The 288,358-nt window shown below is 31.3% G+C and overlaps 2 protein-coding genes across 5 annotated transcripts; both read left to right on the plus strand.

Annotated features, from left to right (window-relative positions):
• The first annotated feature begins 4,673 nt into the window (after positions 1–4,673).
• On the plus strand, positions 4,674–52,268 carry NaPi-T (Na[+]-dependent inorganic phosphate cotransporter). Of its 3 annotated transcripts, none has more exons than XM_075376104.1 (10): positions 4,677–4,865; positions 13,609–13,796; positions 15,016–15,249; positions 24,435–24,519; positions 32,106–32,326; positions 37,498–37,644; positions 44,964–45,096; positions 47,049–47,204; positions 50,004–50,089; positions 51,627–52,268. In XM_075376104.1, exons 1-10 carry the CDS (start codon positions 4,859–4,861, stop codon positions 51,846–51,848), a joined length of 1,479 nt encoding a protein of 492 aa, XP_075232219.1. In that variant the 5' UTR covers positions 4,677–4,858; the 3' UTR covers positions 51,849–52,268. The 3 variants fall into 3 exon arrangements, with proteins under 3 accessions (XP_075232224.1, XP_075232219.1, XP_075232212.1); XM_075376097.1 differs by having other exon boundaries at positions 4,678–4,968; XM_075376109.1 differs by lacking the exon at positions 50,004–50,089 and having other exon boundaries at positions 4,674–4,968.
• A 7,792-nt stretch (positions 52,269–60,060) lies between these two features.
• LOC142330671 (sialin) lies at positions 60,061–222,743 on the plus strand. Of its 2 annotated transcripts, none has more exons than XM_075376118.1 (11): positions 60,061–60,149; positions 136,988–137,037; positions 168,765–168,985; positions 194,714–194,962; positions 198,513–198,597; positions 199,701–199,924; positions 206,407–206,556; positions 214,807–214,939; positions 215,565–215,720; positions 217,073–217,158; positions 218,515–222,743. In XM_075376118.1, the coding sequence occupies exons 2-11, from the start codon at positions 136,995–136,997 to the stop codon at positions 218,707–218,709; spliced, it is 1,542 nt and encodes a 513-aa protein (XP_075232233.1). In that variant the 5' UTR covers positions 60,061–60,149; positions 136,988–136,994; the 3' UTR covers positions 218,710–222,743. The 2 variants fall into 2 exon arrangements, with proteins under 2 accessions (XP_075232233.1, XP_075232240.1); XM_075376125.1 differs by lacking the exon at positions 60,061–60,149 and adding an exon at positions 128,191–128,321.
• The last annotated feature ends 65,615 nt before the right edge of the window (positions 222,744–288,358 follow it).

A 288,358-nucleotide genomic window follows, 5' to 3' on the forward strand; every position in this document is an offset into this window, starting at 1 on the left:
GTTCATTTGGCGGATTTTATTAATTAACTGAATAGATTCAGTTAACGCCAAAACTTGAGTTTCAAGCTTTTTAATACTCGCAGGCATGTGGGAAAAATGAGTGCTAATCACAGTTACGTTTTTTTATACTAGAATCGTTAAATCTTCCTTGGACTGACAAACTACCATAGCCTCTGCACTATCGAAGTCGTTTACTACACCTTTGATGGCCTCGAAATGTTGATTGTAAAACAGCACAGCTTCAACCTACGTTCCCCATGTTCTGTTACCATCTACGTTACCACTGGTTCGGGAGGTAAAGGCAAATTTGTCAGTTTTTCTTTATAGGCCCTATTGCGAGCAGGTGCCTTAAGAAACACTTTCTTTTTTTATGCAACCAGTCTATTTACATTCTCTCAAACGCAGATCGTACTTCTTCAGCGTGTCGATGTACTCCGTGAGCAAAGCACGTCACATGAACAAAGCACGTTTACCACTAGACCAACCCGTGGGTAATGAAAGCAGCCCGAATGAAGGTTTCCTAACTTTATCTCACCAACCATCCATCCTCCTTCCGTCTTACAATTAAGTATGTCACGTCATTTTCTTCATGGTTTTTAAATAAATTAATTCTTTTCACAGACTCTATTAGTGTATTTTATTACTCTAATATTTTATCTGTATTTAGTTTTTCAGTTAAGAAAAAATACTATCTTATAGATTAGTAATTCTATGCTATTCAAATACCTTTTAAATCTTGAAGCGCTTAAAAAATTGTAAAATAAAATACAGATAATGATTTTACCTAAAAATTAGTTTCTTCAACTTTTTTTATTCTGGAAAATTTGCAGGAAAATCTATGATTTCGTGAAATAATTTAATAACATAATTACTATATAAATTATTTTTCATTTAAAAATCTGATTTTATTTGAATAAATCTGATGACATTCTGTTTATAATAAAATTCTAAACATTTTAGCTAATACAAAAAGAAAAAAAACAACCAGGTAACGGTTTAAAAATTATCTCGTTCACTATTTTGAAATTTGGAAATGAAAATTTATTAAATTTAATATAATTATGTCAATTTAAACATGTAAACAAAATTTTATCAAATTAATTTAATTCAGAATCCTGATAATTACAAAACATCTTTCCTGCTTTGGTAGCATTGAAGTCATTGGTGTTTGATGCATAGTGTTTGTAAGCAATTCACAATCAACTGACAAAATAGGAAAATCTGACAGCCTTCCTTTGGACATTTTAGATTTCAGATAGGCTACTATAAGTTTCAGTTTTGACAATTATCTCACACAGTGCAACTGTCATTGGTATTGTCAATAAAATATGAAGGGAAATTAACTTTTTTGGGTAATTACCTGTAAGTTCTTTTGAATGTGTACATTCTACGACTCTTACAACCCCTCCATCATCTTCTTGCAAAGCCTCAAGTAAATTTTTTTTCTTGAAATAATTACTCATTGTTAATGTCACTGTAGGATTCTGCTTCTTATTCTATTTTGATAAGAGTAAAAAGTGTTTGCAGCTGTTCAAAATCTCATGGATTAGTTTAAAGATGGGATGTAGCACTGAGAAATTCAAAATTTTAATTGGTGCCTTTAAGCTCTCTAAATCATGTATTGAAGCTTCTTTGTGTGAGACTAATATAAAAATACAATGTTCTAAATATATTTCCTGGAGCAGTACTGACCTCATCTTCATGTAAACAATCAAAAAAGTGCTTTTTGTTATGGGGATGAACTTTTTTAAATTCTCTGAAGATACCAATTTCTCAGCTATGGATTAACCATCTACTGAGCAGAAGTCCATTTGCAGTCTCTATATCCACAAATATGTATCAAAAACCTTTTAAAGCAATAGCTGCACTCAAATTTATGTTTCCTTTTTTTCATGCTTGCTGATGACATGAACATAAATATAACTTATTTGACACAAGATGTCATACCACCCTACCAAGGAAATTATGAACTCAAATGAAAAAATTAAATTTTATAAAAATTTATATTTACATAATTGTGTAAGCTCCTAATGTCTGAAAGTGTGTCCTAGGAACGTCCAATGTGTTTCAGATGCTATCTTATAGCTTTTAACTTTCAAACCTACACTCCCATCTTATCTTTGATATAAATTTAGCTGTTAGATTTATCTTTTGTTCTGCATTTTCATCTGGTTGAGAATGCAGAAAATAAGGCGGAAAGACTGTAAAATAACAAAGAGTAGTTTTGCTTTTGTAGTGTAGAATGTTCCATCACTGAAAGTTGATTCAAATTATGGAATCCACAGGTTGTGAAACAATTCAAAGAGTTTTTCTGAAATAATTGTTTGTGCTCACCACTATTTTGACCTGTCATGTTTACTCTGTGGTACTCTTTGTCACCAAGTTTTTAAATTTCTGGAAGAACTCCGAGTCTACCACATCAGAAATTGTAATTTTTTCTACAACTAGAAAACTTAAAAAGAGTTCCTCTGTGTCTAGATTTCTCATCAGGTGGTGTAGAACTTAAAATATCTGAATATTTTAGGACATCAACTGTATTTAATAATCATTGTTCATGTCTATCACAGAGTCAAGAATGATTAAATAGTACATTACTTGCTATCTTCTTTTTATTCTTCTTGTTTTATTTAACAAGAAAAAAAATTAAGGTTGAAAAATCTAGTGTGTGAAGAATAAAAAAAAAGATTCCTTTTGGCATGCTGGAAGAGATGAACACTTCACCGGTGCTAAGTAGAGGATAAAAAAGATTTCCACCTTAAAGTTAAGAAAAACTTCAAATTTACTATGACAATGGTTATATGTGAAAAAAGTTTCACATGTTTAGCATATGACAATCTTCTTACAATTCCAGCAACATTTTGGTTATCCCTTGCCATGCGGGTTGGTCATATCAAAAATTGTTTCAGACAAAAGTTTTAGGTAATGTTTAGAGAACTAACAACCACTTTAAACCAAATAGATACTGTGCCTGTTAAGGGAGTATGACTTTTTGTCTTTGAATCCCATTTTTCCACCCCCTGGACCAATTGTTCGTGATATCAAAAAATTTACTTTGATAAGAGTTTTAAACCCTTATCTAAAGAATAGTATGAACTTTAAATGAATTGGATATTTTACTTAATAAGAAAGTTATAGCGATTTTTTTTTTTGATAAAGCCCTCATGGTCTGATTTTGCCCATTAATGAACTCGTTCGAGATTTTGGGTCGTTATATTTTATGTATCAGTTTGAAAGTGATTGTTGCAAAATTATGACAGTTACTGTGTCCAAATATATATATATATATATATACATAAACCTTTGAACTAATTGTGGTTTTGGGGTCTGGGGAATGTGAAATGCGAAGATAAGTCAAAATTTTCCAGAAGTCAAATCATGGTACCCATTACAATAGGTAGTTTTCCTATGAAATCTACCTGACATATGAAGCTAAGGAATCGTAAGAATATTTAAATTGTAAAATATTAAGCTTTCAGTAAAAGTTTTACTTCTACATGATAATGAGTTTGCTGTGCCACTTTAATTTTTTGAAGATCATAATTTCACACCTATATGATAAGTATTAAAAGTAGATTGGAATTTTTTTTCACCGTTTTCGTTATGTAGCCTGAACAAAGAAGAATTTTAGATATAAAATTAAAAAAAAAATAAAAATAAAAATTCCATGCATAAAATTTAATGCATATACTTTATTTCATAAAAACTATTGAGAAATTGTACTGTAAGAAAATGAAAAGAGTGTTTAAGATAAAATAATATGCATTTACTTGAAATAAATAAGAACATGGTATGAGTGGTAGCGTCTCCGCCTTTCACCTGGAGGTGCTGGGTTCGAATCCCGATTAGGCATCTCAATTTTTCATATACTACAAATTTCCATTTAGGCTAAATGATCATAGCAGTCGATGCCTGCACATCTCATTAAAAAAAAATTATATAATAGTATTGATGACTGATGTGATCAACTAATTTAATTGTAAAAATGAATTGCTAAAAAAAAATTCTGACCAAATTAATCCTCTTGTACAAAATAAAAGTTAACAAAAATTGTATTTTGTAACTATTTTCTGGTATAGATTTTTATTTTTGTATAATAATATTTACTGTTTCTAAGCAAGTAGGTGTATGCACTATTTACATGAAGACTGGTACTACCAGTAGTTCTTTTATAAAAATAAGTAAATAATTTAATTTTATGATTATTATCAATTGATATTTCATTGTTTATGATATTTTTAACATAATATTGAAATGAAACAACCTAATTATTTCAAAAGTATTCTATTATGAAATGATAAAAAATAGTATAGTTGAGTATATGGGCATTTATTGTATAATGTTTGCAAAAAAAAAAAAAAAAAAAAAAAAAATGGAGTACTGGTAAAAAACAATGCAGCAGTGTTTTGTGTTGTGAGTGAGTGTGGGTGTGTGTGTGTGTCTGGCTTTGTGATTTATGATGCAAAGATTGATGTATTAATTTTAAAAAATAATCAGTTCGAAGAATAACTAATTATAAGAATAATCGATTGATTATAACTATGAAGTGAAAGAAAATAAGTTATTTTTCATGTTTCAGTTTGATAAAAATGACCTACATAATAATATTAATACTATGCAGTTATGTAACATTAACTTTACAATATTTAAATTGTTGTAATGATAGTGCATGATTGAACGTGTTTTTTTCATATTATACTTTATCTAAAATATATTTTATATAAAATTTATGCTTTTATCTGGGAAGACCTCTTGGATTATTTCATAATGGTTTTTATCGTACTTTTCTGCTTCTCTTTTACAGTTAGTGACAATAATGATAACACTCATTTTTTGATACTTTGATCCTCTGTTAAAAATAATGCTGGGTGAGTAATATTATTTCTTGAAAATAAATGTACAACATCTCTCCTTGGATAAATAATAAGGATACTATTGTTAACTAACCGCTCTAGCTAACAGAAATGTTGGGTGAGTAATATAACTTATAAAAAAATGAGTATTTAATACTACCTCTTTTTTATATAAGCAAAAAATATTTATATAATTCAGTGTGCTTATGAGAATGAGTTGTATGTTAATCGGGAATTCTTCAAAATATCTGCTGCATTTTTGTTTATTCAGGACCTATACCAAAGTATATGAGTCTTTTATTATATAAGTGTCAATGCAAATGTGTAAACGTAGCTGTGTTGCATCTTAATATCTATTCTAGAATATGTTGTGAGCTATAATCAAAACGAGTAGTTTCATTAGAACTCAACAGAGACAAAAGTGAAAAACTGATAAAATTAAAATGTAACTGATATGGCTTAACATCAATCCATAAACCTTCTACCCTGACTCATTCTAATTCACTAAAAAGTATGGTTAGGTATATAATTTGCTATAAATGCTGATATTTATTTAATGAGGATATTGCAGAAACTTTGTGGAAAACTTTATTAGTGATTTCATTTAAATTAAAAAATAATCAAAGTTTGTGCCCCATAGTAAAACCAAATTTTTTTTTGATGTGTAGAATGATTAATGTTATTTTAGAACAAAGATTATGATCTTTACTTCTGGTTGTATCCAGTTGAATTTACGAATAAAAAATAGATATTTCTTTTGTTTTGTTGAAGTATTTGATGTTTATAAAATAATTCTTAATTTTTAAAAATGACAAATGAAAATTTATGAACAGTCACCAATGAAAGAAACCGTTATGCATTAAATGTTTTTGAGTTTTGAAGTTTCTGTAACAGTCTTCATTCATTGCCATTTCTATTGACGGAGGTAATGCACAGGACACAAAGCATATACAAAAGACAGATTTCTCAATAAATATTTCCACAAACTAGTATTTTTCCATGAAAGTACATTATGTACAGTATATTTTAAAAAGTACATTAGTATATTATATTTATTGAGTCTAAATGGTATGCATAGAAAATTAATGCGTGTTAACTCTAAAAAAATATATATATATATATATATATATATTAAATTAAACCATACTAAAGAAGAACATAAAATCTGTAATGACAGGCTCCTCTAAACCAGAAGTAACTAAGAGGCCATAATCATTTTCGTATGAAAATAATAAATTAGCTTTAAAAAAATAAAATATGTATATATACTCTAATTGGCTGATAATCAAAGTTTCTTTAAGAACATAAATGGAAATTTGGTAGGTTATGTATTAAATATTTTAAAATCTGTATTCAAATCCTATTTATTAATATAATATATAATATTAAGATATTTTTCTTTTGTATTTTTTGTTAACAATTGTAAACTATTTTTCTAAGAAGTGCCCAGTAATTAAATTTGAATTTATTTTTTATTACCTATTCAATTAATTTTTGTTTATATAATTTTCTTATTAAATGATATTTAAAAATGTTAAACAATGTTTTATGATTATTTCTAATTAATAACTTGTATACATTTTTTTAACTTCTACAACTATTTATCATGCATAATTTTATTATCTCAGGAGTAGCTTCAGCTATCAGGTGGTTTACAGGTAAGTGGTAGAGTAAACGCCTGAAAAAATAGGAGCTAACTGTGAATAAATTTTGATAAATTAGTAGTCCTGGACCAATAGAACAGCATCTCAAAGTTTGGTAAAAATAACTTTGGAGCAGAGTTTTTTTGTACAAATCTCACATGTATCTCTAGTGCTGGGGCTTTGTTATTGTGAGTAAGCACCATCATAAAAAAAACAGACCTTTTAATGGTTAATGGCTTAAAGATAGATGAGGAGTATAACTCCACATGCAGCAGAGCCTAGCAATAGATTTTCCTTGAAAAATCTGGAGCAGGAACTCCTTAGATGAAGCAGCTGTTTGCTTAATGGTTGTATAAGTTGCTAGCTATGGCACAACTTTCTAATTGGTGGTTGACACAATCTCAATTACATAAGCTTACAGCATATGAAGCATTGATTATGGCACGCCTGAAAGAACTGTAAAATTATAATTATATTTTCAGAGGAAATGTATTCTTCATTCCATTTCCTTTTTTGTTTAATATAATGAATCACTAGTTGGCAAAATATAGTGGAGGCAAAACAGTTCCTTGATCAGATATTCATGATAGGACTATTCAATAGGAGACCATGAAAAAAATTACATCTAATATAAACTGATAGGGTTTCAAATCGTAAAATGAGAAGTGAATGGGGTGGGCTATTAAAAAAGTAATTTGGGCTATTAAAAAAGTATTAAACAAATTACTTTTGTAATTTGTTCAAATTACAAAATTACCCGGGTTCGAATCCCGGTCAGGCACGGCATTTTTCACACACGCTACAAATCATTCATCTCATCCTCTGTACAGTAATGCTTAACTGCGGCCTCGGAGGTTAAAAAAAAAAAATTGAAACAATAATTTTTAAATTTATTTATTTAAAAATAAAATTTTACTACAAATTAACAATTTCTTTAATACTTGTATTATACCATTTATTCATATATTCAAGTAAACTTGGTATGTTTTTATTTAATAATTGACAAAATCTAGGAAAGCAACGTAGAAAAAAAATCTGCTGGTATTAAATATAGATTTAGGAATTAGAAAAAAGAAATTTTATGTATATATGCAAGAACATAATTTTGTCTATAAAAAGTGTTTTTCAATCTAGCTCATACACAAACTCACATACAAATGAACAAAATTATTTTTTAAATAACTATCTTATCAATTTATGTAAGTAAAAGCTACTCAATAAATTAGGATGAAGCAGTGTTTTTATGTTAACATTAAAAATCATAGATAAGGTCAGTAAGTAAATCTTCACTGATTTAAATAATTACTTTATTTTTAGTCACAACAGAATTTACTGTAGCTGAAAATATGCTGATATTAAACACTTTGCATTCATAAACTACTGTACATTATATTCACAGTGTATTCATTAACTATGATTTTTCTACATCTAATTTCCCCATTAGATTTAGTTTTTACAAATATATACATGTATATTAATATATTTTGCTGCATAAATCAAAATTTGGTTTTCATTGTCATCTTATTTTATGTATTTAATCAGATTATTTACTTTGTTTATATTCTACCTTGTCTGGTTAGGTTGACATATAGGTCTCCTCTTTTTTTGTTGAGTTGGGTTTTGAATGTGGCCTGACTAATTTAATTCTGCCACTATGATTCTGGTAATAGCATACCACCTACTATCCTATCTTCTTCCTCATTAGACTCATTAACAGAATTTGTTTCATGGTCAATATTTGCTGAATCTTATGCATATTTGGGTGCTGATTCCAAAAATGAAGTAATATGAAGGAATTCCCCTATCGGCCTCAGATCTTCTGCCTTTCCTACTTTCCAGCAAGTGCATGATCTATGCAAGTACAGTATATTATTTATTTATTTATTTTATTTATTGCAGCAGTTAAGGTGTTAAATAAATTATAATTTACTTGATTTAATAAGGAGCTGTGAAAAATAAGCATTATAATTACTTATACAGTAATTAAAAATGATACACATATGATTCATTCATATTTTTTTCTAAATATAATTATACCACCATTAATTACATATTGTTCGGTGTATATGAATTTTGTTTTAGTCACTGTAATACCGTAAATAATAAACAATGTATCATACTGGCTAAGAAAAATCTCAACTATGTCAGTTATGTTAAGTTAAATTAATTATAATTACATACACGCCAGCTCTCGTGTGAGTAAAATTTAATGATGCAGTCATTTCCTACTAATTTGTGATATTTTTGTGTAAGGTCAGTCCATATGTTACATTAATGCGAGTATAAAATGTTTACAGTGTTATAACATGTATTTGTGTGTATTACAGTGAATTTTTTAATAAAAATGCCATGCAGTTGCATTAACTATCCTAATAGTTTCTGCTACATTTATGGCGAGGTAACATTAAAGAGGAGAAACATAACACCACTGATGAAAAAAAATGTTTGAATTATATTTTCAATGTAAAGTAACTGATCAGGACTGGTCCTGGGTTCCTCATATTTGTTGCAATTCATGTTCAATGATGTTGACTAGTTGGATGAATGGATCTCGTTACATGAGATTTGTAATTCCTATGTTTTGGAGAGAACCGAAGGATCACTTCACCAACTGCTATTTTTGTACAATGAAAATATCTGGGGTAATAGCTAAGACTAGACATATTCTTGAATATCCTTATATTTCTTCAGTTATAAGACCACTGTCTCGCAGTCAGTTTCTAATTGCAGTACCACCAAAACATGGGAATTAGACGAAGATGAAGCTATTCATTTTGAAGATTGTTGAGATTTATCAGATGATGAACAAAGGAAAAATCCAGTCTTTTAAGAAAATACAGATACTGAACCACACTTAATTAATCAGTCAGAATTAAATGAGGTTGTTTGTGATCTAAATTTATCAAAAAATGAAGTAGAAATTCTCACATCATGACTGAAAAGATGGAATTTCTTACAATTCAATATTAAAATAAGTGCTTTCTGAGACAGGCAATATGAATTTGAATATCTCTACTTCCAGTATGACTTAGTTTATTGTAGTGATGTGAAATCTTTACTAAAAGCTTTGGGAATGTGCAACATGTTGATGAATGGTGTTATTTTATAGATTACTCAGTGTAGTTTGAAACAGTCCTTCTTCATGTTGGAAATAATATCCCCCTCAATCCCTTTCGCTCATGTGGCTCACATGAAGTAACATGAAAATATGTAACTTGTGGTAGATAAGATTCAGTATGAGAAATATTTATAGCATATTTATGAAGATCTGGAAGTGATAGTCCTGTTTCTTTGCTTACAACTTGGGCATACTAAACTTTCTTGCTTCTTGTATGACTGGTACAGCAGAGATAGGAATAATCATTATGTTAAAAAAATTGGTCGAAAGAGAAACACTGAGTGTTGGAGAGAAAAATGTTGTAAGTCCAGCTCTACTAAAACCTGGAAAAGTTTAACTGCTACCATTACACATTAAGCTAGGTTTAATAAAGCATTTTTTATATCAATGGATCATGACGGACTGAATTTTTTTCTAAAAAAAAAAATTCACTAATGTAAGTGATGCTAAGATAAGGGAAGGTGTATTTATTGGACCACAAATAAGAAAACTAATGAATAGTATTGAATTTTAAAACAGTTTGAATGACTGTGAGGTTGCTGTATAGAAATATTTTTAAAAAGATTATAAATAACCTCCTTGGAAATCATAAGTCAGGTAACTACAAAGATGTTACAACTGAGCTTCTCAAAAACTATAAAGCTCTTGGATGTAATATGTCACTACAGATTCACTTTTTAAATTTTCATCTGGATTTTTTCATGGAGAACTGAATTTTCTTCATCTGGATGAACATGGAGAAGATTTTCACTAGTATATGTCCACCATGGAAACATGCTACCAGGGAAAATTGAATCCAAGAATCCTGGCTGGTTTCTTAAGACTGATATACCTTCAGCAAACTACACCAGAAATTCCAAGAGTGGCAGATTTTTGGCATGAAGAAGTTGCATCTATAATATTGTTATACTATCATCACAATGTTTTTTTTTATGACAAAAACTGGTAATTACAAAAATCCCTGCCTGTTAGAAAAAAAAAAACCATTTACAGATTTGAAGTTTGTGTCAAAAATACTATAAGATTCAGCCATTCTTATAACAAAAAAAAAAACAAAATTTTGTTGTCCACTGATATTATTCCTGCTACGCCCTCTGATAAAAAACTCTGTTTTAATCATCCTGTATTTGACAAGAAAACTAATTTTCTCTTCTTAGAATATACAGATTCTGTGAAGCATGCATCAGATTTGATAATATTTTCAGATATTGTATATTTGAGAAATAACCAAGAGATTTAGTATATAAATCTTGTTGTGATCATAAAAATGATATTACTAGTGCCTTTTTCAATCCAAAAGTTCAGAAATCAAATGCAATAGTTTAATTACTGCAGAGAACTGTATCATACAAAAATTATCTTATGTTCAAGTTTTTAATGTAAGAGGAAAACTGATTTCCCATTGACATTAATAAGCCTAAACATTACATCTTTTTATTTTTATTATCTGAAGGTTAGAGTTTACACTGAGAAGTTTCATGAACTTGACCATGAGGAAACGGTAATTGTAGACATAGAAATTACACAAAACAACATCTTGGTGCGTGTGAAGAAATTGAATATTGTTTATTTTTAGGGTAATGAAGGAAGAATACATAAAAAACTACTGAACTCAAATAAACTATTTAATGTGCAACATGACCTTTACTGGTAACTGTTCGTATTAATATGGATTTGCATTTATCATAAATAAAAATGAATTTAAAGTTTAAGAGTTTTTTTGTAAATAGACCTCGTATTTCTATAAAAAAGAAATATTTCTTGTATCTATCGCTTTTTGAATAAATTTATCTGTTCTTATCTTACTGATAAATAAATATGATCCTACTAACCATCCAACTTACATAGGACACTGAGCAAGAATTTTTCACTTTATAGAATTTTACAGCAGTTTTAATGGGAAGAGAAGCAAAATTTGCATATACACAGACTGTTATAGTAGTTAAAATGGAGATCTGATACAATATAAGGAAGGTGGCAGAAACGACTTGCTCTAATAGTTTCTTATTCCTTTCTTTCTTATTTTAATCTTTAACAGGCATATTTAACATAGCTCAAATGTTTTTATTAAGGACTGGGCCTAGAGGTAAGTATACAAAACAGACCATTGATCAAAAAAAAAAAAAAAAAAAAAAAATAATTTAAAATAGCATTGTAGATTATAAACTTTTGAATCTATTCCCCCTAGTTTAACTGGACAAAACAGATTCATAAATTAAACACCCCATTGCAACCTTTAATCAATTTAAAATCTTCCCTCTGTTGCATATTATATCCAAAATAACAGAGATAAATGAATTTACTAATTCATTTAATATTGTTTGAACCACTTCGTTGTAATACCTTAGTTAGGTGTAATTACTCCATGTATTAAGTTTGCTGGTTCATATTTTGTAATAAATAAAAGACATTATCCAGTTGATGATTAAATATTATTTCTAATATGTTATAATAATCATTACATGTTTAACGTTTTAGTTTGAGTTATATTAAAAGAAGATTACATTATTAATGAAAGTGTACACGACAGAATGAGATCTAAATTTAGACTGAACAATGCATTGATAATAATGAATTACTTATAAAAATTTATTTACTTTTATAAATGAATAAGAAAAATGAGACAGACTATGTATTTTATTAATTAACAAGAAGAAAAAGAAGCCGAGTATTAACAAATATAAAAAATGGTTACGATTTAGTAAATAAATTAAATAGCTGTTTTCTTTTTTTTTTGAGTTCATCATTTACGAAGATAAATAAGAATCCATACGAAGATTCAAGAAAATCCTAGGGGAGTCCCCGTCCAATCATCGGTAGTGGGACACCTAAGCGGCTCACCCGTCCTGAACGGGGCTGTCCCAACGCAGGTCTTCCCCAAGGCAAAGGTAACGGGTCTTATTTGTCGGAGCTGGGCCTGCAGCCACGTCCCCCTAAAGAGAGACCCCGAACAATACATAGGGAACATTTTGCCTCTGTGCTACATTTTGTAGTCGGACAATCCGATCGAAGATGCCCCGCAACCCCACAGTTGAAACAATGACCTCATTTTTCAGGACCGTTGCAGGACCCAGTCCGGTGCCCGATCCCACAAAAATTAAATAGCTTGTAAATTAAATGTAAATAAAGACACTAGAATGGTTTGTTGAAATAATAAAAAAAAAATAATAAAAATAAATATTAAAACGTATCCAAGAAAAGCCAAAATTTATTAAAGATATCATCACTGTTATCAGAAGTTTATCATTACTATTTTAAAATTAATAACAAATATTACACAAAAAATACAAAATAATAACCTCATAAAAAAATATTTAAAAAACAAAAATAACAATAATAAAATAAAAATATGCATGGAATTTATTGAATTAAATGTAATGATTGAGGTGGTATTTATGTAGGAAAAACAAATAGGTTCTTTAAAACTAAATTTCTTGAACATTATAGAAATTAAAAAAACGGCGTCAAGAACGGCGTGAGGTCTTTTCCTTACACCCTGTGGGGTAGGATCCTCTCTGTATATATTACTGAGATACCGATTCTGGGACACGGCGGTCCAGACAGCCCGCACGCTTGTGCTACACCCACTTCCGACACGGTTTTTATACTGGCATCGTGGTGATGCCAGCAGTGTTGCTGATGAACCACGGTGCTCCAAAAATCGTCCGTATGCGATGTTTTGGACGACCTCCAGCTTTTTCTGGAGTGAGGAGCACAACAACGCCCCCCCATGTCGAGTAGTTGTGGATCAGTATAGTAGTAATGTGTAGTAATTCATTTTATATATATAATATTTCATTTTATATATATATATATATACACAGGTGTATGGTGTTTTAATTAAATAACATGTGTTATCAATTAACTCTTATTTAACAAAACTTGTAATCTGAACAGTTATATCTGAAAATTCCCATATTTATCCAAAAATCTAGCGTTTGAATGATTCATCCGCTGTTTAAAAATATACTTAACTAACAAAAAATGTTTGTTTCAGCCCGTAATGTACTGTGGTACGTCGTATTTGTGGGATTTGGCATAAATTATATGCATCGTATTCATATCAACATTATTCTAGTTGGCATGATTAAAAATATGAGATCAGGGAATGGATCATTACCTATCAGTGAATGTACCACACAACATTCAGTTTTTGAAAACCAAACAGCAGGTATTAAAATACAGGTAAAGTTAAAGTCATACCTCATATTTATTAAGGAGATAGATCGATACAGAAATTCATTTATTATTTTTTACTTAACTGTTATTGTTATGTTGCTAATTTTCATCATATGTAGAACAAAATTGTTTTTTAAACAACATTTATCAGTAAATTTTTGTTATTGACTTCATGAGCTGCTAATTGACAAAAAAATATATTATTTCTTTTAATCATGGTGATCGATGAAGTTTGTAAAAAATAATGATCTGTTTAATGCACCTGAAAGTTATTCTTCTAGAACTGCTTAATTAATAAATAAAATAATCTTCATACAGAAATAGTAGTAAATATTATTCAATGATCATAATATTTTCTAAAGCCTTGGTTCTAGGAATCTGAAATCTTTCAGGAGGAATTCCATACAGATACTAGGCACAAGGACAGTCTCTTCACTGTCACGATCAGGAGAAACAGGCATTGACTACTGGGAGAAATCTTTTTCTCATGGCCAACACTATGTAGTTTGTACTCTATATAATCTAAGGTGAGCTCTCCTTACAATCCGGCCATTCTGAAACTGAAAAGATGAATGACCATCTTAACGTATGAGATACTAGGCTCTCAGAAATTGAAACTCTGCTCAGATATTAATTTTCCTTAACTTTTATATCGAGTACAATTATCTACCGTATTTCTTATCTTCCTCAACTAAATCTAAGCTAAGAAAGGTAGATAAATGTGCTCAATATAAGAATTATGACGATCTTAGCAGAAAATATATATTTCAATAATAATTAATTTTTCTTTTTGTTTAAGATATAAATATGTTTATATTTAGTATTAAAGTAATCTTACATTTAATATTTAGTATAAAAAGCATACGGCACAACAAAGTTAACACGCTAGAATTGATATAATTTAATTACATTTTTAGTTTCTGAAGGCCAGTATAACTTTACAGCATCGAGTATGGATTTGAACTGATTAATGGTTATTTATGATTTTTTAATATATCTTTATAATTTAACATTGTGATGTAATCAAATGTATGTAAATTATTTTTTTAATCTTGTTAATACACATCTTTCTGAATGTATATTACTGTATAAATTGTAATATATTTCAATATAAATACATTTTTAGGTGGTGCCTGTAGAAAATAACATTGCAACACAGAATTTTGGTTAATACCATATGCATTGTTTTTAATTACAGCATGCAACTTATATCATTCTTTTTTAGACTGATGGATTCGACTGGGATGAAAGGCAACAAAATTATATACTGGGATCATTTTTTTGGCTTCATTGGTTAACACAGATTCCAGGAGGAATGCTTGCTCGTCACTTCGGTACCAAAAAGGTTTTCGGTTTATCAAACTTTTTATCATGCCTAATAACTTTTTGCATACCCACAGCTGCATTTACAGATTTCAGACTACTTGTCTTTCTGCGTGTACTGCAAGGTTTTATTACAGTTAAGTATGAATGTCTTCTATTTATTTAGAAATTATTTTAAATAAAATTTTTTAAAAATTGTAAGATTATTAACAGATCTAATTTTAATTATATCTTCAGAATGAAATAAACTGCAAAACTTTAACTTTTTTTGAATGTGTAATTTTTAAAGATATAAATGACTAAAAAAGTCTAGGCCTGTAAAATACTTTATGTCCACATATATATAACATTTGCATTTACTAATAAAAAATATTCATCCGTGATGATTGTCGTATTTTGCATATTAAGAATATTAAATGTAATATCTTCAATTTAATGAGCTGAGTAAGAAAATGTATATTACGAAAAATTACATCTAGAATGTCATGGCTGAAGTAATATTTTAGAATAAAAGTGCGATTAAGTATTTTGTCAGAGAGCAATATAGGCTTACCATAAATTTATCAAGACATTATTTTGTGAGCAATGTTAACTATTAGTCAGAAAAAAATATACCATTATTTAGATCTTCACTTTTTGATCCTTTAATTCAAAATAAACGTTTCTCAAAGTTTAAATCTACTTCAAACTAAGGCTTTAAAAGATAAAAAAGTAGTATTCTTTAGTAACTTTTAAGTCGATATCATATTAGAAACTCCTACCATGAAGTTCCTAACATTAACTTGTTGCCAACTTTTAAAAGTCGATGTTTAAAATAGATAGAAAAAGTAGTGTTTCTTTCTACTTTTACTGCGACCTTTTAAATTTTTTAATTTAAATAATAATAATAATAATAATTTTTATTTTATTATAATAATTTTTATTTTTTTTTACAAAAAAATAATAATTAGAACTTTAAAAACGGTAGCTATGGAGTGATAATAAAAACACATAGATGAAAACGTAAAAAAACAAAAACACAATATTACTAATACATTCCAAATAAAACAAGTTATAAGCAATAATCCTTAAAATTAACAACAGTAATTTTAAAATCATGAAAGTGAGCATTACACCAAGGAGAATAATCCATCGCCACGTAACCTCTCAAATTTTTAATGAAGGTTGTCTCATCTTCCCAAAAGCATAGCTTATCCTAGAACTCCACTGCAATACTGGTACACCGCTCAATCAGAGACACGGTGGAACCAACCAGCGTCACAAATTGCCTAAAAGACCTCACCGACCTGGCCTGGTTCCGCAAGACAACATGGTAACGCGTCGGAAGTTTATTGTGCAGAGCTCTATAAAAGAAAACCAAGTCAAAGTACGTCCTTCTATCAGATAACCTGGAAAGGTCTAATCGCCTCAACATGTCCTTTCTACTAGCGCCAACAAAACAATCTCCAAACTTAAAACGCATCCAGTTCAAGAACCTATTCTGAACACCCTCAACCAGATCAGAGACAAAAACTCGTGTACTATTCCACACCACGGTCGAGTACTCCAAGCGACTCCTCACCAAAGATTGGTACAGCAGGTTACAAGTGGAAATATAGTTAAACCGTCCACAAATCCAAAGGACAAGACCAAGGTCCCGGCGTGCTTTATTGACAATCCGAGCAACATATTCGTGAAAATACAACTTCGTGTCAAATAAAATCCCGAGGTCCTCAACCAATGTCTCAGTGACAATAGCGTGCGTACCAATCCTATAGCTGAAAATAGAGCTCGACGTCTTACCAGACAAAGTCAAATGTTTGGTCTTTCGAAAATTCAAGGGCATACAATTGCGGTCAGCCAACTCAACAACCTTGTTAATATTCAATTGTAGCAACAGGTGATCCATACTATTCCTGATCGGACAATATATTTTGACGTCATCCGCAAACATCTGAAAATTGCACGTCAAAAGATCCCCGATATCATTTATAAAAATAATAAAATGAGGGGGACCCAAAACAGAGCCTTGGGGCACTCCAGACTTAGCCAAGAAGGATTCCTCAGACATCTGTCCACCAGAACTCACCGAAAAACGCCTGTCACGAAGATAAGAGGACAGCAAATCATTAAAACGATCGCTGAAGCCGAAGCTCTTGGTCTTTGATAACAATAAATGATTGGGCATCTTGTCAAAAGCTTTGGTAAAATCAAAATATATCACATCCACTTGATCCCTATGCTCAATTGCATTAACTGAATCCTGCAAAAAGGCGGCCAAATTAGAAGCTGGTGAACGACCTTTAATAAATCCATGCTGAAATGACGATAATATCAGGAGAACATGGTCATAAATATGTCCAAATAGAATCCTCTCGAAGAGTTTGGAAAAGGTACCGATGATAGAAATAGGCCTGAAATTATACAGGGAAGGGACACCAGGCTTAGGTATAGGAGTAACAACTGCGTGTTTCCATAGGGAAGGAAAAGAAGAAGACGATAAGCTCCAATTAAACAGGGAAGCCAGGATAGGAGAAACAATCTCATTTAAACCTTTGACAACAAACGCAGGAATCCGATCTAAGCCGACCGCCGATCTAGCGTTAAGAATGTTTATAGCACTGGATACGTCAGAAGATGAAACCATCGGAATGTCAAGAATCTGATGGTTGTTGATACAGGCGCCACCAGACGTAGTCTGCGTAGGAAAGTCCTGGTATACTGATTGAAAATATTCACCAAAATACTGACAACTCAACCGAGGATCAGAAATAATATGTCCATCGACAATAGGGGCTGAAGTCCTCACACAGTTAGACTTCTGTCGAGAAATATATTTCCAAAAATTCCTCGGATTAGAACAAAGGTCAGATTCACACTTCCGAGCCCAAACCACTCTGGCATCCGTTATCGCATACTTAACATCTCTACGCAACCGAGAAAATAAGAAATAATCATCCGACAGACCAGAAGATTTAAACCTGCGATGAGCAGCCTTCTTCCTCTTGAGAAGATTAACAATGTTCCTATTGAACCAAGGTGGAAATTTGGTTGACTTAGGAGGAAATGCACGAACATGTTTATCAATCGCTTCAGTAATTATTTTCTGTAAACCCAGAACCGATTCCTCCAAATCGACGGTCAAGAGAACATTACACCAATCAGCAAACCTCACATCGTCATACAACGCACGATAGTCACCACTATCATAGCGAAAAACCAGGCCCGTTTCCCCCACATCAACGGTTGCGACTTCAAGGAACCCAATTTCAAACGGAGGATGGAACTTATCAGGGCAAACAAGAGCCTCAGCATCTCTAGTGAAAATCCTGCAGTTAGTCAAAATTAAATCCAAACCATTATTGCAGAAGGAAGGATCCGTTGTTTCGTGTGTAAAAACGTCCAAGTTCATCATGTCAACAAATTCATCATGCAAGAGCCACATTTAAAATTCTTGCTCTGAGAATACAATCTAACCTCCTCCGCCGAAAGTCCTAAACATTTTTGATAATACCGAATTTTGCATACCACACAACGAAAATACTTCACTTTCCCAAAGAAAATCTCATCACATAGAGGACAACGATCCGCGCTGCCCGGCATCGTGAACAACGTATGAACCAGAAAATTTAAGAAAATCACTTAAAAGAGGTAAAAGGCCCAAATCTTACACTTCCATACTTTTGCAAAATAATAAAGAGAAATAACAAAAAAAAAAAATAAAATAAAAAAAAAATAAATGAATGTAAACAAACAGATAAACAGTCCCTAGCAACCAACAAAACCATCAAAATATTGCAAAGAATGCTCTTAAATATATAAGATGATACAAATAATTAATCAAAGACTAGCTATAAACCAATAGTCAAATAAACACCAGTAGTTAGATGAAAGTAAAACAATCACTCCTTCGACCAGTCGTAAGGTAAAGGAGGCTGTGGCAAGAGTACAGAAAAAATCTGAGAGTAGTGCAATGGAGGTGCAAGTAATAATAGAAGCACCGTATATTTATTTACCGTCGTGAAAAGGTTGTTAAAAAAACACAGGATTTTTATGAATATATAATTACGGGGCATCCCACATTTTTTTTTAATAGGAAAAAGAGCCCCAATACTTTTCCAATAAAAGAAAAAGAGTCCTATACTTTTCCATGTTAACATAACATTTATTTTTCTGCAGTTATGGATAACTATTATTGTACTCTTGTTTCTTCTCACAATTTAAATTTTTTCCCGAATGCTAGTAAATTTCATCTTTAATTACATAAATTAGATAAACTGAGAATTCTTCACAATCACATCATGAAATCTTTAAATTACATTAGATAAGATTGCTGTAAAAATTTAACGTCAACTTTTTTAAACATTTTTGTAAGAACGTTCCGTTATTAACATAAAAACAAACTTCGGAGAACTGAATTTACATAATTTTACTGTAATTACTTTACTTTTGTTTAATAATCTGTCTTTTTTATTTTAAAGTTTCTATAAACGGATTTATCTATCCTTATTAACTTTCTTTTCGAAATTTGGACCTGATTTCTCAGAACTCCTGATTAGTCCAGCTCCTACATTTAAAAAAATAATATAACACTGCTTTTATTCCAGCTTTAAAGTACTTCACATTTCAGCACATATTTTTATTAAAACACACTGTACACTGTACACTGTAGCTTGTGATTCAGAACTTTTTAACTTAACAGAAACAATTCTTTTGATATCCGTCTGATAATGTTGTTTAACTAATTTATCACAGCATACTAATTTTTCCGAGCATATGTTTTTAAATTACATTTTTATCAGAAAGGACCTTTAATGCTGGTGTAGTTAGGTTTATACTTTTATGGCTATAAAAACAGGAACACCAGTTCTTTAATTTTTTTACATTTTCATCAGTTGTATGGATGAGATCGCAACTCGTGTTGCGATCTCATCCATACAACTGATGACAGTTGCTACAAAAATAGTTAGCCCCGTCTGTCTTTCTCACATAACTTTAAAATTTAATATCATTTCTTTTGACCGTCCCAAAGCAGCTATGCAGTTCATCAATGTTTCTTTTGTAAACCTGTTTTTAACTCCAGTCAGTAAATTATTTCCTATTTTTTGATCCTTCACTCGTAGTTTTAGTTACAACAAAGCTGGTAGATTTACAATCGGTTTTTGCTAAATACACAACATTTCTGAGTCTAACAACAGGTTTTGAAGTCTTACAAAATATAACGAACTTGCTTTAAAAAATTGCTTCAGCAACAGATAAGAAAACAAATCATTAGTGCACATAATTTCACTGCCTTGAAATGTTTGAACAATTTATTTTAAAAATTAATAATTTCAGACATACAATAACAAAGTACATAAACTATAAACAGATGCAAAGAAATATTTAATTAAACAGAAAATGACTACTAATATTTTCTGGTTCAACAAATTTCCTACGTTCTAAAATAATACCTATCCAGGTCTTCTTAATCTAGGTGAAGAATTGACTACCGGAACTGTCAGTAAAAAAACTGATGTGAACAACATGACTTCCTTATACGCCTATTAAATTACATTTACACATTATTTAAATTAAAAGTACATAAAATTTTATTTCATTAATAAATTCTGATAATTTTTCATACTATATTTTTATTGTTATTGTTGAATTATTATTTATTATAAAACATTTTTGACAATGTGAGGTTAATAATTATTAATATATCGATGTATTTAATTAAAAAAAAAAAACATTTAAAAAAAAGGATATGAAGTCTCATTCGAACCGATGTGACTTCCCCTAAGATCCAAATATTTCAATAATTAAAATTTTATACATATATACATACATACATACGTACGAAACTAGTCAAAATGGATTCAGAGATGGTCGAAATGGACATTTCCTTGAAATCTGGAAACCGAAATTTTTCGCGATCACAATACTTTCTTTACTTTGTGCAAGGAAGTAAAAAATAGTCTCAAAGACTTTTTACCGTTTATTTGAGTAAAATTACATAATTCTAAATTTACATATTTAAAATTTGTTATTTCATGAAAAAGAATTAGGGATATTCTACAGGTACTGCATAATTAAAAATGCTTGTAGTAATGAATCGGCTTGTGTAATGAATTTGCATATACGTCGCTTAGAAAATCGTTAAGTATCATTTTGCATTTAAGCTTAAGTTCATCCTAATTGCCTTGTAAACCGTACAAAGAAATTCATTGGACGATAATACAAAGACTACGTGGATAAAAAACCTAATGAGGCAAAAATGTATCAATCATTGTAAAGCACTAGTAGGAAATACTAGGATTATGTTAAAATAGAGGTATAAATTATCACCATATACAGTTTTAGTTTTTTCTTTTTCTTTAACAAAAAAACTGCCTAAAGTTGATGTGTGTTGTGAAATTGTTCCGCATGTGTTAACGTAGGAGTAGTTAGCTATAAAATATTATGTTGAAAGGACGTAATTTTTGAAGCCGGTTATATTGACATATTTTGCTTACAAGCAGTGGTATGATTTTATAACATTCACTTTTTGTGTTAAACGATCATGTTAGAAAGTACAGTACTATGAAAATTAAAATCATTATGCTCATAAAAATAAAAAAATAACACCGATCAAGTAGTTTTGGGAATTAAGACCAGTTTTACAATCCTTATGTGCTCTTGTATATAAGAAAAGTATTCAAAAAAAGCAGTGCACACAATGGACTACAAAAAACTAAGATTTCGGACTTAATCAAACGAGGTTTAAACTAAATTTGCACATGAATTAAAAAAAAAAATTCCTGAGAAAATATCTCTCCGGTTTGATATACACTTTTATAAAACGATTTTATTTAATACTCGTAGTATAAAATGATTCAGAATTCCCATACAGATAACGAAATTTACTAGATGATATGGTTCCATTGTTTTTTTTTAGATTTGTGTTTTGTATCGCCCAAATTCATAACAAAATGTTCTAATGAATAATTAAAAATGTTCAATATTAACAAAATAAATTTTATTTTAGCATCGTTTTTATACATTAAAAATAAATACAGCTTAGAATATTGATGTGATTTATTTGAATAATTTTTTTTCGTAACTGATAAAATAATTACGATGTAACTTACTCATTTTAAAAGGAAAGGTAAAATGATGACTCGAGACAACTATTTTAAGAAAACAAAATAGATGACGTTGGACGCTATTTTCTTCAAGCTTACAAAACAAAGTTGTCTGAAATTCATCAAGGGGGATATCAAACTAAAGTGACTGAAAAGGGGATCCCAAAATTATTCATAATGCAGAGCTTCGTAATAGTATATACATGACAAACAATTCTAAAAGTTAAAATATTACAAAAGTTGAATGTAATTTTGTATATATAAAATATGAAGATCAGACCATAAAACAATACCAAAACAACCATAAAACATTCTGAAAAACTTAAAAAAGCAAAGAATATATATGTTACAAATTTTTTATTATTTAGCTATTATAACAAAAAATATAATCTCATTTCATATTATTTTGTTCAATAATAGTAACATCAAATAGATTAATATTATTTATTAATCAGCTTTTATTCATAACTGCACAACCTAATACAATTATTATTTTCCAGTCAAATTCTGATGACAGCCAGCTATTGTAGGCCATTAAGTTAAAAATCCAGCTTGCCATTTTATATATTTATACAATGATTTATTTAAATTTTATCCATGAATTAGCTTTTTAATTATTTTTTAAAATTACCTTTTTTAATGTATTCTATATTATTATGAATATTATTTTTTAACTTTTAAGTTTTGAGAATAATTGGGATTATCTATTAAATTTTAGGTTTTGTTACAATCATGTTTATCAGTTCAAAACACTATGAAAGACTGGTTATTGAACTCAAAGACTGCAATTCTTGGATCCTAAATCATGAAATCGATTTCAAAATTATACGATTTCCTTGTGTTAAAAGTTAATAAATTCATCGCTCCGTTTGGGCGCCGGCTAGAGCTTTTGACGCAAAAATGTATATTTTCTTTTTCTCACCTTTCATTTTGTCTCTTGTTCGGAATTTGATTTAAACCATAAACGGAGCTAAAACCTCTGATAGATTGGTAAAAAAATCTTTATTTGTACAATTTTATATAGGACATTCCGAGTAAATTCAAAATCTTTCTGTGACATGTTCAAGGAAGTAAATAAATTTTTTCTACATTTAAGAGAAATTTTATTTAATTTCTACAACTTTAAAGAAACAAATTTTGAGTGTTTTTTGAAATTAATTTAATCAGTAAGTATGATGAAGAGTGAAGAATTTTAGCCTATTTCTTTTCAAGGAAAATAAAATTGTGCAAAACTATTTGTTCACTGTTCACAGCAAAAAAATTTACATCAATGTAGATAAATATAAATAATAAATTATGTTAATCATAAAACTTTGGAATGTTTTGCTACATTCTGAAAATAAAAAATCTGATACGGGCACCGCATGACTTCCTTGTACGCCTATTAAATTACAAATACACATTTTTTTAAATGAAAAATACATAAAATTTTATTTCATTAATAACTTCTGATATTTTTTTTTGTTATTGAATTATTATTAATTTTAAAAACTCTTTTACAATGAGAGGTTAATAATTACTAATAGATCAATATATTTAAATTAAAAAAAAGTTAAACAAAAGGAGATGAAGTCTGATTTGAATCGATGTGCCTTCCCCTTATAAGATCCAAATATTTCATTAAATAAAATTTTATTTGGCTATAACTCTGCAACCAATGTAAATAAATACCACTTATGATATATCGTTGAAAAGCTCTTAACGAGAGCTTATTACCACAGTTAAGAAACAGTCCAAAATCCAAATATTTTGGATTTTGGGGTTTTTTGGACACTTTTGGCCCTGTCGATTGCAATCAGAAGGGAAGGTGCACAATTAGATGTTGCAACAGTCCTAAATCCAAGATTTCAACATCCTACGGCTAATCGTTGTTTAGTTATGCGAGCTACATACGTACAGACGTCACGCCGAAACTAGTCAAAATGGATTCAAGGATGGTCAAAATGGATATTTCCTTTGAAATATGAAAACCGAAATTTTTCGCGATCACAATACTTTCTTTACTTCGTACAAGGATGTAAATATAAAAAAGATAAATCTGAAATTTATGGACCAAGTAACATAAATTGTAGATCAGTTACTGTGAGTACTTTAAGAAGAGAAAATTGCATCGAGTGTGTAGTTTACTATGAATGGCTAAATTAATTCTGGTAATGTTTAGACTGTAAAATCAATTCGCGTAAAAAAAAAAGATAAAACTTTTAAAATTGTGTCATTTTTCTGATTTTATTTTTGGGGTGTGGCATGGCCTTCAATGCACCATTTAACAGCCAACTGGATTCCACCAAATGAGAGAAGCAAATTCGTTTCTTCATATTTAGGTATAATGAAAAATAATATTTTTTGTAATTATTATTAATAAGTTCTAATAAAAGAAGATAATGGATGTTCTTGAAAAACGTAGTTAACAGAAGGATAAAGCGATTGAATAAGTGGTGATAACGGGTGCTATGTTATGAATAGGGGCAGCACTTTTTACAATGTGTACTTTTTTCGTTAAACTTTATGTATGAATATTTATCAAACCTTCTTCAGTGTTATTTAATTGTGCTAGTTTATGTTCATTATAGGCTTTGTTTTTAAGTTAATCCCATGGAAAGAAATCTGAAAAGTGAAATCTGGTCTGAAATGGGTCATAATTGATGACCCGATCACCAAAAACTACAATCACAAAAGTATTGATTGGACTGAGTTTTGTATAACCAGTAGTTAGTTTCATTTATCCCCTTTTAAGATAGAAATAAACTGTATCAGAAGATTCTGATGCCATTTTGTGGTATTACATTCTGTGATTATGGGGACAAAAAAGATAAACAATAATTCTTTTGTATCAACATTTTATGATGTACTTGGGGACTTTCAGCACTCAAAATATTCCAGTTTTGAATACGTACATAGCTGTCAGAATAAACCCGTCTCTCAAATAAGTTAAATGCCGTGATTGATTAATATTTCTGAAAAGCATCTGACTCGCTCACTACAGTCCAGTAAATCTTTGCTGTTTAAAGTAGTCTAAATTAATTTAAATTTTCGAACTACTGTTAATGTATAGTTTTGTGACTCATCTCTCACCATTATTTACATACAATTTATAAAACAAAATTAATTCTATTTTTCTTTTAACAAAAAATAGCAATATAATAAAAAAATGAATGATGGATAGGCTAAATCACAAATAAATGAATGTATCTTTATATACCTAGTATCAGTTACCAATCAGAAGTCAGCATCAGTTAATGTTTATCTCCTAATGTTTATGTACATCATATGAGTTAGTTCTACCACTTCTATCGAAGTTTTTTTTAACCATGCTAATTTACTGCATAATACTTACTGGAAGATTTTTATATTGACGCTAAGTGTTTATTTTACTGTTTAAATTTTCTTTCTGTCAGTAAAGTAAATTAATTTTTTACTACTTAAGATTGTCAGTTACAATTAATATGTTTGTTAAGTTAATTGATATTTACAATTTAGTTTAACTGACATTTTAAATTAATTTAACTGAGCAGAAACGATTTAATGTTCAAGCTCCTTCATTTTTCTTCCATTAATTTACATATTAACAACAGGTTTATGCCCTCTTACAGTTATGATTGATAAATGAATTTCTCAGTATGTGTAAAAGCCATGCCTAACCATATTCGAACCCAGGACCTCCAGATGAAAAGCCGAGATGTTGCCACTCTGCCACAGAGATTGGCTTTTAATGCATAATATTTACACATTTATACAGAAAGAAACAGAAAATAAAAAAAATTGTGAATAATAAATCTAATGATGCATATGAATTTTATCTTTAACTCAGTCATTCTGGTAAACCATATGGTTTTAAATTTGATAAAATTAATATTGATGAAGGTGAAAATAATGCGACTAATCATACCTTATTTAACATTCAAAACTGAATTTTTTGTTAAATTATGTAAAAAGAAATTGTCTTTAATGGGGTCTGAAGCATGGAATAGGAAATCTGATCATACTAAAAGAGCGAACATCTGTTACAAGAATCTATGAACATTGATTAGTTCATCATTTCTTTCGATAAAACTGGTATCAAAATTATTTAATTTCATGGATATTACTGATATCAGATCTATAGACGAATCTAGTACCAGTCAACTAATTACACAATTATTAATGATAATTATATCATTAAAATCTATATTAAAAATTATATATAATGTTTGTACAATAATAAAAATTCATTGCAAAAGTAGACAGATATTAATTTAGAACTCATACTGGTATTATACTACGCTTATTAAACGATTATAATCAATAGAAAACAATTTTCAAATCACCTTTACGATTAGTCTGCCTTAGTTATTAGATGGCGGATTTCTAAATAGGCTAGCTAGGCACTATCCTACGGCGGCAAATTTTCGAAGGCGGAGATTTTTTCCGCGGCCACTAAAAACGGAGTATCAACTTCGCCGAATTTCTTATCTCTGTACTCGGTTCCCGGTAATGGCCACACGGCGGCGGCTCGGCGGCAGAGCGCGGCGGCAGCGCCGGCCGGTCATCTCTCTCCCACATCTTACCGATATAATATTGTCTCCTTATTTCGAGATTCATTGCAGAGCGTGAGCACAAACGGCAGCAAAAGGCAGCGTCGGCCGCCTCGTACTTTCGTACACAGTTTTTAAATTTAAATTTACATCGTCGAATCTATATGTGCAATTCAAAAGTACAGTGTACAGTGATCCATAATATAAATAGTGCCTACTACAGACTATAAAGGCCAATTATTAATTGATTACTTGAGGTCGGACTTATAAGTACATCTAATTTGCTTATTTTTCATTTTAAATGATAACGAATTAAGTGTTGATTCGAAAGATATTTTGCACATTTGTACATTAATCCTTTTCTACCAAAATACATGAAATTATTGCCCTTCAAAATTATATTATTATAATTAAAAGTAATCTTTTGCCGCAGTTTTTTGTAATATTTTTTTTATTATCAACTTCCTTTATTCATCTCAAGTTACATTGATATTCACTGATGATCACGCAGAGATGATGCCTGCAAGGGTTTATTGAAGTCTCTCCGATATTCACGATACTCTGAAATCAATCTTAAATGACAGTTCAGAGAAGGCGATTACGAAGACAGAAGCAGCACGATTAATCAAGAGAATGACCAGATTTGAAACTGCGTTTATAACTGTTTTTTTTTTTTTTTTTTTTTTAGAGTAGTATTCCGAGTTACATCAATGTAGTCAGTAAAAAACTACAACAGCAAGAAGCAGGTATTGGGTTAGTCCTCGATTTGTACAAATCCTTAATTTCATTTATTTCATCTTCCCGTGAGAACTTCACAATCTATGAGGAGGAGGCGTATCAGAAAGAGAAACTAACATTTTGATGAAAGCGACGATGATGAAGAAGTTCTGTTTGGTGCTAAGGATGATTTTAAAATAAACGTATTCCTTACAATTGTGGATCGATTAATCTCGGAGTTGGACCGTCGAAAATGTGCATACGCTACAGTGTTCGAAATTTTCTACCTTCTCTTTAAATTTCGCGAACTCTTTGTTGGAGAAATAAGGAGTGAAGAGTTAAAATTATGTGAAGTTTATTCACAGGAGATTTCAAACGATCTAGTTGAACAGATGTTGCACCTCAAGGAGTATTTGGCACTACAAGACAAAAAAAAACATGTAAATATTGTCGCATGTTTGGGGCTCGATCAGGATATTGAAAGAAATGAAAATGTTTATAAAATTACAATTTATTACGGCGGCTCGGATTCTAAAATTGTAAAATTTACAATGGACTTCATGTAGAAACTGTTAACGACAACCAGTCACAGAAGATCCTTGAACTAAATAAGATAGGTGAGTTTGCTGTACGAGTCGATCTTCACAGCACCCGCGATACCTCAAAGGGTGATGTGGTTTGCCGGAATCTACTAAATTGCACTGAGCAGGAAATTGTAGAAGAGTTGACACCTCAAGGAATGATTGAATGCCGAAGACCGAACATGAGAAGGAACAACGAAGTTCTTCCGTTTTCCTCTCATCTTCTTACTTTCAAGAAACCAACACTGCCGGGGAAAGTGCGTGCAGGAATACACAGGTTGCATATGTGGGCTTTAGTGTCGCAGCCCGTGAGATGTTTCAGGTGTCAACGTTTTGGCCACACCGTTGCTCGGTGCGAAAGGCCATAAATATGCATGTGTGATGAGGAGATTCATGAACGAGAACCATGCAAGGATCCTCCTCCCTGCGTGGGAGGAGAACTGTAAAGGAAAACACTCATGTAAATCGAGGAATTGTACTGTTTACAAAGACGAGGTAGCTGTGCAGGAAGTTAAACCCCTGCAGAAGGTCAGCTAAATCGAGGCGAAGAAGATTGTAAACGCCAACAAGCCTAGAGCAGCAACAACTTATGCTCAGGATGCGGCTGCTGTTGCTGCTTCTATTTCCTCTGCCGTCGATACAAACCAGTTTCTTGGCAAACTTGCGCCCACTTTGGCTGATGTGATAGAGAAAATAATAGAGAACAAAATGAAGTCTCTCACTCAAAAAATTTACAAAACCTTTGATAAAAGTACAGCTTTCAGAGAATAAGAATGCGACTCCTGTTGCAGGGGTCTGCCAGGTTCCCGCCTCCCAATCGGCGTCTAAGCCAAGCGCTGATTCACGTCCGTCATCGTCTGCGGCTTCGATGGTATCCGATTAGGAGGCCGAGAGCTACACGGGCGATGACACACTTATCGAGCACGAAGCTGTTCGAAAAATGGAAAAGAAGAGGAAAAAAGAATGCAGGAAAAGCAACCAAGGGATTGAATAATTTAAAAAATTAGCGAGTCATAATTCAATGGAACATCAAAGGATGTTTGTCAAAAATTTATGAGCTCCAACGCTTAGCACATGATGTAGATCCGATTTGTATATGCCTGCAAGAAACACATTTCTGTCGAAATGAAAATTTCCACTTAAGAAGATACAATACTTTTCGGCAAGATTAATCGCCAAATATAAGATTTAGAGGTGGAGTTGCTACATTAACATCGACTAGAGCTACTACCGAAGTGGTTGAAATAAACAAAAAAATACAAGCGGTCGCAATCAAAATGAAGCAACCACTGCAGATCACTATCTGCAGCATAAACTGCAAATTTTGATTGGAAGGAGGATGAAAAAACACTATTAATTGCTCAGGTTCCCCCACCTATACTACTGGTGGAGGACTTTAATGCACACAATACACTTTGGGGGTTGGATTGAGTAGATCCCCGTGGAAGAGAACTGGAAAAGTTCCTATTGAATTCTGATTTCATTATCTTAAATGATAGTTCAGGAACTTTTTTCAGTGCAAGAGATGGATCGACGTCCTGTATAGATCTTGCACTTATAAGTGCATCGATAGCACGGAGGTACTCTTTCCAAGTTTTACACTTAAGAAGGGTTGAACAACTAATTTATGAAGAGTAAAATATCAATAACAAACAAATAATAATAATAAACAGAGATTATATACAAAACATAATTTAAAGTAATCGTCAGGATTTATTCACAGGTAGTTAAATATCGAAAAGCAGAATTCAGTCCCATTGAGAAAATACATTAGCATGATCGCTAGTCCTAACACTTTTACCCACTACTTTTGTATTAACAACAATAGTACAATAGATAAGACAAATATAACGTTCTTTCACTACAAATACATTTGCTGTTCACAGATAAAACTACCCTAACAGTTTATGAATGAAATCTAGTACGTTATATCTTTCACTTATAATCTTAGAGTAACTCACCAAACTATTTCTTGTTTTCGTGTACTGGAATTACTCGTGGTGTCACCTTAGTTGCATCGAACCTGCATTCAAAATTCTCTCCTTCACAGACCTCCTAGTAAAATACTCTTGCTGAGTGAAATCTCACAGACTCACATCTCACAGACTGACATCATGACATCTATGTCTTGACTGATTTCGCAGAACTCACATCATAGACTTCATCTCGCAGACTCATAACACAGACTCTCCTTGCTGTGATTTTTAACGGGTCTTCCCCGGAGTATTTATACTCCTATCTTCTCTATCTGCCAGACCATACCCTAGTTGAGCATGAGAATGATTGACTGAGCTCTTTCATTCCTATGCATTCCTAGCCTGGGTTTGGTAACTCTTCTTACGGAGCTAAATTTGTTTAGGTGTGTCTCAGTGGGTAGTGTTACAAAAGATGATTGTGTGACGGATCTGTTACGTTTACTAAAAGGGTTTCTTTTAGCCCCTTTTTGGATTCCTCCCATTATTATTTTCTACTACTTTTTTCTTAATTGGTAGGAATCCTTACTGAGGTCCATTATACTGACCTTGTTACAATATAAACTATATATGGAACTGGATTAGAGATCAGAATCTGCTTGATATTTTTTCTAATATCGATGTAATTTTAAGAATTTAAAAATAAATGGCAAAAAGCAATTGTTCTTCGGAATGTTTGTTCCCATGCCTGAAACGAATTAAAACATACTTATGCTCAAGTATGCTCAAAAGGAGGTTGAGTGATTTAGCACATTGAATCAATGATTTACCAATGGAATCTGACACTGCGAATTTGATTTCATTTGAGGATGTGAGTAAAATTTTCATTGAGATTAAATTCAGACGAAAAGTGTAATGCGATCAAAAGGAAAGGTGACTTTTATTTTGTTGAATATCTAGAATATGTAAATATGTTATAATATATGAGTTTTTACATTCTGTTGGAATGAAGTTTTTATTGCATTTTATGTGATTCTAATAAACGTTTGCTTAACTTTGGTGTTCCTTACTTTATTACCTATTTTTAGTTTTATAAGAAATATAGTATAAGCGGTGATTTGGTTCAGCCTATAAGTGGCACATTTGTAAATCTGCCTCTTTCATTTGCTGTTAGGATTATAAAAAGATTTTTTTTTTGTGAATAAATAACTAAGTAAAGAATGATAACTGAAGGCGAAATGTTTCGCATACTATAGAATAGTTGGTTGATAAGGTTTAAAAAATAGGTTTAATCATTCTTAATGATTAGGTTTAATCATTTAAGAATGATTAAAATTGAATGAAAATGGATTAAAATTCATTTAATCATTAAAAATTAATTTTTTAAATTTATATTTTAAATATTTAAGAATAGGTATAATCAAATTTTTGAGGAATGTAAATTGATAACATATTGCTTCTGCAATTCATTGCGTAAAATCAAAAGAATCAGGTGAAGTTCTTTTTTTGTCTTGAGGGTAAAACAATTATTTTATCTCCTGTTATTACTTTTCTCATACAGTTTTCAATTATCTGTGTTTTCTTTCAAATATGGTCTGGCAGCCATAAATTTTCACACCTACTGCTTGTAGGCAAACTTTTTAAATTCCAGATTTTAATTTTTATATTATGATCGAATTTTAATTTTGGAGATTTTTATTTTAGTTTTTCCTTTGTCAGTCACTAGTTGTAAATGCGTAACTACTGAAAGTGTTTTTTGTAATTATTATTTTTTTTATTAAAATTTTAACTAGCTTTGTCAAACAACAAAATACTGGCACTGATATGCAGATTATGTTTAAATCAAACAGAGTAAAGAATGATGATTTTCTAAATTATTCAGTGCAAAATATTTATTATTTCAGCTATGGAAACAAATAATTCACTTTCCTGTTATTGAATCATAATTAATGAAAAAAAAAAATTGAAAATCAACTGGAATTAAATTACATTATATAAAATTCATTAACCTTCCATAGTATTCATCAATGAAATCACCAACAATAAAATTTACCATGAAGTTAACATTTTCAACTGGCTCAGTTGCATGTTGTTCTAAACAGCTTGTGTTTAATATCACTCAAAACATACTATGTATTTAAAATTATTGATTTGTACTTAAAGATAATCTATCTGACCTATGCAGGAAGCTCTGTTGGTGTTGCTCTGACCTATCCTTTGTGTGGGTATGTAATAGACATGCTTGATTGGAAGGCTGCTTTTTATACAACTGGATTCATTGGTGTCATCTGGTATATATGTTGGTTGTGGTTTGTTTTTGACACTCCTGCACTTCATCCACGAATTTCAGCCAAAGAAAGAGAATATATACAGAATGAAATTGGCCAAGTTCTCACAAAGAGAGAGGTAAAGGATTTTTTAATTAAATTAACATATCATTATTGCACCTTTTCTACAAGTTTAAAAAAATCCTTACCTGTTCTGTAAGGATCATTTCCTCTTCTATGTTTTTCAAATATTTTAATCTTTATCAATAAAGATGTTGAGTGTTCTATTCTGGTGGAATGCTCCTATTATTTTTCAAGCCATGTTCTACTCTCCTTCTTGGCTATTCATATCCTGACGGTTTGGATTCATTGCTTCCTCATTTTCCTTCAAGGGAGGTTTATTGAGGAGGCATTATCTGTTAACCTTATTTTATAATGTAGGCACATATTCAGCTTTGTTAATTTTTTAATTAATTTTCAAAGTTTTGTATTTTTTCTGTCAAGAAAGGAATCACAAGGGGATAATAATATAAAAAAAAATCTTTAATATGTATGTAATTTGTCAGTAAATTTAAGAAACATTCAGAACGTTTTCAAGTAAAATGTTATGTAATTAATTTCAAATTTGTTAATATAAAAATTTAAACAAATTATCTAATAAAATCTTTGTAGCTTTAATAATAACTTCCAAACATTTAAATTTTACTTTTAACAGGCAAACTGATAAGAGTGATTTATAACCTGTTTTGTTTATGGTTTATTGTCAATCAGCTTTTATTTAATGATCTACAACAGTTCAAATGTGGTTTCAGAAATTTGGTTGAGCTCTTACAGTGTAGCCCTTATCTGACCCTCAATGATCTTACTTGTTTTTTAAACTAAACAATGTTGCTAAAGTCAATTGATGAGGTCAAAAGGTTATCATTTATTGGCTGACAAAGCAGCATCAATTTTTATAATAATGAAATAGATCATGTCATATACGTACTTGATGACAAAGATTTTTAAATTTAAATGGTAGGTACGAAAAAAAAGTAATAAACTATTGTTGTACATCCAAATATATTTTTCTAATATTAATTTTTAACAATTATATTACAGCTTTCCTTTCTCCTTGAATTTTATACATTCATAAAAATAAATATTACCTATCCCTTGTAGACTTCCAACTTGTAATATGAGTAGTACTAATTTTTCAGTAAGTCTTTAGGTTTGAAGAGTGATTCTAGGTGTTTTAATATTTAGTTAATGAAAAAAACAACTGCTCTAAAATACAAAGATTTGTTATAAATTTCCTCACTGTGTATCTGTCCATGAAATTTTTATTTTTCTTATTGAATGTTCACTTTCAACTAGGACTATGAAGTCTGGATAAGGAGAAGAAATTCTATGAATATTTTCAATAATGTGTCCATAAACATAAATCTCAGTTACCTCTTTTTTGGAGATGAAATACACACAATAGTGACTTTTCTTTCGAACAACTCACATACATGAAACTTATGAGAGAGAACCAGTGTAATGTACAAGTATTGCTCATTTATATAATTTAATTTGAATGTATTATGTACTCTGGTCATTAGAGCCATTAATTGCAAAATAGTAAAAATAAGACATGAATTTTCTTGATTCAAATTGTCAGTATGGTCATAGTTCAGTAAAGGTTCAGTAAAGGTTTGCTCACTAGACTATACTCTGATATAAATAAAGGTATTAATAACAATGAAAAAGAAGTAGGCCAATTCTTAGATATGCATAAGGCTTTTGATATGGTGTAGCACTCAATTTTGTTACATAGAATGGAAAAAATGTATTACAGGAATTGTTAATTAGTAGTTCTTAACTATTTGCAAAACAGAATTCGATGAGTTAGAGTTGGTAATGTACTAAGTAGGCCAGGTAAATTATCTCATGGAGTTCCACAGCTGTGCTTGGTCCTGTCCTATTTCTTAAATATGAGAACGATTTTTGTAATGGAAATTTTAAAGATGAAGTTGTTGCCTTTGTAGATGGTATGACAAACTGCTATCAATCAATTAAATTGCAACATTTAGATACCAATATTGTCAATGATTTCAGAACCATAAAGGTTTGACTAACACTGAGTGGAATTACTTTAAATGTTCAAAAAACAAATTTTGTAGAATTTAGTTGTCTTGCTGCTGGCATCAGATGATACTGGCTCAGATGTTGCAGTGAGAAATGCATCAGAGATGAGACTTTATGTACTCCCCACTCACTTAAAGTTGCTCCACTCTCTAACTTAAAGGACTGCAAGCTTTCAAGGACTCCATTGTTGATCATCCTAGATCTTCATTTTCTAATATTTTAATCTCTTTCTTCACAGATCCTTGATGGGGATATTTTCAATTTTGACTTTGGCTTCAGGCTTCTTTAGAATTTTATTTTCACTTTCCTTTACATTGAAACTGGTTGAAGGCTCATTCCTCAGTGGATAGGAACTCTTTCGTTTAATCATGTTTGTTTTTATCTTTGATGGCTTTGGACTGCTTTTTCTTGTAGGTCAACTCTTCATCTTCTTCATCTTCAATGATTGATTTGACTGAATTTCCTAAAGCTGGTGCCAGATCAAATATCATGTCGTTTGGTTTAAAGGCGGCTGCAAGAGTGGCAGCAACCTGTACGTAGGTCATGACTGTTGGCAATCAGCTAAGCATGATTTTTCTAGCTTCATAGTAGCTGATTTTTTAAATAGTCTTTATCTCCTATATCGCTACTTCCTATTTATATTTTGGACAGCTTTCCTTATCTTGCAGTGTGATGTCCATTACAATTAACAGAGATTGATGATCCCTGTGCGGGTCATCCAGGTGTAATGGGTTACCACAAGCATTATTATTATTATTATTATTTTTATTATTATTATTAACAAACAGAAATAATAAATAATAAAATGATCATAATATCACTGTGACACATGTTTTTTTTTAATGTTAGCACTGCTAATACTTCATTACAATAGTAAAGTAGTAATTATAAATTAGAATATATCATCACCATCACTGTCATTATTGTTATTATAACTAGAGACCAGATTATAAGTAACATATAATGCTTAAAATATGCATGTCAAATATGAAAAAGTGTCAAAATGTGCAACTTAATAACAAAAAAAAAAATTTTAGTTTTTTTATTTCAAAATCAGCATGCAATTTGTAAGTGGTTGAATAACATATCGATAAATTCGATAATTAACAATTATTTAACATTTTGTTACTTTTGTAAACGTAAACAATCAGGAACTGTTCCAAATGTTTGGTAGTAAGATTCTGTCTTCCATCACTCAAATTATTTTTATAAGTGAAAAAGGATCACTCCACATCCACTGAGGTAACTGGGCAGTATTTCAATTTGGGTGCTATGTTAGTACTTATTGTTTCTGGCAAAGGTTCACCCGTACCATTAATAAAACTATCAATTTGACACAAAGGTTCAAAGCCTGGATTATTGTTCAAAATGTTTTCAAATTTTTCTTTAAGATTACACGTGAATACCTCTGGCAATGCGGAGTTCATTTGGCGGATTTTATTAATTAACTGAATAGATTCAGTCAACGCCAAACCTTGAGTTTCAAGCTTTTACTCACTCACAAGTATGTGGGAAAAATGAGTGCTAATCATAGCTACGTTTATTTATACTAGAGTCGTTAAAAGCTTCCTTGGACTGACAAACTGACATAGCCTATGTACTATCGAAGTCGTTTACTACACCTTTGATGGCCTCAAAATGTTGATTGTAAAAGAGCACAGCTTTAATTTACGTTCCCCATCGAGTTACCACTGGTTCGGAAGGTAAAGGCACATTTGTCAGTTTTTCTTTATAGGCCTTACTGCGAGCAGCTGCCTTAAGAAACACTTTCTTTTTAATGAAACCAGTCTATTTACATTCCCAAACGTGGATCGCACTTCTTCAGCGGGTCATGTACTCCGTGAGCAAAGCACGTCACATGAATCAAATTCGGATAAAATACTTGGAGAGCTTTGGCTGCCTTGATCATATAGGGATCATATAGGCATCTGAGAGAAATATAAACACTCTTTCATCTGCAGAAGATTCAGGAAATATTTTTTTAATACCCTCATTCACGAATCTGGTGATCGTAGAATGACTTGTCTTTTCAAGGTGTTTGTAGGCCGCCAAATAGGAAGAAGAGGGCTCTAGTTTTAATTCACCGTCAATTAAATTCGCAATGTAGCGGCCACAAGTGTCGGTAGTTTCGTCAGCTGAAATCCAAATAATGCTATGCTTGAATTCATTGCGTATTTCTTCCAGAACATGCAGGTAAATTGTTGATATATAATTTTTACGCGATGTTGATTCTTCTGATATATTTTGATTCAAGCAATATTTTCGCAAAAAAATCTTTGAAGGTAGGATTTTTTAGTTTGTGAAGAGGAATATTACTTGTAAGCAATGCTTCACATAAATCATGCTAGTAGTTTTTTGTTTACCTTTGGAAGAGAAATCACTGCTATTTGCCGCTGTTACAATATGTTGTCTTGGGCCTTTGTTTTGCAAACCTGCGATATGAAGACTTGTTTTGGCATGCTGGTCTATTTGAAACTTTTTTGTGCACGAAATATTTTTCTCGCAACCTCGAGAATATAAAAAATTTCCGTCGCATGTAAATATTTCAGAGTAGTGTCAGCTATCCACGAAGAGACACTTTTTTCGGGAGGCATGGTACACATTAAACTTTACACAAACAAATAAAAAACTAAACTAATGCGATGAACGCGTCAACAATAAAATGCGTAATTTAATTGTCTAGTGGGAGGAGTGCTGCAGTAGGCATGCGCCACGCAGAACGGTATCGTCCGTCCTTTTTTTCGCGTGATTTGTGTTTTACTTGGCCTCTTAATAATATCATCCTACTAAAACAATAGACGCGCGGTTGCCAAATGCGCTGTAAGAACCGTACAGCTAATAGGTTTGACCAGCTACGACGTAAGACTTCATTTTTTCGGTAGGTACCCTACCGAAAAATATTGTAAATGTAGCGAAAATATGCATCATCACTAGATTTTAAGGAAAATATGCGATAACCGGTGAGAATGGGCTTAATATGTAAATACATATGCGAATATGCAAATGTATATAATCCGGTCTCTAATTATAATAATGTACATAAATTCAGAAATTTATACAAATGAAATTTATTCTTTTTTACATACATAATACATTTTTATGTATTTTTTCATAAATATAAGTAATTTTTTTTTATATAATGAAATGTGTAATTCTTATATAATAGAATTATTTATTTATTTAGACTAATTTTTTTTTCAGTTGCCAGTACCGTGGAAGGATGTGTTGTTGTCAAGACCATTGTGGATGGTGGCGATATCTCAATGGGGAGGAATATGGGGCTTTTATACTCTTATGATACAGACACCTACATATTTCAGAAATGTACTTGGCTGGGATATTAAAAAAGTAATGAATTTAATAGATAATTTATAATTAAATTTCATATTCTCATTTTGTTGTATTACTTAGACATAAAAAAGCTAAATTCTTGCATTCACAAGAATTTAACATTCACACAAATATTATTTGCCAATAAGGTTATAGGAAAAGCAGAAGGACCAGCTCTAGCTAATAGACAGCTTAGTACTAGCTGGATTCTCTGTCCAATTCTGGATTGTAAATGAGATTCCTGAATGTGACTACAGGATAAACCAACAAGGTTGATAAAACTCCACCAAGGAAAAAACTGGCTATGCTGGTTACTTTTTCCCCAAGTTTGATGAGGCAAAAGTTATTATTAAGAATAAAGAAATGATTGAGGGAATAATGATTAATCTACAAAGGGCGCAGACCCCTTGCGTTTACTTATAATCTATTTATCTGTAATAAATGAAGACATAAAAGTATATTAAACTAAGAAAAGAATGTAGTAGTTCAAACTGACTTTCACCCTTGATAGTATGAATTACTATCATAGAAATGCAATTCCGAACTCCATCCATCTTAAAATCAAACTAAAAATAAATATGAGGTCTGTAAATAAAGTAATGAAAAGTTTTTAGAAAAACTTTCAGAAAAACTTTTTATTTTCAATCCAATAATAAAACAATCCAATATAATCAATATTGAAAACAAATCCAATGAGAAGCCACGAAACGCTTCAAACAGTTTTCTCACTCTTCATAGCAGTGTTTTAACTCAGAAACCGGAATATCCTTTAGATGGTCGATTACGTTTTTTTAAAATGTTTTCTACTGTTCCAGAATGCTGTTCTTTGAGGTGTTTTTTAAAGTCTGGAACAGGAAAACATTGCAGGGACTAAAGTCTAGTCAGGGACTAGATAAGGTGTTGAGGAATTACAGGAATGTTTTTCTTTGCCAAAAACTCATTAATTGAGAGTACACTGTGACAAAGTGCATTGTCATGATACAGTATCTAGTTGTCTTTGATGGCTGGTCTCACGCGTGCTACTCTTTTCTGCAGTCTTTCAAGAATTTCTCGGTAAACATATTGATTTACAGTCTGTCCTGTAAGCAAAAACTCTTTATGGACAATGACATTACTACTGAAGAAAGAAATTAGCATGGTTTCGATCTTTGATTTGCTTTTTTGGGATGTGGTGAGTTTGAAGTGTGCCACTCCTTGCTCTGGCATTTTTTTTCTTGGTTGTACTCAAATGTCCAAGATTCATCACCAGTAGTAACATTTTTTAGAAAATGAGGATCAGTTTCAATTCATCCTAAAAGATTGCAGCACACTTCCACTCTGTCGTTTCTGTGTTCAACAGTGAGGTATTTTTAAGATCAATGTTGCACAAACTTTTTCATGTCCAATTCGTTTGTCATAATTTGATGGACTGTGGTACAGTTCACATTCAATTGTTCTGCAATCATTCTGACAGTTAATTGCTGGTTGCACCATATCAAGTCTCTCATTCGATCAAAATTATCATCACTTTTTGACTTTAATGGACTTCCAGAGTGTGGATCATCCGCAAATGATTCCTGGCCATTTGAAAATGCTTTCAGATAGCCAGGAAACTTGGACACCTAAAAACTTGGGCTCAAGACAGAGCAACATCTCCATTTGCCCTTTTCAATTTTAAAAAAGTTTCAGTAGCATTTTCACTGAGTTTAACAAAAAACTTGATTGCACAATGTTGCTCATAATTAGTATCATTCATTTTTGTAATACACAACAAAAACTCATTTCATGAAAAGATTATTTACGTCTCACATGGCAAAAATAGACTAAAAATATTACTACCTAATATAAATCAGCTGTTCATATAACCATATGTTTTTTACTAGTAACTTTATAGTGTTGTCACTTTGGCTGCCAAAAAATCTACCATTAAAAAAAATTAAGTACTCGCCAGATAAATAGAAAGATCCAGGAGCAAGGTTCTGATGTCCAGGTTCTGCAATAAATAGGGGGATAAAACATCCCCTGACACCCTTGCATTCCATATGGAAGAATATCTAATGTGACACCTACCATAGCCTCATTAGCTACGAATACCTTTAGTACAAAAATTTTAAGTAAATAGATATTTTATCTCAATGTAGATAGATTTTTATAAAACGAACATTTTTATAAAAAAAAAAAAATCAAGCATTCTTTGAATGTTTGTAGTATTATTAAGTTATAACATCTTGATTTTGATCTTGACAATTGATCTAAATGTCGAAATTAACAAGCAACAGTATTAACATTTTAAGAAGCATTACAGTAAATTGTAAATAACTTTATTTCAAATCAGAAGCTATTTCATTGTAAAATATTAGATTACATTAAATGAATATTATTTTTTCATAATGATAGAATCATTATTATAAATAAATACATGCCATAAAGCAAGAACTATGAATCCTTCATATTTAATTCTCTGGTGCTCATTGAATTATATTTTCATACATTCAGTCAGCTAAATTAATTTGATTTCTTTATTGTTGTGTACATTAATTGTTAATTTTTATTATTATTTATAAATTTTTTATGTTCTTCATTTCTTTTTATGTGTATTCAAATCCATTGATCTTTTTCACTGTAACTGGAAAGACTGAACTAGTAAAGATACCTTCAGTAAAGAATATTATTAAATAAATAAATACATAATGATTAAGCTGCAGGTAATATGATTTGCCAAACATTATATTCATTTCGTTTTGATCCAGAAGCATGTGTTTCAATTGATAAATTTAGTTTGAAGTTAGAGCCTGGTATGCAGTTAAGATTGTCGGTATCACACTACTTATTTAATCTATTGATAGCATCAAATATCCTGATAGTTTACTGAAAAAATTCCTGATGTATGGATCTTATTTTAAAAAATTCATAGTTTCAATATTCTGAAAGTATATCTGTATCATCTTACTTAATGTTTAAATTAATTATGAGAAACTGCATGATATAGCTTGCGCTTTTTTTCCGCTATCACTAAAAGAGGAAATTAATGTAACCCCTAATGCTGCAAATTTACATTTATTCTTTAGTGTAGCTGTTGACTGACAGAAACACCAAAAAACTCAACACAATAAAATTGCTGGTGAAAGTGAACAGTTAATGACCCATATTGAACAAAGAATACAGAACAAGAATATGGCTACAAAAATACAGATCAAAATCAAAAACACAACTTTCTGCAATACATATCAACATGTGGTGTTCTGCTTGGAGGTAGGTCCTTTCAGTCACTGTCTATATCCATTTCTGTCTCAAGCTTTCTCTTTCATTCCCTTGTATTTTCCAATCTTTACCTCACCTAGTAACTTCATCCTTTTTCTTCCTCGCTTCCGTTCTCTTTCTACTGATTCTTCACTCTTTTTTTTTTAATCCTATTCATTACTTTTTCATTCCATATTTTTTTCCACCCATCTTACTTTCTCCATCCTTCTCGATGCAAACATTTCAAAAATCTCAATCCAGTTTCTCTCTCTGTTTTTTAATAACCATGCATTTCCTTCTATATAACACACACTCTATATATAGCATTAAACTCTAAGTTCAGACTTTTACTGCAAAGTAATTTCCTCTTCTTAGGCTTCCTTTGCCATTACTATCTTTCCTTTTACTTCCATTGTGTTCTTCTAGTCCTCTGTTACCATAGCTCTCAAATATCTGTAATTTTTTACTCTTTCTTTTATTCCTTTACTTGTCCTTACAATTACGTTCTCTTGTTGTTTATTTACATTACTTTAGGTTTTTTTATATTTATTTTCATTCCACTACTCTTTCATTTCTTTCTTCAGGGCTCTTAACAATCTTTAAAGTGCGAGTGGGCCATCAGTTACAGTTGCCATCATCAGCAAAACTTACATAACTTATTTTTCATTCTTCTACACTAATTTCTTCTTCTCATTCTTCTAATATATTCCATAACAGATTTTCAAGGTAAATGTTGAGCAGTGTCAGTGAGAGGTACAACCTTGCCTAACGCCTCAGCCTAAACGAGACAGTTAGAGACAGTTAAACAAAACAGCCTCAGACAGATATATTCTTATTTACTTTCATTATTGCTATTTGTCTCGTATATAATTCTTTAATTAATCTTCTGTCTTTCCATTCTACTTTTTTCTCTTTAAGAATCTTGAACATTTTCTGCTATTTGACTCTATCAAATGCCTTCTTTAAATCTGTAAAACACAGACTCATTCCTCTTCTTCTCTCTAACTATCTCTCTCCAACCATCCTTAGAAGCCCAATGGCTCTGGTTTCTTTTCCTCTTCAGAAGGCAAACTGATCCTTCTCTACAATCTCTTCTGATATTCTTACCGATCTCCGGTTTAGGACTGTTAACAAAATTTAGGACTCTTTTTGTACTGTACATTTTCTGGTTCCAGTTTTCTTTGGAATTGGTGTCACTACTGTTTTTACACAATCTTCAGGCCATTCTCCCATATTGTGTATTGCATAGTTCAACTATTTTTTCCACTCTTTACACTGTAAGAAATTATAAAATTTTATGGGAAGTTCATTTACTTCAAACAATATTTTATTCTTAATTTCTTTAATTGCTTTCTGTACTTCACATTTTAATTTCTTCTGATACCTCTCATTCCATTTTTTATGTTTAATTCCTCAGGTTTCTCTCTTGTCATGTATAAGTCCTCCATAAATTCCTTCCGTCTTTCTCTTCATAGTTTACCATCCTTATCCTAAATTTCTCTCAGTTTACTACTACCTTTCCATTTAACCCATGAAATGCTCTTCACTTTCCTGCACATCATATTGCACTGCCCTTCTTTTTTAGATCTCATCCTTAAAATACTCTTCCTGTCTAATACCTTTTCCTTGTTTTTTGTCTTTCCCTCCTTAACTCATTGTTTAATTTGCAATAAATCGCTTTTTCATTTTCCCCTGTCTTATTCTTATACCTCCTTGTTTCTTCCATTTCCTTTAGCATTTCTGTTAATATCCATGGTTTCTTGGTTTTATTTCCCTCATTATAGTTTATTTTTTTCTCAGCTGTTTTTACTTTAATATTTTTTTATTATCATTCAAGTCTCCTCATTGTTCTCATTTTCCTCTTTGCTTTCTTTAGTTGCCTTAGCTAGTTTTATCCTCATCCAGTTTCTTCAATTTTTTAAATTTCATTTCTAATTATTTTCTCAGTTTTTTTTAAAGCTATCCTGATTTCCATCATAAGTGGTAGATGGTTGTTATTGATATTTACACCTGGTAATCCATTAGCTTTCTTAACAGCATTCCTATACCTTTCATCATCACATCATCATCACACCTTTCATCATCACATTACTAAGATATGGTCTGTCTGATAGTGTGATTTATCTCCACGGTATATCCATATATATCCTTGGTGGTTTTAAACCAAGTATTGCTTATAAATATTTTTTCTCTTATGGTAAAATTCTACTATCTGTTCTCCCTTCAATTCCTTATCCCTAAGCCAAATTTTCCTACCACATTTCCATCTTCACTTTCTCTGACCACAGCATTCCAGTATTACATCCCTTTTCTGATTTTATTACATCTTTAATATTCTTGTACATCTCTTCAAAATCTTCTTCATAATTTGAAGTTAGCATATGAGTACATACTTTTACTGTAACTAAATCTTTTGGTAATATCCCAATCATTGATGTCATTTATATATCCTACTTTCTACATTCCTCATAATTATTGCCCTTCCATTTTTCCTTTCTTTCTTTCAAAACATTTAACAGAAGAAGCCAGCATCATAATGTAATATTCTCTGCATTGTAATAGCACTCTGTATTCTAATACCATTGACTTTGTGAAGAAGTTCCTTCCCTTTTGTAGGTAGTTTTCCACCCCCAGGGCAATAGATTGACGTGTGTCTACCTCTGCTCATCTGCCCTCTGAGGAGGCTGTTGGCGTTTGTAATGAGGGGAATTCTTTATAGTGGGGTTAACTTGGTACCTTCATTCATTAGCTGTATATACTAGTGGTTGTTAATACATACAACTGTTGTTTCTACTACAGGAAGGTGATTATTAGTATTTTCCCTTCACTGACTCTTTGACCTTAAAAATTTTCCTACATTCTCTAGTGCATTTAGAGAGGGGAAATATATAATGATAGGTAATATTTATCAACCAACAAAATTAATAACATTTTCAGGAAAGAAGATTACTTTAGAATTCCAGGACTAAAAATTAAATAATTGAGATCATACAGAAAATTAACAAAATAAATACTGGAAAACACAGTTACTCAGGAGAATACAGATTAAGCTATACTGATTTCATTAAATATTATGGAAATTTACTCACAAAGTCAAAGAACACTTACAAGCAATATATACAGCAGGATCAACTTTTGAAAATTGTAATGCCAAAGAAAACATGCAAATTTTGCATAGCAGACAAAATCAAGACCTCAGTGAATTTGAAATATATAATATTTACAAATATATTATTAAATACATTATTTGGCCATTTGAAAGGGATTTCCTAACCAGTTGAGAGGAATTACAACAGCATTACCTGAAAAATATTGTTGATAAGCAGCTGCATAATTAGCTACAAAAACATTTTGTTGGAGAAACGATATCTATGAAATTTAAGTGAGTTATTTATTTTTTAAGTGTTATCACATTTCATCTTGCTGTTTAACTAATTATTAGCACTTCTCCATATGTGAACTTTACTCCAGCTTCTACTCATGTATTATTTTTAATATATGTCACTACTTCTGCATAGTCTGTCTATACATTTCTAACATATATGCATAAGTTACTTTGAAATGGCTATTATTAATACATTGACCTCTACATGTGCATAACACACACACACACACACACACACACACACACACACACACACACACACACACACACACACACACACACACACACACACACACACACACACACACACACATGCACACACAAAATTTAAAGTTTTTGTTTTTAATCTCCAGAGATTATAATTTTTGTTTTATTAAGAATTAAAATATTGTTAATTCTATCATTAATAGTATTAGATATTAGCATTAGTACAAAAAAATAATAATGACATGTTTAGTAATCTGAACTCTTAGAATCTTTCTTAATGAATATTATGCAACAGTGTATATATTCTTGTTAATGTTATTCTGTTATAAAAACAATTAAAACTTAAGCAGTAAAATGTAGAATGGTAATGCAAGGTGAAATATAAAGTTATGCATCATTCCTGAATGTGGAAAATCTTGGTTTATGTATGTGTATTACATTCTATGAACTTATGTTTACTTTTAATTTTTTAACTCTGTAAAGGTCACACTAAAATAAATAATTTAATAAAGTAAAATGTTTTCAGACTGGAATATTATCAGGTATACCTCACTTGTCAAGGTGGTTGTTTTCCTTTGGGTCAGCAATTGTTGCTGATTGTTTATTAAAAAAAAAAATTCTCAGTCGTACTAATGTACGAAAATTGGCTACATCATCATGTAAGTTACAATTTCATTCTATTATGAAATATAATTTCAAATTTGTCTTTATTCAAAAAGAACAATTTCCTAACAGTACACAAATATAAAATTGCTTTAAAGTGTTTTCTAAAGATTTTCATAATTTTATGTTTAATAAAATATATAAACTATAGTATTTATCTTAAATCTTAATAGTTTCATTAAAGTTGAAGACAATAAAATCAAAATTAAGAAAAGTTGTATTATAAAAACTTATGAAGATTTTCAAATTTAGTATAGTTTATCTTATCTCTTTTCCTATGTAATTTTATGTTAAAGAAATCTGCTGAAAGGTACATATTAAATCTACTGTAATCATTTATTTATGGTTAAGTTTCTAAAATAAACAAATCATGAAATAATCAGCAGAGTAAAAATTTTAATGCTAACACTTTTTTCTTACAGATAGTGATTCATACTAGTAATTTTTGAGTTTTAGTGCATTTTTCAGATAAAAATTCAATACTGTGATATCATTTATATCTCTGACTTGGTTCTATTCTATTTTCCAGAACAGAACGATTTAACATTTTCAACTAGATCTAAAAATAAAGAAAAATCATTAATTTGATAAATTAAAACTTTCTATTTGGAATAATTTTGATGATGATTTGATTTAAAATAAAATTTTAAACCAGCTAAATTTATGATTTTTTAAAAAGCTTGACTTTCTAAACCTTTTTCATTAGTTGCATCATTTGTAAGAACTTTTAAAATCTCCATTAGTGCACCATAAAGTTACTTAAGTTGAAATTGAAATTATTCTATTTTTTAAACCGAGTTAATCATTTTGGTTAAGAGTTTAAAAGATAAGTAATATATGATTTTTATGTAAGTGTATAATTTGAGAAGTATTTTTTTAGTACAGAATTACTAAAAATTATATTAAAATATTTTATTCTATTTAGCACCTTAGAGAAATTACAAAGAATGCATCTTAAGCAAGTACTTCAAATACATACCCTACAGCCTGATTTATACACTATCTAGACCATCCAAGGGAATAAAATTTTTCTTAAACAATTATCTTAAAGTGAGGATGAAATTCCCATGTGAGTCACATGTAATTTAATGGGTTACCATGTATTTAAATATGTACATAAAATCTCTAAATTTCAATTGTATGATTTATTACATCATATAACATTTATATTTTAATATTGATTAAAATATTATAAATTAATATTGGTAATGTATATAATATTTCAATTTATTTAGGGTTTAATTCATACAGATATAATTATATTCAAGGGTATAAAACATTTCCTTGTCAAATTAGATACAGCAAACCTTAAATTAAATAAACCATTACTTGCCAAATACAGTCACCAATCATAATGCTCATGGATTATATAAACTAGACTGCTCCAACAATGTAGTGTTCTACATTAGAAAAAAAAGGACATACATTCAAACAAAGATACAATGAATTGAATTTTTAATAGCACTACATAACACAATGAATTAAAAATTTCCTAAATACTTCACAGAAGCAGTTTATAAATTCCCAGTTAACAAATAATTGACAATGTATTATATATATATGTTCTATACTTATAAAAAAGGAATTAAATTTTCACAGAACTAAACATATGAAATGTTCAAACATACAAAACATACAACAATGTATTAAATGAACAGAAAAAATTGAAATGTAAAACGTTTTTTGACCATAATCTAAAACTTGTTTCCTCACCCAAAAAGACTGCCAACAATAACATTAGCTAAACCACAACAGAAAACAGCTGCTCCAGTCACTGAAGATGACTGTAAAGCAACTGATATTTCTATGATGCAAGTTAAAAAAAGTTGTATGAAAATAAATTCGTTTCAGTTTGTCTATAAACATTACTAATGTTGTGACTCTTTGTTTTAATTTATTTGTTTTTCACTGCTAATATTTTATTTAATTATTTTTGTTTTGGTTTTAGGTACACTAGTTCAAGGATTCATGATACTAGGCCTTGCATTATCTGGATGTAATGGTACTCTTGCCACTTTATTTATGATAGCAGCAGTTGGAGTAACTGGAGCTGTATCAAGTGGTCCGCTAGCATGTGTAGTTGATCTCAGTCCTAATTTTGCAAGTAAATATTTCTTCTTCTTTTCTTACTCTTCCATTCTCCTGAACAATAAATCTCAATCTGCCATTTAGTCTTATTCTGGTTTTTCTTAATCATTATAGATTTAAATGGAATAGTAATATAATTGAAATGCACCTAAAATTATTTAAAAATATTATTGTTAAAATTATATCTTAAAAGTAACCTTCTCCCCAATAACTAATTTATTCTGGTAATTATAAAGATCTATATATGAAAAATCAATTGAATTTTATAGTGTGTTGAGTTATTTATGTATTGAAATATGTAATGCCAAATTTGACTAGACATTGAACATAGAACATTCTAGATGAAAGACAAACACTAATACTTAGCCATAGTCAAATAAGAATTATTTTGTACATTTGCAAAATTGTTTTTTTAATTGGTAAAGTACTTAACTTTATAAAGATACTCTTCATTAAGAATTCAAGTATGATAAAGTGATTACATAAAATTAAATACAAAAAATAAAATATGAAATAAATAGCTACATTATTGTTCTGATCTCTTAAGGTAATGTTGAAATATTTCATTATAATAAAAAACATAAATCATAGTTAATACATGAGCAACCATTACTGTCCAATAGATAAAGAAGAAGGTGCCAGAATCATCCAAAACTTATTTGTTGATTTTTATTTTCAACATTTTGTAGTTTTATTTGACATTTTTTAGGCATTTGCCACAATTTAAAAAAAAATTCTATAAACCTATTGGATGGAAAAAGATATTTGTATGAAAGATAACAGACTTTATACAGATGCAACACCTAAACTGGTAAGTTGAAACCGTCTTTGTCTGAATACTCTCTTTTGCTTTCTATTTTTAATTTATTTAGAAAATATAAGTTGGGTAAAATGGTAGATGATTTCTTTTTCAGGAAGATCTGAAAAAAAAAACAGAGATGGAGATAATTTTTAGTTGAAATGGTGCAGAAATTGAGTTAAATGGAAGTCTATGATCTACAATCCAAACCATTAACAGTTGGATAAAGGGAAAGGACAATGAGAATGGGTGAAGGTGGAAGGGAAGTGACAGTTTATGTTCCCACCAAATTATCAGCTTTTGTAGTTACCACATATCTGAATAGTAGTAGTTCCATTCCTCTGAATATTTTTTCCTTGATTTGAGGTGGATCATTTAATTGGTGTTGATGATTTTTGTACACACACCTCCCCCTATAGACCCATTCTAATTTTTAAAATGAACTTGCTGTTATTTAACAGTAAATCCATTATAATTATGTGTGATTCAGGCAAATTTAAAGTGAAGAAATTGCTATTACTTGTTAATTATTTCAGTTTTAAAATTCTCTTATTTAGTCCTACTTGTCTTACAAACTTTTCCAGTACTTTGCTGGATCTTACCATTGTCAGTGAACACGTATTATTTCATGGACAAATCACTGAAACATGTATTTCTGGGTATAATCTTATTTACGTGGTTTGTGATGTCACCAGTGGGGTTAAGTATTAATCTCTGAACTTTAGAGATTTTAAAATTTTGATAAGATTATGGGTACTGAGAAAGTTCTTTGCTTTAACATGAGATTCAACATTTACAATGATATGGTGACTGGGATCATCACAAGGCGGGTGTCTTTCCCTATGGAGTCAGGATGTTCTAGTGCATAAACTTACCCTACAGACTGATCCAACAAGTAGTTGTATTTAATTCTTAATTTTAAATTAGGATTTTAATGATGCTATCTGATAAATTGGATTTTTCTCCATCTGTCAGCTTGTTTAAGAGTAGAACCTTGTATATTTCATGGATAATGCATTACATTATATTTGTGTTGTATGTGAAAATATTACAATGTTGATGGTTCTGCATGCTGAATGCTACTGATTGTTATAAACTTGTAAGAGTTTGTGAAAAAATTATGTACACTTACTATTACACAATTATATATGAAAATGATTATCTATTATTCTAACATTATAAACCAGTATCTATACTCTTTATTCAATTTTAATTTCTTATTTATTACTTTTTATTATATATTTTTATTACTTTTTCTTATTTGTATTTTATTATTATTGTTAGTTACCCTCTTCAATTATATACCCTTACAATAGTAAATTACCCTTACAATAGATTTGTAGAGTTCTGTCACATAATAAAAAGTAATCAATCCATCACTAACAGTGATGGATTGATTTAAGCCAATCCATCACTGTTAGTGAATGGATTGGCTTAATCTGATAGATATCTACCTATCAATATCTACCTATCAGATTAAGCAAAGAGGATTCGTATATTAAAATGCACTGTCTTTCTCTCTTTTTTTTTTTTTATTAACTAACACTCACAAAAAGTTATAAAAAAACATGTGCTGGTATAGTATGAGTTTGTGAAATGAAATATTTCAGATACAAGAATAAGTGAATGATTCTAGGTTGTTTAAGAAACTTACCTTCTGAAGTGGTATATGAAATTAATTAAGATCTTTACAGTTCAGTTTGTTGGTCTTAAAACTGTAGGCAGACACTGACAAAAATTCTCATAGCAACTAAAACTTTATTTTTAAGCAACATTTCATATAAGATTATTTTCTTTTATTCAACATAAATGAGTTAATAGTTAGATAATAACTATTTAATTTCCTATGTATATTTAAAATATTTTTGTTGTAGCATTTATTTTGCTCTCTTGATATTACTACTGTATATTAGGAAGTCACCACATAATAACACCTAGCACACTTTTTTTTCTAAATGTGGAGTTGATTATTTTAAATATATTTATTGTGGTTTAATATGACATACTTTTTTTTAGGTGTGTTATTGGGACTGGTTGGTTTAATGGCAAATCTTCCTGGATTTATGTCACCATTGGTTGTTGGATATTTAACATACCAAAATGTTAGTTTTATTATGTTTCATTTTTATTTTAAGATTTAGAAATAAATTGAACAGGTCACATGCACTCTAATAATTATATTTAATGGTTCTTAACTATAAGAAAGTTCTTGGCTTCAAAGTGCTTTGATCGTTCCATTTAAAGAGGACAGTCTTTTTTATCTAGTACACTAAGTATAGCATCTATGTATGTTAGATACCAAATAGTTGCAGCTAAGTGATTTAGATAAAACACCAAATGACCAGTACTTAATCTATAACTATTTCATTTATTAAATGATCATTCTGAAGAATGAAATTGTAAAAAGAAAATGTTTATAAAAAAGTTAAATAACCATCATTAACAGACAAAATGCAGATCTACTAGTAGGGTTTATTAAAATATCTCTGTTTTGCAATTCTATTTCAATAATTATTTAATGTAGCTTTTTCATTATATTTTTAAATACAACAAGCATATTATTATATTTTCAACATAACAAGCATTCCACAAGCAGACTTACATGGGAAAGTGAGGGAGGAGTGGAATGTTTTTTTTTACCTATTTCATCAAGCTGAATATATTGTTTCACATCAAGTGCCAAGCCAACCAAAATGGCCAATGATATTCAGTCCTATCCATTTTCAGAGAAAACAATTCTGGTTAGTACCATTATGTCTCAGTTTGCTTTACAAGATTTACAGCAAGAAGAAAGACAGGGCATATATGATTCCTAATTGTGTACACAAAACTAATGTAATCTGTGAGTATACATTTTCAAAGAATAGAGAGGGTCAATTAATAATTGATCCTCTCTGTTAAACTTTCATTTTGTATTTTGAAAGAAAATGTGAAATATTCTAAATCAATTAATATAGCATTCATAGTAAAATTGATCTAAAAACATTTTTAAGCCCCAACTTATTTAATCTGGACAATGAAAGCAGATACAGATGTATCTTTCAGGTTTTATTTTAATAATATTTTTTGCATTTTTCCCATTTTGTCTGATATTTCCATTCTTTTAATATGCATGGTGGTGTATGGATACTATTTGATTGCTTAGTGAATGACATGTCAGAAATTGGCAGCAGGCTGTAACAGATTTTGGTTTGTAATCCTGTAAATTAAGATTACTGCTAATAAATTTTTTAAACAAAACATGTTGATCAGCAGATAAGTAATTGAATTAAAATTAGTACTGTAAAAGATCTGAGTAATAATTATTTGAAAAACACTTTTGTAAGTACCATCCCAGTTAAATAATAATGAATCTTAAAAGTTGATTTACCCTAACATAATCTTGTCTTCTAATTCCCTTAAAAGAAAAAGTAAAGAATTTCCTTAAAAAAATGTTAAGAACAAGCTTATCTCTGGGCCTTTCAGATTATAACTGTCATTTCATTAAAGTAATGAAAACGCTGGGAAGATTTTAACCAGCATGCTGGTTAAAATTAAAAAAGTTTCTGTAAAGAAAACGTAGAATATTATAGATCTAAACTTCAAAAAAAATTTTCAAGAATATTTTTCAGTAATAATGTTCTTTTTGAAATTTTACAGCAAACATCAGTTCAGTGGCAGAAGGTCTTTTTTGTGACAACTGGAATTCTTTTTGTAACAGGAATTTTGTATGTAATTTTTGGAGAAGCAAATGTTCAGCCATGGAATGATGGTTCTAAATCTTTAAAAGGAAAGAAAAAGGTTTACAAATGTGAGAAAGAAATGACATTGATGTCTCTTGTCGTTGATTCAGCAGAAAAGAATGATAAAGTATCATCATAATTGAATGTATAAAGATTTTCTAATTGGAGGTTGCAATGAAGTTTACCATCAAAATCGTTAAGGAAGAAATTTTACTGTGTTAAATAATGATTAACACTAGAAATAGAGACAGTAATCCTCTATGGGAAGTGATATATAAAATTTGTTTTTAATAATAAATATAAGTTTTGACTTAAGATATTTGGTTAGTCATTTCTTTTTTTTGTTGTACATTGGAAGAACTAAAAATTAAATTTTAACAATCTGCTTGTCAAATTAAATTGAATTTTATTATAATTTATCAATGAATGTATTTTTAGAATTTTTTTTAATAAGTAAATCATATTTTCTGTTCAGGTAAACTGCATTTACTAAAAACACAGCACACTCCTATTTGTATTTGGTAAAAATAAAAGGGAACAATTCTGTATGAATATTTCATTTGGAGTTTGAAGATTACCTCTTAATTCATTTCTGTGATGTGAATTACAGAATGTATTAACATTTTTTGTTTAATTAAAAATATACACTTTATATTACCTGTGGAAATGTAATTTTGGAGGATTTCAGAATAATTTTATTGGTAGCAGTCTTTCATACATATTCATAACAACTGTAATGAGTAACTCATACAAACTCACATATAATTGAGATGTGTGAGTTATTCATAACATTCTGGTATTATTAATAGATTAATTTTGAATCACTTTCTAAACACTCGGGCAGATGGATACAGGTACTGTGTTTTTGTGTTTTATTTTGACAAAATAACACATCTTTTTAAAATGCCCTTCTTTTGTGAAAATTTTGTCAGTATATGTAAATTTTTATAAGTGCACTATGTGGACTTTTCATTGTTTTTTAAATTATTTAAAAATACAAAAATGTCTACAAATACTGGTCTGTGGACAAAAATTTGAGATGGGAATATTGTTGTTAGTTCTTCAACAAAGTTGTTGGCTGACAAAGATGACATGTAGGCTGCAATTTACAATTTAAAGCTTTTCCACAGTATCACCTCAGTAGTGAAAAAATGATTACTATAGTTTATGTAAGTTCTTTTTATAAACCATCGAACCAGTGTCAATTTCGCATACTTATGCTAGACCCAGCCAATGTACAAGCTTGGGATGTCATGAGCAGACTGCATATTATTACTCAGCCTGAAAAAATCAACTCCACATGTCAAATCAAATTATTAATTATTATCATATTGTACGCGGTAATAACTATCATATTTACGTATACTAATTATAAACAATACGTAATTAATTCTTTTATAACCTTTATTTGTATTAAAATATTAATTGTTAATAATAAACAAAAGCTTATTTGAATTTTCTTCATGCATCCAATTTAAAGTTCTAGCAAGTTCACCATCCTCACTAAACGAATCATTATCACTGACACTTTCATTTTCACTGTCACTATCAGAGTCTACACATATAACATTCTGTTATTTCACCTATCAATGGCTCCAGTTTTTCGTACTCTTTTTTAATATTTTTTACTTTTTACAATAGGGTTTCCATCATCTTCATTCTTTGAATTAATTTTCTCCAAAGTTAATTTTTCAACATTTGTGAAAGAAAATGTTGTATTATGACTCGCCATATGTCTTTTTACGGCTGATGATACCATCTTGATCAGATCCAAATCAGGATGATACAATGGAAGTCTAAGAACATGATGACCTGTTTTTCAAAAGTTCAGTCTAGTGATGTTTTTGTACTTTGGTTTTATGTAACTTTACTAATTCATATAACTGTAGTTTCAGCATTTTTGAACTGTACGGAATATGGGTTTTCTCCAGCCAATCGGTCATATATTTTCTTCTGGAGTTAGAATTTGATGTTTTATCAATACGTGTATTGTGATAAGGGGCATTATCAACAACTACTACTGACATTGGTGAAAGATTTGGAATCGATTTTTCATGCGACCATTTCATGAAATTGTCTGTATTCATGTTGTCATGGTAGTTGCCACTTTTAGAACTACATTTCCAAGTTAGTAATGCGTTTGGAATAAGACCAATTCTTGAATTACTATTAAACTATCACCTTTATTAATCGGCACATGAAGACCCTCAACAATACCATCAGACCACGACTTTGTCAAATAATGCGAACTTAAAATGTACGTTTCATCCAAATAAACAATTGTAGCATTGCTTTGTCTGTACTTAAACACTGCCTGCAAATATTCAATTCTCTTCCACCTGATTTCGAATTTCTCAGGTAAAAGTTTTCTGTTATGTTCAGTTTTATGCCATATGAAACCTAAATCTTTCGAAATAACGGCTAATGCTGCTTCACTGCCTTTAAAATCAATAGATGACTGAAGTTCTTGCTTTATTCTATTTAAAGTAGGTTATTCATTCTTCTTTGAATGAAATTCATTAACTGTTCCTTTAACTACACCTAAATCAAAACTGTCCAGTCCACTGAGAGGTTTTGAACATCATTTATACTTTTTCGGCATGCTGAAAAAAGACGATTGGGATGCTGATTGAAGAATCTTGACTTTTTTTCTCTTCTGAGTTTTTGAACCTGTGTTCTTGATATCCCACAAGCAGCAGCAGTTCTTTCTTTGCATTTTTGAGTGCCAATTATATGTTTATTGTCAGTTAATTTACCTACTTTTAGAGTTCTTTATTCATAAAATCATAAACATTATTGATAATTTCACATGCTTGACCCCTAAGTTTTTTTTTCTTAACTACATATTTAAATTCTGCTGTAACAAACTGCCCTAATAATACACAAACAAAAATAAAACAAAAAATAATATGTTACAAAAAATTTGTGAAAAATAATGAGTAATTATAAAATAATATGACTGCACAAAAATGCTATCTGAATACCTTCACTGAACACACAATATAAACCGGACTAATGTTTAATTATTTAATTTAATTGTTTAAATTGTTTAATTTATTTCTTTATATACACAATGTGTACTATGAATGACGGATCTAAATATAATTTTAACGAAAGACACAATTTCTACTTGCATGTATAAATTTTTATAGGCCTGTATATAATACCAATCAGAACATTAGTCATTAATAAAGGAATTCTTATTTTTTACAAGATTGAGTCGTTAAGTATTTTTATACATGTAATCAACTCAAGTGGAAAGAATTGAACACACAACAACATAAATGTATTGTTTAGGTGCCCGTATTGTTTGTAAGTCAAAAAATGAAATAAAAATAATAATTACATGCAAAATTAATGTTTTGGAAAACAATAATATAATGAGACGTCAGCATGTGACATCACAAGCTTGTAGATTCATTGGGACAACTATACTCGTATGATATGATTGAATACTCATATGGAGGAGGCTTGACTTTGCTCTACCATTCATAACTTCGTAAATGTAATAAAAAGTATAATAAAATTATATATATATATATATATATATATATATATATATATATATATATATATATATAAAAGTAGTATAAATTAAAAAAATGTCTACTAGAAGATTGATCCTGTAAATACTCAGTAATGCTGTGGAGGAATGCTGGCTAGCCCTACTAAACTATTAAGCTATGTAGAATCTTCATGTTACAGATGCTGTGGCAGACACTCTTGATTTAAGTTTTGAATTTATCTATATTTCTGATGAGCAACTGGAAAGGAAAGTTCCTGCTCAGTCTGTATGTTTAATACTGCCTTTATTTTATAGTGGACAACATTGAATTGAGTAGTCGATCAGAAGTATCACTTAAACAATCACTGTTTACCTACATGAAAGCTAAAAGAAAAAGTGGTGATCAGGGCTGTTATTACAAGGGAATTTACAGTTCTATGGACTAGGCCATTGATTTTATCAACCCACAGAAGTTTTGTTTCTCTAATTTGCAGATGGCTCAACTATCTATATTTGAACATAATTATCTAAAAAGATTTTTAAATTTTACCTTCACAGTTCAAAAAATTATTCACTGGAGATTGTAAACATTAAACTTTAAATATGGATAAAACTGTTGCCTTAAGATTCTCAGGTAGAGGTAACATTAATAAGTGTGTGTAAACGATTCCCATTAATGACAGTGACAGTACTTCTGTTACTCATAGCTTTAACACACCTAAATAAAATGCTAAGCTTGTCATCATTATTAAATATTTATTATCTTATCTATATCCCCATCTGAAGTCTAATATCATCCCTTGGGTCTCCTTCAAAGAATCAGAATGCGTTTTCAAGGTACAAAAATGGGCTATGAATCATTTTTTAGATAAAAAAATCGGTAGACCGATATTTAAAAAAATTAAAAGTGTTCACTTATGATGTATTTATACTTATTAACATGCATCGTTTGCTAAATTAAATAGTCACTTATTCTTAAAACATAACAGAATCCACCTCTGTTGAACCAGATAACAGAATTGTTTTCGTTCACTGAACACAATACTTTGGCTTTCAAGAAAGGACCTTATTCATGCTTCAATTGCCTATTAATAAGTTACCAAAACATTTAAAAAAATCTTTCCCTCAAATTTACTTAAAATACAATTAAAAGGTTTCCTTTTACTTAAGCAGCAATAGTTTGTCAATGCATTTCTAGATAATAATAATTTAAAAATAAAAAAGTTCCATCAAATATAAGGGATGCAAAAAATAAATATATGTGCTTAAATAATTTTCATTAATACCTTCTGAATTGTGATTTATTTTATGTATTTGGTATCTTATGGATGAAGTTACTACAGCTTCTCTGATCATGGGACATAGTTTAAATAGAAATGATGGTCATATTCTCAAATTTAAATGTACTATGAAGTTGTTACATGTTTTGTTCAGATATGTTCTAAAACAATCTATAAAAGGACTTGTTTTTTATCTGCTTTATTTTAGATGTAATATTATTGTAATTAACAGTATGCCTCTGTTAAACTATAAAAAAATATATTTTTTTGTATTATATCGTCCTTTCATTATGATGCATTAACAGGAAGGGAATATTTCCTCAAACTTTATTATGTAGGATTTAATGGTTTTTTCTTTATAAAAAGTTTTCTTTAAATATTGGTGCCACAAAATATTGTTTGAAGTGAAGTGTTTTAATGGTATCAATTTATGATATCTTATAACAGAGTACCTTTGTAATGGGTTGAATTTGTGCGAATTTGGTAAAATTTTACCGATAACAATTATTAGGTCGTAAATGTAAAATAGTTTTCAAATTTATAGCTAGTAGAGGTTAAATTTTAAGCAAATGAAAGTAGCTGGAAAGTTTATTAGCATTGTCGCCAGATGATTTATATTAAGACCGGTTTGTATTATTATTTTTCGTACTTCATTTCTTAAATAAGATAATATATAGTATAAAACTGTAATAATCAGAAACTTTTATACTCGTGTATTTGATTAGGAAATTACGATGTAATTTTATATGTTACGGTTCAATACGTAAGGTTATTATTTGATAAGTGGGTTTTGAATTTATTTTCTCAAAAGGCGATATAATTCGTTATAGAGGCTATAAAATATAAGTTAAGTAAAATATCGGGTTAACAAAAAAAAAATCGGGGTTTTAATTTTTTATAATATCTCTTAGGTGAGGTGTAAACTGTTGATTTAAGATTATAATCAAAGAGCCAAAAGGAAAAGTTTTAGTTGCACTCATGACCGTAGATTACTTCCCTGTCTTTCCGTTTGATTGTTCCACTAGCACAGATGTCGACTCCTGAATAGAAAGTCTTCTGTTTCGCAATTTGCTAAATGTGAATCTGTAATAACATGCAACGTGCGTTCCGTAGAAAGTTTAATTGCGATCCTTCAAGTGACAATAACATTTGTCGATGGCATAATCAGTTAGTAAAGACCGGATGTCTGTGTGATGGTTTTATTCTTCTGGGCGCAAATCGAAGCGTCGTCATTAGCGCTCAAACACGATATTTATATAATTAAGGATTACATTTAAAAGATTAACCTAAAAATTAAACAAAAGTAATATATAACACAGTTTAGACAGAAAATCTGTATGGCGTATGCCAAAAGCGAAATAAAACCACAACCTAATAGAATAATTACAATTTAACTTAAAAGAACAAAAATACTATACGTCAAATGACATAAATAGATGAAAAAGACTGTACGAATAACAAAATTTCTGAATCCGGATGTATGGCCTTAAAAGATCGTAAGACATTCGATAACATAGTCATATCGTTTCCTAAAACATTTCTTTTGCTAGCCCAAATTTAAATTTCCCATGTAATCTCGGCGTCTTAACAAACACAGTTCACAATTGTGTGGTGTACCGCAACTGACGGTGTACCACCTGTAACTGGTGTACCAGTTGCAATAGCAGCCAACACATATGGGTGCATCAGTCTGAGTCATCGGATATCCATGAGTGAACCTTTTAGGAACATATATATGTCCTTACCATTTACAGCTGTTGCAGGCTTTGAAGACTATCGACATCGTGGTGCGTACTGACTTTGCAATCGAAATGTTGTAGCATGAGGATGATTTTCTTGATCGTATTATATTTATTGTTGAGTCAACATTTCATCTTAATGGAAATTTAACTCGCATATTGTTTATATCTGGAGGTCAGAAAATCCACACGATCTCTAACAGTACAAAAGAGACTCCCCAAAAGTAAATTTCTTCTCTGCGATATTCCAAAGGCAAGTTTACAGACGTTCTTTTTTTTTGAAGCAAGCAAAAAAGGAGTGGCTTATTTGGATATGCTGTGTACTTGGCTCTTCCTCAACTGTAAGACCAGTGGTGAACTTCATCTGACAAAAAGGTGGTGCACTCCCTCACTGGTAAAACTCTTGCGGGATCGGTTGAATGACGTTTTTCCACAACCGCTGTATCGCAAGGACCAGATGAGAGCTTGTTTACGGGGGTTGACCCGATCTGACTCTATGTGATTTTTTCCTTTGGGGTTTTATAAAGGATCTTGTGTATGTGTCTCGTTACCTGTTCATTTACCCGTTTTGAGACAAAGATTGAAGAAGCTGTCGATTTCATTACTCCAGACATGCCGGTTAAAGTATTCTCCTACCGATTGTGGATGTGTATTGCGTGACGAAAGGCTGTCATATTGGACACTTGTAGAGAAAAACTAAGAGTTATTCTTTACTTTATTTGTGATTCATTCCTGTAAATTAAAGTTAAGAATATTTATTAAATAACTTTAAAATCCCGATATTCTTTTTTTATACGCTCTGTAGAGTAAAAATTTCGAGTTTTGTAGAACATGGTTCTTAAATACTGTACTCCTAAACAATGAGACCTTCGGTTTCATTGTGTTTGTTGACTACACAGTAATCTTTACAATTATAACACAGATTTCAGTCGGGTGAAAATAGTAAGTGATTAGTATTTTCTTTCAATACTGGCATTTTGGATTATTCTTGGTAAATCTTTGAACAGAAAGTTTTTCATGGTAATCAGTTTTCAAATTTTAAAACCAAGATATATTTAAAAGTTATTTTTATTAAAAGTCAAGTGTTTTATTAAATTTTCTCAGAATCACTTTCATTTTTTAAATTTACACAACCGTTTTTACTTATCTCCTTCGTACGTTGAATTTTTATATTATTTAATCAGTCCGATGGGCGGTAGGATTAGATTTAATTAAATATCTGTCACCAGTGTTGTTTCAGCTAAGTACAACAGTCTTTACGATAAAACAATAATACAATTATATATTTTTAGCATTATTACTTAATCTAACAATTAAAAAAAAAATTACCATTTTTTTTATATATTAAAGAAGCCTATTTAAAAAATACGTTAAACTGTAATTTTAACATCGGTTCAAAATAATTGTCATAATGATAACATATAAAATGCTATGCTAAAATGGTTATTGAAATAAATATGAAAATGCCCAAAATTCGTTTAGCGAATTTTTTATTTAAAATCTAAAAGTTTAAGTAGATCTAAAACTTAAACCAAAAAATTTGCTTAAAATCTAAATTTTATAGATTTTAAACAATGTTTTTGTGAACGGCTTTTCTTGTTGAGCGTTTTAAAGATAAATAAATAATTTGCGCGAAAATATAAAAAAAACATTTCAAATTTTAAGACGTTAAAAAAAAAAAATATTTTGGCTGTTCACAGTAATATACAGCGCGTATACTTTTAAACAAATGTATTAAAAGTACATCGCATATGAGGGAAAATGTGCCGGTTGGAGGGAATTTTGTAATGTAGGGGGAATCTATTGCATATTAGTTTCGCGGTCTTTGTACCTCAGTCATCAGCCGCCTGTTGTGCTGGTCGGGACTGTGTAGAGATTAGTATTACCTACGTGATAAGAAAACCACGTGTTTATTGGTAAGTACTATTTTAATTGCTATTACAATATCACTTCTATCAGTAAGATAAGTACAATAAATCATCAATTAACACCTAACAGCTGTGTAAATGCAAACATTACTTGAAGAAAGTCATAAAGTACTTGGAGTATATTTTTGTTTTACGTAACATGTAACAGTAAATTTTGCTTTTATTATTAGGATACTTTTTTTACGACTTTCAACTAAGTTTGGTAATACCTACCTCAATCGGTTCATGTGTAGTAATAATATCTGTAAGTCTAAGTACTAAATTTGTACAACTAACTAATTTATTCTCTTCCAAACTAAATTTTTTTGTAAATAGCTCAGAAAGCAATATTATGCAGCTCATTTTACTGTGAATATCAATCGCAGCGTGAATTTTGACTCGATTTTATTTATTGATTTTTTTTGTTGTTGTTAGAATATTATTTTTTTAATTTTGTAGACAAATTTTATCATTAATATCATCATTAATTTCTGAAAATCAATTTTCCAGAATTATTCGTATTATTTGCTTATCAAATACAACAATTTTATTTGCAAATCTTTGTTTATAATTAATGAATAAAATGCTGAATTTCATGTATTATGAAAAAATATTTTAATTGTAATATTATAAGAAACTTAAGTTCTATTATTTTTTCACGATACTGGTTTAGTGTAGTAGCTGCAGTTCAGTTAAAAGTTGTGTGTTGTATAAGCACCTGTTGGGATTAATACTGTTTATAGAGATGTGTTACAAATAAGTCAGAATAAATAGAAGTACTTGATGCTACATTATTAAATTTTAATTGAAGATGTTGGAAAGTGCTCGTAGAAAAACGAGATTTATTTTCATATGAAAAATTACTCTTGTTTTGATGGTTACGGGAACGAGATTTTTAAGCCTCAGTAACTGAATATGTACACGCCTAGCTCACTTTCTTAGGAACCGATTATTTTTTCGCTTTTCAAAAATTGTCTTTTTTATTTCGTATTCTCTTGAGATTTTAAATCACCGTCACAAAAAAATTCCGATGATAACAAAATGTTTTGGCTTCAAGTTAAACTGGATACATTGTATTCATCTCCTGATCATGTGCTTTTGCAGATTTTCTTTCCAATTTGATATCGCAACGGCATTTATCTGCTCACATAATAGTTCGATTATTTTTATTACTTCAAACAGAAATAGACCTTATTTTAGTTATGCTTGTTCATTTAACGGGTTTGATTCTAGCGGTGTTTTTTTGGAATATTTTTTATTTTTTGAGGGACAATTATTAATTCGTTCATTGTGATTCCCGTTTTATCATCAAATTAGATCAGAAATTTACAAAGATTTATTTCTTAGCCCTAATGTCTGCTTGGTGAACTAAATATTATTGTAAACTTGTAAATATTCAAATTTTTATTGGCTCGTTAATTCTCATTTTTATTGGCTTAAGTCTAAAACATAAAATGATTTATAACTATTTATTTACAGTTTATTTATCGACATTATCTTTTGTTCTGCCAATCGTTTAGTGTCATAAACGTAGCGGTTTGACAGAAGAACAATTGTCGATAAACGAAAATGGTTTAGCCGTATCTACAAAAAACTTCATATCTTGTCAAGAAGAGCCAAGAAAATGAGAAGTAAAATGATATCCCGTTGAATTTTTAACAAGCAAATTTAATATTAAATTTCAGGATTATGTACATTGCCTGAGTAGTAAGTAGAGTATCTTTTGTTACTAAAGAAAAGTGCTTCGTTCTATTGAATTTTTGCAGTTGTATATCTTAACATAAATCCAAATATTACGTAATAAATAAAAATAATAAGTGGATAACTGAAAACAATTTGAATTAACGTTTTTATTAATATATATATATTGCGGCCACACACACACACTCACACACGCGCGCGCGCACGCGCCAGATGAATTTTCCAGGAGACTTTCCGGTTTTATAGCGCTGTAGTCCTTGACATAGATTATATTATTGAGGTAGTCATTTAGACCAAAAACAGTGCATAGTATAAACAATTTAACTGCTAACAGTAGTTTGATTATTTACTTCAGTTTATATATTTTACAGACGAAATTATATTTGATTTAGGAAACTGAATTTTAATAGTTATCAATAATTTCTGTGGTTTTATCTTTAAAAAGAGAATTTCTTAATTTTTTTATCAGATAAAACAAAGCGGTTTATTATAATGCTATAAGAAAATTTTAATAAAATTGCAGTTAATTTTTCTTTCTAGGAGTACCAAGTGGAAGTTGACTTATTGTTCCGATTCTATAATTTTAAGTCTAAATCATTCTATAATTCTCTAAATCATGCTTAGGGAAGAAAGTACTGCCAAAAACTTTCATCGTAAGCTTACAGCATCACATTAAAAAAAACAAACAAAAAAACAACATTACGCTAGATTAATTCGGTCTAGTCTGAAAAAAAAAATTAATACAACTATAGATGAATAATATAGAGGAACAAACTACAGAGGAACAATTTAACTGTTCCTTTACTAAAATAAATATTTTTAGGTACATTTACAAAATTTTAATTTGTTGTATCGAAAAAAGTTTACACAGGTTTATAAAACCACTTTTGAAATACTGTTTAATAATAAAAAAATATTTTGAGCTCATCCGGTAAATACCATTCTCCTGCATAATTTTTTCTTTACTGCCTATAAATTAGTTTATTGTTAAATTTAATGAATCTATTATAGCTGTTGTTAATGATGTTAATTCCCGATTCAAGGACTGAATCTTCCTGAATCATGCAATTAATTACATTTACTGCTCTGATGAGTTATTCTAATGATTAAACCCTGAAAAACTGTGGTAAAAATGGCAGTATCATAAGAAAAAATGTTCTTAAAAGACACATGATGTTAAAAATGCAATAAAATTCTGTTCTATTATCATTTAGTACCTTCTTTGTTAATTATATTTTATTATTTGGGTGCGTGTGTAGGTTTTTCTATTAATTTAGTCACTTAAGTGTTAAGAAAAGCTGTTTAGCGTCTCACCATTACAAAAATACATTTAAAAGTTAACGGTTAATCAAAACTGATGGCTAAAAGCTCAATGGTGTAAGGCCATTGTGATTCTATTAGACGTTACCGTGTTATTAAAATTTATTGGCTATTACTCTTTAAAAAATTATGGATGAAATAAAAAAAAAAATTAAATAAAAAAAAATAACAAAGAAATAAATGGGTAAGGTGTTAAGCTTAGGGGGGGGGGGATGAGTTGCCTAAGCAAGATACATTACAATTTTGCCTTATATATTTGATAAATATTGAATACTAGGAATAAGAAATTTCTTTTGTATTATATTTATGCAATTACTAAAGTAAACTATTATTTTAAATCTGTTGGATTTATTTCCTGTTACGGTTAACGACTTGATTCCAGGAATAAACGTTTCCCTGAAACTTACCTTATTTGACTTCTAGTCTCTTCATTTTTTAGGTTATCTTTTGGAGATACGGTTAACTAATTTGATTTTATTATCGCTTATTTGAATTGAACCCGAGAGGACCTGAGAGCAGTTGAAGGACAGCATTCTAAATTATGCCGGCTGACCGAACAAGCTAGAGTATTTTTACCTTACCAAATCCAGAAATAGAGAAACACATGTTGTTTGTTCCTGGCATAAATTATATTCGATTCTTGCTTTTTAATTTCTCTTGAAGAATTGATTTTTTAAGTCTTCACGTAACTAAAAAACGAAATTACTTCTTGCCATTAAGATCAGCCACACTCTGCACGAAATATTAGTTTTCTTTTAATTCTTCTGATGAAATTTTGGTAGATGTGTTAATCTCATTTAAACTGCTTTTTACTTTCCTGGCATCATTACTGTGATTCCATGCTATGAGCTATGTTGCAAGAAGGAAAGTATGGTAACCAGTCAAAAAATGGGGAAAATGATTTATTTTGCATTTCTCGACGTTCATGACCCAGGGACCCTAAAAAACAAAAAAAAAAGTGCGGGGGAATAATGTTCATACGGACATATGTTGGCGTGTTTGAAGCTTAATAAATTTCGACTGGATAAACCGATTTTGATCAAATTTTGTACGGAGACTCTTGCATTTCGGGTTATTTATTGGTAAACGTTTGGGGGTCAATATTTCCAGGAAATGGGGTAGATAGTCTTTTGGGGTCAATTTTCTCAAAATTTTGCAAATATAACTTCAATTTATATTAAGCTCAGCACAATACTGCATGCTTATCTTACCATTCGTAAAAAAGTGTTGCCCCAAAATTGCCCTTTCCCAAAAAATCGTAAAACGCTATCTTTTTTTATTGCATAACTTTTAACAGAATTTTTTTTCTTCCTACGCTTAGGAATGATGCAAATGATCCCAAAAAATACTTTAGGAGCAATATTGGAGGCGGGGAAGCCGATCAAAGTTTAAGAATATAGATGTTTTGAATTTTTAAAACATATTTTGGTTCATTTTCATGTGTTCTTATTTTTTTATTTATATAAGAATAAAGAACAGTGCCAGGAAAGTATTAAAACTTTGTTGTCAGCTTTTTAATTTGTCCTTTTGTTTCAGTCGCTGAACTAAATGCAGTGTATTGGCGTTCAGAATTTCTATGAACGTTCTCTCATGTTTTCTATTTCCCTCTTATAACCACTCTATTATCCTTGTGAATGCCAACCCCTTCAAAACAAAACCATAAACTACTTTTGTCTGTACTTGAAAAATCATTTATTTATTTTAATTAAAATTATTTTTTTTGGATGATTAATTCACCAATCATGTAAGCCCAGAACTTATGCTCAGTTAATCCAATCATCTAAAAATTTTCCACAATAATAATTGGAATTCTTTCAGTATTAATTTTAAAATTAATTAAACTGATTAGTTTCCACATTATTTCGGCTCGACCTTTTGTATCAGTTTATAAATCAAGGTTTTTTTAAATTACATTTCTTACCCGATTTTAACTCCCCGATTTTTCCCCTGGAAACTTTATTATCAAAGGTGATTGTCATTTCTTCTTGTTCAACAAGGAGAATTATATTCTTTGGTGGTAATATTGACATTTTTGTTTAATTTTCAAATCCGTCCAAGGAATGTCTCTTCGTGTCACTGATTTGGCCAGAATTTGTTTCCTGTATTATGTAATTATGCTTTTATTTATTTCTTTATAAAATATCCGTTGCATTAAAGCAAACTCTGCAAAGAATTTGACATAGATAACAAAAAGGAAAATGAGGAAGTAAAAAAATAATTTTATTCTGCTGCTATGATGCAAAATGCTAATTTTTTTTTTATTACTAAATATTGGTAATAAAAACATTTTATTGTCTATTTTCCTTATTAAATATGAAAAAATAATATTATTCGAGCTACCGATTGCACGCACTGTCAAACTTCATATTAAGAATTTAAGATTCCAAATAAAAAGGGATGTTTTCGTTTTGACTGATAGAAAATGCTGCCTATTAATAGAAAAGAGTCTTTTCTTCTATTATTACCTTGAAATGTATCTAACTAATTAACAATAAAGAATAAAATAACTGAAAAAATGAAATATCAGAGATGTGTTGGGAACTGAAAGCAAGGTCATTTAATTTAAAAGCAAGGAGCTGACTCCCGCACGAATTTGTCGACTATTAGCTGCACAGAAAAAATCGTTGCAGATTAACTTCAGTTTCATTTGTTTTTTGAAATATTTCGTGAACAAATTTCTATTAAAGTTAAGCTAAAATTTAAGTGATTTTTAATATGGTGATAGGTTTTTGAGCGTTTTATCTTGTCAAGTACATTTCCAGTAACCGTTTATAATAGTTAAATTTCTGCTCATAGTAATAGTTTTAAATGTTAAATATTAGGTATAGCAAAGTCGCCAGAGAGAATTAGAACTAATATAAAAGTGTCTGACAGAAAATTTGCTTGTCTTTAGCGTATACATAAAAAAAAAGTAATAAAAAATTGATAGCTGATCCAGCAGAAAAATATTTTTAGAATATCTCCTCATTTCAAAATATTAACAAGAAATAAAGAAAGAAGATTAAATATATGATTTTATGGCATTAATTTTTTTTGTATACTTTTCATTGATATGCAGAAAAAGATAGAAATTTAATTTTAGAACCTATTTTAGCAAGATTCGAGTGTTAATATATTTTCGGGTTGGGATAAAGGAACTACATTTTTCATGTTTAACTTTTTTTCTCTATATTAATGTTTTATCGTAGTTGAAAAAAACGATTTTGAAAATTATGCATCTCAAAAATATTTATCTATCTTTTTTTTCGCAGTACAATATTGACGGAGTCGCATACAACTTTCATTGTTTTTTGTACAAAAGCCGCTATACATAAGCTAAAAAACATTCTTAAAGGACTTTTTAGGCTTTCCCTATTTAAATTCTGTCTCCTGTTAAATTGTTAAATTTTGATTCATCTAACAATTCCTATTTAACGTATTTGCAAAGATATTCCCAAACGTTTTATTTTTAGTTGTGACAAGAATTTTTTCACAAGTAAATATTCTATTCAAGTAAAATATTCTGCAATTTACTTTGGATATAATACCTTAATTGCTTGCAAGTATTTAGTCAAAATACATTTTCTAAGATCAAAATTCTGCTGGATTTCGCTAATGCTGTACTATATATTTTCTTATTTTTTAAGGGATTAAAATAATAGTGTAGACAAAGAATTAATATTGATTAAATTGTAAAACTATAAATAGCTTTTAAATAGAGGGTTGATATGGATCGCTTAGAAATAAGCTGACCAGTTATTAACGTAAAATTCACTATGAAAAGAAGTAGATTAAAGCGAAGCTGAAATCGTAAGTACATCAAAATTTACGCCGGGTATTAACTGATACTTCTATGATACATAATTAAATATTACTGAAAAAAAAAATCACGAATAGAAACTAAATGATCATGATAATTCTTTACCATAGACCACTGAAGAATTAATCCGATAGTAGCAGGCAGGAATATAAGAAAAAACTCGAGCAGCAGTTTTTTTCTGATGATTTGATTTTGAATTAATTTTTACAAACACTTAATCATAAATCTTTACTATCCGAATTAACTTTATTCTCAGCGATATACTCTTTCATACACTCTTAATTACATAATTTGTTAAAATTATTTAATAAAAGATAGAATATAGAAAATTTCCTGTCTATAATTTTTTTCGTTTCACTTCTGAAAAATCATTAAAATTTGCAAAAAGAACCATTAAAAGGCGGCGTTCAGGTGAGTGTCCCGTTCATAAAAAATTGTTTAGATTCACTGACACTATCCTTGTTGACAACCACGTAAGAGTAATAATAATTAACAACCAGAGAGTCGAAGGATGTTTGTTAATGTGATTATACAGCGGATACTGTCTTGACTTGGCTAGAACTGACCCGATTGAAACGAACGTGAGCGGGCATACCACACGCATTCCAAACCAGACTTGAGTTTACTTAGTAAGACCTTGCAAAAAAAGTACGTCCATGTCATTCTCGCTTTCAGGTTTATCTTCTGAATTACCAGATTATGAATTTGAATTTTTGGTCCCAACTGCTGCAATGACAAAAAAAATGGTGCAAACGAATGTATGCAAAGGGAAGAGAATAATTTTAAAACCAATCGGCAACGAGAGACATCTTGACGGGAACCGTCTCGGTTTCATCTCTCAAGACAAGTTCGGTGTGGAAATGAGTAGTCGTCCTCATTAAAAAACTGAGCGACTGCATTTCTAAAAAAACTCCAGTCTAGCTAGTCAATTCAATTAAGACCCAATGTAATCTCACTTTAATCCCTGAGAATTTCTTACCCTTTTTCAGGAAAGTAGCATACTAATGTCAGATCTTCTGCAATAATTACGATTGTAGCTCTTTATATAAATGCAAAGTAAAAAAAGCCAAATTAAAATCCTGAAATAACCCATCTTTACAAATCATAATTTATCAATTTAGTATCTGAGCTACTCAATAAAGTATCCAAATTTTTTTCGCGAAATACTTATACTGGAAGTAAGTGAGATTTATAATTTTATATATATATATGACAATAAAAAAGTAATAAAATAAAAATAAATTAATTGATTCTTTTTTGGTATAATTTTAAGAGAGATGAATTTGTTATAATTACGTTTTTCTATATTTGAATTCCCTTCATGCACACACTTAATATTCCATAAACCATACTATTTTGTATTCTTAAGGAGTTGGATTTGTTTCATTATTATCCAAATCTGATTACTGTGTTCATATTCAAAGTGTAAATAAATTAATACCGCAAGCTTTGTATAACATTTGAACCGATTGACCTCGGGTGTCGTTTTTAAAACGTTTGAGAATCTTGCATAATACAACTAACTGATTTGAATTGAATGTGGAGCGGGTTATTTTCTACTGATACTAATATTGACAGCTTTGTTAGACTGTAAAGAAAAAAAAATCTTCTCAAAAATAAATACTGCAGTATGTAAATATTTTTAGTGAATTAAAAAAAAAATCTATTTCTCCATACAGTCATTAATCAAAATATTTCATAATTTAGACATTTAAAAAGATTTTTTGCATTGTTTGATTTTTACTTATAATTTTAATTATTTATATTCCAGTTCTGTAAAACAGATAAGTAGTTTTAGTACGGCAAACTTGAATAAAAGTACTTTCAGTAGGTATGTTCGTGAATGACTTCTTACCTTTGACGATTGTTACTAAATATTTAAATATATCCTTGATTTAAAAGGTAAACTTTTCGAATGCTCAGAAGAGAAGTTAAAAAAATTCCGTTTCCAAAGATTTTCCTGGTATTTTCCAGCTATGAAAATGATTAATTCAGAAAAAGTTTCTTAGTTATACTATTTACGGCTAGCTTAGTGAATGGATTACTCGTTTGAAAACGTTCTGATATTTATTATCGTAGTAGTAACATCAGGAGAGCATGTGCACTATTGAGTTTCTTTCTTTTTTCTTTTTTTTCCTGTTTAGCCTCCAGGAATTACGTTCAGGTATTACTTCAGAGGATGAATGAGGATGATATGTATGAGTATAAATGAAGTGTAGTTTTGCACAGTCTCAGTTCGGCCATTCCTGAGATGTATGGTTAATTAAAACTCAACTACCAAAGAACACCGGTATCCTCGATCTAGTATTCAAATCCGTATAAAAGTAACTGTCTTTACTAGGACTTGAACACTAGAACTTTCGACTTCCAAATAAGCTGATTTGGGAAGACGCGTTCACCACTAGACCAACCAGGTGGGTGCACGTATTGGATTGGCTCAACATGTGGTAGTACCGATGGGAAAGCGCGTGAAGAATTAGTTTATAGAGGTTACGTTACACTGAGAATTGTTGCCGACCGTCTAATGTCTTAATTTTACTGGTTCCTACCATTATTGGAGACTTTCACGTATATATCATACGGGGTAAGGTGCTCAGTTTCTTTTCCCCCTTCAAACCGTACAGATTAATGATTGGTTTATAAGAAAGGCTGGTAGCAATACATCATTCATGTAGCTCGAGCATTTTCTGAATTATAATCATTATTCAGTCCAAGCCCGATCGTACGTTTTAATTATATCAGAATATTGCAGAAATAAAGAAGATGCAAATTTATTGCTAATTATTTTAGTTATAAAATCGATTTCAATAATTTCAAAAAAGCTGTATCAATGAAAGAAATGTTGAAACTTGAATTTTTAGAGGATAAATTAAATAAATTAATAAATGAAAACAAGTATGTGATTGGCTTATTTATTATCACTCTAAACGTTTATTTTTCCAATATTGAGGCAGTTTTCTTACATAAATACGGTGGAGAGTTGAGCGGGTTATATTGAAAAGGTTTTATTAGACAGATGTCAGCAAATATAATCAGAAGAAATTTGAACAATTTTTTAATATAAGACTAAGTAAAGTCTTAAGTCGTTTATAATTAAGTAGTTACAAACGTAATTAAATACATATTATCAGAATAATGAGGTAATGCGGAATGCTACATGAAACGGTTCGTGAGAATAGCGTAGTAATTTGTGAAAAATGTTTAAATGTATAGACATTACATTTTTATTATAAAAGTTGTTTGTTTGTAGACGAACAGTGAAGTTACAAAGTACATATAATTTCCATGTGAAAAACATATTGTTATAAGCGGATAATTAAATATCATATTCGAGATTCTAAGTTTTTGTTAGATTGTGATTGCCTTGTGATAAAGAAAAGTCTGATTGATACGTATAAATGATTAATTATCAACATAGAGTACTGAAAAAAGCAAATGGGAGAAAGATGCCAGGTATTCTTATTTAAAAAAGTTTTTGATAGGTCGAAATAATACTGTTCCAATTAATTAGTTCGGTGAAATATGTTTTCTTCTTGAAGGTATCAGCGGCGAAGTTTCCTTAGTCGATTGCTTGCATTTTTAAGAACAAAATTGTCAAGATATTAGTTTTTCTTATTTAGGAGTAATTTAAAATTATTTTATGCTGTATGTTTATACTTAAACGTTAATGTGTACAAGGTAAAGTTTCAAATTAAATTGTGGGTTTCTTCGAAAGTTAAATAAAAACTAGTTTTACTGGGTATATTCATTTACATCCAACGAAGTTTATATTATTTAGTTGCGATGTTTTCTTAACGTAAATTATTTGTTATTAAATTAGTTTCTGGTATGAAAAATAATTATGAATTAGTGTTTACAAATTCAACATGATTATGAATGTATTTGGAATTCCATTGGTTAGCTTAAAAACCGGTTAATTTTCATTATTTTCTAGCTTTATACACGGCTTCCGCTGTTACATCTAGTCAGTGGAAAATTTTCTTAAAATCTAAATATGCAGTAAAAAATATACAATAATTTTTATTTAATTTCTCTTCTGAAAGTAAAAGAAAATAATTTTATCAATGTTTATTGTTCAATTGTATTCAAGAAATTATTACCGTAACAAAAGTATATCAGCATAGTGTATGTGATGCAATTTCTAAGAAATTTAATTGGTATATCTATTTTTTCATTTCTATGTTATTAAGAATTAGCGTTAAGAATGCTATCCGACTATTTATTTATTCTTTATATAATCGAAGGAGGATTGAAAATTAAATTTTATATAAAATTAAATCGTGGAGTAGTTTATTGTGACCACCTCTTTATTCAAACAGTTGTTTGTTTGTAATAATAATGAATTCACCTCTTTTCTTGTCTTTTCAATAGAGTTGTTTGCAGATAATGATAATTATTACGGGTAAGATTTACCCGTAACTCGCTGAACTCATTTACCTTAACTCGCTTAACTTCAACCTTTTTCGGTGATGTAACATTTTCCTAGAGCTTTTAATATCCTAGTAAAGTAACTGCCTTTACTATGATCTTTGGTGGTTGGATTTTAATTAACCACACGTCTCAGGAATGGTCGACCTAAGACTGTACAAGACTACACTTATTTATATTCATACATATCATCCTCATTCATCCTCTGAAGTAATACCTTATGGTGTTTTCGGGGCTAAATAGAAAAAAGAGAGAACTTTTAACATAATTATTCTCAAAAAAAAATTTTTTAATAAACTAATGTCTAATAAAAGGTCAAAAGTTTTTTAATAATTCAATTACAAAAAAGTACTCTGTTATTATAAACTTTTCATTCCCCTATCTGCTTTTTTCATCTTGTAATTTATTAGCGAAAGTTTTGCATTATTCTCTTCGCAATTCTCTTTTCGAATAAGTATTAATACATTGCCCTTATTCTTTCACGTTTCCTGTAGTAGACGGTTTTAACGACAGACGAAATATAAATTTTGTCTTCACTACAATAGATTGAAAATCCAATGCAAAATAAAATCATATTAACTTACCTTTTATTCGTAGAAGGGGATTATGTTTAATTTGTTTAAAGTTCATGTTATTTCAATCTTTCTTAAGAATTATAGAGAGAGGAAGAGAAGAGAGTAAAGCGGGTTGGGGCTATAGATGAGTAGTATTTTTTGAGATGTAACTAATCTTCTTGTGAACAGATATTGCAAGCTATTTTTTTTCATTTCATTTGCTTGGTTCTTAAAAGAATGTCCGAGACTTGGATTTGTACTACTAAGGAATTTTCTATATGAGTTATTAAACCTATGACGTAATGTTATTTAGATGATGAATGTTCTTCATGAGGAAATTAGTCTTTAGCTGAATTAGATGGTCGCAATTCATCAAAAATTATCTTATAAATATTATTATTAATTAATTCGTCCTTAGTTATATACGTTATAAATGGATATCCTCGGTCGAAATAATAAAAACATTTAAAATATCATAAAACGTGAACAAGTGTTCATAAGATAATAAAAATATTGTATCTATATAATAATTATATAAATAAATTTAAAAAAAACTATATATATATATATATAAGCTTTTGATCATGGAATCGTTGATAAAATAACTATTACACATAATTTTAAGAATAGCTTACCAAAATTGCATTTGACTTCCTCAAGCGCTTTAATGCTAACCTGCCATCTTCAGGAGAAATTTATAATTAAATATATAAAATCATGCATCAAAAATCTTAATTAGAATTCTATACAGAAGAATTGAGAGGAGAGTGGAAGAAGTCCACTCCTGAAACCAATTTGGTTTCAGGAAAAGTATAGGGACAAGGGAAGCAATTTTAGGCCTCAGATTAATAGTAGAAGGAAGATTAAAGAAAAACAAACCAACATACTTGGCGTTTATAGACCTAGAAAAGGCATTCCATAACGTAGACTGGGATAAAATGTTCAGCATTTAAAAAAAAATAGGGTTCAAATACAGAGATAGAAGAACAATTGCTAACATGTACAGGAACCAAACAGCAACAGTAACAATTGAAGAACATAAGAAAGAAGCCGTAATAAGAAAGGGAGTCCGACAAGGATGTTCCCTATCTCTGTTACTTTTTAATCTTTACTTGGAACTAGCAGTTAATGATGTTAAAGAACAATTTAGATTCGGAGTAACAGTACAAGGTGAAAAGATAAAGATGCTACGATTTGCTGATGATATAGTAATTCTAGCCGAGAGTAAAAAGGATTTAGAAGAAACAATGAACGGCATAGATGAAGTCCTACGCAAGAACTATCGCATGAAAATAAACAAGAACAAAACGTAAGTAATGAAATGTAGTAGAAATAACAAAGATGGACCACTGAATGTGAAAATAGGAGAAAAGATTATGGAGGTAGAAGAATTTTGTTATTTGGGAAGTAGAATTAAGATGGACGAAGCAGGAGCGATATAAAATGCCGAATAGCACAAGCGAAACGAGCCTTCAGTAAGAAATATAATTTGTTTACATAAAAAATTAATTTAAATGTCAGGAAAAAATTTTTGAAAGTATATGTTTGGAGTGTCGCTTTATATGGAAGTGAAGCTTGGACAATCGGAGTATCTGAGAAGAAAAGATTAGAAGCTTTTGAAATGTGGTGCTATAGGAGAGTGTTAAAAATCAGATGGGTGGATAAAGTGACAAATGAAGAGGTATTGCGCCAAATAGATGAATAAAGAAGCATTTGGAAAAGTATAGTTAAAAGAAGAGACAGACTTATAGGCTACATACTAAGGCATCCTGGAATAGTCGCTTTAATATTGGAAGGACAGGTAGAAGGAAAAAATTGTGTAGGCAGGCCACATTTGGAATATGTAAAGCAAATTGTTAGGGATGTAGGATGTAGGGCGTATACTGAAATACAATGCCTAGCACTAGATAGGGAATCTTGGAGAGCTGCATAAAACCAGTCAAATGTCTGAAGACAAAAAAATAAAAATAAGATAAAATTCACATAATAAAATTAAATAGAAGTATTGCAATTGTTATTTCACATTTTTATATACTTTAATTGTAAATTATACATTCCTCCTGAAGATGGCAGAGTAGCCGAAAGCGTTTGAGGAAGTCAAATGGAATTTTGATAAGTTGTTCTTAAAATTATGTGTAATATATAAATATATGTATATTTATTATAAATATATATATATATATATAATGCGTAACATTTGAAAAAAAAAAATTTTCTACGCCAGAGTAGGCATTTCTACCATTTTATTCCTCGCAACTCAATATACAGCCGCCATATTATCGTGTCTCTTGTCATTTACCGTAGGTAAAGTTGTTGCCGGAGATAAAAATATGTGATCGGCTGTCATTTCTTCTTCGTTGCATAGGACGTACTGTAAAATCTCAGCTACTCCTATTCTATTTAGATGGTGTCGCAAATAATTGTGTCCAGTGGCTAATCTAAAACATGCCACTGCTACCGCTCTAGATAAAGTCAGTAGAGGTCGTTTTTTAGGATCGAGCCTTGACGCTCAGCGTTTGTCACCACAATCTCTAAAATTCGCTGCTCTTGCTCTCTCCATGATAGCACTGCAGACCATTCGTTTCGCACTATGCAATGAAATAGGCAGGATGGGCTGTGGTCGGCATGCACCCACCCGCGCAAGGCGATTCGCTTGTTCATTTCAATAGATACTGCAACGGGCCGGAATCCACTGTATCACTAGCCCATCTACGGTTTTACTGAGGGTAACGATGTTTTTTCGGCACGCGAGGATTCCATAAGTAGACGGGGTTGACTAGAGGCAATCGCAAGCAGTGCTGCCTTCAAATCCGACAGCAGCACTACCTTTTTTCTGGCAGCATTCGTCATTTTTTCCAAGTCCAGAATAATAGCAGCAACCTCTCCGTCAACATTTGTGGCATTCTTCCCAACAGATTGTTGAAACAGGTTATACACACCTGCGCCTGCATCAGTATTTTCTCCAGTAGCTGACCCATCTGTGTATATTTGAATCCATTCTGGCTCAGGATAGCGTTCAGCTATAGTGGCCAATTCCACCGCCTTTTGTTCTTCCACAGGAGCCAAGGATTTTTCGATGGGGCATTATTAAGCCCAAAGCAACCGTAAACAGACACGTCCAAAAGCCATGTTTAGATAGGTCTGGCAAAGGCTCTTAATTCAAAGTTCAGGCCTAGGTTTGAGCTGATAGATTTTGTCACATGGCTAAATGTCACTTCTGTTTTTAGCCTCTGGGTTGTATCCCTACTGTTTGCTCAGTAGTCACTACCGTTTCTAAGAACACGCTTATAAAGGAGGACGGCATTCCTTTCTCGTCTGTCTTTTAGGGACTCAAGTTCTGCCTGCAACTGCATGGCTAATATCAGGGTTGAACTTATTTACTTATGTTAACTTAATTTTTTAAGCCTTTGCGTTAAGGCTTTTTTAAGCCTTTATCTAAATTAGCCTTTGCATTTGAAACTACAGTGTAATAATAAACGATTCACATAATATAGATTTTTTTTTTTTTACTACTTTAAGATTTACTAGGAAACCGAAAATACTTTCATACAGAAGTTAATAAATTAAACAGTAATAGGAAAAATTGTAAATAAAATCTTCATTAAAATGAAATAGCGTTTATTAACTTAAATCTTTAATGAGATTTTTAATTAATTATTAACATTATCATAAATATATAGTTTGAAATGGCAAATGGAATAATAGTAATTATTGGTATATAATTAAGTACAATTCTTGATAACTTATGTTATTACTGTTTTATTGGCTTTATTAAAAATGATTGATGCTATCTTCTTAATTCCTTCATTAGGAAATCAAATACGTCTATAAATTATTAAATTCATTGTCTTATCAGCGTTGATATTACATCCTAATGGGGGCTCGAGAAATGGGTGTGTTATTACTATATAGAATACTATATATTACATCTTTTATGAAACGTGGTGTCATCTGTCATTTTTCATTATTAATTAAACGATGCTGGGTTTTATAATGATGTAATTTTAATTTAATAAGCGATTTTCAATAAGCGAAAATAACTGCCGAACTGTTTTATAAATTATAAGATCAAAAGCAACCTTTAGCCTGAATTGTTTCATTGAAGGGGTTGTTTCATTAAAAATGCATTATTTTACATCTTTAGAGATAGAACGATTCAATGTGAAGCTGAAAATTTATCTATTAGTTTATAATAATAAAATAGTAACATGAAAGATATAGACATCAAATAAACAAAAACCGGCAAAAGGGTTATAAAAAAGTAATGATTATCCGACTGCTATACATTAAGTACGGTAATGTTTTATCATCATTGTAAGCATGCGCATAATAATGCAAGTTTTTGCATGTCATCTTCAGCTTAAGTGATGCTGGATCGATACATTAAACGAAAATTAATATGATTGTTCAACAACGAGAGCGAAGTAGCCTAAACTTCGCTTTTAATTCCGAAAATTAAGATTGTTTTTTGTAGCCGTTAAGCCATTTGTAGCAATTTTTGTCGCAGACAACCTTACCAAACATAATTAAAGATATATTTATGTTAATTTTATCCTTGTACCATATTACTTACTATTCTGCAATTTTGGAACGTCTTAACGAAAATTTAATGTTTTAAATAATCGGATCCCATTTTTAACGCTAATTCTTTTTTTAACATAGAAATGAAAACATAGATATACCAATTAAATTTCTTAGAAATTGCATCACATAACCTATGCTGATATACTTTTGTTAAGGTAATGATTTCTTGAATACAGTTGCACATTAAACATTGATAAAATTATTATCGTTTACTTTCAGAAGAGATATTAAATAAAAATTATTGTTTATTTATTACTGCATATTTAGATTTTAAGAAAATTTTCTTCTGACTAGATGCAACAGCGGAAGCCGTGTATACGGCTAGAAACTAATGAAAACTAACCGGATTTTTAGTTAAAGGGATGGAATTCTGAAAATATATTATAATCATGTTGTATTTGTAAAAACCAATCCATTATTATTCTTCGTACCAACTAAATAACCAACTAATTTAATAAGTATTTTTATAAAAGTACTTTAATTATAAACGTAAATTTACAGATCTGTACTAAGAATTAAAAGGCATTTTTATTCAGCACAGTACAGTTAAGAAAACATTGCAACTAAATAATATTATATAAACTCACTGCATTTAATGAATATAAAATTAATATACTCTGTAAAATCAATTTTTATTTAACTTTCTAAGGAACACACAATTTAATGTTTTAGTATTTTAATCCTCATTCTTATGAAATAAGAATTGATAATTTGCAATAATTAATGTGATGATGTGAAGTTAATAGATGTTAAACTAATATAAATTAGAGATATTCCCTTAAGTAGTCTTTTCTTTTTTCTTTATAACATCGACTTTGTATTGATGATTAATTTCTACCTGTTTCATGTTCTAATTCTGAAAATTTCAAATAAATAATCCTATAAATCAAAATATACGTTTACAAAATAGTTATGCTGGAATAAATATCGTATTTATCTATTATAAGTTTTTACAATAATTAAAAACGATTATAAATTGTCTTTCCTCTTATTGACGTTCTTTGATGTAATCTTAGCTTACCTTGACATGAAAAGCCGGTGAAGGAATTACGTATTAAGATAAACTTCACGTTTACCATTGTTTATCTTGTAAACAAACTATTCAACTGCGTAAAGGAGAATATTATAAATTATTATCTTCATTTTTTCCCCGGTAGATTATTCCCGCTTTAGAATTTACTTAGAGCATTTAAGGAAGTACTGACGTCCGTACACTATACAAATAACATTGTAAAGTCAAATATTATCACGGTTTAAAACTGTCTCGGTTTGTATTTGCGTACATTACTTTTTTGTGAAGATGAAAACTTGAAGAAATGTTGATATCGATATAAGGTGGGATTTTCTGCGAAAAATCTGTTTGAATTGTGTATTCTGCACACGTTCGTAGTTGCTATTAAGATGTTACTTCTAGTTTATCTTTGATTTAAAAATGGTTACAATCAGATGTCATTAGAATGCATGTCTACGTAAAAAGAAGCTATCAATCTGATTATTTTCGTATAGATTTTCTTCGAGCAATCACGGCTGTTAGCGCGTTTCAACTAGGTTATTTACTAGAATTTAGCTTATTAGAATTTTTGAATTTATTATAGGATTTGTAATACACGACCAAAAAAGAAATAATGAAGAAAAGTAAGTGTAACATCAGCCTACTATGAAATGAATAATATCAGATTTTAACAGACCGAAGGCAAACTTACCGGCAGTTATATTGTTGATTGACGTGTACGGAACGCAATAGGAATCGTTCGGGTGACTTTTACCACCCAGAATTGATTTTTATATAACTGTTACTGATGAAATAAAAACATTTGTATGATTTCATCCGCACCGCTGTCCTTGTTATTTTTACGAATTTGTTTTGTGGTACTTGTATGGTTGGTTACTTTAATTATACTCTTTTGTAAATTTATATAACTTTCCGCTAAGTAGAGATTTAAAAAGTAAAACAAGTAAAATAGTTAAAAAAAGAAAAATCTTCGTGGTACATCTATTCGATAAGAAATATTTTTTTTATTCAATTCGTTATTAGGAAAGATACTGCTTAACTTTTTAATAATCTTTCCAGCTAACAAATATGGTAGGTACTCTTATTATTAGCCTATAGCTTTTATAGTGTCAGAATAATATTTTAGTTCAGTTTTTATTGAGACTGTTCTCGATATGATCTATTAAACTTTTAACATTTTTTTTTAAACTGAAACAAGAACTTCTGTATCGTAGGGATAAAAGCAATACAATTTGGTGTAAATGTTTGTCTACATTATCATACTAAATTAATCGTTATTGAATCATGTCAGAAAAGAAAGCTTTCGCGTGAAATTATTTAAGGATTTATTTTAATGTGTTCTAAAATATAATTTTATTCAACCCATATTATTAGACGCGGAAATCATCATTATAAGAATGAATAATACGTAAAATTGAATGCTGTACTAGAACGTGAGTATGAGATTTCTGAAAATGGTCTATTACATTAGATGAAAATTTTGTTTGTTTATGTATCTCAGAGTTTATTTTGTTAGATTTATTGTTTAAATTTTATGGCTAATTGTTTTTGAGCTAAGCGTTATGCATACGTACAGACGTCACGCCGAAACTAGTCAAAATGGATTCAGGGATGGTAAAAATTGATATTTCTGTTAAAATCTGAAAACTGAAATTTTTTGTGATCGCAATGCTTCCTTTACTTCGTACAACGAAATAAAAATGAAAAAAATGCTGACAACAAAAGGTTTTTACACTTTTCTGACATTAATTATTTATTCTTATACAGTGAAAAAAATAATGATTCAAAAAAAATATATAAATTGAAAACATCGGTACTGTTTTACTTTTCTCTGCCCCCTCCACCACTAGAATTATCTCTTTGGAATATTTTCTGATTCTTCAACTTTCACTATGTTAAACGTAAGAAACTAAAATAAATAGCCGTAGGATGTTAAAATATTGGATTTAGGACTGTTGAAACATCTATTTGTGCACCTCCACTTTTGATTGCAATCGACTGACCATAAGTGTCCAAAAAAGTCAAAAATTTCGAAACATTTGGATTTTGCTCTTTTCCTTAACTGCAGTAATAAGCTCTCATTGAGAGCTTTTCAACGATATGTCACAAGTGGAACTTATTTTCATTGGTTCCAGAGTTATAGCCAAATCAAATTTTAATTAATGAAATATTTGGATCTTACAAGGGGAAGGCACATCGGGTTGAAGAATACTTCATTTCTTTTTTTAGATTTATTTAAAAAAAAATTAATTTAAATATATTAAAATTAATAATTATTCAATAATAAAAAAAAAAAAAAAAAAAAAATAGAAGTTAACGAAATAAAATGTGATGTACTTTTAAAAGTGTGTATATGTAATTTAATATGCATTATTACATACGTGTATAACAGATTTGGTGAAATATCTGATTATTTAATATTAATTGAAAGTTGTAATTTAGAATCGTATTATTTTTGGGTTTTCTAGTTTAATTTCTGTTTAATTTTATTTACATTGAAATTAACCACAGAGTGACTGAAAAATAGACCCTCACAAGAACAACATATACACTGAGGCATAGATGCCCAATCTTTAACAAATTAAAAAAATTCTAATCTTTTAGTTCATTATTCCTCTGATATTGTCGGACAATATTCTCTCTCGAAGTTGATCATTTCGTTTATTTGCTTTTGTTGCTTCGCTCTTTGGGTTGATATAATTCTTCTGATCTTAATTTGTGTACACTTTCTCTAGTTTTTAAATTTCTCCTCTTTATGTTTATCATCCTCTCTTAATTTTTTCATTCTTTCTTTGTTTTTAACATTTTCTTCCTCTTTATATCCATCTTCTTGTTCTTTTGTAATGTATTTATTTCTTCATGGTTCTTTCTTTTTCCTGTATGATTGTTTCTTTTTGATTTTTGATTATTCACCAAATAACCCAGTAATAAAAATTGAATATTTTACCCCATAAAGTCGAAATTAACACTTGTAACCAGTATCCAGGAGTTCACTAAACGGAATAATTTAAATATTATTAACTTTTATTTATATGACACACCAGAAATCTGTAGCTCTTACTAATCAGCAACTCACGAAGATACCAATAATACTGATGTAATTCGAGTAAATAATAAAGGAATTTTTATTCTATCCTAATATTTCATGTAAGATTGTTGGATTGATTAATAATTATTACTTATTACAATATAATTATTTGATATTAAAAAAACGAATATTTCAGCAATCGTGTAACTATCCACTTTATTAAAAATAAACATCATTGATCATTGGAGAATCGTATCTCACATTCAAATGAAATAAATTTAAATGAAGTGCAGCAAAACATGTGTATATATAATTTAATAAGCGTACAAGGAATTCATGTGGTGTCCACATCAGATTTTTTTTTATCAAATAATTGGTTACATTTTACCATGGTATTTCTGTATTAAAATTACAATAACTATTACATTTTTTTCTAGCTTACTTGGTTTTCTAAGTGCTGTTAAGTTATGTAATAAATTCAGGAAATATAAAAAAACTATTAAAAAATAATATTGCATGACACGTTTCACAGTTTTTGCCTGTGTTTACTGAAAAATAAGTAAAAATAAAAGCACAGGTCAGTGATCTGTTACATTTAAAATCAATAATAGGGTCGAATTGAAGAACAAGAATAGTGCTTTCTAGACTTCTCTTAAAATTTCATCTGAAAGCTCAAATTTTTATTTGAAGAGATAATTACTTAATATTTTACTGTTATATAAAAATAAATTTATTTAAAAAAGGTTTTTGATTAGAGCTGTGACGTGAAAACATCACAACGCAGTGTACGTTGATGCACCCGCGGGGAGGTGTAAATTCATCTACAATATCTACTGACATTGTTCAGAAATCAACAATGGTATTGGTACTTACTAGAGCGATGGCTTAAGTTTTTTCGAAATTTCATATTCTGAAAGTAATTTTTTCTTTCATATCGAAAATAGTTTCAAACAAAATTTTTAGGTAATATTTAGAGGACTAACGACCACTTTAAACAGATTCGATTCTGTGCCTAAGGAGCTATGATTTTTCTTGTACTTGAAACTCCATTTTTTCCATTCCTTGGCCCTTATCCAAAGAATAGTAGGAACTTTAAATGAATTCGATATTTTACTTAAGAAAGTTATAGCGATATTTTGTTTTTACGGTTTTTTTTTGTTTTGGCCACCCCTTGCCGCAAGGGTTGGTCATATCAAAAATTGTTTCAGACAAACTTATTAGGTAATGTTTAGAGGACTAACAACCATTTTAAACCGATTCAATACTGTGTCTGTTAAGGGAGGTATGATTTTTTGTCTTCTAAACCCCATTTTTCACATTCTCTTGGCCACATCTCTTGGTTGGAGATATCGAAAAACTTTACTTAGATAAGTTTTAGGGCCTTATTCAAAGAATAATAGGAACTTTAAACGAATTCAATATTTTACTTAACAAGAAAGTTATAGCTATATTTTTTTCCGAAAAAGCCCATTTTCATCCTTATGGGTCCGATTTTTCCCATTAACCAACTGGACCGAGATTTTGGGTCATTATATTTTATGTATAAATTTGAAAGTGATTTGCGCAAAATTATGGCAGTTATCGTGCCCACAAGAAAGTGAAATTTATATATATATATTTTTAAAAATCTGAACTGACGGTGTTTTTGAGGTCTGGGGGATGTGAAATGCGAAGATATGTCGAAATGTTTTGGAAATCGAATCTTGGTACCCATTAAAATAGATAGTTTCTTATGAAATGTACCTAATATAAATGATACATGCATTACGTGATTACATTAAAAATAGTAAAATATTTAAAATTTTTTTATTTTTTTATAATTTTGTTCGATGTAATTTTACTTCTTCAAAATTAGTCTAGCGAGTAATTTTTTATTTTTTTTTTTACAAATGATTTTGAAATATTTCTTTGTTAAATAGATATTCTCAGTCTCATTTATATTTCATCTGAACTAGCTTAAAAATGAGACAGGGCTTTTCTGTCTAGTATTTTTAGTTAAGTTTGATTTCCTTTTCGGAGAATATAACGTCAATAGGAATATCAATGTAATTTTTGATCGTGTTAATATTTTAGTCGATTAAGATACCGCAATATTAATAGTAGGGATAGTTAGTACCTACTATTTGTTTAGATATAAATTACATTTTTTATATGATTTTGTGACCGAAATTTTTACAATCCTTGTTTTAAAAAGAATCTAACTCTCGTACCCTTTTTTTATTTTTCGTATTAAATTAGAAAAGAAAATCGGTAGACCAATCTTAAATCCTTAAAAGAAGGGAAAGTCATTAATCTTAGTACGGTTTAGTGTGTGTGTGTGTGTGTGTTTATAATCTGTAGTTACTGATAATATTACCGGTGTTACAGTCAGTAAACGTAAGATATATTTAAATTTTTTAACTGCTGTTACTTGTAAACATTTAAACGGGTAAGTGTTACATAACTGATATTTATTGAGGAAAAAATTAACGAGTAAATTAATCGCAGATTTAAAATAAATTCATCCTTCTGATCAGCAGTAGATATTTTTATAGTATTATTTTAGTTACGAACGAAATTATTCGTAAACCAAGTGTATCCGCGAATTCGAATACTTGTTTGTCGTTTTAAAGAGGTTCTTTTTGGAAACGGTTACAGACCTATGTGCAAGAATCTAATGTTAACAGAATGTAACAGAACGTTTTTCCTAAATGTTACCGGTGTATTCCTCTGAAAAGACATAAGTTAACTTTACCCCAAATTCATTTATGATTTTTTATTAAATTATTTTACATTCATGTTTATTTCATAGTGAAAGTTAACTTATCTATAATGACATCGGTACGCTACAGTAATACGATATTATCAACTTGTAAAGTTTAGCACGAATCTCTGAATAATAACTATGTCGCATAATAACTTTGTAATGATTTTGTTTAATACTGTACCGGGCCGATAGACCCATTCTGTAGTATTACTTTGTGTTATGAAAAGTAATAAAATGGAGGTGCATTTGGTAACTTTAGGATTGTCACATTACACTTGACTGTTTAGCAAAATTAAATAAAAGTTGGTCATACAAGTTCAGGAAGATATTAAATGGCTTACAGAGGTGTCAATTGGAGCTGCATACGTCGATTTTGTTACAGTCTGGTCGCGGTGAATACCGCGAATACAGGCCGGTGAATACCGGGATGTAAAATCTAATAAGGAATTAGTAGAACCCTTCAGGCTGTTTTCTGTTTACCTTACTGTTTTTTTTTGCTCGCCGGGGAGAATGTGTCACCAAAGCGGCTAAATTATAAGATGTATTAAATATACCCTTCTGACTAAATGTTTTATTCAATTTTTGACTGCTGTAGGTTTAACTCAATCGCAGAGCTTCCGCAAAATATTCTGACATACCGCAATAGACCATTTACGAAGTTTTGGCTTCATTATTTGGGTGTCGAACGATCTTCAAGCTATATTAAGTTTTCTATTACCGGTTCTACAGTTGTACATGAAGCTGGCATTTTGTTTTAGTCATGTTGCCCGATCTCGAACGGTAACATGTGAAAAGAATAAATGCAATCCAACTTGTGCTTAGTGCGATCATTAAACTAAATCATTAATTGAATGGATCTGTGAGAAACTGGCTTAATACTTTAAAGTATACATCTTAAATGAAAACCTTACGTAGCTCCTTTTTTATTATAAGCTGAATTTTAGAAATTCGTGTACTAGTTCCGGTAGTCTTTTATTGTCCATGTTCTACGTCTTTAGTTTAATACCGGATTTTTCGTTTAATACTTATTACTTTGTCAGGAAGACTTGTTTCAAGAACATACAATTTTCTGTTTATTACTTTTCGTAAACGATTTTGAAAATTCTCTTCGAATGACAGAAAATCAAGATTAGATCCTGATTATAATTTTGTAAGTAAAAATTACTGTTTGCTATTCTTCATTAATTTTCAACTTATTCATTTTCTATTATATGGAACATAGTAGTCTATTTTCATTACACTCTTACTTTTACCACTTTAATTCTGTTGTACAATTTAAAATATTGCAATCATTTGAGGGCACCGTGTCACAAAGGTAAACGTGAAGGCTCGTTCACCTGCCAAGAATATAAATCTAATAATTGTTATACTTTGCTGATCGGCCTAGGCTTTAATTTTATTTCATAGATAGCTATTTTAAATATAGTCTTTACTGCGGGAGAGTTGTTTAAAAAAAACAAAAGTTTGGTATTTAGTAAATTTGTCGACTTATTTTTATTGCATTTATACATTTTTTTATCATAAATGCGCGTAAAAAAACACTGATAGTTTTAAGTCGTTATTTTTCTATATGACTTACAGCCAGATAATTAGTCTGGTACTGATCATGTTAAGGTCCAACTGAACCCCTCCCCGCATGAACTAATGCCGTTAATGAAATCCGAACAGTAAATTATACCGGTTATTCACTTATAAAAGTAACTAATTCTTATCTTTCATTTAAATATTAGCGGACTTAGTTTATTTTTATTACTGTTACATGTAACACGTGTAATAAATACAGGTTCTTGGTATATTATATTGCAACTATTGCTATATAAAAGAATACGTAGTATTTTTTGATGAAAATTATTTTAATTGTTTTTTATACCTAGGATTCTTTTCATTAAGCTATTACGTATAATTGACTGCAACCTTGAAAAAATAGGACGGAGTTGATATAAAATATTACTAGTTTTGCTATGCCTAAGTTTTGTTGTCTATTTTTTCAGTAACACACACACAGTTGCTTGCTCGCTCGCTCGCTCGCGCGCGTTCATGGGTTCACATTATTATCTGAATTTGTAATTATTCATATTATTTACTGAATTAAGTAATATTATATTGAAGAACAAGGAAAAATAATAAAAAGCTGCTTGTTGTAGGTTTATTGAAGTACAATTATTGGCAAATTCACTTTTCAGCGTATATCACCACTATTCGTTGCTAATTGGCAGTAAACTGTCAATAAAAAAAAACTCTTGCTTAATAAATAACTAAGTATATCTTTTACAAACTTACAAATAAGAAGTTATATTACATATTTTTGATGATCTCTGAGAGATAAGAAATATAATCTTTAATTGCTATAATTCTAGCGAAGAATTTCGTGTAATGCTAACTACAAATAATTATAACTTATTTGCGTCAGATCTACCAACGAAAATTTTCAGCTAACATAGTTAAATTTTCTGACAATTAAAAGAGATTCTCCCCCTCTACTTATTTAGTGTGATTCTGACAATTAAGGACAACTGCGTTCTTTCGTGACGTCATGAATACAAATTAATTGCTATTTACAGTTGTGTAACATTTTTTTTAACGGCATGAAGCAACTCATATGTAGCTTGAGTTCATCTAGTTCATGCAGGCTGTAACATTAATTTATATATTTCTGTATTATCGAATTCATTTTGGACCCGTGAATTAATTCGGTTTAAAAATATAAGGAGAGAAAGATTTCGTTATTGAATTTTTAAGCCTTTGTCGGTAAGAGAAGTGGTAAAAAACGATTGATGCTGATCAGAATATAAGTGCTAAATTTCAAAGTGAGATCTCTGCATCAGAAAAATAACTTCCAGTAATGTTACATCTCAGAAATAGGAAAAAAATTATATTTTGTAATATTATTTAATTTCTCTCATTTTCTCGTACGGTTACGGGTCTTTTCATAACAGTTCTGTCATCAGAGTTATTTTAATATATCATGAAATTCAAATAAGAATTGAAGGTTTTTGGGACTCTAAACAGTGGTTTGTGAAAAAAATCTTTTTCACCCTATCATATTGTTCTGAAAATTAGTAGTTATTGTTTCTTATATAAATTCATCGGTGTCTTCAAAAGAAACAAAAAATACGAATATGAAATGATGTAACACGATATTAAGTAATTGTTAAGATATTAATTAATAATTAGTATTATTATTAAAATGGATAATTTTTCTTAGTATTTATACATAAATATTCAATCAGTTTGACGATTAATTAATTTTAATTTTAAAGAAAATTTTGTTAATAATCTATGATTAAAATATTAAAATGTAATATTAATAGCGTACCGTGAGACTGAATTTTCTACAAATTTTTTTTATACAAAAAGATTTTACTGGTAAAATTTGAAAATTTGCACAAGATACAGTCTAAATTGAAAAAAAAAAATGAGTAAATCTAAGTTATTAAATGTCTTGCATCTTAATTTTTTAAGAATTCTATAGCTACGAACAGTGCTACTTGTAGTGTTCGTAGCTACTGAAAAAGACAGCACTTTTTACATTATTAAGTTTTGGTGGAAGAGGCAGATATTTGTAACAATTACAAATTCTCATGTCTACACATCTGAATACGATATTTTTTACGTATTGTATTTCTTTAATCTGGCCATACATATCGTTCCGTAATGTGTCAAATTTTATCATTTTTTCAACCTGTACTCTAAGAGAGAAAGGAATTTCCCAATAACTGTCTCAACCCGTATATCTAGGTCTGTTACGCTTACCACATCTGCTTGTCCTAATGTAACATCAAATTATAGCACTGATGAAGGTCAAACCGGTCTTAAAGCTTCTAAGTATTTGTATAACACACATATGCATATTTATTATATAATACAATTTGTAAGATAACCGAACACGTACGTAACCGAAAACTTATTTTACAAGCTTTACGTGAATGAACAATAATTAATTTTTCCTTTTGTAGTGTCCATTTAACTAGTCCGGAACTGTAAATTTGTAACACTGAATATTATATTTTATTTTCTAAAAATAATTTTTTTTCATGGAAAATAAAAACTAAAAATTTTAAATAAAAAATTATAATTTTTTTAATATTTGATATCTAAAGTTAGTGAGACTAACAAGATGATAAATATACAAAAATAATAATTTTTGATCGTTCTGTATTACTAATTCATGTATTTTTTTATTATTATATAATTATACGACGTATAACTAGTCAGTAGCGTACTTTCTTTAATAGAATAATAGTTCAGATGTATAACACTTTTAATATTAAGTCATAATTTGAAATAAAAAATTGAGTGAGCACAAGGAGAGTAAAATAGTTATTTTAAAACATTTTCGAGGAATAAATTGTTATGTATTGATAACTGTTTTTAACAAAAAAAAAGAAAAAAAAAGAAAACAATGAAATCTTACAATAGTAAAACCTGCTACTTGAGTTGAGGGATGAAATATTTTTTCTTAACAGCAGCCCTATTACGATCCATGGGGGCCCAGAAAGTTTTCTGATGGCTTATTACGTGAGAAACGATATTTATTACGTAGAAACGAAGATATTTGGTACATTAAGATATTTAGTGTATAAAAATCCGATCTATGGTGCGGTGAGGAAATAAATATTATTCTGTACTTGGTTATTAATTTAGTACAACTTTTAGTAACTTTCTTTATTTGAGTCCGGATCGCCAGACTTTAAATATATTTTTTCATATAAAATTTACCAGTCGTATTATACAGTAATCTTATTTTATCCACAATATATGCGCAAATAAATCACTTACGTCGGAAAGAGTTTATAACATAGCGAGTTTTTTTTTCAGATTAAATGAAATCAGAATATTAGAAAAGTGACGCTACTATTTTTTCAAACGCGTAAACAAAAATTCGTATTTGTTAATTTTTCTTGGAATATCAGGATCTTCAGTTTTATCCTTGCAGTATCAGGAACGTACACTGGAAATTTAAAAGGTTTCTGATGAGTAAATGCTGCGTAGTAATCATGAATAAAACGAAAATTATCGGGATTTTTAATTAAATTGAAATTTTTATAAATATCCAAATAACTTTTTAATGATTTGATTTACGTTGAAATTTAAAAAAAAAAGTGTGATACTTATTATAAGATTAGCACATCAATACGACTTTAGATAACTTAAAAATTAAATTATGCTGATATAAAAGATAAAAATGGTAAAATAATAATTTTGAAATGGTTTTGTGTGCGAATTTCCTTCTTTCCGTCGATAAAACTAGTGAATAAGATTTATTACAATATTTTCCTTTTTGGACTAAGTACATTGTTTTTCTTTGGTATGAAAATTTCAATAAATATTGTTTCCATTTACTGTATAGAATTAATCAATGATCTTATTTATTTAAATTGTATAAAACTATTAATTGTGTTCAGCGTGCTAATCAAATTTATTATAAATAATTATATATATATTTTTTTACACAAAACTATGTAACTTTTAATGACAAACTGAACCGAACTTTTACTTTTTTCTTTTAAATTTAGATTGTTACTTTTTTAGTGGGCCTTAAGGAAAATTTTCTCTAAAGTGATGTCATTGTTCTGCAGTGAGTTCAGATGTTATCATCACTGATAACAGATAGTAATAAACTAGTCTAAATTTTATTAACTGAGGAGCAGCTTACAATGTTGTAGATGTTTTATTTTACTGTTAAATAAATCGTTTTATTTTTTACATAATTTTTACTTTTCCTGCTATAGCGATATTTGCTTCTACAGCTCTAACTTAAAAGTATATACATTGGTAAAAAAAAAATTAGTTAGTTTTTAAGTTTTGTGCCGTAAGGAGACTTATTTTGCTGTAGAACAAACATTTACAATCGGTTTCTTCTGACGAAACCATAATTAAATAAGATGTTAAAATATCACATGAGAGAGAGCCATTCAATCAAGACCCCCCGACAAAAACAAAAAAACAAGCAGTAAGTGATAAAACGTCCATTTTAATAAACATACTTGCCTTATAATGTAAAGATCCAGTAAACACATTATCTCATATGCGCTATCATCACTGGGTTCTAGAACTTGTTCAATTTATAGACTACATTTGCCCAACACATTTGGTCTACACGGAAGTTGTTTTAGCAAATAGAAGATCTTCATGTACATATGAACATAGGTAGGTAAACGAAAGAATGAAAAATTAATCACAGATACAAATAAAAGGCAGAAAAATAAGCGAATATAGTTAAATGCATAACAAGAATATGACAAACAGTAATAGCATTCAAACAACAGTAAATGCCAATCTTCGTGGCGGAGTGGTAGCGTCTCAGTCTTTCATTCGCAGGTTCTGGGTTCGAATTTCGGTCAGGCATAGCAGTTTTCATACGCTAAAAATTCCATTTCCATATCTCACGCACAAGTTTCAACTTATGTGTAGTCAAACTAAAAAAAAAAAAAAAAAAAAAAAATAGATAGTAACAATGAAAACAAAAAAAATAGCAACAGGAACAGGTAAATGTAAAATGTACAAAGTATCGAAAAACATGAAAATAGAGTATCTTAATCGACTATCACAAAGGTCCAACTCATGATCCCTTTTCAATCGTCTAACGTCATCACCGTTGTCTAGCATGTTCAAAGCAAGCGGATTAACTTGTCTGTTTAGCCTAACCATATATTTAGAACTGAAACGGTCAATCTCTTAACAACATCCAGGTTATTCTTGTTCAGAGTTCCTGACGAAGCAAGGCGGTTGGGTCATACTTTCCTCAATATCTTGTTATATAACCTCGGGACTTTATTTCTGTCACTAGTAGTCCCCTAGTGCTGAATCCTATACCTTAATATCAGTATCAAGAAGGTCTTATATACAAGAGCCTTGGTAGAGACAGACAACTGAGAACCACTACCCACTAGCCAATATATACCCTTGAATTTCTGATCAGTATATTTATTTTCCTCCAGTACATGACCTATCTTCGTTATACATCAATCTAGGTGTAAACCAAGGTATCTCACACTAGTTGTATGAGAAATTTCAACGTTATCCAAGTAGACTGGAGGGTAGTCTCCTCTTTTAGTCGTAAATGTATTGTGGGTAGATTTTACTGGGTTGACTTTAATCTTCCATTTATGCAGCCACATACTAATTGCAATCAACGCCGACTGAAACTTCTACGAGGCTACAATCCTGTTTCATCAGCTGTTCGATCGCCGTATCATCCGCATAAATGCAATTGCAACAGATTCTGAACAAGCAAGGTCAGCAGTTCACACTATGAATAAAACCGGTCTCAGTACTGTTCCCTGCGACTTCCGCTACTTCTGAAGCATTTTCAAAGAAGTTAGATAAACCTTGATTATAGGAGCGGCCATCTAGGTAATTTTGCAGAATCAAATAATAAGGTTGAGGAAGGCAAGATTTCAATTTAAAGAGCAGACCTGTTAAAAAAAACCTTATGGAAGGCCTTTTGTACGTCTGAAAACATAGCAGAGCAGTGCCCCTTTCTCTCAAGACACCCAAAAATAACATTATACAACATAACATTATACATTCTATGGGTTTGCTCTATAGTTGAGTGGCCACTTCTAAAACGAAATTTATGGTCGAATTTTACATCATCTTGCTCCAAAATAGGTTATAGCCTTCGAAGAAAAAGCTTCTCGAACATCTTAGGTTAAATCAGGAGGCTAATCGGCCTGTAAGAAGAAACTTCCTGTGAGAGTTCACCTGGTTTTAGGATCACCCCATCTAAGAGACTTTCTAGTCCAGAGGGAAGTGTGTAGTACAAAGAATCCCATTAAACAAATTTTTTATATATAATTTGGCCGAAAAAAGGAGCAAAAATAACTGTATGCTTTATAGAACCGAACCCAGGAACCTTTTTTATTTTCTCTATCCCCTTGACGTTACTAGATAACTCTTCCAATAAGAATAGTCTAATGGGCAGACTCAGAGAGATAAGGCTATTCAAAAAATCAAAATTTCTCCCTCATCTGCTCCTTGCTGATCATGTGGCCGGAACACCTTGCCAAGATGTCTAGCAAACAACTCGGCCTTCTCAATGTAACCAAAAGCCCAGCTGGCCGCCGAATTTCCTCGTAACCTTTCATAATGACTAATCGTTTCTCTTGAGAGAGAAATTTTCAACTAAATACCTGAATGACTCGTTCTTAATATTCCACACCAATCTTTTTAACTCCTGAGCAGCTCTTTTCAGGTCTGTCCTGTCATCCGGCCTTCTGTAAAGCTGGCATCTCTTCCTGATTCTTCTCTTGTCAGAAATTTGGTTCAGGACCTCTCTCGGGTAGTCCCTACCTGCCATACCAGCTCGCCTCCTACTAGGCGTGGAGAGCCAAGTAGCCTCCCGCTTTGTTGATCTTAAGTTTCTCGTGGCTTCGTTGTTATCATCTGCACATTTCAGGGGATTATCCAAAGGCAACTCTGCTTCCATCCAGTTACGGTAAGACCCCCAGTTGGTTTTTTGTTTATTGTACGTATAATTATACTTCTAAAGGTAGAAGTTATAGGAGAGTGGTCAGACGTAGGGTCACGAATATTCTGCACATCGGTATAAAATGACGAAATGCTAGAGCTGATAAAAATCCAGCAAGACAGGATCTTTGTAAGATTCGAAGGCCAATAACTGGGTTTTAGCCGAGTGATAACATTCAACCACAATTCTTTGTAGGCAGTTTCAGTGCTCTTCCACTTATAGTTGTTAGGCGTGACTCCCAGAATACGTTTTCAGCATTAAAATCACCACTTGGATAGATTTATTATCGAGCGTGTTGAAATACTCACTAAACGTGTCCTCCGCGATATCGTGACTTGGTGAACAATAGATTGATGAAAGGCTGAGCGGCAAAATTCAGTCCAACATCTCCACAGAGGTCGTCTTAATGTGAGCAGTCTTGAAAGGAGGAATGTTTTATCCGTTTCTTATCAAAATAACAGAACCCCCATGGGCCCTACCATCAGGATGGTTGGTTGCATACATTTTGAAATCCTGATTGTACAGAAAATCTCATCCGTAAAGTGGGATTCAGAGGTAAAGTCAACGTCCAATTTCTTTGAGTAAAGTAGCGTCACCAGCTTCTCTGCAACATATCTTTGATAATCCATGCGCGAGTTTTAAAAAGTTCTTCATTGCCAGAACTTAAAAATGACAGATCTTAGAAAATATTAAGGGGTTCCGTCAGATTTCTGATTTGATTCATCAAGTATGTTAGAGCGAGCATTGAAATGATTATCCATACTGTTATTCAGATTATTAGGTGTACCCCGTCCTAGTGATGGAAAATTATCCTGGCTACGGTCAACTGACTTACCCTGGGAGTCTAGGAATCCTTTAGATACATCTTAGGATGCCACCGGGCTGATCTAGTGGTTGCAAATCAGTTGATATCGAAGAGTTCTAAGGTTCAATTCCTAGTTAAGGCAGTTACTTTTATGCGGATTTGAATGCTAGATCGTGGATACCGGTTTTCTTTAGTGACTGGGTTAACGCATTTCAGGAACGATCGACCGGAGTCTGTACAAGACTACATATCATTTACATTCATACATATTATCCTTATTCATCTCTGAAGTAATACCTTACAGTGGTTCTGAAGACTAAACAGGAAAAAAGAAGATGCATCTTAGGAGCATATCTCATTTTTTGCCTTTTCTTCCTATGGAGGTTTCTTTATTCACTCAGAAACTTTAATTATTTTCAGGTGATCCTGATGGCAAAGCGCATAGATGGCTGGCGTGCTCCTGTCTTTTTCTTGGCAATTGATAAACCTATAATCGTCTTCGCATTTAGTCTACCGTTATGGTAGCATATATCAGTTTTTAATTTGGTCATACTGTCGGCACCGATTTTACTATATGATGCCAAGAGTTATTTTGGGCGTTTCAAATCTTACGCAACAATTAGCTAAATACATTATTTCAGATAAAACTTTGTATTTGCTTTGGGATTCTAAATTCACATAGAATGTGGGTAGTGATTTTGTAATAGTTTTATAGCGGACGTTAATAATACTCCTAAATTTGTAACCATGACTCTCAATGTCCCATTTTATTACAATCAAAGGAATAGAATGGTAAAGGTTTCTCAAGACGACTCTGAATGACCTTTGATCTCGCCACGTGAATATGTGACGTATAAAATTATTTTCTCGTATCACCTATTTAATTTTTTTATAGCGTTTTATGTTATTAGAGAAAAGCCGAAGCCGTTTGCTATTTATAGCTCGCACATTCAAATCAGCTTTTCGCTTCGGATTTCAACAAGTCAAATAACTTTCTGATGTCAGCAATTCCGCGCAGCACGATAAGAAGAGGTTTAACATGTTCAGCCTGTTCCAACGGTTGTGGAAGACTCCTCCATTGGTAGATCCTCGAAACGATTAGCAAGAGGTCAGTTATCGCTAAAATTACCTCGCGACACTTTGCGAGTTACTTTGCTAGTGTGCGTAAAACAGGACTCGTTTGCCAATCAGGAGTGACTGTATGAAGATTCATGTGTCCGATTCAGATCACTTTCACCCTGTTATTAATGAGATTCCACTCGTGTTATTAATGATCTTATCCCTAATCAATTTGCGTCGGATAACTTTCTTAGGATCCCTTTTGGAATAATCCAAAGGCACGCGTTTTCTAGTAATTGGTGAAAAAGAGTTCACACACGCCGTTTCACAGTTGTTATCCGGATGATTCCGATGCCGTTTCATAGCAACCGGCTAGACAATAGGTTATGTAAGCCAGTAAGGTTCACTCAATTAATAAAAAGAAAGAAATTCCCTTATTATTAAACACCAAAATTATCGCAATAGAGAAGGTAAAATTGTTTATTTATAGTACTTGAAAATAATTAACTACCCTCAATTCGAAACTGAAATTAAAAATAAATTTCACTAGGAAACACCCATCACAAACACTATCACACCCATTCACTAACACACCCATCACAAAAAATTACAGCTTTTTTAAATTAAAAAAAAAATAACAGAAAAATAGATTCGTTGAATTGTAAATAATTTGCGAAAATATTTTATTACATTGCTCCAAAGATCAAGAAATCTATTTTTATCAGACGGACGTTTGTGCTTACGTAGGTGTGAACCTACGTATGTACTGGTATGTTGGTCTTTATTTCGTCAACTCTGCACCAAAATATATTATTTATTTAACTCTGGACCCCGTTGACTGATTTTCTTCAAACTTAATATACTGGTACTATATTCGAGGTGAAAGAATGTATCAAAATTTTAAAAAGATTGGAAAAAGGGGTTGGGAGTTTGGCCGAAATAAAATTTCAGATCTTTACAGGGGGACTTTAGAAAAAAATCTTTCTCAAAAGTTGAAACATTTTATTAAGATCACAAATTATCATAAAATTTTTATTTACTACTCACCTCCTTCCAAAAAAATGACTCTTACAAAAATGAATCATTTCATAAATAATAAAAAAAGGCTACGGTTTTTTCATGGATAATTCTAAAAAAAATGATTCTCCTAAAACAAAAAATTGAATTTTTTTTTTAATTTGTTGAAAATCAATTTTAGTGAATATTTTAATCATTGAAAAAAGACTCCTGATGCATGAGCCCCCAAATTTTCAATAAGTTAAATATACATTTTTCAAAATTTTGACGGTATTGATTTAAACATTTTTGTTATGTTTTACTTTGTTGAGCATCTTGGCTTCAAAAATTAAAATTAAAAATTTTAATTCTAACCGAACAAGTAATCTTATATTTAATAATAAATAAAAAAATTTTTACAATTCGTATTTTTTTTTTTTTATTACGTCGATGAAGAATATTTGAAAGCTGGCTGGCTAATAAATATTATTGGTTCCGTATTCACTTGCTGAACTTTTAGTTATTGTTTATGTATGGAAAAGAACAAGAATACAAAACAATAGTTTCACTGTCCAACTTTCATTATTAAGTCCTCCGAAAGTATAGAAATAATACATTTTTTTTGTTGTATTTATTTATTTAACTATGTATCATAAAATTAGAAATAAATATATTTACATAAAAAAGAATTCATAATTTTGGTTGTTTTTCAATAAAAATGAGTTATTTTATTATAAAGATTACAAATAAAGCATAAAATGATTGAACTGAAAGTGTTTTCAAAAATGCTAATTCCAAAAAACTGAAACCCTAAAAAATAAGCCGAAATGAATTGCATAACTTGACCGGCGTAGCCGAGAAAGTAATTAAGAAACAATCTCTTTATTTTAAAAAATCTTTCTTAGTTCCTAACTATTGGAGCACGAAGTACCCTTAAAATAATATTTTACGCCTAAAATTTGCTGTGATTATTATGCGGTAAAATTTTGTTTATCTCAAATTTATATTAGGAAAGATAATGATATTAAATTTTTACTTTGAATCGGCCTTATTTTGGAATAGTACCCTGCTTTGCATCTAAATTGCACAACAAAAGATGTTGCACTGTAAATTGATAAATATTTAATTTTATCCTATCGCAGATATTACCGTAACCTTTGCTACATGTTTTTTCGGAAAATTCTATAAAAATTTTCGTTGCAAAATACGAATATTAGACATTAGGTTTTGTTTTATGTGAAACTTCTCTAATTCGATGCAAGTAAATTTTACAAATTATTGTCACATTTACTGCTGTTTTTATATTAATTACCTCACTGATTGCTATAAATAGAGTTTTTGAGACCTAGGTGTCTAAGTATACGGATTGTTATGTATAACACAATGTAAAAGTAACTTCCCTGTTGAGTGCGGTTTAATTTTGAGTTTTTTTTTTAAATCGTGAAATAAGTTTGTTTTTATTTAATTTCTTGAATTTTTTATTTAAAATTTGGTTTAGGTTTTCTGCTTATTCTTAAAGAGTTTTTCAATATTTTCTCTCAGGGTTGACGTTATTAAATTAAAGAACGAAACTGAAACTGTAATGTAGTCTGAAGATTTCTATATTCACCACTTCTAGCGTAGGCGGTTGATGCTTATTTCGAGGAAAGATATTTACAATTATATAAATTTGTGTGAAAAAAAATCTTTTGTATTTATATTGAAAACAATAAAAATACTCAATAATTTGAGTGAATAATAGCGAAATAGTAACAATAAATATTACCTTCAGCGACATTTTTCTAATAAGCATTTTCTCTATACAGGTCTTTCTCTTTAACCAAACAAAATCTTTCACGCAGTTAATATTGGTTTCTGAGTATATCGTACAAATTTTTATTGTAAAATATTGACCAGAACTTATAAATAAACATCTTAAGTACCAGCTTCGTCGATGTTATGGCTCCCAGTGTCTACTCATTTTATTTGGAAATTAGGTTTTTGAATAATATATTTCTTAGGATATCGTTACACCATTGTCAGTTCAGAAGTCGCATTTCCTGTCTTCTAGCCTATCTTTAACTTACTACTCTTCAGCAGTCTTTTACAAATTCAAATCCACTTTCAGAAAAAGTGAACAAATTTCTTAAATATTATGAAATTTATGCTACTTTCTCGTTAATCGGTGTTAATTCTGTATAAAATCTGTTTGAAGAGTTTTGATATTTATTAAGCTCTCTTTATTTATGCGTTTCCTCCCTTTTACTATTTATTAATAACTTTGTTCCATTCATCCTGTTTCGTCTATTTTTAGTCCCTTATTGTCATTTCAGCATAACTGTGTCAAAAACACAAAAAAAACTTTGCTTCGTTTGGAAGCTAAGATAGTTTTTTCTGATAGTGAATTCCGTTAATAAAATATGTAAATAATGTACGTTATGTGGACTGCTTTCATTCACACGGGAAGTTAAAGTATTAATGACAGCGTATGTAGGTGTGGAGGGTTTACAAAAGTCCCGGCCCGGTTATCCAGCATCTGGAGAACAGCCGTAACAGTCGTCTTCGACCTCCGGTTAATTGTATTTTTCAAAATAATTTGGTTTTAGGATCGTATGTAATATTCTCTAAAAATCTCTAGCATGATTCATTTGTTAATTTTTATTAAACCCTAAATACCAGGATGTAACATCGGCATCGCGAACGGCTAGACAATTACGCGATATCGTTTTAAATGAAGATTAAATCATTTCTGGTGTAATCTCCATCAAAATGGACAATTTATACTCTTTGACGGAATATCAGCGTTTCTGTTCAACAAACAATCACGTATTTCCTATAGACCGTACAAAATATGTATTTTTTGACATTAGTTGCAACGGGAGAAGATCAAAACTCACATTCAATCATTATGTTTTCTGATATCCAATCCTTAATGACTTATGATGTTACATTATATCGTTGATGTTATATTCTTATGATCGTAAACATTGTTATGAACCAATGATTGTGTCAAACAAATACTGCTCTCAACGATAAACTAGGATATATCTCTGTGGGTGAAAAGATATTTATTCAGCAAACATTTCAGTATAAAATAGTATTTATTAAATTGATATAGATGAAAAAACTGGAAATAGTTGTCTTTTAAATATAACATAATGGTGATGAAGTGAATGGCTTACTTCAGCTTTCTCAAAAACTGTTTTTATAGATACACCAGTTTGGCTCTAAGCTCATCAATTTATGGATAAATGTTTTTATTATCTTATCCTTGTATCACAGTTGTAGGTATCGTCTCGAGTGTAAGAAATTTTTCATCTTCGTGTGTGTGTATATATATGTAAAATAAAGACATATTTAACTTAAAAATTTACCTTCATTAATTTCAGGGGTTAACCAATTAACTATACAAACTTATAAATTACATGCACATACACATTACATACGTATAAATTACAAGTAATTTATAAGTTTGTATAGTTGACTGGTAAACCCAAGGAATTAATGAAGGCAATATTTTTAAGTAAAATATGTCTTTATTATATTTAATTCTACTCAATCAAGAGGAAAATAAACTTAAATAAATTACATTTAAGTTAATATTATATATATATATATATATAATTTATAATTTATAATAACTCGCAAATTTGAGGAAGAGGAATTTTATGCAAGCATATTCAATGATACACTTAACTGAGTATAGGCAAAATGAAGTTAATTTATCAGAAGCTATTCCTTAGACTAGACTAGATCGAATTGAATTTTATTGCAATATTATGAAACGACCAACCGAGCGTTTATTACATTTAATTTCTAAATTTCTCTGGATCTTTTTGCTTAAAATTAGATCGTCCCCAAAAAAGGAAGTACTAGAACACGTTTTGAACTAATCGTATTACATTATTGCTGATGAGTTTGAATATATAATAATAATAATGCTTCTTCAGCGCACTTCATAACGTTTAAACATCGAGGATAGAAGACTTCAATTTATTTTCCAAACTGTTTTCTATCAAACTTAATAATTCCATTTCCATACTGTAATTTGTATTCAAAGAAGTGAAGAAACACTAAACAAAGTTATCCATGATTGCTTTAACAGAACTTGATTTTATCCAAATGTGGAAAGGCGCAAAAAGCTTATTAACAATTCAATAAATCGCCTATCACTATTTCTCATTTTCTTCTTTTAAGTTAGCCGTTATTAGAAATGCTTTAATAAATACTGTATTTACATTTTTTTGATGAGATAGTTGATGTGTCAGTAACACCTTTTGATAAAGAGTAAAGTGCTTATATTTGGCTTTTTTAAACGTATTGTGTTTTTTAAATTGTATTTGATTCTTTTATCTAAAGTAGTCATTAATTGTACTAGAGGAGAAAAAATTTAAGTAATTAAAACTTATATAAGCTTTTTTAAAAAAAAAAAAAAAAAAACGTCTGATTTGAGTAAAATAAAAACTAGAGTCGAATAAATTAAATAAGATGTTTAATTTCTTAAATACGACACGTTTATTTTCTTTAATTTCTTGTGTCGTGTGGTGAAAGTTACATTTATTTTACCGAGTCAAAGGTAATTTTGATATAAAATTCGAAAAACCAATTTTATAATGATGCAGACCAAAGAACGCCTAAATGCTTTAATAACAGAAAAGTTTAGCGTAATTAGTGTATTTAGTCGTTTGATCCAATGCATTCATTTGATCTCAAGTTATTTAAATATTACGTACTGTTAAACATGTACAATTTTTATTAGTGATTTATTCATTGTTGAGGATTGAAATATACGTTTAGGTAATCAATGACGCTTGTTTATATTGAAATGAGAAATTTTGGTCGGATCAAATGTTGAAAATAAACTTGTTTTGATTTTCAGGATAAACTATCGTTCATTTCTTTATTATTAAAAAAAATATATTACTGTTGAAAAACTTTTAACAGAAAATATGTTAATTTTAAATATTAAAAAATATTAATTTTCCTATGTACATTAAATTAAGTTTTAATTGGGATTTACAACTCAAGCGATTCTATAATATTAAAAAGTATTTGTTTAAGGCAAAACAGAATAAAGATCACCGTTTGATAATCGCCGTTCGGGCAATGACCTGTCCTGCTTCAGTGACGATCTTGATGGTTCGGTGGATAGAATGTATCCAGTCAAGTGATTTAACAGTTGCAGTACTAACAAATTATTGGCATAAACTGTTTTAGCCACGGTTATTCTTTCTCTTTCTTTTAAATCACTTTAATCACTTAAACGGTATTACGGATTGAAATTTTTTCGACCTGATCAAAATGACATTTCGTATTTATTACAAAGTTTTCAATGTATTAACTAAACGTTAATAAAGTGAATTTCAAAGTGATTGCTTAGTTTTATGTATGCATTTACGTATGTTTTTCGGATATTTTAGGATTACGTATTGCCTGTCTTTCATAAGTTAAATGGTTTAAAGTAGACTATTCGTTTTTCACTCATAATTTTCCGTTAGGTCAGACTGTTTTCATCATTTTTAACTCTGAGAAATATAAATAATTTTTATTTCGCATGTATTTATTTTATTTTTACGATTGTAGAAGTTATTTTAATACTTTCAAAAATTTCCTCAGTTTTGATCTCAGTTCTCTTATCACGATATTTTTAATTCTTTTAAAAGTTAGTTCTCAAGAATACTTTATAAGAATTTTCAATCTGAAACGTGAGCCTGGAACGAAAGAGATATTTTTTGATCGGCTTAAATTCATTATGGTCTGCAAAGTTTTACTTAATATTTTGTCTTTTAGCCTATTTGATATTAAGCTTTATTGTCATTTTTCAATCATCTTAAAAGTGTTATTTTAAAAAGTTGCAGAAAGGGAATCCAACAGTTCTTTGTAAAACTAACAGTAACACTTCCTGTTTATAATACGAGAATTATTAAAGGAATTTTCACTTGTATGAATATGTGAATATACCTTTCTTCCGTGAATCTGTTGGATGAATTTGTGTTGGACTTGTGTTATCTTGTGATTAATCCATTGTTGTTCATTCTGTTATAATAAATGTAATGGTCAAGTATTAATTTCCATTTTAATGAATTACGTAGTACTTTTAAAAAGATAATATTGAAATAAATTTTTAAGTCTTATCTGCGAAATTTTTTCTTAAAAAATTTAGTTTTTCTTTTTTCTTTACTGGGTTTGCGAGACTTTATTTCTGGTTACATAGTGTGAGAAATCTAATATCTGTGGATATATTTGGTTTAATCACTGGTAAATTACCTCCAAAAAAAAATTATCACTATCAGAAATAACTCAGAACCCCTATGTAATTGTCCTTTTTAATAGTAGAAACTGAATGTTTAATAACTTTGATGATATTTGAAATTTACTTTACTTTTTGTGAGCTACTTTGGAATAAACTGACAATATTATTTGAGAACAGCATACTTTCCTCATGGGAACCGTTGTGATATAGGATACTATCATTGATATCGAATAATAAATAGTATAATGGAGGCTGTAGTGGTTTATATTATCAAACTCTTAACTATATTGTGTGGAGTAGATAACGGGACAAGTGTCGGAAGATAATCGTAGGTTATTAACCAACCCACTTAATGATGTAAACTTTTTTGCTGTCTGATGATAAGAACGTTTTTTCCTAATTCTGTAAATGAAAAAATAATTTTATCTATTAATTTATTTTGAGACAAACTTTCGTAAAATTAAACCTCTGTAAAATTTATATCTTTATGGTAGATTTATATGAATGACTTACTGATTGTGTTTTTTAATACTCAAGAAAGTGAAAATAACAACAAATTAGCAACATACTCCGAATAGGAGCAGAAAATAAACTTTTAAGAGGTTTTTATTTTGCCAGTAATACTTTAATGTGGTTTTATTAGTAATAATTAAAGCTATTCCATCTACAAATGAAAACTAATTTTTAACTTATTAAGAAAATAATATTTTATCAAATCAGACAACTGAACTATTTTTGCGTTACACATAACACTTTGGCTTACTAATAAGGACTTAGTGAGCTTTTGTCCCCTCTTCTTTAGTTTTTTTTTGTCTTCAATCATTTGACTGGTTTGTTGCAGCTCTCGAAGAATCTCTATCTAGTGCCAGTCATTTCATTTTGGTGTACCTCCTACATCCTACATCCCTAACAATTTGTTTTACATATTCCAAAAGTTAGTTGCCTGTTTGCACAATTTTTCCCTTCTACCTATCCCTCCACTATTAAAGCGATTATTCCAGGATGCCTTATAAGTCTGTCTTTTTTATTAACTATATTTTTCCAAACGTTTCTTTTTTCATCCTCTGAAGTAATACCTTACGAGGTTCTGGAGGCTAAACATAAAAAGAAAAAGAAAATTCCCCAAACTAACCCCCAGAAAAATAAAACAGAAACAAATGATGTAAAAAAAAATCATATATAATCTTGAATGTTTTATTTAAATATTAACGGTAATTTTCTATTCTTTTTTACTTTGTATTTTGTAATGTTCTGGGTAAGATCTTCTTGATCCTTTCCAGAAAATTACAAAGAAACAATTCTTATTGTTATTTGCAAGATCGTTCAAGTACTAAAACCTGACGTTGTTTATGTAACGTATAATTATTAAATAATTTTAATTAAAAAAAAAAATAATTTTTCATGCTGATCATTTAAAAGTTTGACTTTTTTTTTTCAATACTTATTACTGATAAAACAGTAAAAGATCTACAAAAACCAACAGGAAAAAACATAAAATTTAAAATGAGAAAATCTTATTTTTGCTGCAATGTTTTTAACTATACGTTTTTTCTTCTTCTCTCTAATTTTGTTGAATTTATTTTGTACATAAATTACATGGTAGAATTGAATTTCTGTGAATGACAAATAGTTATCAAGTGTAATATTCTGCCTTCACTGGCCGTGGCCATATGATTTCAAAGTTCAATTAAAAACTGAATAAAGTACAATAATAAGATTAAAGATAGTCCTAATAAATACGTATATAAAACTAGAAAATTTAATCAAGAAATTCATTGCAATAAAAATATGCTCTGAATTAAATGCAGTAGCATTGAAAAAGTGATATATTTTTTAATATGGAATCTTAACATAAACTGTGTTAATAACACAGTTATAATAACTGTGTTAATAATTACTGAAATATCGCAATATTGATATGGAAGAAATAATCGCTATTAATATATATATATATATATTGTTTGCATAAACAGGCTAACAAACATGATCTCAGCAGCAGAATATAACTATTTATAAAAATTAATTTATACATTTTCTACTTTGTATTCATTTTTTCTTTTCCTCTAAAGCTTTCAGAGAGCTCTACCTCATCATACGTATATGAGGAAGTTTAGATTAAAAGTATAGTTAAAATTAAAAACAAAATGCTATTATTTCATTCACTGCTGTAAAATGAATAATTTTCCTACTATTATAATTGCTGGAAGATAATGGAACTATTGTTTTTTGTACGATCATTTTAATATGTCTTTACATTTAAATTTGCATAACTTTTATTAAATTATTCAAATTTGAATAATATTTTACTTTTCCAAATAATATTTTTATATTTCCTTATCATCTAATCTAATCATTACTTCAGATTTTAATTGTTCATTAATTATATCTGTGTTGAAAAGAATAGCAAACCAATTCAAACTTATTCTTTATGTATAAAAAGACAGTCGTTCCATTATCTGCCAGATACGAGTTGATAATAGCAACAGATTTGTTCATTTTATGTCTGTGACTGGAATGGTGAATATACCACTCTATTTTTAACATTTTTTTACTATTTTTTTAATTCTAATTTCTACATATTCGTTCTGATGAATCAGAGATCTTTACATAATCTTTAAACATCATATGAATGGCTATATGATATGAAAAGTTTTGTCTTTTCATGAAGATCTTGTTAGATGTTTAGTCTTTTTTTGTGACAAGTTTTGTTTTTTCATGATCTTTTTTAGATGTTTCCAGAAATACAATATAATTACGAAAATATATTTTCATAAAAGTTCATTGTTTTAATCTCTGCGGAATGTAAGCTCTATTCAAAGTACTGAAAACTGTTCTCTTACGTTTCTCTTTCACCATTTTAGGAATAGTTAATAGATAAGCCTTCAGTTTTTTCAAATAATGTTGGTTGTACCTTCGGAGTCTAATTCTTGCTTCTATTTATATACCTCGTTGTCTCTCCCAGGTTTCAAGTATTTACCTTCGACGGTCCTTTTCAACTCCTTTTTAATTTAACACCGAGGGGGGTTTGTTAGTAAAAAAAACTGCTTATTTTTCATAAACTTGAGTAGGAACCGATTTCGGAAAACATGAATACTTGAAATTTCGGAGAGAGATTGGAGCTTCTCCTAAGGCAGTTAGGCTAAATTAGATTGTAAAGGTATGTCCAAAATAGTCTAAAATGCTACATAATAATAAATAAATTGGATATTATTATTTATTTCTCATCTACTAATCGCATTGTTTTGCAAATTATCTACGTTACGCTGATACGATAAATATTTTATAAGTTAATTTTTTGTTAAAAAAATTCTTTGTTGGATCTAAGTGTGAAATTTTGTCAGGGCCTAAAAACAAAATTTTTACATAATACTGAACGAGTAGTGGTAAATGAAAATATATTATACTTAGAAGAAAGACTATCCAAGAGTAAAGCTTTTTCACATGAAGTTACAATACATACAAAAAAAAAAGAGATTATATGGATATATTGGATACACAATAATACACACTACAATAAAAACTTGTCCTATATTCCATAATAAGAATATATAATGTTAGTATTTTGAGGAAGAAATTTTGAGATGAGGAAATTGATAACAATTGTGAATAAACTTAAATAGAAATTCATTTTGTATAAATCAGCAGTTTAACTAATTTAAAAGACTAAATCAAGACAAAAAACGTATACTTACTCTTTCTCTCTCGCTCTCTCTCTCTCTCTCTCTCTCTCTCTCTCTCTCTCTCTCTCTCTCTCTGTATATATATATATATTAGTTTAACTTCTACAATTTTGTCTTCATATTATCATTTAACGATTTTAGCATTTTTCCTTTTTTCCTAATATTAGGAACAGTTTTTTTTCTTATCTACTCGTACATAACAAGATATCGCTAATTACACGAGTAAATGGACATATATTATCTTATTATGAAATTAGAGCCTTACCTTCAATTGGTCAGAGCTCATAATTATTTCCATAATATAAAAACTTTGACGCAGTAAATGCGTCAGAAGGACGGATTTCCAGTTTTAGTTAGCCTTGAAAACGTACCCAAAAACCCAGTTCCTGTGAACTGATTTGCTTGAAATTCAATAGGGTCTATTTCCAATAGATTTAAATCATCCCACCAAGTTTTGTCAAAATCGGTAGAGCGGAGGAAAAGCTATTATACGTACATACATAATTATCTATAAAAACATTGCAGAATATATAATATATATTATGTATATAAACACTGGATAATACATACATATGTATTATATTCATACCCCTTTCTACCCGACACCCACTAAATGTGACCGAGCGTAGAAACGATTTCTACAAATTTTTCCGAAATCGCTAAAGAATGTAATATTTATTGTATTATTGTTTAGGTATTAAAGTTTCTCGGTTAGGATATTAAAACTTAATAAAAAAAATGTTCTAGTAACATATAATTAAATATTTAATTTAGGATATTTATCATTTTTTTAAATATTACCTCTGACAGTATAAATAATAGTATTTTGTACTCTTCACCAGTGCTACACAGGCATTGTAAGAACGGTTGATAACCATCAAACCAATCTTACCTCTTGTTCTTAAGAAAATAAAAGGGAATATAAAGAAAACTGCGCCTAGGAGAACGTAAAAACTGATAATGTACCAGAAACCCCCGTTTTTTCGGCTCTAACTCCGGCTACTGTAAACCGAATCGCTTGAAAATCAATAGGGCACTATTTCCAAAAGATTCATATCTTCCCACCAAGTTTCGTTGTAATCGGTTGAGCGGACGAAAAAATCTTATACATACAAATGCATATAAACATGACCGGGCGCAGTAGCGATTTTCAAATTGTTTGCATTTCATCAAAAACTGAATGTATTACTTCGATATTTTTGTAGATTTAGAAAAATGGAAAACCTTAACCGATTTTAAATAAGATTGACTGATCTAATATTTACGTTGACTTAGTTTCGGATATAGAGGACAGCTGAAAAATATTTGCAAGTATATTATAAACGATGAAATTTCAGATTTAAAATTAAATTCCGGATTTATCCCAGTCGGACAGTTAGATTACCTGATGTACATCGGAGACAATTATTTTAAAAAAATTGTTAAATATGTAACTTTTTTCTGTTGTATTTTCATTTTTGTAATTTCCAATGAGTAGGTTGTGGCGACGGGGCACTTTAATTTCTGTTTATGCGGGTATTTTTTATTGTATATTTATCAAAATACTTAATTATAGAACTAATTAAATTAATAGAATTTAATTAAGTAGCGATTGACACAAAAAACGTTGTCAGTATAATCCATAATCACGTTTTAAAAGAGAATTTTTTGGTTTAATGTTTTCATTTCTGAGAAGAGGGACTTACGAAGTACTCTCGTATTTTATAGAAATTCTAAATTTTTTTTTGTGTTTTACTTATTCTACGAGATGAGAATGAAGATTGAATTTATAAAGTCGACCCGTTCTTGAGTTAGTGCGGATAATTATTCTCCCCAGTGGTTGGAGAAAACCAGTCTGCTGTAAGTTTAGTTAAACATACGAATATTACTAATTAAATGGAATTTAACTGAGTTACAGATATGGTTAAATGGAGCAGTATTTTGGCTGAATTTTGATTTCTTAGTATTAAAAATAGTTTAGTGTGGTCATTTTGGGTCCACTCTCTTTGTTGTTCCTAGATAAGCATGTCTTAAGAAAAAAATGACTTAAAATCGCTGTATTATTTTCTGGTTTCTAATTTTTGTTGCTCTATGTTTTAAATATTACAGATATATAATTTAACTCGAGGTGGATTCAGAATAACTTTATCTTATTACTCTGATAAAAAAAAATGATTAAACATATTAATTATTATTCAGTATTATACTTATCAATATTACTTGTACTTCATTATATAAGCTAACAGGATTGTATACTTTTCAGGTGATTGTTAGTTAATATTTGAAAATTAAATGTAATAATGATCAGCGATCGTATAGATGGTCAACCAGTGATCGTAATTTTGTTTCCTAAGTACTGTTATGCTGCCCATTTTCACAATTTCAGTAATTATTTTTAGTATTTCCGAAGGGTAATTCGGTATGAATGTAGATGCCGTTATTATTTCAGTGAATTAATAATTGTTATTCGAATAAAGCTAACTGTAAACAATTAATTTATGTCATTGGATTATAAAATAGAGAAAGGAAAACTCAAAAATGTTGTTCTGATAAAGAAAAAGTTGATAATAAAAAAAATTATCTACTAGGTATAATAATTGTTTACGTGCCATCTGCTATTTTTACGAAATACATTGTCATTTTGTTTACAAGCGTAAAAATATGTGTGTCGTGAGCCAGAACAGTTAGGCGGTATAAGAATTACCTCTTATTTGTGACGGGAAATATGTTGGGTTATTTTTTGTGGAGTGTTATATGAAGTTACAGATAAATATACTGTAGTTTAGACTTAAAAAAGTAGATAGATTTATTTTACTGTAATAGTTTCGTAAGCTTAAAAGTTTTAGCTTTACAACAAATCTACTTTTTAGTGTACGGCTAAATGTTATTTATTATTCCTACTGTCAATAATATTTTGTAAATTTATATCCAGGGAAAATTAAATGATTAATATTATAGTGATAATAATTTATTTTCAATTTTTATGATGAATAAATTAAACTAGGGTAGTGTGTTAAGATCAGTAATGTACTTAAGAGACGTATTTTTGATCTGGTACACGTCCGTGAATTATTTTTAGAGTTGACCTTGCTTACGTCAAAGTTTACGGAGATCGTTTATTCCTCCCACAGTAATATGTTTATTTTTTTAAAGATATTTAATTTGTCAAAGCATTGAATTTCTTTCGGTTAATTAAACACCACACTGATTTTGCTAGGCAGTGCAATTTCTATCGAGGAGATGAATTACTTAAAATCGATGAAACTTGTTATAATCAATTTTCACGTTTTCGTACCGGTAATTAATTTGTAAAACGATAGAATCTGTACGATTTCCTTTTGCTTATTAAAAATAAACAATACATACTCGTATATATTACTCGATATCGAGTAAACAATTATTATTAGCGAACTCTATTTATAGATTCAGCATCATATATTAATTTCATAGCCTAATACATTATTAGAACAACATATATAAATACATCAGCCTTCTAATTATACCCGTTCACTGTGCAATTCGTGAAATACGATGTTTTTAATTATTTTTCATTAGGATCAACTGTTTAGTTACCGTAATTTTTAATAATAATAAAATGCTTTTAATGAAATAAAATACAGAATTTTAAGTGTCTAAACCAGCATCCCATCGACAGTAACTAAAAGCTCCACCGTTAGGCCGGTATACAGATAAAAAAATAAATAAAATAATTGTAGAAAATTAAATAAAAAATAAATTACAAAATATGTTACCATGAAGACAAAGGTAAAAGGAAAAAATAAGCTAATCGTAAATTTTTCTACCAATGGGTTATATATAATTTGTTAGAACAAATTATTCTTAATTTGTTCCACCTGATCTGATCTTTATTAAATTATCAGACAGACAATAAAAGGTTTGAAAACTAAAGAATGCAATCCCCAAAACACACACACAAAAATACAGCTGTACGCAAACAAATAACTCACAAAAATCACACTCACTCATTTAATTCACTTGTTAATTAAATTCAGCAACTAATTCATTTCTATAACTTAAACCTCAGGTTAAGAATCCCGCTAATAATTTTTTTTCAGTTTTCCTCATGTAACCAATCCATTACTTTTGACTTGTAGTCAGTCACTATTCAATGTCTTTCTACGCGTATAAAGAGAGAATAGAGGGTACGCTGTATAAGATCCATACATTGTAATTTTGTAAAGTACTCGAAGATAACAAACATTACAATTCATTATTCATCTTTTCCTGCCTACAATTTAAATTTAATAATTCCTTTCGAGCCCGATAAATCAGACCTATTTTGTTTCTATCCATAATTAAATTGAAATATTTCATCCAAATTATTAATACTATGAAATTACGCCGACCATCTTTATTAGAAACAGTCTCACATTCCGTTTCGTCTCCCCACACTCATCTCATTTATTAGAATATAAAAAATAGAATTTCTCCATCACTTACCGGTTTTTTTTTTGGGGATACCTAGGTAAACTTTGAAAGAAATATAAAAATTTACATGCATGCAGGGCGTATTTCATTTTATATAAAATGTGGTTCTGTTCTTTTCCTTTTGTGTTTGACGTATGAAACGTTCGTCTTTAGTATCCAACAATAATCTGCGAGCATTCTTGCATTCAACTTTCGCTGTATCTGTTTTTCATGATTGAGATTTGCTGGTGAAAGCGTTCCGCAGGCAAATGTTCGTTCCGCCAGTTCTTTTCTCTGAAGGCGCCGAGATTGTCCAGAAAAAACTCCAGGTGTGATCCAAGAAATAAACTTTTAGTGGTACGGTCACCTCATATGTTTTTATGACTACATTAATTCACCTACAATGTTACTTAGTAGGGGGATTTATAATTTCATAAAATGTTTTGCGTTAGACTTTTAAATCATCTCCAAGCTGACTTATCGACTTGACTTAATAGTCCTTTGACTTGTCCATTTCTAATCAAACTTCTTATCTGGAATCCACAAAAATTTCTCCCTTGAATTTAGCGTCACTAAAACGGGAGGAAATCTTTCTTTCAAATAATAAAATTCAGCAAAATGTTTAGAAAAATCCTTATTTTATATAGAGTAGAGATAGAAGAATTATTTCTGAGGAAACTAGTGGGGCATAATGCAATAACTTTTACACTGAATTTTTTCATAGTCATTAATTTTTTTTTTCATATGTTACTTTACTGAAATTTTTCGTATTGGGATGTGTTTCTTTTAAGCTAGTTAACAGTAAAGAAGGGAATTTTTTGCCCTTCTACAAAAGGGCAGCCTGTTAACTAGTTTGCGAAGAATCAATGAATAGTTTCCATTCTGTAAAGCTATGTTCAAAATAAAGTGTATCCACGACAGAAAAAATATTGTTACAGTATATTAAACAATTTTCTTCAGAATTTAAATCTTGAAACTCTTCTTGACGATTACGGAAGAAATACACTTTAGTGTCACTATGGAAAAGATTCCAACTTTCAGCCGAAATCCCAATAGAGGAGCTTGTTTATATTTTTATGTTTGTACCCCACCCTTTGTTAGAAATCATTTAAAATATTTTCTTACGTACATAATTTCCCTAAAATATACATAGAATTTGGCATTATTTAATAAATTTTATCACACAAAAATCATGGATGATGGAAAAGTTTTAATTTCATTGTTGAATTGAGCACAAAACGTTACATTAGGAACAAGATAAAACTTTCATTTATAAAAAACTGTGTTTATTGTCGTTATTAAAACAGATGTCTTAAATGATTGGCTTAATTCATTAATATTTTTCATTTAATATTTATAAAACATATAAATCGTAAAATACAAAGTAACAAAGGTTGTCATGTAAGTAAATGTATGAATATTTGGTCACGATGTAATTATGCTAAAATCTTAGTGAAACTACCGAATAATTTATATTATCAGATACAAAATAAATTCCTCTGTTAGGTTGTAAGTAGGTAGTCCGAAAAAAATACAGTTAAAATTTTTGGAAACGGCAAAATTTGTAGTTTTTAACTTACACTAAACCTAAAAACAAAGTCCTAGTGTAATATAATAAGGTAGTAGACAAGGTAGGTTATATAAACAAGTAGGTCTATATAATATTCACAACGTGAAGCGCAGCTGAGTCGTTCCATTTCCGCATTTGTAACGAATATCGGCTCCAACCATATTACTTCAGGATTATAACGGAATACTGTACATAAAACTACGTGATTACAATGTTTACTATTCAAATACTGGTTCACGTTAGCACGATACAGATTAAAAATGTTGGAAAAAAATTGCATTACTTCATGAAAGTTGAGCATTGAAAATGCACTTAAACTGAATAAATTTTCCTGAAAAATTTCTCTTAATTGTTATTACTTTATATTGAAATTGTTTTACTTTATAATATTAAATTTGAATTACCTAAATTTTTTTTGCCAAATGGGTTTTTTCCTTCAAGAGAAATTAACTACTATTGTACCAATTCCAAACTTGATTTGTTTCTTAGTTTCCGTTAACACCTTTGCAGCAGAATGGTTTTCATCAGAATTTGTAACGAACAACAACGACGGTTTTTATTGGTTTATCTTATGTGTAGGGTATAAAATTTAAAAAAATTTCCACATCTTTTATGAAGGAAAAAATCATCTTTTAGGTTTTCTAGACCTTTTAATTTCCTTTAGCTTTGTCAATTTAAAGAAGTTTACTTGCTTCTAAGTTGTGATTGATCTATCAATTAATACTTTTTTCAAAAAAAAATTCGATGCAGAAATAAACTTACACTTTTAATCCTAGAAATCCTAGAGATGGTTTGATTCGTACATAATATAAAATCATATTAACATATTTTTACCAAATGGTTTATCTCGCCTGATATTCGGAACTTCTTTTTTTATAAAGAGTTTCTACTACAAAATTATTTATTAATATTCTTAATTACCCCTACAAACATTTTAGTACCCTTTTCTAAGTCAGGTGAATTAATATCATTAACGGTGAGCTAGAATCAGCTGAAATAAAGAATTCAGCGTCACGAGAGTGTTGGAGTTGCCGGGTGACGCCCACCACTATAATCATTATGTAATAAAAACTGTTGTTTTATAATTGCGTAGAATTATTTAACGCATTGGATCCGATTTGTTGTTGTAAATTTTCGTTCTACCTTCAAGTTTTCATTTTTTTGTTACAAGTCCAGCGTTTATAATCGCAACAAATTCTATTCGGTATTTAGAAGACAAAATGAATATCTTCTGTGAAATATATCCAACATTTTGTCTGTAATAATGTAATCTGCGGAAACAATTTTTCCTTATTGGATAATAGAAAATTCTGAATCGCTTTAATGGCCGGCAGTTTTTACGTTTTATTTTTTCATTATCCATGGTACTAAAAATTTGACGATCGGTAAATAAAAACGAAATAATTTTTTTGAGATGCGTTCTCACACATGTGAGGACACGTTGCTACGGTTTGTGATGCTGTTCGAATTATTTCTGTTTTTTATTTTTTAGCAGGTACGTATTGTACTACAAAGTTAAAAATAACCTTATATTTTGAAAAAAAGAAGAAAGACGTTACATGGTTCTTTAGTTAAATAAATACCTAGATAGAATTGCCTTTTTTTCATGAATATATTCAGTGAATTATGTATAATTCACTGGAAGGCACACATTGTATAATAGAGCGGGTATTCAAAAAAACATTTAAGGGCGGTCAAGGTGTAATATAATAGGTTGTAACAAAAAAAAGCATATGTTTGTATATACACTCACTAAATTTAAATCATATTTTGGTTACGGTTTCCTTTAAATCCTTTGTAGATGTGTATATGACTGCAGAATCCTCTGTACGAAAAATATACAGTATTAAAAACAACAACCCGGTCTAAAGCGTCGTGGCGCGACCTCCCTTCAAAAGTGTTCTAGATTCAGAGCTATTACATAATAGCCGAAGTTATTAAGAAATAAAGTATGCAACCGTTTGTGGTTGCCAACCATTGACTGAATTATTTGGTTATATACATGCTTAAGCAATAATCAGATAAAAAATATGTGTTTTTGGGGGAAAAAAACATATTTTTCATTTTTTTAAACATATTTTTTTTAAAGGTTGAATTGCAAGTGATTCATATCTTCATTATATAGAATAATCCAAAATTATAGACTCAATTTCGTTACTCTGTATTCCAAATTAAGAAATAATAACAAATGTGAAGTAAATTACATCTGATAGTACTCACAATAAAGTTTACAGATACAATTCATAAATGTTCAATATGGCCCCCTCCAGCTTCACGGCATTCATCTAATCGGTAGCTGAACTCGTCATACACGGGAGCAGCATATCTTGTGTTTCTGAGTTCACCGCATGTTTACACGGTTCCGCAGGTCTACCAGATTTGTTGGAAGCGGTGGTATGTAAAGTGGATCTTTCACAAACCCCCCACAAAAGAAAGTTACATGGCATGATATCAGGTGATCTCGGATGCCGGTCTTCATTCCCGATGTGTCCTATCCATCGTTGAAGTGTGAATCTCTATTACTGTCTGAATGAATTTCTATTCATTCACATAGAGTCAACATGTAGGTGCTAATGGGGTGGAGTTCCGTCCTGTTGAAAAATAAAGTCTTGTAAATCTTCGTTTAGTTGAGCGAAAAGCCAGTTTTCCAGTATGTCCTGGTGCGTTATCCGAATAACCATGTGTTCCGCAAAAAAGAAATGGTTCATAAATCTTTGTTTTTAAAACACATTAACCTTGGAGGAGATTCTCGCATATTCCAGTGTGTTCTGGGGATTTTGTATATTCCATGTACGAAAATTGTGTCTATTCTCTTTTCCAATGAGATGGAACGTCGCTTCATCGCTAAAAATTAAACGCGGAAGAAAAGAATCATCCTCCATTTTTCCAAGCATTTGATCACAAAATTCAACACGCTTTGGTTTGTCACCTCCGCGAAGAACCTGTAAAGATTGTAGGCGGTATGGCTTGAAAAGTAAACGACGCTTCAAAACACGCCAGACAGTTGGTTGAGGTATTTCAAGTTCTCTGTTCGCTCTATGGGTTGTCTTTCTTCGGCTTCTTACAAGAATTTCTACATTCTTACAAGAATTCTCCTTACGTTTTCCTCTGCTGACACGCGGTCAGCCCACGTTCTTCGTAGAGACACCCTGTTTGTTCAAACTGGTGAAACAAACGACACGTGCACTTCCTTGCTGGGTGGTCAAAGTTAAATCGGGAACGAAACGCACGCTGCACTGTAGTTGCCAACTAGAGATTTACCGTACTCAAGAACGCAGAAAACCTTGTTGCACTGTTGCCACTTACTCACAACTGACACGTAATGGCGGCTCAAGCACTTCCCTCGTTTATTTACCTATATGTGCTCTAGCGTTGTTATTTGAAACTTTGGACTACTTTCTCAACTAATAATTAGATCAGTGAGCTACAATATATAGTTCAGGAAATACAGAGTTGCTAAATTGAGTCCATCATTTAGAATAGCCCTTAAATTATGAGCTTATTAAATGTAATATGTACGTTATTATAACAGTCAATTGTACATTAAAAAAGATAGTTTGAAGTGAATATATATTTACAACGTATTTTGATGTTGTTTTTTTAATAGAAATCTTTGTTTGAACACTTATAAACTTAATTACGCTTCATTGTTGCAATTATTCATATCATACCTTATATTAATAATGTTGTAAATTGTGGTTTTCAATTATTAAATACAGTCACAGCATCCTTCATTAATTGATTAGATTACTTTACATTTCAGAGTGTTACTAATTATTATCATAAATTAATAACATAATAACGTAAGTTATTAAAATAAAATCCGTTCAGTTAATTTACTGAACAAATTTTATTTGGTTATTGTTTCTTCTTCAGTCTTCCGTTCTACAGGATGAATTCATATGCTACCGTAATTTTACTACGGATTGAAAAAGGATTGACGTCTTTTGGCCTTGGCTTTATGATTATTTGCCGCTCTCCGCGTACCTGTTTTAAATAGGATAGTTACAGTAATTTATGCTGTTCTTCGCTTGTTTATACTGAACGGACGTGGAAGAATGATAAACAGGTCTGTATTTAATGTTGTTTTAGTTATTCTGAATGCGGTAAACAATTTAAATACTTAAAATAGCGTACAAGCCAATGGTTTATAAAATTTTCATAAAATTATGATGTGAAGAATAGTAACTCATATAAAAATAATTTGTTCTGAAAGTACTTTATTTTAGAAACGGTAGAAGCGTCTCGGCCTTTCATCTGAGAGTCTCGGATTCGATTCCTGGTCAGGCATGGCGATTTTTATACGCTACAAAATTTTGTTTTCGTATTCCCACGGCACAAGATTCGAGCAAATGTGGTGAATTAATCATAAAAAATATATTTTGTGTTTCACGTCATTAAAACTTATATTGCGGAAAGATAGTATTCATCTATGAGCGCAAACTATCTCACTTCATGAAGTACTGATGAAACAAAGCTTGCACCATTAAAGTTAAAGCAAGATGAAATGGTTTTTCTTGGAAAGCTGAATTTATTACTTTTATATCTTTGTCTGGCCATAGGAAACTTCGATGATTTAAAAAAAATACAGTTGAATTTATACATGATAAGATTATTATAAAAAAATTGGTTTATACTTCGATAACTATTCTCAAATCTAAAAAAGAATTCCCACATGTTATTTAGTTTTATTTTTATACTCGTATTTAACTGAAGGGAACTTATTTCTTTTTCGTCTTACACATTAATTAGTATACGTAGGAGCATGAAGAAAGTATAAAGTAAATTATTCAGTGCTTTGTGGAGTGATTATAATTGGAAAATAGTTGTAACTTTTAAAAAGTATTAGTTTATAAAATAATAATAATAAAATTAAAAAAAAAAACTATTTCAGCTTTAATATCTCTCTCTCTCTCTCTCGCGCGCGCGTGTGGGTGGATCTCATTTAATAAACTAACTATTTCGTTTCAGCTGATTTTTCCTATTACAATTCAACATTTTGACCTCCGTAGGGGAAGACTTCTTTAACACCGAAGGTTTCACACAAAAACTCTCCCTATATCTAACTTAGACTATGCACTGAGATAATTACTTGATTGAGTCTTTAAACACTAAAAATCTTATCTTCATATCAACAAAACAAACTGTTGATCGCAACAACGACAATTTTGTCTTACAATTCAGTTTACTCAGTCCTCTTGATTTACTTAAAAATCAAGAAACAGACTAACAAATATATTAAACTCTAATGAGGCATCCTATCTCTCTGTGCATAGCAACTATGTTCCATTCACTTTCGGTTTTCAAATTTTCAGATCAAAACCAGAATTGATACAAGATCACTTTGGTACGTTCAGCTTCGTACCTGGGGAAGACATATAAGACATAGCGCACATCGTCAATATAGGACTATTGATGATGTGCGCCATTGATAATTTGCAGATAAAAACCACAATTGATCCTCGTAAGCTCTCCATTTCTTTGCTACGTTCAGATTCGTACCTGGGTAAGAGATGGTGCAATCATCAAAGGAACTTATACTTCAAACACAAGCCTGAATTAATCAAGCCAATCTATCTCGAAAATTCCATGTTCAGAAAGAAACTGTGTAATATGCCGACTGGGGGAAATCCACCAAACTACCTGTATACTTCTCATATCAGAAAAATTACCATGCGTGTAACGGTCATCGGACGATTCAGTCCAGCTGACCTGCCATTAGTGGAAACCTTGGTTGTATATTTCTTTTATGCCTCCAGAGGTAAGTTGATTTATGCAACAGTTTTCACGAAAGTGTACCTTTAAAAGAAACAAGTATTCATTAAAAGAGTAAATCTAATGTCATAATTAAATCAAAAATGTTATTGCATGATGTAAAATATAAGGGCGAAGAAACTGACTTTAAAGAAAAATAAATGTTTTTTTAGCTTTAATTTTCATCATCTGTCTTTATATCCATGTATAAATTGGTCATACTTTCTACGGGAATCAAAATCCCTTTACAATTGGTTTATAAATCATCTTTACAAAACCTATAGTGTCATAGAAGATAATTAATAAATCATACATTTCATTGAGTGCAGGTGTCTTTGAAGTCCTAATTTATTCTCAGGATTTATATCGGTTTATATGATTTTTTAAGATAAGCGTTTTCATTTATTTGCGTAATAGTGTCCTATCAAATTTTCTCGCAGAATTCTATAGGAAACTTTTATGCGTTGCGGTTAGTTTAGGTTTATGTCCTATTTTCGGTATTGAATTTTATAACTTTAGCCTGTTTTTTAAGTAATGGCTTAAACAAAAAAAAATTATTTCTTTGATGCTTTATGTATATTGTAAAAAAAAAATAAAACCAGTATAACGGAGCAGGGTAACGGATTTCTTCCAATTAAAAAGAAAGAAAGAGAAAATAATAGTGAAAAGAAGAATCTGGAAGGAACTAAAAGGGATTCTTTTCTTAGAATAACGGGTCCATTTAACAATTTGTTCTTTATAATATAGACAATAGCACCTACATAAGCTATTTGACCAGAAGGATTACCGGACTAGAATAAAAACTCATAGAAAAACGTAAGGGCGCGGGCAATGAAAATTATTATGCTTCAACAAATAAAGAGATGAGTCCCGTACTTGTTCTGCAGGGCTGGAGGTATAAAAATACTGGATTAGCGAAGAATGACTAGTTCGGCGAGGCCATGTTCGACGCAGTCGTGATAACAGTGAGTAATTTCGCAAGCCCGAGTTCGACGCGGTTGCGGTGACAGCTATATCAGTAAGCGTGTGGTAGTTACGAGTGAAGAGTACTCAGGAGTATCTCAGTGTGGATAGTGGTTGAATATAGGAAGTAGTTCGGTGAGTTATTGGTAATAGCGAAAGTGAGTATTATATTCATTCATAAAGTTTCGAGTAGTTTTTTTTTAATAAACAGTAAAATTAATAATATTTGCAGAAATTGAATTGTATGAACTTTAGACTTTTCTAGTGTTATCTTGTTAATGCAATAATAGTTTTTATCAGTCGTTATAACGTTTTTAGTAAATTGAACTGTATTTTGATGTTTATTAATTTAACTGTCATTAGATAAATATTTTTTTTTATTTGAATTACTATTTTATGTTATTAATATGTATTGTCGTTATTATTATTATCCTTATCGTTGTTATTATTATTTTTCTTTTAATATTTATTTTATTTATATGTCTTCAGGGTAACAAATTGCATTTATAAGAAGTTTGTTAGTCTCTCAATATCTTTGTCGAACCGCAAACACACAAGAATATTTTACTGTTTTAGGTGAACGTTTATTAGGTTCATCTTTTATTTTTTCTTGTTTTATTGTTTGAAATTTCGGTTACTAGTTGGTACTTTTTTAGTAACTAGCTGTTGTTTTGTTTTTTATTTTATTTGACAACAATGTAATGATCATTTCTATTACATATAATACGTTCGTGTGTTTATCAACTTTAACTGAAGTGAGCCGTGGTCGTGCAGAACTATTAATACGGTTGTGTGTGCAAGGTTGTTAAGAACAGGTAGGCGACAGATTGGGTACTTACCTTGCAATCATAGGTGAATAGCCTACCGTCTTTAAAGGTACATATGTTTACAATTTACAATAGAGTGTACATAAATGAAAATAGTCATATTTTTTAATGTTTTGGCTTACATACTGTTATTTTTAACAAATATTGTTAGTAGTGTATCACGTGAACTTCATATAAAAAATCTTACTCGTAAATTATTGTTATACGCAACCAGTACATATAAAAATTAATAACTGGAAAATTTCTTTACCCTTGTAACATCCACATTCTATCAAACGTCATTCTTCCTCATAAAGCAAAAATTCTACGCTGTAGTAAGCTGTGGCATATTAATATTATTATTTTATTTTTAACCGACTTTCCTGTGAATTATGGTACTCAAAAATAAAATAGAAAAAAAACAATTTACCTGAAAATCCGCACTAAAAATGACAAACAAAAAAAGTCTATCCTATTCCTCTTTAAATATCGACTTTGAGTCAATATTAAATTTAAAAAATCTGATTGGACACCACATGGACTTCCTTGTACGCCTATTAAATTACATATACACATTTTCCTGTGCTCTTCATTTAAACTTGTACTGGTTAAACTTTATTTAACCAGTATACAGGAGTTCAATAAATGGAATAGTTTAATTATTATTAACTTTTATTTATACGACACACACAGAAATCTGAAACTTTTGTTAATCAGCAACTCACGAAGATAGGAATACTGATCTAGTAATTTTATTTCTTTTATAACTTTTGATTTTTTTCATATTATTTTTATATTGTTATTATTGAATTATTATTTATTGTTAAATTTTTTTATAATCAGAGGTTAATTAATAAAGTGGTTATTAATTAAGAGGTTATTAATAAATCAATATATTTAAATTGAAAAAAAAGTTAAAAAAATATATGTTTATGAATTCGGATTCGAACCGATGTGCCTTCCCCTTATAAGATCCAGATATTTCATTAAATAAAATTTTATTCGGCTATAACTCTGGAACCGATGAAAATAAGTACCACATATGATATATCGCTGAAGAGCTCTCATCGAGGGCTTATTACTGCAGTTAAGAAAAAGTCCAAAATCAAAATGTTTTTTTAGGATTTTGAGCTTTCCTGACCCAATCGGTTGCAATAAAAAGGGGAGGTGCACAACTAGATGTTACAACAATCCCAAATAAAAAATTTCAACATTCTACGGCTAATCTTATTTGAATTATGCGAGATACATACGTACATAAATACATACGTACGTACGTACGACGTTGCGCCGAAACTACTCAAAATGGATTCAGGGATGGTCAAAATGAATATTTTCGTTAAAATCTGAAAACAGAAATATTTAGCGATTGCAATACTTCCTTTACTTCCTACAACGAAGTAAAATGTAATCCGACGAATCCTTATGTTTTTTAAATCGGTTTTTAATTTTTTTAAGACTATATAAATTTTTTAATTATACTTAAAATATGGATTGGCGTACAACAAAATTTCTCTACATAAAGGAATCACTTCGCTAGAAACGCAAAAGGCCAGATGTACGCGTATGTCTCGATAAAAATAAGAAAAGGAGCGTAGAGAAATGTAAAGCAATTGTTACTCCAAGTTAAGAGTTTCTCAAATGCGGAAATACGTATTGATTTCTTAAACACTAAGGTTTTAACTTATTTTCTTTAACCGAATGATATTAATATACTTGTAAAAATTAAAAAAAAAAATATATATATAAAAAAAATTCATTCGGAGAAGTGTGAAACTAAAAATACATCAAAAATGACTGCTCGAATTGAGAACTACGGTTTTGGAAGTCATTTAAAAAAAAAAAATAATTTCGTTGATAATTTGAAACGCAAAAACGTAATATCAGATATTTCTACACAATATTAGTGGAGGTTGGGTTTGTGAACTCTGAGAGTGAATATAGTAAACTTAGATTTTTATGCTATCACTGGATTATACGAATATTCAGCGACTCTTCTCTGCATTTATTTAATGCGAAACAATTTTTTCGTAAAATAAACACATTAAATTAAACGATTTTATTTTATAGAAATCTTAAAAATAATTTTTTAGGCGAATTTATCTTTGTATGAATATAAGTTATTGCTTATGTTTGGAATTGTACTTACAATATTTATTGACGAGAAAAGCGATGTCATGTTATAATATGATTTTTGTTGGCATTTTCTCTGTTTTCTCTTGTGTATTTGTGATGCAGTTATAACTAAACGCATTTTTTTTTTTTTATAAAGTTTTTTTATTAGATTCTTTGCTGTTAGGTGGAACGACGAAAGTGCAACATCGTTCATAAAAATTCTCGCTTCAAGGGTCTGGTTTCTTTCTTATGCAGGAGATGGTGGAGAGAAGGTTTCTATCACTAAACCGGCACAGAAATGAGGTTTTCTCTTTATTCCTGAAGCGACATACTTCTGAATTCAAACACATTTCCAATTTATTCATCTCGGTGATCAAACGTTAGATTCTTCGTTGTCCTAAGTTTGTTGAATTTATTCGATGAACATGATCTTTTTCGAATAAAGAATTTTTCTTATTATCTTTCAACAACTATTTTAAAAAAATAATAAAAAAATGCTAAGTACAAAAAAAGCCATTGTGGAGTATAATGGAAGTACCTCCTTGACAGTCATATCGGTGAAATTTGATATCCCTTGAAAAAATTTTACGGTATTGTTTACACAGAAGATTATTCTAGTTAGCGGTTAACATTTCCACAATTAATTTTGGTCGCCGATTTCATTTTCTTGTTTATTCTAATTTTCACTCTATTAATTTTGTTTCGTTGTAGAACATAGGTTCTCAAAATTTTTCGTCCACCGTCCACTTTGAGAATATAAAAAATTTCTAGCGCCTCTAAAATGTTTAAACTTACCATCTGTTAAAAATAATAATTGCAATAGCTCCTTTTAAGATGCGCTCTTAAAAACAGCAATTGCAATTATTGTTTTTAAACGTGGCATATCCTATTTCTGAGTTGAAACTTGCATTTTAAATGAGAACATTTAAAACGCATATTTAATCGTATTTAGAAGTATTTTTATTAAAATTGCTTTAAAAAAAGTTTCTTCTCACTGCTTTTTTAATTTGATGATGTTTGAAATGTGAAGTATACTGTCAAAAAGTAGAGTATTCAAGCTTTAATTTTTATTTATTCGTCTCTCTAAGCCTCTTGGTTGCAACGTTGAAGTAGTTTGAATAAAATAATTTGTTTATCGTAAAATATAGGTGACCCTTTAGTTTTTTGTTCCAGTTAGTAGTATTTAATTTTAGTTTTAAATATCAGGAAAACATAAATTTTGCCTTTTTTAATTAGCTATCGTCTTCCTGACCGCATGAACGCCCCCCGATTTTCTGTGAGCCTTCTACCGCCCCCCTTAAAGGCCTCCAGTGCTCACAAGGGAGCGTTATCGCCCGCTTTGGGAACGAATGTTGTAGAGCGAAATGAATTAATTCGGCACAAAAAGGACGAAGTCTACGGTTTAGATGAGTTACTTGCAATTTAATACGCGGGAAAATCATTATTATTTAAAACAGTTGTTTCGTGATAATATTTTACGAAAGATGTAATCAACATTAATTTAATCTGATAAGATGCGTCCAATTAACTAATTGAATTAAAAATAATTTCGATTATTAGTAAGTGAAAACAGGTGTAGCCAGACCGCTTAATTTTTCCTTTCTACTTTAACAATTTCAGCCGTATATCAACTGTTCTTTAACCGATTTCAATAAATGGAAGGTTAAACGTTTTATTTAAAAAAAAATAATTCGATAAAACTAATATTTGTGGAGATATTAATGATTAAGATATTTATATAGCCGCCATTTTTTAATTTTCAAAAGTAATATTTTCAAACTTAACCGTTTTGTTGATGTTACCGAGTACTGTATAATGTTTTACAGATTTTATTCACCAAATGTTAAAATATTTCAATCAATTTTTTAAAATATATATATATTTTTTGAATACACAAAACAAAGTGGCGTACAGAGGAAAAATGAAGAAAGATAAGGCATCTGTCACGTGATTTTTTCTGTTTATTTTGATGTCCTGAATTAGTCCTTTAAGTTTGGCGAACAGCTCCTAGAAAGTTCTGTATTTATAATAACTACGTATTTAGTTATATTTATTAGCATTGCTTTTTTACATATATGTGCGCCTTATTTACTTACTTGTTAACTGGAAAATGAGCGAAAATCGTTGTATTTAACCTGCGATACATCTCTCTGGCATACAAAAAAGTTTAATTACGAGACTGTGAAGCTGAAGATTTAAGAATGGAAGTTACTTTGGGACAATTTATATTTATTGTCTGAAAAGCTGGAGAAGGCGAAAACCTCTTTTAACCAATACGTATTTTGAAAACAGTTTCGTTGAGCTACAGATATTTTTGAAAATGTTAATTTTTTTCTTCATATGTGACCACTACACTATTTCATTGAATTAATTTTTTAAATTTATTCTTTTATTACTCAGTTTGATTATGTATGATTATTCATTTTTCAGTGCTTATATTCTATCTGGCTGTTTTGGTAGGCCTATTCACCTACTCGTATGTGTAACAGTCTTTCTTATCGTCAGAAGATCTGTGAACTAATTTTGAGCTTTATATTAAGCGTGTAATTTACCGCAAGTATACTAAACAAAAATTCTACTACAAATATTATCTTTATAGTTTATTTAAAAGTTGATTCAGATTGTCATTTCATCATATTATTGATTGATGATTCTTCAAAGAAGCTTAAGCTAGATTATAGTATTAGAGAAATGCTGAGATTTAATTAACAAAATGACGTCTTTGATTTCGAAATAAAATATAGTAATGTTAACGAATCTTCTGTATTGAATTTTTTTTTCTTTTATAAAAGTTTGTTCTGGTTATTTGTAAAAAAATACTCTAGTAAACATACTTTTCATGAGTACCTTTTTACTGAGTTTATATATCTTTTTTTCTTTTAAGTGAGAGCTCCTCTTCTAATTTAAATAACTTGAATATATCGGTAGATTATTAGACTTTTTTAAATTTAAAGCTTACTGTATTTATAATTTAACGAATAAAAAAAATTATGAAAATACCAGTAGATAGTGATAACTAGCAATTAATATTTATGTAATATTTTTATATAACAATGGATGTACAAATCAATCAGAGATTATAAGTTTTGTAATTTTTTAAAGTAAACTGTCGATTAAAAAAAATTAAGTGTATAAATTTTCTCTCGAGTGAAATAGGTGAAATTTATTTCTGAAGTATATGTGCGCTTTGGAAGGGATTTTTCGATCCCCGACTGTGGATCGATTTTAACTGTTATTGAAAATAAATACAAATCTCTTTAACTAAGGAATAAAAATCTGAGGACTGATTATTAGTAAAATTGCTGTAAATTATTTCACAATAAGACTTTCGCTGCGGTTTGTAAAGGGCCAACGGAGAAGATGCCAACGTTTGTAGATGCCAGCGGAGAAGATACGGATGACGATACCTAAGAGGAGTGGTATTTCAACGTTGAGAAATGCGTTGTGAAGAGAGGTGCTTTCTTTAAAATTAATCGTAAAAACACAACACAGCTATCGAATTCGTAAATGGATTCTTCAAGGAAACACTTCTAGGTTCTAAAACTCCGCCAGTTATGCAAAATGATAAAATAAAGAAAATTGATTGCGATTAATAAACCTATCGTTCCGTTTAGTTATACTCTTTGCTCATTTTTATTACATATTATATTTCCCTGATTCCGTATGGATTATGAAAGTTACACAATCTGCCGCTATTCTTGTTTTACAACTATTCAGTTCAGTCTGTTCAGTCTCTTGACCTGATCTACTCGTACCTAATTTTCACGCCGTTACTTATAAAATAAATTAAAATCTGGACACAAATGAACTTATACAATGACATAGATAAATCTGATGATACTGTGATTCATTAATATTCTTACTGTTTATTTAATGGAAAACCGTGTGTAAGTTCTTTCTCGGTAGCGCAGGATTGGGAAACGCACTATTAGATGTAATCCAAGGAGTAAGAACTGGAATTGGAAAAAGAGAAACAAATGCTATGTAATGAAACAACTGTGAAGCAGGAATGTTTTTCTTAAGTATTATGAATTATTATATATTGTCTCATTTTGCCCAGAGTTAAAGAAACTTAAATAGGAAAGTTGTTGCCACATCTCAGGTATGGTTCAAGAGTAATACTGATTTCAAATTTCAAAATCCTAAGAAAATGAAAAATAACGGAGTACTGTAAAAAAAATATGAATCTTATTAAAAGTATCCATTTTAGGAGCAAGAATACATTTTAGGAGCACTACCGCTTTGTTGTTTGTTATCTGATAGTAATACTTGAGACACCATTTGGGCAGTTTGAAAAATAACTAGCTGGCAGATATATATTTCTGTTTTAAGGTTGAAAGACAGCTTTCTTAGCTCTTCCTTGTTTTAGAGAAAGGCTCCATTTTCTTGCATGATTGATGGCGACGTTGAATATGTGCTGTGAAAGGGGATACTTTGGTCATTAAAATATTTTACAGGATTATTCCATTTCGTTTACGGTATCATTCATTAATAGTTTGAAATCAGCAACGCTTAATATTAAAACTTAATAATTGAAGAAGGTAATAAATAAATAAAAAGTTTAATTACGTAAACTCCGTATTTTTTATTTTCTTCGAATTTTAATAAATTTATTTTTCCTAATTAAATAAAAAATATCGCCAAAATTTTGCTATTTTCTCTTATTTTCGATTCAAGGGATTGTACTACGTTTTTTTTTCTTTAAATAACCGTAAATAATTTAATTCAATAGTAAAATAATATGTTCAATAACTGTTGTGTACAAGCCTAATATATTCCTTTAAAGTTTGTACATTTTTTAATAGGTGGGTTAAGTGGAAAAGAAAATGAAAATTAGTTTTGATAGAATATATGAAATAAGTGATTCAGAATATATCTATTACTGTATAGCCTATAATTATAGTATCTAGAAGTTTCCAATCTTCTAACTTTTTTATTCTATCAGTTTTAGACTATCCAGGAAGAAATATTGATTCTATTATAGTAATATAAAACATTGTAATAGTGTTAATGAATTCAATAGCTGTCAAAGCTGAAGCTGTAAAAAGCTGTCAAAGCTGTATAAAGCTGAAGTTTATAATTATAAAACACATTATATAATTCAACGAAAATGTGTTAACAATACTTTTTATTGGATGGTTTAGAAGAACTTAGGGGACGGGAGGAATGCATAAATCCCCGGCCAGCCAGTCGCGACATCCCCACGTCTACTCCGTATGTAACTGTGTTCTGTTAAATAAATTGATATATTATTTAGTTACAAAGAAAAAAGAGAAGATTACTTTTATTTCTGTTGTAACAAGTTGCTGTTTTATAAAAATATTTTTCAATTTAAGTAATGACATTATCGTACTTTTTCTTCAAACTTTGTTGGACACTAGACATTGTTCAGATATAAAAATATCTATAAATTTTAGCCAGCAGATGAAACTAGTTTGAAAACTTTTATTACGCTTGACAATTGCTTCTGTATATTCTTATAACTTTGATAAAATGAAATAGTTGTGTATGGATAGATAAAAAATTTTAATTATCAAGTAAGTATTACTCATGGATAAATAGTAACAAATAACTTAAATAGTAACAAAAATTACTAATGCAAAACTTGAATGTAATGTGAAATTTGTCATATATTAAAAAATACAGTAGTATTAATTAATATGTAACAACATCTTTACCCTTGTTTTATGGTTTTATTAGAGCAAACTGAATTTGCCCTAATAAAACATTTGTTAAATCGAAAGCTGTAAATCAAAATACTGTTATGTAATTATATACTTTACGTCGTTTGATTTTTGGTATGGCCTTGAAACGTCTTTATGTTATACACTTTTCTGGAACATCTGGTACCCCTCTCACAAAAGTAAGTGAAAAAATAAATTAATCTTTTACATTTTCGTATCGAATTCTTTTGTGCTGTAAGTTAAACTTATTACATTTAAGTAAGCTACATCACTAAAAGCAACTTGCTTTAATTTTTTTATAAGTAAGGTACGATATCTATACGTTCTTGGAAAATAATTTATTTACTCGTTAAAATTCACATTTATCTTATCTTATTATTATTATTATTGTTATTGTTCGTGATGTAATTGTAATATGTACGTTATCTTAATTTACCACAGTTCACAAAAAATAATTACTTGCGTGTTTTTAAGACTATAACGAGAAAACGTCAGTAAAATGCTAGTATACGAGACGAAAATGACTGTCAAATTTTAATGCCATTTAAACCTACTGCATAGTTAATTACAGTTGATTCATTAGTAATATACCAAGATTATTATAATTTGTAATGTTTAGCATCGTAATGGTTAATGATCGTATAAGTCATCGAATATTATAGAGTATGCTTAATTTACGGATAACAATATAATTTTGGCTTTCGAAGAGTTAAATCCTAAGCTTTACAAATTTTGTTTAAATCTTTTAGCTTTCATCATTCTCTGGAAACTATCGGATAGATTCAATCGTATTTTCGTTGAAAACCTCTTATGAGCCAGAAAATAAGAATTTTTTCGTAATCTCTTAGATATTTGATCTATGTGGTTGTCTGGTGCCTGTATCATTACATTATTGGTATTTTACTGCATTTAACTACAGCAATTATATTTGCTGCATTTTTATTACATTTCTTTCCGTGAGACGTGAAACCCGGCTTTATTAGAGCTCCAATATCAAATTCATGAAAAAACTATTTATCTTCCGTTTATTTATGTTATGTAATAATATTGTAACATAACTCTTTGAAATAACTCTTACATAATTTTTTGAGAGACTTATTGAATTTGTAAATTATTGTTGTTCATTGATAGGGAGAGTTGCAGTGATAATCTGTATATTCCAAATTATTAAACAGTATTTTTTTCTGAAAGTTATAAATAAATACTTAACTAAATAAATATTACTTTAAAGTCATGTCTTACTATCTTAAAAAATTAATAATAACTTAAATTTCTGCATTTAATAATCTATTTACGGTCTTTTTTTAAATGAAAATATATTGTAATAGTTTTAGTTACTGCATTGTTATATTTTACATGTTTCCTATCTGTGATTTTTATGGTTCAAATAATTTTCTGCTGTCAGTGAATTTTCAAGTTGAATTTTTTTTCATGTTGTTTTTGAGACGTGCAAGATACGATATTAATCAAAGAGCCATGCGCTGTAACTTTCTCTCACTTCCATTTCATTAGCAAATCAATAATTTTAAAGAAAATGTTTAGGTATTTTTTGTGTGTAAATAATTCTAAAGCGATATTTAGAATTATTTATTTATTTATTTATAGAAACACACGAAAGCAGGTGAAAGTTAATTGATATCACATTTTCCGAAAAGCTGTGAAGTTTTTCATGGAGACTTTCGTTTTAGACTTTGCAAAGTCTAAGTTAAGATGATCTGCACTAACCATTCTACCAGAAAATCATTGTATTTTACCTCACACATGGTGAGAAAACCCCAAATTTAGTCCTGTGTGAAGAAACCTAATTCAAAGACTGTGGAAAATTGAGGTTTTCACGATAATCTACACCGTAATAAAAACTTAGGTTCCAGAAGTTTTTTAAAATTAAGTTAATGATGCCAAAAATAAGTATCTCTCTAACAGCTAATTCTTGACGCTAACAGACATTTTTCATTTATTTTTGCGAATAATGTTTGCATATAAACAATTTTTCAACGAATGTTAGTTTCTTAGTAGGAATGCGATAAAATATCACATTTATTTTTAAATTAATCTGAATTTATTATTATTATTTATTAAAATGATATGAAGAAAATGCAGGCTAGACAAATAACTAATTTCTTTGTCTGTTTTAAAAAAAAATCAGTCTTTATTGGATATAATTATCTATTTAATGTGTTATTTGCGTAATATTATGTCTTAATTTTTATCAGCTAAATGTTTAATATAATATTCCGTTATTATTCTGTTTTTAGTGTTAGAAGCTATCGTAATAAACTTTAATGTAACTTTAAGGTATTATATCTGATTTATTGGAATTTTATAGTATAATACTTTTGCGATTGATTATCACAACAAATTATTTGGATGCCAATGCTTTATTACTTATAGATATTTTAAAATAAAAGTCTAGAAGTGAAGAACATTTAATGGAGTTCTAGTGCTGCCGTTCAAAACTAACTGCAGTGAGTAGAAATTACTAAAAATACAGCTTATATATTATCTGTTAGCAATGATGGAATTTGAAATAGGAATATAATTTTAATTTTTCAAATGTTAAGGAATGAGGGGACGTATCATATATTTGATGGAATTTAATAACAAATGTAATGGCTGATGATGATGATTGTAAATATCCTTCTCCGTTTGGGAATTAACAGTCCGTTGAATTTTAAAAATAGAGCTAAGAGAGAATAGTTTTTTACTTGAAGTTAGTTATCAATTTTTAGATTGAGTTTTAACAATTGTTGGTTCGATGAAAATTTCTGTTGGATGGCAGAAGGACGAACAAAATATCCATAAAAAATAAATATTTAAGTTTGATTAGTAGATTCAAAAGTAATCGAGCCTATGTAAAATAAATTAATACGATATAAATTAGCAGTGCAAAATAATCATTGATGATCTTTCACTTTCACACAATTTAACGTAACTAGATATCAATTTTATCATTACTCGTTGCCAAACCGTATGTCAGAATGATTTTGATTTGTTGCCGTATTAAAAAAATGTCCGTCGTAGTTTTGTCAGGTTCTGAATTGTGAGTTATAAACTTATTTTAACACAACTGTATTATTCTTCTACAAAAGCGAGTCATTTATTTATTGGTTAATGAAATTTTTCAACTATGATTCTTTAGTCGTGGCAGATTATCTAATGCTTGCGGCCATTTCCAGGTTTAACATTTGAATTTTTCATTTGATGGAGGCTGTAAATCATATTATGAGACCTCCTTGGCATTAAAAAATGAATACTAGAAAATAAACGTTTTCCCTTTTTCTGAATTCTACTTAATGTAGGTTATACTTACGATCAGTTTCAAATTTATTAAATTCCATTAAAAACAGGTGTTACATATACCTTTAACATTTCAAAAATTTAAATTACATTCATAATAGTGGACATAATTTTTATTCATAATTTTTAATCAATTTAATCATAATGAATTTCAGTTGAAAGTATAGTACTAAACTCCATCGCCGTTTTTTGAAACACGCACTATTTGTTTTCTAAATTCAAGCCTTTTTCTTTAGTCAACATTTGTAACACTGGTCGGTAGCTGTTCTTCAGGATAAAAACATCTTCAGCGAAAATTTTAATGAATGATTAGTTGTTTACATCTTTCATAATTTGTCTGATGTGTTATTTTCTAAATCTGCTTCTAACCTTGCTTCCTTGAATGACGACCTGAAAAATAAAACAGTTAAATTGAAAGCTAATAACAAGCTCAACTAAAAATCTAGCACAAAATTAAAATCTTCATATCAAAACTCTGTTTTTGCCGATGAGTTTAAAGGTTAGTTACTCGCTTTATAATGGTCGTAAAAATTGAGAATAGTCTTATTTTACTTCTCTCTCTTTTTTCTGATGGCAACACGTGATATATGTAAGGAGTACAGAGGGACATGGATTCTGCTGGAACAGTCTTTAAATAGAGAAAGAGTAATATAAATTTTGGAATTGCATTCTGTAGAACTGCAGTACATTCTGTAGATCCTGCACAAACGGTAGTTCTGTAGTACTACCACATCCTACTACATTCTAGAGTACATAAGTCTTACATTAGATTTGATGATCAGGATTCGATTGCTAAGTAGTCCTTCTTTCATGTACTAAGTTACCTTCAACGTCAACCGGGTTAAATGTTTATCAGTCTTCAGAACCTAAATGAGCTGTGTTGGAAGAAATGTGCTTCAGTTTCCTCAGACTGCTTAACTCACATATATACAACATAAATTCAACACATTTTTTCACATCGTGCGGCTCTGATATCGCAAACCACTTCACTAAAACTTAAAAGCATCTCTGTTTTATTCGTTTAGATGGGATAATGATTTTTTTTTAAATTAAAGGATTAAGTCAAGATTCATTAAACAAATGCGTCGCGAAGCGGAATCTCGTTATGATTGTTTGGTCTTCATACTGATGTGCGTTGTCAGTCAGAGTAAACTCTTTTTGAGAATTTTTCAGCTAAAAATAAGCTATTAACTATGTTTAACATAATTCCAGACTTCGCTTAGTTAAACAACTGAGAAATAGTGTGCAAAGGTAATCTAATTTGCTGATAATTTCGATTATATATATTACAGAATAACTTATTTTAAATTACAAAATTGAGTTTAGCAAGAAAACTCGACTTAGAGTTTGGTGGTAACTAATTCTAAGTCAGAAACTGTGACTCTAAATCTGATGCTAACTTAGAGCGATTTACTCACTTAATTCAAAATTTATTAAAGAATCAGAATGTGGAAATTGCAAGTGGAAAACAAAAATGTTCAGATGTTTCCTCTAACTTTTGCGGTAGATCCACACGGTATAACCAACTGAGTTTAAATCGTCACCTACTCTTGGAGGTAAAATGGCAAAATGTTTTTCTCTCCATTAATGGCTCGGTAGTATATATAAGACTCGGCGCAATTCTTATGACTATTACTCAGAATTCTAAAACTATTACTCAGAAATAGCATTGTAAATAGTTAATACTGGTTATACTGTTTAACTGACTTTTCGTACGATGAAGGCTGTTCCTCAGTAACAAACATAAAAACAAGAAGCATCAGAAATTTCAGTCGGTTGAACGGGAAATACGTTATTTTTTATCTTCCAATTTCACCACGAATTGTACTTTTGTAAGAAAATATAAGTTCAAGTTTTTCATTAATAACTCAAATTTTTAATGCAAGCCAATAAAATAAATTTTCTGTAAAATAAATATAATTAAGCTCTTTAATATTTATCTCTTCTTTATTTATCATAATTTTGTTAAAATTGTATTTATCAGCAATATCATAGCTTTGGAAAATTCACGGAAAACCCGTTGAGAATCACTGTTCTAAATTTTACAATGAAAGTAAAAAGGGGTTTATTTCAAGTTCGTAAAAAAAGAATTATGATCCGATGTATTATGAACGGCGAGCTAGTGTAACTAGTAAGCGAAGGTCTTTAACACCTGTGATATACTTATATTCAATGAGTCCGTTAGATAATTGCTGTCTCTTTCTATCGTGATTATGAATACGTAGTTACGATACATCCTTAGGTTATCAAGCTGTGATGTTTTGTTAATTAGAACCAACTGATGGCTGAGAGATAGCCCTGAGGTTTGCAACTGTTACGTATTTATTTTATTAACCGAATGATAGCAGTAGCAGTTATTTACATATATCAGACTACAGGTATTTGAGACAAAGAAATCAAATGGTTGCGTTACTCTTGTCCCACTTTAACTTATCAGAACTAACAATGATTATTAATAGAGATAATTTCTTAAATATATTTGTTTAGACCTTTCACCTTTTTAAAATATTTGATTTGATACCTGCACATTGAATTACCGCTTGAATTACCCGTATACATTTAAAAAAAAGCTTTTTGTTTGAGAAAGAAGTTTCTTTCGAGGGAGCAAAATTTTGAAATTAATTTTCTTAATTTTTTACTTTCTTAAATAATTTTATTTTTACTTTAAAGAAGAAACTGAAATATTTTATGTAGATGTAAACATTTTCACTTGATAAAACAGCTTTTTTTTTACCTGTACACGGTATTAGAGATTTTCAGATAAAGGTTCTTCAGGTTAAAATGTATTGTATTATTGTTTTTCTGTTTGATATGAGTACAGTTTGAGGGAAGAGAAAGACCTAAAAAGTTTATTTTGAGTTTTATCTTCATGGCTGCTAATAATTAATTAAACAAAAATTATTTTGTTAAAATTAAACATTATTCAGTTTCAAAGACAAAACATATGTTGCATTGAAATACTGGAGAAATTGTTTTTTCTCTTTACGTCGATTTGTAAAATAAATACCTGATTTAAACAAAATGGTCAGTAGCTGTCACTTAATGAATATATCTTATAGACTGTTCCATATCACTAGATTAACTTACGCTAGAGTTAATAGTATATTTGACAATTTAAATAGGAAGACAATTTTTGTTCAAAGAACAAAATAAAAAATAAAAAAAAAGAACAATCTAGATGTTGTAAAGTTACTGATAGGTGTTTTGTAAGTTTTGAATAATTTTAATTATAAATTGTAGGGCTTTTTTTTTTGAAAACGTACAGTTTATAAGTGTTTAGTTATTTTATTTTTTTAACAGATAACGAAATTTAACTATACTACTTATTTACTGTAAGTAATAACAAGGAAAAACATAGCTTTGTATCCTTCCCACTCATTTTCCCGTCATGTTCTTTCGTTTCATTATTTTCTTATATTGCCAATCGTTTTTATATTAATAATCTTTCTTACTCGATGTCAGTACCTTATTTTGTCGCTCTGATTATTTCTGTATTCGAATATACACTAATCCACGCCAACTTTTGTGCCAGTCATCTTTAAATTCAACGCGTTTACTTCAGGGTCCTAGAAGCTTGTGACGCTTTTGAAATTTTTGGAACTCTTTTATCACCCTCATTTTTGAATTTATTGCAGTTCTTCTGATTGGTATTGTATTATTGAACTGAAGATGGTCTACAGCTACATTATCTTGACCCCCATTATATTTTAGTGTTGCACTATCATCATTTATTATTTATGGATTCCGTACATTAATTTGGCTTTTTTTGTTTCGACTTTATTTAGAACTACTAGGGTTTAAGTTTTTTCTGAATTAAATAAAAACCCAACATATCCGTGCACAGGTTATGAGATATTTTCCAAAATCCATTCTGTGGTAAAAGTACTTTTCGTAAAAATGTGTTTAAATTCTTTGATATTTTTTATGAAAAAATAATTTTCTTGTAGTTTTATTAAGTAATAATGCAGGAGTTAGTATTCTGAGATTACAAAAGTTGTAGAAATGCATTGACTTGTCGCTTCATTAAAAGTACGCAAATGAATAATTATATTTAATTTGAAAAATATTCTTCTGGAAATCATTTCATCGCGTTTTACCTTATATTTTTTCAGCGGATACGATTCTCATTGGATTTTAGAGTTTTTTAATTTTTCTACTAACTACCGTTTGGCATTTGCAGTCATGTAACATTTATTTGACTAGATGCGGGTTAAACAAATTATTTCTTCTAAATTATTATTTTCATCTGATATTGTACTGCTATAGTTGTTAATAATTGTGGTTTTCAGAGAGATAATCAAATTTTCCATTGACTGTAACATTTGCATTTAGATTATTTTAGACAATTATTTAACACTTTAATGAAGAATCCGTCACTTTTATAATAAGTGTTAATTGGAATATGCTGTTACGTTGTCACCATGTAATTTGATGAGATAAATTTGATGTTAGATGTGAATTCATGTTAATATATTAATCAATACTTTATGACGTGTTCATTAATTGTGTATTCTGTAACTCATTTTAGTTTTCCTCATAAGTTGAAATTGATTAAGGTGTGATAATTTAATATATATTTGTTATCACATCTGATTTATTAAACTCAGTATTATTATCATTTCAAATGCGTATGAAATAGTTTTATTACTTTTAATGTTAGACAATTCTTATTGCAGTTAAAATTGTCGGAAAAACAATTAACAGATTATATATATAGAATTATTTCATTATATCTTTTCTGTTTCGTAAGTTGGAGTTCTTTCCTTTTCCTCGCCCAACAGATATTGACCAAGCGTTACTACTTCAGTTTAATTATTATACTAGTATTAACTTTGGATTCTTTCAAAGGTTTAAAATCTGTGCATTCAATCCATAACAGTCCACCATCAGAATTTTTAGTTTATGATGATCGAGAAATTAATTACGGAAATTTGTTTCAGTAACTTTTCCTGAATTTTTGTTAAAAATTACTGTTTAGAAAATATGACTAATAAAAAAAATTTCAAACTGTAAAAATTTAATAAAAAAGTGTTAAAGTATTAAAGTTTAATAAAAAAAAAAACAGTGTTAAAATAAAAATAGCATTAAAATCTCGTTTGCAATTAAGAGCAAGGCTCCGTAATTTATTAAATTTAATAATATTAGAAGCGTAAAAATACTAAATTTCTTTACAGTTTTTATGAGAACGATAAAGAGATTTGAATCTTTTCCGTTATTTTTGTACAAACTAATAAATTGTATTAAATAGATAGGGAACGTTATTTTCTGTTATATATGTGAACGTGCATATGTGAATGTGTATATGTATAATTAATTGTATGTGTGAATGTGCTTCTTTATAGAGCTATAGGGAATATTCAATTTGTTCAAATTGGCTACTGGTTGATGTATAGTCATTAGATTTATTTTACGGAGCGAAAGAAGTTCACGATGGTAATCAACAAAATAAATAGATAAAAATTCAAAAAAAAATTTTTTTTTGTATAAATCTAAGTATTTGTTTAGTAAATCTTTAATTCCCTTACATGAAAATATTTTTATGGATAATATTTCCTTGTTTGTGTTGTAAATAATACAATAGACCACTTTCAATTTTATCAAAATTAGTTTTTGTTTACCATGAGGTAAACTTAATAGGGAGATATTTCTAAATATAAATGTTATTATATTAAAATATAGGTGTATTTATATTTACTCTAGATTCATACCCAATGAGTCTTCAAGCATTCTTTACCGTAAGTTATCCTAATGATTATTTTTGTGTTAATTTTGCATTATTTCGTTTTAGTCTGGTATACAGATTCACTGAATCCTTAAAAAGCGGTTTGGAATGACTTTATGAAAATGTCTGAAATAAAATATTCAATTTATATTTTTTCTACATTTAATTCAATAAGTGTTATTACATATAGGTGCCGTAACCAAGTGGTATTAGAGATAAGACTTGATACAGAAATCATTCGCAAAAATAGTTCTACACTATTTTCAAGAATAACAACCGAACATACCAGGCTTACAGGTAAAACGAGGAGTGAAATAGCTTCCCGTTACCTTTTCTAAGTTGACTATTCTGTTGCATATTAACTTGTCAAACCTCCGTATAGTAGTTGGTGTTTAACCCTACAAGTGTAGGATTAAACATACTGCTTATTTCACTGTCTAGCTATACAGAAAACATCATTACACTTAAAAAACACTCTTGGAAAAAATTGCTGTATCTAATGCCGCTTGTATCACAAAAGTTTTACATGCTTTATAGTTTCAGAAAATATTGAAAAAATAGCATAAAACAATAATTCCCTTTCTGTTGAACAGTACCTACACTATTTTCTATCAAGGGCAAATTTTATTTCATATTAGATTAAAAAATATATCTTTTTAAATCTTGTAAATTAAGCTAATCTGCTCATAAATAGTGTTAATAATCAAAATGAAATTGAGGGCAAGTCAAATGAAATAGGAAAAATGTTTTAATATGCTGAGATTTTATACGATTCTTTCCAAAATAAATTCCTATCTGTCATTATGTTGCTGTATTCGTAAAATGTGGATCTTGAAGATGAAGTTGAACTACCATACCGTTGAAAAAGACTGTAGATGTTAACTTTGCGGTTATCTACGTGATTGAACATTGAAAATTAATTAAACACGATTTTATAACTGAATACCAGTTTATGCTTGATGAAAGTAACAACTTTGATGTTTTAGTTACACCTAAATAAGTTTAATATTACTTGTGGTATTTTTTATGAAATTGTTCAGTGTTATGCTCTATCCAGCGTAAAACATAATAAATTTACTTAATTATCTTATTAAAAAAGGTATTAGCAGATTGAAAAAAATTAAGAAAAACATAATATCGAACATGTAAATGAAACACATAATCTCATAATTTTCCGAATACGACAAAAATATATTATATATTATATTATATTTGACTTTAACTTATATGAGTTTAATGGGGTTTTATCAATAATTGCATACTCGTAAATAATTATAGTTTGACTGCATTTATTTGGCGACTAAAGGTGATACTGTTTTTTTCATTTTAGCTAGCAACGATAGTTGTTTCTTGAATGATACTGGTGATTTTCTAACTAGTAGAAAATAATTATGTAATTAATATGATTTTTGTTCGTTTCTAACAAAAATCATATTTACGTCCGGTTACAAACGTATTGGAGTAGCATACAGACTAGCTAACTTTAACAATATCTAAGAAAAATAATAAAAAAATATTTACTGTTAATTAACTAGAGGAATCCCTAACTAGTTTCAAGATTACAGAATGAAACATTTAAAAAGGATACAGTACTTCCGATGAAATGTTTTGAAGGTATAACAATAGGGAATATTTACTATTACTTATTATTAATATATGTTACATTGATTGTGTTTTTATTTAAGAGTACACGATGCTAAAAACTCATCTGTAGAGTTTCCTATTGGACTTTGATTTCAAGCAGTCAGATGACCAATCTGAGATTGTTATGATTTGTTATCATTGTGACTGTAAACTTTTATGAAGGATTTTGCCTGTGGAAATCAAAATTAAGGTCTTTCTGTCGTGCTAATGTAAATAGTAGTGTTCTTATAAATTTATTACAGCCTCCTACATAATTTATGTAATTTTATTAGTGAAACAATCTTAAATTTTTTTATTTACTATTTCCTAATTGTAAGTAGTACCTTTACTTTGTGTACGTATAAGATACAATTTTTGTATTTTTCTTTATATTTTATTTGCGGTAACTAAGATATTTTAAATAATATTTATAGATGCAGTAATGAAGTATAATAACCTGTAACCTGGTTTTTACGTGTTTTATTCCAGGTTCACAATGGCCTCGCCTACAGAAAAAGGATTCTTCACAAACGTTACAGGTAAGGAAAATTTTATACTTAAAAACCTATTTGTTATTATACATTTTTAGAAGAAAATTATTGATCTCAGAGTTACTCGTATATTGAAAATTTAATAGGGTTAAAGGTTATTAAATACGAGTAGTTAGAACTGCTGTGATTTTATTATTGAATTGTGGTATAAGCTAATAAATACAAGAATAAATGCAATTTATGTCTTCTTTACTATAAAATATTGAAAACCGTGATCGTTTTTTATGAGTATTTAGGGAATATTTGTGGTATTTTGATACATTACATTAACCCAGGAAAAAAGTAAAAAAAATCTACATCACTTTCTGATGTAATACACAGAGTGATTCAGGAGCAAAAGAAGTAATTTGGGAACTGGTTTGACAGCTTGACATAAGGAAATAAACCCATAAAAACAGATGTACGAAAACGCTTTATTATCGAGTTGCGGTTAGCGAAAAATTTCGCCCGGATTTATTTTTAAAAACAAGACGAACAAAACTCAACAGAAAAATGTTATGAAAAATGCACTATCTACTTGATGAAGCAGCAACACATTTTTTGAATAGAGTAAGACAATTCTTACATGAAAAATTTACTGTAAATGGATTGGACAAAGAGGGCCGGTAAATTAGTCATCGAGATTACCGAAGGTTTTAAAGCCTTATTACCGAAGGAATAAGGTTTTAAACCTTATTCCCTTTGATAACTATTTATAGGGATGGATAAAATACGAGGTAATAAACAAGCAGACACACGTGATGAACTGATCGCTCGCTTTCTCAATGCTGCTGCCTTCATCAAGGAACGCGAAGATAATATTAGGTTGGCGTCAGAAAATGTAAGGAAACTAGTTGAAAAATGCATCGATGTCAGCGGTGGAATTGTCCAAACATTTATTGTAAGTTAATACAGTGTAAACTACAGTGAGTATTATTTATTAAAGTAGATTAAAATTACTGGAGGTAGTTGCAGAAAACGTATGTCTATGAATAAACTGCCTTATATGATTGCAGATTCCGTACCCCAAAACAGCTATCTTGTTTACAGTTTACACAAACATAAATCAATAACTTTAATGTTCTTTTCTCTCCATGTTAAAAATATATCTCTGGTTAGATTAACATAGACTATTTAAATCAGTAGTGTACATTGGTTAGAATCTACTTATTAGCATGTATGTATGATATATACGTATGTATTTAAAATGTTGCATGCGAGTAATATGTATTATTATTTTTTATAGAATTGTGATCCTGTTTACTGAAAGCTGTGATATTACAGAGTATTTACCCTAGCAGTTGAATTTCGTAATTTTATAACGTTAGATTGGCAATTGTGTAGTTTCATCAGTAAAATACGTAATTTAAGTATCGTTAAGTGGTTTGTGAATAAAATAAGTATATGTAGGGAATTTAAGGGTAATAGATTGCGTAACAGTTCTATAAAATTATATAATAAATTATTAAAACCTTTTTCTGTTTTACTACGTAATTTTTAAAAACTTAGTTTTAATACAACTCGATGTTATTTTAATGCAGCTAATATTTTGTCTAATGTTGATGTAAAAGTGTATTAATTCACTTCCAATTTTATAAATCGAACTATCAAAAACAAACGTAAAATAATTAGCTTCGATTAACTAATTTGGGAGAAGTAGTTGGAGGTTAATTTTGGCAGAAAAACGAAGTATTACGAGTTTAAAGGGTAACAGGTAGATTACTTTTTTTATTCCTTTACTGAATTTTTTAATTTCAGATATTACAAGTAGATAAATTTTCGATAATAATAAATGTATTACAGTGGCGAAGTAATCAAGGAAAGTAACGGAGTAACAGAGTAGTCGGTTTTAAAACGTATTACTGCTGTTGTCTGTGTTCCTCGAACAAAAGAGACTCGATGCATGTGTCAAACTGGACTTTTTTTAATTATAAGTATTAATTTTTATTACCTTCAAATAACAACTATAATTACGACATATAACGTAGAAAAAAGGAAATTATCATGTTCAATAACCTAGATTTATCACGTTCGAATAGGTAACACTTCTTCAGGTTCCGAGTAATAAATAGGCGAATTGGAGAAACTTAATTGATGCCTGTATAAATTGAAAGTTGTCTAATACTCAACTTTCAAGTATTTAATTCTAAGGTTTAGCTTACCTAAAATATGTGTCTGTTTAATAATAATAATAATAATAAGCAAACGAGGATGAATAATCTGCATTAAACAAATTTTGATTTTTTTAGAAAAATGAAATATTAAATCATATCCATAAAATTTGGAGTGAATATAAATACCAGTTTATTAGATTGCAGAATTCTTTAATTCAAGTAAGCAGTTATTGCTGATTATCAGATCACTGACAGACTTGAGGTCAGAGAGTTTATAAAATATTTTTCTAAACAAAGTTTTCGTTAACATACTTATTGTAACATCAAGTTTGTGTTTGTATAATTCTTTGGTTAGATTTTAAAAACATCCCTTTAGCTTAATGATCTTCTGTTAGAGAAAATAATGTTATAATAAGCCGATCGAAAACATTTTTGTAACTTTATCCTTTCTCTTTTGTTTATATTTCTTTTCTATAGGCTTGAAGCCTACAACTTCACTCGACCTCGGCAAAAACCGGCAGCAAATTATCTTTTTGTGATGTTTTTACTGCGGGGTAATGTCCTTCATTGAGTTTGCATCAGTTACCAAAGATGCTAATACTTAACCAGTTACAGCGGAAGTGTTTCCATTTCTTTGAAGCCTGTCTTTTTGAGAACACTGGTATTTCTGACGGTGAAAAATAATAGTGTTGATGGGCTCATCAAATAATAATTCTTATGGGCTTATTCAAGAATACTTTTCGGCTGATGTGTCTTGGGATGTTTCTGTTTCTGCTCACCTTATAATTTCTTTTCATTTACTAGTTAACAATTTTTTTATTACATAATACACTGGTTTTATTATTAATAATATTTTATTCTTCCATTTAGCTTTGTTAGCTTTTTTATGGCTCCTGGATAAAAAAAAATCGGATATAAAAAAGTAATATTAATAACTAATATAAAATAATAATAATATTTTTTTCTGAATGATTCATTCACTATATAACCTTGAATCTTGTACATAGGAATATGAAACGGAAATTTTGTAGCGTATGAAAAACGCCAGTCCTGATCGGTTAGTTAAACAAATGAAAAAATATACGTTAAAACTGGAACAATTTCTTTCCATATTAGTTAAACATTTCTATCCGTATATCATAAAATAATTAAATTATTTTATAAAATAATTAAATTTTAATAAATAAAAGAGATAAAACAATAAATATAATTGCATTACATCCATTTTTAATTTTTTGTAACCTATTTAAAAAATAAAGTAAAAAATTGTATATAATAAAAGAATTAATTTTAAATAAACATTACCCATTACCATGAAATTTATTAATATCCCATCCAACAAAACACAATATGTGAAATTTTCCTCAATAAAATAAAAAAAGATTCCCTTACTTAACTGTTAATGACAGAGAAAAACAAAAGTATAAAAATAAAATTAAAATCATCGTTCAATGAAAATATTATCACATATTAAAAACAATTTAAAAATTAAAAAAACTGCCAAAAAATAAAAATAAATAAATTGAACTAAAATAATGACAATAAATCGAACTAAAAAAAGAAGAAAACAAGGTATGGAAATAAAGGAGTAAATATCGTTATGCAGTATTTAATTAAATAAAATAATGGGTGATCAATTAACTTTCAGACGGTTTTAATTTGTTTAAATATATTTTTTATGTTGTAGAAATTGCAAGGTTGTCTAATGATTAAGTTCTTAGAGGTCTTTCATCGATAAGAACATTTTGTCCTCCAACGAAAATACTTAAATGCATTCGGGTGGGTTCCATCATGATTTTGTGTTAAACTACCAAATACCATGCTTGAATTCTGAAAATCAGAAGACCGGTTGCGAAGGTATAACAACATTTCCGAAAAACTGTAATCTCTTAGATCGAAAGTGTACCTGATGCGAGCTAACGTTAGCCTTCAACCTAACGAATAGCCCGTTTGAATTCTGGAAACCGGACGATTGCTTGCAGAGATATAATAAGAGCACCCCATCACACCTCCGAAAACAGTGCCCCTGAGGTGCCCCGTTTGTTACCAGTTGTTGATGATTAGCTAGCCTCGCACGATGTGCTCGCATCCAACTCTAGCCTTACAAGAAGTCCCCATGGGAAGTCTATTATTATTAAACAGTAATTTTTATTACAAATTTAAAAAAAAAATTTATTTAATATTATTTTATTATACGTAACTTTAATTCTATTATATTTGTAATATTATTCATTCGATTGATTTGAATCATTCAGTTGAAACCCAGCTAACACATAGCCGATGGCACTCCCGGTAACGTAAGGGTTCCAACACGGAGTACATCCATCCAAGTAGGTTTGGCCGTTGAGCTGCTGCGGTGAAACGCAGCAGCTCAACGGCCGAACAACGAACGAACAAACAAACAAACAAACAAGCATGCATGCATGCATGCTTGTTTGTTAAAATCAAAAAGTTGCATACATACATACATGCATACACACACATATACACATACACACACACACACACACACACACACACACACACACACACATACACACAGGCAGTCGTGTAATAATTAATCATTCAGTATCTGATATAATAGAAATGCTGTATCAGATTTTACTATAGAATAAAAAGAGAGAGAAAAAAGTATTTTTAATACAACATTACAATTTGAAAGAGGTGCGCAGACGGAGTTCTTAAATATATCACGTAATAAAAAATATTATTGAAAGATTAAAAAAAAAACAAAAGTAGAAGATATAATAGAGTGTAATAAACAATAAAATTAAAAATTATGTTTTTTCACAAAAATACGTATATATATATATATATATATATATATATATATATATATATACAGATAAAAAATGCTGATTAGAAATACGAAAGTAAAAGGAACAAACTCCGTGATGGAGTATAATATTGACAATTTTTTTTATACAATTTCCTGTTTCTTTTATTTTTTTAATTAGTATTGAATAAATTATCCAACAAAAATTATACAACAGAAACTCTATACGGAATAAGTGTAAAAGAAAATTATCCCAATCCTAGTAAATAGGAAACAATCCTCACGGAACACTGATAACCCAGGTACGAGCACCGAACCATTAAAATACAAAAATATAATAAGTGTAAAACAAATACATAATGTAAAAATATGATATGAACAGAGAACAGAATACAATAGCTTGAACATAATAAAAAATATAACAAATTAAAAAAAGAAAAAAATCTCAATATGTAAAAATAAAAATAAAAATTCTGCTGCAGTAAGTGCGTCAGAAGGACAAATTTCCGGTTTTAGTTAACCTTGAAAACGTCAAAAAAAAAAAAAAACAACAACAGTTTTTAGCCTCGAATTCCGGTCCTTGTGAACCTATTCGTTTGAAAACCAATAAGGTTCTATTTCAATTAGATTTACATCATTCTAGTAAGTTTCATTATAATCAGTTAAATATTACGCCCAGTAGAATAAAATGAAAATGTACCCCGATTCGCTTGAAAATCTGGTAGGGTTCTATTCCCAATAGCTACGTGACCCCAACAAGTTTTGTCAAAATCGATTAAGATTTGTGTCCAGTAGAGCGGCTGAAAAAATTATATACATACATACGTTTATAAACATGACCTGGAGCAGTAGTGTTTTTCAAATTCTTTGGAAATCCACTAAAAATCAACTAATTTAAAATAATGACGATATCAAAAACTTAAAATTACGCTCTTTCTTTCTCGCATTTTATTTCATATTTAAAATCTGTACTATTGCCAGATTAAGCTATTTTATTAGGAGACATTTGTATACGAAAACATCACAAAAAGAAAATACACCAATTGGTTTTCTTAATACAACACAATAAAAATAAATAAAGTTATGTTAAAAACATGTTTTACCTTTGCCTGAAATAGACCCAAGAAATGAGACGATGTAAGTTTTTATGAAGACTGTTTATGTTTGTGTTTGCCGTGTAAATTTTGAGTTTACATTTTTTATTCTAAAATAAAATTAATTTGTCGCGTTAATAACTAATTGTCTTCATTTGTATATAAAAAAAGTATAGATTCGTGGAAAGTGACCGAAAGTATATGATATTTTGATATTTGTATATAATATTTTGAAAAAATGTATAAATTGTTTCTAAGAGGTATACCATATTATGTCTCACTATATTTTTCAGTGAAAATGTTTATATCACCAAAGGCTGTAATTCCTAATAAGTTTATGGGATTATTACTAAAAATGAACTTAATGGTTCGTTGTACAATTTATTTTTGTTGATTTAAAAATATATATTCTGTAGTAAAAGGTATTCCATACTTGATAACTCTCACTCAAGGAATAATAATAATTTTTTTTTTAACTTAGAGTGACAAGAAATCTACAATTATAATTCGAACACGGTAACTGTAAGACTATTAGATAGATATTTTATGTATGTTTTGTATTTCGTATCTTAATCTAGAATTACTTTCAAAAATTTGATATTACTTGAACTATTTCTTGGCATTGTCAGGAGTGATTCAGCCTGAAGTACCGATAGTAGAACATAACATAGTGTAACAAGACCGATACAGCGGATCTGAGTAACGGATTCCTACCAATTAAGAAGAAAGTAGTAGAAATATAATAATGGGAGAAATCCAGAGAGGGGCGAAAAGAAATCCTTTTAGTAAAGGTAACAGGTCCGTTTAACAATCGTCTTTTGTAATACCGCCCACTGAGACACACTTAAACAGATGTTCATTCCGTGAGAAGAGTTACCGGACCAAGGTTAGGAATGTATGAGAAAGAAAGGAATCGATCCATCGTTCTCACGCTTCTAGTTGGGTCCGGTCCGGCAGTTAAAGAGAACAGAAGTGTAAATACTCCCGAGAAGACCAGTTAAAAATCAGTTCCGCGAGGGGAGTCTGCCAGATGAATTCAGCAAATCAGTCCACAAGACGTCAGTCAGCAAGAGTATTCTGCGAGGAGGTCAGCGAAGGAGCTAATTTCAAAGTTAACTAAATCGGTGCAACTAAGGTAAAGTCACAAGTAATGGTTCGGTGAGTTACTGTTAAAGACTATAAGTGAAAGAGATGTACTAAATTTCATTCCTAAATTATTAGGGTACTTTTATTTATGGATTGCAGAGGTATTTGCAGGCAAAGAACTTTTTACTTGTCATATCTATTATATTATTGTTGTTAATACAAGATTAATGGTTAAAAATGTTAAGACTAGCGGTCATGTTGTCTTTTGTCAATGGGAATAAATGCTAGTTTTCATTATTTATCTACCTGTGAATAAATCCTGTCAATTACTTTAAATTCTGTTTTGTATATAATGTTTGTTTATTATCATTATTATTATTTACCGTTGCCATTATTGTAATTATTCTAAATATTGCTGTAAGATGAATTTTTATTGTCTGTCATTATTATTGATTTTTCTTTTACTTATGTTTTTAAACCAATAAATTGTAATTATATAAACATTTTCAACTGTCAATCCCTCAGCATCCTGATCGAGCCGCGAACACGAGATAATATGATAAATAATCTTATTTTATGCTCCTCATCGTAAATGGATTAATTTTGACAAATCGGTGGACATAAAATTATAATAGTATACATACTTTCATGAATTTTGGTTTCCTTGATAGAAAAATAGTATTATAATATTTATAGTAATACAATTATAATATTAGTTAAATACAATAGGAATTATTATTTATTTATAATAATAATAATAATAATGGCCTGAGGTAGGTAATCCCCACGTCCGGAACACAACATCTACGTTCCACGTCCAGGCCGGCAACAGCTGTACGTACAATACATGTAGCTTGCTAACGGGGCTCCGAATAAATTCCTTGGATACGTTACTCTTTTGGACCTGTTTCCATCTTCAGGTCACCAGACTGATTAGATTTTTCGGCCACCTGCAGGATATGAACAATTAATCGATTAGAAAGTGGACACATACTATATTTAGAGCTGGCGATGTGGCGGCCAGGGTCAATGTTATTGCAGGTGTAGCGGAGACCCTTCCGTTGTCTACATGCCCCCTGCGATGCAAGCATGTAGCAATGGTGCCCATGTATGTCGGTGCATGGGAGCTCTGAAAACTTCGGCGAGTAGGAGCCTGGAGTCAGTGCAGAGATTGCGCATCCGCTCTCTGCCAGGATATATGACGGTTCCACCGGAGTACCGGATCGGACCTCCAAGGTTAGTAGCCCTGGAGTGGGGGTGTACCCTGGCGAAAGTTTATCCCCAGAAGGGATAAACTTTCGTGAATTTCCTTGAACAAACAAACGTGGCAGAGGGTGCACGTAAACACCCTCGTTTAGAAACCGCCGATTCGCCACAAGCGAAGAGGAAAAAAGCAAGGTGTCAGATAAGATTAGAAAAGATGCTGATAGAATCAATAGAGATTTAAGAAGAGCTTTGTTTGGAAAAAATGTTCCAAAACCAAGACTTTTGATCATTACGAAAGAGAATGGTTACATCCAAAAGGTTAGTCCATTCTTAATCGCTAGAGAGATTGCTAATTGTGCTGGTGGTCCTGTCAAGGAAATCCAGAAGACTTTTAATGGATTGCATGTCGAATCTATCAACGACATTCAAAGCCAGAAAGTCCAGGCATTGAAGAAGATCGGTGAATTTTCGGTATCTGTCCAACCGCATAGCACCCTTAACACATCCAGAGGAGTTGTTGTTTGCCGTGATCTTCTAAACTGTACAGAAGAAGAAACGGTACAGGAAATGTCTAGTCAGGGAGTGACATATTGTCGCAGACTCACTATGAGAAGAAATGGTGAGATTGTTCCTTTGGCCTCGCATGTTTTGACATTCAATAGGCCTAATCCTCCTGAAATTCATTCCGCAGCCGATGAAATGTTTTAAGTGTCAACGTTTTCGGACACACTGCAGCTAGATGTGAAGCGCAGGAAATATGCATGTGTGGAATGAAAACACATGAGGGTGATCCATGTCCCTCCAATTTGCATTAATTGTAAAGGGTACCACAACTGTCAATCAAGGAACTGCCCAGTATATAAATTGGAAACGGCCATTCAGGAAGTTAGAATGCTTCAAAAAGTCAGTTACCCTGAAGCGAGGAAAATGATCAATTCACGAACACCTCGACCATCGACAACATATGAAGAAGCAGCTGGTGCTTCTTCCACATCTAAAATTAACGTGGAGCAGTTGCTTCATACGATGGCACCAATTCTTGCGACAATGATAGAAAGAATCATTGATTCAAAATTTGAGTCGATTCATCGGACAGAACAAAGTAAACATGAGAAGGCTCATTCCCGGACTGACGTCGTTGACATAAGACTCGTACCAGCGCAACCCAAAATCTGGCAAAACCTGCGATTATAACGCCATCAATTGACGTAATGAATAAAAATCTTGATTTATCTGGCAAAAACAAAAAGATCACTCTGTCGTCGAGTAAGAAGGCTAAGGAAACTGTGTCAAGAGTACGGGAAAAATCTGAGTCTACCGGAATGGAGGTGCAAGTCATTATTGAGAAAGCATCAGACACAGACGATATACAAACTGTTCTAATAGAGCCTCCAAAAGCTCAAAGAACAGCTTCGGTGAGAGCGTCTATTTCAGCTGGACCCAGCACTCCCTTAGAGATCGTATCCAGCTCATTAGCCGCCGAAAGTGCATTATTTGCTAGTTTAGATTCCATAGCAACGATGCTAACAGCACCAACGAAGCTTTCATCACCTGATGGAAGCCGGAGAACATCATTGGTATCAGAAAGAGAAGAAGATGCCGAAATGATGGCCGAAAGGAAAGCCTAGGCGTTAAAAATTAGGTTTCAAAGTGAAATGGAAATCGGAAATTATGAACTTTCTTTTTTAATTTTTTTTTGAAGTGCGACGGGGCTAATTACCAAAGTAGTCGATGCCCCTAAAAACCTAAAAAAAAAAAATTAATATTGTTATTTATATTAATATTAAAATATTAGAAAAATAATTTGTTAGCATCGTTTTTTTTTAAATTTTTAAGTTTTCACTACGTCGAACAAACACCTCCGTCATCCATCGAGGCAGACGCATAAACAATCTGACTATATTATTTAAACAGATATCTGGTTTGAGCGATGAAATATCTTTATTTCACTACGATTGTATTAAAATAAAATACTATTTTAACGTAATATTTATTCCTCTAAATAATAAATCAGATAATAAAAACATTTAAATTTGGAATAAATATTTATTGAAAAATAGACAACCTACAACGTAACATAATATTGTAATTTAATATGAAAATAACTTGAACCAAGTACTTGCGGACAGTTTAAGTATCCTTGATTGGCATCTGAAAAAATCTGATACTTATATTTTCTAATATTATTAATGTTGCTCTTATTATATTTTATATATAAATATATTTTTTTTAAAGTCTATTACATAATGTGAATTCTGACTTCTTATAATGCCCATACGGTTTGCTATGTAATAACAGTTTTTTTTTTTCAGTTTTGAAGTTCCATGCTGACCGATACTGATCAATGTATACATGAGATACGGTCAACACATGGCTCTTTTTAAGATATCAACTGCATGATTCCATTTTAAAATTTTAACATTTGACCTTAAGACTGTTTTGTTACTGAAATACACATTGTACATAAGGTTTTTTCTATTTTAACATAAACATTCACTGTAGACAACATGGGAGTGAACAAAAACCGTAATAACGGTGTACAACCTACTCATTTCCTAATACTCATAAGAAATATTTTCATTTAGAAACAAAGCTGAATATTTTTTTTTTTTTATATTAAAAATTAAATATGTTTATCCGTGTCACATGTTTGTTCACAAAAAATTCCCAGAATTTCACAAACTCTATATCAGATCACAATTTCGCTAACACTTTCGTAACGATGAAATACGAATATGGGTATTAATTTAAATGAAATTTTGGTAATTTGTTTTCTTCATATTTATTTTAAACTGTTTTTATTAAAATTATGCAATACAGAATTCAAAGAAATATTAATTTCAATTTCTTCTATTTATATGAATAATTCATAAGATAACGACCTACTAAAAGAGATTTCCTTTTCTGCATCATTTTCACCTGGAAGAACAGAAGAGGTCTAAGAACTGAGTAGTAAATATTTTTCTCTGACAGGGATTTATTTTATGAAACGTTTTATCATCATCCAAATAATTTATTATTATCTATTATTAAGTCTACTCTTAAGTCTGCCAATATGTATTTGATTAGCTGCCATATTTTTTTCCATTTTTTCTCACTCTTTCTCTATCAACTTTCTAATACCTTTGTTAAATCAAGGTTGCACGCAATAAATTCTCACCTGCATTGCAAACTCAACTATTGCAAATTTAAAAAAAAAAATGAATTAATGCTCTCTTGTAAATTTTAAAATTGAAAATATAGTTTTATTTTAAAATGTGCAGGTGTTTTTTATTTCTTTCTACATGATTGCACTGGTCAACATAAAACTTGGAACTGAAAAGGGAGTAGGTGTTCTATTTTATATGTATACATATGCTGAATTCAGATTCAGCATATAAATTATGCTGAATATGTATTCCGAAACAACCCATCACGTAACTTTCTTAAGTTACAACTCTTTAAATTTATTTGTTCCACCATTCCTGTAACAAACAATACGACTAAGTTAGTACGTTTGTATGTTTGCTTCTTCACGTTTGATTTATATTGTGCTGCATGCTGTAGAGCTATATTTATACATAACTGTCTAATGATGTCATTTCATGTCAAGCCAGACATGTCAGTGAGTCAAGTAATAAGTAATTCAACGTAACGAATTTGTCTTCAGTATGAGTGCAGCTTTTGGTATAACTTACTGTGTTCTTTAGTGGTGCTAGTGGTTTTATCTTACCCATATTATAAAGATTGTTTCGTATGTGATGCCACAAATTTAGAGAAATATTTTTATGACAGAACAACTTTTGGTATTATTTTATTGAACTTCAAGATTTGTTAAGTTGTGTGTGTATGTACGTGCTTCGCGCTGTATTTTATTGCACTCCATGGTGAAACAATTTTATAAAGTATTTTAAGTAATTAATTATTTATAAATTAAAACTTAATAGTTTTTATAATTAAGTATTTCTGTAATATTTCAGTTTACTTCCATTCATTAAAACATTTTGAATTTACAATGAATACAAACTGGACTTGTAAAAAGCCTCCAAATATTTTTTGTTAGGTTTGCGGAGAATTCACCACGAAAATTCAATGAAAACCAGTATCGAATCTACTGAAAACTGCTTATAAACATAATTTTGACTGTCCCTTGGAATACCTAGATAAATCTTGGGCTCCACTGCAGTATGCATTAAATGCTACGTTAAACTAACCCAGCCATGATGTTAGCGGGCTAATATCTGAACTAGCAATTGAATATGTTATTCATGATTAGCGTTTATTTATAGACTAATCAAAAAGAAGATTAAAGGCAGTGTTGTTGCATAACTCGAACAATTTTTCTTTTATACCGGTAGCACATGCTGTAGGAATGAAAGAAACATAAGAAAGTATGTCAACATTTTTAAAACTATTAAGTATGATGAACACTCAAGGCGAATCATTGATGACCTGAAAGTGATAGGCCTTCTTTTCGCTGTCCAGAGTGGCTTTACAAAATATATGTGTTTCTTGTGTTTTTGAGATGGTCGGGCTACAGATAAACACTACGGACTTAAAGACTGGACAAAAAGAAATAACTTTACCCCAGGAACGGTAAATGTTGTCAGTATTCAATATATAATTAAAAGAGGGAATATTCATTGAGCCAAAAATAAGAAAATTAATTCCTGAAAATATATTTGTCAACAAACTGAATCCTAAAGGACCAGCATCATGGAAGAGGTCATTCAAAGAGATCATTATTGGTTTTCTTGGAAACAGAAATACTGAAAAGCATGATTAGCTTATAAATGATTTCTTAGGCTTATAAAAAATTTAGGCTGCTGAATGACATTGAAAATTCATTTTTTACATTCTTGTTTGGACTTTTTCCCTTTAAACTTGTGTGACATCAGGGACGGACAAGGAGAAAGGTTTAAAAAAGATATATTGCAGATGGAACGACGTTATCAAGGCAGATGGGATGAATCTATGATGAATGACTACTCCTGGATGACAAAAAGAGAATACTTCACTGAACACAAAAGGAAAATAAGAAAAAAGAAATTAAGATAAACGTTAATGTCTGCAAAATAAAGGTAGGAATGTTAATTGCAATTATTATTATTTCTGTATTCTACTGCTTAAGAAATTTCTCAATTTATTAAAGGATCATAAATAAAAATCTAAGGTCATGAAAAAACTGATTTCATCTTAAGATTACACTCTATTTCACCTACTTTTATTTCAGTTTCAAATTATTTTTTTTCTTGACTGTTACTTTTACAATTTTTATCACCTCTGTGATAGTAAGTAATGAAATATCTGGGTAATTTTTCTACATTTATTTTGTCACCTTTTTAAATTTTAAAAGTTAAGCCATTGTTTCCAGAAGTAATGTTTAATTTATTTATTATCATCGTTCGATAAAAACAATAATTTAATATCTTTATTTCAGGGTAAATGATATTTTATTCTTAAATTTTATACTTCAGCATAAGTTTAAATTTTTCTTTTTTAAATCATTAATTAATAAAATATACAGCACTTAAAATATATTACTAATATTGTTATTTTAAATATTATTAAATCATTAAACAATTTTTTTTCTGATTTGGTATCTATTAATCTCAAAAGAGTTATCTGAAGAGTTTTACAAATATTTTGTGGATATTTTTTAAGATGGGACTTCTATATGCCCTTCCATATCACAATACATAAAACAGAAAATTTTTCACTTTATTCAAGTGGAATCTTGAACGTTTGAACTTCTTGAAAATAATCTTCTGACTTAGTTTCTACTAGGAGATGGAATAATACCGTCTTCTTATGAAAAGAAAATTATCCACTCAGGCAGTCGAAAAGTATTTATGAGCTGTCTGTACGAATATGCGCGAATGAGAATAACTAGCTATTTGTTAACTACTATATGTAACCTGCAAATGTCTATAATGATTCTAAATTAAGTATGGATCGCTATAAATAATAACGATTTTAATACATCCAATTTGAAAGCTACCTGACTAATTCCGAGAAGAAATTGCGAATGGCAATAAATGCGAGTTTTGTACCAGGCAGTGCCAATGACCCAAGAATATCTAAACAAGTTTCTTTCGACAAGTTAAGATTACACAACAACTAGCCTACTTCGCCCTGTTCCCATGAACTTCTGTTGTGGTAGGTAGCTATTTAACAAAATAATTTTTAAGGCTGTTAATGAAATATTTTCGTTGTCATTTTATTTGCGTTCTACCGCTAAAAGTTAATTAAAATTAATATAATATTTTTTTCTTACTGATTTATAAAACTATCAGAACCCTTTGTATTTCAATTTTTACTGAAATGTGGTACAATAGCATATTATATAAATTTGATTCATTCTACTAGTGAAACTTTTCAAACATAATTTTAGCAATTCTATGATACGGCAACGCTTATTGCAGCAATAAAATTTATTAAATTACGATGTGTTCTACTTTAATTAATGGTCTAACTTTTCTAATTAAAAGTAACTGCGGATTGTTTGACGAACGTGTTATATTAATAGTGGCAGTAGTTACCACACATATTTGTCGCATGTTTTTCTTTCCTAGACGACAATAAAAACTCCTGCTTTTTGCGACACCTGAAGGTTAAAACCTTATGGCAGAACATCTTCATTTTTTTGTACTAACAACTTGTTTCTATGTCAAGCTATTGCATTCCCAATGTCTATTTCTTTCCTTGCCGTCGGCTACGTCTGCTTTCGAACCTATTACTCTTCGACAATTTTTCTAAATTTGATTATAAAATACAGTTTTATTCTACCATCATCAACTTATTTACTGGAGATTTACCTACATCTGCAGCAATTTATGACCTTTTGAGAGTCAGTAGTAGTACATATATGGGGTTCACTTATCACGAAACAATAGGATTGCAGTATTTTGGTCATTTGACGGAGGCCGTCTTGGATTTACCCCATCCCTTCATCAATCAGAGTCGAATGTCTCTCCTCCCTGGTTGTGCCCATCTACAGCCACCATCTTGGATTCGCCATATTATATTAGCCATCTTGGATTTTCCTGTGGGAAATATTCTCTTCCCTCGCAGACTAGTCAACTGGATTTTAATATTTTTTCACACTTTAATTTTTATTATTTTTTTCTCATTTTAAATATTATTTGAATATTTCAAAGGTTGATAGTACTGCAGGACCGTCAGCTGTCGTCATTGGGAGACACACACACACACACACACCGATAATTGAACAATAATAATAACAATTGTAGTACTGTATGGGGGTTTAGATTGGTCCTGAAAAGGATTATTTGTTTAAAAACGTTTGTGACAGATGTAACGGTGAATTGCAAATGATGCAAGAGTCAACAAATTGTTGGAATGTTTAGACGCACTCTAGAAAATTCTTTTGGTGAAGGGGGTTTCACAATTCCTGTACATGATTGGATAAAGAAAAGTTATAGGAAGACCCCTTCAATATTCATCGGTCTCGCTAATTTATATCCGAATTTTGATCGGTATCATATGCGACCAGCAGTAATCTTTATCATTGTTAGTTTCATTACAAACTTTTCTACCACCATCGGTCGCAACAAGAGAGGTTGCATTTTTCGATTACAATCAACGTTTCATCCGTTTGGAATTCGTTAAAACTGTAAGTAGGACACTCATCTTCCGCCCTATTGTAATAACGCAAACGAAATGTGGCGAACATTTGAACATTTCGTACTTTGTATTCACATCACCTTGTAAATTGTCGTACGGGTAGTATTGTGAATTCAGAGGCGTACATTTATCAATAGCTTAGCAGCGACCGTAAAAACATCAGTTACCTTCTTCTACGAGCACCGTCAGCAGCGCACCTCATAAATTTATCACTAATACATCTGTGATAATGTTATATAAAAGATTATGAAAAGTGGTGGGGAATATACCCAACATTACCTTAAAATTTTATGAAAATGTGAAGACCTAATACGCGGTTTAGCATTCGTCATTAAAAAAGTTATTGAATTTCACGGCTTCCTCAGCAACGATGGTGAGTTTATCCTTAGAGAAATCGCTATGGTTGGTCTGTATTTCTATACGATTCTTCATTTTCGTTCACCGTTCCCAAAGTCCGAGTTGAAATCGAGATAAAGACGTGGCGGTGGCAGGGTTATAGAAAAAATTATCACATCAACTAGGATTACGGCAAGGGTGGAAAATGTGCCTTGCAAAGCGGATGTTTCTGTACAGAGGGTGTTCAGCTCCATATGCTATGTATTTATATTTCTTATTTTTTATTTTGGTACTATCTCGGTTTCTACTTTTTTTTACAGATGTATATCTAGTTAGCGTAAGTACAGTTGATGTTAATGTATGCATTTCATTAATATTATTGTTCACTTTTTACGTTCATAACTACACACAACATATTCATCTCATCTCATTTATAATAAAATACGACACAAGAATGTAAACTATATAAAAGTATAATGTAATTAATATGTAAAAAAAGAAACATTAAACAATCATTTGAACAAATGAATCAGTACAATTTATTTAACGTAAATTTTTTATATGAATTACAGTATTTAGAATAGTGGGCATGATCGCGGACGCTATTTGATCAGAGGAGATAAAGTTTAGTCGAAAACCGTTTACGCATGTAATGTAGCTGTTTGTATATGTAACCATTATAACATGATGGATTTCAACGAACGGTGAAGGGGTTGGAATCGTGTGTGAAAAGCACCTCCTAGAAGGGTTGTGTCGTATTAGTGGTACGGGGATAATTTATAATCAAGATGGTAAAATAATAGACCGTAATCGATGTTAAGATATGGAAGCGTCCGAATAGTTGGTGTCTCCGTTACCGCTCGTTACCGTGGTAAGGCTGACTCTTTTGAAAGGTATTCTAGCCGGACTGTTTTCGAATTCAATAATCAAAAGTTATGTACTAGCCTACACTTAACTGTTGATTATTCCTCATCGCAGATGTATAAAAGATTTCGAAGCTAATTTATCGAGCTTAAACGACTGGGTTGTGCTGAAAGAGTGTGATATCGGCATATCTTTGAAGAAAAAGTTTAAAAACTCACCGATACAATCGATAAGAAGAATCGTGTGGTTAAAGATTACAAAGACGAAATGTCTTTGTGCGACAGTTTTGATAAACTTTCGGCAATTACGATGATGTTGGTAATGATGATGATGATTATTCGAAAAGAAAAAAACCCGACTTTTACTGAATTGAATAATAATTTGAGGTGGATCGTTCCGCCCGTGTGCAAACACTCTAATCACCATTACGAAGGTAATGGTGATTACCTTCGCTGCTGATTGTGAAAAATTAGACTATTGTGGTCACGGATTACTCGAATACTTGTCCTCGTCCGAATTGATTATCGTACTCGTGAAAAAACTGATATTGATTTTGAACGAAAATAGTTCTTAACTATTCTGGGAAAGCCCTAAGTGTGTAGATTTATCAGGGGAAATGTACTTTATCAGTTATTTTGTGAGATTGCTGAGTGGAGGGGGAACTCCGTCAACGAATCAGTAGGATTGGAGGATTTTGTTCCCATGAGAGCGGCCATTTTGAATTTCCCCACCCCTTCGTCAGCAGTCAATAGGCTTGCAGGCTCTGCCCACCCACCATATTGGATTTTTTCGACCCCTTTGCCCATGACCAATCAGAGTCGAATATCCCTCCCTGGCTCCACCCATCTGCTGCCACCATTTTGGATCCCCCTTGGATTTCCTTGTGAGGAATTCTCTCTTTCTTCGAGTAGTTGGATTTTAATATTTCAACTACTCGTTGAAATCCATCAACTGGATTTTAATATTTTTTCACACTTTAATTTTTATTATTTTTTTTTTTCATTTTAAATGTTATTTGAATATTTCAAAGATTGGTAATACTGCAGAACCGTCAGCTGTCGTTGTCGCAGTCATACACACACGCTTTTTCTCTCACACACACAAACACACACCACAGAGATCGGTGGGAGAAAGGAATAATATTTAAAGTAGGGAAAAAACTTGTCTGGTTAGGTCTTGAACTTGATCGTCCGTTTGATTGGCAGCTGGTGCTATATCAGTCATCTCGTGGATGCAGAATTTGTTCTAAATAAGCCGTATGAATTTTTATTATTATAGATTTCTTCATTAAATTAAATAATTTTATTTTTTATTTTCCTCATCAGTTTCAATTTTAAAATAAGTTAATTGAGTTTTATTTATTTTTTTCTATATACGAGGAAAAAATTATTAAACAAAATATATGTAATTTTTGTGTGAAAAATAAAACAATTACAATTAATAAAATCTAATTTAAAAAAAATATATATTTTTTTAAAAGATTACATCACGCAGATACTTCTTTGCCCCCACATCATTTATACCGTGATTTGATTTCTCAAATCCCAATGTAGGCCTTGTGACCTGTTCATCCAGTTATGTGTTTAAACTATTGTTTGAAAAAATCTTTGGTTTTAACAATGTGTAGTTATACCTAACTGTTTGGAGGTTTAAAGCAGTCCTGAAAAGAACCACTTTCTTTCGGTTGAGTTTCCTTACCACTCTGGAAGCAGCAACAGTGTAATGTGTTCAGATTTTATCTACAAGTAAAATCTCTTACCGAGAGGCATACTATAAAACACTGGAAGTTTTTTCTTTTTTTACAAACATAATTTTAAATCTTCGGTAAAATCGGCTTTCACACCGTAATAACATTTTCATCTGTTGATGTCTTACGATTTTCAGTTCTTCTTCAGTGAATCTGTTCTTGAATTTTTCGTTAAATAAACGATACATCATCAGTGGTACTTATTTTGATTGGTTCCAGAGTTATAGCCAAATAAAATTTTAATTAATGAAATATTTGGATCTTACAAGGAGAAGGCACATCGGTTCAAATCAGACTTAATTTCTTTTCTTTTTTTATCTTTTTTTTAATTTAAATATATTCATTTATTAATAATTATTAACCTCGGATTGTAAAAAAAAGTCAATAAATTATAATTCAATAAAAAAAATGTAAACAAATATCAGAAGTTATTAATGAAATAAAATTTTATGTACTTTTTCTTTAATAAAAATGTGTATATGGAATTTAATAGGCGTACAAGGAAGTCATGTGGATGCCATATTAGACTTTTTATGCAAACGTTAGCACTCAACATAGTAAAAAATAAACCATTTCAATTTTTAAAATTGGTCATACCGTCTCGTAGATATAATTAAGTTTCGGAATAAGAGAATGACCGGATAATCGAGAGTATAACATAAAAACATAAAGACCACCCTTGCTATAAATAGAAACATTCGGCCGAATTATATTTTTTATACACCTATGGAGTTCTGAATCTTGCATTTCATAGAAATCAACTCCTTTTTTACTTCGTTGTAGAAGTAAAGGAAGTATTGTGATTGCGAAAAATTTCGGTTTACAGATTTCAACTGGAATATCCTTTTTGACCATCCCTGAATCCATTTTGATTAGTTTTGGGGTGACGTCTGTACGTACGTACGTATCTCGCATAACTCAAAAACGATTAGCCCTAGGATGCTGAAATTTTGGATTTAGCACTGTTGTAATATCTAGTTGTGCACCTCTCCCTTTGATTGTAGTAGACTTAACCAAAAGTGTTCAAAGAAGCCCAAAACCCCAAAAATTAGAATTTTGTACTTTTTAATACCTGAAGTAATAAGCCCTCATTGAGAGTGTTTCAACAATATTTCATAACTGGTACTTATTTTCATTGGTTCCAGTGTTATAGCCAAATAAAATTTTAATTAATAAAAAATTTGGATTTCACAAGGGGATGGCACATCCCCTCAAATCCCATTTCATATACATTTTTTTAACCTTTTTTTTAATCTAAATATATTAATTTATTAATAATTATTAACTTCTGATTGTAATAAATAAATAATAAATAATAAATAATAATAATAAATAATAATAAAAAATAAATAAATAATAATTCAATTAATAACAAGAAAAAAATATTAAAAAAATATCTGACGTTATTAGTGAAATAAAATTTTATGTACTTTTCATTTTAATTCAAAAATTCTAATAGAGGTTAATAATTATTAATAAATCAATATATTTAAATAAAAAAAAGGTTAAAAAAAATATATGTGTATGAAGTCGGATTCGAAACTATGTGTGCATGTTTACGGATCCAACTCGTTCTCACTTAAACCACTTAACTACAAGCGAAAAACAAAATTTATATATAAACTTATATGAAATGCTGAGACGAATACCACAAAAAAATGTGATGAAGTGTGGTGTCCACCACAATGCAATTGTGTAACTATCCACTTGGTTAAAGAATTGGAGGATCGTATTTCACTTTCAAATGAAATAAGTTTATACGAAGTGCAGCAAAAAATGTGTATATGTAATTTAATAGGCATAGAAGGATTTCATGTGTTGTCCACATCAAATTTTTATGTATATATATCTACAAAAATAAAATTTCTGTTGTAAATCAGCTTGTTTTCGTTAACAGGTCCAAACCATCTTATATTCTTAATTACACTGATTTTTTTTTCGGCAAGAAGGAAAAGTTATTATATATTTTTAGGCAGTTGTTTACATTGCAGATATACGTATTATATAAAAAAAAAATCCATTCCAATAAGGTGTAACACCTACTACATACCTTACTTTCTTAATACCTTCTGAATAGTCAGTTTTTCATTTAACAATTAGAGCCTAATTGAAGTAATTCACTATTAATGAGGCAACTTGTTTGTATAGATTATTTGTTAATATTTTAATTATTAATTAAAATCTAATAAGTCTAATGGAAATAATTAATATTATCAACAATAAAAAAATATACATCTTAAATTAAGCGTAAGTTAATTGACTATAATTAAAGATAGTCAGCAGTTCATGAACATATTTTTACCGATTTCAAAAAAAGAAAAGTGTTTCAATTTGACCTATCTCTTTTGTAAATATATTCACCAAGTCGATATATTCGATGATTCTTTTTCTATTTTGTGGGGAAAGTTCCTCTGATGGCCTCATTGTGTGTTTTTTGGTAAAAATCTTTTAAAGGAAGGATAAATATAATTTGAGAATTAGACAAATTGAGTTTTTTTAATAGTTTTCTTATCATTGCTAATTATTTAATAGTTATTGTGCAAAGATGTGTCCTAAAAATAATCTGATATTCATAATTTTTTTGGGGGAAATTCTAGAAACTTAGTTGATTATTTGAGGTAAAAATATCTACTTAAAAAATCCAGAGCCTTATCTTACGCTTTGCATAAAAAAGGTGTTTTCTATATTACTAGGAGCAAATCTCTTCCTTTGTGTTGCTTTAGAATTATTTTTTTTTATGAAATCAGCTTTTTCATCGGCCAATTCCTATAACTGGTAAAGGTAAAATGGACTTGAAAGAAAAAAGCACTATAAATTAAAATATATATTTAGTTAGGAGTTTATTTTAATTTGAGGCCAACCCAAAAGTCGATATTTAAATTTAAGTCCATGTAAGTTTTTATTTAATAGTGTGGGTTTTTTGAAGTAGCTTTTATTAATTTTTAAAAGTTTGTAAACAGAAGTATTTATCACAATTTATTTTAAAAATATTATAACATAGTACAGTATATGTAAAACGTGAGACATAATTTCCTCGCTGCATCACTCTTTTTTTTACAGTTATTTTGCTTTTTAAAATCGTTTTATTTTTATAATTATAAAAATTAACAAGCAAGTCATCACTTCCGTAGCGTACCCGAGTTATCACTTCCTCATTTATGATTTGAATGAAGTCAACACTTCCTTGTCCGTAGTTTCATGTAGGTTTTTCTGCGAAAAAATGCAATGGTTATTACTTTTGTTAACATTAAGCTTTGATGTACCATCAATAAAAATAGACCTAACCGGTTTTTTTGCTGGTACTTTTTGTTAACAATGAAAAGTTAGAATAAATTTGAAAATTAGTTTTATTATTTTTTTTTGATTTAATTTTCAAATGCTCATTAACAAAATTTATAAAAATTACTTTTATTCAATAAGGTTAACCATTTTTTAGACCAGTTTGCGTCGGTATGATGATTATATGTTTTCGACGACTTCATAAATAAATACGAAGAAACTTTTCACTGTTCCTGAAAAGTCGATTTCATTGGTTTAAATGTTCGATTAACTTTAAAGATATATCTGGAATTTTTCTCTTTATGAAAAATATTGTAATATTTATCGTAAAATATTATTCGATTAAAATATTGTAATAATTAGATAAATTTTTCACGTTACATTAATTTCTAAGAACATTAAGTATTCTTAATCTATACTCATTGCCATTTGTGTAAGCGGGTTTCCCTACCGCCTATCGGTAGCATTACTTGCATTGTCACCCCCACTGCAACCCAACTCTCCTTCGCGTGTACAAGTTGCCGCTGTGGTTCGAACCACAGCGAACAGTGCCGTGGTTCGCTGTGCGGTGTACGTATTTTTGTAACTGTTATTGTAGGAATGTTTTCTTATGTGGTCTATTGTTAAAAAAAAAATTCTGTAATTTCACCTGATTCAGGAAGTCAGAGTAAGAACATTGTGTATAATGTTCATTGTTATTCCAACATTTAAAAACTTCCAGTGATGTTTTTCGTGAGTATTTTCCCAACGCTCAACAAGCTACTTGTAGGTACTTGTTGTGTTTCTCTTAGAACGAATTACTGGAGAGGATAATAAGAGAGCTACCAAAAGAAAACCGATAACAAAACAAGTGTGAATTATTTTTCTTCTCCGAAGAAAAAATTACCACATAATAAACCCGTGACAGATTTATATGATATTGATAAGAACGTGATCCGTAGAACCGTCCTTGAGTTCTATGACCGTGGGGAGTATCCAACCATTCACAAAGTAAAACACACTTTACAAGAGAAAATTACAGTGGTAGTGTGATGTCTTTAAAGATAATTTTTAAGGATCTTGGATTTTCATTCAAAAAATGTAACGATGGTAGAAAGTTTTTAATGGAAGGCAAGATATTTTTTTGTTACCGGAGGCATTCCTTTAAAAAATCCATATTATTCGAAACAAAGAAAATACACGCTCTATTATTTATTTAGATGAAACTTGGGTAAGTCATAACCACTCGTAAAATTATATTTGACAGAATTCGTCAGGTGTAGGTGGCTTGAAGGTTCCTGTCTATAAAAGTTACCGTTTAATTTTGTTATCTTGTTCGCCAGGTATGGTTTTATTAATAATGCCAAATTATTGTTTTAATAGAAGAAATCTGGTGATTTCCATGATGAAATGAATGCAGAGGTTTTTACCGATTGGTTCATGGATTTGCTTTGTGGAATGACACATCCTTCTAATGTGTCATTACCATGGATAACGCAAATTATCAATAAGGAAAAGTGCCGACTAGCAACACAAAGAAATTTGAGATAAGGGAATAGTTAAATAGAACAACATTGTCCTGATTCTTCAGTCACTAAGCTTGATCTTCTAAATATTATACAACAAATAGTAGAAATTAAAAAATTTACGAGGCTGACGAGTCGGCAGCAAGTATGGGTCACGAAGTGGTACGCCTTCCACCATACACCACTGTCAATTAAACCCAATTGAACATCTGTGGGCCCAGATTAAAAGAGAACATCTGTGGGCTGATAGAAACAGTACTTTTAAAATAAATGATGTTAAAGTGCTGTTGAATGATGCCATTGAACGTGTAACCACTGGCGTTTGTTTTAAGTGCATTAGTCATGCTGAAAAACTTCAGCAAGACGATTTTGTCAAAGAAGGGCTGCGAGAAGAAACAATGAACCGTTTTATTATAAATCTCCTTGACGACGAAGACAGTGAACCTGACGATCTGTCAGAGGAACATACGTTTTTACATTAACGTTCTAAAGTAAACTAAATTTGTATATTTCATGGAGATTTTGTGGTCAAGGCAAAAGTGTGTTTACTTTTAACTTGCTTGTACAAAGTAAAGGAAGTATTCTGATCGCGAAAAAATTTCGATGTTCAGATTTCAACAGAAATATCCATTTTGACCATCCCTAAATCCAGTTTGACTAGTTTCGGCGTGACGTCTGTACGTACGTTTGTCGGACGAGGCCTACAGCGAAGGCAAAAGCTAAGTTAATTAATCACCAATGTAATTGTCTAGCGAGGCATTTACATCGGTAGCATCCCAACGAGGCCAGGCTTATAACTATGAGATGTAAAACGTCAGAGGGCGATAGACGACTCCCGTTAAAGCCCATCAGGGCTATGAACGGGGGGAGGGCGACCGGAGCGTCACTAGGCGGATGTCTTCCCCTACGGGGTTGGATGTACGTACGTATATATTTCGCATAACTCAAAAACGATTAGCCGTAAGATGTTGAAATTTTGGATTTACAACTGTTGGAACATCTAGTTGTGCTCCTTCCCTTTTGATTGCAATCGACTGGACCAAAAGTGTCCAAAAAATCAGAATTTTTCATAACTGAAGTAATAAGCCCTCCTCATTGAGAGCTTTTCAGCGATACATCATAAGTGGTACTTATTTTAATTGGTTCCAGTGTTATAGTCAAATAAAATCTTAATTAATGAAATACTTGGGTCTTACAAGGGCAAGGAACTTCGATTGAAATCCGACTTCATCTCCTTTTTTTTAAATTTAAATATAGATTTATTAATACTTATTAACCTCTGATTGCAAAAAAAATTACAATAAATATTATTTCAATAATAACTAAAAAAAAAGAAGAAAAAATATCGGACGTTATTAGTGAAATAAGATTTTATGTACTTTTCATTTAAAAAAAATGTGTACATGTAGTTTAATATGCGTATAAGGAAGTTATGTATTCACACCAGATTTTTTAAATATACAGTCCCCGTTTGTACATCAGTAACATTCATATTATTCAAGTGATATAAATGTAAGTGATCCATTTAACACCTTTCAGTGAATAAATGTGAGTGATCAACATCGTAGTTTTGAAGATTTACATCAAAATTTCCGGACATAAACGAAAACTGTTTTGGCAGGGTCAGTAATTTACTAAATGTATAACAGTTATTAAGTCTTATTTTATTTGAACTAGTTTTATAACAGGCCTATAAGAAATATAGGTTCATTAATATTCTCTTATCGTAACTGCTTTCCAGGACGTTGATTTATCGTTCACGCTCTGAAAAAAATTATTTATATATATATGTTTTGTAATCCTATATTATAATTATGCCTACAGTAATATTTGTCGATGATAACTTACACGGAAAAATGTTATCTTTCAACTAAAACTATACAAAAAAGTTCTTAATTCTACAATTATTTTAGGTCAGTAGAAAAACAAACATTGAAAATTATTATTGCAAAGATAATGATTATGTTATTTACATTGAATATTTTATTCTGAGATATGCATTTAATTATTACGCTATGAACAGTACAGAAATTATGCATTAAGCAAAACATGCATACTCTTTTAAACAGCCTGAGTGTGAGAGAGCATATGCATACCTTTTTCGAAAAATCGAAAAAGGTAAAAGGGAAGAGGGGAAAAAGGGAAGAAGGGGAAAATGGAAAAAAGAAAAAGGGGAAAACGGGGAAAAGGAAAAACGGGAACAGGAAATGGAAATGGAAAAGATAAAAAAAAGTAAGGGGTAAAGGGAAATGGGGGAAGAGGAAGGGGAAGTGAAGTAAGGGAAAGATAAACGTGAAGGAAAGGGAAGCGGGAGAAAACGTGAAGGGAGCGCGAAGCGAGCCATGTCCCTCTAATCGTGACGGGAAGCGCAAGTAACCATAGAGCACCATAGTAAGCCGCAATGGTTATGCTAGATTTGGGATTGTAATAAATTTTTTGTTTATCTTTACTGGACTTTTATATTGAACTATTTTAATTCATTCATAAAATAGATTGGTCTAACAAATATTTTTAAATTTTCTTATCTTCCTTTTTTTGTTTTCCTTTATTTAATTTACATATATTTATATAATTTTTTATATAAATTTATATAATTTACATATATGTAATTTATATATATAAATTACATATATATGTAATTTTGTATACATTTTAGTGCTTGTTACAAAATATTGCATTGCTTGCTTACAAAAATTGTGAAGCAATATTTTTTATTAAAATTTCTTTAAAACAGTTAAATGAATTTTCAGAAAAGAAATATCATAATATTATAGTTTATTTTGTAAATTTATTTCCAAGGATGTTCAGCTTTTTCTTAAAAAGTGTGATTCATTCAGCGACTCAAAAATTACCTCCAAAAACATATATTCTCAGTTCAAGCAAGGCCTTACTGCTTACTTATTGTTGGAGTTAGTGGAAAGATTTACATCTAAAATTAAACCCTTCTTCATATTCAAAAACCAAATATCACATAGAATTTTAATGTATGTACATATACAAACAACAAATCTAGAATTAAAATAATGTGTACAGGAAACTACTTAATTTTATCAATTATTTTGGTTTAGAAAATATAAGAATTTTTGCATCTTTTTTGCTTTTCGATTTTTTAACTGTTATAAACAGATCAACAGTTTTGAATTTAAAAAATAATCATTAACAAGACCTACAAGGGATTACAAGGGAAACTGGATATAGTTACAATTAATGTACTGTTCTACATAATGTTAATGTTACTATTTAATGACAAGCTACTTCACAGTATTAGTAATAGCTATTCTACAATTTTTAACTGAGTTTTCATTGTAGAGTAAACAAATACATACAAACATTAAACAAAAATAAAAAAGGTATGTTTTATATCTGTGACCAACTGATTTCTATGCTAGCAACTGAAATAAATTTTAGGTTTGATTATTTTACTGATGTTTTACGATCATATTTTTACTTGTGCCAGTTAGCTTTACTTGTCAGACTGTAAGTTTCTATTACCATTAATGTTCCTTTTTTTATGTACAGTACAGTATATGCTTTGATAGATTTTTCAACTTTTGTGATAAACTTTATTTTGCATCAATGATTAACTAATATGGATGGATGTTTTCTTCATCCAGTTAGTAATGAATATGATGGAATGACTGATTCCACCTCTCAATGTAGTTGCACATAAAATATTGTTTATTCTTCCAATTCATTCATTATGAGACATCCATAATGAATGAGTTGAGTATCAGTACTGTGAAGTACCAGTTTTATATAGTTAACTGGCTTTCAAAGAGTAAGACAATTTTAAGAAATTGGTTTTTAATGTTAAAGAGAGTCCTTCAAGTTTGACAGAAGGCTATCCATATTGAATTCTCAGTTGGAGTGACTTAAAATATTAATATTTGTTAAATGTACACTGTTTGTTTTTTATGTTAAATATCTTTATGAAATCAGTGTACTTTTTACAATCTACTTTTTTTTTCAAGTCGAGTTGTATGTATATAGTTGTATGTTGTCAGTTGGATGTATATTAATAGTAACATGTGTTGCATTTCGCTCTACAATCTATTGAAGTTTTTGGTTGGTTTTTAGTTTATTATTTTTTTTTTTTGATTTGGTGATACGGAACTGTTTGTGGAAGTTTACTAGACACGTCTATAAAATTTGGTGATAATTGGATGATGGACTACTGAGTTATTACGAATTTTGTGTTTTTCCTGTATTAAACTATAGTGAATTGGTTGGATTTAACCTCTATTCATAAAGAAAATGTCTAAGTGGGTTATCTTGATCGTACAGGTGAGTGATATCATTGTCAATTAGCGTAAACAAGGACTTGTAAAATTTTTCATATTTTACTCTAGAACGAATGTTTTTAAAGTCCGGCGTGCTTTTATAAGGGGATTTGTATTTCCTAGCTACCTCCCTATCCCATTACTTTACAACGCTTTCTCACCCGGATCTTCATCGATCCGGGTGTCCCCGAAATTTTGGTGACCCACACCAATTTTTTTCCCCGACTTCATTTTTGGACGGATACATTTGGGACCCTCAAATTTTTTGGACTCCCCAAAAAGGCGCAAGTGGGGTGTCGTTGGAAGCGAGTTTGAGAACTGATTCTGAATCTTGTTTCAGGTTTGAATTTGAAAGTATCAGTGAGAAGTTAGGAGGGGTTTCAAAAAGGATCCCCCCAAACGGAGTCAAGTGGGTAATCAAATTACTCGGACTTAGGAGTAATATACGTTAGTGGTGGCTGAACTCTTTTTCAACCCCCAAAGGATGTAGCGGCTAAAGACGGACTTGGCGCAACAGCGAACGAAACTGTGGGAACTGGGAGTCAAAGGCGCTCGCAGTTCAGAGTGGTTTGTGATTCAAAACCCACGACATCGAGTACTGAAAGTGTAGGCGATTCACGACGTTTGACTGAAGAGATGGACTTTGAGAAGAGGGTCAGATGGACTTTCAGATGGACTGAAGAGACAGAAACGCTCGAGGCAGGTTTCATCTGTGGAGGAGGAACTCCCCCCGCAGGCACTAGACATTGAACTCACCATTGGGTGAGTGTATTATTGCACTGCAACAGAATCTGGGCAGAGATATGGAAAGATATATTAGAGAACATGTTAAGGGTTTGTGTATAAAAAATTCGGGCAATTGTGCAAGATGTCGTCCCCTATAACTGGCATTAGGCAAGCCAGTCAGACTGATGAGTTGAGAGTTGATGCCCTTGCTGGGGATTTGACAGATGTGGAATTGGTAGATCAACTGTCGTTGAGATGGCCGTCGACTTTACTTAACAAGGTTAGAAAGGTGAAGAATATTGTTGAAGATAATAGTAACCCGTGCTTATTTGTGGATATTGCCCGGGCTGGGAGAAATGAGGAAGATTAATCCCGCAATGGTACATTCAAGCCGGAGATGTCGTGTGTGAAGTGTCGTCACTTATGGGTGAAGATGTCGAGCTAATTCAAAGAAGCAAATACAGCATTTATTATAACTCGTCTGGGGGAGACCGATGGGCGTCGGAAGTAATCCTGAAGTCTACTAGGCGAGTATTAGTAAAGTCTCCAGCTCCGGTGTTTGTGTTGCCAGGTGGCTCTATTGGAGTAATAAAAAGAGATATCTTAGCATTTTTATTTAAGAGAAGTGAGAAACCGGTGGCCGTGGCTCTTCATAGCACTACCAAGAGATCAAGTAGTTCAAGATCGAGATAGCTGTCTGTAAGGAGATCGACTCCTCCCGCTGAGGACACCAGGGTGGTCATAGTCAAGGCACAAGGTAGATCCTACGCCGACCTACTTAAATCCATGAAGTCTTTTGTTACTGAGGAAGAAACCGGTGAGGTTCTTTCACTTTAGAAGGGCAACAAGGACGAGTTACAAGTTAGAATCAAAGGCTTTGAGAAGGCTGCTCAATTTACAGCTGCACTCCGTGATAAGACCGCGGATTTACAAGTGGACCTCCGATTTCTAGCCGGCAGACGCGCTGTGGTGCATATAAGAGATATCGAAGATGATGCCACAGAACAGGAGGTTAGAGAGGCCGTTGAGAATATTATTGGCAAGACAGAAGAGCTCCGCGTTACTTCGTTTAGTCGGGTGTACGGGGACACGCGCAACGAGACGATCGTGACGACATATCGTTCGACATGTAAGCTGGTGAGCAAACGCATCAAAATAGGCTGGCTCCATTGTCGCGCTTATATACGCGAAGAAAGTGATCGATGTTTTCGATGCTGGAGCACCGGTCACAGGAGCGGACTGTCATGGGTACAATCGGGCCTATTTCTGTTACAATTGTTGTGGCAGGGGGCACAAGATCCGAGAGTGTAGGGAAGGAATGAAATGTCCGGATTATAGTAGTATTGATCATCGCACTGGAGGCTTGAAGTGCGCTTTACGGAAGCATGATTATAGCTGTTTTATCGAATGCAAATATTCTCTCCCACCATGGCGGGAGATGTAGCCAAATGCAATATCAGTGGCATATTATAGAGCTCAGGGTATCATAGCTATTGAATTGACAGACGCTGTTTTCATAGGGGTTTATGTCAGCCCAAATTGAGATTAAGACTTTGAAAACTGTATGTGAAGTCTTCATGACGTCATCACAAGATCCCCGAAAAAGGTCATCCTGCTGGATGAACTTAATTGTAAGGCCATCGTGGCAAGCAGTTCTTATACGAATAGAAGGGGCAAAGTCCTGATAGAATTGATGATGTCTACTGGTTTATACTGTTTAAATGATCAGACCCCTGCATTTGAAGCGAGAGTGCATCTGTCCGTGTTGGACTTGACCATCTTGGGTGGAGGCTGGGACCACTCCAGGTGCAGCTGGAAGGTCCTGCAGGGCGAGACTGCCAGTGACAATCTTGCCACGATGTTAGAAATTGAAGACCCCCTGACTAGAACAGCTGGAGTGCAGAGGCCTCCGAGATTGGACATCCGCCGGGGAGGCTGAACTGCCATGCTGGTAGGTGGGGAGGCCTTCTTAGAGTTGAAGGATGCTCTCCTGGGCTGAGCTTTACTTGATTGTATGTCTGTCCCAGGGGAGTAAGGGATAATGAAAAAACCTTTCTTTTTCAAAAAACTTCTTAGTCTATAACTCTGTATAATTTAATATCATTAAATCATTAAATTATAGACAATTTGAAATTTACATAACATCTGTAAGCAGACAGATAATAAATTTAAAGAAAAATTAAGAAATTATTAAGATATAAATAAGATTAATTATTAAGATTATAAATTATAGATAAATTAATTTATTTACAGATAAGAGAAACCAACTTAGACAAAAAATAATGAATAAAATATAAATATGAGAATATCAACTAAAACCAATGTGAAAAACAATTTAATTATTAGAATTTTGATAAATTAATTAAAATAATGAAAATTATTATTTTTTTGCCTGTTATTTGAAGAATATAAAAGCTGTTTTTCATATATTGCTACTGGTTTTGGATCATAACAGTTGCTTTGCTTCATTGTTAGGCATCCATTAATCAGATTAAATGCTTTCAAGTTTATATAAAAAATTAACCACATAAATATATATTGAAGTACATTAACATTAATATATGGATCATTCTTTAAATGGAAGAAAAGGGGAAAAATAAAATTATTTAAAAAATTTTAAAAATAGTATTTCATATAATTGAGTTACCTCCAGCTAGCATTTAAATATTGATTGATTCAATAGTTACTTATTAGTACTGGTAGGTTCAACACATTATTATTAAAGCTATAGTAAGTTATACGCAATCTTGTTTTTTAAAATTATCTTATCTCTTTGATTCCTGCTTTTGTTAACAGTATACATACATTAAGTTCAAGATAAATGTCACAGAATTGTTATTGGTATTAAAATGTAAATTTTACTAGTTGAAGGGTTTCAAAAGTTTTTTTATTTTTATTGAATCATTTTCACTCAGTCTCTCTGCATCTAAATTATGATTACTTACTTTCAGTTTTTTTATTTATACACTTCTTTTACTAATGTAAAATAATAATTATGCTTCTTTTACAGAATTATTGGATTCATTTTATTTCATGATTTTTTTATTTCAAAATGCATTCTATATACTCAAAAATTGTAACATGGCTCTTGTTTCAGATGGCATTAGCTGTAGGAGAGTCCTTAACATTATGGTATTCTTTGGATTTATGGTGAATTACATGTTAAGAGTAAATCTGACAATAGCAATTGTAGATATGGTGGTGCCTGGAAACAAAACCAACACTGAAAATCTTACTAATTTTGAAATCGGTGTATCACAGTGTGGCCATCAAATTGAGCATAAAGTTTCTAACGTCACAACTGTTATAAAAAGTGAGGTAGGTAAAATTCATTTTTTTGTGTCATTTTCATCAGTTAAGAGAGTGTCATAAGTAGTTTTTTAGTGGATAATTTTACTTAATGATGCCTTATACTGTGGTGGATTTAGGTAGCTGTAGATCATGGTCTGCCTTGCTAAGATGTATTTATTGATTCCCAATATTCTTCCTTGGTTATTACGTTCTATGCTCGAAAAAGAAGCAACAATGTGCATTATTACAGATGATGCAAGTGTTCAAATTATTGAATGTTTCTAATAATTTGTATAAAACTATTAGAAATATCATTGGAATCTGAATTACTTCTGCCTTGCTCAGTTAATGTAATTTTTTGTCATCCATTGTTTAATTATTATTGGCAAGAAAAAAAATATATATGGATTTTTTTTTTAATGTGAAATTTAATTATGTTGTTAACAATAACAGGTAGAAAAAAATAAAAATTATAATTTTGGTATAATTGTCAATTTCAACTTGTTGAGTCACTTTTAAATAGCTTGAATAATTTCTTTTTTAACATATACATGCATTTCTTGGGCTGTGGTAAATGTATAATCAACATTTCTGTAAGTGGTATCAACTGCTGAACATTAAAATGTCCACATTTCTAAAATTTAAAAATGTTTGTTTTTAATATCTTTACCCAATAAATTCTATTTTGTTTAGAATTTAAATAAGTTTAAAATATTATAAGCTGATTCTGTTTATCCACTACCTGTAATTTATTATTTTTTCAATGTTATTTATATTAAAAAAAACTGTATTTTCTATTTGTTTATAGCTGATATTAAATAAGCAAACTAATTGTACAAGGTTAAATAAAAATAACTGTAATATTGTTTTCAGTAGTATTTAAAATAATTATTGATAAATCTGTAGATGAAATTTTTTTATTTATGTATGTCTCTCTTTGTTGCTATTGTTGCATAAGCTTTAAGATTGTGTTTGGGAATACAGAATAAAAATTTTATAGTGGGTATATAAATATCTACGTGACCGGTATTTGAATCCAAGACCTTCCAGATACAGATACCTTTACAATCCTACACAGCTATTTTACTAATAGTGACTGGAAAACATAATTTATAATATTTGTTTCACCATTAAACATTTTTTAGAATATAAATCACACAATTGATAAATAACTAACATAAAATAAAACCAAAATGATCTTTTTGTTTTTATTTGCAATATAATTTTGATCTGCGTTGATTGTGTTAGTGCATTTCAAAAATGTGTTCCACCTTCTCAATAAATTGTTTACAGGAAATTGATGTATTACTAAAATGCACAACACAATTATTTGTTAATATGTAAATAAGTTTATAACTCAATATCATTGTGCAATTTTGTTGCTTGTGACTTTATTGGTGCAATTCAAGTTGAATAACTATTTATTGAATAACTAAAGTTAAATGTTGTTTTATGTTTATTGATTGGTATACATTTGGTATACCAATCCAAAATGTAATACCATTGGTATTACATTTTGATTGGTATACAAAATGATCTATCAGTCTTTATTAGGGAAAAACTCAAAAGAATGTATTAATATTGTTTGGTAAAATGAATTATTTTCAGTGATCAGTTAATCATTTAAAATTAAGTTCAGTTTAAAAGACCTTGTTTGTCCATTTAAAAACTATCAGTTATCATATACAATTTTATAAACACAGTTTTTTGGGGTATTTACTTTTGTTCTGATGTCTTTTTTATTTCTATTTATTAAGAATTTTATTTCATAAATTCTAGGTACGATTTTGCCACATATAGTTGACAAAAAAACAAGTATACTACTTCTGTTTTTCATATGACCTATGCATCTAATTTGATGTTTCTTAAGAACCACGTTGATCATTTTTACAGTTTCTATGATCCCAAATTATGCATATATTACCATAATTACATATTTAATAATTAATGAATAATAATAATAATAATTATGATGTGATGATGAAGACGACGACGACGATGATGATGCCCTGAGGTAGGTAATCCCCACGTCCGGAACACAACATCTACGTTCCAGGTCCAGGCGGGCAACAGCTGTACTTATGCACAATACATATAGCTGGCTAACGGGGCTCCGAGTAAATTCCTCGGATATGTTACTCTTTTTGACCTGTTTCCATCTTCAGGTCACCAGACGAATTGGATTTTTCGTCTACCTGCAGGATATGAACAATTAAACGATTAGGAAGTGGACACATACCATATTTAGAGCTGGCGATGTGGCGGCCAGGGTCAATGTTTTTGCAGGTGTAACGGAGACCCTTCTGTTGTTCACATGCCCCCTGCGATGGCAAGCATGTAGCAATGGTCCCCATGTATGTCGGTGCATGGTAGCTCTGAAAGCTTCGGCGAGTAGGAGCCTGCAGTCAGTGCAGAGATTGCGCATCCGCTCTCTGCCAGGATATATGCCGGTTTCACCGGAGTCCCAGATCGGACCTCCAAGGTTAGTAGCCCTGGAGTGGGGGTGTACCCTGGCGGCTAGCCTTGCTACAGAAGGGATAAACTTTCGTGAATGTTCTTGAACAAACAAACGTGGCAGAGGGTGCACGTAAACACCCTCGTTTAGTAACCGCTGATTCGCCACAAGCGATGAGGAAAAAAGTAAGGAGTCTGATAAAATTAAGAAAGATGCAGATAGAATCAGTAAAGAATTAAGAAAAAGTTTATTTGGCTATAATGTACCAAAGCCAAGATTTTTAGTAATTACGAAGGAGAATGGAAACTTCCAAAAGGTTAGTCCATTCTTAATCGCTAGAGAGATTGCTAATTGTGCTGTTGGTCCTGTCAAAGAAATCCGGAAGAATTTTAATGGATTGCATGTCGAAACTATCAACGACAGTCAAAGCCAGAAAGTCCAGGAATTGAAGAAGATCGGTGAATTTGCGGTATCTGTGCAACCGCATAGCACCCTTAACACATCAATAGGAGTTGTTGTTTGCCGCGATCTTCTAAACTGTACAGAAGAAGAAATTGTACAAGAAATGTCTAGCCAGGGAGTGACTCATTGTCGCAGACTAACCATGAGAAGAAATGGTAAGATTTTTCCTTCGGCCTCGCATGTTTTGACATTCAATAAGCCTAACCTTCCTGAAAAGGTACGAGCTGGTATACACCGCCTTGTTGTACGTGCTTTTATTCCGCAGCCTATGAGATGTTTTAAGTGTCAACGATTCGGACACACTGCAGCTAGATTTGAAGCGCAGGAAATATGCATATGTGGAATGAAAACACATGAAGGTGATCCATGTAAAGACCCTCCAAGCTGCATTAATTGTAAAGGGCACCACAACTGCCGATCAAGGAACTGCCCAGTATGTAAATTGGAAACGGCCAAACAGGAAGTTAAAACTCTTCAAAAAGTCAGTTATGACCAAAGTAGTCGATGCCGCTAAACCCCCCCTCCCCCACCAAAAAAATTAATGCTCTGAGGTAGATAATCCCCACGTTCGGAACACAACACCTACGTTCCACGTCCCGCGAAGCAACAGCTCTACTTACGTACAATACATACAGCTGGCTAACGGGGTTCCAAGTAAATTCCTCCATGGATATGCTTTTCTTTTGACCTGTTTCCACCTTCAGGTCACCAGACGGATTGGATTTTTGGGCCACCTGCACGATGTGAACAGCTAAATGATTTGGAAATGGACTCACACCATATTTAGAGCTGGTAATGTGGCGGCCGCGGTCAATGTTATTGCAGGTGTAACGGAGATCCTTCCGTTGTCCATATGCCCCCTGCGATGGCAAGCATATAGTAATAGTGCCCATGTATGTCAGTGCATGGCAGCTCGGAAAGCTTCGGTGAGTAGGAGCCTGGAGTCAGTGCAAAGATTGCGCATCCGTTCTCTGCCAGGACATATGCCGGTTCCACCGGAGTACCGGATCCTCCAAGGTTAGTAGCCATGGAGTGGGGGTCTATCCCGGCGGCTAGCCTTGCTACAGAAGGGATCAACGCACATGAATATTGTAGAACAATAACCAAACGTGGCAGAGGGTTCACGAAACACTCCCGTTTATAACTAGCCGTTTCGCCTGAGGCGAAGCGGAGAAAGAGTGCAGAATCTCTTGAAAATAAAATGAAGCCTTTCAATAGTAAAGAACCTGTTAAGCCAAAGATATTAGTACAGCCTCCTGAAGATAAATCGCCGAAAGTTGCTCTTGTTCAGAAGAAAATGGACGCCAAACCAGAATGCCAAGTCCGTCTTAGCGAGATCCTTTATGACAAGAAGAAAGTGATTACTGCAGAGCCTGTTATGGAGGCTCCTAAGCCTCCTGCAACCGAGCTGGCCTCTAAACCACAGAGGCCACAAAAACCACACAGGGTGGGCAAGTGTCCCCCCTTCCACGGGTGGGGTGACTGGTGCGATTCCCGTGTCAGGGGTCGGTCAGTTTTCCGCCTCTCAATCGGCGCCTGAAACCGGCGCCGATCCATGTCCATCGTCGTCGGTGGCTTCGGTGGTCTCTGATTCGGAGACCGGAAGCTGTACGGGCGACAACGTTCTCCGCGAATACGAAGCTGTTCGCAGTATGGAGAAAAAAAAATAAAAAGGCTGGCCGAACGGTAAACCAAGGCCATAATTTAATTTAAAATTAGCGAGTCCATTGTACAATGGAACATTAATGGATGTTTTTCAAACATCCATGAGCTCCAACGTTTGGTACACCGTACCATTACCGTTTGATGTAGACCCGATTTGTATATGTCTGCAAGAAACACATTTCTGACGAAATGAAAATTTTCAATTAAGAGGATATGATATATTTCGGCGAGATTAACCGTCAAATGTAAGAGTTAGAGGTGGAGTAGCCATATTAACATCGACTACAGCTACCGCCGAAGCGGTTGATCTAAATACAAACGTACAAGCGATCGCCATTAGAATGAAGCGTCCGCTTCAGATCACCGTCTGCAGCATGTACTTACCGAATTTTGATTGGAAGGAGGATGACAGCGTGATTAATTTCTGAGCTTCCCCCACCTGTTTTACTGGTGGGTGATATTAATGCTCATAATTCTCTTTGGGGATCGGATCGAGTAGATCCCCGCGGAAGAGAATTGAAAAGGTTCCTGATGAATTCCGAATTTATTCTTTCAAACGATGGGTCAGGAACCTTTTTCAATGCCCGAGATGGATTGACGTCCTGTATAGATCTTGCTCTCATAAACGGATCGATAGCACCGAGGTACACCTTCCATGTTTAGACGATTTGCATGGAAGCGATCATTTCCCGGTGCAAATTGTAACTGATGTTACAAGAAAAACATACCCCATCACTAAAAGATGGTTATTTGATAAGGCAGATTGGACGAGCTTCACAGCTAAGACGATACTCCCCGAAACAACTGGAGTTATTGGAGACGATGTCGACGCTATAACAAATGCGATACTTGACTCGGCATCGGGATATATTCCCAAAACATCTGGAAAACTTACTAAGCGACCCGTTCCGTGGTGAACGAAGAAATAAGTGAAGCTATAAAAAGGAAGAAAAGAGCGTATAAAGCCTTTAAGAAAAGTCCTACAATAGATAATCAGATTGCCTTTAAAAAATACAGGCCGTATGCAAAACGACTCATGACAGATACAAAGAAACGATGCTGGCAGCAGTACGTCTCATCCATTGACAGAACTACTACTTCATTAGACGTTTGGAGGAAAGTGAAGGCGATTTGTGGGCGTAAAAACTTTGCTCCTATAACTAGCCTTCAAGATGAAGATGAAATTAAGGACACTCCAAACGAAATCGCAGAGTTATTATCCAATCACTTCGAGAAGGCCAGTAAAACAGCAAACTACGATGAAGATTTTCGGACGAAAAAAGCAGATCTTGAAGGTCTACTAAATTTCAGAACTGAGTATAATTACTCATATAATGTACCCTTTAAAATGGAAGAATTCGTGAAAGCGTTAGAGAAAGCAGGTAACACAGCTGCTGGTCCGGATGAAATCCATTATAATACGATCAGGCAGCTGAATACCACTGCAAAACGAAGATTACTAGAACTATATAATCAAATATGGCGGGATGGACTGTACCCGCAGCAGTGGAAAAAAGCACATGCTGTTCCAGTACCAAAGAAAAACAAAAATTTAACAGATCGCAATAGCTACCGTCCTATTTCTTTGACGTGCACTATGGGAAAAATACTTGAAAAAATTGTTAATAATCGACTCGTTTGGCTGTTAGAAAAAAAACCTGATATCACCATATCAAGCAGGTTTTCGACAATACCATTCTACCACCGATCAAATGATCAACTTAGAGAATATTATATTCAACAGCTTTATTACAAGGAAGTATTGTGTCGGAGTCTTCTTCGATCTTCAGAAGGCTTTCGATATGACCTGGCGACATGGAGTAATGCTCCAGACACATGAATGGGGCATTCGTGGCAATCTGCCAGTCTTACTCAGCAACTATATGAATGACCGTACTTTCCAAGTACGCGTCAACAATGAATATTCATCTGAAAGAATCTTGGAAAATGGCATACCACAAGGTTCACCGCTGAGCAGTACCTTGTTTATCATTTCTATTAATAAATTAATATTAGCCATTCCAGTAGAAATCAGCAAAAGCGTCTATGTTGATGATTTGGCAATTATGTATGTCAGCAACAAGACTGCTATGGTGAAATACAAATTGCAACGAGCGATTGACGCTCTAAACGAAGTTGCGCGGAATAATGGATTCCAATTTTCACCAGAAAAAATGTGCTGTGTACACTTCTGTAGGAAGAGATTTCCCCACCAAAGTCCTACGTTGAAAATCAGAAATAATCCAATACAATATAAGGACAATATGATATTTTTAGGACTGGTATTGGATAAATCCCTTGCGTGGGGATTACATATACAGGACTTGAGTGGTAGATGCAAAAAAAGCCCTAAACATCATAAAATGTTTATCGAACATCAATTGGGGCTCAGATAAAGAGTTGTTATTGAGACTGTATAAGGCATTGGTTCAATCGAAACTAGACTACGAATGTATTGTATATTCATCCGCTAGGAAGTCGCATTTAAGAAAGTTAAACGTAATTCATAATAGCGGAATAAGATATGGGACAGGCGCTTTCCGCACAAGTCCGGCGACTAGTCTAATGTCGGAAGCCGGAATAATGCCACTACATTATAGAAGAGAGATCCTTTTGCTAAGATATGCAGCAAACGTATGGGCTTTTCCTGCTCATATAAATAACAAACTTTTTAAGAATCATCCTATGGCTGCATTATATTAACTTCGTGCTACCTATTCCAGACCAGCCGGAATTAGCTACCATGAATTAAAAACAAAACACGAAATTGCTATTCCAGAGACACTAGCAATTTCCACGAGAGAAATACCGCCATGGCTCTTGCCAGCGGTAAATACAAGGTTGGATCTCTCTCAGGGAGAAATAAAAAAGAAGCCAGCAGTTATCATCCAACAGGAATTTTTAGCAACCGTCAGTACCTATGAAGAACATATCAGAATTTATACTGACGGCTTTAACACCGAACATGGTGTTGGATGCTCCATATATGTAAATGGTGAAGCCGACTTTTGGAAACTGCCAGATATGGCCAGTGTCTACACGGCAGAACTTACTGCCATACAGCAAGCTCTTCGGTACACAGAACATTATTGCGAAGAGAGAGTGCTAATATGTTCCGATTCTCTAAGTGCACTTGTTGCAATTCGGAACAAGAACATTAAGGATGTCCTAACTTCAAACATCCTGTCCATTTTGTACGTTCTAAGTCAACGAGGACAGCGATGCGTATTTGTATGGACTCCAGGGCATGCTGTTATTACAGGTAATGAAAGCGCAGACGAAGCTGCAAGAAAGGCAATAGTCTGCAATGTTTTGAATGCATTTCCTGTAAGAGTGGCAGATGTTAGAAACTGCCTAACTAACATAATAATAAACAAGTGGAATACTGATTGGAGGAGTTTAAATACAATTTCATATAAATGGAAAAGCGACGTGAAGTTGACTCGCCGAGAACAAGTTGCTGTGACCAGAGTTAGAATCGTTCACATGCGAATAACAAATTCATATTTGTTAACCGGCGAAGAGAGACGAATGTGCGGTGTTTGTAATAAAACACTTACAATGAAGCATCTATTGGAAGAGTGTACCATATACGAGGACCTCAGAAAGAGCTTCCTGCTAAGAAATGATGTTGCTGCTGATTTATATAATTGTAATGGAGGAAAAATAGTTGCATATTTACACACCAGTGGACTTCTTAGAAGTCTATAAAAGTGAAAATTTAAAGCTGTGTTAAACTCTAAGAGGTAGTTTTAATTATATAAGGGAGTCTCGAAGTGTGGCATGTATAGTGACGGGAGGTAGCCCTCTTGCCTAGGCCATCCTGACTCGCCTGCATTCAAGAGCAGTGAGTCGGGGTGTGTCCAATGATGACATGGAGAACCCTCAAGGGTGGACTAAGGGCGCGAGCCTATGGGTAAGCGCAACGTATGCCTGTAGCCAAGTAGGTCAGAACCAGGAAGGGTAGCCTCCCCGCCAAGGGGCTGTTTGGCCATTCTGAACAGGTGGTCAGATTGCTCTTATGACGCTGTAAGGACCCCGATGGGTTACGTCCTACTGGACTGTTATAGGTGGGAGTCAACTGCCATGGCATCCTGGGGCGACTGATATACTGCTTAATGGCGGTTCTGGTCTAGGGTGCTAAAATTAATATATAAACGAGACAGGTAGAGAAGATAAATGGTATTGTATAGATTTATATTTTTACTTTCATGTTCTTTGAGAATTTTATCTCAAATTTTAAGATCAGGGCCCTTTACACCCCGTAAGTGTTGTTTTTTTTGTTGTTGTTATGTCTTAATGTTTCTGTGTAGTTTGTGCTTTTAAATAATATGTAAGGGCCCTTTACACCCTTACATATGACGACCCTGATGGTGATACTAACCTCTTTTTAAATATTTAACGAGGGCTAATGACATTAGCAGTAGATGCCATAAAAAAAAAAAAAAAATAATAATAATAATGTATATATTTTTATTATGGATTTTATAGATATAATTATATTATTAATAGTTAAAACTATTTCAAGTTACCAAATTTTGTAAGAAATGAGAACTAGAATGAAAGAAATGGGAAATGAGAATCTATAAAATGCGTCAGCTAAAGTTAGTTGGTTTTTATATATTTTAAAGTTAACGTATTTATAGATTTTAACTGAAATTTATTTGCATTATTTGATGGTAAATTAGATCAAGGAGACTAATTTGTTGCCTGTTTCAGTTTCTAAAGTAAATTGTCTAATCTATTTATAATTAATTTGTTAAAAAACTACAATAATATTACATTATAGTAATTTTGTCATTCATACAATTCTTTAAATTTTCTATCTGGTGTATAATGTCCTATAAAAAATTATGAGGGAATTATCAATGTAGAATGAATATGAGAATACTTGTTATGTAATGTTTTTAGTGGAAAACAAATCTCATATTAATAATAATAAACCACAAAAACACCATTGCTAAGTTCTTTTCTGGAATGTACAGAAGTATAAAACAAAATTTTTTGTTTATTTATTACATATGATGTTCCATGTTTTTCTGATATTTCAGCTGCATTTAATTCTATTTTTTTTTTTAATTATTTGTTTTGAACAGTATTTGCTCATTGCCGATAATTAGTATTTAAACAGTTTACAACAATTAATATTTTAGATAAGATAAAAAAAAATTAAAATTATTGTTGCCTATTACTCTTTTAGAATTATAAAAAATAACAATTCATGAATTTGATTTACAGAATGTATGAACATGGTATTACCTACTTTTTGTAAATGTTCTGCTAACATTGTAGATGTGCTTACTTACATAACAAACAGACATTTTTTAACATTTCTTTCTTTTTTCTGTTTAGCCTCCGGGTATTACTGTTCAGGTATTACTTTAGAGGATGATATGTATGAGTGTAAATGAAGTGTCTTGTACAGTTTCAGTTTGACCATTCCTGAGATGTGTGGTTAATTGAAACCCAACCACCAAAGAACACCAGTATCCATGATCTAGTATTCAAATCCGTATAAATGTAACTGCCTTTACTAGGATTTGACCGCTGGAACTCTTGACTTCCAAATCAGCTGATATGGGAAGACATGGAGGTTTTTTAACTGACTTATATTATATGTAAAGACCGATTTGAATATTGTGTTTTCCAACCTTAACATTTTACTCTTCATTTTTCTCCTTTCTGTTGCATTTTACTATATCTTTCTTTCACTCATGTTTATTTTCAAATAAAGTTTTTCTGTATCAAATAATCATTGCTATTCATTAGTTCTACTGACTCATTTTTATTTTTAGCCTATATAACAATATCATTAGTAGACCTTAACATTTTTATTTTTGTTCTCTGGACTATCATTTTGCAATCAAATTTTTGTAGTATTTCTTTTACTACTTCTTCCAATCACTCCTTTTTGTACTTCTAAAATTCTTTTTAAGATCTCTTGGATACACCACATCCCAGTTTTTAATAAAGATTCTAATTTTCTTTTATAGTATACAGTTTTTCTTTTAATTTATACAGTGTGTGTCTGAAGCTATTTTCATAAGTATTACGGTACATTTCTGCACACTTGCTGTCCCAACGTCATCTTGGTGAACCAGGGATTTATTTTGTCAGGGTTATTATACCATAATTGATTATTAAATAATAGTCATCAGTAGTTTATTTGAAATAAAAAAATTAACTTATATTTATGTGTACAAAGCCATTAGCATATTTGAAACAGAACTATATTTTTTAAAAGAAAACTAATGAGCTGTAAGGGCCTGGAAGGCAAAGAATTTGTTGATTGAAGAATTTATGAACTTGATTCAGTTCTGGAAGTTCTGAACTAGTTAGAATAGTAGCGTAGTTTAAATTACCATATACATTGCTAATATGAATTTAGATATAAGATTCAATAAAAAAAATAAAAGCACAGTGTTTTGCAGACAACAAATAAAAGAAAAAAAGAAAAGATATTATTAGTGTCCCAAAAATAGTTTTTTTATTGTAGCTGAATCTTTCATTACCATTTACAGTAAATCTCTTCATTTATTATTCTCATTAATAACATTAATGAACATAAACATTAATGAACTGTTATTTAACCAATCAAGAATTTTTTGTAACTCAAAAATGTATTTTTAGTAATCAGAAAATGAAGTATTTTGCCTCTTTAAGACTACCAGTATATATCTTATATACTAACAGCTGCAGTGTAAGCTAATGAATATACCAGAAATAAATAATGGATTCTATATAATTTATTTCTGATTAAAAGTTTAGATTTTGTTTATATTATAAATGTAATTCAAAATTGAATTCTGGTTGGCTATTAAAAATAAACGGGTTGCCAAAACAGCAGTGGCATATGTGGAGTAACACCATCAGCAGTCTTGCTGCACATCTGCTGTTCTGTCTATTCATTGCTGTCAAAGTAACAGTTTGGCAGATTTTGTCAATGAAGATTTGCAGCCTTGAGGTGTAAATAAAGTACTTAAATTGTGAAATGATAATGATCCATTACTAATAGTTATTAAAATATTATCTTGAAGATAGCTCTTTTAAGTTTAATTACTATTTTATTTATTAAAATTTTCTTTTATTTCTCAATATTTTATTCAAAATCGTCTGCGGTGATGGGTTTTAAAACGAATTCATATTCAATTTTACAGTGATAGAATTTTTATTTTTATAAATTATTTATTAATACAGTTTCAGTTTCTTTAATGAAGATTTTTATTTTGCTAATTAAAAAAAGGTATTCTGTATGAGGCATTATTGTTTTTCCTTCTGATTATTTCAGTAGAAGCTGTATAGTATTATTTTTATTATTTATCAGTGATGGCTTCAAATAATAAATCTTAAAGGAGTCCTGGATGTTTTGTGTATATTAGTTAATTACTGAAATACAGAAAAATGTTCACTGATATAAATATGATTGTGTAAAATGTTTTAGATGAATATAATAAATAAAATGTTCAGCATAACTTGCTGCTTACCTATCTAACATTACTGATAAAAAAAATAACAGAAATTTGGTAATCTTCAGGTGTTGTAACATATTTATTTATTGAAGAAGGAATTGGGGATGTCCTGCGTAAATTTCAACCTTAAGGCTTGTTAGGTACTCTCAATAACCTAATTTAGTTGTTCCAAATTTGTGTTGCTAGTAGTTATCAGAGCTTTTCCACCCAAAGTAGAAATAATTTTGCCTCCTGAAATACTGAGTTTAAAGATTTATAAAAGTTTAAAAAATCCTCTCAACGATTTCACATTCAAGGTTGATGCATTTTTTATCAGAAATTTACAAGGAGAATGAAATATCTCTATGGAATAAACCCATTGTAGATAGATGTCTGTAGAATGATCCATATGCAGAAATATTACTTTTCTCAAGACACCCGTAACTAACTACATAAAGAAATTCAAGAGTCTATTGAGACTAGTAACGGTCTATGGATTGGTGTCTTCTCCAGATTTCATCTGGGATATTTTGCCAATTGTTAATATATTTATTACTGATCCACTTAAAACTACAGTTCTAGCCAAAGTTAAATTTAAACCACAGGATGATTTTGAAGTTGAGAGTTCTAACGTTCAGATCACAGTAAAAGCAATTACTTTCTTATGGATTTGAATGATCGGGTTTCAATCAACCACACATTTCAGGAATTGTCGATCAGAGACTGTACAATTCTACACTTCATTTACATTCATACATATCATCTTCATTCATCCTCTGAAGTAATACTTTACGGTGGTTACGGAGGCTAAACAGGAAAAGAGAGAGAGAGATGAGAGGAATGAAGGGAGGAGGTCAAGTCTCATAAATGGAAAAATTGCTCATGTGTTTGCATTACACTCAATGCCTTTGTGTCCTGGTTCTCAATGGAAATACACCATATTGTGGGTTGAGAATGAACAACCTAGTAGCATTCTCATACTGATTCAGAAATTCCATGAAGTAAATGTTGTAAGTGTTACCTGACATTTAAAAAATTAGATTAAAATTTTCTTTCTTCTGCAGCCTATTTCATTACATGATATACATAAAATGGTGTTCATGGAACCTTCTACAAAATACAATGTTGTTCCTGAACAGCCCTGGTGTAAAGTCCCTGTATTCTTCCCTGTCCCTAATACAACAGTGAAAAAATGGGGCTCATGATATCTGTCAGATCCTATATAGTATAGTATCAATAAGGATATGGTCTGCAATCTTAAGTGTACAGCATAAGTGATACCTTTCCTTAACCACTAACAACTCTGTGTGCTGGTAAACTAGTCTGAACCAATTATCTATGTTCCCAAAGGCAATAAACTTAGTTAAATTCTATTATAACTGTGGGAGTGTTCCTAAACGTTTTGGAAATAAAAAATATTCTAGCTCCTGGTGGTTCAAAGTTAATTACCACCTTGTTTGATTTCTAGGCTTTCCTTCACACACTATAACGCCATACAAAATCTGTGGTTCTCAAAGACTCATGCAGTCCTTTGTCCTTGTCATAGTATAGGAGTTAACCCTCAATTTTGTCATAGCAGGCACCTGCAAGTAATGAGTGACCATCAGGCTTTTCTAATGGTTTTATCCAAGTGGGTAGTACAGACATATTTTTTATCTAGAATGACTCCTTTCATTTCAATGACTAACCTCACTTTTCAGCTTTCAGACTGATTTTATCCAAACTAAGGTCTACTGTGTCTCTTAGATCTTTCTTCGGTGAAAAAGGCACCACCATTGTCTTCTGAGGGGTTACAAAACTTATAAATTGAAATGGTAGAAAAATTATTTCAGTAGAGACGATTGCCCTCTTTTAACACAATAGTGTTAGATAATGTTCATAGTATTTTTCATATCTCTGAGACTATATAAGAATACAAGAAACGTAATAATGTTTTACAAAACAAAGGTTATGTTGATCTGCATTACTTCAAAATGAATAAACAATAGAAAAATTCAGGAGAAATGTCAAATTCAGCAACACAACTAAACAAATCCGTTCAAAGCTCATTTTTTTGCTAGTTATTTAAATTGTGATTATTGTTACTGTACAAAACAGATAATCTATTAACAATAACTAAATATAATATATAATAATACTATGTAATAATATACAGTAATACTTTATATTATGCACCACATTATAATATATTAACATTAAATTATGTTACTTCATTAACCACGAAACATCTAAACTTTGCTGTCAAAGTTTAGATGAAAACTGTTTGGTGTGAGTAAAACACTCCAAATTTTATTTATATTTTACAATGAAAGAATTTTTCATTGTAAAATTTTCTAAATATTGTAACTTTTTTTTTACAGATTTTTTGGGGTTTTCATGAACAACTATTATAAAGTATATTTTCAGAAAAATCTGTCATTCTTGAATGAAAAAAAATTCTTTTCTTTTCCTTTTTAAATGGGTTGGTGGTTGTAATCATTAGTCATTAATTTATTCCAACAGCAAGCAGTGAAATTGTACCCAATGTTTTACTTTGCTGATATGCAGGAAGCAAAACATATCTTTGTCTGTTGAATTAGACCTAACTTCACAACCTTTTATATTCAGGACAGTTTTCCTTTGGATGATCTAGATATTCCAGAACCATCAGTTGTAAGGGATGCCATTTAATGTGTCACTAGTACCCAAAATTGGTTATTCTGGTTGCATGAAGAATGATAATAAATATGTCCAAACAAATATCTATTGTAATAATTGAGATATTTGGTTGTAGCATGTAAAAAATTAATAATAATTGTATACAACTCTAATGATACTCATATATTTATTGTGATCTCTAAAAGTGGTTTTTTAAATCTTAAATATAAAAGGGCTTAAAATTATTAATTGTTTAAATAAATAAATGGTGATGACCTCAATATGTTTTTCAATCTGTTTGCCTTATCTGTCATTTGGTAATGATGAAATTAAGATAAAAATAGATATACTCTGTTCTATATTTGATATGTGTTTTTATTTTATCAAAACAAACAAAGGTTATTTTTAATTATAATTTACAAGATTTCACTTCATATTATTTTCTACAGAAATATTTTCTATCTGAAATAGAAAACAAGTGTGGAAATTGATTCAATAATTTATGTAGCATTCACATTGTTCTTTCATGCATAGAATTAGAAAATAAAATTAATCAAAAGGATGTATTCTCTTATTTAAACAGTTCGTTTATATAAGAGAATAGATCCTTTTCTACTGTTCAGTTATCCACTGCATTTTAATTTCCTAACATAGTTTTTAATTACCTTCACAGATTTTAGATACACATCACTTTTAAGTTAAAGTTTGATAGTTCTGCATATGAGTGTGAACAATTGAATAAGATTATATTTGAATTTTCCAATTTTACTTATTATTTCTTTATTTTATTTATCAGTGTAATTCTGAAAAATTTAGTTAGTCAAACGGATTGTGTTTATAATATTGCAATTTCTTTAATTTAATTCATCAAAATTAAAGAAATTTTGATGTTAAAAATTGTTACATTCTGGAGATAGTATGCTACATATTGTTCTTTATTGAAAAACATGATTTCTTATTTTAAAATTGTTCCTAATACAGTCTCGATTATATTTTGTCTTGTGGGTTTTAATGTTATGAGGTTTTGGCAGAATTGTTACTTGGAGATCAGACCTACAGCAATCTTTTTTTTTTAAACTACTATCACTCTGGCAATAGAATCTAAAGTAGCTGTGTTTTAGCCAAAAGTGCTATAAGTAGAAAAATAGTGTACTTAAGCAATTTTTTTTCTAATTATTTTAATCATTTTAAAATATGGTTATAACAGTTGTGAATATATATATATTAAAAAAAAATGTAAACAGAGGCTTATTATTGTCTTAATTGATGCTGATTAGAATACTTGATAATATAGATCTTGGATACTAGGTCTAATTTAAAAAAGTAAATAGTATTTTTTTTATTGCAAACTAGGTCGAGCTGCCTAATATTCTTATGATAAAATTTACCCTGATCAGACAACTTCTGATACATTTACTTTTATATTAATTTAATTACACTGATAAACATAATTTTTGTTTCCTGACATGTGATGTATGATTTTAATCTGTTTTTTGATGCTGAAAACGAATGTGAACATAGGTGATAGAATAATTCTACACCCACCATTATTGAAAAGTTTTTAAATTTTAATACAGGAATTTTTTTCATTTTTCAATGTATAGTTATCATTTTATGCTCCTGTATTGTATTTTGTTAGCTCACTTTTTATTGTTTAACGTTGTTAACATAATTTGTAAGCTATAAATAAACAATACTAGTCAAAGAATTGAATCATATCATAATCACATATTATGACATCATATCTAATACTGAAGAGTGAGCCTCCATGGACAAGATTAATCATGTCTGTGCAGGTCAAAACATGTAGCTGAAAACGCAGCTGTGTTGTTTGTATTAAGCACTGGATTTAGGAATGAATTAATTTTGTTCAGTCTTATTGCTGTCTTAAGTTTGTTAACAGTGCAGTGTCATAATGCCTCGAAATTGTATAAATGATGTGGATGACTTTTTTTATGTATGTGGTAAGTTTACCGTAAAATCAAATAGAAAAAACATTACATCTTTAATTAAAAAAACATACTACTTGTACTTTCAGTGTAAAATTGGTGATCAGGATAAGACGTGGGCTCTTAATAGTATGCACTAATTGTTCTGTATATTTAAGAAGATGGCTGAAAGGTGCATGGAAGGCTTTGCCATTTGGTGTACCTATGGCTTAGCGTGAACCAAAGGATCATGTAACTGATTATTACTTTTGTTTAACAAGTATGTCTGGAATTTCTAAAAAATCTAAACATACTGTAAAATATCCTTCATTGCAGTCTGCAATCAGGCCTGTACCTCACAGTGAAATTATTCCAGTTCATGAGCCACCTGTGAACGTATGTTTCGAAAGCAGCAATGAAGAATCAAGCAGTACTAAAGAAGACAACAATCATTTTGATTTTGAATTATCTTCCAATAAGCCATATCTTACATCACAAGGTGAATTAAATGACTTGGTTAGGGATTTAAATTTATCAAAAAATCAAGCTGAACTGTTAGGATCAGGACTGCAAGGTTGAAATTTACTTCAAAAAAATACAAAACTTTTGGGCTTTCAAAGCCGACAAAAAGAACTTTCTCAGTACTTTATTGATGAAAATAATTTGGTTTATTGCACAAATATTGATGCTTATGTTGCGCATACGACAAGTTCATAAACCTGAGGACTGGCACCTTTTCATAGATTCGTCCAAGTATAGTTTAAAAGTGGTTCTACTACACAACGATAACAAGTATCCTTCGATACCAATCGCTTATGGTATAAATTTGAATGAAACATATGATGTGATGAAAGATGTTCTTGAAAAAATAAATTATAAAATCATAGCTGGAACATACGTGATGATTTGAAAGTTATAACTATTTTGTCAGGCATGCAGTTAGGCTACACTAAGTACATGTGTTTTCTTTGTGAATGGGACAGCCGAGCTAGGGAAAAACATTATGCTACCAAAGAGTGGAAGAAACGAGACAACTTAACTCCAAATGGGAAAAATATTATCATGAGCATTTAGTTGAACCCAAAAAAATATTTTTACCCCCTCTTCATATCAAGCTAAGACTAATAAAAAATTTTGTAAAAGCAATGAAGAAGGATAGTCCTGGATTTTTGTATATCAGACAGAAATTTTCCGAATATAAGTGAAGGAAAAATTAAAGAGGGAATATTTGTTGGTCCTCAAACAAAAGAGTTGGTCAAAGAGATGTGCGAGGGTAAGTCAATTATTATCCGCATTTTAGTTATATTTTTGTTTATGTTGGTAGTACTGTCGTGTTGCATAGATGACGCATGCGTGGTTTAATTGTTGTTATGTCTGTGCAGGTTTGATGCTGCTAGGTTTAGTCCCATTATCGCTGCTCTGCCGTTAACTATGGCTGCTCCGCTTTCTGTTTGCACCAAAGAAGAGCAACGTTCAGTGGCCCGTTTTTTGTGGTCGGAAGGTGTATCAGGGGCCGAAATTCATCGAAGACTTTCGGTACAGTATGGGAACAGTGTGTTTCCGCAACGGAGTGTCTACGAATGGATTGAAAAATTCAAAAATGGTCGCACAAGTGTTACGTACGATGAAGGAGCCGGACGACCGTTTACCACCACAAATGAGGAAAACATTGAGCGTACACGAGACATGATTTTCTTAGACAGACGAGTAATTATTGATGAAGTGGCACATCATTTGTAAATTAGTCACGATTCTGCCTACGAAATCATCCACAACAGACTTGGGTTTCATAAAGTCTGTGCAAGACGGGTCTCAAAACAACTTACACAGTCGCATAAACAAACGCGCTTGGACATCTGGCAGAAACGCTTGGATTGCTATGGTGACGAACGGGACATCTTCTTAGACAGTATCATCACTGGTGACGAAACACAGATCCATCATTACGAGCCAGAGAGTAAACGGCAGAGTATGGAATGGAAACATCCAAATTCGCCCTGCAAAAAAAAAGTTCAAGACCCAACCGTCAGGAAAACTGATGCTTCTGGTTGTTTGGGACTCACAAGGCTCGGTACTGGAACATTATGAGGAAAGGGGAACGACAATAAACAGTGAGATGTTTACTGCCAAGCTGAAGCCTGCAATTCGAAGCAAACGCCGAGGACTGCTGTCGAAAGGTGTGTTGTTGCACGACAATGCCCGTCCGCATACTGCTGCCCACACTGCTGAAAGGCTCCAGAAACTCAACTTTGAAGTACTGGCTCGTCCTCTGTATAGCTCTGATATTGCCCTTTCTGACTACCACTTGTTTGGTCCACTCAAAGAGGAATTAAGGGGTTGTCGATTTACCTCAGACGAAACAGTGAAAGAAGCGGTGCATTCCTGGTTCACAACTCAACCGAAAATCTTCTTTTATGAGGGCATCAGGAAGCTTGTGCAACGATGGACCAAGTGTGTTGAAATGCAAGGGGACTATGTTAAAAAATGACATGTAAGTTTCCTATTTGTATTGCAGTAAAATTTACAACTACATTGCGGATTGACTTACCCTAGTATTTAACTCGATGTTAAATAATATAGAAAGTGGAGCTTGGGCTTCATTTAAAGACGTTTGCTCGGCAAAAAAAAATCCGACTATTACCAATCAAGATATTGTTAATCAACTGCTTACGTTATACAGAGCTATGGAATGTATTATGTCTTTGAAAATACATTTCCTCTACTCACATCTGGATTTTTTCCTGAACCTCGGAGACGTAATTGACGAACACGTGAACATTTCCATCAAGACATTTCCGTGATGGAAAGCCGCTATAAAGGAAAATGGAATACTAACATGCCAGCCGATTACTGTTGGACATTAATTCGGGATGTGTCTATTTGTAAAAGAAAAACATCAGTGAAATCATTCCAACACAGGTATGGCCATGAAAAATTATAATTTTTTTCAGATTTTAACTATATTTTCCTTAACGTTTTTTGAAGCGTAATTTATTTAAAACTAAGGGTGATAAAAAAATTGTATTTGCAGATCTGTAACGTACACAAAAAAACAATTCAAGAAATCACACTTAGAGAAACATTAAAAAATTTTTTTTTGTCTATCAGTGTTATTTATTGCATTCTATTAATTTTATTCTCTTTATTCTATTTACTTATTCTCTTTTTTTATTTAACGAATATCAATAAGAAGTAAGTTGTAAATGAATTATATAGTATTACATATTTATTTAAACACTGCCTATTGTTTAAAAGAATATTTGTTAGTTATGTGGAAGAAATTATAAACTTATGGCTGACTGTATTGTACATATAATACTAATAATAGGATATTATTCCTGTGTTTAGCAAGGGTTATAAAAGAAAAGAATGTAATTGTTAGCTGAGATTTTTCAATTAAACAGAAGAAGCTCTAATTTGACTGATTAAAATTGTTATTATGTTGTTTTGCAAAGTATCTCTGAAAATGGAGCTTATTTTCTAAAATTCAAAATCTGCAAAAACTTGAAACTTGACCAGAAAGTGTTGTACGTAGAAAAGGAATCAGAAAATATGTTAACTTCATGAAAACTTGTATATTAGCTTAAGGCAAGAAAATAAATGAACTTGTAGACTGTTGTTAACAAGTACATGACCATTAAAAGTTATTGATTGTTATCACACAAACACTGATGAATGAATTTAAATGTGTGCTAAACATGTCTAATAATGAACATTTAATTTGTCTTAAAAAAGAAATTCAACCATACTTCATTGTTGCAAGACTAGCTGAGACTGAGATGGGTTTGTGTTGAGAGTGTACGTTAAATGCAGTGAATTTTGTCCACTGAAATCCATTGACATAACTCAACCTGATGATTAAAAGGTATACCTTTAGTTATGGTTATAATGAAACTTTTTAAATTATAAATACGTTAAACTTCTAAAAATCTATTTCTAAATAATATTTCCTTACATAAGTTTTTTTATTGTTGTCCTTTGAATGATTTATTGTTTAATGACCAGTTATAATATTTGCAAAATAATAATTTTTCTTAAATTTTTTTATAAAGAAATGTTAGTATTGTGATTCATTTATTATTTGACCTGTCCATTCTATTCTTTTGAATTATGTAATTTTTTTATATGAATATTTTGCAACATGTTTTAATTTGTTTTTTTTTTAAATTGAATCTATTTTGACCTTCTTATTGATGTGTGTGAGGTAAAATGTGCATCTCTTTTTTCTACACAATAGTAAGGAGGTCATTTAGTTGTTTGTACGCTGTAAAAAAAATTACAATGTTAGAAATGTCCAATGTTTAAATATTTGTGTAAGAATTGTGCATTGATTAGATAAAATAATATTTTAATGAAAAATTACTGTGAAAACAATTGTTTTCATTTTAATTTTAATTATAGGTTTGTTTTTGTTAAATGCCTATTTTAGGTGAACCTTGACCACTTTTGTACTAATTGAACTTATTAAAGCCCTTGTAGTTCATTGTAAATATGAATTGGAGGATGTTTAATGATAACTAAAATAATTGGCTTCATTATTGTGAAGCGTATTTGTATTTTCTGTGGTGAATATAATTTGTTTGGATAATAATTAACATCAATATTTGTATAGTTTAGTTATCTATAATCAAAAGGTATTTTTTGTATTATTTTCCCTTGTTTAATGATCTAAATGTCTGTTTATATTTATGTTTTGTATAAAAGTTTAATAATCAAGTTAAAAAATTATGTCTTATGGAAAATTTTATATATGAGCAATTTCATATTATAAACCTGAAAACTTTTCTTTTGAAACACAGTTTTTCTGGCCCTCATTTTTATGTAATATAGGAAAATTTAATGTGTTAAAAGAACAGCTCCTGTTTTAAATTCTAAATTTGGGATTTCAGGCTTCCATTCATTTTTCAGTAAAGTCTGTTTTTATTGTCGTTAGTTGCTATAACCAAACTATTGAAGTTGAACTGTCATGAGATACTAGTCACCTCTAAAAATGACTGTCATTCTCAAGAATAGCAAGATTCCATCTCAGAGATATTATGAAATTGTATAGTCTAGCATGAAGTTTTTTTTTGGAGAACTATTGTCAAAAATAACAACTCAGAATGCAACAAAGAGCTAAGTGAGAAATGAAATCATGAAAGATTTTTGTTACCTTCTTCACTGAAATGAAGATACTCTGGGCATCGCTATGTCATGACCACCAAAATACAGGTGATATTCAACCCTACAATCAAACAGGACTTGCTGTATAAATTAATTAATCATCATTCTCAGCAAAGCCATTCTAACTAGTGTCAACTCCTCAGACACATTGTACTGGTTACAGTTGTAGGTAAATCTAGTACATATAATTCAGAGAAATAAATGAATATGTTACTATCTGTCAAGAAGCAATCTGCTGTAGATGTTTGTTCTACTCAGTAGATAAACGTTTTTGATTACTAAATTAAAAATAAACATGTACAAAAAATTACAACTATTAGGAATTACAACTAGCTTAATTTTGTAGAAATTGGGTTTGGTTTTTGACTTACTTTCTTATTTTAAAATGAGAAGTAAATTTTAAAACATTATATTGATTTTTAAGAATTTGTTCTTCAGAAGTATTGCTTTTGGATATTCTGTAGAAAACTTGTATTTTTATAGTTACTGGCGTAGCTGAATTAATGGCATTGTGTTTCTCAATCTGCTTACTGTCTATAATTTCAGTTAACTGTGGTAGAAGATTGATTACTCTAAATTGCTTCTAGTAGAATATTATTTTCCTGTCACTATTTTAGTAGCTTGAGAAACAGCATATTCAGTTTGTAAACAGATACTAGCTGACAAATATAATAGCAGAAGTTAGATTTAACTCCAGATGAAATAAAAAGCAAACCGTTGTTGAAACACAGCGTATATCATATAAATTAATTTTTAATGGTGGAATAAATGATGAAATTTAAAAAAAAAATAATAATAAACTGACATTTTAAATTGTAACTCTTAAATTTTATTCTGTGTCTGATGTAAAAATATAACATCTTTTAGTCTGTACAAGAAACATATTAATAAAGGTTTTTAAAGAATTATTATTTTTTTTTTCAATTAAATATTTAACATAAAGAGTATGTAAATATATAAATTAAAAACTGCAAACATTTTTCGCTGAAGAACTGTTTTTTTAGTCCTAATAGATTTCATTGCCAGCTACTGTATAAAGCATGCACATGTGTGCATGCACGGGTGCGTGCACACATACAATTTAATGCCTAAGACGTTAAGTAACATGATTTTAGATTTACTTTCTCTCATTTGAGTGCTTTATAGGACAACAGCAGGTCATAAATATTTATATGCTAATTTATAGACAACACAAGCAAATTTATGGCCCGTTACATATTATCAAATTGGCATAGCTAACATCAAACAAAACCTAACATCATCAATGTTAGCTTTCACATTTTATGAGAACTGTTTCATATTCAGGCAGCCTTTACGTTTACATTATTTTATTTATTTATTTTTTTGAATATTAGGAGTATAAAGATATTCATGAAAGAAGTTGCATATGAGTAAGGCAAAGAAATACAAGAATGAACAGATGAACTTTATAATTGTTTGGTAGATATTTTGAAAAATAATTATGAACTCTAAAATTTTTCATGGAGCAATTATTGATTCTAATCACAGATTAGTAAGGTTGAATTTGGGGATGGAAGTTTAAGAAATTGTAAGAAGCTGTTTTTTACTATCTTGCTGAAAACCTTTCATTCTGTTTGTTTGACAAAAAATTAGTTTTGTTGTTACATATAATGTAGTTATGAATTTAAAGTTAAAAATATTTAAAAAATATATGAGTATAAAAAAAATTATGAGTTTAAAAATATAGGAAACATTACTGCTTCCTAATTTGTTGACTCTTTGTATTGAATTTGTAAGTATTGCTACTCCTTTTTTCCACTAAACTTTGTTTTTAACTGATCAGCATGATAAAATATGATATCTTTTTAAAGTTATAAAAATTGATATTGAAATTACATGATCTTTCTTATAGAGGGCAATTTGGAGCTAAATATGCAGCTGCTTTTGTATTAGAGTTAACAATGATAGTGATGTCATCATATGTATTTTTCTTATTTATTCATTTTTTTATTATTATATGGGTATGATTAACAACAGTGCCACCACTAACTCTGATGTTAATTGCAAAGTTAGCTTTGAAGCTCTCTGGATGAGAATTCCATAATTGCCATAGAAGTAAAATTTCCATGCTGTTTTAATTAAATTGTATATAAGAAATACTTTAGTTTTAGTAGTTGACGGGGTGCGCCTATCCATTTTAGTGATATATGACAAATGAGTGGTGGGAGACGCAAGCAAGTGGTGTACGGTACCACACTTTTTCCGCTCACGCTTTTAGGTTAGCTCTAGGAGCTATTTAAGACACTGGTTGCTAAACTGTTTCCAGGCTCAGTGGCCGTTTGTGGCATGGACATTCGGTCTTATGCTTTAGGGCGACTGAATGGGGAGGTGGCGGGAGAAATACCAAGCAAACCAATAAGGTATACTTCTCTACGTAATTTTAAAATTCTTTTTGAGTATCTTGTTTTTTAGCTTGAGCAGTAGCCATTTTTTCAGCTGCTGCAGGAGTTCTGAATAAGATCTAGTAGTTTTCATGAGGATAATGGTGTTGATATATAATGAAAATTTATCTATATTTGGCAAAATATGAATTTCTCATCTCTCTTCAGTCAAAAATAATTTAAATATTCTGATATTTGAATTTGTTCTTAAAAAAAAGTTTTTTCTACCATAACTTAGTAGAAATGTATCTTCAAATAAAAAAAGATAAATTTCTATTTGTTAACTCTTTTACATGACTTCATTAATCCATGCTGTGGATAAGGGAGTTATTTACACCACAAAGAACTGTAAAAAAAATACTTTTTATTTGTGATGAGATTGATGTTGGAGTGTATATTGATGATGAATAGAGCAGATGTGCAGAAAACACAGTTCAAAACTTACAAAAGTTTAATTTTTGGTCAGTGATCTAAATCTTTTCAGCTGCAATACAAGAAATTTTGAAATCAATTTATAATTTCAGTAAAGACAAATACATGGGGAAAAATGCTATAAAATTAAGAGATAAAAGTAGATATGATGAACATGTGACATGCATGAAATGGTGAGTTTAGCTGGTGAAAAACAACTGTCGTCTACCTTTGGAAAATGTTCAACTGTTAGGAAGATTATATGATAATTTAAAATATTTTTTTATAGAAGTTAAAATTATGGGTATTGTGGTCAAAGAAAATTTGGAAGACATATCTTTTTTAACATTTGGTAATTGCTTAACAATAACTTTGGCCATTAGCCATTGTCAAATAAATGAATTAGGCAAATCAATCTGAATGTAGCTTATTCACATTCAATTCACCTATTCCAACATTTCTTGGCACTTACCTACATTTTATAAGTTTATCAACAAATGTTCATAAATTTAAGCTAGAAGTACATTTAAAATGTTCCTCAATTTTGTTAAAGAGCAAAAAAAAGTATTCGTATATTAATATCTATGATGTATCTTTTTTTTAAAGTTTTCAAAAATATTTCTGCTGATCAGTACTTACATGACCTAGTAACAAAAGAAGTGACAACTGAAAAAGAATCTAATAATTTCAGTAAAGCCAGATGAATAAAGAAGATAAAGATTTTTAATCAGTTCCATATATAAATGTACCATCATTTAAATATTCAAATAATATTAAATGTTCAAATTTATGAACTGTATTAAAGTGAAATTAATTCTATATAATATGAAGTATTTAATATCATTTTACCTTTCTATTGAAAATAAATATGTAAAACATTTTTTACAGTACCAGTATTGAATGTACTTTAGTTAATTCTGATAAACACTAATCTGAACTATCTTGGATTATCTCTATTTATATTCAAATACTATATGTGTATAAAATGTGTATTGGCATTAATTATAATTTTATAATTATAATTTACATACAATTGTAATTATTTGAATATTTTACTGTATACTGTAAATATTATATTTTACTTAGTTTGGAACGTTTTAATCATATTAGAAAGCTAAAAATAGTTTACTAAACCAAAACACATACAACACAGTTTTATTTATAAATCTGCTCTCTTTTTTTAGGTACAGTCAGTTTCAGGAGTAAAATTTGACTGGGATGAGTACGTGCAGAACTTGATATTAGGAAGTTTCTACTGGGGTTATGTTTGTACTGAACTTCCTGGAGGTCGTTTAGCTGAAATAATAGGAGCTAGAAGAGTCTTTGGGTACTCAATGTTGTTTTCTTCTATTGTTACCCTTCTTACACCATTGTCAGCTTCTATTGGTTATGCTACAGTTATTGTTCTCAGAGTTGTTCTTGGGTTTTTGCTGGTATGTTTATTTTTATTGTATGTTAAATATAAAGTAGTTAATGTGATTTTCAAATAATTAAAAAAAAGTCTCAAATATCAAGATTTCTTTTTAGAAGTTGTTGTTGAAAACAATAACTCAGGAGTGCAACAAAGAGGACATGCTGAATTTTTTTTACATTAGAGGATTTTGCTCTAGGAATTCCTCCAGTCAAACAATGAATTTCTAGGTTTGACTACAACATTTTCAGACACTGAGATGGGAAGATGTTAGAAATGACTTGGTGCAATCAAAATAATTTATGCTGCATTATATCAGTGCACTTACATATGCATTAAGTATGTAAGATACATTTTTTTATTTTTATAAATAACTTGTTAATTATCTCATAGCCTTTATTTGCCATCAGATTCATCCCTTATGTTTCATGTTTCCAAAACTGAAATTTAAGGTGAATGAATAATGCTTTGTAGATCCAATAGAAATGTGAAAAATAAACATTGTAATTTTATCTGGAATAAATTTAAATCATGTTATTTTACTTCAATGTTTTAATATAATAAGAAGCTTACCATCATTCTTAAATATTTACTATGACAACACATATTTCTACTTTCTACCCAAAATACAATACTCTACTGGCTTCTTTTAAAGTCATGACAGGTTTTCAGTATAAAATCGATCTTAAGATCATTATCTGCCATTAAGTCATTTTTTCTTTGTTCGTGCTATCTTTGAACCACATCTACATAATTTGGTTATTTCTTTTCTCAAAACTTCCTCTTTATCTCTGTTTATTTTTTTCTTCTTCACACCACTTGAAATTTCTTTTGTTTTTTATTTTTACTTCAAACTTAGATTCATCAACCAATTTTCTAAAGATATCTCTTTCATTTATAAAATTCTTGTTCATTCTTGTTTGTGCAAAAAGTACTAAATCCAAAAGCCAAAATATTAATTCCAAATCCTTTACATTTTGTCTTTTGTTTTTCTGTTTTTGAAATGTTTAGGTTTTTAATTTCTTTTGTCCATTCTCTTATTACCTTTTCAAGGGTACAGTTGAATAGTGTTGGAGCAAGTCCATTGCCTTTCTGATCGAAATCTGTCCTGATATTCTACAGTTCATTTTCCATTTTAGGTGTATTCTATTTAAGAGCGCTTTAGATAATATTTCATACAGAATGAGTAAAAGAGAAGTACTGCAATAATTGTTAATGTCTCTTTTATCCCCTATTTTATGTATTGGGTGGAGATAACAACTATTCTTCTGGAATTTTCTCTGTTTCTGAGATTTCTTCCATTTTCAATTTTTTCCTTTTCTGATCTTATTTTCTTCTTTTCTAAAGTTTTGAATTTCTGGCACAATCCTATCTTTTTCACATATTTTGTTATTTTTTAAGAATCTAATTATTTCTTGAATTTTTTTAGCTTTTTTTGAGGGATTTAGAAATTTTTGTTGTTTTAAAATTCAAAACTTTCTTCTGGGTTTGAACAATTTAACAATTTTTCAAGTGTTATTTTAAGTTTATTCTTGTTTATTATTATTTTTTCTTCATCTTTTCTACTAAAGTTATTACATATTGGATTAAAGCCAGATAATTTACTTTAAATGTTTGATAGAAGTCTATTGTTTTTTTTGATAAAATTAGTTTTGCATTGATTTTAATCTCTTCTTTACCAAAATCTCGATTGGTTTTTCTAACTACTTTCGAGGTTTCTTTTAATGTTTGATTAAATTTTAATTTATTATCTTCTGTCAAGGGACTATTTCTTCATTTATGTTGACTTTTGGTAGGTTAAATCTTATAATTTGACTGGGGTTTGATTTTTGTGGATACTTGGTCAAAAATTTCATGTTAATCTGAGCAAAATATGTGTTTTTTTTTTTTGTTTTTTTTTTTTTTTTTTTAATTTAACATTCTGCATTTTTTCATACTATTTCTACAGATAACAATAAAGATATTTCTACTAAATACCTCTATCAAACCAGACAACAGAACTATTTTTGTTTCATAGTTCACATGTGAATACTGTGTACAAACAGGATAGGGCCTTTTATGCTTCAATTGTCGTTTTTAATAACTTCCATCCTTTAAAAACTTTCATCTGTTTATTTATAAGTTAAACAATTTTCTTTTGCAATACCTGCATTGGATGATCCTGCCCATGAATTAAGTTTTTTCCCTGTCAGGAGTTAGTATTTTTTCTCCTTCATCACAGATTAAAAAAATCTATGGAGTACTCATATTTTCTATTTGTATGTTTGCCCAATTAAATATTAATGAAGTTATTCTTATCAAAAACTGTTCTACACTTATTGTTCATTTAGACATTATTCTTTTGTTAATTTTGTAATTATTGTGAAATTATTTATTTATTTTTATGCTATTATAATTAATTTTTTGTTTGTAATTTATATCCCTTGCATTTTTTATTTTTATGTTAATGTGTAATTTAGCTGTTGTATTTAATTTTTCTTTCATTGTTGCTGTGATTGTCTGTTTGACGATTTCTGATTGTTTTACCATGATTGTCCTGGCAAATAGTACGTTTTTATCTATTTATGAAGTAGCAGTTCTATTTACTCCTGATGTTGATCTACAAAATGTATTATTATACACTAACCTGAATGAAATAATTATTCATCTGAAGAAATACTTAAAAAGTTTTAATTTAAGCTGAAAATGTTAAAAGTAGATAAAAAATATTCTTCAAGCTAGTATATTAATTCTGATTTACCATGATGAATTTCTGTGGATTATGTTTACATTTTGATATGTTAAGTATAGATTAATAACTTATAAACATTTAAATTTTCACAAACGTTAGTGGCTGAGGTTAATAATTTTTAAGAGAACTGTTTATGAAATTCAAATGATAGTTATTAAATACAAATTTTTGGCTCTGACTTAATTGTTGCTCACTTCCCATGCATTATTTGCCCACTGTCAGTATACAGAATTAAGTGATTTCATTCATCGTGCACTATCCAGAACTTTAACCTACTGTTCCATTAAAATGTAATGTTATTTGTATTGAATGAGATGAATTACTAAGGAATAATATGCAGATAGTTTTATTTATTTTTATAATTTTAAGTACCAGCAGTTGTTTTTAATATTTTTCAAAAAAAAAACAAACATGTGATTCCAAATAAAAATGGATTAATATTTTTTATCCTATAAAAAATGTTTGTCTTTTTACTTAAAATACAAAGTTCTATCTAATATTCTGGATCTTTTGCAATTTTCAGCTTATTACAGAAAAATTATGTTTGGCTTCTATTTTCCAGAATGGCCACCTATATCTGCAGATGCAGCTTCTATTTAGGTGTTTTTTGTGCTTTTATGTGGAAATCAAATTTCATTCTGATAGCAAAATTGAAAGAGTCTTGCTCTATTTGAACTATTGACACATATTATTTGAGAAATTCATTAAATATTTATTATATATTTCCAATAAATATATTGATTTTTACACTTCACTAATCATGGAATTTTCCATTCAGTTTTCTGTAATAAAAAGAAGATATTGGTATTGTAGCATTTATTTTTTCTTAAACTTTTTAAAGGGTGTAACATGGCCTGCTGTGCATCCCATGGCTGCTCACTGGATACCCCCACTGGAAAGAAGTAAATTCATTGCAAATATGATGGGTTAGTATGCAAATTAAATACGTTAATTTAATAACACTTTTAATAACTGGTCTGTAACTTTGCAATTCTTTTCCCTTTTCATTTGTAAGTTTAAGTGGCACTAACTGTTATCATTATTGACTCTAAATGTAAACAATGTCATTATCATTCCAAAGGAAAGCAGAGATCAGTGTTGTTTAATGTCAGGATCTGCAGGAAAATGTATCTGAAATCTTAAGTCTGATTTTGATAATCGACATTTAATACACTTTACATACTGTTATTTTTGAGATTCCTAGCTGAGATACCATATTTTTTTTACAGTACCATCATACCAAGGGATGCAGTCTAATCTTTATCATGACCTTGAATAATTTAATTTCATACTATTTTTAACAATAATGTATTCAGATGTGGGACATTAATTTTACACTGAATAACTAAAAGAAGCTAATTTTTATTTAGATTTTGTTATTTGGATTAAAGATGAAAGAAATTTAAAGCATTTTATTTGAATCTGGTTGAATTTCTTTAGCTAATGACAATATTGATACTGCTACCACTACTACTGGTTATTTGAGGGCTATTATTCTACACTGATGTTTTGAATTGGAAAGGTTGAAGTATACATTTCTATTGATCTTAATAATTGTATTTTTCTGAGTGAATGGTTTAAAAAGCCTAAAATATGTGAAGATATTTACTTTTTTTCTGCTTATCCATTTAGGCTGTGTGCTCAGAAATTAATTTAATTAATTCGTCATTTATTTGATATAAATTTTTTAATTTCTGGGGAGACTTATATTTATCCAGTCCACATGAGATATCTTATTAAAGCCAATTGCTCAGAAGCAGCAGGACTAATGCAATAGAAGAGTATCTCATAACATCTGTTGAATTTATATAAATAAGGGGATATTTGTCATCTTTCTCAATTCTTCATGCAGTAAAGTTTTAAAAAGCTGTATTTTAGATCTTCTACAAGTTATCATGCAATTGAGTGAGGAGGAAAATATTCATGAATTCAAAATAGATTATTCAACCCTAATTACCACTAAGTAAAAAAGAACTATGAATCGTATGAGTCCTGGTCTGAAATTGAATTATTTTTTTATGTATTTCAGCTTCTTCATTGGGAGCTGCTTTTACCTTACCTGTGTGTGGGTATTTGATTGCATGGTTTGGATGGACAAGTGTCTTCTATGTCACGGGGACAGTTGGGTTTGTATGGTCGGTCATGTGGTTTTTAGTTGTTTTTGACACACCAGCAGATCATCCTCGAATTACACCAGAAGAACGGAGCTACATTGAAGAAGCTGTTGGTGCAGGAACAACTACTAGTCATAAGGTAACTTATTTTGCATCACTAAATATGTAACAAATTGCAGTAATGTTTTCAAAACTATAATTGTTATAAATTGATTGTCAAGTGTATATGAAATTAAAATATAAATTGAAAACTTCAATGTCGCAAAATTTTAAACTGAAGTTAATGATTTATGACTGAAAAAATCTAGACAACTTTCCAGGAAATTTGCTTATTAAAGTAAGTGAAGGCATTCTTCGGTTAATATTTTTTAACTAAGTAAAAAATTAAACCGAATTAATATCTTTTTCTGCCTGTATTTTTATCCTGCAAAAATCAAGATGACAACCAAAGTGACAGAAAGCCTTTTTACTTTCCTGGCTATAGCTCTACTGCTGCTGAATCAGCATTGCTATAAAGGGAAAGTACAGTGATTGGCAAAAATTTTAGGTATCAGGTTTTTGGCAGAAGTCAACATTTCAAGACCCCTTAGTTCAAAAAATACAAAAAAAAAATCATAAAAATCTTTAGAAGGTATACTATATATATTATAAAAGGTATAATCTGTAGAAGGTAACACATGTATTTACATACATGTGTTTGCCTGTAATTTGATTAATATCTATGGACTGACTCAACATAAATTCTTCAAAAATGGGTCATAAACGTTTTATTTGTAGCATATTGATTGCATTAAGTTAATGAAATTTGAGAATCTATTTCCTGATTTTTTAATAAATCAGAAGAACTGAGTCAAAGTAAATTGAATTGTAGGACAAAATTGTCATTGTTGCGATCAACATTTATTTTACTGGTATGATAATAATATTTTAGAGAATAGTGTTTACAAGAGTCAGTCAAATAATGATCTGAGTGAATAGTCTAATTGAAGTTAGATATGGGAAGAGATTTTGCATGAAACCTTTGGTGTTGTTACAGGAAGGCTCAGGGATCATGCTTTCTGAAACTTGGTTAATTTGTTTGTTGAGGGTTGCAAGTTTTGGTAGGTGGTTGCGGATAGAGGAAGCCATAATAAGGTGGTAGATAGTAAGTTGTGTAAATACACTGATGAAAATGTCTGCTGAGTCATTTGCATCAGTGACATCCTGAAAGAGGCCAAACTGATGATTGTGATGTGTTATCAGGTTTAGAGGGTCTAAAAAACGACCTCTGGTGAAACCCATCAGGGCTAGGAACAGAGGGGGTGGCGTTGGAACTAGGATCATCAAAAGGCGGGTGTCTTCGCCTACTGGTGTCAGGATGGCATCAAATTAGTGGAGGTGTAATTTTTGACATCTTTAATTTTTGACTTTTTATATGACAGTTTGTTTAAGCTTTAGTATAATGTTTCATATGTTATTGAATTTATATTATATACAATGCCAATTTATTTTAAAGTCAATCAGAATTATAGGTGGGGAATGTTCTACTTTCTTTCTTAAAATGTTTTGCTTCATATCTCAAAAACCCTTAGACCAATAAAGTTGAAATTTGGCACTAATATTTGGCAAACATACACACACACACACACACACATATATATAATATATATATATATATATATATATATAAATCACTTTAGGCCTGATTTTCAATCCCATCAGACACGGGCTTATGATGGTATCCATATTTTTTTTTAGTAGACTACGAGTAAATATTTTTTAGACTTGTTGAAAACATTTTACCAAGTCGGTCCAATTTATTCAAGTAAATGATTACACCAGTAAATAAACGTTTAAGCTTCAAAACTAAGAACTGAATGGTACTGTACTTAAAAGATCAATTTTTTAAACTTTAATCTTTAATCTCAGTTGAACTGAAAATGCAACTGTATATGATAATCGTACGTCCAACTTTGTATTAATGTAAGTGTAAGTGACATGGAAACAGATTTTTTTTTTTTTTTTTTTTTTTTTAATGGGATCTCATCGAACCCTTACTTACGAATAAAAAAAAAAAAAATAGGTATCAGGGTTTTGGCAAATGTTGACATTTCAAGATCTGTTAGTATAAAAAATATTAAAAAATTTATAAAAAAATTCTGGAAGATATGTATGTGTATTGGCCTGTACTTGGATTAATATCTCTGGACTGGCTCAACATAAATGCTTCAAAAATAGCTCAAAGAATTTCTATGTAAAGGACACATAAACAAGGTGTAGGATACCTAAAAAAAAAATAAAAAAAACTCTTTCTGGGTACGCAAAAATAACTGGAATTCTTTTCATAATTTATGTATTTATTATTTTTTTTAAAAAAAAACTTAAATCCCCTTCAAAACATTCTCCATTACAGCTAATATATTTGTCCAATTATTTACTCCATTGTTCAAAACAGTTTTTAAATTTATCTGTTGTAATGCTTGACAGCACCTTTCTCATATTTTTCTTCACCTCATCCACATTGGCATGATGGAAAAACCAGTCACTTGACTGTCAGAAATTGGACTTTTTTTAAACAAACTTGCACAATCTTCTGAGTATCCTATATCTGTATCAGAATCTTCTCAAGCAGAATCCTGTTTAACAGTCTTATCTGGTGAAACTAATTCCGAATACACCAGCCCTCTCACTGGAAAAACAAATCAGTATTGTTGTCATGTTTGATTTCATTTAAAAAAATTCGCATTTTTTTTTTTTTTTTTTGGGCTAGGTGACGACATTGCAGTCTTTCACTGGGTTGACTGTTGTTTGGTTTCGGGGTCATAATCATAGCACCATGATTTGTCGTCACCAGTAATGATCTTGGAATTGAAATCTGGGTTGGTTTGGGACTGTTCTTTCAAGCATGGCATGCTTCCAAGCAACCCTCCTTTTGCTGAACAGTCAGGAGCTGAATAACAAATATTATAGCAACTCTTCCATACCCAAATCTTCCGATAAAATTCTCTTAACTGAGTTTCAAGTTATTTCAGACAACAAATGCACAGCTTTCACAAAAAAATTCACTGAAGTCAGATATAATCTTCTCAGGAGGTGCTGCTTGAAAGACTGACACAGAAAAGATACTTGATACTCTCCTAGTAGGAAAACAGTGTTCTATTGAAACTCCACTCAGTACAATGCAATTCTGGTTATTTTTGGGTACCATTCATATAAGTATAATATAATTATGATGGTAAAAAAGTAATTTGGTCAACGAGTCAACTGGGACCAACATTTTTTACAAAGAATTTTGATTCTTCTCTCAATTATACTTTTAATGCTGCATAATTTTTAAGCTGAAAAACTCATTTTATCAAGGAAATCAACTGAACCAATTTTTTTTACTTACATGTTTTTACTTCCTTGTATGAAGTAAAGAAAGTATTGTGATGGTGAAAAATTTCAGTTTTCAGATTTTAATGGTAATATCTATTTTGACCATCCCTAAATCCATTCTGACTAGTTTTGGCATGATGTCTATTATATGTTTCTCGCATAACTCAAAAACGATTAGCCGTATGATGTTGAAATTTTGTATTTGGGACTGTTGTAACATATAGTTGTGCAACTCCCCTTTTGATTGCAATTGACTGAACCAAAAGTGTCCAAAAAAGCCCAAAATCCAAAAAATTGAATTTTAGACTTTTTCTTAACTGCAGTAATAAGCCCTCATTGAGAGCTTTTCAGTGATTATAAGTGATACTTATTTTCATTGGTTCCAGAGTTATAGCCAAATAAAATTCTAATTAATGAAATCTCACTGAATTTTGAATCTCACAAGCGGAAGGCACATTGGTTCAAATCAGACTTAATTTCTTTTCTTTTTTTTTAATTTAAATGTATTGATTTATTAATAATTATTAACCTCTGACTGTAAAAAAAATTACAATAAATTATTATTCAATAAAAAAAAAAAAAAAAAATGTTAAAAAATATCAGAAGTTTATAATGAAATAAAATTTTATGTACTTTTTATTTAAAAAAAAAAAATGTGTATATGTAATTTAATAGGTGTAGAAGGAAGTCATATGGTATTCACCTCAGATTTTTCACAATTGTTATTTATTTCAGAATAAGTTTTTCTTTTGAAAACAGAAACAAGTTAATGTTTATTATTTGTAGAAGTGTAGCTCCCGGTATTTATCCTATAAGTTAATCTGGTTAACAAGTTCAAAACATATGCATTTTTTTAATTTGACTGTTTTAATAAGTACTGTAGTCTATTAGGTTCCTGATTTTGTTACAAAATATTCTTTTTAGACATATCTGCAGTCATTGATAGATAAGCCTTTATTAAAACATTATAATTGATTATTAAAACCAAATTCAATTTAATTATATTAAATTTCAAGTACCCTTAATTTTTAAAACCAAATTATAATCATTATTATTATCATCATTGAACGAAGAATAACTCAATTACCTTGACTGATTGAGCAGTCCAAACTATTTAAAAACAGTATCAAACTAAATATTTACTACTCATAAAAACAATAAATTTTGGATAACAAAAATTTTCTCTTAATGAAGTAAATGAAGGAATCCACCATCAATCTTAATATGTTATGCTATTAATGGTTATGTATTGTATCTATTTGTCTATTGCTACTTAACAATACATTAGAAAGGTTCTCTGCATAATTTATCTATTTCTTAAATTCTCTTTCTATTGAACATAAGAACAGCTTTTTTCCTTAAATGAATTTATTTTGTCCAGAATTCTCAAATTTACTTTTTACTGTTTTCAATTTACTACTGACCCAAAACTTTATTATATCTTACTTTATATTCTACTTTTTATTTTTGTACAATTCCTTTAATTTATTATTACTTTATACATGTAAAAGTTGGTATTCTTATCTATTAACTTTCCAAAGAAGTTAAGATAAAAAACAAACTTTGATATTCAGTAACAAACCCTTCTTTTGCAACTTACATTTTGTTACATTTAGAATTATAGTTTTATAATTTATTTAATTATATTTAGAATTATAGCAATAGTTTTAATCAGGTAACAAATTATATTGTCATCAAGATTTTTACATTCACATTACCAGATAAAAACCTAATTTCTCCTGATAAAATTTTTCATTTTGTATAGTATTCAAGTTAAATTTAAGACATAAAGAATATTTGAATCAGCATTTTTTATTTATTGGTATTTACATCAGATACTATCGCAGTAAAATATTTTATAAATGTGCTTTGAAATCATTAATAAGATTAATTGGATCAAAGTTCACACACTAATGGTATATAACAGAAGAAGCTAGTATTAGAAAATCTAAATTTGCCTCCACCAATTCCTTTAGTTTGCCATTTGACTTTATTGAATTAAAATCATTTAAAAATTCTAAAAATTGTTTACCTTCATCATTAACATTCATTTATTAGAATTTCTATGATAACTTTGAATTGATAGAGGCAAAAATAAATATTTAAGGAATTTTTTCTCTAATTTCTAACTCTACAATTAAAATCTCCTATTATAATACATTACAAGTATTGTTCTCTGCTACAACATTATACAAATCATTGAAATCCTTACCCAAATATTTACAATTGATGTGATCGATAATTAGAAATTAAAATCTAATTAAAGGAAAATAAATTAGATTTGTATTACTTGTAAACATTTTATTTCTACATAAACACCATAAATTTTTGTTGGACTCTTGATATAACTTTACATGCACTTTTATACATCTATATCAGTAGTATTAGTTCTACTTTACAAAATATGAGTAAATGTTGCATAGTTTAGAGAGAATGCTTGCCAAGGTTAAAGGGGGATTGGAGATTAAGAGATTGAAAATCTCTTTTGTGCAGTTGGTTGTGTTAATGTGTTGTGTCGTATGCAATGATAGTTGTTTGTTGCTTTTGACATCAACAACAGTCTTTTGTTAATGGGTATAAAATAATTTGCTGTTAATACTCTTTTCTAGCTGGGCCACTTGCCAGTTTTTTTGAGGAGGGCAGTCAAAAACCTATTTTAATATTACTGTAAAGTTTTTACTACTAAAATGTTTTTAAGCTTATTTGTACCATGATAGGTAATAATTATTATATCCATCATGATAAAACCACAATCATAATTTTTTAGTAATTCTAATTTCTCTTAAAACTCACTTCAAAGAGGAAGTGTCTTTTACAATTAAAATAATCTAAATAAAACTTTTTTTCTCTTATAAATGGTCAACAATAAAGATCAATTTAAAAAAAAAATATTTTTTGCTTATTCTTAACTATTTCTCATAAGAAAAATTAATGTTTTCAAAAACAAAAGGGGGCTTAGCTGTTTGTAATGCTTAAGGAATAGTGTAGGGGGTAAAAGGTTTGATAGTCATTATTCTACTTCATGCCAGTATACTGAAGTTCACTGTGGAAAATAGTCTAGTTTATTCCTTAAACTTATTAAATGATTTACATGTTAAAATAATTAAAGTTATTGATAATGTGCACAATTATCTACTAAGGTGGTAATATTTTATTACATATGTAACTGTACAAAGTGTAACTACAATTTTTATTAACAACTGTGGCTATACTTGAGCATAATTGTTTATTTTTTCAATTTAATGTACCAATCATTGTCTGCAGGTATTGAGAGTACCTTGGTTAAGGGTCCTTACTTCACCTCCAGTTTGGGCAATAATAATAACTCATGGTTGCAGTGTGTTTGGATTTTTTAGTATTGTTAATCAGCTACCAACCTATATGAAGTATATATTAGCATTTAACATTAAAGAGGTAAGTATTTGATGTTTAAAATATGCTTAAATGTAATGTATTTATGCAACATTTTGTATTTAATAAGTTTTTATTGTAATAATTCTAAATTTTGGGAATTATTCTTTTATGTTCATTTTTACGGTATTTTAAACTAGGATATTTTTTTAGATGAGAAATCTTTGATGAGATTTTATGATAGATTACTCTTGATGTTAATTTACTAGAGTATACCAGAAACAAAACTTCTAATGGGGGTCTGGCAGTATGGTTTGAAGTTGAGTGGATGCTTTCACATGACACCTGGAGTTGAGCAAGCATTTTCCTTCTAGAAGCCTAAATCTGCTTATTAGGAGTTATTCTCTCTCCCCCTCCTCTCACTCTCTCTCAATGTGTGTGTGTGTGTGTGTGTGTGTGTGTGTGTGTGTGTGCACAGAATGATTAATCAGTAATATGCTGTTTACAGCCTGGGTAAACATAACTCAACTTTTTACAGAATTGTTAGGAGGATGGCATTCTACAAGTATCTTAAACATCCCTTTGGATGCATTTGTCTTGTTTCATGGTTCCTCTCTGGGTAGTTCACTTGTTTCCCTGATCTTTCATCCCTTCGTCCTGCAGAACTCTTTATTCTGTAAGCTTTGGAAAGATCCCTACTGGATCTGTGGTAAGGATGTGGAAACCTGAACACTTCCTTTGTCCTAAATATTTGGTGGTTTACTAGGGGCAGTTGTGTCTATGACTGTGGTTTCCAACCTGGGAGGCACCAAAACCTTTTAATAAAAAAATTAATGTTCATACCATAATGTCTATAAATGAATAAACTTCATATTGTAACATAACAGCACAAATTCAGAGAAGTAATATTTATTTTTGTACAATCATTTAATTGTTATTAAAAAATTATCCAGAGCGGAAGATTTTAAAAATGGTGCCTTTGCAAACACTCAGTTTCTGTAATGCAAAAAACAACCGCTAGTTGCATGAAACAATAACCTCAAATTTAAATGGCATTGGCAACTAAATAGTCTACTGAAGCATACTGGTGGGGTGTGATATAGTTTTTATTGTCATTTCTTTCTAAAAATAATTATTAGTATATTTTTATAATTATATTTAATTATTATTGATTTTAAATTTTATTAATAAAACATTTTCTAGACAAATGGATAAATTTTTGAATGGTTACAAGAGAAAAGTTGACAATAATGAAGATACTGATGCTGATTCAAGTAGGAATAAAAGCAAAAGAGGAGGTAAAGCTCCCAAGAAAAGACAGTACAGTTCATTGTACTTATCGTTAGGATTCATAAGTGTTATTTTAGATTGCTTGGAAAAACCAGTATGTTTGAAAGTTTTGGCTTCAGATAGTATAAGACCAGTCAAATTAAAATGGCACCATGAAACTCTACATTCTGAATATGTTGGAAAGCCCATAGAAATTTTTTCAAAGAAAACTGGATGTGATAAATATTGAAAAGCAAACATTTAAAAAAATACTTTCAGTTACACCTAATGCATTATTGGCTTCGTACCATGCCTCTTACTGAATTGTGAAATGTAAGAAACCACATATAATAGGAGAAACCCTAATTTTACCAGCAGCTTTGAACATGGTTCGAATAATGTTTGGCGAATCATATGCAAAACAGTTGTGACAAATTCCGCTTGCTGATAATACAGTTGGAAGGAGAATAAATGATATATCTGAAGATATTTGCGATCAATTAGTTTCTCAGCTGTGTACTTCGAAATTCACCATTCAAGTAGATGAGGCAACTGATATAGCTAAAGATGCCTATTTAATTGCATATGTTCGATATGTTGCAGAAAATAATATATTAGAAGATATATTATTTTGCAAACTCATTACTGAAAAAATCACATGCATTGAGATGTTTAATATAATAGACAGTTTTTTTTTAAGAAAACGACATAACATGGAATAATTGCATTGGATTGTGAATCGACGGAGCTCACTCAATGTCCAGACACAAAGCAGGTCTTCAAGCATTAGTCAAAAAGAAAGCATCACATGGTACCTGGACACACTGTATGCTTCACAGAGCAGCTTTAGTGTCAAAAAATATGAGCAAGGAATTCAATAACATTTTTACGAAAGTTATTATAAACTACACTAAAAGTAGTCCTTTAAGAGCTAGGCTGTTTGCATAGCTGTGTGTTGGTATGGAAGCTAATTATAAGACCTTATGATTTTCAAAAGTAGATATTTATAAAAATCAAATTATTTTTTATGAATTTCTGGAGATTCTGGTTTCTTAAAAACAGACATTATTTTATGCTGTAGTTATTCTTTAAGTTTGAAAGTAAGAGGATTTGGAATTTTTTATGATTTTGAAGAATTTCAAGGTGACGTTTTCTTTTTCTGAATATGTGTGAGTTTTGACAAATGTAGTCAGAAATCTAGGTAAATACCCTTCTGCTAATAAAAAAGTTGTTTATAAAAATTATTCTTTTCTACAGTTGAAAAAACAGTCACTTTTTTAATTATTTCAATAAAAAAACCGATTTTTGTTGGTTTATCAAAAACCATTATGAAATATGTTCTAATGCAAAAATTGTGTTAATTATCTTTTCTGTTTTTACTTTTTTTTTTGGGGTGAAAAACGCTTTGGTGTTATCATCCCCGAACACAATGTATTTATTTTACTTTTTTTTTAACTAAATATTAAAAATTCACAATTAAAAATTAATTAAAAAGAAAACCATCTTTAAAAACGATTAAAATACATCTTAAAATGAAAAAAACCTGTAGTGTATACTAAGATCAAAATAAAACACAAAGATAGAACACATCATGCTATATATCGACAAAGATAATAAAATTGCCATCTGTTTTATGACAAATGGCATAAATACTTCATAGTAATTTAAATTTTTGAATATAAACAGGTTGCCCCAAGAAATTGTAAAACATAAAGATAACTTTGTTTCATTATCCCCTAAAATTTTTCGTGTGTTAGCCCTTGGTTAAACTTGTGACATAATGCAGGATAACAGATACAATCCACAAGGACATGGTGCACTGTTAGTTGGCAGTTACAGCAAGCACAAGGAGTGCATCTCTTTGCATCATCAGATATCCATGAGTGAGCCTAGTGTGCCCTATTTATAAACTGCAAATAATAACCTCCTCTCGACGGTTATTTCTGCATGAGGAGCTCCTCGGTGATATAGTGTTCTTAGCAGGGCAAAGTTATTGTTCACGGTAGCATCCCACTCACTTTGTCACTCATCACAGATCAAAACCCATTGCTAGCAGCACTGCGTTTTGTGTTAAATATGACTCTTATCTATAGAGGTTAACCATATGTTATAAGGTTACATATACTAAACAGGAACATGTAATTTAGTTATCATTTTGGAGATGGGTGGAATTAGGAAATATCTACTTTCAAATTGATTAATGTTTTTTATACCGTTTCTTTTTATGACTACGCAAATTATTTTGTTAACTACTTAATCTCTTAATAAAATATTTTTCAAGTGTTCCATTGCAATCAAAATTGACTCTTTTTACTACAATTACTACTTGTATTATTTGGAAAATTTTGCTTGAGTAATATAGTTTGAAGGATCATCATTCAAATTCTTAAACTCTTGAAATTGATATTCTTCTAATTAATTATGTGGTTTTTTTTGAGACCGCAAGATAAATTGTTTGAGATACAATTTGAAGAGGTTTATAAAGATTTGTCTTTCTTTTCAATTAATTAAAATATATAGGCATTAATTATTTGAAAGAATTTACTTTTATGTGTTGTGAAGTATCTGTTGATATATTTGAGAGATTTTCTTGTTTAATACACTAAGAACCATAATTAATAAATTCTTGTAATTTATTAATAAAATTATCTACGCGCATTTGATTTTCATCACTTACTGATGAAGTCATTTGACATGGAGTTCAACATAGCATACTGATGATTTCACTAACCATTATTAAATATTGTAGGTTAATAATGTTTTGTTAGTGCATACTATTAGTGTAACTGATTTTATTACTGATTTTTGTATGACTACATGTAGAAAATATTGTTGTAGCAATGCATGTGTCCACTCGGAGTTAGCAGTTTTAATTCTGATTTTGTGGAACTAAATTTAAAATTAATTGTATAATTATTTAATTCTTTTTTTTAAATATATGTATGAACATTTTAAAATGTATATTTTGTAATGATAACCTACAACCCAGCTGTTTAGATAATTACTATTTTCTCATAGTGCTTTGTGAATTATACTGGTAGAATGTATATCACATGATTTATATAATTTTTCTATTAAATCCCAATTTATTTATTGTCTGTTAATTGCTCTAGTTATTAATTATATAGTTTTAGTTATTAATTTTAATTTTGTATTACTATTAATTACATTAATTAATTATAATAATATAATTAAAATACATTAAAAAAAGAAAATTTACTGTGAGCTTACCTCAGTAAAGTTTTCCTTAAATCAAATCTTTTTTTCTTAATCAGTTCCTTTTTTTATTTTCTCCAGAGTCTAGTATATTAAATGTGTTAATAAAAACGTTTAAATTAGGGATTTGCATAGTTTTTTTTTTTTGCTAATGAGTTTTATTTACAATCGGTTTCTAAAAAAAAAAAAAAATGTTTAAACTACCTACCTCATAGATTACATAACATTATACAGTTGATAACAGTAACAATAAAATAAATAAAATTATAAATAAGAATAGCATATGGTTAAAGTTAAGGAGATATTAAGAAAATAAAACAGTAATAATAAATGAATCTACAAATAACATAATAACAGTAGTAAGTCCTGACAACCAATATCAGAATGTTAGAATGTCAGAATAATAGCCAAGTCAATTAGTAATAAGGTTCTTAGAATCTAGAAAGACAGTAAACAATGTCAATAGACATATCAGTAGATACACCACATGATAATGTATAAATAATGAGCTACTATGACACATAACTTACATTATAAAAGATAATTTATATTGTGAGTCTTGTCAATAATCACTCAGGTCCAGCACTTGTAGCTATCTAATATCCCTATTGTATCCAACAGGTTTATAGCTAAATGGTTATCATGTATTTAGCCGTTATATGTAATTCCTGCTTAGTCTCCATATTTCACTCTGTATGTAGGAGATTTGTTGATAATTGTAAATCTCATTGTTTATTGCAAACCATGGTGCCTTTGTTACAGTCCGCAGTACCTTGATTTGAAATCATTGGGTCAGCTTAATGTTACTGACTTGGGAAAGTAATGTTACTTTCCCATAGTGTATACCAAAAGTCCAAGTTGGTTTTAGAGACATCTTGTACGTCAATAATTTGTTTGATAGAACAGATTAGAATTCTTACCCAGTAACCAACACAACCACATAAACCTCACATCTTACATTATTTGTTTTTTTTTTGCCTCTTTAATATGATCTCTCCAAGTTAAACAATGATCAAGGTGCATACCTAGGTACTGTGTGTGCTCACAGCAGGGATATCAGTATTGAATATGTCTCGAGGGCAGTTGTCTCTCGACAACTGCCCTCACAATGGTGAATGTTACATGATTCAATTGAGCTGGGTTCACCCTTTCTTCCAGCTGCACTACCATTCTTGATGAGGTCTAGAACAGATTGCAGCTTCCCAGAGGCCAAACTCATTTTGTTATCAACCACCAAGATTGCTGTATCGTCCGCAAAGGATGCAACTGTGACATATTCTGGGCTGAGAACGTTTGCAGTGAAGATGTTATTCAATATCAGACCCAAGACTGAACCTTGAGGTACCCCTGACTGAATACTGAAAAAGGAGGACAGCTTCTGGTTATACCTCACTTGAGCATAATGATCATCTAGGTTGTTTCACAGTACCAGATACATGTTTTGAGCAGGTTCAACTTTAATTTGTAGAGGAGGCTAGGTAACGAGACTTTGTCAAAAGCTTGCTGAATGTTTAAGAAAGCTGCTGAACAGGATTTCTTTCTTTCCAAGCAGTCATAGATAGTATTAACAACTATGGATTTGCTCAATGATTGAGTGGTCACATCTAAAGACTAATTGGTGATCCGGAATAATGCTCTTTTCCACTAAGATTGGCCATAGCCTCTGAAGAAAGAGTCTCAAGAAATTTCTCTGCTTAAGATGTAGAAGTGAAACTTATGGATCTATATGTGAACCCACTTCATTGGCAGGTTTACCTGGCTTTAAGATTATAGTTAATTGTGATACCTTCTATTTCATAGGGTACCATGTTGTCTCAAGGGTTGCATTGAAGAGGCAAATTATGTAAACTAGTGCTGAAGGTGGTAGCATGAATAACATCCTGTCAGTCATAAAGTCAAATTCCAGAGCCTTCTTTGTATCCTTTATCTTTGTAAATTAGATGAATGTGGAAGTTTCTTGAACTTGCTTGTGGTTTTCCATAAGGAATAGTCATCCCTGCCAAGAGAGGAAAAAGTAATTCAATGTAGCTTCTAAGTGTGTCATTTTTGACTAATCTTAATAGTTTTCGAAACTTGTGGGCAGCCCTGTTGAGAGCCGTTTTATACTCTGGATTCCTGTAGCATTGTTATCTTCTTTGGATTCTCCTTTTATTTAAAATAAGTTCCATGATTTCTTTTGAATATTCTTTGCCTCCTTTGCTTTCACTTTTCTAGGTTGGGGTTGATTCCAAGCTACCTTCCACAAAATCGAAATCAAATGCTTCATTGCATTATCAATATCCTGTTCATATTTCAAAGCCTGTAGGAAGCCTATTCTTGACCCAGCTTTGGTAGGATTCCCAGTCAATTTTACTGCTGTGAGTTATCAAGCAGTGCCTCTTCTTAATCACCATTGTCCTCACAGTCAGTATCAGAGGATAATAATCGGATGTGAAGTTTAGGTTATTCTTCACATCTTTATACAAAGAGCCAACCTCTGATGTAATGAAAAAATCCAATAGGGCTGGAGCTTTAGTTACATTCGTAGACCAATAAGTTGGCTCTAGACCACAGAGAGCATTAAGCTAGCCTTGTGATACATTCCTTAAGTGCTCTTCCAAGAGTAGTTATCAGTCTGAAAGTTAGGTGCTTTGTATTTCAGTCTCCCTCTGAGATAAAGCGACAACCTGGTGACATGAAGTAATCAGAAAACATGTGAAGTGATATAGTAGGATGAAGTGGGCAGTAGATCACTGAAAGTTTCAGAAGCTCAAGCCTGTTCTCTACTTCAACTAAGTTACTTGAATGTGACTGGTTATAAATGATGGTTGTTCAACATGCTTTATTCCATTTTTTATTAGAAGCACAGAACCTCCATGGGTCAGGGTGATTCATCATGTAAACTGAGTTAGCTCAGATTCTCAAGTAGCTCCATTCCGTGAAATGTGTTTCTGAGATAAGAACAATATCTACTAATTCCATAAGAATCATTGCCTCAAGTTTCTTTTGCCGGTTCAAGATCCCAATTATGTTCCATGTAGTGATCCTCAAAAAAATACCTTGTCATTAGCAGAGCCTAAAGACTACTTTCATCAGGAGACCAATAAGTTTCCTCATCTGTTGCATTAGAATTCAATTTTCATAGCTAACTGATGAAATTTGTCCTCAGAAGAACAATCAATAAAGTCGTTACGTGTTATTGTTACTTCGACATGTCAGTTGACTTATACATCAGAATACAGCAGACACAAGTAGTATTTTATTAATTATGTTTATAGTTGATTACTAATTAAAAAAGCTATTGTTTTACTTCCCTTCAAAATTATGTTTAGTTACTAAATGATTATATAAAAAACATATAACATATATAGTATAATATATATATTTCAAGTGTTACATTTTTATGATTGATGGAGTAGGGACATCATCAAATAAGTGAGTAAAGTCTGCATAATTTCAGTTGAGATATTTATCTTCTTTTATTTTTAATGAAAAATATAAATAAATTTATTAGAAGGATACCATACAAGAATACAAGAATAATTTATAATAAAAAATAATACTTATTTTCTTGGGCAACAATTTTAACTTGACTTTTAATATTATTATTAGTATATTGTTTAACCTGTTATTATTGTTTTAAACAGATCTCTTGACACCAAAGGTAGCTTATTCCTCAGTTTTATGATATGAAATAAATGAAAGAAAGAGTTATTATTGTACAGCAGGTTCATTAGCAAGCTGAGATAGTTTTCAAGAATTATTTAATTTTAAGCAATAATTATTATTTTTCTTTTCCAAGGTTACTCCTGGTAGAAGACATTCAGTGTTTCTTTTTTAATTTTGCAGAATGGTTTATTATCAAGCTTACCTTACCTTGGAAAATATCTAATGGCTGCTTTCACAAGTTACATTGCAGACTGGCTTAGAGCTACTGAGAAACTTTCAACAACAGCTATAAGGAAATTATTTACCACAATTGGTATTTTTTTTATTTATTCAAGATAAAATTGTTGCTTTATGTTTTATAAATCCTTTCTTAGTTCTTAAATATCTAATATACAAATTTTTAATATTGGAGAGAAAAAATAATCTGGTTATTCTGTATTTCATAATATTCTGGTGTTTAAAAAAGGTTTAAATAAATTATATTTTTGACAGATAGCAAAATATCTTATTGGGAAATAAGAATAGAGACTAGGAGATATCAAAATTGTTAAATGGTAAAACATACATAACTGATTACAGTTGTAGATGAAGTTACACAAATGACTAGTCTTAAATTCTGGTTAGAAGTAGGCAACATAAAATTTGTAAAATTTAAGTAATCTATTACAACTATGAATTATATTGCTATAAAAAAACATAAATAATAACAGTAGGCTACGTTGATATAATGATAAGCTTACTGACTTAGATCTGCTACTCTTGAATTTTATTGCTGGAAAGGTCTGGTATTTTTTTTAATTTCATCTGTCTCATCCTTCTTAAAATATGTCTTGTTAAAATATTGGTGCTTGTATGAGGTATGAAACCAATGTGGTAGGAATGAAACTACATGTATGTTGGGACAGAGAAATTATTTATTAATTGATTTTTATTTTCAGCTGTATTACTACCAGGATTATTGATGATACTAATGATCTTCTATGGGTGTGATCGTGTGGGCTCTGTTGCTATATTTACTATAGCACTAACTATAAATGGAGCAGTTACAGCAGGATATCTTGGAAATGGATTAGATATTGCCCCTAATTTTTCAGGTATTTATTTCCTATTGAGTTGCCAAATTTTGATTGTGATTTCTGTTTCTTGCATTTCTTAATAATATTAATTACAAAAAAATATATAAAGATAATTATTATCTAAACTCATGGTTGCCTTTTTTTGTTTTTCTCTTTGCTGCAATAATTCTTTTGCAGTGTCATAATTAAAGAAGTTGGTATTTTTTTTTCTGGAAAATTTTGTAAGACTCAAAAATTGCTGTTTTACCATTTTAAAAAATCTTATATTTGTCTAAATTTTTAGGATTTATTACTAAATATAATGCCTGTGAATATAAAGAATTATAAAATAATGTTTGCGAATTACCAATGACGAGTTAAATATTATACTCATTTCTAAGTATGGAACAATATCTGTGAAACATCATTCAGTTTTATGAAATATTATTCAGATCTCATTCTGTTAAGATGTAAATTCTTGATAATTTGTGAATATAACCAGTGAATATAACACTGATACTGTAGCATCTAATGGTATGCGAGCATTCTCAATAAAGATGCTAAACTTTACTAACATTTTTTTTTGCAACATTCTGGAATTCAATTTTTAGATTAGTGTACAGATCCCATAATGAATTTTCTCTCTCTTTATATTATCTTAAATTAAAATATTAATCTAAATAATCTCCTTTTTATGCAATCTTCTGACACTGTTCAGTAAATTTCACACCACAAGAACTTAAAACGCATACATTCTCACAAATATATATGATAATAAAACGTTTAATGTAATATGAACCACTGTATTTTAAAGTTACTGAGGTAGAGTTGAAATGTACATTAAAGCTGGAAATAAAAAGTCAAACTGTACTGTGCTGTTTGTAAGTACATTGCAGAATCATGACATATGAATACATATGTGATTCAAATATATATGTGTGTATCTTGTGTAATAGTTATGTATGATCTATGATAGTTACAGTACTGGTATATATGATAGTTATGCTGTGTTTCCCTTTAGGGCATGCAGCTGATTTATATTGGCATGCTGTAATAGACTTATTATGGATGTAATGGCAACTGATCATTGTTAAATAACAGGCAACTGTTGTATGAATTACTGTATTGTATTCACCCTCGCTGAAGCTTGATGCAAGGAAGGTGATGTTAATAGCATGTGTGCTCATGAAGAAATTAATTTTATTGCTGTTAAAAGTACTATAATTCTGAAAGACCATTTTTTCTGAAATCAAGAAAAAATGACAATTATTTCTTAAAAACTTGAGTGAATGAAATCACTGTTTGTTGATTATTTGAATTCTTGTAGTAAATATTATTAAATATATCTTGTTTTGAAATTAAAAAGTAGTAAATCCTATTTTTTTTTTCAGGAACAATTTTTGGAATGGCAAATACACTGTCTTCTTTTGGTGGATTTGTTTCTGCATATATGGTTGGGTCATTAACATATAACAATGTAAGATTTTTAATATGATGCATTAATAATGGTTAGTAATTTGTGAATCTACAATTTGCAACCTATGGCGAAGTGGCTAGCATAGTGCCATCCAAATAACCTTAAATAATGAAGTTGGGTACTTATTTAGTTAAAATACATGTTGTTATTTGCATTAAATATATTACAGTGAATGATATTACATTTTAAAGGCTATTCTGAAATTCCATTCAAAAATAATTTGAATTAAACATATAATATTAAATCTTTCAGTGCTAATAAAAATTCTTGTTGAAGATTAAGTGAACTTATGTTCATTTTAATAGTTCCGCAATTGATGAATACCTCATATACTTCATGGGGGAAGAGGTTGAGTTCTATAGTTTTTGTAAATGTCAAATAAAACACTTCCAGCATTATTTTAAGATAACTGATGGTTGAAGTTGTTACTTGATGAAAATCCATTATAACAAAAGAAAATAAAAAAATACATGTTATCTAATTTTTACAAAAATTTATTTAAAAAATCATAACTATTTTGGTACGCAGTGGCCTTCTCAGATGTTACAAACAGATTACTCAAGAGATGATCTAGATTGTATTCTGTTTGTTATATCTGAGGAATGTTACTGTGTACTGAAACAGCTGTCGTGATTTTTAACTAAATTTATATGAAAATCATATGACATATTTTGTTTATTTTCTTTTATTATTAAAAAAAAAATATATATATATTTTCACACATTGTCTAAATGAATATATTATGTTATAAAGCTAAAAAGAAGTGAGAAAAAGGATTTTAAATTTAAATTACCTAGATCAATGAGATGTTAACCACACATAGAACTAGTAGTGGTAGTAAGTTATTACCAGAAAAAGGTAACTTCTATAGCTAGTGTTATCTTATCAAATCTTATAATTTCATTCTTTAAGATTATACTTCATCACAGCAGTCTGTGAATCAACAGCCTGTGAACTCTTAACACTACGAAGGCTTTTGGTAGTTTCAGCTAAGCAGTCTTTAAATGGTTGTTAATTGAATCTCAACACAAGTAAACTGATACCATGGGCATTCAAGTGAAGTAAAAGTAACTACAGTTCTGATTGGAATTAAAATTATCTAATTCAATATCAGTTTAATGTTTGTTGTTATAGCTGATCACAAAGATACCACGGGGTTAAAAGAATTACAATGAAGTAGAATGTTAAGAGTGATAAACTTTAATATATGGAATTTTCTAATAGTATTTATTTACAAGAACTTTTATTTTCTTTTTAACTTGCAATTCATTAATTTTTATTTCTTCTAAACTAGAAATCCTCATAAAAAAGAGAACTTTCTCTTTTTCATAAATGTTGGTTAATTTTATTTTGCAGCAAACATATGGTCAGTGGCAGAAAGTTTTTGGTGTTCTGGCTGCAACATATACAATTGGAGGTCTTACGTTTTTGATTTTTGGAACAGGAAAGCTTCAGTCCTGGAATTCTCCAGCTGCCCCACAAACTGAAAGAAAAAATGATGTTGAACTGACAATAAAGAATAAGGAAACAATACCCCTAAAAAAGAAATAGATAATGATTTAAATTGTATTATCTAAATTTATGTAACTCATTGCTGTGCAATGGCTTATTTTAATCTAATTTTTTGGGACTGCTTTATAAATTTGAAGCATTACCAAAAATTTGTATTATTAGTCTCGCCAGTGTATTATTTTGCGCTATTTGTTATAAGAGCATAGTTTATTTATTCCTGTTTGTTAATACTGTTATTGGAACAAATATTCACTCTTAAGTACTTAATCTAAACACAGTTTGATTATGAAATTACCATATTGTTTGATCTATTTCTCAAGAATCTGACTTTGAAGATAAATGAGATATTGTTTTTTCTCTTAAGGTAGCATTTTATGTGCGCTAGTATCCAATATTTAAAAATTTAATGCCAGTATCCGATATTTAAAAATACAATACTACAGGTGACACAAAAAACAGGAACTTTTGAAAAATGTATCAAAAAAAATTTATTGACAGAAACCTAACCATTACAATTAAAAGATATAATACATATAAAAATAAAAAACATTAAATTATCAAAATACCTAATATCAGTTTTAAAATTACATCAGGTAGATGGTGTCCTACTCTATTTATGCACTCTGCCAATCTGCTGTTGAGGTTCCCTACTGCTCGCTGTTAATCTCAGGTGTAATGCCATGAATTTCTTTTTGAATTAGTTTATTTTAATTCACCCAGTGTTTTTGGTCAACTCTTATAGACCACGCTCTTAAGGTATCCCCACAAGGAAAAAATCAAAAACTGATAAATCTGGTGATCTTGGGGGCCAGGGAATACCACAGATTCTTGAGATGACAGAGTTATCTAATAATTCTTGCACAGCTGCCATTGATTACCTTGTAGTCTGTGACATCACACCGTCTGTTGAAGTCAGGCTTCATGCTGATGCTTAATTGTTCAATGCAGGTGTAACAAAAGATTGCAACATATGAGCATACCAATCTAATGTGACAGTCGTTGTTAGAAATTGAATGCCATGGGCTGTTTATGAGTGAAACATGTACTGTATTTTATGGAGTATGAGCACTTCTTGGTTGTCTTGTTGGTTTCTTTTTCAGACCAAATCCAGTCTCTTCAAAGTTTATAATCCCCATTTTTATCATGTGTTTTGATGAGACACACTCTAAATTGCAATGTGTTGGAACTCCCTCTGTGCACCTTCCAAAATATCATTGGTTTTGTGAAACATTTTTATGGCGAAAGTATGCTGCTGACCGTTCCACTGCTCCATAGACTGAATGGCAAGGTTGCGTCTGCATAAAGCAGTGATACAAACTGTACACAGCTGCCATTATACATTTCAAATATTCCTGTTTATTTTTTGTTTTACTTCATATAAAGTAATTTTTTGTGGTCCATGAATATTTTAGTTTTTCGTAGAATTTAAATTGAAAGGAAATTTTGTTTTTAAGATAATTATCAAGTTGATGAAATTTTATTTTTATTTATACAAGTATAATTTTTTGGTATCAACATACTTCTGAAGTATATATTATTTAAGAGAAATGAGAAATAATAAGAATTCTGCAAAGCTAAGATATTAGTTTGACAAACTATTAATGTGCTAAGATATTAAGTAAAAAATCTTGAAAACATTTTATATTATCTTTATTATATTTTTAATCTTAGTGTGTTATGTCTTTTTAAATGTTTTTGTACGATAAAACATTTCCAGTATAGGTCTGTTTAAAAATAGGAAAATCAATTGAACTCAGTTTGTGAATTCTTAATACAATGCTGTAGTGCCAAAAAGAAAATTAAAAGTTATATTTTTAACTTAAAAGATATCTAGATATAAATACTTTCTTCTTTACATAGTTCAATATTAAACGTCAGATTTTTCTTGTCTTCAGAAGGTTAGGAAACATGTGAGTATATATATTGGAAAAATATATTTGATATTTTGTGATTTTTCTTTAATGAATTTTTGTTTTTGTCAAATGTTATGTAATAATAATTTCTTATTGTTCAGATTTGTTGAGATCATTAATAACAACATCTCAACACACTTGAAGAATGTGAGATTTATAAGATTAAAAATTTTACAAAAACAAAATTTTTTTAATAAAAAATGAACATCGGTATCATTAACAAACTGCACTACTAGCAACTTCATTAAAAAGGTGTGCTAATTAACACAGAAACATGCATTGGAATAAACTTTTCCAAAAAAAAAAAAATGTTTAAATAACCTTTCCTTAATTATTACAAAAGTAACAATTTTGAAAAACTTCAGGATTACTTTGTGTAAGAAAGACAGAGCAGTGAGCATACTGTTAATTTTATACTTGTTAGATTATTTGAACTTCCAATTTTTTCTATACTAGTCTGAATTTAGAAAATGGCTAGGAAGAGTTTAGTTTTGATGATAAATGTGGAAGACGTGAAATAATGTGTAGAAAATAATCCAAAACAGAGCAGTATTAAGAATTCAGTTCAAATTGTATGTTTCTGTTCATCAGAAACATACAATTTTTTTTTTGTTAAAAAAAAAATTGTAAAACCTTGTTTATACAGAAAGAGAAAAATATACTTGTGTTGTTAATTATATGAAGTATAGCATCATAAATTTTTATTAGCGTATGCTTTTCGTTAGGTAGTTTTAAGTTAAGCTTCATTGTATAAGTTATTGAACAGTATTTTAATTTGGTCCAAAAAAACTGTTTGTTGTGGTCAATCAGATTAGTAAATCATCTGATTAACCCCAAATTTGATGTTAATGAAATTTTTTTGCATCAGTAACAATGACAGTGTATTATGGAGCTATTGAATTGGTGAATACGTTAGTGTCAGTAAAAAAAAAAATCCAAAAAATGGAATATGCATTATAAACTATTGTTATCTACTGCCTGTATTTGTGACTTAAAGTTTCACTAAATACTACACAGTCATTTTTTGTATACCATGAGAATTTTATCTAATAAATATTTTGGTACTCTGTCAACAATTTAAACACATTTCTTAAGAGTAAATGAATAAATAACAACTTTTTTAGAACATCTGTGAATAAACTATTGTTAATTCTGTATATCATTCTTTTATGCATCTGTATATAATTCTACACCATTCTTCTTCAGCTTTAATTATATGTTGTTTCTTTACTCACTGTTTTTCAGAATGTTTCTAAATAACTTTATAAGCCTTAAAATATTAAAGATAGATATTTTAAAATTACAACCTGGGGCAAAACATTTAGCTAGCCTAACACAGTAGTAGCCTAAATTTGCAACATATAATGTCCTTCATTAACTTATAATAAATGAAATTCAACTGTTATGTTACATGCAATGAATCATAATACAGAAGAGTTAGTCATAAAACGTATGCATCACACAATATATTGTCTGTTCAAATAAAATAAATTTGACTATTACATTGTTTTATGAAGTTTATTCATAGTTAATGTAGACTGTATAAAATGTTAATATTGAAAGTACGTTTAACTGAGTTTCAATTTTCAAGTACCTTTTGACTTAGACAAGTTTGACTTACATTTATGGAAAAGTTTATCTGTCAAACCACCATAAAAGTATCTGTAGTATAGAAATAATTAATATAACTATTATTATATTTCTTGATTAGTGTAATGAAATGTGATTTAGACTTTTTAAAAAACAAATTTAAAAAAAAAGTAATTTTCTTTCTAAATACACAAAACTATGTTTTTAAAAGGTCTTTTAGAACAGTTGTAATAAATCCTTTGTGAATAATGTTGCTAATCAAAGGTAATAGAAAAAGAAAAGATTATGAAAGTAATTCAATTTATTTAGAGTGAGTTATTTTTACATTGTTTTATTGATCTTTGTTAATTATTTTTAAACCTCTCAACAGAGGTTTAGAAAGTGTGTTTTAATATAAGTTAAAAAATGTATTGAGAATATAGCCACAAAATGATTTGAAAAATAATTCATGATAATCTTTGAAAGAAAATTACTTTATTTGGTTTTAAATTAATAATGAATTTTGTAAAAAACTATTTTTTTATTTTTTATTTTGTAAAAAAAAGTAATAAAATAATACATTTTATCTTGCATGTTTCTTCCTGTTTTCAAAATATGGATGGTGTACAACTGGTTAAATTGTTTGTTTCTCCCAAAACCTGTTCATCAGATATTCCTGTTTTTAATGAGTGCAATAAGAAATACCCTATAAAGTCCTATTTCCAAAAGTTCAAGAAATTTAAATTGCCAAATAACACATTCATATCTGCCAATTATGACAGATCATTCAAAATTAAGATTATTTTTTTAAACATTTATACCTAGAGGACTTGGAGTGTTTTACAGTGAAGCTGTGTTTGATGGGATTGATGTATTTTTTCATTCCAAGGTCTTATCAGTATTCTTTACAGTATAAAACCCATTTACTTGCTTATAATTTATTTTTTAATATTAATATTATGAAAATAACATTTTTCACTTTAGATTTATTTTATACTTCTGTTGTTTTCCAAAATAGAAACTGTATAATATTACATTATTAAATATTTTCATAATTAATTACTGCTCTTAGCTGTAAAAGGAAAAATTTGTTAAATTAATTTGCTCTTTAATTTTTAGTGTTTAAAAATATTGATATTATTTTGTTAATGAAGTTATTAATAGAATTAATCAGACCATAAAAAAGGCAGAATATTTATAATGTTGTAAACAAATTGTAAATTCTTAAAAAGAGTTCATTGTTGTAATTTGTGAAGAGACAAATATTAATTTACAGTAAGTAAATGCATAAATATAATATATTTTTATAAAAAAAATATTTTGTTTTGTGATATATATTTATTTTCCTTCTCATCATTTATCATGTGCACACGTGTGTGTTTGCATGCTTGCACATGTATGTGCATGTGTGTATGTGAGTGCCAATTTAGTAATAATAGAAAATAAAGAAGTAAAAAAGTAATAGAATTATAAAAATTATCAAAGATTTTCACTTTTACCTATTTTTTTATGAATCAATGATTTCAGAGCATGGTTGGTTACAGTAGTAGTTTTAGAATAGATAGAAAGGGAAGCAAATTTATTTTTTTTATAAATATCTGCAGAAATTAGTATTCTACAAAAAATATAGTTTATGTAGCATATAAACATTTCTTATTTTGATTTTTTGTTTGGTTGTTTATTTCAAAACCTGACAGAGTTAAGTTTTGAAAACTACTTTTTTAAAAACCTTATTTTATACATATTTTCATGATTCTTTACTTTAAAATAGTCTCCTCCATCATATAATCTGCTCATATTATAGCAGATTGTTTTAAGCTGGATTCAGTTTGATTCCTATGATAGCTGAACATCAAGTAAAGACCATATTATAACCAGAGATTCTAAAAGCTTTTTTTACAAATACTTCATTGACATCGTCATCCAAGAAAACAGAAATGCATAATTTATTAAATTATTATTATTGTGCGCATAATGTATTAAATTATTTTGATTCTTTTATTCAAGGAAGAAATATTTAAAATAGATACATATTGCATAGTTTTTCCAGAAGTGTTGCAGATTATTTTATACTTTTTATTTATGTAACTGTTTTGTTGCCAAAAAATTTCATCTGGAGTAAAATATACTGAAATAAAAAAAAAAAATAAAATAAAAATATGTACTGCACTGCACAATAATTAAAGCTCTTCTGTGCAAAATATTATTACTCAGCTAAATTACCTCAATTATTTTATAGATAACTATACTTAGGCTCAACTGTTTTTGTTTGAAGTCCAATAATTGAAATTTTACAAAGATATAAATGTTACTGTTGTATTAATTGTACTATGTAACATTAGATTTATGTGTTATAAACCTAATTACAGAACCAAGTATATATATTTTTCTAAATGTAAATATTAAAAATTAACAAATTCAGAAAATAATAAGAATATTTACTTCACTCATATATCAAGATAATAGATAGTGTTCTGAGTTCAGACATAAATTTCAACAATAAAAGATGTGGTTATGCTTTTTATGATGTTTCAAAAAATAATTCTCAGATAAAATTAAATTACCATTTATACTTTACTTTCTGAAATCTAAACTGGTGTCATTTATTTCATACTTAGCTTGAAAGTACTTTTTGTGCTTAAAGAATAAGGAACTTTCAAAATCCCTTAACTCTGGAATTAAGTAAAAATATTAAAATCTGTAATTTCTATTTGGTTCATCTAAGAAAAATTAAAAAAAAATTCCATTATGAATAAGTAAATACTTATTTTTTTAAATATTTACAAAAAATGAAACTTTCTTCTTTTTCTGTACCCCAAAACTGTTTTTGATATTTGTTATAATTTTAGATCATTAGTTCCTGAAAGAATAAATAAAAATAAATATCAATGCCAATTTTTAATTGTCTAGTGTTTTTCTTCTTTTTACTTATTAACTGAGGCTATTTTTGTTGCACTATGTATGAGGTCTGTTTAAAAAGTATCCAGCCATATATGTTTTCTTGAAAACTATTTGAATGTGAGTGGTAAAACTTATTAACTTGCACTAGAACTACCTATTTAGTCCATGCATGTTTTTTGTAATGTCATAAAATGCATCAGTTGTTAACCAGCAGTTGTACGTATTAGTGTAACAGATGCTTATTGTGTTTTTGTGTATATTGATGAATCATGCTCAAAAACATACTGCATCAGGTTCTGTGAAAAGCTTTGTGATATCCTAAATTAAATATTTCATAACGTTAAGCAACATTTCATGAAGTTTATTATGGAGGTTATACAAATTAAAAAGAGTGATATAAGAATTTTCAAAATGGCTAAACTTCAGTTGATAATGATTAGTGTATCAATACATTGCCAGCAACCAATATCAAAAAAACCTAATATCATTAACAACATTCAAGTCAGGTTCCTTACTTCCACATGCGGCTTATCTGGCTTCTTGTAATTACTGGTTGTTCCCCAGGATCCACATTTGACAGCTGGAAGGAGTAACAATGAACAAAGAGCAGGACTGTTGGTAGCCATTCCAAAAGAGGATGAAATATTTTTCTAGGCGTGGAAGGACTACTGGATTAAGTGAGCGGAATCATGTAATCCATCAGTCCCAAAAGAAGAGGGTGAGAGTCTGCCAGGAAAGAAAGAAATTTATTAAGTTACTGAATATTTTGTAATAATGGATGGGAAAGATATTTAATAACAAGTAAACTTGGAAGTGATTTATAATGAAGGCCAAAACTCACTAAAGGCTGTAGAGCATTAGTTACATAAAGAGTATTAAAAAGAATAGTAAACACATAAAGATTGTGTGTGTCTGACTATGCCCATGAGCTTGTCAGATAATCCATTAAATTCTTATATAGTTTAAATGGGAAAATTTAAACTATGGGTAATATACCGTTACCGTTCTGACCTTGCCATTGTATTTCTTACTCTACTCAGACATGCTTAAGACCAGAGTAAAACTCATTTATTCATAAAAAATGAAATGTAGAAATAAGTTTTTTTTTATCAATTTTCATTAAGTCTGGAGTTCAAGAATGGAAGAGAACATTTCATATTTAAGTAGATGAAAACTGGTCTAAAATGTAAGATAAATAAATGTTAATTTTTATGTGGTTAAATGAAAAAGGATGTGGTACATGTTTTTTTTTTTGATTAGCTTAAATCATGCCTTAATAATTAAAGATAATTATTACTTCAGAGTCTGAAGACATGAAACTTATGAGAAATTAAGTGGAGATTTTCTTCTTACAAAGAAATTTATGTTCTAGTTATTTAAATTTCTAGTAGTTCAAACACATCTTAATTGGAAGAATCACAAGATAAATTTTGGATGATTAAGTTTTTATTTTAAATAAAAGGTCATTTACACTATATTTATCCCATTATCACAACAAATGTTTAATTCAATATTATAATTTTCTAAAAATTTTTATTAATCAAATCTGTTGATTCCAGAATTTATAGTGTTGTTAACTTTTTAATAATGGCATTAGAATGTGATTTAAAAAATTGATCCAGTAATCATAATGAATTATTGTAAACACAAAACTCTGTTTTCTATCACCTAACTAATACTAAATCTGATTTGCCAGAAGTTTTATTAGGGAGTAATTTTTATAATGTAATAATATTTACTATGTGGTAAATTTTATAATTAATATTAAAGTAAGTTTAGTAAGAAACATTTTATTATAAAATTCACCGATCTTCAGTGTGAGGTAGTGCCTCTGCCTTTTATCTGGCGGTTCTCGGTTCAAATTAAGTCTGAAGTTGAGATCCCAAATTGATTTTATTATGTATTTTACAGAAAGTGACATTTTCATTTGAAGTTATTTATGTTTAATTAATTCATTTTGAAATGATTGGTTAATTACATTAAAATAAGTTGGTATACATCGATTATATATTCAAAAAATTAATTTTAAAATTATCTACATAGTTTGCTAAGTTAAATCATACATTTAAAATTAATTAATTAGAATACAAATTGCAATTTTATTATTATTATTATAAATTTTAATTGGATTGCAATTAATGTTTTATGAATTTTATAGTTAATAAGATTTTTTTTTAAAAATAATATAAATATCCAATAAAGGATAAATTTATAAATTATATATTTATTAATATGAAAGACTAATATTTCATTATATCTACAAAGAAAAAACATGTTTTGTTTTTTATTTTTCGTAATGAAATAACAAAAGTAAATAAAATGTTAATATTAATTTATAATTAACACTAGAACACTGGCACAATTTAAAAGATGCTTATTACTAGGGTTACGTAAAATTTACATGGTTTATAAAAGCAGCACAATAACTGAAAATAAGTTGATTTAATAATAAAATTGCATTACTAATTGAAACATAATAAAAATAATACATACTTGTAATTAAATTACATGTATACACTTCATAATGAAATAGTAAAAAAAAAAATGTGGAAAAGGTTATATCATAACTATATTCTATGCTACACTTTGTTTTTTGTTTTTCACTCTTTATATTTGACAATCCTAAAATATTTTATAATACAAACAAATATTAGTGAAAAAAAATCAAAGATTATTTAAAAAGTAAATCAACATTTTAAAAACTGTAAATTAGTCTAATATTTATAACATTTTATTTCTCTATAAATAAAAAAATTACAATAAGAAGAACAACTATCGGATAGGAACATTAAATAGAACAAATTACAAATATAGTCAAAAAACACAGAAAAATACATTTGTTTAGCGACCCTAAGAGCATATTTTTGTTTGACATTCACTGCGCCACAGTATGTTGTCATCATTCTTTTTTCTTTGTTGCAAAAACTGAAACATTTTTGAGACACTTGTTGATCTGCGGTTTCAACTAGATTTTTCTGAATCTTCAAAACTTTATGCAGATCTTTTTTCAGTTCAGAAGAAAAATTACTATTTTCTTTCAATCTTCTTTTCAGCCACCGTAATGACAGTTTGTGAAATTTTAGAATGAACTGTAACCGTTCTAGAGGTTTTTGTGTATCATCGACACTGGCGGCAGTTCTACAGAAGTTGTGTAAATATATTACCTATGTTTGCCTATGTTTACCTGTGTTGGTACATAGCATTTTCTTACTATATTTACCATATTATAAAAGAAACACAGCAGCCACCATTTAGTTTTTCACCAACAGTTCATATTCTGAAATTTTTTTCTTTCTTTTTTAACCTCCAGGACCACCATTAGTTATTGCTTCAGAGGATGAGATAAATGATTTGCATTGTGTGAAAATGACATGTCTGACCGGGGTTTCTGACTCATTTGATGAAATGTATCGACACTCCCTTTTGTATCATTGTAAGTCATAATTATCTCTGGTTTCTTCAACTATCTGGTTCATTGCACTATCCGGATGAATTGTTGGTATCAACGTGGCTATATGTTAGGTATTAGCTTTGCAAGGTACTGCTGTAACATTGCCATGAAATAAAACATGTTCACCTTACATTCTCAATAAAAATGTCCCACTCCTCAGTGATTGTGGCAAGCTTGCATTTTTTCTTTACCTCCCTCTCTTTTTTCATCAAACCTATATATGCATATGCATATCAACTTAATTTATGAACCAAAATGGCGGAAACAATCCTTAATTAAAATAAACTTTCAGGAAACGTGTAAAAATAAAAAAAATCATTAATTGTCATTCTTACAAGTTACAGGTGCAAGAATATCCAAGCAAACAACATTTTAGAAAGAATTCCATCAGTGGATGAAGGTAAAAATTACAAGGATAAAGATTTCTTTCACACCTACAGTTGTTGGATGAAACTCACCGTCATGTGAGTGTTTTGCAAATTTGTAACAAGCAACATTTTCACTACTGTGGAGGATGTAATGTGTATGTACTGTGTCATCATGAATAGTTGTTGCAGGCCTTACTTTCTTTTGAGAATGATGACCTTCTTGTTATAAGAACTTCTCATTTCTTAAATATAGTTTGTCACTGCCACCAGTCTAAAAAAGAAAGGGCTGTAAATCCACGTGATTAAGTGTATCACACTGTTGTTCTGTTTTTTTGAAAAAGAGACTGATGGAGCTGAAGATTTTAAAAAGAATTTTGTTTTTAAAAAAGATCTCATCATTCTCAAACATTAAAAGATTATTAAAGAGTGAGATTAATTTCACAAAAAGTAAAAATTTATGAAGATTTTATGAGTACTAACATTGATACAGCTTACCAAAGTGTTATGTTGTCTCTACGCAGTGGATACCAGTGAAGCTAATTGGAATCTTGTTTGGCTCATACTGGAAATGTCTCTTTTTAACAAAATCATTCAAATGAAAATGGATTTCATCAGACAATCTGATAATGTGTGACAAACAACTGATATCATCTACAGAACTACAGAAATTTCCAGCTGTGAACAAATCCACTTAGCCTCAAGATGACTGGTAAAAGGTCTCACCTACACATGAAGAGTATCAGTGGCAGCTATATGATAAAAATGTTTGGTAATTGGTTAATTTTAAAAAACAGAAGTAACATTCCTTCAATCCATGATGTTTATTGTGACTATGAAACCATTTTATAATGTCATCTAAAAGATAAGTTTACTCTTGAGAATGAAAATCTAGATCTGAAAGGTAATAGTCAAACTTCCAGTTTATAGAAGGAGGTTTCCCTTTACAATGCTTCTATCAAGATATTAGGCAAATATTTGTAAATTTAACAATAAAAAAATGTAATTACATACAAAAAATAAATAAATAAAATTATTAAAACAAGTAAATTTAGAAATATATGCATTGTAGCTGGACAGGGTTCGCTTCACTCATGTAACAACACAGCCAGGGTCTCCACCCCTGTACCCCCAACCTATTCTTTATCCTCATGATTATGATAATATTAAATATTTTACAAATATTTATTAAAGAAAATATTAGTCATTTTATTTCAATACATCTCTGTTGGCATGGTGGCAGAAATATACTGAACTAAAAGAATCCATATTTGTTTCTTTAATGATATTCATATTTAATTTAATATCTTAAACCCCAAGGGAACTAGCACCTTGATCTATAGCTTAAAACCTCCCCTGGGATGATACGAACATATCTTGAAAATTTGAAAGCAATTGGTCAGTTGGTTCGCGATGTGATGCTGTTACAAACAAACCCAAATTCACAAAATTTTTATTTTACATATGTATTACAAAATGAGTTTATTAAAAACTATTTGTTATTTATGTGGATAAAAAAGAACTATAACTTTTAAGTTTATTTTTACGAATCAAGGAAAACCATTTTCATTATGAAAATGATAATTATGTTTCTGTGAGTTTCTATTTTCCTAAATATGATTGCATAAAACTAGTTAGTTGAATTCATATAAGCTTTTTAGTCAGTCAAAGTCTAAATATTTCTTTTGTTTAGACTGAACCCACCTTCCTTTTAGACCAATCTTTGGAATTAAGAATAATCATCTAGGATATCAATTGAGCAACTTATTTTCTAAGCTCAGAATTATTTTTAAGCTCTTTACTTATTTTTTTTAAATAATCAATTCTTTTCTTAATCTTTATTAAAAGCACACACACACACACACACACACACACATATATATATACACATACACACACACACACACACACACACACACACACACATATATATATATATATATATATATACACACACATTCACTATTTTCTATGTACAGCTTATACACAACAGTTTATTAAAAACAGCTTAAAACATTAAATCTACAGAGATTCATGTTTAGTATCTGAGTCATTGTAAATGAATTTGTAAACATGGATAATAAATTTAAAAAAATTGTTTTAATAAATATCTTCTAGAATATGAAATATTCATTTCATCCTAGAAATTAACTTTACCTCAATTCTTCCAAGCATGAATAACATTGGTACCAAGTTTCATGGCTTTGCTAATTATTTCTGAGTTTGCCTTATTGTTCGTGAGACTAAAACCTCATATCAGCAATCATTATTTACTAACCATCAGATTAATAATAATTTTTAATGGCTGTCAGATTACATATCTGGATTAATTTGTTTTTAGAGAAAACAGTATTTTCTGTAATGTATGTACATTGGAGGATGCGTGTACTTATAGTATACTCATGTTAAGAGAATATATAAAATATACATGTATTTTTGAAAGGTAGCTTAAGATATTGTTTTGCTGCAAAAGATTATGTATAATCATATTTTATATGTGTGTGCTAGTACAGAATTACACTATGAATATACTCATCATACATCCATCTGTTGAAACTAAGTTACTGAAGTCTGTACCTGAAAAAAAGTTGAAGTGACAACAGACAGAATTAGATTTGCAATTCATGAAGCTGAATTTATGTATGAAGCAGAATCTGCAAACTAAAAGTATATTATTTTATCAGGAAAGCCGGTAGGGATTGGAAATTCTATTTTATATTTGTTTAAGATGAAAATGTATAATGTTCCTGACATTTCTCTAGGTTATTAGAATTTTATAAATATTGTGTAAACTAATTTTTTAAGCTCATTTTCAGAAATGTAAACTCATTAAATCATATCAAAACTGATTAAAAAAATAAATATGGTACTTGATTAGTATTTTCATATCTGTAGTAATCAGTTATAAAAATAATTTCATACTGTAGAAATACTGGAACCTCAATTAGATTACATGAATATGAATTCCAGAATAAAAATTAAATTTTGTGTAGCCTCACTAACTCACTGCACCGTTATATTTATGCTATACTTGAAAAGTAGAGGTATTAAATTTAAATATTGATATATATATATATATATATATCAATATATATATTACTTATTTCATTATATATATATATATATATATATATATATATATATATATATATAAATAATTATTATATATATATATAAATAATAATAACAATTTTTGTTTATTTGTTTTGTTTGTGCAACAGAACAGCTATATAAAACCTTCGTATGTTGCACAATATTACACAAAAACACATACAATAATTACAATATCATTACAATAGTTATGTCAACAGTTATGTCAACAGTTCACATATAAATTAAAAAAAAAAAATTAAATACATAAAACTCAGAGTACATTACTAATAATAATTACAAATTCAAATTCACAACAGTGGAAGTAATAATTACAATTTCAAGTCACAATTCACAAAAAATTTAAAAAAAAACATACTTCAAGAAAAGAACTTGCGGTAAGAAAATCAGACCACCACCTCTACCATCTTACTGAAACTCTTCTCTCCTGCAAAGAAATCCAGCTCATGTACAAAGCAATTGGCAATTTTGAGACATCTGGAGTCAGGCGCAATAGAATTATCTGCCGGATGCAAAAATACGTTAACTGTTCTTAAAGAATATGCTGGTACTTTTAACCCAATTTCAAAATTTATACTACTGCGATTATGTAGAAAGTTATAAAAGAATAAAAGATCAACTCTCTTTCTTCTCAAACTTAAAGGATCTAGCTTCAACTCCTGAAATATATCGCCGAGATTGCCAAGGAAAGGGAACTTGCGAGACATCCAGTAAATAAAGTTTCTCTGAACATTCTCAATCATATTATCAGTGTAGGCACGCTCTCTGTTCCAAATAACGCAATATTCAAGGTATTACCCACAAATGCATCAACAAAAAAAAACCGCCGGCAGATCCACTTTATTAATCCCAAATTCCTCCGTGCCTTTGACACAATACTGTCAAGATGTCCAAATAACAACAACTTGCCATCAAGTAAAACCCCAAGATCTAGTATACTGCTCAGTTGACTAATAGGAATACCATTAACACTGTCCCTGAAGAAGGATTGATTGGTCTTTCTTGAGAAGGATATCAGCGATGCCTTATTAATATTCAGACATATGATTATTCATAGATCAAGCAATGACCACTTCAAGACATTTCTGAAGTTGCAAATCCTCATATTTGCATATTAGAATGAAAATCTTTACATCATCAGCAAATATCTCATACTGGCAATCTAAACTACAAGAAATGTCATTGATAGATTAGACGAAGAAAAGAGGACCCAAATTCGGACCTTGTAGCACACCAGTTGTTATGGAGAAATCATTAGATACTGTTCCATCATCTCTTACTCTGAAACGACGATGGCTAAGATAAGAAGCAATCCAGGCGATAAAATCTGGACGAAAGCCGAAAGAAGGTAATTTCCGAAGAAAGAGATGATGAGGAAGCTTATCAAAGGCCTTTTCAAAATCTGAATACAAAGCGTCAACCTGGCTTTGATTTTCAACGATTGGACTGACAGTGGAAAGAAAGGAACTCAAATTCGAGGTAACGGAATGACTGGACAGGAAATCATGCTGGTGAGGATTAATAAGATGTTGAACTTATAAATATATTTGAAAAATATACTTTCTCAAAAATTTTAGGAATAACTCCAAGGACAGATAGAGGATGGAAGTTCTTTAGGTCACTTGGTTCCTTCAACAGGAGTTACAGCAGCTCGTTTCCAGATGTCAGGGAAAGAAGAAGAATTTAAACTCCAATTGAAAAGCGATGTTAGTATTGGAGAAATTATCTCAGAAACCCTTTTAATAATAAAAGACGGAATGCTATGAAGTCATCAGATCTAATTCTGAGCTCATTAATAGCCACCTCGACATTTCATTTGCAGTACCAGCATGCTGAATCATACTCTCTGAAATAGGGTTATCACTAAAAGATTGGTAGACGGACTGCAAATACTCTCCAAACTTGTGACAAATCACCTCAGGATCAGACTGATAGACGCCATCAATTGAAACAGACGGAGAAATAAAGCGGTCATTCCGAAAGTTGTTGACGCACTTCCAAAGGTTTTCTGGTTTACGTATGAGAGTCTCCTGAACGACCGCAACATACACATTTCTATCGCGCTTTATAAGACTTTTCACTCGGGATCGATGGGGAGAAAATACAGAATAATTTTCCTGAGAACTCGACTTTTTACGCCGTGAATGAGCCTTTCTTTTTTCCTTTATTTCATTAGTAAGAACCGGCGACAACCAAATCGGATATTTAGATAACTTACGCTTCTTCATAGGAATGTTATCCTTCATTACATTAAATATGGCCCCATTAAAAGCAACAGCAGCTTGTTCAGTGTTCGAAGATAGCAGAAGATCACACCAATTGCACTGAAGAAGCTCATTTCACAGATTCAGATATCCTCCCTTACAAAATCAAACGAAGTAGATGTAGCCATTGAGCTCTGAAAACAACTTGCCAGACTTGGTATGTAAGCCCCTTACATTTTGATAATAAAGGTTCATTACTGGGCTACAGGTATAACATCCTCCTCCGTAGAAGTAGAATTACTAAATTTAAATTCATCCTTAAGATCTCCATAAAAGGGAAAAACCAGAATACCGGGCTGCCAAACCTCAGGTTTATTAACTAAATCAAAATCATCACCCGAGACAAGAATATGGAAGGAGTTATGTGTACTATATTTAGTCTTAAGTCTAGTACAAACAATTTACAGGTTAGACAATTTATAATTACCAAAGATATTTACTATATCCACTTCAGTCACATTAGGTGCAAACCTAGTGAAAATCGCCCTGGGCTTCATTCTACGTCGTTGGGATACCAACCCAGAGTTGTCAGGTGCAGACCGAACAACCATTCTTTTCTACGACTTGACAGATTTCAGATTCTTGACACCTTCACCTGGAACCTCAGTCTTGCCGGAATCATCTGAAGTGCGCAACACCTGCGGTCTGTCCCGCCTACTCCGTCGTATAGCCATAGACCACGACAATTGAGTGGATTCCGTAGGAATCTTACTTGCACCATCTGAGGGATGACCCGCAACGGTAGAGTTAGATGGAACAGAAAGAGATGGAATAATAGACGTCCAGCATTATATTTACCGGAGTCAAAAACAATACTATCATCTGGAGAGGATCTCAAAACATTCATTAGTTCACTAACAGTCCCCTTGAGCCTGATATTACTTTCACGAAGATATTTAATTTTCTTCTTTAATTATCTGATCAGAAAAAGAATCAGTAATAATAGTCTTTATTCGCTCATCAAGAATCAAACGGAACCGCTCAACAAACTCATCACAAATATTACAGGCAAGTTCAGAAGATGGTAGACGTGCCAAAGAATCAGAATTTAGTTTTGATGGAAAAGTAGAAAAAGTAGTATCACCATCGTCGTCAACAAGTTTAGATCTTCTAACCGGCGTGTCATCGTTACAAGGAGCTCGTCTAGACATGCAAGTAGAACACATTTTCTTTGTGTATAATATACTCCTCTGATACTTTCAGACAGCCTGGTGGGATCTAAGATTATGAACAGAACATCTCGAAGATTATAGTTTGACATAAAAGGCATCGTCACAAATTGAGTACTTGTCTCTACTAGGTGACATGTGGGAAAAGACCTAATGCAAATTATCTTTTACAAGTATCTTCGTAATAATAATAATTAATTTTAATAATAATTTTTTTTTTTTTGCGGAGGGAGGTGGAAATGCATTTACGCACGTAGTGTCGGGCTCCCGCTGATGGTATTATCCAATCACCATCAGCAGACCATCGACTAAAACCACCCCCCTTTCTACCCCGACTCGACCCGGAACCGTTTAAGACATTACTTCCGGTCAAGTCCTCCTATACTAGCCTGATTAGGTGCTACCTAATTTTCAGGACTATCCAGGTCAGCCTTTTTGGAATTGGGCTACACTTTTCCAGCAGCTCAGGTCACGGAGTCTTTTCTTTAATAGCTTCTCCAATACCTTCCAAGCTGTGCCAAGCAAACACAATGGGCGGTTGGAGGACGGCGACTGTGGGTTTTCTTTTCCCTTGGGAATTAGCGCAAGACGCGCGGTCTTCCACCTGGCGCTAAAAGACCCAGCCTTCATACATGCATTATACATGTCTAGTAGAAGACGGGGCCTGCAGCGCCCCACTAGTTTGAGTACCTCGGCCGGTATACCGTTGGGACCAGGGGTTTTTTGCCTTTCAGCGACCGTAGGGCTCCCTCCAGTTCCTCCATCGAGAAGATAATAATAATAATAATAATAATAATAATAATAATAATAATAATAATAATAATAATAATAATAATAACAATAATAATAATAATATTGATGCATTATTAATTTTACAGACAGAATTTTACAGACATTATTAATGCCCTGAGTTAGATAGTCCCCACGTCCGGAACACAACACCTACGTTCCACGTCCAGGGCGACAACAGCTGTACATAGGTACATTACATATAGCTGGCTAACGGGGTTAGCCAGCTATAGTTTAGCTATATAGTTTCCACGGAACGTGTTCTATTGTTTGGTGACCTGTCTTCCACTTTCAGGTCACCAAGATGGATTGAATTTTTTTGGCCACCTGTAGATCATGGACAAATAAATGATTTGGACTTATACCAGACATAGAGCTGGCGATGTGGCGGCCAGAGTCGGTGTTATTGCAGGTGTAACCATTCCGTTGTCCACATGGCAAGCATGTAGTGAAGGTGCCCATGTATGTCGGTGCATGGGAGCTCTGTAAGCTTCAGTGAGTAGGAGCCTGTAGTCAGTACAGGGATTGGGCATCCGCTCTCTGCCAAGACATATGACGGTCGGAGTACCGGATCAGACCTCCAAAGTTGATAGCCCTGGAGTGGGAATGTACCCCAGCGGCTAGCCTTGCTACAGAAGGGATCAACTCTAATGGACACCTTGAACAAACCAACAGAGGGTGCACGTAAACACCCTCATTTAGAAACATCCGATTCGCCAGAAGCGAAGAGGAAATGCAGGAAGGAATCTGAAAGGATTAAGGAAGATACTGACAGAATTAGAAAAGATTTGCGTAAAGTTCTGTTCAGCAGCAATGCGTCAAAACCTGGACATCAAGTGATAACGAGAGAGAATGAAAACTTACAGAAAGACAGTCCATTCTTCATCGGTCGAGAAATTACAAATTGTGCTGGTGGTCCTGTTAAGGAGATTCGCAAGACTTTTAACGGTTTGTACGTCAAAACCGTAAATGATAATCAAAGCTTAAAGCTTCAAGCTATAAAGGAAATCGGTGAGTTCCCTTAGTCTGTTCAACCGCACAGTACACTTAACTTATCGAAAGGAGTCGTTGTTTGCCGAGACCTTCTTAATAGCACGGACGAGGAAATAGTAGAAGAGGTGTCGAGTCGCAGGTTAACCGTGAGGAGAAATGGTGAAGTTCTTCCTTCTGCGTCACATGTGTTAACCTTCAATCGACCTAATTTGCCTGAAAGAGTACGCGCTGGAATTCATCGTCAGGATGCGCGCGCATTTATCCCGCAGCATATGTGATGTTTTAAATGTCAACGTTTCGGACACACTGCAGTCAGATGTGTAAGACAAGAAATCTGTGTGCGCGGAGTTGAAATTCATGAAGGCGATCCGTGTAAAGATCCTCCTGTTTGCATTAACTGCAAAGGACATCATAATAATAGTCGTTCAAGAAACTGCTCTGTATATAAATTGGAGATGGCAGTTCAGGAAATCAAGGCGCTGCAGAAAATAAGTTACCCTGAAGCGAAGAAAATCGTTAGTAGTAGAACTCCTCGACCAACGACGACATATGCTGAAGCAGTTGTTGCCCCTCCGTCATCCAAAATTAACGTGGAGCAGCTGCTTTCCACGCTTGCATCAAGCCTTGCGACTATGATAGAAAGAATCACCGACACAAAGATTGAATCTAGTCAACGAAAGGAAATAATTACTCCTGTGAAAACTCATGCGCAGTTGGACGTTGGGATGAAACGCCCTCCACGGAAAGAAACAACAAAAACCGCGATCATAGGACCATCAACTGATGTGCATAAGTGACCACCACCTGATGTGCATAATGGCCACGGTAGTCGATGCTTTAAATTTAAAAAAAAAATAGAAAAAAATAATGTTAAATTTGTACTATTACAGTGTGGATATCCTTCTGTAATCTTGTTTTAGTACATGGACTAAGATGGTATTGTAAGCTATTTTATACATTACAATTATAGAAATACTCAGATACTAATAATAGTAACATAAGAATGTTAGCGGTTAACAGCACTAAAAATATGAACTAATCATTAAAAATGTAATTAATTATAAATACAATATAAAAATACAATACGTTAAATAAACATTATTATAAATCTTTCACACCGGTATACAAACACATTAATAAAGATTGGGACACTCGAATGACGTACTCTAAATTGTTAGGAATTTTCACATGGATTCACTACTCATAAGTGGTCAAGTGTTTTTGAACTTGCAGGGTAATGAAACGGAAAAATTCTGAGAGTAAAATAATAGTTGAGAAACAGTAAGTATCATGGATCGAAATAATTCTTGCATTTCATTTAATAAGCTTTACAATGTTTTAAATTTCAAATAAATTAATTTAACATTTCTATCTGTAGATAGATGACATAATTTTAAAAGATATCTATCTCATGTTACAGATTGTTTGTTTTTTTTTTTAATCTAGAACGATATGAAATAATGCTTGTTTTGATAAGTATAGTTTACGCTAAAAGTATGTCCTGAAACAACAGATAATAAAGTGCTACATGTTAAGAGTCTATCCTTTGATGTTTCAAGTACTTTAAATGAATGAAGTGTTTTGTTATTATTAATATTATTATTATTATTACTATTACCACTACAACAATAACAACAACAACAACAATAATAATAATAATTTTTTATATTTATTTTTATATTTTCATAAAATTGTACGATATAGGGTACCGGTAAGACATAAGTCTTATCAGCAGGTTCCAATATTAACATAATTTGAATATAAGTTATTTACAAAATACAACACAAGAATACAATGAAAATTATACTTATATCTTTGGTAAACAGTTAACAATTTTATCAAATACTTAATTAAGGTAGCGTCAGAATGTAATACAAAAAGAAATAAACATTAATTAAGTATGAGATTAATTTATAAAATTATATTAAATGCATTTAAATAAAAAATTAATTATTATAAGCTTAAATTAATTTAAAAAAAGTTTACGAAAGATAACTTTTAATACATGTACACATTTAGATTTAGGCTGTTCTTGCAGATTATATATTATAATACATACATATATTATAATATAAAATACAAAAATAAATAATATATAGTTCATACATTTTATAATAAAAAGAGAAATTACGATTATTATTTACAAAAAAAAAAAACTCAAATCATAGTACATAGTACAAAAATATTAAAAATAAAACATTAAAATATTAAAAACATTATGTGCAGTACATGTACTTAATACATAATTAATAAAAGGTAAAAAAAATATTTTATAATAAAAGGAAAAATAATTATTAATAAATTCCCGTTAAAAAATATTTAAAAACTTCTTTTTCAAGTGTTTTCTTTTGATCTTTAGAAGGTAAATTATTAAAAATGGTTAAACTATGGATTTTTAAAGTCTTCTTACCATAGATTAAAATAATTTGGTACCTTGTACATTCTCTTGTGCCGCAAATAAAGGGGATACATTGCGTTTTACTAAGAATTTATTATTTCGGAAAAATAATTTACAAAGTATATATTGGTAACCTAAATGGGTCAACGTATTACAATGCTTATAAAAATTTAAATTTGGGTCGTTTGATGAAAAGCCTGAGCCACTTTAAGCGCTCTTTTTTGAAGTTTATTTACATAGTTTTTAAATGCGAGTCAGCTGCCAAACCTCATACCTCTTCTTTCTTTTCTCTGTTTAACCTATCAGATAATACTTCAAAGAATGAATGAGGATGATATTTATGAGTGTAAATCTTATAAGTGTAATCGTGTACAGTCTCAATTCGACCATTCCTGAGACGTGTGATTAATTGAAACCCAACCACCAAAGAACACCGGCATCCACGATTTAGTATTCAAATCCGTGTAAAAATAACTGACTTTACTAGGGCTTAAACGCAGGAACTCTCGACTTCCAAGTCAGCTGATTTGGGAAGACGCGTTCACCACTAGGAAGAAAACGTTTCAATAACAACACGCTAAAACTTTTAATTTTAAAATAGTTTTTTATTACATCAGTATTTTAGGTCAGCAACAGCTTTTAAAGTATATTGAGCATCTGTATACTTACTGTCTTTATTACAGTACCATCAAGTGTTAATGTGTCAATCTTATAAATTAATCTTTATACCCATACTACTGTATTTCAGTTTTATTAAAAGTTATTTATTTAAATAAAAATCCAAACAGTGTTTATTGAAATCAGTACATTTTTTGTTACAGATAATGTAGAAGACAATCCAAATGTGAATAACCGAAAGCAGCAAATAAATATTAATGTCAAAGAACAGCGTAAGCGAAAACGTAATTCTGGTAGAGTATTTTACCTAGAAAGGAAGAATAGTTTCTGAGAAAAAAATGTAATTCACTGTGCCTCTGCAAATTAAAATGCGGTTAGAAAATTACTGAAGAGCAGAGAATCTCTTTGTTTTAATGCGTTTTACAAAAGGGAAAATTTTCAAGCTCAAAACGCTTACTACTGGGCTTTGCCGTCAAACTGTGCCAAAGACGCATCGTGCAAGAGATTGTAGTAGAGGTACTAAAGGGATTAGTGTCAAGTACTATCTCCAGTTACCAGATGACAATATAAATGTTTGTAAAATTATTTTTTAGAAACATTTCAAATATCTGATGACTGAGCTTTTAGAGCACTTAAAAAGATTTGTGATGGTATAGTACCAGGAAGTGATATGAGAGGGAACTTAAAATCCCTGTAAATAAAGCAAACGATGAAGAGATGAAAATTGTGCGTGATCACATTGCTTCTTTTTTTTTGTTATCAGTTACAATATACAAGAGCTCATAATCCGTACAGACAATACCTGCCAGAAAATCTGAACATTCTATTTGCACAATCTATTTAAACAAAGACCACTCCACTGTGCTAGTATTAATGTAAAACCCGTGTCTGAATCTATCTATCGCCGAAATTTTAATTTTAATTTACATTCTCACAGGCCTAATAAAGATACACGTTTCAAATTTGATACTGTCAAAATGAAAATCGATTCATCTGAAAATATTGAAGAAAAAAGAGCTCTTGAAATCAGCAGATATTTGCATCATTGCAGAACATATCTTGCTCGGCAAGTATTGCATCAGAGAACTGAAATTTCTAAATCAGTCCCAAATTTTTGCGCCTTTACATTTGATTAGCTGAAGGCATTACCATTTCCCACGCTGCAGTGTTCAGTGTTATATTACAAGTGTAATATGTATGTATATAATCTTGGATGCCATGAACTTTCTACAGGCAATGGTTTCATGTACGTATATCTGGGATAAACAAATTGCTTCAAGAGGGTCTCAAGAAATAGGTTCCTGCATTGTTAAATATTTACAACAAAGAACCTGAAACAGTGTAGAACCTGTCACGTTTAGTGATTAAGATTGTGCTAATTTGCATCCATTATGTGCAGCAAGAGAACAACAATGTTAAGGTACTTGACCATAAGTTCATGGTAAGTGGCCATTCTTACTTGCCTAATGATCGTGATTTTGGTAGAGCTGAGCAGTTTTCTACTCGAAAACTCATGTGTGTTCCTAATTACTAGTATTTAGCTATTGCTCAGTTAAAGCAAAAACCATTTCATTTAGAAGTTATGACTCAGGAAGACTTCTTTTCTACTAAATATCTCGAAAAAAACAGTTACAAGAAGAAAGATTAATGAGATGGGATGTTCTGTATCTTGGCTAAAAGTCCAGTATTAAGGTATGTAAATGATGACCAATTTAAAATATTTTACAAAGAACACTGAGTGATGGACTTTAATGTTCTAGACATTACACCCGCAAGGGGAGAATGAAACCATTCAATTCTGGGTATAATTTTAACCTCACAGCTCTACTTAGAACATCGCCCCATCAGCAAGCAAAAAAAGAGATTTGATTGACCTTTTACCATTCATACCACCAGTTTATCATGAATTTAAAAAAAAAATAGATGAAGTCGGGGATACAGTAGAAGAAGGCCCTTTTATGGTAGATGAACATTCTCATGATTACTGAATAGCAGTATTTTATATTATTTTTTGTTATCTTAATTTGATTTTTTTTTTCTTCTTGTGAGGCCACATTGGACCACGTTAGTCATCCATATTTCAGTTCCTCTTGAATTTTTGTATTAGTCTGGCCTTTCGATTTTCCCAGTAATTCTTCATTCTATCAGATCATTACTTCTTGATCCCGTCTGTGACCTCCACTTTGTTATACCTTTCTAATTTTTTAACGCTAAATCTACTGTTTTGAAGTGCGTAAATAATCACAGATGTCCTCAACCCTCAAGCCAATTTCTTGAAGATCTTTTGGATTTTTCCAACATATTTTCCACAGGTTTTTTGTTAATATTCCTTGTGACTAGTTGTTTTAGAATTTGGTTTTCAAGCATTCTTAAAACGAGGAAAAAATTGGAAATCCTGCGTTTTTTCAATGTACTGAGAATCGAATCGACTTGTTTGTAGACTGTTTCATTTGTGGCAGTTTGCCAGACTCCATCCTTTTGATAACTTTTATTTAAACAATTTAATTTGATTATAGTACATTATTCTGAAATTTAAAATGTTGTAAGCTATTCTTCCCTGCAGTGTTATAAGTAAAAGTGGCTTAAGTCAGTTTTGTGTAAAAGAGAATTAAAATTTTAAAAAATAAAAAATTAACAAGATAAAACCATAATTTTCGAAATATTTAAAATAAATAACAATATTCCAAAATAATTTCTGATTTCAGCATCGTTACTAATAAAGGACTAAATATATCAAAATCATGCAAGCATGACTTACACCACTTTTCCTTTCACCGGATCATTAGATATTGCTTCTTTTATTTATTTCGTTAAGTAAGCTTAATACAATCATTTGCGGTTTTTTATTTTACACTAGCGTATCCCGTCGCGACTTCACCCACAATATATGCAGTTTCACTCGTAATGCATTTTTAACAGCAAACTTATATTTTTTTATATAAAAAATATTTAATCAACAATATTATATTTAGATTTTCATTAAATCCGGATAAAACGGTAAATAAAAATTTTTATGAAAAATACTGAAGGAATATACTATTAACAATGAATTGTTCCCCAAAACTTAAAAGAAGGAAAACAAAAAAAGGAAGATAAGAAAATTGAACAATATTTGTTAGACCAATCCATTTTATGAATGAATTAAAATTGTGCAATATAAAAGTTCAGTAAAGATAAACAAAAAATTTATTACAATCCCAAACCTAACATCTCCAACGCGGCTTCGCCCGTACTCTATGGTTACTTGCGCTTCCCGTCACGATCAGAGGGTCATGTCTCGCTTCGCTCTACCATCCCGTTTTCTCCCATTTCCCTTTCCTTCTACCGTTTCTCTTTCACTTACTTCCCTTTCCCTTCCTCTTCCCCCATTTCCCTTTCCTGTTTTCTGTTTTCTCGTTTCCCTTTCCATTTCCTTTTCCCGTTTTTCCTTTTCACTGTTTTCACTTTCTTTTTTCCATTTCCGCCTTCTTCCCTTTTTACCCGCTTCCCTTTTACCGTTTACGATTTTTCCCTTTCTCCCTTCTTCCCTGGTTATCGATTCCAGTTGGTTTCTGATGAATTTCGGTATAGGTTCATTTTGCCGCCAAGCAGAAATCATGGTAAAATTCTTTGTTATTCTTAATTTAAAAACAATGCCTTTTCCGGAGACATGTTTATTGAAGCCCCTTCCTTAGTAGTCTCCACCCGAAGATCCGAACGGGGGAATAGTTTACCTCCGGAATATTTACTAAGGAAAGCGCCCCGATCTTTGTTACATTAAAGTGCAGAGAGTTACATTTTCTTGGAAAAAAAAGCAGCCGTAGTTTTCCATTGCTTTCAGCTGCGCAGTACTCCGAAGATCGAGTGATGTTGAAATTGCCGTTTAAGTCTTCCTGACCTACGCCCCTAACAATTACTGAAAGAGCTGCTGCCCTCTTTCAGGAATGATTCCTTAGTCTGACTCTCAACAGATACCTTTCCGATATGGTTGCACCTTCGGCCCAGCTACTCTGTATCAGCGAGCACTCAAGCTCCCTCACCATCGGCAAGGTCTCATGAATCATAGAGGGAGGAAGAAGGGTTATGATAAATAATTATTTTACGTTACCATTGCATCCAAATTATATTTGTAGTAGCTACATAAATTTATTTCTGGGCAGTTCAAAATATGTATGCTTATATATATTTATTTATATACATTCATGACTGTTACAAACGTAAGACCTGTGGATCTTACAGCCTTTACCTTTTTGTGTAGGCTAAATTAAATAACCTATGTTTGGTAATCATTCTCTAAAATTAAAATGTGAATGTTCCAAACTATCACCGATTGCTGCATTAAACTAATGTTTTTAAGACTCAGTAATATTATAGATTTCTATAGAAATAGTCACGTGATATATCCTATTTGATTTTTACCTTCATATGTCACTTTTTGGAGCTATAAGAAAATTTGTAAAATACCTTTACGAATTTGTTGATAAATGGGCTTGCAAATTTACAGGCGACCTTATATCTAAATTTATTTTTGTAGAACTATTAACTAAGTTAAAAAATTGTTACAATTAAATAACTGGATATGTAGATAACTATGTCGCCTAAAAGGCAGAAGATTCACTATGGCTTAAAACTACCTGAAATTTAAAAAAAGTAAAACTTCTTTATTTTTAACCACATTTCAACGTACATATAATGTGATTTTATGTAATAAGAAATATACTTATGTATTACTACGTACTGTCTATTTTGTTGGGAGGGTTTTGATAAAGGAAAACACGCAAAACTACGTTTTCTCGTAATTTGTTAAGTCAAGTTGAACAAATGTATCATTTGTTTTCTTTAAAATAAGTTGTCTGATATTAGAATAATTCTCAACTAATTTTATCTGGGCTGTAAACTTAAATACTGGCAGGGACTTTTTATTTTGCGACATACACTTTATTTTACTGACGTACTTTTAAATAGAATTTAAAATCGGGATTTTCGGGCAGTAAAAGTATTATCATCGATCAAAATTTATTAGAAATTGTTTGGCATAAAAAAAATCCCAAATTAATACAAAAATTCCTCATTAATTGAAAACATTATTCTGCCAAATTCGTTTTTCGAGTCAATAATAAGTTAAATATATTTTCTTAACTATTAGTGGTTTATCTTGTTTAGCCAAATTAGCGTGTTATTTTTTAAAATTTTTAGATGCTGCTCATGCTTCCTCCCATCCTGGACTGGGCTGTCTCCCACAGACACCCATCAGCACTGAGCAGGAACCGCATCTTCATGTCGCAGGTGAAGCCTTGCATCTCCTACCCCGGGGTGCATGTCCATGAAACTGACAGGAAGGACACCGAGCCTCTGGCCGGCAGGCCTTCCGTAGATGATCGGCCTCACCACAGATAAAACAATGGCCACTACGAATTGGCCGTTTGGCCTGGATTCCAGCAGTGAAATCATAGGTGGTCAAATGAACGCCTCATAACTCTACAAGCCACCCATCTGATACGGATACGTCCATCAGCCAATAATTTATCTACAAGGATGGACGGCACAATCACAGTGACCACCTGGGTCACACCATAGGCCGGTCACATTGACATAACTTCGATCGACACGACTTCCCAGTGATTTTCTGAAACTCCGTAATGAACTCATCCTGAGTGGTGAGTGCATCCGCATCCTTAAAAAGGATGTGGACACTCCTACCACCCCTCCCTATCAGAGTAGTAGTGGTGTTCTCGACCTTCGCAGAAATACCCTTTTGCTTATCCGTTCACCAGCACCACTGTCGGCCCGCACCCGAATGTGGAGGTCCTCACCCTGACCCGTGCGTGCGGAGAGGACCCCTACTTCCTCTGGCGACACACCTCCTGTTACTAAGCGGAGAAAGTCAGCGTAAGTTTTCCCCTTCGCTTTGACTACCACTGTCGTCGTCGGCGGGCCTACCGGCCGTTTCCTGCTGACATCCTTCTGCAATAACACTAACTGGTGCACAAAGTGATTCTTCCCGACCCGTCAATTGAAATATTCAACAGTGCGGCGCAGTAGTTGCCCAACTCGGCCCGATGATCCTGAAAAACACACCGCCCGACTGTGCCCATCCTTCAACCAACCAGCAGACGATGGAGGCCACCTCACGGTCCCCAGCCGCCGAGTCAATTATTAGGGCGTAATCAGTACGACCAAGATCAATTTTGGAACCACCGCTATTCCCGGACAGGTCTCAATCAGATGACTGTACAACAAGGACTTGGTTCGTCATCAATTTACCCGAACGAGTCAGGTCCCCAATCCATGGTTGCTTTATAAAATACCGGAATGTGGCTTGAATGATCGACTCCATCCGCCAGATTAATTATCAATGGAAATCATAACCTTCTTCTACCTTCTTCTACCTCAATGGTGCCCTCCACCAGGATTGAAGATTGGAAAATACCCTCAATTCAGCTACGAAGGACCATTCTCCCAAGGTCTTCGTTAGCAACACCATTATCAATCATTCGACGGAGCTCCGTAACTGACCAGGACGCAGTCCCGTCAAGACCCGCGACCGAAGTCTGTGAATTCATATCCGTGACAATGAAATACGTCTGTGTGGCCTCTTTCACTGTACCCGGCCGAGTTGATTGTCCCTCCTGAGGTTCTACGATTATTTCATCAAGAACATCTTAAAACATCTTCATCATACGAACAGAGGCACCCATATGTTGGGAATACTCCTCGATTTCTACTTTTTGTTTGTATGCTGCCACTCAAGCGAGCTTAACTCCCTAACGTGATTAAACAAAAAAGTCATGTTATTAATAAAACATCTCTTCCGGAGTGTGAGGCTCTTTGCACCACCTGCACTCCTCTTCCCCTATCTCACTCTCCACAATTCCGGAGACGTCCTGGAATGACCCAACCTTCTCCAATCCAGAGGCCTCTCCTGAGGAGTACAAGGAACCCCTACCACCAGCCTTGAACTTCTTTGTTTCCTCTGCAACCGGTGGAGAAAGGCGCAATCTCCGTTTTCCAGATGTCTTTAGAATCCCTTGTCCCACTTCCATATCATCGTCAGACCGTACTGGAAGAGACGGGAAGTCCTTCTCAAGGCTGCTAACACCTGCGAAACCCGCAGCGACTAAATTCGGCGAAGCGGTAGCCTGTCCTCGTCACCGAGCCGACGTGCCTTTCTTTTCGGCTTTTCTGCGTCTTCCCATCAGTCGCTTCTTACACCAAAATTTCGCAATATCCATTTCCGCGGCACTATCGGTCCCGCTGCTGTCCGAGGTGACTTCACTCATCAAAACCTGAGAAGCACTAAAATCCCCTCCAACTGGTGGGGACACGCCTCCGGACTGATCTGGCTTGGAATGTAAACAAGCTGAATAATTGTAAACAAGCTCTTAGCAACGGGTAAACACCCCATAGCAACCGTATGTAAAAACGCAAAATAACCCAAAAGTAATATAAACGCAAACTAAACTAAATAAAACGAAACAAACATAAATGAAACGAATCACAACAACTAAAATAATTTCGAATAAACACCAACTAAACAAAACAAATAAAGAAAAGCAACAAACACGATACTATAACTCGGAGCGAGAGGTGACACAACCGTACGCTACGGTATCTCAGGTGCGAATCACCAGTTATTATATTATATGGGTAAAATATAAAATCTTATGCAAAACAAATATATATTTACTTAAGTTTACAAGTTACAGAACTTTTACAGCAGATTTTGGCATCTTGATTTATACATACGTACAATAAAACAAAATATATTTTTATTAGGACAACAAAGTACAAATTTACAAATTAAAGAACTTATTCCAGGATTTGAGAAAATATATATTCAAACATGTAATAAAGGATAAAATATACTTTTCTTTTAACAACAAAATAACAATAATAAACACAGTTTTGGGGAACATGAAAGTTTTATTTTGTTCCTAATGTAACTTTTTATAGTGAATTAAAAAATTTTATCAGAATGTTTTTGTTAAATGTTTTCGAAGTTTTTGTGGAATTTTATGTATGTTTTTTAAGGATAATTTATGCACATTAAAGGATATTTTAAATGATTTTTAACAGAGAATGGGGTAAAAATGTAACATTATGAAGGCAATAGCTATACGAATGATAATTTATTGTAGGCTCTGACATAAATATCAGCTCTAAGTAGTCTTCTGAGTCATACAATCAACACACCAGAATTGTTTACACATTCATTGTGCATGCTCGTACTGCGGTTTCATTCTGGTTTTTGATTTATAGTTACTGTGTCAAGTGTGTTGTGTTAGTGAATAAATACACCAAGGAAGTGCAAAAAATGATCTAGATAACTTCTATTATGTGGGTGGGGATTTGACGTTTAAAGAATGACGAAGTTTGACTTCACTAATCAAACATTTTATGAACTACATTTTTGCCGTAAACTTCGGGATCAAAATAAAAACTGGAGCCTTGCATCAACTGTTCGACCTGTGCAAAATGTCTGACAAACTGGGATAGAGGCAATCGGCACAAGAGTTTTGCCATACCGATGATGTGTCATGAACCATAAGATAATAATTTCTCGGACCGTTATTTCTGTATTAAAAAGATAGAAGGAAGAGCTAGTAAATCCCAAACACACAGTGCAGAACTCAAATTTTCCGTCTGCTATAAGGTCAAAGTCTTACGGTGAGGACTTACCTGTACCGTATTCTCAAACACATTTAACTTTAGAAGATGAATCAGAATACGAGGTAGTCATTGAACCTTTGACATAAGGAGCAAGAAGATCCTGTTTTTTAAACAAACTCAAGCTGAATTAAATGAACGAATCGATTTATTTGAATTTGTCGACGAAACAAGCCGAGCTGGGATTAAGTTAGATTAAATCTAACAGTATGGAATCTTCTCCATACTGATCCTAAAGTATTTCTTCCGTAATCTTCAGGAAGTGTATATTCTGAAGAAAATTGTTTAATGAACAGTAACAATATTTGTGCTGTGATGGGTGCACTTTATTTGCATATAACTCTACAGAATCAGTTCATGGATTCTTCAATAACTTGTTTAAAGGCTGTTCATTTACACGATAGTATCAAATTTGGCTTATGTAAAATGCTAGTTTATGTAAACTTACTGGATGTAAAATCTTAAATTTTTTTCAAACTTATCTATATATCACAAAAAAGCCATGGGTGATGAAGAAAATTTATTTACATTCAATATAATGTAAATTTATTTACATTTCAATTTAGGGTGAATAAGAATTCACATGTTTTAGTCTTTTTGTCAAAAAAAAGACATTCCTTTATGTAGTTAGCATTTAAATAAAAATTAAATTAAACGATTTCACCCTCTTAAATGAGCCATTGTTTTGTTTAAATTTTATTATTTAAAAATAACTACATCTTAAACTGTGACTTCCGTATTAATTCTTTCTCCAAAAATTTCAGTAAATTATGCAATCTTTCAGAAGAGTCAAATTTAAGTATCCGTTTTAGATTTAATATTTATCTCTATCTGAATATTTTTTTACGTAATTCGTTGAACATTGGGTAGTTTATTAAGAAATGACTGAGGGCGTTACTTTGATTATATGCTAGCAAGATTATTCGATAAATAACTATAACTTCATAATACAAATTCACCGATTGTTAAATCTTAATTGACCAGTAATTGTTTTTCTTTTCAGGCCTATGATATTAATGTAATCCTCTACAATTATAGTGATTTCATTGCAGTTATAAAGCAGGCTATAATTTTAACCAAGAATTCTCTCTGTATCTTTCGTTGACAACTTATGTTAATACTTATTTAAAAAAATAGTTTTGTGCACTTAATTTAGCTGCATTTTGATATATCCATAACCAAATATAATCTACCTCTGACAAAATACTTGTCATATTTTAACACCAGTTATACTTACTTAGTCTACCATCTCATTACAGGACCTACGTTGGTTGTAATAAATTTTAGATAACTTATTATAGGTATGCTTTATAATTTGAAACACCAGTTTACCACAGCTTTAATGATTTTTATTTGTAGGTGAAATAAACATACCTTTAACTTTATACGTGCAGTCAGGTGAACAAATACTATTTTAAAAATACCGAGTCAGGATAACTTCGATATCAGTAAGATATCTTGGGCCTACACTTCACATCCTTACAACAGTAGCTAGCTATTAACTTACAGTTCAAAGAACTGCGAATGGAATACGGAACACATTCCACATTTCGAGCGAGTTATATTTCGATGCGAAACATTAGTCACGATTTTAATTTTATTAAGGATTGTTTTTGCAGCATTACGAAACAGCCCAAAACTAAAAAAAAAAACACAAGTAAGTACCTAAAGGTGTTAGAAATCTTTACTTTGTCACATTTGTTTTTTTAGATACTTTTTAATTCTTCATTTAAATACAACTATATTTTAGTTTTATCAATATTTACCTCAAATCTTTTCCTGCAGTACTCTTCCAAAGCACTAAGCTTGTCTGGGTCTCAATCAGATATTCAAAAGCAACATCAAATCAAAAATAAATTTTTCTGGAATTAAAAAAAGTTGTAGGAATTCGAAAAGTATCGTCAAGTAATTTTTTGTTGTTTCCAGTTTATTAAATTTAAGATGGTATAGTACAGAATCATTTTAACTATTATTGAACCATTCTAGCTTCATATACGCCTAGAAAAACTTTTTAATCGTTCCTTGAAATTGTAGTAAGATTAAGCACATTACCTAATTTCATGAAGGTAGGGAACGAAAAGATATTGTACAGTTATTTTTATAAAACAATTATTATTATTCTAAAATTTTACTCTTAAATATTCATTTCTTAACAGCCTATTCGTTGGTTATTGTTTGTAAAAGCACAGAACAAGAAATAATACTGCTAAGCCTTTGTAAAGATAAATAAAGCTACGTAAGAATGAGTCAGTTTAGTCTGAAATATACTTTACTGTTAATCATGTTGAGTTGAGAGCGGAATATCAAATTATTCTACTTCAACTTACATAATTTTGAGTATAAAATTTAAAATTAAGCGCTAGATTTTCCTTGAATTACAGAAAAAACAATACATTGGGCACATTTAAAGATAAATACGTTAAAATGTGGATAAACATTTTCTACACTCTAATCGTCTTAATTTTTAAATATTCACCATCTTAATTTTTAAGAAGTTGGGTTAATTATGAAATTAGCTGAAATTATTGTCAATATGCAATGTTTATGGAAAGAGAAGAACAATTTTTTATTCATCTCATAATTCTTAAAATACCTTTTTTCTACCACGGTCAAATTTGTTAGCTCTTTTTGTAATATTATTAACACTACAGGGAATATTATTAGCACATCCACAGAGAATTCATACTAAAAATTCTAACACACATCAGACTACATACCAAGTTAATAAACGTGATAAAACTGACCCTTACAAGCACTAAGTCGAAGATAAAATTCAGAGGCGAGCTCTCGGAACCATTCGAGATCAAAACAGGACTGCTGTGAGAGCCCAGCGCCAAGGCGCTGGGCTCTCACAGCTATTCGACTGCGCTCTAGAAATGGTGATGAGGGAATGGCTCAAAAACTTCCCATCAAAAGTAAAAATAGGTCTAAAAATCATAACAACTGTCTTGGTTTCGCCGACGACTTGGCACTGCTAGCAAACGACATTGATGAAGCTAAATCACCGACAAAATAGTAACCCAATTTAAATGTCTGGAGAAATAATAACCAAAAACTTAAAGAAAAACAATGCTATCCAAATAAGAAGAAACAAACTAGCTAAAGCTGAAAAATTAACTTGGTACACTTACAATAAAAAATGCTTATCAATGAACGCCAAAATGAGACACTACAGCAGTTATAAAACCAGAAGCTCCTTTTGCGGCAGAAACAATCTTCCACCTGAACGAACAATCAAAGACAAAGAAACTCCAGAAAATTAAAAGAAGAATTGGAAGAAACTGGATAAATAAAATTTTTTTTTTTTTTTTTTTTTTAAACGTGGTGGATTGCTACCAACAAAGTCGTGTACAAAGAGTTAGAATCTATAACTGATACCATGCGTAAGATGAGACTAGGATTCTTTAGATATTTCATGGTAATATCCATGAAAAAAATGGATATTATTTTCATGGATTGAAAATAATTATCCATATATAATAATAAAATAATTATTTCTTATTAATAAGAAAAACTGACAATACGAACATTTTCAACACTAGAAAGAGCACAAAGATTGGAACGTATGAAAAAGTACTGGGAGCACCGCAAGGTCCAAACAGTATCATGGAAGAGATATGGATAAATGGACTGACTAAAGTGATCCTATGCGGTCATAAAACATAATAATAATATTAAAAAACAATTATGTTTCCAATGAACCCAATCACAGACACAGTGTACACACAATTTTAATATCAATGCTTATCCTACGCAGAGCTGATGTCTTGTTTCTTGCTATTCATCCTCATTATGATTTTTTTTCCTTTATACATCTATTTTATCCAGCAAAAGGAACATAAAGAACTTTATCCTTCCTGATTCAAACTTATAAGTGAATATCACACCCAATAATGTGAATGAAAAACTGACTATTTCAAACCCAGAATCTTCCATGAATGGCTATCCTAATAATTCCAAGAGGAACAGTGCTTTATTTTTCCAGCTTTTATTCAATCGTTCCTTGAACTTAGCTTAAGAAACTAAACAACGTACGTCAGTGCTACCTTTTCTTCCTATACATGCTTACGTGAGAGATTCTTCACACTACTTAGTGCTAATCCTGACAATACCTATTGGGCTGTCTGCTATTGTGGAACTGAATTTAAAAATCAGTTTCGATTAGCCTCTGCTCTGAAATTAAATGTAAGGTACAAAAGTAACAAATAAATAGTGTATGTATAAAAATTAATTTTTTTTTTTTTAGTTTTTAAGCCAGAGCAAAAACTTAGGTAGGCAGGATGTGAACGTATCTCATGGTATCCAGAAATGTACGAGTGTAGGTGACATTATGAACTTATTCTAGCCCAGAATAAGGTGTAGTCCAGAATGGTTTCTTTAGAAGAAAAGTAAAAAAAAAGAGAATAAAATTTAAAAAATAGTTCTATATGTTTTGTGACTTGGCCGCTTATATTTTTTTAATTTTTCCTTATTAGAACCTACGCATTTAAGCTACTATTAAAAGTAGTAAGTGAAAAAACTGGATTATGTGTTCAGAATTGAACGAGTATAGTTACTTTTTTTTTTGGTTCTAATAAATTAATTGGAAATTTATTTTTATTTCAGATTAAATTTTAAATATAATTTAAATCGTTTTTTACATTTGGTGTTCTGGTACAAATGTGTGTTTATCACCGAAGAGTGAAGTTGAAGGTGACAATCTGTGACTTCTGCACGGACTGCGAGATGATAGCACAGGTTATATTGTGCTTTAGTAGATATCGTGCAGTAAAGCAATACGCTCATCAAAAATTACTTAACACTATTAAACAGATTTTATTATCTTCTTTTTTTTATGTGGAAAAACATTTTTCAGGCAAATAATTACGTACACAAAAATTAAAAATAAATCCTGATTCTTCATTTTAACATTTGAAAAACGAAAAAGAATTTGTCAGTTAATCACGTTAAAAAATGTGACCAATATTCATAGTTTCCCAACTGAAAAATTTTGAAAAAAATTTAAAGTCACTTTAAACGAAAAAATTGAAATTAACTGTAGGTATCTTTTCGAAATTTCGTCAATTAATTCATCCATCTTCCTCTTTTTATGTTTTCAATTTCAGATAAAATTAATGGTAAAACGTCGTGTGTGTTCTTTTATCCCTCAGGTGTGTGGTCTTTCATCTCTAATTTCGGTGCTTTTGTAGTGGAGATTTAACATTCTGCACCTCAAAATGGAGAGATTCCAAAATTTTCAACGTTCTACTTTGCAACACATCTTCGGTAAAAGTAAATGGATATTATATTATTATAGAGGAGAAAAAATTGAAGGTAGCAGTTACTTCTACTAAAAGCGCCAAAAAATACATTTTTATGATGCTTCTCTACTTTTACTATAAATTCTTTTAAACGTGTTTTTCAATATTGCTGCTTCTAGAAAGTCTCTTGTAAGAATTTTAAAAGTTTTACCCTCAAAAGCAAAGTTTATATAGAATTTTACCAGTGCTAAATCAAAAGCACATACCTAAATTAAAAATAACGTGTTTGTAGTTGTCCTCCCAAAATGTTATTTGAATCCACAATTACGAATTAATCATCCGTGAAATATCACAACAAATGTATAATTTTATTACGATTGTATTTAAGTAATTCTGAATCTTGAGAACGTTTCTACCAAGAGACTGTAATAATAGATGGATTGAAGTTTCTATTTGTCTTAGACGATGTGTGATAGAATTCATTAAATTAAGAGTGCCTGTTAAATTGGAAACACAAATTGCCCTGTTAAATAAGATTTGAGAAAGGATGTTGATGACGTAAACTTGTTAGAGTACAGTGTTTTCTCTGATACCATCGAAAATTTAATTATTCCTCAGCAGTTTGATTACCTAAACTAAAGTTTAATGATTAAATTTAATGAATGATTTTATAGAAATAAAGGAACATTTCATTACAAATGAAGTGAAAAACAAAAAACATCATGTAGAAGTTTGGTTTTTGCTTGCAGTATTTCAATTTTGTAGGAAAAATGAAAATTAAACGTACTATAAGTTTAAATTTTAATTCAGTTCAATTTTGAAACAATTTGAAGAACGGCATATTTTTGTCATAAAATGAATGCAGTGTGTATTTCTAATCTTATATACTTCCCTATTAATTTTATTAGAATTTGTTAAAAAGAAGAACTAAAAGATTATACTTAGAATCTAAATAAAAATAAGTAGTATAAAAGATAAGTAAATTGATATTTTTGTACCAATCACATGTTTCCTAACTCAAACATATTATAAACCTAACTTTTGAGAGGAAGTGACAGTCTCGTAAGCAAGTATATAATGCAGTGGAGGAAAAATTAAATGGAAGCTACTACAAAAATATAAAAAATATCCTTTCAGTTTTTTGAAATAGTGATAAATGAAAAAAAATGATGTAATCTTTTTACTGATAAAATAAAATTCTATTCATTTGATTTTTGCTGTCTTCGTTATTTTTATCTTTTTAGTATCGCCGCCTAGAATAAATTCTAAATTATATTATCAGTTACAGGTTTAGGAATTTATAGTATGCTTCTATTTTCCTAATTTAATATTTACTGATCTACTGTTCTTAAGAATTAAGTTAAAATTTCTTCAACTTTCGCAGAGTAGTTTAATCTAAATATCATTTTATGATTTATTGCTGTATTACACTCACAATTTCTCTGTTGAACTTATTTGTAGTGAAAAATGGTGGTTCACTCTGAAAATTATGCTAAGCAAGCTGTGGTGTAGTTTAGTTTCACACATGTTCCTAAGCTACGTTGGAGCCGTGGATTGATATGTGGAGAAACAGGGTCAACGGGGAAAAGTCCGTGGTCGTGCTATTCACATGCAAGCAACGCGTTCCGGCCAGACAGCTGGAAATCTCAGGGGTAAAAATAACCTTTCAGACAAAATTTAAGTGTATGGGAGTGGTCCTGGATAAACGGCTTACCTTACGGGAACATGGAAAATATGTGACCTAGAGGGCAAAGGCTGGCAGAGCTTCCCTATACCCAGTGCTTAATCAAGCCAGCCCCATTCCGCTGGCGACTAAGATACTCATATACCGACTCTAAATCTTGCCAATTCTGACATACGCCTACCCGGCAGGAGGGGCTTTGTTGTGCTCCACGTTCCAGAAAAAGCTGGAGGCCGTCCAAAACGTGTTGCTGCGGACGATTTTCGGAGCGCCGTGGTTTGTCAGAAACGCCAAATTTCTCTACGACGCGGATGTAAAAACCTTGTCCGAAGTGGGCGTAGCACAGGCGCTCAGACTGTTCGGGAGAGCGGCCGTGTCTGAGCATAGCCATCTCAGGGACTTGTGCCGAGAGGCAAGGTGTGAGGAAAAGAGCTCACACCGTGTTAGGTGAACCATAGTGAGAAGGCGGGATCAGGGTTTGTGCATGATAAATCATTCTAGGGGCCTCTACATCGGGTGAGGTAACAGAGAACTGCCAGAAATGATTGCGGGTCTTTAAAAAATGTCATTAAAAAGAGATGTCCACGTAAAGTCTCATATTGCGCGTAAAGTTGTTGCAGTTCATAAATGTATGGACATATATTTTTTTAATTTTTGAAAAAATTAAATTAATTTTATTTACCCCATTCCAGTAACATACAACACTACAGAAAGAGAAAATGTAATATAACACCCTAACTAGTGCTTAACAAATAATTAATCATTTAGTTGTTTTGTATTTTATTCAAATTAAGTGAAAAATAAAATAAATACTTGAACCAATATTAATTTAACCTACCCCATTATAATATCCTACAATAGTATAGATATAGATAAAATTTAATGTCCTAATGAGAGTTTAATAATAATTGAACATATAGTTTTGTTGTATTATGCTTCGCAGGTGTCCTCAGCAGGAAATAGATAAGACGCTGTTACCTGCCCGGACCCTTTTCACTTCTACGGTGAAGTTAGTGAAATTCTTCAGTGAAATAAAAAAAAAAAAAAAGTTCTTTTAACCCTTTTATTCAAAATCCATTGACTTGGTATTATGTTGATCCCATCCTAATTTAAAATTCACTATTACTAACGGAGATATATCTTACCTGACAAATGTTAACTACTACTAGAACACGTAATTATTCAAAATTATAAATTAAATAAATTGTTGTTAACTTTCAGCGTTTATTGAAAACATCTGAATCTAAGCCCATACTATCCTAATTAATATTTTTCAACATTATTAGCGTTTAATTTTCTTTTGGCCGCGCTTCATGTAAATTAATTTTTATGAAACTTTAATATGTAGGTAGGTTGAAACATGACAGGTTTTTCATATTGTTCTTAACGAGGTCTGTTATAACATTCTTATAATATAGAACATGTCTTCTTTTTATGTCTGTTTAAGGCGAACCACCACAATGACGGTGTTCACGCGATCCCCCCAAATACTTCCTGGACATACGAGTGTCTGAAAGCTTCCTCCAAACACTAGGGCCCCCACGAAAGGCAAATTCCTGTTACACCGAAAGGCTCTATCACCGAAAGGACTACAGGAACGGACTGATGGGAAATATTGCCGGAGTACAAAGCAGAAACACGCTTAGTCCCTCTGTATCAGCCCCAGTCAATTACTTCTCATTGGTCTAAAGAACCGGAACACAATACCAAATTCATCTATAAATAAAATAAAACAAAATCTGTAACCGCCACTAAACAAATGATAATCCGCTAGATAAAATAGAAAGACACAGCAGCAAGGGACATTTGTTCAGGTTCTACAATTGGTAGGGAGAAAACAAACTCCCGCTGCTATCCTTGCGTTCCAATAAGCTACGTTGTGATTCCTGTTATATTTTTTCAATTCTACAGTGCTTCTGTTCCGGTCATTTGAAGTTTAATCATGTTTGTTTGATCCTTGTAATCCAATGATATTAGATGGCATAAACATTAATGTTTGAAGTGTTTAATTATAACGCTTCCATTATGAATAAAATCGAGAACCATTCTGTAAATTTAGAAGTGTCCAAAGATGATATAACTTCTGCGGTAAAAATCTCCCGCCATTCTTGCGTTCCGTTCCGAAGAACCTAGAAGCCATGTGAAAAAAGCATGTCAATCGCTGGTAAGCCCTATTTCGTGATAAAGAAGTTGTGACGACGAATTATGTAGCTTAGCCTGACTGGAAAATATAAAAGGAATAACAGTCCCGTTTAACAGAATATTTTAATTATTGTTCCTCGGGTGATGATGCCTCCAATTTTTGGCATCACTTCTTCATTTCGTTTGTCTTATTACCATTTCTTACATTCTACTCTCCTCATACGCCCCTTTCTTGTTTACTTTTCTTAAAGTAACGGAGTAATTCTATAATGGAATTTTTATGACTACCCTGACCCTTTTTTTTGACCTTGGCCCCTGGTCCAAAATTTAAGGTCTAAAGGTCGTACCAGAGCTACCAGAGTATTTCTGTATTAAAAAAAAAGTAAATCGAATTATTCCTTGCTTTTGGGAGAGAATGTGTTAAAATCCCCAAACCTCCGAAAGGAATAGTGTAAACAAAGGCCTTCCGTTTAGTTAATGATTTTTTATGCTTGGTCTGGACATCAGTAACAGGAATACATGTAAAAACTATGTCCCCTCGTCTTTTCTGAGTTATTAACAGCACAGCAAATGGACAATTAATGAGCCCTCTAGGACAACTGTGTCACATACTGCCCATTTTATTCCTGATCGCATTACCCCAATCGTGACAGAATTAGTTTTAATTCTGTTGGTCCTCTGGTATTCCGAGCTTCCATTCAAAGTCTTGCACGCGTACATTATATATTTATTGGACACACCCATCAACGCGCCTCGCTTCCTCGGTTGTTCCGCTGGGAACAATACATTTTTGTCTTGGTACAAGCTTTGGGCACGGTCAGCCCTACCTTGAAAATTAATTAGAAATTTAGACTACTACATTTAGTTCATTATACTAAGAATACAATTTAAGTCTAAAGCACTACACTAAAAGATGACCTTTATAATTTTCTCCGGGTTTGCTAGGATTTAAGGGAGGCAATCTGCTAAACTTAATAAAACTAGAAGATTACCAAAGAATTAATAGAACACCGAGTCACTTTTTTTATTTGTATATCTCTGTATGCTGCTTTATGTGTGATTAAAGATGACACGACACGCAGCAAAATTTTCCAGTTTTTACCAACATTTGCTAACGTTGATTGTGATAAACCTTTTTTATTGGGATGGATAATCCTTTTTTTCGACGATGTCATTTATTTCTATGTAATAATAAAATTACTACATAATTTTACACAACCTACTCATCTGTGTGGTCCAGAATTATTTATATCTGCAGCATCAGAAGATGTCATTTTCAAAGAAAAGTCATATCCAATCCTTCGGCAGCAATATGATTTTAAGGAATATAACTTACCATTCAAATGAACGAGACATCCATCTTATTTTATAAAATTAAATTCAAACTATAATGCAACTTAAGTTCAAGTCACAGTTATTCATGCCCAGATATGTACACATTTATGTTTTCCGCGGAAAAGAATTATCGTACACTAGTTCATGATAGTTTTCATAGAACACAGCGAATAATTGTTCATGAGAGATGACAAAGAACATCTGTCCTCCGGTGAACATATAATAAAAAAAATATAAGGAGATTAAAACGAAAATAAAGAAACTTATAAAAAAATAGGATGAATTCTTGGTAGTTATTTTATATTTGTAACATTGTAATACTAATTAAAAATTAACGGTTAGGAAAAGCCATCCAGACTGATACTTTTTTTACCGCTAGTTCTATAACGGCAGTTGTATTAGCTCTATACATCATTTTATCGTACACATCATGACAGTAATACTATAATTCCACTAAAGTCTATAACCCAAAGATATTCACAACTGACTTGATTCATGGAATGTAGTTCGTTGGTAAATAATTAACGACTTAATCGAGTGAAATTTCAACTCTCAAAATGATTTCTTTGTCCGTGTAGAAGAAAACTACAGTATTTTGCCGTTAACAGTACACTTTCGAAGTACAGCTGATCAAAACATAGCAGGGAACCGGTTTTTATATGTTATGATCTGATTTTTTTCATCAATATATTTGTGATGTTTTATATCCTATAAATTTTTTATAACCCCGGAGAATATTATGAAAAACTCTAGTATTTATCATGTCGGCTGCCTGTATTATTGTTAGCATATATTTTTATTCTGCTTTTTTGTGATAAGGTTTATTTTTTTAACATTGAATGTATCGGAAACGAAAGTATTATTTTTTATTTACATGATTAAATTATAGTTATTTTAAGCAAAGCAATTATGCTTTCGATGTACAAAAACTTCTGATTATAAGACTTATCGTCTTAATTGTTAAATTTTAAATATTTTTGATTATCTGTAAAAGAAGATTAGAGAAAACGAACGTTTTGTTTTTATTATCTGTATAAGAAGATATGAGTAAACGAAGTTTTTTTTGAATGAAGGGAACTTAAATAAATTTATCATTAAATAATAAAAGTGTAGTAAAGATGCAATAAAAACTGTGGTAAATATCCCTTTTGTTCTTACTAAGTGGTATACAAACAGAATAAGAGAATTTCAATTTAAATGAAAACCGGGAGTAAAATTTACACCAATACATCACGACGTGCATGTACAGCTTTTATTTTAGTGTCTGACTAAGTAAACTCCATCTGGAGGTTTTCCCACAACCTTTGCGGAAAACAGTGAAACAAAGAACAAAATATTTTTATTAAATAACTGGAAAACTCATCTTTCAGATAGTAAGCTGCACTAACTGTACGTATAATATTTTATTAAATGCAATTTCTTCTTTTTCTTTTAAGTTAAACGAAAAATAAAAACTTTAAATAACCAGAATAACTTAACTTTATATAATAAAATTAACTGAACTTTTGTCCGTAACAATAGTATTTTAAAATGCTTCCTGTTAAAAACAAAACTAAACTGGAATAATCATGTTATTGTTTGTAAGTTTAAAAAAATCTCAAGTTCATTTCGATTGAATATTATCTCTTTTCACAGAAACTAAATGATTGAACCAATACCATTGTTAAATTTGTTCATTCTACAAAAGAATTTCTTGAACAAACTATAAATAAATCGAATATTATAACAGAATAAGTAATTCTTAATTTATGTAAGTAAAAAAAAAAAAAACTGGTGTTAAATTGATACTTAAAACAAGTAATTTAGGATTTTAATATTTAACCGTAGTATTGAAGTCGTTCTACTAATCATCGATGAGTACTAGGCAGAAAATACGAATTGGTGGATATTCTTAAAAAATTTCAGAACCTAATGTGTGATTTTTATGCATCATATGATGCATAAAAATCACACATCATACTTACATTTAAAAGGTTTATAGTTTTCTGTAAAACAGGCATTTGGCAAGATTGCGAATAACGCCTTGAGCAGAAAGTTTCAAAAGGGTAATCGTTAATACTGTCGAATTCTTCATGACTCTCTCAGTGAGAGGAAGAAAGTCTATGATTCGAACGGTAACGTTGTAAGGAGAGTGGTGACCGCGGGTGCGCTGTAGGGTTCTGTTCTTGGGCCTTCATTATGGAACTTGGCCTACGACCCGGTTCTCAGGCTGGAGCTGCCTCAGGGGTTACAAACCATAGCGTACGCCGATACCTAGGCCTATTGGTGGTTGCTCGTACGGAGGTGAAACTGATGGCCAAAGCCGCCGACGCAATCGACAGTATTATGGACTGGTTTGACGCCAGCGGGTTGTAAGTGGCTGTCAATAAGATGCAAGCCATTGTCTTTGCCGGGAGGAGGAAACTTGCTGATATGACCTTCTCGGCTAGGGGCACTGTCGTGGTACCGGCTCCGGCGGTAAAATATCTGGGCGTCTGGCTAGACAAGAGACTGACGTACCACATACACGTCAGGGAAATCGCCGGCAAGGCTGAAAGAAAAGCTTCAGCATTGTGCCGCATTATGGCAAACGTCAGGGGGGCCACGTCAGTCGAAGAGACGTCTGCTGGCAACGGTGGTAGATTCTATAATGTTGTACGGCGTTGCGGTGTGGGAAACGGGACTGTGCATTGCCAGAGGCTGGGATATTCTGGAGTGGATACGAAGAAGAATAGCGATACGTGTGGTCTCAGCCTACCGTACCGTTTCGTTTGAGGCATCTATGGTCCTTGCTGGGCTTCCTCCTCTCGACCTGCTAGGCAAGGAGAGAAAGGAGAGGAAGGAGGGCAAGAACAGAAACGAGGCTAGGCGAGATCTGTTGGTTTGCTGGCAGAGTAGATGGGAGGTTTCCCAAAACGGGCGATGGTCAAGAAGACTGTAACCTATCGTCCAGAACTGAGTGGATAGAGGGTTGGGGTAGTTGGACTTTTATCTCACCCAGTTCTTTAGCGGGCACGGGTGTTTTAACTCCTATCTGTTTGAGAGGGGGAGGAGAGACAACCGTGAGTGTGTGTATTGCTCAACAGCAGTTGATTCTGCCGAGCACACATATCTTGTGTGCCCTAGATGGGAGCGTCTGAGAATGCAGGTAGTCCAAGAAGTGGGTCCCATCTCCCCGGACAGTATCGGAGAGACAATGATAAGAAGTGAGACATCCTAGGCTGTCGTGGCCACGTTTATCAGGGCAGTCGTGAAAAAGAAAACTGAGGAGGAGGCAGAGTTTTATCCATAAATACCAATAAAGTTGACGCTAATAGAAATATGTTGAGTCGCAGACTGCTATTGAAGTCGCGATACATCGACGTGTTATTAGTTTTGTGATTTCACTTTTATAACTATACGATTGCATTATGATTATATGTATTGTGACCATATTATTAAATATATTTCACCGATGTATATATATCTCACCGATGTTTCATCCTAGGTTAGATTAGGTTAGTGATTCTATTTGATTAATGCTATGATCATTAGATTATACACGCTTAAATGAATTTATTGTTGTTTTGTCTTTTTATTGGAAGGACATTCCACTTAATTAGAAATATTATATAATCATTGTTAGGTTAGGTATATGTTTAGGCTAGGCTTATATTATAAAGGCTAGGAGTCGTGGATTCTCATTATGGATTTCATATATATATAAAAAAATAAAATAAATAAATAAAAATAAAGTAAAAAAATAAAAATAAATAAAATAATAAAATAAAAAAAAATAAATAAAATGGAAGAAAAAAAATTAGATAGGTTGATCTTAATTGAAATATCGTCGTTGCTTTCTTCCTATTTCACATCCTGGCTCATTCGTGGCGTTTTAAGAGCAGTGTTTTATTTCCTTTGAAGAATAAGATTATTAGAAAACATCGTGTTCGCCTTTCACATTGAAGGTTAACGCCACATTGAAGGTGTTCGCCTTTCCGTCCAGGTTAATGGTAAGATCGTTGCACACCTTGCTGGCTGGTTGTCGTGTCATGCCTATCGCCTTCATAATGTTTCGCGACAAGTTATAAGTGTATTATGTGGTCTGGAGCATTCGAGACGTGTTGTTGGTACGAGTGAGCTCGTAATGGCACCACATTACGAGCTCATTTCGTAATGGCCCCGAACATTACTACACATCTCGTAGTAATGTTCGGGGTGATCTCGGGATGCGTAGGGTTACTCTAAAGGGAGGTGGTTTTAGTGGGTAATCTGTTGATGACGGTTGGATTAGACCACCAGCAGGAGTCCGACACTTCGTGCGTAAATGCATTTCCACCTCCGTCCCAAAAAAAAAAATGGTACTACTTTAGAGCAGGTTCTTAAATTTGTTTTACGGTTATAGGTCACCAGAGGGCGCTGCAGTAGATATGATTCTTTAGTCTTTCTAACTCCATCATGGTTACATTATTGTGTGGATTATTAAATAATTTGCGCTGGTCAAGTATATCAAACTTTCATCATCATCAGTCTATAAACTTTCTACTGTTGGGCCTATTAATCTTTAAAAAGTAATAAATAAAAAATAAATTAAAAAAATTTTTAAATCCACGACGAAAAGGTGGTTCTCTAAAAAGAGGGAAATAATTAAATAACTGTGTTTTTATCATATTATCTTTTGTGACATTGTGATATTGTTTTTAAGTTAATAAAATTTAAGAGGTTGATTGACCGTAGTGTGTGACCCGTGAACTACACAGATAAGTTTTACCATAGTCACGCACGATGGTTAATGAAAATCTTAAATTTTATTGTTTTAAAAACTATACCACAATGTCACAGAGGATTATAAGATAAAAATACGGTTATTTAATTATTTCACGTTTTTTAAGGTTTTGTCGTCGTCGGCTTTTTAAATCTTTAATTTAATTTTTTTCTAGTGGTGGCTTGATTTATAAATTAACCTTATGAATCTTGTATGCAATTGGTATGCAATTCGAAGTTTTGTCTAAACTATTATAAATTGAGTAACTACCGTTCTTTCCAATAAATTTTGCGATACTAAAAAGTCAACTCTGAATTCGAATGAACCGGTCTATTCGATTATTCCCAACGACCAATATTTGTCTTCTGGAACAGAATTTTACATAACGTAACTCCAACTACCATCACATTCTCTCTCTATTCTATCGTAATCAATAGATTAAAAAATATCTTGTTCTGCGTGAAAAAAGGGTTACGTATTCACGATTACAGACAATATTTTATCTACATGCTGGAGGATAGAAAGTGAGTGAGAAGGCGGACCAGACAATTGCACATGCGTGAATTAAAATTCAAGCAGAGCTCGGCATGACAAAAATTGAAAAGAAATAAGAACGTTTCGTCTTCCTCCTTCTCTCTTTAATATAACATGTCGGTTCTTTAACCTTTGTTATTTTAGATACCAAATTTATAAGTCTATCAGCTTTATTTGCCAAATAGAACGTCGGCCTATGCGATAAAAAACTTGAAGGTTATTAAAGTTAATCTCTGCATAATTTAAACCATAATTTAAATAAACCCACGTTTACATGGGTTTATTTACGTTGTATGAACTCTACTTCATAGAAAGAATAATTAGTTTTTTTCATAATCAAATAAATATGAATTAGTATTTTACCTGTCACATTATAATTAGTGATTAAAACAAAATTTATTTATTTTCTCACACATGGTTTTGGTTATAAAAATTGTTTTTAAGGGATTTTATTCCCTTTTAGTCGACTCCCTATTTGTTAAAAAAATAGTGTCGCAGTATTGTGACTATGTGTTTAGCGAATTTTGTATTTAGAAAAAAAATTACACACTTGTATACTTTTTTACAGAAACAGTAGGTTTGTAAGAGTTATGAAAATGACAATTATGTTTTTGAAATAGTCGAAATTTTTGTTTACCCCTTTTAAGTTAACAAATATAAAAAGTACATAAAAATAAATGTCCATATTTGTAATGTAATAAATGTATGTATTTGTAAATTTATTTTCAAAGTTTTGCTATACAGAGTATACATTTACTGAATCAATAAATGTAAAATATTTTTTTTTTAATTTCATACTTAGACGCTATGTAGCAATATTAATAATAATAATAATAATAATAATAATAATAATAATAATAATAATAATAATAATAATAATAATAATAATAATAATAATAATAATAATAATAATAATAATAATAATAATAATAATAATAATAATAATAATAATAATAATAATAATAATAATAATAATAATAATAATAATAATAATAATAATAATAATAATAATAATAATAATAATAATAATAATAATAATAATCCCCCAGGGGGGGATCCTGTCCCCTAATGGGTGCGTCCTCAAGGTGGCGGATAGAGGAAGGCCCTGTACATATGCAGGGTAGGTGGTGTTCTTCAAAGGCCCACCCGCGGACCATAACAGGCACTTTAAATCCAACGCGTCTGTTCCAGGTTGGGCGGCGTTTGGTCGGCGTCTGTTTACCATGTTAGGGTCGGCCGTTTCTAGAAGTGTCGGAGCCTTGCCAGCAGGAGCTTATCCTGTTACCCATTGTTTTGAAAATTAATGGAGTACAACGATGTGAATAAATACCGGGGTGGTAGGGTGTTGCGGGACACCCTTCGGAGCCGTCTTGATGTTCAGTCTGGGGTGAGGAGTGCTGGAGCGAGTGGCGGCGCCTCACTTAATGGTATCACAAGGCCTGGAACGTCTTCTGTGGCTTCTGTTGTGGCTGAAGTTCATTCACCCAGTGCTGTAGAATCCCGGGGTAGGAAGCGGTTTAAATGGACAGATGAACATAATGCCTTCCTTTACCGTAGCTACCAAACTATAACAAAAATGTAATCGGACATGAAACCGTATAGTGTTCCGCTGCACCAAACGATGGTTGATAAGTTCCCTGAGCTACGATGTAAGTCTGTCCAAAACATCCTGGATCAGCGCAGATCCCTTTTTAAGTCTAATAGGGTTCCTGCGGATGGCGTTAATCCGGGCTGATGTTTCTAGGGAGTTAGGGTTGTTGTCCAGCCCATCTTCAGATGAAAGTGCTGTAGAAGAAGCGATAAGAGCCGACAATCCCCTCTCCGATCAATTTGCAGAGAACGAGATGCTGTATGGTGGAGTGGATCCGTCGGCCAGACAGCGTATATCAAGGCTGTGGGTTAATCGCGGCACGAGAAACATAGTGGGCCTTAATAATGAGATTCTTGAAGAAAAAGTAAGATTAGTACCCTCCATAACTGAGCTCAATGTGTTAGTGTACATCGGTGCGATCACGGTAGTCAAAGCGAATAGCCAGCGAATCGTCGCTCCTGCAATGCGTAAGAGTCCCCGGCGTTCACCTTGGGAGGAGAAACTGTGTAGGAAAGTCCATAAGCTGAGGAAAGAGATTGGTCGTTTGTCCAGTTTGTACTGTTTGTACAGTCTGTCTGTAACGGCAAAGAAGAGTCGGGGCAGCCTATATACTGGATATATAGACTACAGGAAGGCCTTTGACTCGGTTCCGCACTCCTGGATGATAGAGGTCTTACATCTGAACAAAGTCGATCCCGTTGTCGTTGAGTGCCTAAGTGTCGTTATGGGTAAGTGGTGCACAAATCTTTTGTTGACTATTCTAGATAAGAATCCCGTTAAGGTCGGAGTAACACAGATCAACCGAGGCATTTTTCAGGGTGATTCCTTGAGCGCTCTTTGGTTTTGCTTAGCGTTGAACCCTTTTCTTCCATTTTATAGACGTCCAAGAAGGATTTTGCTCTTGGGCAGTACAGTTTTAGCCACCTCATGTATATGGATGATATTAAGCTTATTTCTGACGCTGAAAAAGGGGTCCCGGATCTTGTCAAGTTAGTCAAGAGGTTCACTGTCGACATATGCATGAGTTTTGGTCTTGACAAGTGTAAGATCAATGCCATGAAGAGAGGAAAATGGTCGCAGATTGCGTGTGAAGTGCCGCAGATGGATGCTCCTGCACTCATGAATGCAATGCAGCGTGGTGAGACATATAAGTACCTTGGTTTCCTGCAGGTTATTGGAATTAGCCATAGTCGAGTGAAAGAGGGCCTTACATCTTGCTTTAAGAATAGAGTAAGAGCCGTCATGAGTTCCCAGTTGAGTGGTTCTAATAAAGTAAAGGCCATTAACATATTTGCCGTTCCGTTGATTTCCTATAGCTTTGGCGTGATAAATTGGACGCGGACAGACCGTGAAGGGCTTAATAGAATGATGCGTGTATCGTTCACGCGGCACCGCTCCCATCACCCGCGCAGCTCCGTCGAGCGGTTTCACCTGTCCAGGAATAGAGGAGGAAGAGGCGTTGTGGATTTGCGGGAGATTAATGCAAAACAGCTGCTGAATCTCCGGAAATACTTCCTGGAGAAGAGCCAGTCAAGCTTGCTCCACGGGGTTATAGTAAAAAGTGACAATAATCTAACCCCACTACGCCTCAGGGATGAGAAATTCCAGCCCCTTGCGGATACCTTCTCCGAGATCAGTGTAATGGATAGGTTGCGTTTGAGGGAGTTACACGGGAGGTACTATGCGGCGCTTATGGATGAAGCAGTTGATAGAGATGCGTCTGTGGTCTGGCTGGAGTATGCTAAGTTGTTTGCTGAGACGGAGGGCCTTGTATTTGCTATACAGGATAGGGTCGTCAGCACACTCAGCTGCAGAAAGCATGTCGTTAAGGACCCTGCTGTAACCACTGACCTGTGCCGTCTTTTTGGATCGACCAACGTGTCCATCGAACATGTCGTTAGCGGGTGTCAGTTTTTAGCTCCAAGGGAATATACAGTCCAACATAACAACGTGGCGAAGATACTTCATCAGAGGCTTGCTTTGGACCTAGGTCTCCTTGCCGTTTCATTTCCATATTTTAAGTATGCTCCTCAGTCTGTATTAGAGGACGATCGGTATAAACTGTACTACGATCGTACTGTTCTGACGGACAGGACAGTGGAGCATAATAGGCCAGACATCATTCTGACCAAGCAGCAGGAGATCACCTTCCTGATTGATGTCACAATCCCATTGTCGCTCAGAAGATCCTAGGGCTCCAAAAGATTGGAGATGTGGTTGTACGCGTCGATCCCCACGGCACGCTCAACACCTCAAGGGGTGTTATGGTCTGTCGGGATCTTCTAAACTGTACAGAGCAAGAAATTGCTGAGGAGTTAGCACCGCAGGGAGTACTAGATAGTCGCAGATTGAACATGAGAAGGAATGGCGAAGTTCTACCTTCGGCCTCTCATGTTCTCACTTTTAACCGGACAACTTTGCCGGAGAAGGTAAGAGCGGGAATATATCGATTGGATGTGCGAGCATTTATCCCGCAGCCGATGAGATGCTTCAAGTGCCAACACTTTGGCCACACCGCTGTTAGATGTGAAAGACCGCAAATATGCGTGTGCTGTGATGAGGTTCATGAAGGAGAGCCGTGTAAGGAGCCTTCTACATGCATTAATTGCACGCATAATTGCAAAGGACAGCATTTATGTAGATCTAGGAACTGTCCTGTTTACAAAATCGAGGTAGCTGTGCAGGAAGTAAAAACCCTGCAGAAAGTCAGCTACCTCGAAGCTAAAATGATAGTAAACGCCCACAAACCTAGTGCAACAACAACATATGCTCAGACTGCGGCTGCTGTGAAGCCTCTCAGTAGAAAATAACCTGGCAAGCCAAAGATTGTAGTACAGCCTCCTGAAGATACATCTCCGAAACAGAAAGTTATTCTTATTCAAAAGAAAACGGACGCCAAACCAGAAGCCCATCCGTTTTAGAGAGATTTTAGATGATGATCAGAAGAAAGTGACTGTTCCGCAGTCTGTTATGGAGGCTCCCAAGCCTCCAGCAACTGAGGTGGCCTCTAAACAACAGAGACCACAAAAAACCATACAGAAGGGGAGAGTGTCCCCCCTTCCGGGGGCGCTGACTGGTGCGGTTCCCGTGTCGGGGGTCGGCCAGGTTTCTGCCACTGAATCGGCGCCTGAAACGGTCGCCGATCCATGTCCGTCGTCATCGGCGGCGGCTTCGGTGGTCCCCGATTCGGAGAACGGAAGCTATGCGGGCGGCGACGCTCTCCGCGAACACGAAGCTGTTCGCAGTATGGAGAAAAAAAGGATGGCCAAAAGGTAAACCAAGGCCATAATTTAATCTAAAATTAGCCAGTCGATTGTACAATGGAACATTATTGGATGTTTTTCAAACATCCATGAGCTCCAGCGCTTGATACATGATGTAGACACGATTTGTATATGTCTACAAGAAACACATTTCTGCCGAAATGAGAATTTTCAATTGAGGATATGATATATTTCGGCGAGATCAACCGCCAAACGTAAGAGTTAGAGGTGGAGTAGCCATATTAACATCGACTACAGCTACCGCCGAAGCGGTTGATCTACATACAAACCTACAAGCGATCGCCATTAGAATGAAGCGTCCGCTTCAGATCACCGTCTGCAGCATGTACTTACCGAATTTTGATTAGAAGGAGGATGACAGCGTGATTAATTTCTGAGCTTCCCCCACCTGTTTTACTGGTGGGTGATTTTAATGCTCATAATTCTCTTTGGGGATCGGATCGAGTAGATCCCCGCGGAAGAGAATTGGAAAGGTTCCTGATGAATTCCGAACTTATTCTTTTAAACGATGGGTGAGGAACCTTTTTCAATGCCCGAGTTGGATTGACATCCTGTATAGATCTTGCTCTCATAAGCGGATCGATATCACCGAGGTACACCTTCCATGTTTAGACGATTTGCATGGAAGCGATCATTTCCCGGTGCAAATTGTAACTGATGTTACAAGAAAAACATACCCCATCACTAAAAGATGGTTATTTGATAAGGCAGATTGGACGAGCTTCACAGCTAAGAAGATACTCCCCGAAACAACTGGAGTTATTGGAGACGATGTCGACGCTATAACAAATGCGATACTTGACTCGGCATCGGGATATATTCCCAAAACATCTGGAAAACTTACTAAGCGACCCGTTCCGTGGTGAACGAAGAAATAAGTGAAGCTATAAAAAGGAAGAAAAGAGCGTATAAAGCCTTTAAGAAAAGTCCTACAGTAGATAATCAGATTGCCTTTAAAAAATACAGGGCGTATGCAAAACGACTCATGACAGATACAAAGAAACGATGCTGGCAGCAATACGTGTCATCCATTGACAGAACTACTACTGCATCAGACGTTTGGAGGAAAGTGAAGGCGATTTGTGGGCGTAAAAACTTTGCTCCTATAACTAGCCTTCAAGATGAAGATGAAATTAAGGACACTACAAACGAAATCGCAGAGTTATTATCCAATTACTTCGAGAAGGCCAGTAAAACGGCAAACTACGATGAAGATTTTCGGACGAAAAAAGCAGAACTTGAAGGTCTACTAAATTTCAGAACTGAGTTCTGAGTTCTGAGTTCAGGGAACACAGCTGCTGGTCCGGATGAAATCCATTATAACACGATCAGGCAGCTGAATACCACTGCAAAAAGCAGACTATTAGAACTGTATAATCAAATATGGCGGGATGGAATGTACCCGCAGCAGTGGAAAAAAGCACATGTTGTTCCAGTACCGAAGAAAAATAAAAATTAACAGATCCCAATAGCTTCCGTCCAATTTCTTTGATGTGCGCTATGGCATAAATACTTGAAAAATTATTAATAATCGACTTGTTTGGCTTTTAGAAAAAGAAAACCTGATATCACCATATCAAGCAGGTTTTCAACAATACCATTCTACCACTGATCAAATGATCAACTTAGAGAACATTATTAACATTATTATTAACAGCTTTATTACAAGGAAACATTGTGTCTGAGTCTTCTTTGATCTTCAAAAGGCTTTCGATATGACCTGGCAACATGGAATAATGCTCCAGATACATGAATGGGGCATTCGTGGCAATCTGCCAGTTTTACTCAGCAACTGTATGAATGACCATACTTACCAAGTACGCGTCAACAATGAATATTCATCTGAAAGAAGCTTTGAAAATGGCATACCACAAGTTCGCCGTTGAGCGGTACCTTATTTACGATCGCCATTAATAAATTGATATTAGCCATTCCAGTAGAAATCAGTAAAAGCGTCTATTTTGATGATTTGGCAATTGTGTATGCCAGCAACAAGACTGCTATGGTGAAATACAAATTGTAACGAGCGATTAACGCTCTAAATGAAGTCGCAAGGAATAATGGATTCCAATTTTCACCAGAAAAAACGTGCTCGGTACACTTCTGTAGGAAGAGAATTCCTCACCAATGTCCTATTTTGACAATCAGCAACAATCCAATACAATATAAGGACAATGTGAGATTTATAGGACTGGTATTGGATAAATCCCTTACGTGGGAATTACATATACAGGACTTGGGTGATAGATGCAAAAAAGCCCTAAACATTATAAAATGTTTATCGAACATCAATTGGGGCTCAGATAAAGAAATATTATTGAGACTATATAAGGCATTGGTACAATCGAAACTAGACTACGGAAGTATTGTATATTCATCCGCTAGGAAGTCGCATTTAAGAAAGTTAGACGTAATTCGTAATAGGGGAATAAGATATGCGACGGGCGCTTTCCGCACGTCCGGCGACTAGTCTAATGTCCGAAGCCGGAATAATGCCGCAGAAGAGAGATCCTTTTGCTAAGATATGCAGCAAATATATGGGCTTTTCCTGTCCATATAAATAGTGAGCGAAAGAGCGTAGTTCGGAAAGAACTGAGGGAGGCTACGCTACGTAGTTGGCAGCAGCGGTGGGACAATGAGACGACGGGCAGAGTCACGTTTAACTTTTTCCCTAGTGTTACAGAGCGGATGGGTTTAAAGTGGCAGGATTGGGATCATTTCACCTCCCAATTCCTGTCAGGGCACGGCAATTTTAACAAAAAACTGTATGACCTCGGGCTCAAACAGAGCCCGCTCTGCAGAGAGTGCGGTGTCGATGAGACGAGTTCCCACGTCTTGTTCGACTGCGGGAGATATGATGATATTCGCGCATCGGCGCGAGAGAAATATAGGGACATCGGGGTGAATTTTGGACTGGCCCGCGATATGGTGGGCAGTAAGGTAGCGTGTAGAATATTCACTGAGTTCGCCCGCGAACTGGGTGTTCTCCGCAGTTGAAGGGGGTTAACCATGGCCTGTCTTCCTTAGCATTAAGTTAGGTTAAGGCTTTTTAATTATATTTTCTTAGTTTTAGCACTACTGCTGCAGCGAACAGGACGCAGGATGAATCTTAGTGGACGACAGGTCGGGTTGCCACGCTGTAGAAGACTTCTGGGCCTGACGGCTGAGGTGGTATAACATACCCGGGCGGACTACACCACCACACACACGAGCACATATAACAACAATTGTCGGACTAGTCTGCTAGCCCGATAGAACTCCAGTCCGCCTGGACAACACTACACACTCTTCCCCAGGCCGGGACAACACACAGAAAAATTAAAAAAACCAAACAAAAAAAAAAATAATAAAAATAAAAAACCAAAAATACTGCACATTTAACACACTAACCGGCCTGGTAACATAAATCACATCTTTTTCCTTTTCTTCTCCTTTTTTCTTTCTTCCTGACTGGGACTCCGAGGCTATACGTGCCCGCTCTCGAGCGGGTTCGGCTAGTTAGGAGCCCCTGGGGAAGTTTTTCCAAGTCTCTGGTCATGCTGAGAGGTACCTCCACGTGGTCTCCGCTGGGCAACGGCGTCTCTCTTCTTAACGTAAGGATAGGGACTGTCTTTGGCTTTGTTTGAGAAGGCCGGCTACCTTTCTTAGCCGGCCGTGTAAATGTAAATTCATTTAGTTTTGTTGTGACAAGCTTGGCTTGCATTTTATTTGAGACGACGGCTAAACTTTGATGAGGCATGGCTGGCGAATTGGTAGTGGCGTTCGCTGGATGGGGTGCAATACTCTTGGCCCAACGCGGGAGATGAGTTTCGTACTCAGGCGCCCGGGGGTCAGGAGTGCGCACCGGGTCGAAAGACGTGTCCATATAAATAATAGTGGGGATCCATGGGGCGCAGTCTATCGGATTGTCATGAGTAGGAAAACCGACGCAGAAGTATGTACTACCCTCCGGGAGGGTGAGGAATATACAGCGGATGCGAGTAGCACTGCGTCCTACGCGCTTCGAGCCTTGCTGCCAGCGGACGCAGAGCTTACGGATGTGGATTACCATCGTGAGCTCAGGGTGGCGGTCTGGAATACGGATCGCTGCTCTGACCCTGTCGGGAATTGGAGTTTGGATGAGGTAAAACGGGCGGTCTTTGCCTTACCTAACAAGAAAGCCCCGGGAATAGACGGTATTACCGGTGAGCTGATAAAAAGGTCGTGGGGTAGATTGCGGGACCACTTGGTCCAGCTTTATAACAGTTGCCTGCATCGTGGTGTCTTTCCCACGGAATGGAAGATAGGCGATCTAAGACTTATTCTTAAGTCTCTTGATCTGGACAGAGCTGTCGTTAAGTCGTATAGACCGATAACGCTCCTCCCAGTGCTTGGAAAAGTACTCGAGCGACTGATCTCCAGCTGCCTCGATGAGCTCTTCCGGGCTCGAGGGGCGTTTAGTGATCGACAATTTGGGTTTAGGCGTGGTGTTGGAACAGCGGACGCAATCAGCTTCATTGTTACAAAAGTCTGGGGTAGTCGAAGCAGAATGGTGCTCGGCATTAGTTTAGATATAAGGGGCGCGTTCGACAACGCCTGGTGGCCGTCCATTCTGGACGGCTTGCTGGGTGTTGGATGTCCGCGAAACATATATGAGCTGATTGTGGACTACTTTCGTGGTAGGGAGGTCCGATTGACCATCGGTGGCGAAACTTTGGCTAAGGAGCCAACCAAGGGTTGTCCGCAGGGGTCTGTCCTCGGGCCGCTATTTTGGAATATTATAATTAACAAATTGTTAACGTCGGATTTGGGCGAGGGATGCACGTGCATCGCGTACGCAGATGATATACTGCTGCTTGTTGAAGGCGACACGAGAGCCGAAATTGAGGCCAGGGCATGTACTGCCCTAGATGTAGTCTCGAACTGGGGCCACGAGGCTAAGCTCCAGTTTTCACCCGAGAAAAGCAATTTGATTAGCCTAAGGAAAGCGAAATCCCTTTCGGTGCGACGGGTTGTTAAAATGGATGGCGTTGCGATTCCATACGCGACGAAAATTAAGTACCTAGGTGTCTGGATTGGGGAGGAATCTAGCTTCTCCCTCAATGTAGAATACCTTTGTAATAATGCGGTTAGTTCCCTTGTGAAATTGAAGAGTGTGTGCATCAGAGAGTGGGGCCTGGGGGTCCGGGCGTGTCGGGTAATTTACCGAGCGGTATTTGAGGCGATAGTAACATATGCATCGCATTGCTGGAGCGATTTGGCGGAAAAAAAGAGTTTACCGCGAGAAACCTTTGCGAGCCCAGCGTCTCGCTCTCATCACCGTTTGCAAGTCGTACAAGACGACTTCGACGGCTGCGTTGCCAGTTCTTTCGGGGGTGATCCCGGCTGATCTGTTAGTTATTGAACGTGTGGAGGTCTATCGTAGAATTAAAAATGGTGAGGATAAGCGCTTGGTTCGGGCGGAACAGCGGGAGTTGACGCTGCAAAAGTGGCAGGCTCGCTGGGACGTTGCGAACACCGGTAGAGTAACATACGGTTTTTTCCCGAATGTAACTGAACGAATGAAGTTGAAGTGGCAGGATTGGGATCACTATACTTCCCAATTCCTGACCGGCCATGGAGACTTCAATAAGAAATTATTTGACCTCGGTTTAAAGGAGAGTCCGCTCTGCGACGAGTGCGGAGTTGATGAGTCTAGCGCTCACGTGCTATTTGACTGTCAAAAATATGAGGTGGTGAGAGAATTCACTCGAAGGAAATATCGTAGTATAGGGGTAAATTTTGGGCAGACCCAGGAAATGGTGGGCAGTAAGGCAGCGTGTAGGATTTTCACCGAGTTCGTTCGCGAATTAGGTATTCTACGCAGTTGAGGGGCGAACCTGGCCTGTCTTCCCTTCTCTTAGTTTGTAAGTTAGGTTAAGATATTAATATTTAAGCTTTTAGTTTTAGCACTACCGCTAAAGCATGCAGGACGCAGGATGATTTGGAGTGGACTACAGGTCGGGTGTCCGCACTACAGACGACTTCTGGCCCTGGACGCTGAGGTGGTATATATACTCACGCGGAATACGCACCTACATCTACACTAGCACTCACAACCTACACTAGTCGGACTAGTTCGCTAGTCCAACGATACTCCGTGTGGCTAACACTACACTCTTCCCCAGGCCGGAACAACACATGAAGAAAAATTAAAAAATAAAATAAAAATAAATAAAATAAATAAAAACCCCCAAAAAAATATATACATCTACTACACTAACCGGCCTGGTTACATTTACACAAAAAACCTTTCCATCTCTCTTTCTTTCTTTCTTTTTCTTCCTTCCTGTCTGTGACTTCGAAGCTATACGTGCTCGCTCTCGAGCGGGCTCGGCTAGTTAGGAGTCCCTGGGGAAGTTTTTCCAAGTCTCTGGTCATGCTGAGAGGTACCTCCACGTGGTCTCCGCTGGGCAACGGCGTCTCTCCTCTTAAAGTAAGGATAGGGACTGTCTTTGTTTTGTATGAGAAGGCAGGCTACCTTTCCTAGCCGGCCGAGTAAATGTAAATTCGTTAGTTTTGTGTGGCAAGTTTGACTTGCATTTTGCTTGAGACGACGGCTAAACTTTGATGAGGCATGGCCGGCGAATTGGTAGTGGCGTTCGCTGGATGGGGTGCAAAACTCTTGGCCCAACGCGGGAGATGAGTCTCGTACTCAGGTACCCGGGGGTCAGGAGTGCGCACCGGGTCGTACGACGTGTCCATATAAATAACGAACTTTTTAGCAACCATGCTTTGGCTGCATTATACGAACAGCGTATAATGCAGAACCACGATATAATGTATAACCACGAATTAAGAAGTAAAACGAAATTGCTATTCCAGATACATTAGCAATTTCTACGAGAGAAATACTGCCATGGCTCTTGCCAGCGGTAAATACAAGGTTAGATCTCTCTCAGGAAGAAATAAAAAAGAAGCCAGCAGTGATCATCCAATAGGAATTTTTAGCAACCGCCGGTAACGAAGAACATATTAGAATTTATACTGACGGTTCTAAAACTGAACATGGTGTTGGATGCTCCATATATGCAAATGGAGAAGCCCACTTTTGGAAACAGCCAGATATGGCCAGTGTCTATACGGCAGAACTTATTGCCATTTAGCAAGCTCTTCGGTACACAGAACACTATTGCGAATAGAAAGTGCTAATATGTTCCGATTCTTTAATTGCATTTGTTGCAATTCGGGAGAAGAACATAGAGGATGTCTTAATTGCCAACATCCTGTCCATTTTGTACGTTCTAAACCAACGAGGACAGCGATGTGTATTTGTATGGACTCCGGGGCATGTTGGTATTACTGGTAATGAAAGCGCAGACGAAGCTGCCAGAATGGCCACAGTCTGCGATGTTTTTGGATGCAATTCTTGTAAGGATGGCAGATGTTAAAAACTGTCTAACTAACATCATAAGAAACAAGTGGAATACTGATTGGAGGAGTTTAAATATAAAATTAAACTCAGTCAAAACTTCTCCGTATAAATGGAAAAGCGATGTGAATTTGACTCGCCGAGAACAATTGGCTGTGACTTAGAATCGGTCACACAAATTCATATTTGTTAACCGGCGAAGAGAGACCAATGTGCGGTGTTTGTAATAAAACACTTACAATTAAGTATCTAATGAAAGAGTGTACCATATATGGGGTCCTCAGAAAGAGGTTTCTGCTATGAAATGATTTTGATGCTGATCTGGATAATGGAAATGAAGAAAAGGTAGTTGCTTATTTACTGGCCAGTGAACTTCTTAGAAGTGGAAAATTTAAAGCTGTGTTAAACAAACTCTAAGAGGTAGTTTTATATATATATATATATATATATATATATATATATATATATATGGATGTTTCGAAGCGTGGCACGTAAAAAGACGAGAGGTAGCCTTCTTGCCTAGGCCACCCTGGCTCGCCTGCATTCAAGTCGGGGTAAATCGGGGTGTGTCCAATGATGGCATGGGGGACCCTCAAGAGTGGACCGAGGGCGTGAGGCTATGGGTTAGCGCAGTGCATGCCTGTAGCTAAGTAGGTCAGGACCGGGAAGGGTAGCCTCCCTGCCGAGGGGCTTTTTGGCCGTCCTGAACAGGTGGTCAGATTGCTCTTAAGACGCTGGGAGGATGTGCTACGGGAATGTTAGTAGGGCGGAGTCATATGCCACGGCATCCTGGGGCGACTGAAATACTGCTTAACGGCGGTTCTGGTCGCCCCGAAGGTGCTAAAATTAATAAATAAACGAGACAGGTAGAAAAAGATAATGGTATTGTATACTTTTATATTTTCCTTTCATGTTCTTTGAGATATTATCTCAAATTTTAAGATCGGGGCCCTTTACACCCCATAAGTGTTGTTTGTTTGTTGTTGTGTCTTAATGTTTTTGTGTAGTTTGTGCTTTTAAATAAAAATGTAAGGGCCCTTTACACCCTTATATATGACGACCCTGATGATGATACTAACCTCTTTTTAAGAGTATGACCAGGGACCTTAGAAGTCGATGACCGTAAAACAAAAAAAAAAAAAATAAATAAATAAATGTAGCAATTATTGTGTCACAGTAGTTTGTTTTCCCGTACTGAGTGAAGAAACTAATTTAACAGTTTATTACCTAATTTAACTTATAAAACTTTAATTGCCTTTCGATCTTGTTCTTTGGCAAAGTCATCCGTCATTTAAATATTGAATGTAAAAATAAGAAACGGAAAGAAGATCCTAACATTATTAATTTTTCATCTCCTTTTGGAAGAAATGAAAAGTAGCTATACAAAGTACTTTAGTGAGTACCGGATCATGCATTCCAAATTTTCCGCAATCATCACATTATATGGTAACAATACTTTCAGTACCCTGCTGCAGTCTGACGGTGTTATAACCGTTTATCGCGAAATTGTTAATTGGTTTCAAAAACTTATAATCATGATTTCCTGCTGCGATCTAGAATTTTGGCCTACTTTTGATCTCATTATTAACGGAAAAGTTATTTAAATTGGTAAAACTCTTTTGGTGGAAAAATAAATTTTTACAGTTGTGAAATATCATTTTTAAAGCTGTAATAACACATACACAATCAGAGGCACATCCTACCTAAGCATTTATTGTGTCTACGAGCTGATAAAGTATTTTAGATATTAAAACAAATTTTTTTTACATTTTAATAAATAAACTATTCATTACATTTTTAAAAAATCTTTTGTTTATTTTCTATAACATAGGGAATAAATATTGTGTGTAATAATCTCAGTAATAATAAATTATTTTCTCTGTAAAACATATTAAAAAGTATTTAATAATACGTTTTATAAAGCTGAACATTGGTTACATAAATCTTTATTAACTCTGGATTGTTGTAAAAGTGTATGACGATATGAAACAGTGCTGGGAGTAAATATTAAATTCACCGTTCACAGAATCATTAAACGTTTATTACTGGTGAAAAATTAATGCTACTTTATGACGCCAGACTAAAATAATTCATAGAGCAATGGATTCCTTTCAAAAACTGTTATCATTAAAAATCAAAGAAATAAAATTTAAAAAAAATATGGCTAAAAAATGTCCTTCTACTAACCCTTTCAATGCAGTTATCAAGATTCCAGTCCCTCTAACCACATGTCCTAACAAATTTCCTTTTCTTTTGTGTACATCCCACGAAGGTGCTCTTCCTTCTTTAATCTTCTTCATTACCTCCTTATTCTTAAATTTATCCATCAGTTTTAATTTCTCCATTATTCTCCATATATAGACAAGTATTTGAGGTGTATATATGGAGAAAAGTCCATATATAACAGAAAAGTCCATATTTAACATTTGGTTGATCTCTTTCTTAACTCTAAGTTCAGACTTTTATTACATAGTAATTTCCAGTTTTACTGGTTTCCTTTGTCATTGCTATCGTTCCTATTATTTCCATTAAGCTCTTCCATTCCTCTGTCAACACAGTCCCTAAATATCTGAAACTTTTTATGTTTTCATTTCTTTCTTTACTTGTCCTTATCATTAAGTTCTCATTGTTGTCTACCTCCATTACTTTAATTTTTCTTGTTATTTATTTTCATTCCATACACTTCAAGGCTATTAATAACTTTTAAAGGGTGAGCATGCATAGCTAGAATTATCATATCATTAGCAAAAAATTATCCAACTTATTTTTTGTTCTCCTATACTTACTTAATCTTTCTTCTCTTTCCTCCAGAATTTTCCTTATCTGTGTAAATATTGATCAGTGTCAGTGAGATGCAGGCATCCTTGCCTAACATCTCAACCTAGATCTATCCAGTAAGTCATATTCTTAATTATCTTCATTGCTGCTGTTTGTCTCATGTACAATTCTTTAGTTAACCTTCTGTCTTCCCATTATACTTTTTTTTATTCAAATTTCCATCAGTTTTCTCCACTTCACTACCTTTGCTAAATCTATGAAACACTGACTCATTCCTTTTTCTCTTTCTAAATATATCTCTCCAATTATCCTTAGTAGTTTGCTCCATCTCTGGTTCCTTATCCTTTCCTGAACCTAATTGTTCCCCTCCTGCATTCTCTTTCATTACTCTTACCTGGTATATTCTCTGATTAGACACTTAATAATTTTTTAGTGGAATGGACTGTTGGGCTTAACATCTTAACTTATATTCTGTGTTCTGTACATTTCCTGGTATCAGTTTCCTTCGGAACTGAAATTGTTATTGTTTTTATAGTTTTCATTTTCCCATACTGTATACCCTCTTACACAATTCAATTATTTCTTCCACTCTTTCCTTCTTTAAGTAATTATAAAATTTTATGGGAATTTCATCAACTTCAGTCAATTTTTTAGTCTTGCTTTCATTAATTACTTTCTATACTCCATATTTTAATGTAGATGGTCCTTTACTCTCTTCAGCTAGCAGATTTCACTCCTCCACTAATTCCTTCCAGATTTCTCTTACTTCTATTTTTTCTTTCTCTCATTTTACTATTTTCTTTTCACTTAATCTATGTAATGCTCTTCAGTTTCCTATACATAATATTGTACCATCCTTTCTTTTTTCTAGATCCTCAATATCATGCATTTCAACTTCATCCACCTTTCCCTAGTTTTTTGTATTTCCCCCTCTTAAATAATTGTTTAACTTACAATACATCACACTTTAATTTTTTCCTGTATTATTCTTATACTGTCTTATTTCTTCCATTATCTTTAGCATCTCTGTTGTAATCTATAATTTCTTGGCTTTTTCCCTCATTATACCCTATTTCTTTCTCTGCTGTTCTTAATACAGCATTTTTTATTCTAATCCTGGTCTCCTTGCTATTCACATTCTCCTTTTTGTTCTTTATTTGCCTTAGCTGGTTTTTCTTCCATTGTGTCCTCATCCAGTTTATTGAGTTTTTCTATTTCTTAACACCTTTACTTTCCTCATCTTCTTTAAAACTACTCTCATTTCCATTATAAGTAGCACATTATCAGTATTGATTTCTGTATAATTGAATGGTTTTCTTAACAGCATTCTTACATCATATGCAGCATTCCTATATAGATATGGTTTATCTCATAGCGAGTTTTGTCCCCAGCAGGTACCCTAATATATCTTCTTTTATGATTTTTGAATCAAGTGTTGGTTTTAAATATGCTTTTTCTCTTTGTAATTCTAATAAAATTTTCCCCCTTCTATTCCTTACCCCAAAGCCAGATTTTCCTACCACACTTCCCTTTTCATCTTTTCCAACCACGACATTCCAGTCTTTCATCAGTACCTTACAGCAGTGCTTTTCCAATTTCATTACATATTCACTACTTTCATACTCTTCAATTTCTTCATCTTCATGATTTGATGTTGGTATTATAATTGCATTCTAATTAGATCTTTTGGTAACATCTTAATCCTTAATGATATTAATCTATCACTTATATAACATACTCACTGCACCCATTTTAGTACTTTATTCCTTGTAATTATTCCCACTTCTTTTTTCCTTTCTTTCTTCCAGAATAGAATTTGTTAACATCTCCATCCTTTACTTCAATTTGTCCTTGCCACCTTATTTCACTTATATTTAATATATTCGTTTCATCACTACTCACTTCCCTCTTGACATTCTGTAACTTTCCACTATGTAACAAATTCTTAATATTTCAAGTTCCTATAATCAATTGGTCCTTTATCTTCTTTTGTTGATTCTCTTATAAATCCAACTGAGGAGCTATTTTAACTCCAGAAAATTTAACAGAAACCATTATCACAGCTTAATGCAATGAATTATTATTAGGATCTATAATAAAGTGTTTTTCCACTGTCTTTTGTATTCTAAACCATTGACTTCCTGAAAAAGTTGCTCCACTTTTGTGAACAGTTTCATTCACACCCTTAGGTCGATAAAGTGCCTACTCTATTGCCAGCAGTAATGAGGGGAAAACACCCATTTGTATTGACACTTGTAATGGAGTAACTTTTCACCAGGAGTAACACATGCTTTCATTCATTTTCCATTAATAAATATTAAAAATGTTAATGTATACAATTACTGTCTCCCTTCTCTATCATGATAAGGTGAATAACATGATTCTTCCTTCACTGAATCTTGAACTTAAAGACATTTCCTAGCTTTTCTACTTCTTTAGGAAAGGAAACAGATGTGTGATTAATTCAAGGATTTTTTATGACATCAATGTTTACATGCATCAAAATCTAAACATTGAAGCAAAATGGTCCTTCTTATGTTTATAAAATAGAAGAGGACCAGAATGTTAAATGAAAAAAACTTAATGTACTGGACTTCAACTAATTGGAAAATGAATAGGGCCATTATGCGGGTAAAAAAGGAAAATGTATATCTAACAGGCACTGAACCTAAGAAATATGCAAAATCTGGTGACTACTAAAATAAAAAAAAACAATATTTATCTGACCAAAAGCAAATATTTTTCTCAAATCTTAAGTTACAAGTCAAAATATCAAATAAAAACTATAAAATTTCCAAACTTAAAAAATCATATTTTTTATGATTTAAACCCTGAAATTAGCTCAGCAGTTTAGCAGGATTTGCAAATAAACCAGTATCAATACAAAAATAAATACATAAAAATATTAAAAGATGTAAATTTTGCATATTAATACTGAAATAAAAATAAAGCTCCATAATCTTATTACCTGTACAAACTTATTACGGTTGTATAAACAACTTTTAAAAGAAGAAAAATATTGGTCCTCCAGTACAATATTTTAGCTTTCACTAGTCAACACTCTTCAAAATCTCATTAAAAAAAAGTAAAGATGTGGTTAATTTTTTCAAAGTTTGTATTAATATTATTTAAAAATCAGTACTCAACATATTTGTAAAGTCTTTATATACACAATGTTCATATATTTTACCTAAATTTATGAGTATGATAATTGGATAATTTTATGTATAACCTTGAAAAAGAAAATGACTTATATATTATTTGATCACTAATAAATGAGAGGTCAGAGATTCTTATTGAATCAATATCCACAGATTTATTTTCATTATAAAATAGATAGTTACGTTTAACTTGTTTATCACTGAGAACTGAGCTATAAAATCCTACTTTACTGTCAGCAATGACTTTAGATAAAAGCATGTTTTAATTAAATCTAAATGTAACGATTCCATTAATAAAACTATCAGTAAACTGATTAACTAATAATTCATAATGTCTCTAAAGTGAATTTAATTACATCATCGATGTCCAAACCTGACTTTTTCCACAGCAGTTTATTCAGCGGCCAAGTAATTTTACAATGACTTAATGGTAATTCATTAAATTAGAATTAATTAATTTATTTCTCATTTAACTGGTTGTGAAAGGTGATATTTACTTTACAAAATCATTCACTTTTAGGAGATAAGATCCATTTCTTAAGAAAAGGTGTATCTATTATAAGGTAATTATATATTAACATCAACCAAATCCATTGGCACCCATTTCTTTGAACATTGATATTTATTACAGATCATTTATAGCTGACTTCTTTTGAAATTTTCTCCAATTTTCATAAATAAATTAAATTGTTTTTATCAAATTATTACAAAAATTCAGAATTAAAAAACAATGTGTAATTAAATTAATACTTAACATTTTTCTAATTTTGGTTTCATCAAATGCTGAGTACACATTACTAATATATATTACCACAATCATCATTCATCAATATAACCATTATGAGGATTACTGTTGCTAAAACATGCAATACAAATTAAAGAGTAATAAGATATGTTAACTTGTGCAATATGTGGAATAAACTTGGATAAACTTTAAAAATGTATAGGCACAACAGATTATATTTCTTTCTTTTCTGTGAAAAGGTTTGTACAAAATTCATACACATACAAGAGATCCCTATACTTATTCGCTTTAGCAGATTCTGTATTTAGGTAATTATTAGTATCCCCAGCAAGTGCCATGCTTTTAGTGACACAGTTATTCTCCAAGACAAGAAAAAAATCTTTTAGGGAATCAAAAATATTTAAATATGATCCCTGATAAAAAGCTAAAATGTTAAAATTGTAATTTAGTACTCTCAGTACTCATATTGAATGCAAAATATAGTTATGTTTTTGCTGGTTTATAATTTTTCAGTTTGGTATTTTTATTTTTCAAGGGTTTTATCTTTTTCCCCATTATTTCAAAATTTTACTTTTTTCTGTCACTTTATTTTTAATTTCATCTGTTTTTATTATATTATCTTCAATATTAATCTTTAATGAATTAATTGTTTAGATGATTTTTTTGTTTTTGATATTGGTTTTAGTAATAATTTATATTAATGTCTATTAAATATAAATAATTTAAAATTATAGTACAAATAGGATTTTCAGATAAGGTCTTCATTTAAAGGAGAAATAATAAGATCAATGAAAAAAGAGTTTATAAATACCCCCCCACCCACCCACTCTGAAGAGAAATTAAATTAATTCTATTGTATTTTTAATAACAGACTTTTGCATGACAAACAGTGTAATTGACAAAAGTGGAACGAACCGGTGTAATGTTCTGTCACCACCTAATTATATCCAGGCCAAAATTCACTTTATTCTTCTTATACCAGTAATGTTTAGTGTAAAATAATTCAAATACTGATCCAAAAATAGCTTGCTAAACTATACTATGGCAATCACAGTACATTAAATTAAATTTACATCAAAACTCTTGTAAATACACCTCTAACCATCCTTTTTTTCTTACCAAAAGACAAACTATACAGATCAAGATGTTTACTCTACTAATGATGCACCGCTTCTTGGGGGTTTTGTTTTATCTTTAGTGTTTCTGAGTACAGAGGCAAACTAACAGAAAGTAAAGTTGTGATGTTAAAAATATTTGTGACTGTGTTATATAGAGTGCTGTATGCAATTTTTGTCCATGATTTTTTTCTATCCTTCTTCTGTATTGTTTTGAACTAAGGTTGTTTTACTGCATTTGTTAAATTTTTTGCCAATTCTTTTCTGTATACTGTTAATGATCTTTCTTATAAAATAACTGAACTTCCCTGTATGAATAGCAAAAGTCATTTCTCTGTGATAAGAGTACATTTTTTTTATTAAAAATGATTTTATCTGTTTAAGATTTAATTTTAAATCAGAAAAACGGCAACATATATTTATCAGTTTGATAGGTAAATTAATGTTTTTTTTCTGGATTTGGTTTAGTCTTGAAAAAAATGTTCAATCACCCTAAACAGTAGTATCAAAACAGCTCAAGAATTGTTCACTTATTTCAATTAAACTGATGGGATATACTGAACATTTTAGCTTTTTTTTAGGTTACCCGTGAAAAGAATAGGTAGAAAATCAAACAAGGGCTACCTATTGCTGATCTATATATTTTTTTATAAAAATTGTTATTAAATTGAAAAGTGCTTTGCTTCTTATATAAATATTATGTAACTTATACTTCTCTATTTACAAGAACCAATAGTTAAAAATCCCATTGTTTCTTTGAAAGACTGCTAATGTGATCACACTGCAGTCACATTGAAAGGTGTAAAAATTTCACCAATCTGTAAAATTTCATTGTTTAAATTATTAATCAGGTGACATTTGTTTTTACTTGAAAAAAGTTAATGATTGTTGTTAACTTAATAAATTCTTTTGGCAAAAATTTTTCTAATAATAAGCTGGAGGATTTATTCTGGAAACAATTGGTTGTGCTTTGGTCACTAGGTTCTTGGTCACAAAAGACCAGGAGTACCAGACTTGGGGGGATTGATGCTACACTAGGGAGACACCAGGACTGTAAAATTTTAGAACTTCACTTCTGCATATATTTCTATTGTATCATGCATTATTAAGTATTTTGTTTTATGTTTTATTGTACACAAATAGTCTACATCTGGCAAGGGGCTTTGGAAGGGAGCAATGCTGCACATAAACACCAGGGTAATGAATACCAAGTGGTGCCATACATTTTTTAACATAGTTTAAGTTTTATGTATTGCTTTTTGTATTTATCTGATTGATGTAACCGTTTGACCTGTATTCATTGATGGGCAATTGACCTGTATTCTAATGGGTAGACACTTCAATAAAAGGCATCAAGGTGATGAACAACGAGGGCTGCCATGAAGAATATTGTAACTTGTACTGTATTTTATTTTTATTTTTGGTGCATGTAAATTATCCTACAACACGATTTGGACCTCAGAAAAGGGCAATTTCCATCACTGATCAAAGGGCAAATTCCATAGAAGTGTGGACCACGCAAAGCCAGGGAGGGAGCCTGCTGAGGAGGTCTTGGCCTGGTCACACGCAAGATAGGTCAGGGCACTCTGATGATGCATGAAGGACCCTCGAGGTTTGAGGGGTGTGTGTGCGAGGGTCGGGGGGGGGGAGATATGCTTGGGGGCATATTCGAACCCTGACTAGGAGTAGAGACGGGGAGGGTAGCCCTCCTGGGGAGAGGCATCATGGCATCCAGAAGCGGAGGTCGTGTTGCTTCAATGAACCAGGAGGGATCCCGTTGGGAAGGTCCAATGACAATGCTGAAGGTGGACAATGTTGAAGGCTGGTGGTTACATATTGCCACATCACATAAGGTCAAACAAGGCAACATCTTCTAGGCGGTTACCGGTTGGCCTTGTGTGGTTAAATAAGATTAAAAAAATAAATTAGACAAATTATACCAATCACTTATGTAGATTTATATGACTTATGAGGAAGTTGAATATCATACTTACGGAAAAGTTTTATAAAAACAATATTTTTTTTAGCAATGTAAACATTTCTTGTTTACTAGATGACAAAAGGAAATCATTAAAATATTCCATAAAAATATTATTTTGTTTTATAAAATAACAAATTTTATTTTATTTTATTAAATAATAATAAAAATATTATTCATAAATATTTGTTTTTAATTTACTCCGTATTTACTAGACTATCATTCCAATCATCATCTAAGCACCTTCACTTGTTTTTTAGAAGAGAATAGAAGAAAGTTTTTAATGAATAAATTGTGTGTACTATTACTGATAAATTAAATTAAAACATTTTTGCACTACATCATCTTATACAATGATTTATAACATGTAAAATTATTTTGTAAACAATGATACTTCATAATGAAAATATTTAATTAAATTTAACTAAATGGACGTTTTTATACTCAAAACATTAATAATAAAAAAAACTTGTATTTAGGAAGTTTAGAAAAAGTATATCAGGTTTAAATTGTGGCTAGCATTTAACACACTGATCAAGCGTTTTTGTGTATTTGTGTATAACATATGCAAGTGAATTAAGATGTGTTCTTTTAATTTATTAACAAAGGTTTACTTAGGATTTGTTTTTATGACATAGTTTGCAAATGTTGATTCTGTTTTAGTATGTAGCGCTTTTATGAAGTCATTTTGTCTTTATTTGAAGCAATGTTTCATCCACGTTTGTTCAGTGTTACACTGATTTTGATCAGTCACACTATTTTAATTAATATTATCCTGTAGAATAATATTTTTTACTTTTTTGTTTTGATAGTTTGTTTTAATAATATTTTAGAACAAAAGCAAAAAAAAAATTACATCTTGTGGACCCAGACAAAAATAAGAGAAAGTTTGATTCTCTCTAAGTTTCATTATCCCCTCTAAAAAAATAACACAAAATAAAAGCATTATTTTAGCATTGAAAAATTGCGGAAAGATGTACATACACTTACATTCTATATATGTTCGTCGAGTGTACGAATTCCAATCTTCAGACTGAATTTATCGGTTTATATGAAACTTTATAAGATGGCTTCTGAATATGCCATATTATTTCATTTACAACAGGTGAAATGGGTAGGGAGATATGATCACCAAGGGTTAAGTACCTAAAAATTTTACTCATGAATGTAGGACTGCTGTTTACTTGATATCTCCAGACGACTGGATGAACCAATTCGGTTGAAATTTAGCACTATGATTTTTTCAATAAATTATCCCATATTTTAATCCCTCATATGTAGTTATGTAGTTAAAGATATTTTCTGGTAGTGTTTGGTCTAATTCAATCCTTTATAAAGGGATGGATAAAACCTTTATTTTTTTGACTCTGGACTCAAAATCACATTCTCCTACTAATTATACCATTGCATTACACTGTTTGTTATTTTAATTATGTATTAGGGTAATTTTATTCAGGGATGGGGATATTAAAACTAATTTTTTTTGCTTCTTTTCCTCAACTATCTTTTGGTTGATATTTTCAGACTCGATTTATCGATTATTATTATGAAACTCCTCTATGAATCATGAGACCTTGCCGTTGGTGAGGGGGCTTGAGTGCTCAGGGATACAGAGTAGCTGGACCGAAGGTGCAACCATATCGGAGAGGTATCTGTTGAGAGCCAGACTAAGGAATGATTCCTGAAAGAGGGCAGCAGCTCTTTCAGTAGTTGTTAGGGGCGTGAGTCACAATGACTTAAACGGCCGTATCAACATCACTCAGTCCTCTGAGTACTGCGCAGCTGAAAGCAATGGAAAACTACA

Source organism: Lycorma delicatula, chromosome 1, assembly GCF_047948215.1.
Source record: "Lycorma delicatula isolate Av1 chromosome 1, ASM4794821v1, whole genome shotgun sequence".
Lineage (NCBI taxonomy): Eukaryota > Metazoa > Arthropoda > Insecta > Hemiptera > Fulgoridae > Lycorma > Lycorma delicatula.

Bases quoted from the DNA above. Each gene is read 5' to 3' on its own strand.
- NaPi-T (XM_075376104.1), top strand. The intron at 15,250-24,434 runs GTTAAGTATGAA...TTTTATTTTTGG, and splicing joins TACTGCAAGGTTTTATTACA to GGTGTGGCATGGCCTTCAAT. The intron at 50,090-51,626 runs GTTAGTTTTATT...GAAATTTTACAG, and splicing joins GATATTTAACATACCAAAAT to CAAACATCAGTTCAGTGGCA.
- LOC142330671 (XM_075376118.1), top strand. From the start codon at position 136,995: ATGGCCTCGCCTACAGAAAAAGGATTCTTCACAAACGTTACAG. The intron at 137,038-168,764 runs GTAAGGAAAATT...CTCTTGTTTCAG, and splicing joins ATTCTTCACAAACGTTACAG to ATGGCATTAGCTGTAGGAGA. The intron at 217,159-218,514 runs GTAAGATTTTTA...TTTATTTTGCAG, and splicing joins GGTCATTAACATATAACAAT to CAAACATATGGTCAGTGGCA.